The 205,038-nt window shown below is 40.8% G+C and overlaps 7 protein-coding genes and 1 long non-coding RNA gene across 13 annotated transcripts; 6 read left to right on the top strand and 2 right to left on the bottom strand.

Annotated features, from left to right (window-relative positions):
• The first annotated feature begins 7,985 nt into the window (after positions 1–7,985).
• myo10l3 (myosin X, like 3) lies at positions 7,986–61,712 on the top strand. Its single transcript, XM_018702373.1, is given in 43 exon segments — positions 7,986–8,285; positions 21,987–22,085; positions 29,334–29,492; positions 30,450–30,637; positions 30,812–30,946; positions 31,726–31,850; positions 31,968–31,981; positions 32,090–32,174; positions 32,648–32,754; positions 32,925–32,966; positions 32,968–33,055; positions 34,058–34,176; positions 36,495–36,641; positions 37,441–37,541; positions 37,945–38,011; positions 38,662–38,754; positions 39,789–39,857; positions 42,880–42,962; positions 43,065–43,173; positions 44,123–44,203; positions 46,102–46,226; positions 46,430–46,544; positions 49,607–49,713; positions 51,387–51,815; positions 51,920–51,950; positions 52,088–52,234; positions 52,236–52,931; positions 53,792–53,915; positions 54,237–54,480; positions 54,606–54,701; positions 54,897–54,990; positions 55,437–55,492; positions 55,611–55,753; positions 55,982–56,176; positions 56,265–56,422; positions 56,971–57,094; positions 57,423–57,720; positions 57,866–58,073; positions 58,217–58,353; positions 58,470–58,593; positions 58,683–59,138; positions 59,421–59,612; positions 59,784–61,712. Coding segments are annotated over 43 exon segments (6,336 nt in total). The 5' UTR covers positions 7,986–8,264; the 3' UTR covers positions 59,889–61,712.
• A 1,292-nt stretch (positions 61,713–63,004) lies between these two features.
• On the top strand, positions 63,005–66,607 carry pttg1ipb (PTTG1 interacting protein b). 2 transcript variants are annotated; one of them, XM_018702466.2, is made up of 7 exons: positions 63,005–63,201; positions 63,567–63,622; positions 63,748–63,856; positions 64,390–64,492; positions 64,917–64,979; positions 65,454–65,500; positions 65,848–66,607. In XM_018702466.2, exons 1-7 carry the CDS (start codon positions 63,078–63,080, stop codon positions 65,889–65,891), a joined length of 546 nt encoding a protein of 181 aa, XP_018557982.1. In that variant the 5' UTR covers positions 63,005–63,077; the 3' UTR covers positions 65,892–66,607. The 2 variants fall into 2 exon arrangements, with proteins under 2 accessions (XP_018557982.1, XP_018557981.1); XM_018702465.2 differs by having other exon boundaries at positions 63,007–63,201; positions 64,914–64,979.
• A 722-nt stretch (positions 66,608–67,329) lies between these two features.
• On the top strand, positions 67,330–72,298 carry sumo3b (small ubiquitin like modifier 3b). The gene is made up of 4 exons (XM_018702467.2): positions 67,330–67,485; positions 68,059–68,187; positions 68,383–68,454; positions 71,076–72,298. The coding sequence occupies exons 1-4, from the start codon at positions 67,465–67,467 to the stop codon at positions 71,139–71,141; spliced, it is 288 nt and encodes a 95-aa protein (XP_018557983.1). The 5' UTR covers positions 67,330–67,464; the 3' UTR covers positions 71,142–72,298.
• Positions 72,299–75,842: 3,544 nt separating this feature from the next.
• On the top strand, positions 75,843–123,915 carry fmnl2a (formin-like 2a). Its single transcript, XM_051071776.1, is given in 30 exon segments — positions 75,843–76,641; positions 92,865–92,948; positions 97,327–97,407; positions 101,436–101,512; positions 104,401–104,484; positions 105,484–105,639; positions 109,433–109,541; positions 109,746–109,822; positions 110,800–110,893; positions 112,400–112,474; positions 113,631–113,741; positions 114,084–114,233; positions 114,625–114,726; positions 114,993–115,314; positions 115,472–115,669; positions 117,201–117,325; positions 117,429–117,631; positions 117,800–117,887; positions 117,889–118,035; positions 118,193–118,261; positions 118,352–118,432; positions 118,521–118,650; positions 118,762–118,784; positions 118,787–118,855; positions 118,857–118,928; positions 119,017–119,118; positions 119,645–119,740; positions 120,130–120,253; positions 121,599–121,718; positions 123,741–123,915. Coding segments are annotated over 29 exon segments (3,255 nt in total). The 5' UTR covers positions 75,843–76,527; the 3' UTR covers positions 121,691–121,718; positions 123,741–123,915.
• A 2,102-nt stretch (positions 123,916–126,017) lies between these two features.
• On the bottom strand, positions 126,018–138,990 carry prpf40a (PRP40 pre-mRNA processing factor 40 homolog A). 3 transcript variants are annotated; one of them, XM_018702397.2, is made up of 27 exons: positions 138,902–138,954; positions 137,428–137,508; positions 137,122–137,265; positions 135,693–135,776; positions 134,982–135,000; positions 134,868–134,887; positions 134,682–134,723; positions 134,397–134,507; positions 133,888–134,008; positions 133,564–133,588; positions 133,131–133,346; positions 132,876–132,981; positions 131,465–131,529; positions 131,196–131,360; positions 130,079–130,187; positions 129,760–129,910; positions 129,532–129,665; positions 129,283–129,397; positions 128,849–128,940; positions 128,578–128,694; positions 127,894–128,031; positions 127,601–127,696; positions 127,425–127,511; positions 127,204–127,294; positions 127,047–127,108; positions 126,796–126,951; positions 126,018–126,633 (listed from the first exon to the last, which is right to left on the bottom strand). In XM_018702397.2, exons 1-27 carry the CDS (start codon positions 138,902–138,904, stop codon positions 126,544–126,546), a joined length of 2,640 nt encoding a protein of 879 aa, XP_018557913.1. In that variant the 5' UTR covers positions 138,905–138,954; the 3' UTR covers positions 126,018–126,543. The 3 variants fall into 3 exon arrangements, with proteins under 3 accessions (XP_018557913.1, XP_018557914.1, XP_018557915.1); XM_018702398.2 differs by lacking the exon at positions 137,428–137,508 and having other exon boundaries at positions 138,902–138,990; XM_018702399.2 differs by lacking the exons at positions 137,428–137,508; positions 138,902–138,954 and having other exon boundaries at positions 134,397–134,509; positions 134,683–134,723; positions 137,122–137,148.
• Positions 137,516–151,843, top strand: LOC127142654 (uncharacterized). 2 transcript variants are annotated; one of them, XR_007813607.1, is made up of 8 exons: positions 137,516–138,281; positions 138,892–139,001; positions 139,118–139,221; positions 139,971–140,200; positions 147,818–147,868; positions 148,847–148,932; positions 149,644–149,767; positions 150,185–151,843. It is a non-coding gene; the product is annotated as an uncharacterized LOC127142654 (long non-coding RNA). The 2 variants fall into 2 exon arrangements; XR_007813608.1 differs by having other exon boundaries at positions 137,516–138,285.
• A 12,510-nt stretch (positions 151,844–164,353) lies between these two features.
• Positions 164,354–165,590, bottom strand: rprma (reprimo, TP53 dependent G2 arrest mediator candidate a). The gene has a single exon (XM_018702314.2). The coding sequence runs from the start codon at positions 165,267–165,269 to the stop codon at positions 164,961–164,963; it is 309 nt and encodes a 102-aa protein (XP_018557830.1). The 5' UTR covers positions 165,270–165,590; the 3' UTR covers positions 164,354–164,960.
• Positions 165,591–167,134: 1,544 nt separating this feature from the next.
• On the top strand, positions 167,135–201,941 carry galnt13 (UDP-N-acetyl-alpha-D-galactosamine:polypeptide N-acetylgalactosaminyltransferase 13). 2 transcript variants are annotated; one of them, XM_018702476.2, is made up of 13 exons: positions 167,135–167,602; positions 171,449–171,729; positions 178,835–179,003; positions 181,245–181,411; positions 181,857–182,064; positions 183,758–183,928; positions 184,683–184,800; positions 186,080–186,260; positions 187,971–188,110; positions 190,278–190,376; positions 190,977–191,111; positions 191,429–191,458; positions 193,982–194,196. In XM_018702476.2, exons 2-13 carry the CDS (start codon positions 171,588–171,590, stop codon positions 194,165–194,167), a joined length of 1,746 nt encoding a protein of 581 aa, XP_018557992.1. In that variant the 5' UTR covers positions 167,135–167,602; positions 171,449–171,587; the 3' UTR covers positions 194,168–194,196. The 2 variants fall into 2 exon arrangements, with proteins under 2 accessions (XP_018557992.1, XP_018557991.1); XM_018702475.1 differs by lacking the exons at positions 191,429–191,458; positions 193,982–194,196 and adding an exon at positions 198,404–201,941.
• Positions 201,942–205,038: the final 3,097 nt, after the last annotated feature.

Raw genomic sequence — 205,038 nt, 5'->3', positions numbered from 1 at the left:
ACACACCACACCACACACACACACACTTTTACAGATGCTGTTACTCATTTTTTCAGCTCCACCCCCTCTGTAGTAATGATTGTCTATACAGTAATTTCATTTTCTGTGCTGTCTCTTTATTCATCAGTGTCCATTTTAAAAAGACTGGAAGTGTTATTGGGGTGGGTGGGTGCTCACAATTGCTAATGGCAACTGATTTCAACTGCAGATAGGACAAATGCTTGGGCTCTGTGGCTCATTAGCCTGTTGTCAGACGCAGTTAATTGTCCTGGGAATGAGACGAGGAACGACATACATGGGCTTGTAATTTGGTTATGAGAGTGATAGTGCCTGAGGAGAGCTTGTCAGTATCCCATCTTTGAAGGCCCTGAGCTTGTGGGAAATGGATGTTCAAACCACAAAAAAAAAAAAAAAAAAAAAACAGTGACTAATGTACTGAAGACAACACCACTTACTGAGGCACTATAGCAAGAGTGGAGGTCTAAAGGAAGTGACTTAGACTAATACAAATATTCTCTGCTGAACTCTCATTACTGCAGTCACAGACAGATCTCTCAGATGTGATCAGGTTGCATTCACTAGACTGCGCATGGTTTCAGAAACTCTTGATTTGACTTGCAAAACACTGTAGTCAGCCTTTTTAATTACTGCACAAAGGCACAGACCAGACCTGCCCACAGTAATTGGAGAGGTCTGCCCCTGATATGATGGGAGACGCAGAGAAACACTCACCCTAGGGTCAGGCGTCACCTCAGTGAAGTCATTTCCCCAGAGTCTGTAATTAGACTGAACCGTCCCCTCTGTCCCACTGCCCCCAAAATAAGCCCTCTTTGTTGTCTCTGGTGGAAGCAGGTGTATTCAGATACCCCCCCCCACCCATTCCTGCTCCTACATTACCCCCACCTCCTGGAAATACAGTGCAGTTCACTAGGAACAGCTGATGTTAGAGGGGCTCCCTATGTTAAAAAAAAATGTAAAAAATGAAAAATACATTCACACAATGGCTGTACCTAATTATATATGTCAGGTATTTTGCTTCAGAATTTGCATATATGTTATTTCATACTTCTAGTTCACTACATTTCAGTCCTTTTTACTCCACTACATCTATGTGACAGATGTAGTTACGAGTTACTTTAAAGATTTTAAATACAAAACCAGCTTATAAATTTACCTGCTAAAAAACAGCTATTTTCCTTTTTTTTTTTTTGTCATTTAAAAATATTTTATGCAATATTTTTACACTGAGATTTGCTACTTTTACTTAAGTAAAGGATCTCAATACTTTGTATACTACATATTAAGATGTGTATTATTAATTAATGATTAATTAGTTTAATAGCAGCTCCCAGCAAATGGCCTGTAGATTTTTAAATGTAATTTTATCTTTTTAGTATTATTATTTCACACCAATGACTGTCTTTGCCAAATGTGAACATATAAGGTAAAGCTCATTGATTAAGGGAAAGCTAAATGCTGAGCTGTCTGTGATTCACGCAGTTGAATCATATGATATGAGACAGAATTCCCCTCAGGTCTCAGTATCAGTCCTGAGCTCAGGGTACAATGAGGAATGTACCCTCTGTGTTTTCTCAGGCTCTGAATGACCAGTGAGTCACTGTTGGGCTCACACAGCCTAATACTCTGGACTCTGAGAGAAAATTGTTCTGAGAAACTAAACAATAAACAAAAAAACATACCACTATCATGATAAGAGTCCACTGGAATTTTAAGACTCCGCAGTTGTTCATGTCCTCTGCATACTTTTTCAGGTTACCTAAAGCAAGCCTCAGATAGAAACAGCTAGAGAACAGAATACAATCTTACTGTGGGAGCATTGAAATATGAAGCTCTATAAACAAACAGGAAGTTGACAGTGCGGGGGAGCATGGGAAGTGTGTGAGCTGGCCCTCATTCTTCAGCCTTAAGGAAGGTATGGTATGTGTTAGGGGGGCAAGTAAGTCGGAGGAGTGATGCTTGTGGTGAGATACATTGTGAAATCCTGTTGCTTGGACTCTGGTTTAATTGCATAAAACCCAGGGAGGTCCTTCACAGCTGATGGAGAGGCTTAGTATGTGCCACTAATCACAGTGATTAATGTCGTTCTTCCGCTCTTCCCCCTTCCTTTTCTGGTAATACGATGACTGTCAATGCGCAAGCTTTCTCAGTTTATTTGTAGTTTTATTTTTAGCTATGCTGGTGTTGGACTTTTGGGCCAGACTTAAAAGATTACTGGATGGATTACCATGAAATTTTGTATAGATATTCATGGTCCCCAGAGAGTGAAACCTGCTGATTCCAGTGATTCTCTGACTTTTCATATAGTGCATCCTGCAGGTCAAAGGTTCCATATGTACCAACTGGATTTAGGCACAGTTTGATACAGATCTTTATGGTTTCTAGTAGATGTTTCCTAATGGCCTAGTTCAGGTGGTGATCCCTTGCTTAAATTTAAATTAAATAGCTACAAAACTAGTCACATTATTATCATCTGCCTCAGCTGTACAAGTGTTAGCATGCTAACACGCTAAGCTAAGCTGATGAGCATGGAAAACATTATAACTGCTAAACTTCTGCTCGCACTGTCACTGTGGTCATGTTGTCATCTCTGAAGAAAAGTATAGCCGCACATCTAGCAGGCTGTAGACTCTTAGTTTTTGGAATTTAAGGATAATTCTATTCACTGGGTTTTTGCTTTTCCCCTTCCCTGATGCTTTAAATCAAAACACTGCAGGGCTGTGACTTTGTTGTGTAATGACTGTTTATCCATCCATCCATTATCTATACCGCTTATTCGTTAAGGGTCGCGGGGGTGCTAGAGCCTATCCCAGCTGTCATTGGGCGAGAGGCAGGGTGAACCCTGTACCAATCGCCAGTCCATCGCAGGGCCAACATGTGGGAGGAAGCCGGAGTACCCAGAGAAAACCCACACAGGCACAGGGAGAACATGCAAACTCCACACAGAAAAGCCTCTGGCCCGAACCAGGACTCGAACCCAGAACCTTCTTGCTGTGAGGCGAATGACTTTATTATTATGGAATACAGAATTTTAAAGGAAGATTTTAAAAAAAGATTACAATAGATTAGGTTTGATTTTTATTTGAATTTGATTGCATCTGTACTTGACAAATTGAATCCACGGAATTGTTATCACTTACAGAATATTTTTGTCCCATCATCTTGTAGCCTCTATCATAAAAACAGCAGAGATGTTGTTTAGGTGTGGATAATGCTTTCAGACGGAGACCTGTTGGCTCTGTGGTGTCTCAGGATCAGCCACACAATTTAATAAATGTGGCACCAGGATTTGTCATCGACCATATTTACACATTAGTGCGATGCTGCCAGCGAGAGTGATCCAATAGAGATTGAATAACCTTTGTTATATTGTTAGATGTTCCATTTTTATCTTTTTCTTTTGCCATCCATTTCAGCTAAACTACATCTCATTCAATCAATTTAATGCCCTCTCCCTCGTTCCCTCAGTGCTTGTTTTGTTCCCTGGGTGTGTCCAATAATCCACTGCTTCCCTGACACAGCAGTCCCCATCCTGAAAGATGAATAAGCAATGGGCACATTGGTTTCATTAGTCTAATTCAACAATAAAATCCTTACAGATTTTAAACATAATTCTAGTTGACATCACATCAGTATTTGCAGGTCTGGTACCAGTCACACTGGTGTAATATTTCCAGATGAATAACTAGACTAACTCAGTCAGTGTTTGGACTTTGTTGAATTTGACAGTGTTGCCACTCACTTTGTGGATAAATCGTAAGAAAGCAGATGGTAACAATGATATTACTGAGGGTGGATCAATGTTGTGCTTGTTGCTCAGCTGGCACTCAGGTTTCGGGGCGATAATCCATGGATGGGTGCCTTTTACATAATCAAACCACCTCCAGTTAAATGATTATCATGGTCTGGTGGTGACCAACAGTTTATGGCTGCAGAACAAGCTAAAAAAAACAGTCACTCACAGTCAATGGGAGCTCCGTCACATGGGCTCAAACCAGCCTCACCCATTATTTGACATGAGGCTGTAAAAGGGTCTCCTTCACCTGACCTGAATGACTTTGCCTGAGGTCTTCTCCGCTATTGAAGGGGGGCCTCCATTAGCCCTCCAAACACATAATTCATCACGTCATGCTCTGTTTTTACGTTTAATCAGACGTTTATATAAGAGAGCCAGAAGATTGATCTGAAATGGTCACATGACCTTTGATGTAGATCTTGTTTGGAGGAGTCTGTTTTAAAAAGCCATCTTTTTCCCTTGAGGTATATCTGCTGCCTGACTCTGGCTCTGTCTGTTGTTGCCACTACATGCTGCTGTAGAGACTATTTCTGGAGCCACAGATCTTTCCACAAATGCACCCCATGCTGTAAGAACAGGAAGTGGGGGGCAAATCTGGTACAGTAGATCAGTATGTGTGCTGCCTCAACAATCTTCACCGTACAACTTGTAAACTACAAAACTACAAAGCTCTTACAGAGCTTACAGAACATTAGCTCTTAAAGCCCTATTCTCTTAATCTTTGGTCTCTCTCTTGTGAATTGCACTGATACGGTAAAAATGAGAGCTGCTGGTTGCCTTGGTCTCACTCTTGTATGGTGAAAGACTGATAAATGTTTATTATGAAAGCACATGTGGTTATGGTTTTCAGTTTCACATCGAGCACAAATGTTTAAGTATCAGCCTCGCAGGCCTTACACTCAGCTGATCTTTTTGTCAGTCAGTGGTATGCCTGGCGTCTCCTTCTGCAGTCACGCTGGTATGTTGGGTCAGAGATCTGTTTTTTCAACCATCACTGAAAACCTTTAGTGCAAACATTAACTGCTGATATATGTACCTATCCAAATACCTCCCTGATGCTGCGGTGCAATGTGCTGAAAACCCTGTAAGAATTTCTCTAAGTGGTGTTTTATAATTTTTTTCCTCATAAAAAAATAATAAAAAAAATAGTGAGTACCAAGCAGACTTCAAATGCATCACTCACATTTCACCTGTGTAGACCTGTAGCCCAATGGAGGAGTCAAAAACAGCAGGTCTATGATCCTCATCCCTTCCCCCGGTGCCTCTGGGGATCTTAATGACCAAATGGGTGTTTTGTTCTTGTTCTCTTTGTCCTCTCAGGTAGAGAGAAAGAAGGCTTTGCTCTTACGCACAGTCTACTGCCTCTGCCTGCCAACTTGCCACAGCTTCACAAATTAGTGACTGAGGCAAAGAGCAGTTCTTTCACTATTGTTTGGTTCTGGCAAATGTGTTATGGGTAATGCTTAGTCAGTGTAATGCTCAATATCCTCTGCTTGCCACCTTGTTTACTTTCAGGCAAAGCTGGCATTCATCTCTGATTTGACGATTTAGGTCAAATCACCTGGGACATGATGTAAACTGCAAAATCTTATTCTGACCTATACTGCACAATACCACCCACACACTCTAAATCCTCTTCCATAGAGAGAGTAACAGAGTGTAACATAAAGTAAATGTGGTGCAAAATGACTTCCCACAACTTTATTTATAAAATGAGGTTTGTTATTATTAATGTTTTAGTCAGCGCAGTTACAAAGGAATTTTAACCACACTTTTACATATGCTTACAAAGACAACACTGTATGCTGTGAATTCCACTTTTACTGATGTATGTAATGCCACTAAATGTCTCCTTTACCATCAGGTCAGGGGAAAGACGATGAAGATTTGTCCAAAAACAAGTGAAGTGAGAGAGATAGGAGAACCTGTCTGATCTGTTGCTATCTGCATTAAGTGAAGTAACCAGCTTATAATGATTAATCTGTGCAGCATTGTGGAGAATCAGAGCAGCTGGTGGCCTGTTTGGATAAGGAACCAGGGTGAGTCTGAGAGGACAAGGTCTCCACCAGCACTGCCACAGTTGAAAGGTCTCAGAGGGGCAGACTAGCCTTGGCACTGGCACGGGGAATTTTCAAAAATTACTCTACTTAAGTCTTTACAGGAACAAAAAACAATGACTGGACTTTTCCTGTAAAATGCTGCTCCTATCCTCATAATCAGAAATTACTAACTCACCGCAACAAGCTTGTCCGATCCTGTGAGTTCTCAAGTTGGAGAAAATTTGCAAGATATTGGGGCTGACCTTTGGTCTGTTAAGGAACAAATTAAGTTCTCTGTGCCCTTATTTTATGTATACTTATAATTCTTCACTATGTTTGAAGGCGGTGATTTAAGGTACAACTGAATCCTGTTTTGAGGTTGAGCAGTTTTTTTTAATATATGGGTTGTAGAAATTTACCTTAATTAACTTTAAATTTACTTAATTAACCTACAAACTATTGTTAGTACAGCCACAAAAATACACCACTGCATTCACTTTGACACCACCAAAACCAAACTCCTGAGAAATCCAACAAAATTATAAAAAGAGAAGAATAGTAGTTGAATTGGTTTTAAAGAAAAGAAAATCACTTATTGGTATTTCTGTTATAAAATTATAGTCAGACAGGAGGACAACATGCAACAAAGCCACCAGAAGTGTATTTGTAAATAACCTTATCAAATGATTTTCAGAGTAAAGCACTCTGCCATGTTGCTCTATTAGCTGCAGTACAGTCAACACTGATTACATAACAGACACAACACAGTTTCTCAGACTGGATCTCTTACATAGATTAACTTGTGTTTGTCTACCCTCTGTTATCCACAGGTCAAGACTGGGTGACTGATCTTACTGGCATAAGGTCACAGATTAAAATGCTTGAGTGTTTCCTCTTGATCAGTGGAAATGATTGAGTTTGAGTTTAAAATACAGCTGGTAACGTCTCTGCCTGTCTTGAGCAAAATGCAGCCAGTCAACAGCCACTGTTTACTTCAGCACTTCTTTCTCATGCTTTAACAGGCTTGTCCAAGCCTGTGAAACTGCTGTTTGTGGTTTTATATGTGAAATTCAATGATACAGTTTATGTATGGGCCAGGAAATAAACAAACAACAACAAAAGCTAAAAGAGGCTAAAAGCTAATGACTGCAAAAATTGTTATCTTCTAGTAGGTTTGACACACATGACCCCGTCAGAGTCTTGTGGCTTAATGTTGGCAAAATCTGTGTATTTACAGATCATAATGAAATACTAAAAATAACATACAGGAAGCAGTGTTTTCACCAATGTGATCAGTTTGTATTAATGTTGGCAAGGATCATATGGGAGTGAAAGATCTACTGGGAATGATTAGTGACTAAACAACATAAACAAGGCCTCTTTCACTAAAAAAGTAAAAGTTCTCACATGTGTTGGTTAATTTGCTGAACAGATATCTTCCATAAGAACCTTGCTCACATATAACACAGTGTAAATTCTTGTTTTGCTGAGTTTAAATTAGGATATTTGATCAAAGAAGCCTTTCAGTACTCACCACCTCTCAGTATCAATTTAACAGGCTACTTGGGGGCTAGTTTAAGTACACCAGTGCTTTTCTGCTGGAACAATCTAAACTTGGTCTATTCATCTGAGCATTTCTCACAGGATTCCTGTATTAGTCTACATGGCATTAAAATAGTCAGACTGCACACGTCCCGAGACCCATATCAGTTGGTAAACAATCACTGACTAAAATAAAGCAGCTTGCTCCCCTTGATCTACCCCTTCCTCTTCCTTCTCAGATTATTTTTCCCAAAGGAGGAAGTCAAAATAATGATTTGTCTTATCCTCAGTCTGACACGTACAGTACATACGTGGATAACAGGGAGTGGGTTCACAATGCTGGAGCAATTTTATTCAACAACAATTCCTTTTGTTCATGAATTCATTTCTTGTATATCCCTGTCTTAAATGAACAGCAAACAAGGGTCTGGTTAAATAAAAACGGGAAATGTGCACATCCTTCAAAATCATTAGACCCTTTGTAGAAATGGACACAAAGAGGGCGTATGCCGAGGGGAGGTCTGTGACCCTCCAAGCTCCTCCTCCTCTGCATAATGTGCCGGGTTCATTGAAATGACTAGACGGCAGAAACACAGTACAGCACCGCAGCGGCTTCTCAGGGACACTGAACAAACGGCTGAGAAAACTACGACTCTGAGGTGTCCCGAGGACAGGACCGCAAAATGATTCACTTCTGACTCATAGAGTCAATTGAAAAAGGAAGGGGGGACGAAAAGAAGAAGTTTTTAAAAATTCATTTTAACGAAGCGGATGGAAATCATTTGGGAGTGCAGCTTCCTCTCCTCCTCTTCAACTGTGGTACCCTGAACTCAGACTACAAAGGGACGAGAGGTCGGGCACTGGTTAAAATGGATACTTTCTTTTTAGAGGTGAGTTAGATTAGTTTTTCTACACACAAGAAATGATTATGTATTTGCTCTGTACTCTTAACGCTGACTTCTAAATTATGTTGGGACCGCGGCTGGTCTTTGTTTTGTTTTACCATGTTGCGTTGTGCGCGTTTCTGAGTCTGGCTGGTTTCAGATCAGCTCCAATTTTACCCTCTGGAAAGCGTAAGGTAACTTATCACTTAAAAAAAACACCACTTTTCATATTTAGTCTGCTGTGTTTGAGGTCTTTGTGATGCTCTCTCATCCACTGATATATATCCCGGTGTGCTCGCACTGGGGCTGGTTTATGGGATGCAGCTGTACCGGGAACTTCAGTGCCCTAGACAAGCCTAGGGTACATTCAGGAGCACTACTACTACTGCTGCGCTTTACTTTGAAAAGCTCTCCCTCTGGTCTGCCCGCATGATTTCATTATTCTCAAACAGGACTCAATCACGTGACAGCATCTCGGTGCCCCACATTGATTTCTTTTTTCTTTTTTTTTTTGGTTCCAGATCTTTTGTAGTTTTAATCTGTGGCAGAGATTGTCTATAAATGCTGAGTGTGTGTCCGTGTAGGTTGGATGTGTCATCTGCAAATCAGCCCAGACACCAACACACTCACACACTTAGAGGCAATGTAGAGACTGGCTATAAGTCTGATTTGTCATCCCCCCTCTGACTCAGAGGAGGGCACACACACTCACAGACAGAGAGGGTGTGTGTGTGTGTGTGTGTGTGTATAGTGATCTCCTCTTTTAATAGCTCCCTGTTAACTTCTTGCACCTCTGTCACCTTGATCGGATGTATCTACCCCTCAATGATGTGCTGTGCTGTGACTCAGTGTTATGATGATACTGGGTGGTGGCTTCTGGATTATACTTTTTCAAACTGAGCTGCTCCAAACTCTACACTCTCCTGCCCAATAGCTTTACAGTGTCAAAAGTTGTAACTTGAGAAAGGGTTTTCCTTTGTTGACCATATGTTACACTTAACAGTTATCAATCCTGTACAAGGAGTGATACCTAGCCTTAGACTGGTGCATAGGGATAATATTGGGCTATTTGAGGTCATTCGTGCTCTGGCATGACAGAGATTCCTGTTTCACCAAAGCTACTCTATGTCAAACACTGTGGGAAAGTTGTTTTTATTAGTTTTCATTTACTTTTTAAATTAATTTAACAATTTGGTGATTAGTCCAGAGTTCAGTAGCTTCGAAAAATTCTATCATCATCATTATTATGTCCTACTGTGAGTTTTAGAAACCAGTTGCCTGATGCTGTTTCCACATTGAAAGGCTGACATTAGAAAAGTTACTCAGCAAAGTGGTCAAATTGAGCAACAATTCCTTACAAAAACTGCTGTCTACTGGTGACTTGAATCCAAAGATAAAAGACACTGGCCTTCAGAAATCCATATAGTTAGAACCATGTATCTAAACTGTAGAGGTTTCAATATTCTGCCATATAAACCAAATGTGTGGCAAATAGACTGGGGGTGAACTGGATTTTGGGTCATAATCTGATTTTATTAGAGTGATATTCTGTGCAGAGGAAGAATAAAATGACCTCAGCTCAGCAGAGATCATTGTTGTAATTTGGTCTGTATCTTTCGTCCTGGACCAACTGTATGAGATTTCCCCAGTGATTTCTTTAACTTCATCCAGGCCCTAATGCGGTTATGATATAACAAAATGCGCTGTTCCTTGTCTTGACCAACAGAATTTATCTGGGAAGAGCAAAGTTTCTATGTATAATTTGGTCAGAATATATTTGTTTACAGTATTTGCACGATGTTGTATTGTACCCCATCCAGTATTATAGTCCGGCAGTGGATTCTGCTTATGTTGAGTTGAGACTAAATTTTTATTCTTGGCCTTGGAGTAGCAGAAGCTGATCAAAAAATAAAAAACACAAAAGGTTTGGAGCTTTTTATCCAATCTGTTGATCTCCCTCTGTGAGTAACTCAGATGAGAAGTACTCACAAAAAATGAATTATGAAAATCTGCAATTATATGACAGCAGGGGAAAACTTCATCTTTTGAGGGAGGTTGTGTTATACGATCAAAAGCTTAAGAACAGCCACTGAAAGGACTTGGCAGTGAGCTTACTTTCTCAGCTCCTTTTTATAAAAGTGTCAGAGAGGTGTTAGAGCATCATTTTTGAGCCTGTTGGGGATAATGGTTGAAGGCATTTAAACTGAATTGAAGTATGTAAACAAACACTGCCTCTGTAGCAACTGCTGCAAGAACTATCAATACTGGTGAATCTGTGCTGGATGTTTCTATTCTCTATGCAGAACTGCGTTAAAATAAATGAATGGACTGCCCTGGTTTTTAAATGACTGTTGGGTCTTGGAGTGAAGCCAGCGTTTTGAACGCCACAGTGCTACCAGTGTGGATTTAATTAAGGAAGAATTCTGGAAGTGAAGTAAGATGAGGATTAAACTCAACTCAGTAAGCAGCAGGATAAATCTTTTGCATGATTCATCACTGTTCATCAATCAATCTTTCGTCAACGCGTTTATAACATGATCAGACTTTTAAGCCTATTTCATATAGATGAATTAACCCAGTTCAAAATCTGCATCTCAGTCTGAAACTAAAGGAGTTCCTTTACAGGTTCATTGAAATGAACGCAGATTCTCTGTAAGTTTGCCTGGTACACATCCAGAGACAGCTTTCCCCTGCACGCCGCTGTTCGCGCTGATGATGAAGATGGTGACAGGGTCAGAGATGGTTGTAGACTGAGGAGGAGTGGCAGGTACAAGGGTGTGCGCTCAGAGGTATATCCTGAAAGCTCATCCTGTCCAGCAGCGCCGCCTTTCCCCTTAGGAGCGCACACTATGTCATAAAACCCTCAGCGCCGCTGTTTTTATTCCACACCCAATCCGCCCTCTGGATGGATGTCACCCGCCAAACACACACAAATACTTGGAGTGTGTCAGAGATCTTGTCAGGCTGCTGGATTTGGTCATCCTAATCTTGCATATGTCAGGGAATATGAACATTATATGTTGTGTAGTCCTACATATAAGCTTGTGTGACTTTGTGTGTGTATTTTTAAAGATAGATTTTTCCTCTTCATCTCCCCGCAGATGAAAACATTGTGGGCTCACACACACACACAATCACGCATTCACACACATAACAGCGCCCCTTATTTCAGGTCTGTGTGAAGCATCCTGTTGACGAAGCTGAATGCCAGCTATGCGCATTTCTAAACTTGGTAATCAGTTCCTTTATAGCAGCAGCTGCTACACACTGTAAAGCCACATGAGGACCTTTCCACACCCGTTAACTCCTTCCTTGCATTACACACCAAATTCCATCCTCTCAAAGATACTCTGACAGAGGGAATCCCAAATTCCCAGCCATGACCCCTGAAATTCCCAGGCCATGGCCGCCTGTCATCTATGCATTGTAGAGCAGTGGTGGCAAGGCTTTAGGTTTCACACCATCACCATCACCCACCACCACCCCCCTCACCACCACACACACAGACAGACACACTCTCCCCATCCCGAAACATCCCTCACAGACAGCTCTATGTGCCGTTTACGTCTGACTCTTTGAAGCTGGAGCCGTGGATCGGCATGCTCGGTAAGCAGCCTGTGGTGAAATGGGTAACCTGAGAAAGGCCAACCTGACGTTCTTTTTTTGATGGCAGGGTATTTTCTACCCATTTGTCACTTCCTCCAGCTGCCACTTTAGAGAGCTGAGAATCTGAGATCATCGCTCTTCACCTCCAGCCATGCAGACGGCTGAGGCAGTAAGGAAGGAAGTCAGGAAATGAAGTTAGGATGTAAGGAAGGAAGCAAAGCTACAAAAATGGCTAATGGGTCCTGCATTCTTTTGAATGGTTTCTAAGCAGCTGTCTTGACTTGAGGTGGTTACTTTGTGCATTATTGCATCAAATTAGGGGATTTTCAAACCATGTTGCTGAGAGTCTTGAAGTTGTGGTGAATTAACAGCGCTGCTTGTTTATGAACAAACAGAGGGAGGTATTATTAAGGCGGTGGTTTATGTGTGCGTCAGCAGAACTCCTGAAGCTTTTGTACAGTCTGGAGGTGGTTTAATCAGTCACAAGAGTGCTGGGACTAATTACCAAAGGCCATTGTCTGACCACACACCAAATAACATGGATAATCCTCTCTCCTAATGACACAGTTTCTCAGTGTTAGGCGAGGTGATTTAGATTTGAAAACCACCACTCATGTAAAAAAAAAAAAAATTGGAATTTGTTGAGTTTGAATTTTCCATTTTGACATAACAAGCATTTGCGCTTGTAGTCTGGTCGACTTTGCTTTGAAACTGCAACCAGCTGTTGGATAGCTTGTGTTTGCATTGCTTGTGCCTCTATCAGTAACCAGACCCCGGTCTATCAGCGAGCTGACCATCACATTGGAGAGCTCAGTGCTGTGATAACCTCCTGCTGACACCATGCTGTTGACTTAAGCTTTAACCTGCTGGATCACCAAGCTCTACAGACAAAGCTGTCAATGTTTGAAGTGATTAGAGGAGAGCAACACCTTCATCTATCCACAGTTTGTTCACTAATAACAAGTACTGCAGCACAGAAGTGTGTCCTCCTCCCTATTAGCTCATGATGATGGACAAACAGCTGCTGTACGAAGTGAAATGACAACTATTTTCATAGTCTCTGGTGGTTTTGTCTGCTTGTTCATGGCAGTTGGACATTTTGGGAAATGCTTATTTGCTGTCTTGCCCAGAATTGGATGGGAACATTGATTCATTGATACTGAGTGTACAAACAATATAAAATTTGTTAACTAGTGAGCTTTTAGAGGTGCTGGTTGCTGGATTTTTTTAGCCTCTGGATAGAGCCAAGCTAGCTGTAGCCCTCTGTTTCCAGTCTTTATGCTAAGCTACACAAAGTCATGAGAAGGGTATCAAGCTTGTCAAATGGCTCTTGGCAAAAATGCAAATAAGTGTTTATCCCAAAATGTCACACTATTCCTTTTCATAACTGGCCCGATTGTCCCAGGCTGTAGTGTGTTCAAAAGACACAGCTCATAAAAATCATACTACTGACGTTCAGTCTACTCTTGAATGCCCATCCTTCCTGTCCTTCGTCCGTCGGTGTGTGTGTGTGTGTGTCCATCTGTGTATGTCCCTATCAGGGCAGTCATGGGTGTGTAATTTTCTGGAATATAAGTCACCTCAGAGGCACTTGGGGCGAATTACTAATTTGCCGTGTCAACAAGCCTATGATGAAAGGAACATCCCCAACCACTGTCTGCTAAATCTGTGAATTTAAAGTGAAATGAAGAAATCATTGTACAGTCATGGAGGGTTAAGTCTGGACTTGTACAAGCTATAGCTCAGGGTTTGATTTACTCAGTGTCCTCAGTGTAAGAACAACGGGGACACAGAAAATAATAAATGAGTTATTATTTGGAAGAAGTTGAGAAAAACAACCATTTGTGTTGTGATTTGTGTTTAATCAGGTTCATTGTGAGCACTTGGAAATTGAAATTACACTGGATGTCTCTGCTCATGTTACCAGGTCAGGTATACTGTCCTGTCCCTGTCTTCACGTTTCAGAAAGACTTTCAGTAATGCCCATGTAAATCTCCAAACAGGTAACGCTGGACGCTAAGCCAGATCAATCCTTCCAGATTTGTGTGTGGTGTATTTGTCCAGGAGACTTACCCAGAGAAAATTAAAGTTACTGTTTATCACCGCTTACCCTCACACACATTAAATGTCTGTTGGCCTCGACCTTGGCCTTCCCTACCTGACACACACTGTGAGCTGGTAATGAGTGTAGCTTAAATCCTCTCAGTTCAGAGGTCTCGTCTGGCAGCTTAATAACAGCCAACCTGTGATTACTGCTCCCAGCCCAGATGTTGACTTTCCTTTTTTAGCCCCCTGTGATTACTGCGCATGGAGGCATCCTATTATGGGATGGAGTGTGTGCGTCTCTAACTTAAACTGTCCTGTGAGTGTAAGTTAAACACATTGCAACAGCACAAGGGAATGTAGCCTGAGGGAAAAATCTCTCAAAACTGTTGATATAGATCTGATATATTTGCTTGTGTAGGTGGTGATGCAGCTCCTATGAGTATCTGAGATTTGGAGACTGCTGGGAAAGTTTTTGTTTGCAAAATTTTCATCATTTGTCATTTTCATTATCAATTAATCTCCTGATTTATTTTTGGGTAATGGATGAATCATTTGGTCAATAAAAAATAAATAAAGCCTGACGTGACATCTGACACCTTAAGACCTCATGTTTTGTCTAATAAACAGTCCAAAAGTCAAAGATATTCACTTGACTATCAGGTAGGACAAAGAAAAACAGCAAATCCTCACACTTGAGAAGCTGGAGCCAGAAGAGGTTTGGCATTTTTTGCTTGAAATTGGCTTAAAACTGGTTGATTATCAAAATTTACTTTAGCAGAATTATGTCAGGTCTCACATATATGTTTATTTGTTATTTAATTGATTAAAAAAAACATTAAGTATTTGAGAAGCCATTACAAGCTAATTTTATTCTTGTGCAATCACTTACATGATTAATTCAGTCGTTTGATTAAACAGTTGTTAAAGCAATTTTACATGTGTCCAAAATTGCAGGAGGGTCTTCAGTATCCAGAACAATAATTCTAGGACAATTTTTTTTCTGGCTACCGAGTGATGTCTCACACAGTCAGACACACATGCATCCTCGGTCTCTAACGGTCCTGACTGAGCAGCATTCCTGGAATATCTCTGGGATCTGTGCTGTGTGACCCAGTCCACAGACGAGCACAGAGTTAGATATGCAGATCACAGGCAGGAGGGGGCCTGGCAGGTGGCTCTGTAGATATTCTACTTCATGAAGCTTTGCTGAAAATCCAATCAAATGTGCAGTAATCACCTTATTAGTTGGGTCTTCATCCAGTCCTGCAACCTTTTCTTTTGTTGAAAAAACGTATCATAACCCTGGGCACAGGATCACACTAATACTTTGATCACTCTGGAAGAGCAGTGGAATGGAAATATGTTCACACGGGATAAGGATGTAAAGCAGGACACTGTGCCAGGAGTCTGTGGCACAGTGTCAAGTGCTCCTCTTCTGTCTGTTGTGCTCCTGAAGACATAATTTGTTATGCAAATTCTCCTCAATACACTCATTAGCTACACAACAGATTAGCAGCATCAGATGATGGAGGGGGAGGCACCCCCCCCCCCCAACGACACACAGACAGATGCAGACAAACAACAGACACTACACTACACTACAAAACAAGCAGACTCACTCACATAAGCACATGCACTCCAGCACCAGCACACAGACATACACATATTTGCTTCACTTGCTTCACTTCATTCCATTTAGTATGTTAATGAAAACAGCTTAAGGGACGGTGATGTTACAAATTGCTGCTGTGTTGCATGTGTTTGATTTCTATTAACCTAGTGACACAGTTGCATTTATGACTTAATGGCTTACAGACCTTCTGCTGTAACAAAAACAATCTTTGCGTATGAAAATGATGCACGACATCACTGAGTTACTGCTCCACATGTCGGGGTGCCTCACTGCGATAACTGATGAAGCTGCTGCCCCTCAGGCCATCCTGCCTTAAATCTGTTTATAGCTTCCTCTGCAGGGGGTTCAGGCAGTTCCTTGGAGTTAAGAACAATTGATGAACTGCACCCTCCCCTGTCACCCCCTCCACTGCAGACTGGGGGAAGCCTGGCTCCCCCCGTGGGACCCCTCCTCCTCCATTAGCTAATTTCTGATCAGCTGCTCCCTCCATCATTAATTCATACGTCTTCCAGAACAGATGCTAGAGGTTGCTTTTAATCATCTGATTTCTCTCCTTGGTTCACCCGTCCTGCCCTCACCCCGTGGCGGCTGCCGGCGCTGGCTGCACCGTGCGCAGCAGGCGCGTTGGAGTGGTAGCGAAGAAACAAAGAAACAAGTAATATAAAAGGGGCATACAAAGGCACACTGGTATGAAATCATTGTTAGTTATGTTTATTTATTCTTTAGAATACACAAAATGCATGAAAACATTTAGATACAGTAAACTAGTTTTTATTCTAAAAAGTTCTGTGTCTTGACAGAGACCAGGTGAAATGTGCTGGTGATGTTATGTCCAGTAACTTTCAGCTAAGGGTTTGCTGTTTGTAGGATGTACAGCTTGGAAATTATGTGGCCAAAGACCCAGAGGGACCTTTGTCCAGATTCTCCTCCCGGCTTCACTCAGCCTACTTGTTTAATCTCACCAGCTACTTGGCGGATGCCTCCTCATTCCACTCACTCAGCATTACAGAGATTTGGTTACAATCCCTGAATTTGGCTTAGGTTCCTTTTGATAGACAAAACAATAAATTTCTCCATTGTTATCTGGCTTTGACATACTACAGGCTACAATCATTCCTACGACTTTATTATTCTGCGTAAAGCCATTACAGCCAAATTGAAATGCCTAAAATCTGAAAAATATTAACTTTTCAGGAGAAAAAAAAGAATAAACCACCTTTGTTCCAACTCTGATGTGTTGTTCAGTATACACGTTGGATGGATTTTCAAGCCATCACAGCAAAATATGAACCACTGTCTGATGGGAGCCTTTTTGTTATTGTCTTCCTCAAGTCTGCATGGGTTTCTGCCAGTCCAAAGTCATGCAAACTAATGGAAATTAGAAAATGTCTTCTTTTTTTTTATACCACCAACAGACTAATTTCTTATGAAAACACTCTGGCAACAATCAAGTGTCAATATGCTGTTTGACCTTGTTAAATGCAGGTCATCCAGCCACTCAGTGTCCAGGACTGCACATCTGTCCAGGCACGCTGAGTTGGGTCACAAAGGGCTAGGGACGTGGCCTTATGCCTCTCTATTCTCATGATAATGCGGGTAAGTCTTGGTATTTGTGGTGTAAAAAAAAAAGAAAGAAAGAAAAAGAAGCTGAATCAGAATACAGGATGTGTTTTTTGAACATCTGCTTCTAAATTAGATGCAGTAAGTCACTGAGAACTTGGGGTTTATACTGATCTTAGAGAAACATTATTGCAAACCAAATGATTATTAAAAGAAAAAGCCCAACATGAATGAACACACCCAAGCAGGGGAAATTTGATAATGACCAGTGAATGTGGCAACAGTTAGAGTTTCTTTTGGATGGCAATTGTGCATGCTGCTGGTGGATACATCCCTGTGTTACATTTCTCCTCCACCACGTCCGGGCCAGAACAAATGTGATGTTTGTCAGAAGTCCAGCTGGATGTACTCATCCCCTCGACCAGGCATCGGTCCTGGCCACCAGTTGGCCTTAACCGCAACACCAGCAGCCTCTCGCCGCTGTCTGCTGGGCAATCACTCACTACACTATGATCCAAGAAATTAGCTTATCATAACTAATTGTTCAACTGTGTCCAAGTCAGGCTGAGTTAATTAGCTTTCTTTTGTTCTGGCTGATGCGATCACCTGATACCGACTGCGCTCATGCTACGCCAGACGGCAGAGAAAGGGCCTTGGCACCTTGTACTGTGTATGCCCTTAAATATTTAGGGCTCATTCATTAGCAAATCTCTGAGCTGGATGTCATTCTACAAGCTGCAGAAATTCAAGCCTCCAACTCTGGGATCACATCATTCAGCCCGAGTGGTGTCTGTGTCAGGAAGCATGATGGGGCGTCGCTGTGCAGCCTGTTTTGGTGGATCAGGTCACCATTGTCAGTCGGTTCTGCCTCAGCAGTGCTACACATGCTCAGTGACATGCGGCAGTAAGAATTTGAAATTAGCCTGAGCTGGAAATGTCATGTGGGCAGTTCAGCTGTGCTTTTCAACAGGGCCATTAAAACATCTGTTTATTGGAGGCACAGGGGTAGAGTTAGCTGACACCTGTTAATCAAACTCTGTTGTGAAAACTTTCCAATAATCATTATGAGAGATGCACACACACTGTTTCTCCAGTTAAGTCAGAGTAGTCGGTTGTGCTACAGCAGGTGATTCAAGTCTGGGGGCCTTAACACAAGCTGATACCCATGTCCCTTTGCGTCCCAGTTGGCCTTTGTTTGGGATATTTTCTGCCTGGTTAACTTCTGAGCTCTCAGTCAGAGGTGGTTGCCTTTGTCCTGACTTGGTGACGAAACTCCTGAAGATGGAGGGGACAAGGGGGAGGAGTTATAGTGAGACCATCTGTTGCTAAGACAATTCATTCCGACTTTATGCCCTCCAGCTTCAGAGTCTTTAGACACACACGCGCTCACATACAAAGAGACAAACAAATGGACAAACACATCTGGTGTTGGCTTTCTTGAGCTGTCTAGTCCCCCAGCGCTTCTACCAACTTACATTTTACCGGTTATCCAGACAGAGCTGTGTTTATTCAAGGCATACCTAAATGTCAGTATGTTTGTAGGATGAAATGCCTCATGTTTTTTCTTTGACAAGACAAAGTAATGAACGCTTCCTCATTCTGTGATTTCTCGTTTCAGCTGTGTATATTTTGAAGAGCTAAAATCTTAGAAATGTCAAATAAAAATGTCAGATTTGGATAGTCAGAGAGGACAGGGGGTATGAGAGAAAAATTAGGCGCTGGAAAGTTCATAATTGAAGGCATTTTATGCTTATTGATTTTGTGCACAGGGTTTTTTTTGTCTGCTTTCTCTGTCTGTATTTTTGAATGTTAAAATGTATGGATAAATAAAATTCCCAATGACAACAAAAGAAATATGAGCTAAAAATGTTCTGATCTGATACATTTGCAAAGTGTCAGTCTAGTACTGATGTGGCTGTTTTTGCCCAATTTTAATTATAGTGCCTGGTGGGCAGTTTTCCAGAGAGCAAGTCACTGCGCAGACGCTGGTGCAGCAAGCCAAGCCAGCATTAGCGGCTTTATGGGCCAGTTTGTTGCTGATTTTACTATATAGTGTTGACTCATTCAGTGAAACTAATTATTATGTGAATTATTGGGTCTCTTAACTCTTGTTTAAAAAGGAGTTGTGTGTGCAGTGAGCATGCGGTGTGGAGAGTTTTATCCGTCTTTAAGATGGTGACTCGGCATCCTTTTGAGAACGTCTCTGTTCTTATGTATGGAAAACCTCCAAGACTCTGACTCAGCGACTGAACCATTCAAGTCAAGTTCTTGGAAATTTTTTTACTTTAATATTTTGCGTCACTGAAATGTCATAATTGAAGCAATACTGGGTTGTGTTACAAACCATCCCGCTGCTTTCCATGTTGTGACTTGCCCGCTGTCTTGTTCTGTTTAACAAATCGTGTAATCTACCTATTGTTACAACTTACTCCCTGGATGTTTCCTCACTTTGTCAGCTCCACTGCTCCAGTTATGAGCTCCAAAAACCTCCACAAGATGAAGAGTACTATAGCAATACTGTAGCAATATTCTACTAAATTCAACCCCCTGTTTTCCAGTTACATAACAGCAACTGATCTTCTTAAAATCTATAAAGTAAGCACTATTAATCTCCTCATTGGACTTCAGTGAACTCACGTGAAGGAGCTTTTCCCTGAACAAGCTTATGCATGCCAAACTGGTACCAGGCAGACACAGCTGGTTGCTGGTGTGGAAGTCACCAACTGTGTCATATTACATGGAAACTGTGTTAATGTGAGGCCACGTGTGGGTGAATACCTATGTTATATTTGTGTCCTGATGTTTCTGTTTGTCTGCCGCTATTTCTAGACAATGGGAGGCGGGACATTATCAGGTGCCTGCACCCTTCCTCTTTCCCCTCTCTCTCCCCCCTCAGCCTCCTCGTAATTTACACGACCCCCTTTATCCCACTCACCGCTGTCCCCCGTGGTTTGAGAGAGCCACATTTAGCTGCACTCCATTAGCCGACTGAAAGGGAAAAAAAAATCCTTGATGATGGAAGTAGGTTTTCAGACTGGCTGGTTGAGCTGAGTGACCCTTTGTCCATGAAGGAAGCCTGAATCACAAAATAAAGAAAAGTCTAGAGACCTGTCATCACACTGAGCTGTTGAGTGAGTCCATTTGATGGATTCAGAATCATTCTTTATGTTGAATTTGTTCCCTCTTTGTCTCTGTGACTGGGCAGAATGGATTTCACATAAACATTTAATGTATTGAACAACAGCATCTTGATCTTTGTCCTGACCCTGGTGGCAAATGCATTTGTGCTCCATGGATGAGAGTGTGTGTGTGCACACGTGGCAGCCTGTTGTTAATAGTTAATGAGGATTGATGTCTGGAAGTGGTGACCTTGTATAAGGTTTCCTAGTGGAATCCATGCATATTGATTTCTCCAGTTTTATGCTCTGCTGGACACACAATTCCCTTTTGCTCTGTGTTTTCCCACCACCCCACTGGTGACACTTTTGATGATTAATGGTGTTTGTTGGTCAAAAGCAGGCTTCTTACAAGAGAGGGTGGTTTTCGGACCAAATCCCTATACTGTGCATCCTACAAGTCTACTACTTTATGTATAGTTGTCATTTTTACTCCTTTGATTTGTATAGGACAAATATAATGTATTAATTGGTGAGTTTTAGAGGTTCTAGTTGGCAAATGATGTTACCTTGGAAGTAAAAGGCAGCTAGGCTAGCTGTTTCCCCCCAGTCTCTAGTCTTTATGTTAAGCTATGCTAACCAGTCTCCAGCTGTAACTTTAATTTTAACAAACACGAGAGTTGCCTTGATCCTCTCATCAAAGTCTCAGCAAGAAAACAAGCATATTCCCCAAAATGTAAAATATTCCTTTATTCCATAGGTTCACCACCATGTGGTTTTTGTCAACTTATATTGTTAAATTAAGCCCATGTTTTTTTTGGTCCCTGACAAATGTAGATGTAGTCACCCTGAGAGATTTACAATTTAGGCTGCTGAGGCGTTCGTTCTCATCTGTAAATGTGTCTTTCACCACTGTAAGGAAATGACAGTCCGTCTGAGCAATCAGCCTCTGATTCCTGTTATTGCTCCTGGTTACTGAGCTGCTAACAAACATGTCTGGGAAGGTCAGTGACTTCACATGGATACACAAACACAGGAGACCAGACTGTCCAGATCAGCTGCAGGTCTGGTGTTCTATGGTTTTCCTGCCTGAAAAATAGAAAAGAAGAAAGCATGATGGGCAGAGAAACATTTTTATTGATTGATTTGCTAAAGTGGCAAACACTCATTTGGGGGCCATATTCTTCTCTTATTAAATTAGCCCCACAATCAAAGACTGAAACCCTTTTTGACAGTTTTACTGAGTGTGTATGGCTCTGAGTGGTTGTTTTAGTCTCTGACACACCCTCAGCATGCAGGCATGGCAAACCACTCTGCACTGAAAGTCAAAGACAGTTTAATAAGAGGATAACTGTGCCAGTCTGGTGTGGTGAGGGAGTAGCTATGTGGCAAAGAAAGCAAAGTGAGCAATGCTGAGAAAGAGGGAAAATGGAAAAAGACAGTGAGAGAAGAAAACCAGAGGGCGTAATCCCTGCCTTTCTAGAATAATCTCTGCTGTTTCTTCCAACTGAACAGCTACAGTAGTACTCACTCAAACTACACCTAAATATGGCTTCTTTAATTTATTTCTGGTTTGACCTTTGCCGTCCTTGGTTTTCTGCTCTACATATGTGCCAATAGCATCAGCTAACCTTCTAAAAATGTGTTTGTGATGCGATAATTCACTACTTTCTTATGAAACAGATGACTCCAATCCAAGTCCTGTGTCCAGATGCTAATGGTATTGTGCTGGCTATTGTGTTGCAGGGGGCCCGTGTCTGGCTGAGACACAAAGAGCAGCTCCTCCCCTCCACCGTCAGCTCATGTGATGATTCGTCCCTGGTCCTCACCACCGACTATGGGAAGGTAAGAATAGTTCTTTTTCCCTACTGGACCATTTATGCTGCCAGCGATTCATGTAAAACTGCACCAAACCTTTGTCTGTGTGCTGTGTCTGCAGCATGAGGCATTTTTCATTGCTTTAAGGATTCACACCTCGTGTTGGCAAGCCTACCCTAAAGAGAAAGAAATATTTTTTGAAGCCAAAGCCCATACAAAAATCGTATCAATACACATTAAAGTGAACACCGGATATCTCATACATTATGACTGATTAGTGTAAATTCCCCGCTCAGTGTTTGTTAATATTTACAGTGATGTGCTATAATGTAAGGAGGGAGTAGTCCAATGTGTATGGGAGAGAGTTAATTGTTTGAACACATGTGTTTCATCTCAGGACTCAGCTGTGGGATCAACACCTTTTGTAATAAAGTAAGAATGACAGGAATGGGCTCCTTGTGACAAGACATTGGCCTGAGCTTATCTGTTTGGCAGTGCATGGTGGTCTTTGTGTCTGGAGGAAATCCTGTTAGAGAGGCAGAGACACACACACACACACACACACACACACACACAGAGAGAGACAGGGTGGCAATGGACGATTAAAAAATAGCTTCTCACACAATGTCTGGGGTTGGAGAGTGTAGATCAGAAAATTAGCTTCCAGTATCACTCTTATCTTGTGGAAGGCCTTTGTACTGAGCAAACCCCATGAGCAGTGCATATGACCCTCCATTAGTTCCAAACTTGAACTAAGCAGCAGGTCTCTGATCAGATCAGGGCCTGGGGAAGGAACAGGGTCTGGCCCAAGGTCTTGTTCTGTCCACAGGATCAAGACGTATAGCATCATTTCCACATCCCAGCCTCTGCCACACAGCTATCACCCTAACCACAAGCCAAGGCCCTGTGTTATTCCTTTATTGGAGTTCTTCATTGTCGATCTAAAGAAACATGACATACAAAGCGGAGGTGGTCAAGCTGCTGAGGAGAAGCATTTTTTCCATTTGGAAATGCTTTGTCAATGACAAACCCACAGAGAATTATCACACAGCTCTACGGTTCCTTGGAGCTTTTAAGCATTTTACAACCTTTTATGATTTTCACTGCTCTCATCAGTGTTTTTTCCATTTGTAGCATTTTCAGCAGTTGTTTTCAGTAAAGGCTCTTAGCCTTTTAACATTTCTTTCCAACTTTAAATAAATGCTAATGTTGCTCTGTCACTCATGTGAATGTCTGAATATGTAACTGTTTTTTAGCATGTTAAACTATTAGCTGGTGCTGATGAGTCTTTTTCTCAGTTTTGATTATGGTATGCTGTTCTTCATCATCCACATCTAGATAACACTATATCATATTGCATCATAGCTTCTTGTATCGTGTTGCATCGTATCGTGAAAAGATGTGTGTGTGGGAACATAGTGAGCTCGTCCATGTGCCCTCCTCTTCAGCATATTTTCATGATGTTGCTGTGGTCAGTGGTTGGTGATGCTTGCAGTGTGAGAAGTCAACCATGTGTTGTCGGAAGGGTAGGGGGTGACTCGATGGAAAAACCATCTATCACAGCAAGAAAGGATTCACAGCACCAGGTCAGAGGTTAGGTATGGAATCAGACCCCCACTTCTTATTCATTGTCTAAATATAACTGAATACCACTGGATGCTGTTCTCAGTCCAAAAATATTTCACCACCCGATTACAAAAAAAATAACACAGGGTTAACACGACGTCACGTTTTTTGTGACTGAGTTGAACCGCAGTGTTGCAGCCGACCTGGAGTTGGACTGTGCAGTCGCCACATGTGAGTTCAGAATCTGTTAGTCATCAGGCCAGGCATATGGATATTTCCCCTGTGTCCAAGTCCTGCGACTCTGCAGCCAGAATGACAGGAATGTGAGACTGAGAAACAGGCCGTCTCCACCTTCAGGGTCCCTGGCCGACCTTATGTGATCCTTGTTCCTGGATTACATATCTACTTAGGTTTATTGGCATTTCCTGATAGACGCGCAATCTTTTACTTAATCCAGCTCCTCTAGCATATCAGTTGTCTGTCAGTCTGTCTTTGTCTGTGTCCTGGTGTTTTTACACCATGTGCCATGCCAGTAAATGTATCCTGGCAACATTCCCCCCCTCGGGGAGTGGGAAACAATTTCTACTGCTTCGGTGCTCACACTAAGGTGCTGCTCCCTGCCAGAGTGCACAGCTTACGGGCTCAAGAGTGTCTTTGCCCCCACTGTCTCGGCTTTAACAGGCTGACCTGGCTGCTGTCACATTAACCATCATATCAGCATTCATCATCGTCTCATCCCTGGTGCACCGCAGACCTGAGTGGACCTAAAGATGCAGCAGACACACACTGAAGCGGAGAGCTAAATATCTTGTGGCTGTGTGTGTTTGTGTGTTTTCTGTGGCCAGATGGCACCAGCTGGATTAACAGTGTGTGCGCTATTCCCAGATGAGTTCACATGTAAAGAAAAGCAGGAAGCAGGCCCTGTTACCTGAACTAAACAGCTTCTGCTGGTGATGTCATCTTCATCTTACTGAACAATAAAACAATCTTCGACTGTGTTAGTCTACAAGACCCAGATGCCACTTTTCTATATGAATCTTTTGGCACATACAGTGCATATTGCACGCATACGTACTGTATAACTCATATTATAAGCCTTTCTTTCATTCTTAAGGTATGTCCTAGATTGTCATTAGCCTGAATGGAAGAGATGATACTTCTCTCTTCCCAAGTTGTCCATGGCCTGTAGCCATACACTCTCTGAGGTTTAAAATAGCTCATTGATGGCCCCTCTGTCTTTCCTGGATTATTAGTCAATGCAGCCATTATGTGAGGCTTAATGTGAGTGATGTGCATTCATCAGCATGGCCACAGAAGTAACATGCTCACACAAATATTATTGTGAGCATCTGTATCTGAGTGTGCAGTGAACAAATATTTTTAGGATTGGGTTTGGTGTGTGCCAGAATATCTGATTTTTGAGCAGGTTGTGATGTAAAACACTCTCTGTTTTTTTATTCTATTTTCACCATTAATAAGCCTATCTCCCTCTGCTCCCCCCTCCCATATCCCCAGGGTCTGGGCGGGATCCCCCCTTCAGCAGATGGATTCACTGTAAGACAGAGAGAGACTCAGACGGAGTAAAAAAAAAAAAAAAAAAAAAAAAAAAACAGAACAGAGAATGAGAGGGAGGCACAAGCACACAGTGATAAACAAGACAAGACTGTGTTTGTGTCCACAAGCCTGTGATTTTGTATCTGCCCATGTGCTATTTCTTAAGGCCTGAATATATGGGCCAGTATCACTTAAGTCCACTGAGTCTCTGAGCCTGACCCCGCCTGTATGTGAATATTCAGTAGAGCTGGTTGAACAAAGCAGCAGCAGGGTGTGGTTTTCTCTGAGGTGGAAACAAAAGGAAAGAGCGTTAAAATTCAGAGGAATGTCGCAATGTCATCATTTAGAAAAAACTGTTGCCAGCACTCAGTCTCCATCATTTTGTTGTGACTTTGAATTTTGGATGAGTCTCTGTCGCAAAAAAAAAAAAAAATCAAATAGTGTGACTGCAGCTAACACACAAGTCAGTTTACTCGCATAAGAAAAAGTAAAATTTACCTAAATACTGTACATCTCAAGCATAGTTATTTGTGCATTGATGCCTGTTATGAAGTTCTAAATATACAAAAGATAAATGCATTAAAATTACCACAAGTTATCTGCCACATATGCTTTAGCTGCTGTTTAGATTACATTTACATTTTACAGATACATTTTTGGGGTGGATTGATCTGCTGTGCAAATATCTGTTGGTTTCTGCTCAGGACAAAAAGAAAGCAGTAGTTTTGATAAAAACTGAGACTTTATTTTTCTGTTTTGTGTCCAGCATCGTGGCCGGCAGTTTAGCGTACTAGTGTCAACACCAGGCTCTATTCGGAAAGGATTGATTTGTGCAGTGAACAGATTCTTTAATCAATCATGAGTCACATGTAGTTGTAAGTGGCATGAAATTATCACCAGCCATCATTAGAGCATTTAAATCACTAGTATTGATGACACTGTGTCCCCATGTGAAATGAACACTGTGATAATTGTCTGACATGCACAGATTGAAATCATGATCAGGGAGGAAAATAGCGCTTTAGTTAAAACCAATTTGTTGCTTGAAATAAATAACATTTACTTGATGGGTTTTGAATATGAACACAGAGCAAATCCATAGATTTAATTAGGTTTTTTTGGAAGTTGAAAATCAATAACAGTGGACACACAGTGTTACATCACTGGGTTGGGTCAGTCAGGCTTTTATTGGAGTCTTGTTGATAGTCTCACATGGGACAGAGACTGACTCCAGCTCCCATAGGGTTAAATGTTCCAGTATGTCTGATAGTTATAATGGACACTAACAGAACATTATTGCACTTCATAGAGATTGAAATTGAAATAGTAAGACGTATTAGAGTGTGTCTAAACCTTATCTGTTCTCTTGTTCCATCTTAGATTCCTTTCAGTCATATCTACAGGATGTTGTTTAGTCAGTAGATTATTTGGAAACAAATTTATGAGGAGATGAATAAATATTGATGAGAATTGCTTTGGCCATGAGCTCATTGACTTATCTCATAGGAATGAAGCCAACAATGAAACCAAGCAATAAAAGGCCACAGGGGGGCTAAACAGAGGAATGTGAAACCTCTTTTGATGCTGGAAACTCCAGCTCAGTTTTCTCTGCAGCATCTCTTATGTTTTGGACATGAAAAGTCCCTGAGGCTCACTCTGTGAAATCTGAACACAAAGTTATCCAGAGAAAATCAAAAACAAGGGTAATGTAATGTAACGTAGAGACAGACAAACACATAGCATATCTTCATATCACATACCTAGAGATGCACACACCCAAAAATATGAACAGAAAACCCATCTCCTCTATATATTTCCAGAGGACTGGTTAAGGTGCTTTCCAGGCTCACAGCTCATTGTGTGCATGTCTAAAGCAGCCATATTTGTTTTCCTCCTGTGAAACTCGAGGTGAAATGGAGAATTTAATCTTGTCGTGCAGCCTCTGCTAGCTGTTTGTTATCCTGTATTATCTTTGCCTCCAGCCCACCTTAATGCAACTTTGAACTTGTGCTTGGGGAATGTAAAGAATGCTAACACATCCCTGTGGTTTATTTGATTGGGTGTTGGACGCAACGTTTCTCCATCCATCCACAGAAAGTGAACTCAGATGAGAGAGTGGGTGATACTTTCTGTTACTTAAATGAAAGGAAGGATGAAGAGTGGAAAATGCTTATAATCATGTACATTTGTTTCCACATATATGAAAGAAAAACTCACATACACAGTGTTATCCTGTATAAATCAAGTGCTATGCTATACCCAGGTGTTGATGATGACATCAATCACATTAGGTGGCTGATGTAATCGAATGTAAAATGATAATGCTGATTAAGGATGTAAAACAAGTGAAAAGCCTGTTTGATTTATTAGTCAGTTAGGCCAATTTGAAAGAGAGGAGAGGGTGGGGTTAAAGCCAAATGTTTAGGGACATCTGGCTGTAAATCTGCAAGCTTCTGCTCACTGGATGACATCACTGCACAGGCTGCATTTTTTCCCCAAAGTCTTCACCCTCTCACAAACCTTAATACCACAAAAACATGTATCAACCCACAGATGACTGCATTGTTATTGTGCCTTTGTCTCAGCGTACGCCCATTCTCAATCGGCCGTCTAGGGCTGAAATGGACATGGCTGCCAGATCAGAGGGAGTTCATCATGTCACGTAATCAGGAGGCCTTTTCACCCCTTTATACAGATTCACTCCAGTTAATGCATTGCAGTAGGTTCAAAAGATGGAAACAACACACACACACACACACACACACACACATACGTAAATACAATGACAATTTAACACAGAATTAGCATTTCAACAATGCAGTCTCCTTCAAATCTTTACATATCTATAACATACAGGACATTAAACATACAGGATCTGTTTTTTCAGTCTCACATGTTGTCTTAATAAAAAATGACTAATATCCTATGTATTTATGTGTAGTGTATATTTATCCTATTAAATAATGTATTTGGAGAAGTGTACAAGAAGAGCAGATTGCATAATATAAAACAGCTTTGGTGACGAAGTGTCTTTTGTTTGATGGTAACAGAAGGGGCTTTCTTGTGAAGCCACTGATTTTGTTAAAGCTGCACAAATCAATATTTTAAACAATGGGTCAGATGACTACGTGTCAGGGTGTCACTTGTAATGAGAACACACAGATAATTATCAGTCCTCCTCAGCTTTTACGCCACATTTTAACATCTTTCAGCTCGGCTCAATTTAACTGCACTAAGAGCTCCATTTCAGAACATTATTTGTCCAATGCAGAGAGGATGGGGTACTTCAAATTCATTAGTTGCACCTTCAAAGAATCAACAAAACCCTTTCTACACTCAATCAGCAGCTCCCATAGAGCCCCAGCAGCCCCCCTTCCTCCCCTGTGCTGACTCAGCAGCTCTCTGAAACCCAATGTCTGCTCCCAGCTGGGACACAATTGAATATGCCAGAAGAGCCAGCAGTAATGCATTGGGATGCCACAACCCGCACCCCCTTGTCCATCAGTATTGATCTAAATACTGCTTCCCATCAAGTGACCAACATACTTGTACTGTAGTCTGTCTGCTCTCTTATCTCATGTCTCGTCCATTAGAGTCCTGATAGACAAAAAGTCTGTCTCTGTTGGTTTATGAGACTATTGTTCTGCTCACTCCTGTTTGATCCATTTCAAATTAACCATCTAAAATGGGCCTTGGGAGTCAAGATGAGGACATCCCCAGTGATCACATTGACATTGCACCTAATTGGCCTTGTTACAGGAGCTTGACATATGATAAATTTGTTGTTCAGAGACTAAGAAGTGAACCGAACAAATTGCTGAGAGAGGTCCAGGCATGTGTGAGACACAGGTTCTCTCTACCTGCCAGGTATGCCGATACAAGCAAGCACACATCAGGGACTCAGTCTGTTGTTTTAACCTCATTGATTCTCTTTGATCGCCTCTCCAATCTGCCTGTTATCCTTGCATTCATGCGCTATGGTCACAGTGGGAGACTGATGTTGTGCCAGAGGTTTGATTCACGTTTGTGTAAAAGTTGTCTGATTGCTTGGCTTCTGCACAAGTGGAGTTCAAACCCTGAAGCCTGTGGGTGTCGGCTGCCTTTGTCAGCTGTGAAAGAAGATAATGAAATGATGGTGCGTGTGTCTTGTTGCAGGTGATCTACCTACAGAGGGCGGAGCTGAACAGAGAGACGGTGTGCACGATGCACCCCAGCAGCATCCATGGAGTGGAGGACATGTCGACACTGGCAGAGCTGCATGAAGCTGCCATCATGCACAACCTCTTTCTGCGCTACCAGAGAGACAACATCTATGTAAGGCACCACACTGTCTCAGTCTGTGCGCACACACACACACACCACCTACCACCATGATGTACCTGGTATCTACGGGCCTTGTTGTGTTGTTCAGGAGTCTGTCTTCTCTCATTTCTGAGAAATGGCATGTGCAGCACAGCCTGACTGAGATTTCAAAGCACAACAAATCTCCAACCATCAAAAACATCAACAGGAAACATCAGTTTATTATTATTATTATTATTATTTGTACCACGCAAAGTAGCTGTACCATATGTTATGTTTTGAGTAAGGAGCGTGGCCCACACTTCCTCAGGCTTGCAATAAAACTCTTGCTATTACTCTGCAATTACCTCTGCACTCACCCTTTCCAGTGCTTGCATGTAATCACATAATGACACAGAAATATTCAAATACGAGTATTCAGTGCTCTATTTTCCTTTTAGAATGCAAGATCTCAGATATGTTTGTTTGACCTGGTCTCATACCCAGGATTATTTTCATGGGAGAAGTCCGCTGAGGTTCCCTCGAAACTCTATCTGGGCTTTATTAAAATAATCATTGCCCACACACACACACACACACGTGGTAACTATGTTTTTGGAAATCCTATCTCCTAATCTCATCCCAGAGGTTTCACCCAGTCTGTCTACATAGTATTGCAGAGCATTATGATGACCCACAAACACACTTTTGCAAGGCACTTTTCCCCAAAGCACATTACCCCGAGCAGGAGAAAAGGATCCTAAAATACTACCATCCTCAGCGCAAACTAGGCCATACACAGAGAGTTACTGACAACAGGTACCATGTCAGAGGAAAGAGACAGGAAACAGGGTGAATCTGCTAAACTAACATTATTAAGTAATTGTTCTGCAGGTCGCACAGGACAGGTCTTCTAGTGTAAAATGCATTTAAAGCATTTTTATTTCCTATCTTTTGCTGATTTTCTGTCTGTTTTTCCGTTCACTTCAGACTAACATAGGTTCGATCCTGGCTGCGGTAAATCCCTATAAGCAGATAGCAGGACTATACGACGGCACTGCAGTCGATTTGTACAGCAAACACCAGATGGGGGAGCTGCCTCCTCATATATTCGCTGTGGCCAATGAGTGTTACCGTTGCCTGTGGAAGAGGCACGACAGTCAGTGTGTTCTCATCAGGTGAGGTGGACTAAGCCGTACGTTATGGATTAAGTTACACATCCTTTCAGACTATCGGTATGAAAATAGTTCCCCCTGAATTTGATCTGGATGTGGAATTTACCCCCAAATGGGATGTATATCATTATATCATCTCTACCTCTCTCTGTCTGGTCGTGTATGTGGCGTCCTCAGTGGTGAGAGTGGTGCTGGGAAGACAGAGAGTACCAAGCTGCTGCTGAAGTTTCTCTCTGTGATGAGTCAAAACTCAGCAGGCACTCCTCTGTCAGAGAGGACCACCAGGGTGGAGCAAGCCCTCATCCAGAGCAGGTACTGTTTGACCACTGGCCCCCAACTCTTTGTCTGCTTAGGTTTCAGTTGTCTTTCTGAGGAATCATCACTTTTACATTTTTAAAGTTTAAGAGTAATAAACATGTTGTCTTTATTATTGTTTGTGGTATTTTTATATGACAGTATTAGGATTAGGTTGTTTGATTCTTGAATCATAAACTTTTAAGCTGTTAAGGTATATTTCGTTGTTAACTTTTATATTCATGGTGCTTTATTTATTTCAATATTGTCTTGTTGGTTTTTATCAGTATGCTGTGTTGAATATTCTGCCTGTCTGTCTGTCGTGCACTATGAACTCACTAAAGCAAGTTCCCTAACCACATTTGATTTATGGCAACAAGATAAACTCAGTTCAGCATCTTGTTATTCTTGGATGTCATCCTGGTGGTAATGAAACTGATTTCTTTGTCATGATTGATAGAGTCTCCACCAAAATTACATTATTGGCTGGGTGGGGAACCTCTGAAATACAGTTTAGACCATTGTGGGTTGCAAACATTCCCATTTAAAAACCATAGAATTTAGGGATTGAACAAAAACTGTTCATTTTGTTAGCTTCTCTTTGTGGCAACCCACAGAACTGATCAGGAAAAATTTCATTCATATATCCAAAACGTTATAGTCACTGACACAGAGGAAAAAAACACTAGAAAATACAGTTAGGGACAATCACTACATAAATTTAAAGGCCCCTTTGGCAGAGGTAAGAATACAAACAGATTTTTTGATTTTCTAAATTGTCTCTCCTCTCTTTCCAGCCCCATCATGGAAGCATTTGGGAATGCTAAGACTGTGTACAACAATAACTCCAGTCGCTTTGGGAAATTCATCCAGCTCCACTTTTCCCAAAATGGAAACATTCAGGGAGGCTGCATCATTGACTGTATCCTTCAAAAGATCACTCAGATATTCTGTAAATAAATTCGATCTCTGTAACATATTGTCCAGAGGACACTGTTCCTGAAAGTTATCATTGTTCTCCCTGACGATCAGTAATCAGATTTGCTGGAAAAGGTAAGTCTGTAAAGTGTTGAAACATTAAGTAGCCAACATGTGATAGTCAGCAGTAAAATCCATTAAATAGTAAAATACATTCTCTTCTAACCATCCTCTCTTTCCAAGAACCGTGTGGTTCGACAGAATCCCGGAGAAAGAAACTACCACATCTTCTATGCACTGTTAGCAGGGGCTGACAAAGACCACAGAGGTTTGTTTTTAAATGAGTACTTCAAGTTTTTGACCAAGTGTCACTAAAATCATGGGTTATAAGAGCACTAAAACCTCCCCCATTTTGTAATAGCAAGTCACTAACTAAATTCAAACAGCTGTAGATTTAAATGATAAATTATTTTAATCATTTTAATGGTAGATAGCAAGGTCTGACAGGTTACTGTACAAAATAAAATATAAAGAAAAATAATGAAAATCAAACCAACAATGTGAATAAACAGGAGCTAATGTTACATTTTTGTGGTTGAAATGTTTATCTCTACCTCTGCCAGCTATCTCTAAATCTATGGTCAGCGCTGTTGCCTTTGTGTAGTTCAGGATGAGCTACCACAAAGTAAGGGATATGCCAAGGTTGAACAGAAGATTTGGTTGTCTGTTTATTGCGCTGCTGTGCATAAATATTAAGTTTATTTCATTCATTGTTAATGTCTTCATTTCTCTGTGTTGCAGACATGTACTTTCTGTCTGAGGGTCCCGAGTCATATCACTACCTGAGTCAGTCAGGTTGTGTGCAGGATGGCAGTCTGGACGACAAGCAACTCTTTGACAGTGTGATGGTACGTGGTTTGTTTACCCTCCAGAGGGCGCCATAACCCTTTATCATGAGGGGTTCTGAGACTGAGAGTTATCCTCCAGAAACTTGGGGGAAACATGTGATATGATTGTGCTAGTTTTGTTGTTTTATATGTGTTACAGGTTGTATAACTGTGACTGTGTTGTGTTACAGGAGGCTTTGAAAGTGATGGAATTCACTGAGGAGGAGATCAGGAGATGTGTTCAAGTTACTCTCTGCGGTCCTCCAGATGGGCAACATTGAGTTCATGACTGCTGGTGGAGCTCAGATCACTTCAAAAGGGGGTAGGAGAGGGCATTATATATCTATATACAATATACACAATGATTTATTAGATCTACACACAGTTGCTGAAACTTTGTAAGACACAGATGAGCAACAATATAAAATTCTGCAGATGCTTTATCTTTGTAATTTCTGATCAGTGTTTCAGTAGGTTCCTTGGAAATGGAGGTTTCCAATACTGAATGAATCATGGATAAATGTTTAAGAAAGGAAATTCCTTTTTTACTTGTAACTGAGCATTAAATTACATAGTTACTTCCAGGACTCCTCTCAGGAAATCATTAGAAAATGATGTGGCAATTACAGACCCTTAAATTAAAATGTCACTGAAAATACTTATTCTAATGGAAAAGCGCTCAGTGTTTACCAAACAGATTCTCCTTTGGGCAACTTAAATCCATGCAGTTTAGATTCTAGCCTATTTTCCTTACATTTTCAAACATTACAACTATAACAGGGAAAGGTGTGTGTGAGAAACTGTTGCAAATGAAGTGCTGAACCAAACAGATCCCAAAAGTATGTGATGTTTATCAAACTGTGGTAAAATATTTTATCAAACTCTGATGCTTATTTAAGGGAAAACTTGGAACATGTGGCTTTAAGTGGTTAATGAGCCTTTATTTTATTTCTGCTGGAATTTATTGTGAGTAACCTCTAATTTTGTAAAGAAGATCATAAGTTCACCACTGATGTTGGACCACTCTGCAGTTTTCCTTATGCCCCTGGGTTTGATTGACACTGTATGAGCAGACAGGGTACTGAACAGGCTGTAACATGAGCTCAAGGCTCCTTTGTTCACTGTGTCTGACCTCTTTTCCAAAGATCCAGTCAACTACAGTGACTGCAGAAGCCCACTGAAAGGAGTTTCCTATAGATGGTATAGGATCACAGTCTATATATTTCAGCTGTTGTTCGAAATCAATAGGAGTCACCTGTCTGAGCTCTGTGTTTGTTATACATTGTGTAAGCGTATACAGTATCTATGTCTGTGTGTGTTTCAGTGGTCAGTAATGTCAGTGATCTGCTTGGCCTGGACTCCTTCCAGCTGTCAGAAGTCTTGACCCAGCGCTCCATGATCCTCAGAGGAGAGGAGATCTGCTCACCCCTCACCGTGGAGCAGGTAACAACACATCCAAACCCACTTCCTCCTCCACCGCTCATTAAATAATCATACAGCAAACACAGGGCAATCCTGCTTTACCACCGTTATTACCCAGATTTCAGTGCACTATCATGGGATTAGGTGCTGGGGATTGTCTACACTGTCAAGCCACTGAAACATACAGTAGATGCCTGTTTGTCAACCCCAGTCCTCGCCCCTCTCCCTCCCCTGTCCTGGTGACACACACAGCCTTTCTCCGACGCTCTCCCCCACATGCCTCTCTCTAGATCCCTTGCGTGACTCCCAGCCATTTCCTGCTTTTTGTCTGCCAGATTCCTGGCACAATAAAGCCATCATGATAGTGATCTGAGTCAAAAGCACAATAGAGCCAATGACTGGGGCTGAAGCGAGAGTCTTCTCCTCTGGAGGCAGCGCAGCCAGACACCCAAAGATGTTGGTGTAATAATTCACCCGTCTCTCTCTCTCTCTCTTTCTCTCTCTCTCTCTCTCTTCTCTTTCTCTTTCTCTTTCTCTCTCTCCCTGTCTTTAATTAATGTGAATATTTCACAAGTCTTCATCTGCATGTGTTTTCCTTTTTACCATATGCCACAAGAACACTCTGACGCATGACACAATCCTTTTTGTCTGAGCTCAAACTTTCGGCCCACTCATACGCATAAATGTCAGTGAATATGCAGAATGGACCTTTAGCTATTATCACAGGGACACGAAAGTCACAAGAAAGCTTTTCACCACCAGACAAAGAGCTTGTGCTGTCACCCTGCCGCTGCTTGTTCTGCCTGGCCTTTGAAGCAGCTTGTCTCTTAATAGAGTTCATTATTCCAGTCCTGGAGTCTGTAAGAATGGCTTCTTCTCACAGCGGCCAGGGGTCACCCACCCCACGACTGCTCGCTGTGTCCACCCCCCCTCCCCCCTGACTCCCCCTTCCCCTCCAGATCCTGGACAAACAGCCATTCTTCTCACCCTTGTGACGGAGATCCTGGAGCCACCAGCACTCTGTTCACACCCGCTAGTTGCAAGAGGTGACTGGGCATGATGGATTACTCAAAAGCCCAGGAGCATTGTTGCCCCCAAATACAGTACACACCGCCACACTCGTGTTTTGTTTTCAGTTCAAGCACAATGCCTGTGGAGGAAGTGTAGCTGGCAAGCTCAGGCTTTTCATGCACATGCACTGATGGTGTCTGGCTGAAAGGCCGACTTCACGGCAGCTGGAGAAAACCCTAGCTGGGTCAAACAGCGAGTAGAAATAGATTTTGAAATGAGCTACCTCTTCAATCAAAGGCACAATGTCTCGAGTTTTGATAGCTGACAAAACGATCACAACTCTAAGTCCACTTACTTTCTTGTTCTGGATCTTATCACATAGTATTACTTAACAGACTGAGTTCGCTTAGTTGTAACAGATCTTCAAAAACCTTCATCTGGTTTAAGCACCTTTTGGACTTCACGTCCATTTTGGCTTAGATGGTGAATTTGATAATTCAATCTTTACCTTAGAACCTTGGAAAGGTATGACCACATAACAGTGTCCTTATCAGCAGATTTATTTTTTTGCTCTGATAGTGTTTAATTATCTGACAATCAGCTCTGTCTAACCTGTATGGTGACAAAAATGTGAATGTCCTCTGTCAGTTGAGGAAGAATCATCCTCATTGTATAAAGCTGCATGAAATATATAAATAAGTAAATTTCCTCAATATGTGGCTCAAACCACTGCCTGTGCCTGCCATTTATCACTATGCTCCTGGTTGGACTGTATGACCTTTCTGCATCTGTGCGAGGGTGTAATAGAGTAGGTGTTGTTTCCTTGTGTAAAATGTATAAAACAAGGAGAGATAATAAAATCTGAGGCAATCACTTAACAAAAGCGTGTTTACGCAGTATTTTGTTTTGTCTTTGTTTTCACTGGATTTTTGTAATATGACAAAAGCTGCCAGCAGTGCGTCACTCCCAAGATATGTAGGTGATAAAGGACGCTGTCTGTTGTGAAAACAGACAGTGTCTAACCTGCAGACAGATGCTGACATAACACACGTTTCCCTCCAAACCACTATTTGTTTTACATACACTGTGGCCTCACACATACACACACACACACACACACACACACACACACACACACACCATCAGTCTATCAGTCAAACCTATCATTGTTTTTAATCACTCTAACTGCCATCAGATAGAACTGATGAAATGTATATGGTGATATACTGAATGTTGAGTTTATGATACAGTCTGCAAAGTCTCTCTTGTTATTTATGCATGACTTGGTATCCATGGTAACCTTCCTCTCTTTGTGTCATGATTTGCAGGCAGTGGACTCGCGGGACTCGGTTGCCATGGCGCTTTACTCTCAGTGTTTCTCCTGGATCATAATGAGGATCAACCAGAAGATTAAAGGAAAAGACAACTTCAAGTCCATCGGCATCCTGGACATCTTCGGCTTCGAGAACTTTGAGGTGAAAGCTTGCTCGTCAAAATGAATTTATCCAGGAAAAAAAAAATCACTTATCATTGATTAAAGGCCCCAAAAATTTCTTTACTGGATCAACTTCTTTCTATGAGCACATAATATTACAATAGGTGATGGTACACTGTCAGCTGTAACGGAGGATGATACTGGTCACCGTCTTAACTGTATAAGTTACTGTCCTGAAACATGATCTGATTTAAACTCTACATTCATTCAGGTTAAGGCATTATGATTTCAGGAATGTTTTTCCCCTGGAGTGAAAGAGAAAGGGGTGGTGAAGGCCACAAACTCTTAAATCACTCATACATGCCCCTTAAGAATAAGTCTGTTCATAATAGCAGTTCTTGCGTGTGGCCCATTGACTGCTTTGATGGCGTGCCACCTTTATCTATTTTAATGATAGGATTTAGCAACATTTGACTCAGAAATATCACTCACACCCAATCAAATGAAGCAGATTAACTGTGTTAGAATGTGTATGTGTAGTGTTTTGTGGCTTATTTTGACATAAATATTAAAGAAATTTAAGCCAGGTTTTTAAAAAAGGGCTTTAAATTCATCATTCAAAATGTTTCAGTTGAAGAAAAAGAATTTTACTGTTTCACTTTCTGTGAAACAATCCGCACACAAACATAACTAGGTTAAATTCAAACCCAGGTATTCAAGTAAAATTGCTTGTCAACTCACAGTTTATTCACCACGGTGAACTGTGGACTGATTATAGATGATTTGCCTGAGCTACAGAACGGATGATTATAGAACCAAACAATTTTCTTGTCCCATAGGTGAACCGGTTTGAACAGTTTAATATCAACTATGCCAATGAAAAACTCCAGGAGTATTTCAACAAGCACATCTTCTCCCTGGAGCAGCTGGAGTACAACAGGTAAAGACATTTGGTCTGTCTAAAACAATCAGAGACATCCATTTCTACAGATCAGGCCTGTATGCTGGTGGATTGATAGAGAGGAAAAATAAAACAAGACAGAGAAAAAAGCAAGGATTTGCATGTGCTAGCGACTGTTGTACAGACAGATAGGCCTGGGGGTGGGCCTGCTCATGGCGATACAGGCAAACTGCCAGAGGTTTGGAATCGGCTCAGTTTCTCCCCCAGACAGTTGTTTTCTTGTATAATGGGCCAACGGCCTGGACATGGCTCATTTCATCACATGTTCACTCTGAACAATACAGCCATTGTGTCTTCATAGTTGTTTATATTTATATATATACTTGGTGTGTGTGTGTGTGTGTGTGTGTGTGCGCACGCACGTGTGTATTTGTCCTCACAGGGAGGGGATTCAGTGGGAGGCCATAGACTGGATGGATAACGCAGAGTGTCTGGATCTCATAGAGAAGGTAAGAGACAATCAGACCCCAAGAGAGCAAAGTCACCACCAGGACCGACCACGAACCACCGGGCCGGACACGCTGACCCAGACGCCACACTGCGCTTACACTGACCCCCATCTCCTAGTCTATCATTATACAGTCTCACGCATGTTGTGTGCACAGTAATGTACACCAAGTGGCGGTTAGAGTTATGGCTCAAGTGAAGCATGAACGCAATTTGTTTTTATTTTATTGCCATAGTTATAATGGTGGCTGATTCCCTGCAGAGGTGAGCTTGTGCCTAAAAGATTTTTGGGTCAAAATCACACACTTGGAAAGTTAACGGAAAGCAAATACACGACACTACAATTATCTTATTTGCTTAAACGAGACTTGTGATTTTGGGTGGTGGCCCTCTATCAGATGATTCCTGTTCATTAGTGTGACTTTATGTACGTGGAGGTATTTAAGGTAAGTTGTTGCTGCCAAATACCGTGACTGCTCAGTGAACCCTCTCTTTATAAATAAAAGAGAAAATTGAATGAATTACTGTGCTGTTTCCTGGATGTATTGTTATACTAAAAGCTGCCAGATGTTTCCCAATGGGATTATAACTAGTTCCATCATGACTGCGGTGTGTTTCACCCTCTCTGCTCCTCTGTCTGTCTCCCCTTTAGAAACTGGGCATGTTGGCTCTTATCAATGAGGAGAGTCGCTTCCCCAAAGGCACAGACTATACCCTTCTGGAGAAACTGCACAGCCGACACGCGGTGAGTTCTCATGCACATGTGAAAACTTTCGTACATCTTTCACACACTCTATCCCTCCCAGCCAGACCTTCATAAAGTCATAAAAATTATCCATATCCCCTCACCTAAGCTCCTTGAGGAAGTGCCTTCACCACCCACCAGCTCAGACAACCTCAAAGAGTTAAACCTCTCACCTGTCTGTTGAACGTCTGTGCAGCGCTTATACACGCCCCCTGAGCGCTCTCACATGCAAACACAACAATGCTGAAATGTGATCAGCCGTTCTCTGAGCCCGATCGCCATTGTGTACAGGAGAATAGAGTGTCCTCAGAAAACCCAGCAGGTATTTCTATTTGGCTGACGGGAAAAACAGAAGAGTTACAGAGCGAGACCTAAGAACCTCCTGATCTCTCCCTGAGGTGTCTGCCCTCACTGGTGATCCATGCATTACATTTTAAGGTCATGGTCGACAGAGATAGAGATTCTTTGTTTCACTTAATACCGCAGGGCATTTTTAGTGCTGAAACGATTTGTAGATTGACAGAGAGTTTATCAGCATCAATCAAGCAACGTTCTCACATGTCTGAAATGTGAGGATTTGTTGTTATTCTCTGTGTTATATCATTGTACATTTATTTGTTTCCTAATTTATCTAATCTTTTTTATTCTGAAGTTTTTAATATTCAATCCAAAACAACAGCCACAGACCTAGTCTTAACATAATATATCTTTTTGAAAATAGAGCAAAATCATTGCAAATGTATTGATCAGTTTTTAAATATGCGACTCTTGGTCTGACAAAACAAGATGTTAGCAAAGGGTCTGGAAAATTTATATGGGACATTTTGATATTCATCAGTTTATTGGCCAAGCAGGTTTTTGATAATGAAAGTAATCATTAGTTGCAGATGTGTTACTGACTTTGCAATTTCCCACTGAACTTCCACTGGATGACTCAGTGCACTATGTACTCTAATTTAATTTGATTAGAACTAATTAAGTAGACATGAACAGCATTTGTAAAAGTCACTGGTCTTTTTGTTCTGTCTCCTCAGACAAACCCGTTCTACGTGAAGCCCCGAGTGACCGACCACCAGTTTGGCATCAAGCACTACGCTGGAGAGGTCATTAACAGCTCTTACACACACAAACACGCAGACACAGATACAGAGGTGTCACGTTCCTTTTCCTCCCTGAATGAGTAAGTTTAGGAAGTGAGGTAGTTGTTGGATGGCCAGTCGGGTCTTCTTTGCCAAAATCTGCCACAGGATGTTGATGGCACACCCCTCCTCCACTCTCTTTTTCCTGAGTCAGGAGAGACTGCTTCTCTGTCACCCTCTCCTTCCGCTGCCTACATGATGGCAGCGATTACTCAGAGATCAGGAAAGAAGTACAAATACGGAGAATGGATAGGGCAAGGGGGGGTGGGATTGGGGGGGGGCAGAAAGATTTGCTTTGATAAAGAATGGCCTCATGAAGCCTGCCTTAGACAAGGTCTCCTCAGTGTGAATGTGGCAGCTTAGTCACAAGCCTGGCTTGGCTGTCTATGTCCAGAGAGGACAGGCAGGCCAGCCAGTTGTTCTCTCTCTCTCTCTCTCTCTCTCTCTCTCTCTCTCCAGTGTGCCTCTCTGGAGAGTTTAGTTGCCTCTCTGAAAGCTCCTACTGTTATCTGAAACGGTGCCCTGAGTTTAGTGGGGGAGTCGTAGCATTCTCCCATAGATTTGATTATCTCTGCGGTGCCAGTGAAATGCAATTGCTTTGAATGAAGTCTCTCGTTGTCAGACATGAATTTGCAAAAAATAAACAAACAAACAAAACCCCCCCCCCCACCTTGTTAACACATGGGTTAACACACATAATAATGTGTGTGTCTCAAAGCAATAATGCATTTTATCTCTGGGGATTCAGTGGTAACTGTATGCATGATCAATGCACTCACCAGATTTTTCTTTCACACTGTGTGTAATTGCCCGTGACAAACCACCATTAGACCATCCTAGCTAACAAACCTGAAACTGACAGACTCAGAGAGCTTTGGAGCTTCGGAATGGAGTGTAATTAGTGTATCTGTGATTTATAAGTACATATGACGTCATGTTTGATCTTATGGCTCCCTGTTAGCCTCAAGGCTTGGGGATTGGGCGTGTTATTGGATTATAATATACACACACAGCTGTGAATACAAGCTCTTGTATGCACATGTACACAAATAGGCTTGTATTTGCACACAGACACAGATTGCAGGATGCATTTTCATATTAATACTAAGCATGTTCTCGCATAAAATATTTTATGTGCATTTTTTCACCACACGGACGCGTACACACATGAGCGCACACCGGTGAACACGCTAACACAAACTCAGAATGCATTACTGTAGATCAGGGTGAGCGGAGGAATGCCGTGTTGCTAAGAGGAAGGCTGAACAGAACTCAACAGGTGACTGCATTAACACACAGGCGCTCTGCTGTACATGAAGAGGCCCGTCCCCCTTGTTCACACCGAGCCTTAAACACACATTTACAGTCGCCTTTCATGTCAGACTTTCTGCACGTGTGTGAATGTTCTCATGTGAAAACCGTAATTACCCAGCCAGGATAATAATCCTCCAGAAGATGGATACTAATTGTATATATAGTACATGAATGAACTTTAATTCCAAATAAGTCATCCATCGTTTGAGGACCTCAGTGTTCAATCTGTCCTGGATTGACCTTAAACCTGTTCAGGTTGTAGGTTGATAATTTTAGGTCTGTACTTCTGAGAGCAAACTGAGCAGCTGCAATATTTATGTGCAAACATGCACCAACTCAGAACAAAGTTTTTTTTCTATCTTTCCTCACCTCCTCCCAATAACCAGTATTGATGTGGTTGTAAATATGGAATAACAACAATAAAAAAACTAAATATATGTTGTGGTACACTCACTGGCCACTTCTTCAGGTATGTCTTACTAGTACTGGGTTGGACCCCCGTTTGCCTTCAGAGCTGCCTTAATTCTTTGTGGCATAGATTCAACAAGGTGCTAGAAACATTCCTCAGAGATGTCTGACATGATAGCATCACGCAGTTGCTGCCGATTTGTCGGCTACACATCTCTGATCCGAATCTCCCGTTCCACCACATCCCAAAGGTGCTCTGTTGGATCTAGATCTAGTGATTGTGGAGGCCATTTGAGTACAGTGAACTCATTGTCATGTTCAAGAATCCAGTTTGAGATGATTTGACCTTCATGACATGGCACATTATCCTGCTGGAAGTGAATTTGTAGCCTCAGTTTCCAGGGGTGGCACCCGGTGTGGTCTTCTGCCACTGTAGCCCATCTGCTTCAAGGTTCGACGTGTTGTGTGTTCAGACATGCTCTTCAGCATACCTTGGTTTGTAACGAGTGCTTATTTGAGTTACTGTTGCCTTCCACCAGCTCGAAGCAGTCTGGCCATTCTCCTCTGACCTCTGGCATCAATGAGGCATTTTCGCCCAGAGAACTGCCGCTTACTGGATGTTTTTCAGACCATTCTCTGTAAACCCTTGATACAGTAATGCTGGAAAATCCCTGTTGATCAGCAGTTTCTGAAATATTCAGGCCAGTCCGTCTGGCACCAACAACCATGCAGAGTCACTCATATTACCTTTCTTCCCCATTCTGATTCTCATTTGAACTTCAGCAGGTTGTCTTGACCATGTCTACATGCCTAAACGCATTGAGTTACCACCATGTGATTGGCTGAGTAGATATTCGCATTAATGAGCAGTTGAATAAAGTGGCCAGCGAGTGTATATTATTTGAGTGCATATTATTTTTATGTCTTAATAATATCACATTAAGATCTAATGATATTAGTCACTGACTTTTATGACTGGATATGTTATGATTTGTTACAATTTAATGTGCAGATAATTCATTACTTCATATATATATATATATATATATATATATATATATACATACAGCTATTTGCACAATGCATAAGCTCCAAGTACTGTGATGTGTGTAATTTATATAGATTCATTTTGTTGTATCTAGTATTTTAATAGCTCTTTGTTTTCTAACCTGTTCAGCAGTTCCTTGTACTGCTGTATTTTCCTCATCTTGTCTTCATAGCAAACACTCTGCTCATACTTACCTTTTTGCTTTCACCTGCGTAGGTGCTCTATGATGTGCGAGGGATCCTGGAGAAGAACAGAGACACTTTCAGAGACGACATCTTGTTTATTCTCAAAGACAGCAGGTGAGTGTTTCACACTCTCTCCTCTGCGCATACCTGTATGATTCAGTTCATTTGCAAGTGTCTCTACAATCACATGCACTGTTCTGCACTGTGCGCCCGCAGACTCGACTTTGTCTACGACCTCTTTGAGCGTGTTGGCAGCAGGAATGGAGATGAGACCCTAAAAATGGGCACAGCCAGACGCAAGCCCACCGTCAGCTCTCAGTTCAGGGTGAGACTGAAGCTTCTGTGGCCTAAGTATCACTCTCAGTTCCATGCTCATGATTGTGTCATCACACGGACAACAAGTTAATTGTCTCCCATGTGCTGCTGCATATGATGATCACTTAACCCTTACTTGACGAGGCTCGTAGACTTGGTATGATGAATGTGACCGTGGGGGCGCAGAGGAAAAAAAAAAGTATGGAAATCACAGAGAGACAGAGCGGGAAGGAGAATGCTGTCTGTTATGTGTGATGGGATGTATGAAATATGTGGTTGTGAGCCAGGCCTGGGGGGTGGGGGGTTGGGGGGTGGAGAGGGGTGTTAGCTTAGCATGTCCTAACTGCAGTGTGGAGAGGGAGGGAGCAGGGGAGGATTTGGCAAGCTGCCCTGGCCTACAGTTCTTAAAGCCAGGGGATTAGGGTTGATGGCTGGGCAGAGAGGGGCCAACCAGGGGCCAATCATGCTCAGCTCTGCCAGGCCAGGCCTCGCTGGAGACAGACTGTCTGAGGCAGGGAGAAGAGCGAGGCTGACATAGCCTGTGAGATTCAAGGGTCCTCGTAGTGTGTATCTGAACATGTTTTTTCAAATAATGTACACTTGTAACATTGTAACATTTTGATGTCTGGACTGCAGTGGACTGTTTTTACATTGTTGTATTGCTACTTAAGCAGCTTTTGCTTCGTCGAGCCCTATAAACACACATAATATAGACAAAGCACTGAACAAATAAGAAAAGTGAGGCTTGTATAGATGTCAGTTTTTCTTGCCTTGTGTTTGCTTATTATTGTCCACAAAGTGAGAAGTGCAGTTATGAAAAATCTACTTATTTCAAGTACCTTCTTTTCAAAATAAACTATATGTTAGCATAAATGTACAGACATAAAGGAGTATGTTTGGATTGATGAGCCAGTTTCAGCTGTCTTGATCTTTATCCTCTTTCTGTTGATGTGTTTCAGGACTCTCTCCATTCCCTGATGGCCACACTAAGTGCCTCCAACCCCTTTTTTGTGCGCTGCATCAAACCAAACATGGACAAGGTAGGTCATGCAAATTTCATTGCACAAAAAAAAAAAAAAAAAATGTCAGAAACCCTGCCAGGTCTTGTCAAGGTCAGCGCCTGCAAAGTTAAACCTCCTTGGTGCTATTCATAGCTCCCCATTGCTCAGAGCTAATATTTAGCCTTGCTGTTTCTGTGCTCTCACGACTCTCCACGAAGAAAGTAATTTTACAGTGTAATGGTGCTCATTACTGCAAAGTCATATAAATGTTCCTCTTGAAGAGTAGCTCATTTTGTTTATGCGGCAAATTTTCATTACTAATAAACTGATATCATTCTGCTGCTTTGGTGCAAAGACTCATTGTACTTCCCCAGATAAAAGAACTGTGCACCAGCACATTCCTACCACTTAAGCCCTTTCACCAAAGGTCAAAGGTCACCGCTGGCCACTCCAGCTGCAGCAGCTTGGCTGATGCTCTGCTGATCTGGCTGCATAAGTGGAATGCCAAGATAAGACCACAGTGGGACATTTATTTACTAGGCCTCTATCCCTCCATTACTCTTAGCCACATTACTGAAAACCCTTTCAAAATCACCACTTTTATCCTAATTCCTGATGTTGGAGTGTTATTCATATTCTGTTTTTTCTGCATGAGAGAGTGAATTGACTGCTCTGAAATCTGTTACTGTTACTTATTAATGTGCACAGTGAGGTGATTGTCCTCTTCTCCCTGCTCCTTACCACCCACTCGCTATGCGTCATTCCACACCTTCTCGCTTACTTATTAGCATGGAAGCCGTGCTGTCGTGCTCCGTCTCTGCACCCGCCTCCTTTTCTCTGCCTTTTTTCCTCATGTGTCCCCTGTTCTCATTGGCTCGTCCGAACATTCGCTCACCTGTCCTCGGTTGGTTGAGACGGAACAAGCCGTGCCTCTGTTAATCCTGCAGAATGACAGGATTGCATGCACAGCTCTCTGACATGATTGCATGCATGCAAACACACATGTATATACACTGTACTTATGTGTGTTTACACACACCCGCTCTCCTTGGAATAAATGTCACTGAGGGAAGGGTCAGCTTGTTTCACTTAAACAAGTCAACATGCCGTACCTCTTTCAGTTGCCTGAATCCTCTGCTGAGCTCAGAGGGCTGCACGCGTATGTGTGTGTGTTTGATTATGAACGTGAACACATGCGAGAGTGCAAGTGCCTTTGTATCCAAGTGTGTTTGTTTCCATGCATAGTAGCATTAGCCTGTTATTAGACTGACACATTGGGGAATGCTGCGGTCTTCTGTGGGGCTAATCCAGCACTGTACGCCCTCTGTGTGACAATGGCCTTCGTGTGGACCTTCTGAGCGATCAGACAGCCTGTGTAGAGGTGTAAGGTAGCAGAAATCACAGATCTCTAATAAGCAGGCCTGAGGATCATCTGTAACACAGAGCTATGAACAGTGCAGCTGATTATTCCAGAAAGAAAAGCCTTCCCGGTTGGCAAGGTCTTGCTCAACACTGTTCAGGTTTCTCTGTGTTGGCGTGTGTTGTCTTTGCAGTAACCTGATTGTTAATGTAAAATGATAGTGCTCACCATGGTAATTTACTTTTTAGTTCAAGTTTAACTTGACTCAGCAGTAAGATCATTTGAATAGGTGTGTGGGCTCAACAGTGTAGGATTATATTTACCTGCAGTGGTTAGGTGTCCCATATCTTAGTGAAGTGAGGCAGATTGTATTCAGGGAACACATACTTAGTCACCAAAACACCAGTTGTGCCGAGCAAGGGCTGTGTGCAGGTCAACCTTCAGTGCATGGCTATTGCAGAAAAATGACATTATCAAGCTAACATAGGTTGTTGGTGTTGTTACCCATTAAGAAGAGAGAGCTTTTTATATTTTAGTGTCTGTAGTTTCATGTTGTTTTTTCGTCTGTCATCTACAGAAGGCCAACCAGTTTGATCCTGATGTCGTACTCAACCAGCTTAGATACTCTGGGATGCTCGAAACTGTTAAGATCCGCAGGGCTGGGTTCCCAGTTCGCAGAACCTTTAAGGACTTCTATGGCAGGTCTGAAAAATCTGTACATACACATAGAAAAATTTTGAATGTAAAAAAACAGCTCAGTAAAAAATTCTCTCAAGTGCTAAAAAGATTAGGTCATTTTGCGCTGAAAGGTTTGTGGTCTGTTAAGGTAAATACTGTATGTGTGTTTATGCTGGTCTGTGTGTGTGTGTGTGTGTGTGTGTGTGTGCGTGTGCGCGTTTCCACAGGTACAAGATGATCCTTAAGAGCAAAATCCACAGGGATGATGAGAGGCAGAGCTGCTCAGAGCTTCTCATGCTGCATGACAAAGCCAAGAAAGAGTGGCAACTGGGGAAGACAAAGGTGGAGTACTTATGCGCACACACACACACACACACACACACACACACCAGACAAACATGTTTTTGTCACTTAAAAGGACACTGCATTGACTTACATTCATGCCTTGGATACTTTGAGTAACCATAACCACTACCCCAACCCAGTCCCACCCTTAACCTAGCTTTCAACCTTATCCCTAAAGTGAACTAAAAACTCAGAACCTTAAAATTAAATGTTTTACTTTTTGCATGGGCCAGCTTTTTGTCTACAGAATGGGAGGCGAGTCCCCGTAATGTGACTGCATGAACAGATGTTTGTCCCCACAGTGGGATTAATACAAGAACAAAAGCACACAAGCTGGGACAGGATAGAGCTACAGGCTCGAAGCAGACAAGAACACAGACGGGAAGGTTGAGGAATCAGGTGCAATGTCGGGTTATGTTTTCCTGTAAGGTGGACTCTGAAACATACTGACCAATCAACCGCATGCTCATCCAAAACAAAAAAAAAATATCTATCTATCTATCTATCTATCTATATATATATATATATATATATATATATATATATATATATATAGACACAGTTTCATAAATGGTCTGAAGACAATCTTGAGAGCAGATTGATTCAAATTTGTGTCTTCTGGGACAGATTCTTTCTCAAAATCAAGCTGCTGTCATTCCCAAGCTGTTAATGTGTGCCACAGTTTGGACGGCTCGCTCTGTGACTCATGTCCCAAAGATTTTTCTGGCCGGTTGTGGTCAATCTACTGCTCTCCTGTTGGCAACCACAGAGTTACATGGCTACTTCTAAAAACCATGACACCAACAACTGTTACTGTAACTGTAACCCAGTGCGGGGGCTTACAGTAACCCTGAGGCAGCCTTACTGTAGCTGGAGGACTGTTAGCCTCTTGACACTTACCAGAGTTGTTGATTTAATAAACTAAACTCCAGGCGAGTGATGTGGAGGCGGCCCTCAGCTATGAGACGCTGCAGCTGAGCAGAGGAGAGAGGAAAGGTTAGAGGAAAGTCACAACTCATGCATTCGTCTTAGAAAAGTTATTCTAGCGTTATGATCTGTTGCAAAACAGCTCTCTGTGATGCTTATCTCTCACCATCCCTCCTTTTCTTTCTCTGACGCTTTAAAAAATTCTAATCTCTCCTGCGTAAAGCCCTCTCCTTTTCTCTGCACTCTCATCGAACGATTAATCTTTAATGACTTGTTTGATCTGGACAGCAAAACCTCTTTACTTCATTTCAGGCTCAGCAGGAATGGTCTCTACAAAACCGAGAGAGAGGATATAAATAAAAGCAGTTTTTTTATGGGCTTTCTGAAATCAGCTAAATCCACATTTGTCCCACTGTTACTTCCTGCTCTAAGTTGTGGTTCCTGTGAGGCTGTAAAGTCACTGAGACATTTCAGATTTGTTGGTTCCCTTTCAGACAGTTTTGCTGTAATACCCCGTTTGGTTGGCACTCTGTGAATAATGTCAGCTGCGCATATGGCAGGGTGAATACATCAGGACCGAAAAGGTTTGATGTGAACCACATGTTGCTTCTAATGAATATATAACTGGTGCATAACCACAAATATGCAGATGCCTATGTATATTAAATTTCTCCCGCATGCACATGATGTAAATCTCTGTGCGTTACTGAGTTCAGAGAAAGAAATCTTTTTTCTCTGTGTGAGTAAAACTTGATTCAGGGATCAGCACTTTGACCTTTGGCTGACTCTGCTGATAACTGCTCCACTTTACAATGTATATACATTGGAAGAGAAGCAGAAAGACGCTGGTTTGCCAAAGGAAGGCCAAAAAAATGCACAGAGAGGCTGGGTATGTGTCATTTTGTGTATGTGCTTGTGTTTTTGATGGCAGTACAATATTTATGGACTCAGGGAAATGTAGTGTGGGTTGTGTGAAGGGGGCTGAGAGACAGAAGGGGTCTACATTTCCTTTGGAGAAACAATCTGTGTGTAATTATATATGTGCTGATTGTGTGCAGAGGAAGTGTGTGCCTAGAATTAGGGGCTTGGGTCATGTTGCACGGATAGTGTGTGTGTGTGTGTGTGTGCGTGTGTGTGTGTGTTGCGAGCCATTTGTTTTACAGATGAGGGAAGGATGTGGACGAAGAGGAAGCTTCCTCCTCTCACAGACTTTACAGAGGCGGGCAGGGCTGCAGCTGTGGGATCTTTTGATTAGTGGAACATCTGGGACACAAACACACACACAACCCCCCCCCCAAACACACACACACACACACACACACACTCACACACCTTACAGGCCAGCAACAGATATTGCATTATCACATTATCACATAAATCCAGATATAAAACCGCTAACATGATCAGACAGATGAAATCTGATTATGTTTTATAATGTCATGCTACTACTGTGTGTTTATTTCTTGTAAATGAGGAGGAGTAGTAAGCTGCCAAGTGTCCCACAGAGAACGTACCAACTTTGAAAAAGTCTCCAGTTGCAAGGGAAGGGTTAACCAAACTCTTTCTCCTTCCTTCATAAGAGCAAGGAGGGGTGTGGCTTGCTATCTGGACACCAGCCACCATCCCTCCCCCTCATCCCTCCATCCCTCCTCTCCCTACCTCTCCCCTCCCCTCCCCTCCCTCTCTGTGCCTTTTTGCCTGTGCACGTCAGTCGAGCTACCAACGCAGCAGTAGCAGCAGCAGCAGCAGCAGCAATAGGAGCAGTAGGGAAATGCTCAGGAAGGACGCCTGAACACAATGAGGCTCTGCAGCAGCGGCATTAGCAGCAACACTGCAGTCCCCGTGCCAGTTTTCCCTTCTGCTCTGCTCTGCAGTCTGGGAGAACAGCTAGCCTGCTAGCCTCAGCTGCTCCACAGCTTCCTCTGCAGTGGGCACAGGGTGCTGCCAACAGACAACAGGGGGCCTTCACATCTCTGTGGGCCCTCTTTTATACCTTTACCAAGAAGAGGAACTAACTCATCCTGTTTCCTTCCACTCCCCCTCCACTCCCCCCCCCCAAACCAAACCTCCCTCTCTGTGTCTCTCTCTGTCTCTGTCACTCCTTGTCGGCCGTGGCGCTGCTCGTCCCGCAGGTGTTCTTGAAGGAGGCCCTGGAGCAAAGGCTGGAGAAAGAGAGGGAAGAGGTGCGGCGCAGGGCTGGCATGGTGATCCGCGCCCACATCCTCAGCTATGTGGCAAGGTGAGTGGTGGAGGAGGGGTGAGGGGCTGAGTGGCAGCGACAGTTGTCAGTGTTTGTTTTGTAATAGAGGTGTGCAGCCTGTGTATATGTTTGGAGGTGGACGAGGGGGGTGTTATGTGCGTATGTGCATGCCTTTGCACACATTTACCTTTTTGTCTTTTGTAATGTGGGTTTACTGTATTAGTGCAGAAGTTGCTTTTCAGATTCTCCAGTGAATTAGAGATGCACAGTTATACAGTCATTTGATCTCATGAGTGAAGTATGTCTTCCACATGGACTTCTTGAATTTTGCTGACTCGTTGGTGGATCAGTCATTATAGACTCATGCCGTGCAGCCAAACCATGTTCAAATCAACAGGAGGTTTTTTTTTACAATGTAGTTATGATTCCAGTGTTTCAAGAGACTTTTAGGCAGGTGTCAAAGATTCCACCCTGTGCATCCCTTGTGCTCACTTTATTAATAATATCTCAATCTGCAGACCCACATCAGGTACCTCTCTTCAGGTGATATTAATATTGAGGATCCCAGGAACAAAATATTGTTCATAAAGTGAACACAAGTGATTAACAGTGTGCAGGGTTTGTTTGGTTCTTTTAGACTTGATAGAATGTGTATACAATGAAAATCAAGACATCATAGCTTCAAACAGTTAGGAGTAAGATGATTTTAACAACCTTAAAGCCACTTCAGGAGAATAAATAGGGTGGATGTGGGGTAAACTACCTACACTGAACATCAAAATGTCTCATGCACTTGACTGGTGTATCTTAAAAGGGCAGTGTGATCTAGAATGATGCTCCTTAGTTGAACCACTCTTGGAAAGACAGTGTTTTAATTGTCTTAATTTGTTGGACTTGTCAGCGATACAGTTGATGCTGTCTTCTCAGACTGAGCAGCAAGTTTCCCCCCCTTTCACTCCACCTGACGGAGAGGACATCCTGTCACTATGGTGGTTTAAAAATCAGCACATGCAGACACCCCTAAGTATGTAATCTATCTGTGCTCCGCCTGCGTGCTGCCGTATATAAGTCACATACAGTCCTCTGAAAGGCTCTGCTGGGAGAGTATAATGGGACTGATGACAGTATTCAGGTTGTGGGTTCCCTTCCCTTCAGAGCCGCTCATACTAAAGACAGAAGCCTGGGAAGTTCCCTAAAGACACAAGTAAAGCCTTTGTATTATTATATGTAACATTATATCTGCTCTGAGCCTGTCCTGAGACCAGTCAGAGGCCATGGAGTGATTACTGTGGAGACTAGGCAGGGCTAAGGGTCAGAGAGTCAGACCATTGTGTGTGGTCCTTTGCAGGTCACGTGTGTTTGTGTGTGTGTGTGCGTGCGCATGTTTATATGTGTGTATATTCAATGCATGTGCAGTGTGTGGGTGATGGGGTTTAGTCACAGGCCCAAACACAACAGCCCACATGGCCACAATGGAACAGCACAGGCTCATCGGGCTCTAAACATTGAACAGTCCGCAACGTACAGGCTTTCTTACCAGTGTGTTTATTTAAACAGAGAATGCCAGCGGGCATTAGGAGGAGACCATGTGGTGCGGTGCAACGTCACAAATATGACTGTGGCGACTCATGATGTTCTCAGATAACGTTGGATTAAATGTGGGGCTGGACTTAGTACTGATTACAAACGTCTGTGTTTGATTTTCTCATCAGGAAACAATATAAAAAGGTTCTATCCAGCGTTGTCACCATCCAGAAGAATTACCGCGCTCACTTTTGGAGACGCGTCTTTCTGCGCCTGCGCTTGGCCACCATCGTCCTGCAGAAACATCACAGAGGCCAGCTGGCCCGATCCCTCTACCGCCAGCTCAAGGAGGAGAAACAGAAGCGAGAGGAGGAGGAGGAGAGGAGGAGGAGAGAAGAGGAGGAGGAGAGAAGGCGAGTAGAGGAGGAGAAGAGGAGGATGGAGGAGGAGAGGAGACAACAGGAAGAGGAGAGGAGAAGGAGGGAAGAGGAGGAGGAGAAACAGAGGCTGATGGATGAGGAGATGAAGAGGAGGGCGGAGGAGGAGTCGGCGAGGAAGGAGGAGCTGAGAGTGAAGGAGGAGGAGCAGAAAATGGCAGCTAAAGCAGACAAGAGCAGGTAGAGCATTATGTTAAAGCTGCAATCATTAGCATCAGAGGACATGGCTCATCCCTTAATATGCATTATTTGTCATAACTGATGCATTATTATTTTGTCTTTAGGAACTCACTGGTTAATGGTGCTTGTCAGAAGGTAATTCCTCTTAAATAACCATAATAACTTCAAGCAGTCTCCAAAAAAAGCATTCATGTGACAATATACATTATGAGATGTTAATGTTGCAGCACAAAACTGTTAATTTTGCTTTCTTTGTCTTGTACTATGTGCAGAAGGAGCTGTCCCAGACTCTGTCCCACAGTCACACCACTGAGGAAGAGAGCCGTCAGATGGAGGAGATCCTGCGGCTGGAGAGGGAGATTGAGCGTCTGCAGAAGCAGCAGGAAGACGGCGTCTCCCTTCTCGGAGACGTCTCTCGCTGAGGAGCTACGCCAGATGAGGGAGGCTGAAATCTACAGACTGGAGAAGGAAGCTTCCCGTGTTGCTACTGAGTTCCTGGAGCTGCTGGACTTTGGTGGTTTAGAGCCGTCCCTATCAAGTGAGGAGAACCTCCACGACCCAACTGAATCCACCGCCCCTCTGGCTGAGGAGGAGGTAGACGAGGGTTTCCACGCCGAGGACGAGTGCATCCCCCTGCCTGACTTCCCTCCTCCAGCTGCGGTACCTCTGGACAAGGAAGTATTCCAAAGTATTCCCCCTCCCCCACCTGCATTTGCAGAAGGACTAGTGGGCTCCCCTTGTTCCACCTGCTCTCCTGCACTGGGAAAATTACCAGTTACCCCCAATGGACTGACTCATGCCCCTGTTCTCACAGACTCCCAAATCCCCGGCCCTCCTTCTACTCCTCCTCCTCCTCCTCCTACTGTGGTCGCTAACGGAGAAAGGCTGCCGTGCCAAAGTGCCAGCAGGGGGTCAGTCTTTGAGTCTGTGGGTGAGGAGCCGTCCCACTCAAACCTGCCAGACACAGAGTCGGACTATGACCAGGAGGAGTTTGAGGAGGCTCATGGGAGCTCAGGTGCTAGCACCAACGATGGCCATATCACAGATGAGGAGGTGTTACGTAAATCCTCCTGCACCCAGAACAGCCTGGACTCCTTCAGAGGCAGCTCGGACTCGGTGAGAACTAACAGGTTATAATGTTGAAATCTGCTGTGTTGTTACAACAAAATGTGCGGAGTTGCACTTGTTAATGATCTAGTCCAACTGGTTAATCATTCGGAGCAAACTAGCGTTCCAGTGGAAGTAGGAAATCCCTTCTGGAGAAACTGGATGTAATGTTTACAGCGAAATTAGCTGAATTACAGTTGGATGTAAAAGTTTTTGGCCTCAAATTCCAGCAAAGTGCTATATTTTACATTTCTATCGCAGATCTAACTTCAGCTGTTGTTCACACTGACACACACATAGATTTCTTCTGGGTATGCTCCTCCCATGCATTGCCTCAAAACAGACGTTGCTGAGCTGAATGTTCACTCTGCACATGCGCAGGTGCTGAATCGTCGCCTGTCAAACATATCAGAAGACTTAGTGAAACACTGTTGCAGTTATTTGTTTTTGTCCTGCTGATGGGCACGTGAATCTGTTCCCAAATACTGCAAGTCAAGCAGGGAGCTCAGACTCAACGCTGTCAGTTCAGCAAAATGTCAAAGGGGAACGAGGAGGGTGTGTGTGTGTGTGTGTGTGTGTGTGTGTGTGGAAGGTTTTATGGCTACAAATAGTGACAACCAGGTCAGACAGATTTTGGACACTGATTTAAGTACTTAAATTGCAAAATGAAGACTCTTCCTATAGTCTTCTTTTCTCTTGACATTATGTCACTAATGTTCCGATTTTGATATCTAAATATGTTATACTTGTTGCCCTGGTCAAATTAGCCATACAATTACTTTGATTTGTATGTTTTTTTAAATTATATTTACTGTAAACATTCCCATGAAGGACCTCTCTCATCATAAATGCTGGTGTTTGTGTTTCAGTTCATTGACAGCGATGAGGACAACGATGGCTACGTGGACACAGATGAGGAAGTTTCCAATGGGAGAGTGAATCTGCTGAATGGTAGCGGGCCTCCATACTTCCACGGCTACCTCTACATGAAGAGTAAGTGGCTTTACCAAATCACTGCCCCGCAGGCATGCACATGATTTATGCTCAGCTGAACACAGCTCGTCTGCTTGCTGTGTCAGTTTTAGAAATTCCTTACAGGCTCTCTTTGTGTCTTGCTTGCTTTATGACTGTTCTGGTGCTTGTAGTGTGTAATATCACTGTATGTTTTTGTGAAATGTAATTTATTGTTGCTTTATTTTTCATTTACTTTGTGTTTTGTTTCCAGAGGAAGCATCTATCTACATATCTATGTATGTGTCATCAAGTAATATCCTTTGTTTCTCCCTCTGCTCTCTGCACCTTTCCTGCTTCCAGGTGGCCTGATGATCCCATGGCGTCGCCGCTGGTGCGTGCTCAAGGATGAGACTTTCATGTGGTTTCGGGCCAAGCAGGACTCCCTCAAATCCGGCTGGCTTTACAAGAAAGGAGGAGGGATGTCCACCTTGTCCCGGCGCAACTGGAAGATGCGCTGGTTCGTCCTGCGGGAGTCGAAGCTCATGTACTTTGAAAACGACAGCGAAGAAAAGCTGAAAGGAACCATTGACGTCCGCGCAGCCAAGTAAGACCCTGTGCTTAGTCAGTGGGGTTAAAAAAATCCTATTCTCTTGTCTGTAATTTCTATTTCTCAGGAAACAGAACAATTGTGGTCCACTAAGTTTTGGCTCGCTCCATGTCTCTCTGTAGGGAGATAGTGGACAATCACGAAAAGGAAAATGCACTGAATATTGTGACTGAGGAGAGGACCTACCACATCTACGCAGAGTCCCCAGAAGATGCCAGGTATAGGACATTTATATATTGTATATGAACTCCCTGTGGCTCTTCTATGAGTTGTGTTTTACCCTGTCAGCATCTTTCGGTCAGTGTAATGTGTGGAAAGTTCCCCCTTGTGGTTGCCAGTGGAAGTTCACGGTGTAATTTTCAATTACATGTTTGCTAACTTTTACTTCCTGAACTCTCTTTAACCCCATCCAGCGGTTGGTTCAGTGTGCTGAGTCGGGTCCACAGCGCCAGCCCAGAGCAGCTCATGGAGATGCACCATGAACAGGCCAACCCAAAGAATGCAGTGGTTAGTGCTGTTTTACCTCTCTGCTTGCCTGGGCCCCAGCCTCAACTCCCATTTTTCACCAATAATGATTAAGCATGAAACCGAATCAGCTTAAGTATGATTGTCCAGATCGGGGCCATGTAATATTTTAAGCTGAAGAAGCTTAATGCACACGCTGGTGTGTCATTGTTCATTTTTATGGACATTTAACAATTACTGTGTAGCAAATAGCATTTGCAGATGTAGAAATTGAATGAGCTGGAAAACCAAATGAAGTGATGACAAAAATTCAAGCCACTTTACATAGGAACAGTGATGTTTAGGCCAAGTTAGTTTGTTTTAAGTCATGAAAATGTGAGGCAACTTTCCAAATTCCTTTTCTGTGACTGCAAAATACTCAGCAAGAAAAGTATTTGCAAATAACAATATAACAAATATTTCAATTCACCTCTTCCCTCTCTGTCCAGGGCACACTAGATGTGGGCTTGATTGATTCGGTTTGTGCATCAGATAACCCTGACAGGTGAGGAAACCCAACCTATGCATGATCTAAAAGTATTAAAGCTACAGTCTGAGTGTTTACGGCAGCATGTGCTATATGTGGTGTAACAACGTGTGAGTACCCTGTGTTCTGTTTCCAGACCAAACTCCTTTGTCATCATTACGGCTAACCGGGTGATCCACTGCAACACAGACACGCCCGAGGAGATGCACCACTGGATCGGCCTGCTGCAGAAATCTAAGGGAGACTCCAGGGTTGACGGGCAGGAGTTCTTAGTCAGAGGTCAGCTAGCAGACACATGACCTGGGATTTTCACAATTTGAGAGTTGATTCATGTACCTATATATGCAACAGGATACCTCTGGTTAGGTCCATAGATAGCTGATGTGTTTCTGTACTGACAGAAATATTAAAAAGGATAGCAACATATGGCAGAAAGGGAAATGTAATTTTGTCTTAGAATGCTTTTTATTAGGACCTCATGAGTCAATCATTTATTTACCCTCACAGGCTGGTTACATAAAGAGATGAAGTCAGGAGCTAAAAGCACATCTCTGAAGCTGAAGAAGCGCTGGTTTGTTCTCACCAGTAACTCCCTGGACTATTACAAATCATCAGAGCGGAGTGCCTCCAAACTGGGAACTCTGGTCCTCAATAGTCTCTGCTCCGTGGTGCAGCCTGATGAGAAGGTCTTCAAGGACACTGGTCAGTTCACAATCAGCATTATTCTCAGTCTGCTTTTCAGGGTTCTTACAGGGATTTAATCTAATCACCTCCTGTCTCTTCCATCCAGGTTATTGGAATATAATCGTCCACGGGCGTAAACACTCTTACCGTCTTTACACCAAAATGCTGAATGAAGCCATGAGGTGGGCGAATGCCATACAGGGAGCGATAGACAGCAAAGTCCCCATCGAAACACCAACACAGCAGCTCATTAGGGACATCAAGGTATTAAAACATTGACTTGACTGTTCTTCCCTTTGCTTTAATCCAGTTGATAATATCATGCCTACTAATAACTGGTTGTCTGTGTGCTGTTGTATGGCTGTGATATTTCATGCTGCACGAGTCTAACTAAACGTCCTATTAATATACACATATATATACATATAATAACCCTGCATAATATAGAGGCATTAATGTTACTGCTAACTCAAATTCTTTTCAGCCATGCAAACCTTTGGCAGGGACACACACTGTAGTAAAGTGAGGTACTTGTACTCACTATGTGTGCTGTGATCTTCTTTAAGTCTTAGCTCTGCCTGTTTCAAAATATTTTTGTCTGTTATTTGTTTATATATCCATTTCCCAGCTTAACGGCTAGAATAATAATCATCATCGCTGATATTACTACTCTATTGCTATTCTATTCTATTGCTACTCTACTTTTCTAATGTGACTTATGCACAGCTATTGAAAAATGCTCTACTTTGCTGTGAACATAATTCCCAAAGAGTTTACTTTAAGACCACTGATCCAGTTTTCTGTCTTCTAAGGAGAGCAGTTTAAATGTGGAGGCTGTAGAGCAGACATATTGGAGGAACCCCATCCTGAGATATACCCAGCATCCTTTGCACTCCCCTCTTCTACCTCTGCCCTATGGAGATGTCAGCATCCACTGTAAGTGCTCTGCTGCTGTTTGCAGTTGGTTCTGATACATTTGAGTACTACATTATAAGTACTCATTGCTGGAACATGCACATCTATGCATACACTTTTCAGTTCGATGTGTGATGAGTGGAGTCTGCCAAAAATGCCTATATTGAGACATAATAGCTGGGGTGCATTTCAGAAGACAGCAACCTCAACTTAAAACAAATTAATGAAACTTTAAGTAATACATTTGAAAGTGCTGACATGTAATTTAACCAGTTGCTACTTAGGGACAATATTTAGAATAAGTTACTAGTTTGAAAATTAATTTCCCCTCTCTATCTGTCTCTCCCAGTGCAAAAGGAAAAGGGTTACACCAGCCTGCAGGATGAGGCCGTGAAGATTTTCAACTCTCTACAGGAGATGGAGGCAGTTTCAGACCCTGTGCCAATCATCCAGGGAATCCTGCAGACCTGTCAAGACTTGAGACCATTAAGAGATGAGGTTTACTGTCAGCTGATCAAACAAACCAATCACGTCCCGCACCCCAACAGTCCTGCCAATCGCGCCCACTGGCATCTCCTGACCTGTATGAGCTGCACCTTTCTGCCCAGCCGAGGCATCCTACGCTACCTCAGGTTTCACCTCAAAAGGTATGTGCCACTTTTGGTCACATACACTCTCTCATAACAACCCTGTGGTAAAAGATTACAGCTGGCTGAAACTTTCACTTCACTGGTTTGTGTTTTTTTGTTTGTTTGTTTGTTTGTTTGTTTGTCTGTCCTCGGATATTTTTAGGATTAAGGAGCTGTTCCCTGGTACAGAGATTGAAATGTTTGCCCATTTCATTGGTGAGTCTCTGAAGAAAACCAAGACCAGAGAATTTGTTCCCTCCCAAGAGGAAATCATGGCACTGCTTACCAGACAGGAAATGACAACCACAGTCTACTGCCACGGAGGAGGCTCCTGCAAGATCTCCATTAACTCGCACACCACCGCTGGAGAGGTAAGTGAGCTGTAGTGACATCTAATACACGGTTGTTTGCATGGCTATTTTAATTCAGCTCGGTAATTTTCAAGTGGATATAATTTCTTATTCGCACAAACTGTGATGATTTGATTTTTGGTATCTTGCCTTACTTTATTCAGGTGGTTGAGAAGCTAATCAGAGGTCTGGCTATGGAGGACAGCAGGAACATGTTTGCTCTCTTTGAGCACAACAACAGTATTGACAGAGCTGTGGAAAGCAGGGTCCTTGTGGCTGATGTTTTGGCTAAATTTGAAAGGTATGTTACACATGCAGAGGTTACAGGGGATATTTTCTGCTAGGTTTATTCATGATTTTGTTATCCAGTTCCAACACCTGTAGAGGTACATACATATAAAGTCACTTTCCCACCAGACTGGCTGGCAGTGAGGAGGCTGAGGAAGAAGGCCAGTGGAAACTTTATTTTAAACTCTACTGCTTCCTGGATGTGGAGAGCATGCCTAAGGAAGGAGTGGAGTTCGCTTTCATGTTTGAGCAGGTGTGTTTTGCTCATTATGTTACACTTTACTGAGGGTTCTTTTACTCACGTGTAGCAGTTGGTGCTAATGTTGAGCTCTGTTCCCTCAGGCTCATGAGAGTTTGACCAGAGGCCACTTCCCTGCCCGTGAGGAGACCCTGCAGCACCTGGCCTCTCTACGCCTGCAGTTTCTTTACGGAGACAAGGCGCGGGTCACCTGGAGCCTGGAAAGCGTCTACCCCGTGGGTCGCCTGCGCACTCGCATCCTGCAGTTCACCAAGGTGGGCGGAGCCTCGGGCTCGGGCCAAACTCTGGAGCGCAGGAGGACTAGCTTCCTGGATGGGACGCTGCGTCGCGGGTTGAAGACGGGCTCGATGAAGAAGCAGCGCATGGAGGAAGAGCAGATGCTGGAGATGTGGGTAAAGGAGGAGATGTCTGCCACCAGAGCCAGCATTGTGGAGAAGTGGTCTCGCCTCAAAGGTCTGGATCAGCACCAGGCCATGCTCAAATACATGACTATCATCAAAGAGTGGCCTGGATATGGATCCACACTGTTTGATGTTGAGGTAAGTTTACTGGGACCTTAATCATGACTTTTTCTCACAGTATAGTTCCAAAAACAACTCAGGATTCAATTCCAGTGCTTTTTCCCAATTTAGTGTCTGTGGACGTGACTGAGTGAAACTAGTTCAGGTTATTTTGACTGCTGTGGATCTGAAAACTGACTTATTAAATGCAAATGTTACACCACATCTTGCCAATACCCAATATGCAAGGTTGATATTGGCCTTGGCACCCGATTGCACATGGAATAATGCTTATGAGATCTTGTATTTATGTCTTTTTAGTGCAAAGAAGGAGGCTTCCCTCATGATCTCTGGTTGAGTGTGAGCGCTGAGAATGTATCTGTCTACAAGAGAGGGGAGCCTAAGCCTCTGGAGACATTCCCATATGAACACATCATCTTCTTTGGCGCTCCGCAGCCCTGCACCTATAAGATCACCGTGGATGAGCGAGAAATGTTCTTTGAGACACCACAGGTACATATTTGTCTTTTATTGTATATGTATTGTTCACCAGAGCATAAATTACAGCAGTGAAGTGTCTTTAAGGACACCCAGCTGTTTTGTCAGTCCATTGTAAATAAAATTCACCATCTTTGTTACGCATGCTGTTTTTTCTGACTGTGTGTTACATGGGTATCTCTCCAGGTTGGAGAGATCACAAAGATCATGAAAGCCTATATAAACATGATCGTGAAGAAGCGCTGCAGTGTGAAGTCTGTCTCCAGTTATGGAAGCAACTGGATCAGGTGATTGACTGTACAGGACACAATACGGACACAGCTACAATACACCTGAACCACAACAAGCAAGAATGGACAGAAGATGTAGAAATGAGAAGAGGAACAAATCACTCGGACAGAAATTGTACCGCAGAGCTTTTGATTGGCTGCGTAGCAACACAAACAAACTCCATCCAGAGAGATTCCTGGTGGTGATATGGTGATACCTTTACTGCTTGTGGCAAGCGTGGGAACACTGAAGTGTCTGCACCATTTGAAGCTTTACAGTCGTCCTGAGTGTTGCCTCCCTCCATGCAATCTCCAAACTGTCATTAGTTACACTGGTCATTTCTCTCATGCTACTTGAAATGTAATTCAGGTATCTTTTGTTGGATTTTGTTCTAATATCCAGAGAAAGCTGACAGAGCTTGCATGCGCTTTTTCCTGTCAGATATTTCAAACAATTCATATCTGAATTTGGACTTAATCTAATTTACGAAAATAGTAAATTTCTTTCAAGCCTACATCCCAAACTGTGTAAGAGAATGTGGTGCAGTGGCAAACAGACTGAGCTGTCACCTTTTAAGTTTTTTTGGTTTTTTTTCTACAGAATATTGCGGCCCATAGTAATGAATGTTCTCCTGACTGGAGATTCCCTCAGGTTAATGTGTAATATAACTGTCATCCTCCCAGGGAGATGATCTCCCTCATCTTGCCTTATCTAAGTTTTTACTGTAGCTATTCTGGACTAATAGTTTGAGCGCAAATGTGGCCTTTCAGGGATGGCGTATACATTTTTGGGTGTTGTGTATCTTGATGTGTGGTAGTTATTGCTTCCATGGGTGCATGTCCCACAAAGGCACATCTCTATCTTTAAAAAAAAAAGAAAATTTGCCTCCTGTAAGTCAAATAAATACAGCAAACAGATAAATTCAATGTGAATAACCACTGCATCAGTGGAGATGCAACGTCTATAACCACTGCAGTAGAGTATTTTCTCAAAAGGCACCAGTACTAAAATCAGTTGAACTATTTGGGCTTCTATGCCAGGACAAGTGCTCTGCATTGAGCAGATTTAATGTGTACTGAGTTGAGGGGTATGTCTTTGAAACTTTCTGTAGCTGAAACTGATGTTCAAGGATGTGTTTTAAGAGGCAAGCATGGTATCTGTTCTATGTGTCTGTCTAAAGAGTGTGTTTTTGTTTTTTTCTTTGTTCAGTGATGTCAAAGGCCATGTGAGGGTAGGTTGGGGTATTTATTTATTGAAGTATCAATGGATCGGGAGAATAAGCTCAGAGAAGAGAACTGTGTGCTGGAAATGTAATTATGCAGTTTTGCTAGTACTTTCTAGCTATTTCTGTTACATGTGTGTTCAGGGACACAGAAATCCACAAGATTCAGAAACAGACAACCTGTTCATGATTTAACTATTGATTTTGTGCCCTGTTTCTGACCTTCTGTCAACATGAAATAACCCAAGTGTGTTGCCCTCACCAACCATTCCTTTTATTGTCTCGCTAACCAGAGGATATTTCTTCTCTTAGGCCACTGTAAATGAACACAAAGGATCCGAGCTTATGCCAATCAACCTACAGTATATTTCATGATAAGAATAATATGATCGCAAACATAATGAGCTTAGTATTTACCTCACATTGCATCACTGTCTTCCATTGCTCTCCAATCATACTCACTTAGGCGTTCTGGTCAGCTGCCGGCGGCCACACCAGAGACTGATCATGCCATTGACGATGACTGTATTTCTGAGATTTCTGATTGTTTTGAAGAAGAAAAATCAGAAAATGTTTTGATATCAGAATTTAAAGATGCTTTAATAAATTATTGTATTTCACAATCTGTCTTGTGTTTGTTATCAGTGCCTCATATTCTGTGTCTTATGCTGGATCATATAGAATTTAGATGCGTCCAGCAACTCTGTGAATTTCAGTCTCTTTGCCAAATTCACACACTGCTACAAAAGTGCGGTGTAACAAGCCAGCTAATACCAGGGTTGAGATGTCAAAGCTTTGCACTCGCTTCATTTTTTTCTGTAGATAAAGTGAATGACATAACAAAATACACATACAGAATACAGGATGTAGTTTTGTCTTGAGTCAGTTTAACAGGTCTTTCCACAAAGCCTTTATAGGTGAGAGTGAGTGATGACAAAAGTTTATGCATTTGTCTTTAAGTTGGAAAGGTTTTAAGTGTTTATTTTAATAAAAATACATTTGAAACCAAACAAATTACTAACAGGCAGTTCCCACTTTACATCAACTGTGAAACTTATACAGGAAAAATGCTTAGATAGACGAAGTATAAGAATTACTATAAACAGCTAATTCTTGCTGCAGGTAAGTCTGTGATTAATTCAACTGGCAAAAATGGTGACAATTATTGTGTTAAAATGGGATTTCACGTGGCAAACAACATGTTGAAAAGATTTGGGCTTATTTTTATTTTATTATTGAATATATCTGCTATTCTTAAGGATTACAATACTTATCATTTTACTGTGCAGCAGTATTTTGGATTGATGGTAAAGAGACTGATTAAAGAGAGAAAGAGAAAAACCACAAGGCACAGGCATTTTTATTTGTTTCAAAAACAGACACTCTTTATACAGGGTTTATAAATTAATATCAGTCAGCAATCATTCTCTAATGCTCTATATAAATGATAACCAGTCATGATCAAGAGTAACAGCCTAAACTTTCTAATTAGCCATCAATTCTGCTGTTACAGATGCTGGGTTGCTAATGAGCCATGAGGCATTCATAAAGAGTTTTCACAATAGTGTGTAAAAGTCTTCAGTTGTACATGTTATTAAGTTATTAATAAATTAATTTTCAGATGCATGCAGTATGTCGTGGTGAAGCTGAATAAACATCAGCAACAGACCTTCCACAATTTGGCAACCCAAGAGTTGTTACCAGACATTAGTTTTAAAATCTTGTGGGAAAAGTATTGTTTGAAAATAGCCTTGTGTTTATCTAATATCAATGATATTGATATAGTTGAAAAAAAAAAATATGCAGAAGATGTCCCGTCATCTACAATCGTGGTATATTTTCTGGCACTAGCAAAGGCCTGTTTTCAGATTTCAGATGTTTCATGACACCAGAGTCAGCAGCTCATGACGTCACCCCCCTCGTAAACCGTTGGTCCACCCTTCACTTCAGCCTCACTTCAGAGACGTTGGAGTTTGTGGGTTATTTCCATGCAGTCGGTGGTTTTCACAATGTCCGGAGTTTGTAGACCTTCGGCCATCGCTGTCGCCTTAATTCTCTGCGGCTTCACTCTAACAACAGAGGCGCAGACATCGACTCCTTCTCCAGCTCCGAGTAAGTTTTCTTTAGCTGTGGCTGATGTGCTTTGTTTTGTCCAGCCAGAGTCAAGTCAGGAGGCTGTCACATGACTGCGACAAAATGGACTTTCACTAATCATAGAAGTAAAGATAACCATCTGAATTCAGTGTAATGGCTGCCTCAATAATAGGCATCTGTTGGATTGTTCGGAGAGCTAGTTTTTCGTGCGGCAAAGTGTCAATCTGACTCACTGTAAATTATGTTGTTGAATACACTGTTAATGATTTGTCACTGTGGACAGAAGATAAAAGTGCAATTATAGAACTTATTGAACCTTAAAAATAAAAGTAAGGCCAGTAACCAGCCCTAAAAACAGTAACACTCTGTGACTTATGTTTCAGCTCCTTGTGCCTTGAGATCCAACACCAGTTGTGCAGAATGCCTGCAAAATGTGACAGTAAGTCTCCTGAAAATTCAGCCTAACAAAAATACTGTGGTTCTTTGGTTTTTATTAGTGATGTGGTACCATAAATACCAAAGATTAGATAGCCAGCACAGTGTTTGTTTCTGTATCTGTTGCAGTGTTTGTGGTGCATACCAACACAACAATGCATTGACTACCCAGTGAGGAACATCCTGCCCCCCAGCAGTGTGTGCCCTTTGACTGATGCACGATGGGGGGTCTGTTGGGGTAAGACTTTACAGGCCTTAGGTCTCAGATACATCTCATTATATGTGATACTATAGATGGATACATATGTTTATTAAAATAGCAGCTATTATGATAATCAGTTGTTTACGTCAAGCTAAAACAAAAATGCTTTTGTCTCTTGCTTGAAAGTGAATATCTTAAGGATCTTAAGGATTGGGACCATCATTTGCACAAACAGAGCAAATTTGAAGATGTCTCTTTAACCTGTAGAAATTTGTGACATTTTAGAGGTCAAATAATTAATCAATCAATAGAAAAAAATAAATGACAGTTTGATAAATAATGAAAATAATTGTTAATTACAGTCCTAGTGGTGGACTTTCCTCAGATAAAGAAATCTTAACATGAGATTCCTCCAATGAATCAATATTTAAATTAAGAATGACTTCCTTACTACTTCTCAGAAGATCCATAACCAACTTTAAACTGATTAAAATTTTGTACTCTACCAAGACCCCAAACACTTCAGTTGACTTAAGTCGTAACAGTCTGTGTCTGCTTTTGATCTACAGTCAACTTCCAGATTTTGATCATCAGCATGTCAGTGCTGGCTGGCATCATCATCATTGCCATTCTTGTTTGCTGCTTCTGCTGCTGCAAATGTGAAAGAATTGGGTAAGCATTAAGTCATATTAAGGGTTGGCTGTGAAATCGGGTTCAACATGGAAGGAGGAGGAGGAGGAGGACTGGGAACACAATGGGTTGTTTTTCTGCAAGGCCAGGCTGATACCGCCATCTCCAAAAGCTTGCCAGAATTTGGGACTGCAGTTTAGCTCTGACAATAACTTTGCTCTTTCTATTAAGCTGTGCTCTAACCTCCTCCAGAAACTAGTTAATTTAATGATGGGTGTTGTGTGAAGAGGAAAAAATTATATGTTTAGTCAGGTTATTGGACTGGATTAACTGTAAGCACATTGAGTCTCTCAAACAAAGGGTAAAATTCTCACTATTGTCATTTATATTGCAATATATGCTTTCATCTACACAAATATAACTATGTTGAATGTTGATATAATTACATAATCTTATATTCAAGAAGCAAGAGAGAAGATGCAAAGGTGGAGCGACAAACCCGAGCGAGGAAGGCCCGGCAGAAAGCAAAGTAAATGTTTTATGTATAATTGTTTTGACTACATGCTCATAAAAATGGCATAATTTATCATTGTTGTTATAACAATAACCATCTGTGAACACAGGGGGAGCCTCTTCTACACTACACTCTTTTTTCCCGTGTCAGAAATGGCACAGACAGAAAACTATTGTTTTTCTGTCCTTGTATGTTTTTACGTGGTTGACACATTTTAACCACACATCTCAGTGAGCACCACCATCGCATTACAATGAGGTTTATTTACTGTCTGAATGTTTGTATCATCAGAAGTATGTATCATCATCTTAGATTATAAATTTAAGGCTGTTTAAGTTAAAATGTAAACCTGGGTTTTGGTAGATACTGTCAGCGTATCACAGCAGTACCTTGTGTTGATCCATTATCCAGGATTCAGACACTGTAGGCGTGAGAGCGGTCAATGTTCTTTGTTGTCTAACAATTTGTCTTTGTTTCTCCCCACTACAGGAGAACAGAAATGCAGTTGAGGCATGATGAAATCAGGCAGAAATATGGTGAGACACATTTCTTGTTTGTGTGGTTTGAGTGTGAGTGGGTTAATAAATGTAAATGTGAAACATGAGTAGATGAAACAAGAGACTGTCTTTATCAACCAAGATAAAAATGTAATATTAAATTAATATTAGTAATAATAATATTGATTATCCAGTAGTGCCATCTACTGGAGAAACTCCATGAATGATTTTTGGAAAATTGGAAATAAACTAATTACATTTAATCCACAATTTGAAATGTATGCAACCATCAACTCATCTGAATATTCATTTTCCTAATTCTTCAGAGTGATGCGTTTTTAGCTGTAATATTTATTACCTGATCTGTTCTCCATTTGTCTTTTCAGGTCTGGCAAAGGATAATCCATACTCCCGTATGAATGATCATTAAGAAGAATCTCGATGATGACCATTCCTTGAAAAGAGATGATCTTAAGATGATCTTCTTGATGCCAGTAACATTGAGATACAAAGTACAAGTAGCATATGATAAACTGTGATTATACAGATTGAGTTCAGTGATGGTAAAAAAAAAAAAAAAGGTCACCAAATCATTTTGACTGAGAGTAGACTATATTCCACATTCTGTTCACCTAATGTTTCATTTTTTTATACACATCACTTTCTGCTATTAATATTTCTTCTGCCTTCATTTTGATGTAAATAATTGTGTGAAAATCTGTTCAGTTAACTTGTTTTTAGATATACAAACATCATTGTATAATTTTGCATAAAATGCAGTAATATAACAATTTCAACAACTCTGGAGCTGATTGGTGCTCATGGTACTCTTTTTTTATAACCAGCAGTTTCACTTTCATTCTGTATTGGTAGACTTTTTTACTGATCGTAACTCATGTCTAAAGTTCACCATTTATTTTTATATAAATAGTTCAGTTATAACATGTAACACCACATTTTACAGTTTTTGCTATTTTATCTGTCGATAAATATCAGAATCAGAGTAAGTTTTAGAAGATTACTGGATAAAGGAAATGTGTGTTCTTTAATTACATGGGAAGCATTTGATTCTTGTGCAGCTGTTAAAAACAAATTGTGACCATAAATTTTTAAATGTAATCAATAAAATTGAAAATGTTCTTATTACTTGAGTTGTCAAAATATAACAAAACCAAATCACAACTTCCCCAAATTCTCAGTCGAACCCCACCCAAACACAAATAAGGAACAGGAGGGGTCAGTTAAAATACAAGTTTTTTTTTTTTTTTTTTTTTTTTTTTTTTAAGAAAGAAGAAGTTACTTAAACATGAGAGAAAAGAGAGAAAGTATGGAACCATATACTTCCACCTCATCCTTTTACGTAGGATTTTTAAAGAAATGCATCTTTGCCTCTTCTGAAAATATTTTTCTGGCCTATTCATACACCCTATCTGACAGTTTTCCATATACATCAACTTCTCCTAAATCTATCACTTAATGCTTGAAAAGCACCCACTCCCCCTCCCGATGGCAGTATAATTATAATAATGTAAATTGTATTAGCCGAATCCCACTATCTTTTGACTTGACAGTATTTTCAGTAGTTGTTTAAGCTTCTTGTGAATGAGAATTTTATTACCTGAGATCATCTTTATTTACTAAATGGCGTACTAACCCTATGTTAGAGCCTGCTTTTGTAAACTGCGGATAAGAAAAAAAAATTAAAATCATATCTCTAGTCGGTTGGTTTGTTGTGTTTCTGGCTCCCATTGTAATGCAGTTAAAATGTAGCTATTTGGCCCTTTTGTTTTACCTAGCTTGCGGGAGTGCGCAAAATTAGCTTGCGCGTTCACGTATCCGCGGCCCCGGCGGAAAGTAAAGCACGTGACCCTTTTAGTCGAATCAAATTTTAAATTTCAGCGCGCGCTCCTGATCCAAACGAGAGAGCCGGAGGAGCAGATAACCCGCTTCATCGTCAACAGTCAGTCTCTACCTTATTAACAAATCCCTGGGAAAATAGCAGAATGTCTGAAGAAAAGCCTAAAGTGAGTGCTGTGTGTCGTCGTTGGAACATCGTGTTAATGTTTACCTTTGCGTACAAATGATGCCAATCGCAAGTTAACATTAGCATACTCTGCTAAGCTAGCCTCCTTCTAAGCTACAGATACCGCATTTGAGCGGGTAGATGGAGAAAACAAAGGTTCACCGGTTTGCGGATATTTTGGATTTAAGCGCATAGTGCTTTGTTTGTAGCGATACCCCTATAAGTGCCACTACTAATTTGTATTATTGTTAAATCAAGCAATGTTTGCTAATGTCGGTGTTAGAGATTGCCGGTGAAATGAATGGTAAATGTTTTTCCTTTCATTTGCGCCATTGTGGCTTTCTGCGCCAGTTTGAACACGAACTAGCTTGCTATGCTAACTACCGAAAGGAGTATGAAACAATATGTGTGCGGTGCTTGGGCGATGAAACCTGCCGCCAGGACCTAGCTTGTCTTGTGAATACCGTTGACTTAAGTTAGCTGGCCACTTGAGTTAGCTGTTGTTGTGTAAAGATCAACGTTACATTACCGGACGCCGGTACGTTGCTGCTGCTGATTGTGGTTTTTGTTGCAGGAAGGGGTAAAGACGGAGAACGACCACATCAACCTTAAGGTAGCTGGGCAGGATGGGTCAGTCGTACAGTTCAAAATCAAGAGGCACACTCCGCTCAGCAAACTAATGAAGGCATACTGCGAAAGACAGGTAAAGTCATCCTGGAAAACCGAAACAGAAACTTATCATCTCCTGTGGTAAAGATGCACTCTGACATTATGGTGTCATAAACAAATCGCTGCCTTGTTGTTTCAGTCGTTGACTTTATTTACGTTGATTTGTAAACCGCTAACTCGAAGCAAAACCTCATTGCCATGCTCCTTCTCTGTGTTCTGTCTTTTGCAGGGATTGTCAATTCGTCAGATAAGGTTTAGGTTTGATGGACAGCCAATTAATGAAACAGACACACCTGCACAGGTATGTGAAAATGCAACGTATATGCTGTACTATAACGTTATGTAGTCCTATCTTGCAGATTATTTTGTAGGGTTTTGAAGGCACACAACTGTAAATACATTTGTGTTTTCTTGAAGTCACTTAATTTAATACCAGAATAGATGAATATGTGCTTGCTTATATTAAAGTACGCTGTGCAACTGTGAAAGCATGAGCATTCAGCTTTAAAGCCCCTTCTTTATTGATGTTGACATGTGTGTTTACATTTAGAGAGGCTGGTAATAGAGAATTTATTCAGTGTTCAGTACTGTTATGGCATCCCCACCTAACCTAGGCCACCGCACATTATACTGAAGTACCTGCTTGCTCTAATGAGCAGGTAAATGAAGAGTTGGTATATAATTCATAATTTGTACACATAGTGATAATGGTGTAGGACCGTTTGAGGACAGTTTTGCTCTATTAAAACCACATCACATGATGACATGACAAACACATCTGTTATAATGAAGAAACTATATGCCTCTTCTGCTTCTCAGTGCTATTCTACAATATCTTCTTACAAAGTTTTAACTAGTGCTCCTCACAACAAACTTCCTCAGTTCTCTCCAGCATAATGCCAGTTTTGATGTTCATTAAATTTTTTGTGTGTTTTCTTTTGTTTTGCAAATCTTTTGTACCCTTTTTGTTGTTTTTCAACAACATCAGTCTTGAGTCACTGTGTGTCAGTATGTCAGGTTTGGCCCTTTGCTCCTGGTCACTGCAGTTTGTCCTCAATTTGGACCTGCTGGGCTTGACTACTGAAATTGTGTGTTTCTGAGGTAGTGTGATTATTTTGGTCTCATCATAAAAAAACCAGAACTTACATTCCACTTTGTTGCACAGTCTCCACAGTGCCTATTTTTTCCCCAAAAGATGCTTGCTTTTACACAGTCTCCAGCTACAAAGAGGCTCATCTACCACAGCCATGGAACCATGTAGCTCCTCCTGAGTGTCAGTAGACCTCCTGTTGGCCTCTCATACAGCCACTCAGTTTTGGAGGGCTTTGAATTTTACTTGTATGCTTCCCTGATAGATATGTGTCAGTAACTTTGTCACAGATTGAAGAGAAGAGTACTGCTTTGTCTGCATGGTGGAGTTTTGACAGAAAATTGGCCAATCTGACTTTCTAGATACAACTGATTAACTGAACAGGAAAAATACCTGTCACACTCTGATTTAAAGAGTTGGCTGAGTCAGTGATGATTCAGTGTGTCACAGTGAAGGGAATAAACACTCATGCAGTCAAGTTAGTTTTGCATACAGTGGCTTCACGCATGAATTTTGTCCATCACTCTGAACTCAGCAATCCATAATGACAAATTGAAATCATGTTTTAAGAATATTCTGGCAAATTTATTTAAAATCAGCAACTGAAAGTCTGTCATTTATGAAAGTATTCAGTCTCTTTGCTGTGACCCTCCAAATTGTGGTCAGGTGCTTCCCCTAGGTTTTTAATGATCCTTGAGATGTGCAGCATCAGACTATGGAGGGGCTCATCAGCAGCAGGGACAAGGAAACTGGTCAGAATTGAGAGAGGGATGAATGCAGCCAGCCAAATACAGAGATGTCCTTGAAGAAAATCTGACCCAGAGTGCATGTGACGCTGATGGTTCACCTTTCAGCACAACAATGACTCAAAGTATAACAGCCAAGACAACACTTACGTCACTTTTGTGATGACTCATCCACCTCCTCCTTGTAACAAGTCTCTGTCCATGAGTGGTCCAGGCAAAGTTGAGGTATAAACACTATAGAACAACTGTGGAGAGACCTGATCATAGCAGTTTACAGACACTTCCCACCTTGCTCTGATGACGCTTGAGAAGATCCACCTTCAAGAATGGGAGGATTAACCGCACAAATCCCAGTGTGCAGTGCTTATAAAGACCTGTTGATGGCTTCCACAAAGAAAGAAGTGTCTGAATACTTACATAAATGAGAGATTTTAATAATTAAATTAAATTTGTGTTACTGTGTACAGATTGATGGGCAAAATTGTAAATGTACAACACAAAGTGTGCAATAAGTGAAGTGGTCTGTATGTCCACTGAAGCCACTGTATTTATGTGATCCACTTGCTTTTTTCTGCTGTTCTCACATGGTCCTTAACCATTACTTTGTGTAGTAAAATGATCAAATCAGAGGAGGGTTAATAAATTGTACATTAAGTGTATTAAAAACAGAATTTTGGACTTGTTTGATGTATAGTGTTTATCAGGTTGTAAAAAGTTTCAGGTGATCATCCTGTAATAATTTCACCATAACTTACTTTTACAAAACTCTTTTTTTTTTTTTAAAATTCAACAGACATGCTGTAAAAACACAAGCAACCATCTGAGAAATTGGCCACAGTGAATTTGTCTAAAATGGCAAATTCTGATTTGAATTAAGTGAACAATGAAAAAAAAAAACTATTCAAATGAAACACGTTTCAAATATTCTTTGAGTAATTAACAGTTTTTCATTGCTGGTGCTGTGAACTAATTTCTACAAATCCTTTATTTAATTGGGATAAATATAATGCATTATAGAAAACCTGCTCTCTAATATATGTATATCTGTGTTGAATGACTGATTTGTAAATTGCTCTGTTCTCACAGCTGGAGATGGAGGATGAAGACACTATTGACGTATTTCAACAACAGACAGGAGGCGTCTGTTCTTAAATGGGTTGTGGACTCTACTCTTGGACGAACATCCACACAATTTTTTCATGTTGTATTTGTTTATTTTATTTCTGTTTTGATTTGTTTTTTGTTGTTTTTTTTTTTATTCTTTTGCTGTGCTTTGCTAAATGTCAGGCTGCTCACAACATGAAAGAAGATTATTTTTCATTGGAAGCCAAATCATGACTTTGAGATGCAGGGTAATGTTTTTTATGTTTCACATAAATGGATGATATAGAAATTGTCCGAGGAAGGGACACATCTCAAATCAGATATGGCTTGTAATGTCTTCTCTTGATGTTGAGATGACATCCTGCATGTTTAAAAAATCATAAGCTGAAGTACATGCCAAAATCTTTTTTTTTTTCTTCTTATTTTTATTTTTTTCCTCTTTTGATGTTTTCCTGATTGTTGTAAGCATTCAAATTCAGGGTGGGCTCATTTTAATTCATGTACTGGATAAAAACTGCTGCATGGGAGCCACAGGTTAATCTCTCCATAAATGGGAAAGGCATTATGACATTTTTCAAATTTTTAGTAGTCTTTTTTTTTTTTTTTTTTAAAGGAACATTTAAAATAATTTCATGTATCCATGCCCATTTTAAATGCTTGTGTCAAGAAAGATCCATATGAATGGTTTACCTCAGTACTGTCACACTCAACTCAAATTTAACTGAATAGTAAATAAAGTACGGTAATGTTTCTGGACCAAAAATGCTTAATGAATAGTGTTCTTTTATAAAAGAGTTTGGTTAACATATAAGCTGTTGATGTAAAAGGTTACTGTGACTTTGCAACAGTGGTCTTTTCCCACCTCTTCAGAACCTTAGAATATACAGTAAACGTGTCACCTTTAGCAGTCCAGAAATTAATGAGTGTCTCATCTAAAGTTATATATTTCAGTGTATAAGTATTGATTCAATGCTGTGTCGCCAGTTTGAATACATTTGTCTAAAGTTTATCCATATTATCAACAGATTAGTTTGTTGGGCTTGTGTGTTGGTAGAAACCCTGTTTTGTAAGAATGTCCACCTTCATTTTAAAAGTTAACATTTGTTAGATTTGCAAGGTGACATTGGCAGATATTTCACTTTTTTTTCTTTTGTACATTATTTGTTGTCCCTATACTGTATGCAATAAATATAGTTTGATACTCAGCCTCTTGAAGTATAAATATTAGCTTCCATTTGTGCTGACCTGTTATGAAATGAATATTGTAGCTCTGCCACGCTACACATTGCAGGTCAAATGCTTTAGAATATTCACATCCTGGGCATAAATGAACATGCAGCCATTAAAAGGCCTCGGATAGAGGGAACACTTCTGGCTGTGTATTGAGGTAATCTCTCCCATCCTGAGTTGTGGTTTGATCTATCTTGTGTAACTGGAGGTACAACTAAATATTCTTTCCACTAATTTATGTCATTGTGGAAATCGAGTCATTGAAGCCCTTTAACATAGGTGAACTTGTCCAAGCCCCTAATTATATGATTTGTAGCCTCCTTTGAAAAAGTTGTCTGTCTTGTGTCAATAAAGCAATCTCATCCAAAGTGGGCAATACACTTTACACACATTAGAGGGCGTTGTTGTTCTGCATGTCCTCTTTGGTTGAACCAGCTGAATTCCCCGCCCCTGAAGTCACAATACAAAGACACATTTGTTGCTCCACTCCACTCCTTGTGAAGGCCATAACTTCATGAGCCTCCTCTTATTTGAAAGAACCTCATTTCACAGATGTTACTAAACTGAGCAGCCAAATGAACTCCCTGTGAGGCTCTTCACACAGTGGTCTGATTGTGCTGCCTTTATTTTTGGCATCTCCTTTACATTTTATATTTCCTCATGGAGATATCCAAGGCCACTCATATTCCCCCAGACCTCTCGAAGATGCAGCTGCAAGGTGCCACCCATATATCCAAACTCTCTCCTGGTTCCTACGGCACAATCTATTCTACTCTAAAAGGAAAACTGCTGCATTGCACTGCTTAAACTGATGTAATTCATATCCCTTGCACTTTTTTCAAAGGAGGACAGATTCAAAGATACCAATGAAATGGTTGGAAGAAAACACTTTTTATAAGTGCTACACAACACAAACTCAGCTAAGCAGCAGGTTCTCGTTAGTTTACTCACATTTTTACTGTTGCTGTGTCACCAGAAGCCGTGACAGGGACGTGTGTGAGGCAGCACATACACTCAGTTGTTTTGTTTGTTTTTTTTCACTGCAGTTATTGTTGTTTTAAAGCTCATTCATTGTCTAGCTCACGTCATGTGCTACTCTGCTGTCAGTGTACAGTAAGAACCATTTGTTTATTATTGTGACAAGATAATAGATAGATTGAACCCAACTACACAGTCATGTACATGTATTTACTTTAACTAACTTAGTTTTCTGTATAGTATGAAAGACTCACTCAAGGCTCACGTTGAGGCAGTTGTTTTTTAGCAGTAGCTCTCTAGCAAATCTGTGTAATCTCTGTGTAAATCTACCTGTCTCAAAAGTGGTCCCTGTGTCAAAATCAGTTTTGAGACTGTGATATAGGCCTTAAATTGTACACATTTCTGAATTAAATGTCTGTGTTTAATCAGATTTACACACACAGCAAACATGTATTATTCTGGCATAGGAATACTGTACAAATGCATAGGGTACTCTGGATATGGTCCCTCAAAATCTACCACAGTTTATGCCCTATTTTCTGATTATTCACTCATTATTTCTTTTACTATGCTTTTGTATTTTTTTAAATAACCTTTTGCCCTTCATCTGTCCTTATTATAGCTCAAATGTTGGATCTATGTATAAAACACCTTCATCATTGCTACTATACTGTATTTGTTTTTGTTGGGCTAAATTTTTATCTTTAAACTCTTTCCTAAGCAGTGGTAGTCGAGCTATGTGTGTGTTATCCCACCATCTTTTAAAAGAACACTAGAACGAGTAGCATCTTCTAAGTAAATAAAATCCAATAAGTAGATAAACATGTAGTACACAGTACATAATGTCCACAAATGGAGTGGGGGAGGGGTCTTCAGACAGAGCAAATCAACTTAACTTGGAACACATAACGATCGTATGAGGTCAGTCAGCTGCGTTTCGCATCCTCAGTGTGTCCAGCCACCTAACCTCAGATGCGACACCCTCCCCTATTGAATCAGTCCGGTGTCATGAATGAAACCACTGTGCATCTGGAGAACCTCTGGATCGTCTCCAGGGCTCTGCATGCTGATGTCACCCTCTTGCGCGTAATGTGGCCTCCACCCTGTCAGCAGATCAGATTTCATGCTAACGCAAGTTGAAGATCATTTTGGGGGGGGGGGGGTAAACATGTCCGACTGTGACTGTTTTTGTCAAAAAATTTTCGTTTTACTGTGATTCTGATTCTGACGGGGAACAACAGTAATGAAGGCGCTGTTGAGCAATTCTGGATCATTTTTGAGTGATTGCTCTTGTTTAGGAATTATCCACAATGTTTTAATTCAGAGGTCTACAGATACAACCTAGAGCATTAACCTGTTACTTGTCCCAAAGATATTTGTCTGTGGAGGGATGTTAGAGACAAACAAAATAGGAGGCAGAAGGAGTGAAATTAATTCAGTTCAGTGTAATTTGTACTTTCTGTTATTATGCCCCAGGTCCAAGTCTAAAGGTTCCATATAATTAACTTTTCATGCTTTGGTTTTCTGGACATGTTATCTCTAAAACTAATACTCATTGTACTGCTATGTAGTTTATTTACAAGAGTGGTTGGTGAATGCACTAAACATTTTCACTCAAACCCACATGTAACCATTAACGTTTATATGGCTTCAATATGCAGGCGTGTCAGTTCCAGGGTATTGGGGTGGGTCATGGAGTACTGGGCACTTATATGGACAGGAAACATGAATAATATCATTACTTAAATCTGCACTCTTCCTGCCATGCTGAGTCAATATGTCAGCTGAGAAAAAAAGTTACAGCAGAACTAGAAGGACTGTCTGGATGCAGTCATTTTAGTAATTAAACAGAGAGCTTAATTACTCCTGTCTAAGTCAAAGTGTGAGTCATTGACAGGAGCTACTGGTCTGCACATTCACAGGGTATTTTGGGAAAATATAGTTTAATATGACGGTTGGTCTGGCTAACCTCAAACATGTGACAAATGCTTGTGTGTGAGTGTCACCACTGAATGACCAAAAACTTAGTTTTCCAAAGTGTTGACAAGGTTATTAAGTCATAACTTTCTCCCAGCAGAAATATTGACTTGTCAAATGCAGGTGTAACTAGTAACAATCATGTTTTATCATAACTAGATCTACTGGTGAGTTGCTGTTTTGCACAGTTGCATGCTATTTTGGATAATACTGTTTAAAATGATAATTTTCCATTTTATGTGCTGAACAGGATCATATTTTGTAAAACACCTGGTGGCACTGGAATGGTCCTTTAATCAATAAATCAATACATTAAATGCAACACATTAACCTCTTGTACAAACATTTTAATCACAGCATGAAGCCACACAAAGACAAAAACACACATTCACTTAACAGAGCCCCTGTAATCACCTCTCTCTACCCTCAGGGGTCTCCTGTTCAGGGGCCCATCAAGGGGGGGGGGGGGGGGGGGATCGCCATTGACACAAGTTTGTTGTCTGTCACAATGGACTCAAAGTACCACAATGCAACACAGAAAATATCATCTCCCTGGCTACGGTTTTGGGAGCTACGCCCCAAGAAGAAGTGGGAGGCTTGCCCCTGAAAGGGTTCATCGTAGGGAGGGATGAGAGTGTGTGCAGTCGCGGAGTGTGTGGTGTCAGACTGTGTGTGAGTGTGTGTGTGTGTGTGTGTGTGTGAGGGACCCCCCCCCCCCCCTCCTCCATTGTCCTCCTCCTCTTCCTTAACTAGCTGGTCAGCAGTAGAGGGATTAGGAAAGCCAGCCCTGCTCACTCACTACTAACAGACGGGGGATTGCAATAAGCGTGAATCATGCCCGTCGTCATTACTACCGACTGGGAGTGGAGCCGAAATTGTGCAAGATACGGATAACAACGAAGGAAAGGTCCGTGTGGATCCAGTCAAGTTTCCAGGTCTCGTCTTTCTGCCGTGAAAATGCCTCACCGGGGGCTCTGCTGCTGCTGCTGCTGCCGCCGCTGCCGCTGCTGCTCGGACTCGTCGCATTCTGCTTCCCCCCCTCACATGTGCTTTACGTTGAAGAAGTGACCAGGATAAAATCTGTTAAGGGAGCCCGGGAGAGCGACTCAGCAAAAAAAAAAAAAAAAAAAAAAAAAAAACTAAAAGGGTGTGCGGATATTTTCCTTTTTCGCCGCTGAGGAGATTTACTCGAGTGGACGTGGGGTAAACAAAAAAAAAGTTGTTGTACTTGTTGGTCAAAGAAGAAAACATGGGGAACGCAGGGAGCATGGACCACCACACTGATTTCAGAGGACACAACATGCCTCTGAAACTGCCCATGCCAGAACCAGGTGAACTGGAGGAAAGATTTGCAATCGTTTTGGTAAGAGAGAAAAAAGTCGTTTTTTTTATTTTATTATTTTTTTTTTTTTTCCTTCTCTTTGTTCCCTCCATGCTTCAGTGTCCTGGGACGAAGACAGCTGTGTGTAGGTTGGTCCCGTTTGTCCAGCACGCCTGGTCCTTCCTTTGTTGTTCAGAAAAAGGGGTATTCCGACCAAAAAAAAGGAAAAAAAGTTTATTTACTTGTGTCATAGGTAGGCTACATGAGATCTGCATCTGTTTCTCTGACATTATATTTTTATGGTTTGGTCTTTTAATCCTACAAATCAATCTTTTTGCCTCAACAAGTTTCCCATTTAAAGTGCAGTAGTCTTCTCATTCAGCAGCATCAGTGCTTCTGTAAATTTCCAGGTATAGTCACAACAGACACCTGCACTCACAACATGGCAAATTATTGGTTTTATGGCAGTCTTTTTTTTTTTCTTTCCCCAACTTTATGAGTCCAGATGCTGGCTCACTACTGAGGCTCTAAGTGCCCGGTGTGCCCAGGTCCTTTGAAACATCTGTCACATCATAAAGTGTCAACAGCATCTGTCAACAATTATGTTACATGGCATTGAATGCTGAGCTTTCTGTTGTTGAGGGATCCCCCTGACTTTTAAAGTGCTAACAGGTCAATTAACAGTGTAGATGTAAGCGCAGGATGGACATGAAGCTCATGCTTTCCTGAATGACTGTTCAGAAACTTCCGTTGCCTCCTTGTCCAATGATTTGTTGGTAATTAGAAGGTTAAAGTACCACCACACTCGGGCACTAAAGCGTTATTAATCATGCTCTCTCATGCCATAAAGTGTTGTTAGGTAGGTCATTGTTATGAATAACAGCTTTTGCTGATCGGGAGATTTTCCAGGACACAGCTCCCCAGACTGTGACTTCACAGAAGAACGGTGAAGTTAGGGTGAAATATGAGAGCTGGCAATATGTGGGTCAAACGTGATTGTCGCCCAGCCTGCTGCTCTCATAAACATTAGCTGCTCAGGAGAAGGAATTTGACTTGAACAAGCCGGTTCTTACAGCTGCTTGATTGTCACAACTTGTTTTCAAGACAAGAAAACGGTGTAATCGTCTACATTTTCTTCCTTTTTCTGTCACAGAGCAAGATGATTTAAAAAAAAAAAGTTAATGTTGGTGGCACAGATCTTGCAGCGTGTAAGCTCGTTACAAAAAGAAGAAGATGGAAGTCAAATCATTGTGTGCTGCAGTGTTGTGTTGTGTTGTGTTGGGATGTGATTGCTGCTTGTCAGACACTGATGAATCTCATTCTGTGCTGGAGGCAGCAGACTTTGGGGTTGTTTGGAGGTTTGACGTCACACCGCTCAGGGATTTGGGCCCTCTTCTTAATCACGTCTGCTGTTAGAATCACCCACGTCCAGCAATTCCTGAGCATCAAGGAGGATTCTCCCTCTTAAGAGAACCTCTGCACGGTGAATGTCAGGGATCAGAAAATGATAGGGATCCACAACTTTGCTCTACAAGACTAATTCTCATTATGCTTTTCAGAATTAAAAAAAAATCTACCTGTCCAGCTGGAGGATTTTGTTGGCTGGCTGTCAGAAAAGCCGATCCTTGTAGCATGTCAGGAACTCCCCCGCTCCCTCCCTTCCTCCTCCCCTGCTGCCAGCATGATGCCTCAGTTCTTGGCGGGATGGAAGCCCTCCAGCATTAGAAGAATTTAGTGCTATAATCACAGCATTTAGTGTTATTTACTACCATTTAAGCCCTAATGTGTCTCAGCCGTGCCTGATGGCAGTTGGCTCCATTGATTGCCTGAGCGAGTGGCACTGTGTGACTCTGATGACCTCAGTTTTTCAGTTTGAATGGCGGATGACAAGGAAGACACCTCTCTGTCTGCTTTGTATCCCAACGTATGAGTGATTACCAAGACTGATGAATCAAGATTTAAGTGTACTTGGCTGCTGATCAATGCTCCTTTCACCTGCTCATTAATCATTTCTGATATTGTCTGCAAATGATAGTTTTCACTCAGTCACATTTAGACCCACAATGCTTTGATTAATGTTTTTACTGGTTCCTTCCTCAATAAAACATCTAGAATAGAACAAATAAACAGATTTTTGTTCAAAAAATTCAATCTATTTTGGATTTAATGCAAAACTGGAGACCTCCCTCGCCTCACTGCCGACATGTTTGAAGAACAGAGAAGCCCAGGGTCACAGTAGGGAACCATTTGAATAAAAGGCTTGTGCTGTGTGCACCTACCTCTCAAAAGCCTTGAATTTCTTATTAAGGACATACAGTATTTAAATGTAGGTCCATGCTGTGTACTGTGACAATGCCTCCTTTCAAACACTGACTCATGAGTTTCATCATCTGAGCAGACCATATATGTGCGACTAATTCCTACAACAAGAAGTGACTATAGATTCTCAGCTGTATAAGTTATTTGATTCTTAGACCTACAAATAATATTATCCTACAGTGTGCCTGTTGTAGATAATACTGCTACTTATTGACATAGTATATTGTCTGACACTCGTATGTTTTATTTTAATATTTTATTTTAATTTTTAAAATAGAAAGAGGCTTTCATTTCCATTAAGTGTTTGTACAGTATGAAGAACAGTTTCCATGGTCATGTCAGTCGATTTATCTCAGTAAACATCACGACTTTGCTGTAGTTAAATTTGAATGAAAGCCAAATTCACGATGTCTAAGTTGAATTTATATAAAGATAAAAACCTCTCACACATTTCAAAATGATGTGAATTGAACATAACGTGATTTGAATTGGCTTCAACCTCTTGAAAGTGGTAGAACGTTAAATGTTATCAACCTGCTTGGATAAGGTTGTGTGTGGTATCATACCAACAGTTGCCAGTTTGCATATCAGTGTTGTTTTCCATTCGTGTGACTTCCTACAAGTCACATACTGTAAAGTGATCTGGCTATGTACTGTATGATTATAGTACCGCTTTCTGGAAAAAATCAGGGTTTACTGCTGGCTTATCTGGCATTTTCTGCTAGAATGAAAAGCTCCCATTGAAGTCTCTGTCTCATGAATCCCTGGAGCCGGGGGCTGATCTTGGAAATAGACTTAGGCTAATTGTAATGCAAGGCCTCTGCCACGATAAGAGAGGCTAATTCACATGTGACCTTGGCTGTGAAGCGAGGTGGAGATTAAACCCAAATATTCATTGTTTAAAGTACTGAAGGAGTTGGGCGGTCACGCAAACAGGAATTCATTCACTTTATTTTTCAATAAGCAATTTGCTGTGTGTGTCAAAGGCTTTCTCTTTGCTTTGGATGTTTTGTTGTGAATGTTACTTGTAGTTTTTGTTCTCTCATACAGCATCCAGGATAAAATGGCTCAGTAGTTACTCTTGGAAGCATTTTTGGGAGCCTGCGCTTCTCTTGCGGTTGCCATAGTGTTGGTGACATAAGTCTACAAGAAGAAGATGGGTTGCACATGAAGATGAGCTCGTATTAGAACAAGCCTCTTGATGTTTACTCTGCACAATGCAATTCTAATATCCCAGTGAGTCTACTCTACTTTAGGGCTGGTCTTATCAACATCCTGTTAGATCAATTTACTCTGCACTTATTGCCTGCTCAATGCAATGTTGTCATTTAGCCAACCATTAGAGGGTATAAGCAAAGCATCAGTGTGGCGTTTTTGTCTCTCGGTCTATACGGGCCCGCTGCCTGAAAGCATGTGAAATGACTACAATCAATCTCTGTGAGTCACATGTTCAGCATGAGCCAGTCTATATGCTTCACACTGAACCACAGGAAAATGACTCTGTGTAGTAGGAATGCAGTTCAGGCCACATGCCTGCTCTTCTGCCTCAGCTAACCTCAGAGTTGACATCAAATTAAACTACACCCACATCACACAGGACACCATCCACTTCAATCTCAGGACTGTAGTGTGTGCAGGATGTCATCGCTTCAGTCATGGAAGCAGAGAAGTTTACAGTCAATACTTGTTGAAATGCCATATGGGGACTATAGGCTTAGCTGTTGTTGTAGCTGCTCCTCTCGATAGTCTGCCCAGATTACATCTAATCTGCTTTGTTTAAAGGCTGCCGAAGCACCACGAGCTGCTGTTATTTGTGCTGTGAGGCACTGCATCTGAAATCTACTCCCCAGATTAATCACGAGCTGCCCTCACGTTCAACTGAAGTCTAATTTGTCACATTGACAGGTCCAAAGTAGCTGTACTCTTTACCTGTGCACTAGTTTAACCTGAAACCTTCTCTAGAAGTATTCAGCTGTACTTAAACAAACCGACAGTCTCTGAAATCGTGCTGAAGTTGTATTGAAAGCTGCACTCATCAATACTGTGATATACAGAATGGGTCAAGTGACTATGCATTATAAGAAAGTGATCGATCATAGTGACGTACCCACAGTAAATTTTTACTTAAGTCTATAGTGCCTCTGAACTCTACAGAGCTTTTTAGCATGTTCAAGCTAAATGCTTTTAATTTTGCTCTGATCTCTCATCTACCCTGTTTTGCAGCAGCAGGCAGCACCTACAATTCTGCACTTATACACTTGACATGTAGGTGACCAAAAAATCTGAATGAATGAATGAATCTATTTTTTGATCTTCATCATTCATCCCTCCAACACCTTACAAATACACTACAAACACTATGTTAATTTGTCACCCACCTGTATACTAATGAACTCTAAAAAGAAAAGAAGAAACACACAAGCACACACATATATACATATACGTACATACATATATATATACATACATTTAGTTTATTCTAAAAGACAAGTTTGACTCTGAATTTTACAGCCTGTTAGCATGTCATCTACTTGTGTGAAGACAGTGACCCCTTCGTCTCTCACACTCCTACATGGGACCCAGGAAGTGACTAAGCTTGCCCTCCTAGTTTTTCCATGTCGACTCTTCTTCATTAAAAAACAGAACAATGGGCATTGTCTGAGGAGCAGAGGGTGAACAGTGGCCGAATCTCGTGCAGCAGGCCCAGGGAACAGAGCTGCTCTTTATTCTGTGGAGAGCCCAAGACGGAGCCTGGCACTGGACCCAGACCCGGCAGGCTGCGAGAGACCACCACGCATACTCAGATGTGTGCGCGCGTACAGGCTTGCGTATGTGCATGTGTGTTTCTGCTGTGTCGGAGCCCCAGGATGCTCACCAACCAATTAGCTGTAACACAGCTGAGCATGAAATGCTCAGGGAGGAATGAGATCCGGCAGCCAGTGTGCTGGCCTTTGCAGGCTCTCAGAGGGGATGTGAGGTGCTGCAGTGTTAAGCCATGATGTCCTGCTCAAAACCCTGAAGCGGAGCCTGAAGGCATCTTGCCTAGCTGGCAGAGGGTCAGTTGATTATGTAGGAACAGGTCTCTTGGCTGTGTGCAGGCACTGCTGAGTCGAAACCACTGGGGCTTCAATCAGTATTGTTGTTCTCAGTTCAGTTTTGACATCCGCACATTTGGGGGTGGTTTGTCCCTGCGTGGGTGGCAGAGGCTGCTTAGATTGCTGACCAAATAAAACTTTATTGACATTAAAATGTGGCTTTTCATAGGGTTTTCAGCATGATCATACCTGATTATAACAGTTCCTGACCCTTGTTTGGGATTTGTAGTCTCAGACCTCTGGTATAGTGACCCTCAATCTCAGTTAAAGAATAAGCGGTTAAGCATTTTGCTTGAGATTGCTAAAAAGTTTTACTGAACGCCAGCTATCAACTGTTGTTAAGGAAAGAGTGAAGCTTTCTGCGGCAGGGTTTGACACTGATCCGGAGCTGGCGAGTTTTGGACTTGGCCGTGAGTTTCTTTGCTGTAGGTCTTTCTGCGTAGGGAGCAGGTGCATGACGATGCAGCTTGGAAAAGGCCAGCTTGGTCCTTTCACGTCAGACACAGTCAGTTTGCCAGTGTTGTCCAACAGGGCCGGTCCAAGGGCCGCACAAAAGAACAGGAGAGTCACAGCTCTGGGGAGAAGTACATTATGGTCAGGATCTGTCCGGGCTCCAAAGTGGCAGCTGTGCTATGAAGATTGCTTGGCTAAAGCGCTGCGCAAGAGTGGGTGTTTTGTTGTGAACTGTTAAAACTTAGCTTATGCTTATATTGTTGAGCTCAATCAGAAACCAAGTCCGGAAAAAGCCTTCAAATGTCTATGTCATTGTGACAAATTGGTAGTGTTGTGGCTTCAGGGTCAGCTTTATCTTGTGACATTGAAGTTGTTGTCATTCTCTTTTAGGCGCCTTGAGATTTATTGAGTATGCTTATAGTTTGATTTTAGTCCGAATTGCAGAGTCATCATCATGATTTCATCTGTTGACTTATTTACCCCCATTAGCTGCCTAGAACTGAATAATGTGGATCTGTGAAAACTTGTCCAAAGGCGAGGACTCATGGTCTATCAGCTGATGTTTTGGAGTTGTTGGTACATGTTGTCCATCCTTGGACTTTTCCAAACTTGTTGATGTCCTTGTTCATATCCCAGACTATAACTTGTACTGTAATACTCTGAAAAAGCTCAGCAGTTTACTTTAATATAATCTCATTCCTATTTAAGCTTTTCCTGCTGGATGTTTTTTTTTTTCTTGGGACATATGCTGCTTTTGAAACTGCTAGCATCAGAAAGGAAGATTTTGTCTGGTAACGACTTGCCAGAATTAACATCTGTGGAGCAGAATGGGAGGTCCTGTTGCATTTGAATGTAATTCATTGCTCGTTGCCAGAGTTTGATATAGGCCCCATCACAGCTACAGACAATGCAGCAGTCTGTTGTTTCAGGGTTTACTGGACAGAAGATGTGCCTCTCACCCGGGACCTCCCACATGAAACTAAAGCAGAGTGGACAAGCTATAGTCTAATTGCTTGGGGTTGAGATTAAGTAATTATATATTCCAAGTAAACGTAAAATGCCAAAGCAAGGACGTGACAAAATGCCATCCTGAAATGAGTTTACTTGTTACTGCAGTGGCGTCTTCAATTTATTCAACTGTTGTTTGGTTAGAAACACATTAAGAATAATTCTTTCAAAAATCATGGCAGATCACAGAATATATTATTATCAGAGCCATTGGTGAGTGGGTAATTTTCAGTGATAAGCCTATACTAACTGGCTCATGAGTCACAATACAGTAGAAATGAATAAACCAAACGGTTACTGAGTCAATAGCCCTGTCAGTAAAACCCGCACCCAGATGTTTTGACAGATTTTATTCAAATTCCTCAGTAGGAAGGTGCTTTATCCACACTGTATCTATATGCATTTTACTCTGCACCTGTTGCTTTCTTTCTTTCTTTTTTCTCTTTCTTGATAATGTGATCAGTGATGTTTGTGTTATCGCACAGCTGTACAGCTGTTTGTGATGATATTCTGCTTGTGGAGGGGTGTTGTCTTTGGATGTGATTGAATTGATCGTGGTGGAAGTTTAACGCAGAATTTGTTTTTTTTTTTTTTTTTATCTGTAATCGTCATTCTGTCAAAGATGTTGGCAGAGATGCCAAAACTATCCCAGAAGCACAGAAAAAGTCAGTAAAGTCTTAAAGCTGCTAGCTATGATATGCAAGAGTTTGACAACTTGATATCTGCAAACACCAGTTTAGCTTGCAAGAGAGTTTTCCATATTAGCAAAAACAGGAGAAACCGAAAGCACAGATCTGTCGAGGTGTGTGCAGATGTTTATGCCTGTTACACTATGCCTGTTATTAGTACATGTGTCTCACAACAAGCCAGAAAAGACATATTCTCCACTTAGTGGGTTAATAATAATGTTTATATCAAGTCTGTTACAGTTTCCCCTGTTGTTTTCAAGCCTTATCCTTCTATTCAGAGAAAATGTTTTAGTTTGTTTTATTTCATATTAAAAGAGCAGTTTGTTTCATTGTAGTGTCAAAGTAGGAGGAGGTGGAGACACATTGCACCACAGAAACAATTCCAGTGTGATGAGGCTAGGGTACATCTGATTATACTTGACATGACATAATGTTGTGCTACATGAAATTGTTCTCATAACATAAGAGAAAGTGCTCATACTGGTGAAATATTTGCACAGTAGCTCCTCGGATGCAAAAAGGATCAGTTTGTCACATATCCAAAGGGTTACAAATATAAACTGCTGCATCAAAACTTTGCAGATGAATGTGTGGTCGTATGTGTTGGCCTGTTGTAGCGAGCAGCGGACAGATTAAAAGCTCCACAGGATTATACTTAGCAGCAGCATTAAATTAGTCAGCCTCCTCTTTGTGAGCTCAAAGATTTCCTGTTCATCCCTCTGCCTCCCACTGAAATAAAGTATATTAATGAAGAAACTTTTTTTGAAGGTGTTTACTTCAAACATTACATAAAAAATTTCAAGTAAACCAGTGATTTCATTCTATAACCCGCTGCATTTACACTCCCAAGAGCCATTGTTTATGTTTTAGATAAACTACTTTTCTGATTCATATTCTTTGTATCACGGAGCTGGAACAAGAACATGGACTCCACCTCTGTCCAGACACTTTCGCAACCTCGCAACATCTGGCCTGGCTAGAACTCCTCTGTCCTCATGTATCACTTATTTTATTTGGACAACTTCCTGCTGCTCCGAACTATCCCCATAATGTTTACGGTATTTGGATAATGTCCAGCACGAAAGACGTTCTGTATCAAGCCAAAGTGATTTTACCCACAACATAAACATTGCACTAAACTTTTTGCATTATAATGTATATTTGCCCACAGTACAGCCACACAGTAAGTGTAATGGATTTTGAAATGTCTTGTCTCAAGGTTTATTGAACACGAGACAGAGAAGCTTGGCTCGTCACTCAGATTGCACAGAGGAAGTTGAATTTGATTCCCCCCACTTGCAGCTGCTGTATCTACTCTGTGTGTATCACTGTTGATTTAATGATGTCATTAATACAGTATGGTGTATGGTATGGCTTTCTGGCTGCACTGGGTATTTCAGGAAGTAATTGGTTGACAGTAAGGCTGGTCTGAAGAAAATTACCTCACTGAAGTGATACCTTTCACAAAGAATATCTAGTACAGACTGATGAGCAAGCACTGGTGGATGCAAGGTTCCATGCAGTGGCACAGATGGTGCATTAAGTACAGTATCTGAGATTTTAGAGTCATCACCGCTGAGGTAAAAGACAGGAATTTCACTGGAATGCGCCTGTAAAGGGGTAAGAAATAAGAGGCCATGCTCAAAACATCTGAACTCACCATTTGGTCTGAGAGGCATTCCAGTGAACAGCTTCACAAACATAAACACTACTGTCCTGATGGAGCAGGCTGCTGAGCAGGGGCAGGGGGTCCTAGGGATTACAAAGCTAATCTAAGGACAGACAGCGGACACCTGTGCCCCCAAAGAACGCCGAGGATTATGGATCCACGCTGCGCTAATGAGGGGAGGACAGCTCAGTTTGGATAGCACATATCTCTGGGCTGTCTCACTCCTTTCTCCCTCATTGCTTAATACCTCCACTGTGGATGTGACAAATTTTGATTCTTATAGTTCTGAGCTGCAGGGCTCCTCCACTTCCCCGCAGGGGAAACCAGAGGAGAAAGAAGTGGAACATAGGTGGTTGTGCAGTCAGTCACATATTTGTACACCTGAGGAGGTGTTCTACCACTCACAACACCGCCTGCAGTGCTAACCTTATTATATCTGTGGAAATGCCTTAAAAACACGTAACACACCAATGACTGTTGAAGCAAGTATTGAGAGAGAACAGTACAACATCCAGTCATTTCCAGAGTATTGAGCAATTTGCAAGTATTTGTTATGACTAGTTGTCAATAACTGATGCAGTCAGAGGTTTTTTTTCTTGTTGTGACATGCAGTGTGGTGTCAGTAATACGGGTGTATAAAGACAGCAGTACATTGTAATGAATAGTAATAAATTAGAGATTGTAATGTTATTTTGAATGATAAAAAAGGGGTGTTTACAATAGCAAGAGATGCGATCTATAAAGGTTGTTAGTTTGATTTTGCCTTGTAATGTATTGCTTATAAGAACAGGGAAATCAGTTTTGGTGGTTTGGATCAAGAAATGCTGTATCTGCTGGCTTGGTCAACAGTGGAGTTGTTTTTGATGGTGATGCATTAGCAGAGGAAAAAGACTGAAGTAAGAGGAGAGCGTGGGCGTGTCTCGAGCTCATTGTCCCCAAGGACAAATCAATCCCTGCTCTGAAAGATATCTGACATGAGGTGGTTGAGAGTCAGTTCCTGTCTCTTGTTCTTGTGTCTGTGTATAAGTACATCAGAGGAGGTGGATTTCAGTCACCCATTTTCAAGAAAGTTATCTTGCTGTGATTTTGTGTGGTTTTGAGCTTTTGAGCAAATTAGTTTTAGAAACTCAACCATCTCCAGTTTTTGACTTAACACATCACATTTCCTGCAACTTTTGCTCCCAAAATAACTTTACTTTTTCATGATTGTTAAGATGTGGATTTTAAGTGATGTACAGTTATTGTATTGTAGATATTTCTATGGGATTACAGAAAAATCTAGTGTAGCTCCATCAATTCCTTTTGCATTACTTTGTGTGATTAACTAATTGCCATGATTATGAATGTAACTTTCTGTGCAAGTGCTAGTTTGTAACAGCTCTGCAACAGATTCATGAACATTCACTAATGCAACAGCAGAGTAGAATAGTGCCTGTATTAATTTTTCTCATAGCACAGTTTCCATTTTGTTTGGTTTCAGTATTGAAATCGGTTGGCCTGGTTTAAGGTCTTTTTCGTACTGACAAACTGACTCTTTGATGTGTCATCTTGGAGAATAATAAATCTTTCTACCACCACACGCAGCGGCCAGTTTGCACACCTGAGCTTGTTAAAAAAATTCAATTTTAAACTCATCCCTATTCGAATGAATAGCTTCTCGGTTTTGTCAGCGTAGTCCACAACTAAAACAGGTCCTTCATGTGGGCTGCATGTTTGCTTTTCTAGCCAGCTGTGCTGTGAAGGCCATGTCTCCTTAGACCTCCTGGAAGGTAGTGGGTGGTTGGTAGGCTTTGGGCCAGCTGTCTATTTTTACTCTGTTTTTATGACTCAAGCTGCCTAATGAGAAGCCACATGAACCTTAATAGATTCTGTCCATATTTTATGAACCTTAAGAGCTGATGTGAGCTCAACTCTGACATAAATTGATATTAGTAGCAGCGGTTAAAGTTGAGCTACTTGGTTGTCATAGTTACATAAAGCCTGTTTTGACTGGACTGGTATGACATACCTTAGCTGCACCATGGTTTGGTGAGACGTGATCACAAGCATGTCCACTGCAGCCTCACAGCAGAGGGTAATGTAATGTATGATTCTTTGTTTTGGGAGTTTGTTTTAAACATTGTAGAGAAAGAATAAAAAAGAAAGTGCTTACTGCAACCATTCAACTTGTCGTTAAGGTAAGCAGCACCTTCTGCTGTCCTGCTGTGACCATTCCCACTGTGCCTGCATTATTAGTTGTGATTCAGGGATGCAACAATACCAAAATCTCATGATATGATAATACCTTGATAATAAGTCCATGATATGATATTTATTGCGCTATCTATTAGAAAGGTGAATGAAAACGTAGAAATACTCATACATATTCCCGACTATAGTTTTGCCCGGAAAGGCCTAATGTTTGTTACCATCCATTTCCACAATGGTATCGAGACACTTTTGTTATCGTAATACCATGAAATTGATGATCCTGTTACATCCCTAGCTGTGATCATGGGTTCTCATGACATTGCTGATCATGGCAATCCCATCTGCATGGAAAGTTCAAGTTGTTTTGAGATAGTATCATCCACTCCAGGATGTTTTTGGGATCATGTCTGCTGTATTAAGGAGTATGCTTGCTCACATGTCAGAGATGCAGGATGTCTGAATGTCTTTTAAGTCTCAACAATCCTCTCTTGTCAGTGATGACCAGTTATCATAAGCCAAAGAGAGCATAGGTGACACTGGCTGAGCAACAGTCAAGTTAAGCTTATGTCAACAGCCTGTAAGTGGTCTCGAACCCAGTATAAAAACAAATACTACATGTTGCTGATGAGTGATACTTTTTTGTGTCTGACCATACAACATGCTAGTGATCATACTGAATGAAATGTTTCATTCACACTTAGGAACAGCATTACTGTCAACAAACCAACCCAAAGTCAAGTTCAGGACCTGTAACTAGCCTTGCTGTAACTTGTCAGCATTGAGCCAACACAGCAAAATATAGTCTACCGATTAAAAATAATTTGTGTTAAATTTATCAATAATAAGATAACTGCGAGCGAAATCTTGAGCTCTAGAGCTTTTTCCAAATGTTTCTGAAGAAATTCACTCACTTTCGCTACAGATGTGGGACAGCTGCTTTGGAGATGAAATGTGAGTTTGGCAGCATGAAGCGAGGCTGGGGATGTTGGAAGTGTTGAAACCCCACACAGTAAATTCCACATATACCCCCCGGGGTCATCTTAATTTCGCTGCTGTCTGGAGGGAGATTCTGCATGATTGTCTTCTTGTTTGTTGCTTGTACAGCTTCATGATATTATTTTGTATGATATGTCTTTTTAATTTAAAAAAAAAAAAATCACAATCGCATTGTTAAGGCTCGTCATACTGATTCTTCTCCGTGAAACACAGCTGATATGACGATGGCGGGTAGCTGCTGTCGTTATCATGCAACATGTTGCTTGTCCTTATAGCAGGTTGCATGGCTGTATATGCTTTACAATTCAGTACACTTGCCACTAGTTTTTTAGATTGTAACAGTTTTTTCTGACATCAGATCTCTAGGGGCGTGTATCAGAGTGATACCGATGTGTTAGATCAGTGCATCATTGGTTTGATATTTTTGTCTTTCGAGTAGGTCAGACCCATCATAATCCTCCTTACGCTATCATAGTAACACTTTAATTACTGTAGGAATTACTAATGAGTAAACTTTAGGCTCATGTGTGTATCCATGAGGGTGGTCCGCCGTCAGGTGTTGGTGAAAAGCTGCCCCACCCTCCTCAACAGCACCCCATTAATAACACAAATGCACACAGGCGCGCACACACATCGCACAAATCGTGTGGTTGTAGACATGGGGTAACCTGACCCTGGTGAGCTGAGTGCCTGTCACAGCTCATTAGCACTGGGATGAAATGAAGGCTGGTAGAAGTGGTTCTTTGCATTAGTTGGAGCCTCACCAAGCAGGAAGCTCTCAGCCGAGTGCACCCACAGCGACTCAGCAAACCACCTAACCACCCAACTAATCTGCAGGAGCACAGCACCTATATCAAGCACCTACATCATTACCGCAGATCTATTTGTATCCAGACCAGTAGGTCTCCAGTATCCACACACAAAAAAAGCAGAAATACTCATTTAACCTCCCTTTAATTCACAAAATGTAAACACCCATTTGCACTCGCAGATACAGTGAGACTGCTGTTTTTTCTGTCATTTAATGTGACCGTCTACTCGGGTGTCAAATTGTATTTTAATGTGTTTAGGGAAGGAAAGTGGGTTCTAACTCTACTCATCTGGTTAGCAGCCAAACTGAGTCAATAGAGTCACCTGACTCCCAATTCCCTGCAGTCAGCACAACAGCAATCAGTCCAGCTCGCAGTGTCTGCTGAATACTAATGCAATTTTCCTGGTTGCTCTTGTAGACGAGAGGAGACTGGACGGGCTACAACCTGTGTTTATACCAAATAAAACATGACTGCTGTGTTTGAAATTAATGTACACACATGACATACACACCAAAAGCATATTTTGCTCTTATATCAGGATTTCACTTTATTTTGCAGGTTTATTAGCAGTTCTGTGAAGGAAATCAGTTGAGTGTCATCAATACCTATTTAGAAATGTAAATGGAGATAATATATAATGAATGACCACAAAGTAATCAACCAGCATGCAAGTCTACAAGCTTGATAACTTTTTTATCCTCATGCTTCTCTATTTCTGCCATTCCCAGTATTAACCTCATTTGTACAAACCTGCTTTTGTTTGTCTGTAGTCTTCTTTGTGTGTAAGCCCTGTCCCTGCACCTCCTGCATTGATTTTTCTCTTACAAATGCACTCTTTCAGTATTAAACTGGATGGGTGTATAGATCAATAGCTTTGCTACAGTATCATATACAAAATGAAAAACAAAGCGTTACACTCTAAAGCAAGTTGGGGATTGGACTACTCAATCAGTGTCTGACTCTATCCTGGTAGTACTCGCTCGTGGAAATAGGCCCCATCCCGGGATATTCCTCATCCATCTTCCTCTCGCTCCCCCTGTGAGCTCTGCTGGAAAATCCAGCGGAGAAAAAGTGGAGGCTGAGCGCTGAACACAAACTGATAGATGATCCGGCCCATCGAATGAGGAGGGGAAAAAGAACCCCAAGCTGAGTGGTGCATAATGGCCACATTTTCCCCCCTTCTTTTCCCTTACCACTGGAAAATATTCTCACAAAAACAATTTGTTATATCTTTTATGACTGAAAGCTGCAGATGAAACACGTGATATTTGAAGCTTTGCCCCCAAGGGCTTCTGTTACATGATGTTTTTTATACGGTTTGGTTCTATCTCTGGACTTTTGTTTTTTGTCTGCGAGATGAATTTGCTCTTGCCATCTAACCAATCTCCAGCTGGGTCGCGCATTTCATTTATTTCTTATTTTTGTGGACAAATGTTTAATGTTCTGCATTCTATGTGCTGTAGGTGGTTCCATTAAGCACTGGTTAATTGTCTCAAGCCTCTCTAATTCACATGAGGGCGGGGTGAATCATACTTGTGTCGGAAAGCGCCAAATTTTAGACAACTGCAGAGGTGTTCGAACATGAAGCAGATGTTGATAAAGGAAAGCAGGATAAAGAAGGGAGTTGTGTAACAGTTTTTGGACGATCGGGGCTCAGTTTCAGACACAGAGTTTTAACCAACACATGGGTCGCATTATATTTGTCCTGAACAGTGCACATTTCTCAGGAAAATCATAAAAGTGGAATATTTCATTTATTGCAATAAGGAGAGTGAGAAAGAAAGAAAGAAAGAAAGAAAGAAAAAATGTCATGAAAAGAAGGAGTTGAATGACAGCTGGATACATTTGGTACTGGTTGCTATGATGGGGTAAAGCTTGGTCACCTTGTCCCCAAGTGAAAGCTGTAACTCAGACAACAGAGCTGAGATATTTCTCCTTTCTACATTCATTGTAATTAAGGCGAGACCTTTTATCCTGGCTGTATTGCAAGAGTCCTCTGCACTATTTCACATGCCAGATATTTTGGGATTGTTCTCATGAGTGGCTTTTCTGATCATATAGTTGGTTAATGTATTCTAGCAGTGGGAAAAGATTTAAGCAAGACGTTTTAACTTAGATTGACAGAAAAAATCTTTTCGGGGGAAGCGGATGAAGATTTGTTTTGGGTTCTCCTTAACAACAGTTTCCATGGTGTCTCTGTGCAAGACACTTGGACAGATAGACTAGACAGTGGAGCCTCACAGTGAGCATGGTTGATGACTGTAGTTTGACTTGGCAATATCCGCACTTCTGTTAACACAGAACACGATTTGTAGTGCAACATTTTATCTACATTACAGTACACAATAGTTTCACAGTTTTTAATCAGACATAAACTTCTTTTAGGGTGTGTCTTAAACCATGTAACCACAATGTCCCCTGTTTGATTCAGGCTGTGGAGCTCTGTTATTATCATTCCCCTCGCTGTTTTCTCCTATGTTTCCTCTCTATTTCTCCTATTCACTAGTCTTGTTTCCTTGTCACCGCACTCATAGGTAAGGATAGATGTAGATTTGTTTATTAATGATCAATATACTGTAACTGTAACATAAAATTTAGTTTCCACATTCCTGTTCCCAACAGGAAGAAACCTATTAATTTAGGTGACATTTTCCTGTATATACCATTATATACCATCACACCATAAATTGACTAACCTCTGCTCTTATAATGGTGAGTGTGAAGGTAAAAGTCAAGTGGAGGGATTATTACCAGATCTGCAAACCACTGTATTAGGTATTGTTTCTGGTTCCAGGTGGCACTGGATAGGTCTTGAGTGAGTGAGTAATTGGATGCAGGATGGTGGAAAATAATGATCTTTTCTCTTTAAGTTTATCTTCCAGTAAAGATGTTCACTTTCCTCATATCCCTTTTTGCTCCTGTGTAGGAGCATCATTGTTTGAGTTGGTGTGTGTTTTCAGTTTTTACTGGGTCCGTGACTGATGATATTTCATTATCTGCATCCAACTAACTCTGACCTTATCATCTCTTTCAGAACTCGATGAATCTTCCTCCAGACAAGGCGCGACTGTTGCGGCAATACGACAACGAGAAGAAGTGGGAGCTCATCTGCGATCAGGTGGGCATCAGTCACTTATCTGTATGATACGATGTGATGCAGCTGCTGTGCAAGTCACACTTAATGCACAGTGGCTGCATGATTACTAGACTCACAAGAACAAATGTTGAAAATCTTGAGATCAATTAGGCTTACATATATAGTTATTAATCAGCTTCCTGAACAGTGTAAAAAGTAAACAGAAAGTGAAGCTACATATATGTAAATCTACTATCTAATCCTGGAAAAGGTCTGTTCCACTGTGTGTCGTGACCACAGCAGCCATGCTCCATTGCCCAGCCTTTATCCTCTAAGCTTCTCCTGGTTTTTTTATACTTTGCCCTGACTTCCCTGGTCAAGTGGGTTAAGTGGCGCAGCAGGGAGCACACATCAGTTAACCAGTTTAAACACTCAGCCTGTTATTGGCATCAGAGCCTCATGTAGGAAATAACAGAGGGTGCACGTTGTGCAGTGAGCTGTGGAGTACTCTACTCAGCCCACAACCTCCGTGCCATAGAGTTTTTCTGCATCCCTGAGCAGAGGAGAAAAACAGAGACGAGATCAAGACCGCCACCTACTCAAACTGTATTGATGGCCACTGACCCTGAAGGGAACGGTGCCAGAGGGAGCCCACAGGGCTGCTGACCAGCAGACAGAGATCCTCTTTCAGTTTAGACTGGACTCTATGTTCCCCTGGCAGACTCAAAGTGAAAATAGTTGGTTTCTCTTTTATTGTCAGTGAAGCAGTTGAAAAAAAAAAAAAAAACACACTGCCCACTGATTTTGCTGACAAGCATCATGGCCTCTTGATAGTTGCTCACTTACTGTAAAAGAGAGAAAAATGCAAATCAAATCAGCGTCATCCATGTTTAAAAGGAAAGTGCAAGGTGTGGGGTTTCTTAACTATAGAGCACAGTAAATCCTAAAAAAAAAATACCAAAAGGTTTGTGTTCTTGGTTTAAGACCATTCACATTTTCCCATTATTCTAACAGTCAAGCATCAAAAAGTATTGCTAAACTGGTCCTCTTAACCTCCTTATCCCTCTCTTGTTTTTCCAACAAGTCTATACCCATGACAGCACAGGCAGCTCTGGGAGTAAAGTCTTTTCTGTGTCTTAGCTACAGTGAATCTCTTTATGTAACCATGGCAACAGTGATGGAGGGAGGCAGAGAAGCAGAGATGACAGGTACATCTCCTTTGAAAAACAAGCCCTGCAAATGCTGCCAAAGGTTGAAATATTAAACATTTTTGGGCAATTATGAGGATTTATGAAAGATGGATGATGCTCTCGATGTAATAACAAGCTTGAGACATCCAGAGTACAAAGAAAAGGATATGCAGGCACTGTCAAATCCTAAGACTGTTGCTTCTCACCATCCAACAAAATATTTTCTACAGATGTCATTCATAAAGAGAGGTCTTTATGCAGACTTGAATGCACCCAAAACATCTCTGAATCTCTGAATACATCTCTTGTTAGGTGATTCCCCCCTCTTGAGTCTCCGCTTCACTCCTCAGGTGCAAAGAAGCGTACCGCACCACTAAAATGTAATACAACCCAGCTCTCCCAGACAAACTCTAAAACTGCAACTGAGAGCATGTTGGAACCAGTTTATATGAGCTCCTAAAAACCAGACGTGCGTTCTCTGTAATATACTCTTTTACTTCATGTATTTACAGCCTATTTCCATTCCTCACATTTCTTTGCATGCAACAGCATATATTCAGTACTCGTTGTCTCAGTTACTGTATTGCCGACTGCCAGATCTTTATCGTAATTCTTTTGCTGTGAAACTCTCAAACAGGCCTGAGCCGTCTGTCTGCTTGTTGCAGTCAGCTGTGTCCATGATAGCCAGCTCTCTTTCCTGACGCCACTGTTGTCTTTCCTGTTTTTGTGAGACATTCAGACTGTGGCTGGGAGAAGTGTGATGTTGCTGATAAAACAGCAAAGCCAGGAGCGTTTGATCCAGTGTGTGTACACAGAGGGCGGACACCTTTTACAGAAACGTTACACCAACGGATACTTTTATGAAGCTGATAATTGAATTTCATATAGATTCATTCAGTCAGAGAGGGACCAAATAAGTTCTGTGTTCATTTTTATGCTGTAATTTATGTTACTGTTGTATTGAATTTCATTATAATGTAAAGAATTTCTGTTAGTGTGGCCACCCTGTGTATCATAACAGAGAAACAGAAACATAGAAACATAGAAAATAAAATAAATATAAAAAGCTTCATAAATAAACATACTTTTTCTCAACTGGAAACAAGTGTTGCGCAATTCTCTGCAACTGGTCCATTTCCAGGGGGCTTTCTGGGATGTGTGGGAAAATCTCAAAACTCATGTAGAAGTGGACAAGCGTGGTTGAGGGAAAATGGTTACAATACACCAAAGTACACCACAGTACTTGATCATAAAAAAGATTGTACTTTATAGTGCTTTATGCACACTTGGGTGGAATGGTGTGTGTGTGTGTGTGTGTGTGTGTGTGTAATTTTGCTGAAAATGAGTGTGCGTGGGTGGCAGGGGATCATGTTCTTGCCGCTGAACTTTCAGCTCCTGCTAGTTGATTAGTGTTTCTGCACAGTTTGGTGCTGGATCTGGGCAGGATAGTGAATCTCTTTCTGAAGGTCATCCACAGTATGGAAAAGAATATGTTGGTGACCACTGAACCACATGAGCTGGAGGGGAATAGGGCGTTCTGAATTAGGGAGACAAACGGGAAAATAAACAAAATCCAGCAAACACCAAATTGCATTGGTGGCAAGGAATTTATTTAGGCAAGGTGGTAAGCCATGTTGATGCATCTGGGCTCATCCTCAATTTAGTTAATATATAACAACATAAACAAGAACCACGCTGATTAAATGTGTTGTTATTGCTGAGTGAAGTGACGTTAGGTGAGGTGGGTTTTTGTTTCAGGCTAGGTGGCCCACCTCCACTAGAGAACACTACAGGGAACTGTGGTGTTGTTTGCACCAAATAACCAAGGAGCTACTTCTTGGTATGCGATTAATGCATGTGTGTCTTCTTACCACGGTGGCTTTAAGAGCACATGTTTCGCATGAGGAGCAAATCAAATAACGAACACACGGAGACTTATTCTTATTGATCTCCATCTGAGATTCGTGCACACTCTGGTATGCAATGAAAATCTGATTTTCTGTTATATGTCAAACAGAGAAAGAGTCTAAAGATGGACTTTCCCTCTGATTTTTTTCTCCTTCTTCTTCTTTTGAGGCAGTCAGCCGTCCTTGCTGGTTGACAGTGTAAGGATATGTCTTCACTGTCTTGGCTAACATTGTTGGAAGAATACATTTCCTCAATGACATGCTCTTCTGTGTCATATTTTCAATGCAGTGTAGCGAGGTAAATCGCTTAACAGAACCATTCATGCTGGTGTGGTGCTCAGCCCGATTCAAACCCTGCTCAACACACTGATCCAAATCCAGCGCTAATCTGTTGTATTTATATTTAGATGTGAGGGATTTGACCTAAAACCTGTTCCTGGCTGAACATGTGCGCGCACAATCACCCAAGGCAGGTTATGCTTTATAGCACATTATAGCTAATGATGATAATTACCAGGAAGATCATTTATGATCTCCTGCAGGTTGAGTGACCTTAACAGTCACAGTCTCTTTGCTCAGTTTTATCAGACTGGGACCAAGTACATGCAGAGTTCATCACCTTCCTGTTTGCCAACTAAACACAGCTACTGATGTAGAAATCACTGTTTAGCTTTGAATATGCTGCAGATAGAAAAAAAGAAACTGAATAAAAATTCATCTTGTTGTCATGTGCCAAACCCTCTCTTGTCTAACGAACGTGATGTGCAGTTACAGTACAGCACAATAATCCACACAAAAACCATCCTCAAAGTGCAACACATACCTCAGATTATCCTTGAATGAGCCCAGACGTGAATATGGAATCTCAAAAAAAAAACTTAAACACCTCATATAAAAGCTTGTCATCCCTCACTAAAGCAGGTTCTTAGTGCAGGAATTCTGCATCTTAAAGTAGAACATGATTTGGGGTTCCCGTCACTTGAAGGATGACTCACGATGACAGTAATTTACTCAATGCCAGTTTTAATCTGATGGTTTTAGCGTCAACAACAGTTTGCTGTGTATCACAGATGTGCTCAGACTTGTGAGGGTGTGATTTTTCTTATATCATGTAAATGCCAGACAAAGCTACAGATCTGACTGAAATTCAAACTTAATTCATAATATTATTGTTACATGTTCCACTCATATCCATTCATAATGTCTGTTATTTTTACTGTTGAAGTTGTTGTTGTGTTGAAATTCCCCTCTCTTTGTCTTTCATTCCCTTCCCATTTTTATTTCCTTCTGCTCATCTCATGCTTGTTTTCCTCTTTGTAACAGGAGCGATTCCAAGTGAAAAACCCGCCTCACACGTACCTCCAAAAGCTGAGGAGTTATCTAGACCCAGCAGTCACAAGAAAGGTGAGTGCCCTCTTGCTAACATGCTATCCTTTTTCCACTGGACTGGTTGTTCCAAAGCCCCCCCCCCCGACCCTCTATCTCTTGTCCAGGATATCCCTACAGCTGAGGAAAGATTCCACACATGGTGTCTGTAGGAGACAGCTTGGAAACTTTAGTTACAAAACAGGCAACGGTGTGGTTTAGTGAGAAAGGAGACAGTTGTTTATCTGGAACGCCCAGGTCTAAGAAACCTCTGCCCAGCTTAAGAGTCATTAGGCAAGACACAGCAATCCCTAGTGGTGCTCTGCTCTTTGGCTGACAGCATGCTCTGACCTCTCTGAGGAAAAAAACTAAACAAAAACACATAAAAAGCACAATAGTTACTTGAAGGCAGAGTAGAGAGTAATAATGTTGTAGGCAGTCAGACAAATTGCTGCACTGACATTGCCTTGCAGCATGGCAGGACCTAACAAAGGATATCAGAAGTGTCCCAGCTACATGATAAAAATGGTCTTATGTCATCTCAGCAGCCAGTTCTGGCTGTCTCCCTGGCTGCTTGCAGAAGGGAGTAAGAGGAGAGACTCCATGAAGCATTGTATCAGCCAGCTCCCAGGCTTTGCCAAAATTAAGACTTTTTGGCTCGGGTGAGAGAGCTGTGCGGGGACTGCTGGGAGACCAGTTTCTGTGATAAACAAATTAACCAACAGACTCTGCCAGAATAACAACAAATCACTGAATAATTCAATTTGCACTAGTTAGAGTTAAAATTTTTGGTAGAACAGCATGAACAGAGATCACTGTGGTGAAAACGGGAACAAACAGGCACACACAGAGGAATAAAGATCACAGATTCAGTTACATTTCTCTGCCTGATTTTGCACAAAGTGCAAAAATGCATTATATGGTACACCTTGTGTTCAATATAATTATTGTCGTGTTGTCGATGAAGGTCTTTTTGAGTTGATGTGATAGGCCTGTGGGAGGTATATCAGGCAAAAAAGTTTGGGAGCCACTGATCTTGATACTGCCCCACTCCTGTAGTTTCTGTATTGTAAGGTTTCAGCGATTACACACATGAAGATCGGATAAAGGCAGTGGGTTAAAGGAGACATAATCCACATAAGATCAGAAAGGCTTTTCAGTGTGGCACCTCTACATTTTTTCTATCTCGGTAAGAGAGTTAGGATGTGTAGATATATACTGTAAATCTGTTTTTGTGTTGTCGGGAGTAGTGCATGTTAAAGGAAGAGTTTGACAATTTCCTTGGCTCTGTCTAAAGGATACAAAATCAGTAAGTTGTGTGAGCTTTAGAGGTGCTAGTAGGTGGAATTTGTTTACTACTGTTCAGAACCACGCCCAGCAAGCAATTGAGTAAGCATATTTTTCAAAATGTGAAACTATTCCTTTAAGATGTTGACCAGGTTGAGACCGCTCTGGGTGTAAACACTCAACACGATCATGGCTGAAGGACCTCATCCAGACCAGACAGCCGCTAATGTTTGTTTGCCTGTCAGACTTGAGTTGTATCCTCCCTTTCCTTATTTTGATAAAACTCATCTGTGGCTACATGACTAACCAGCTGTTGGGTCTATGTTAAACCATTCTAGATGAGACAACCCTTGAGAGACTTGCCTAGATCTCTCTTTGTTCATTTATCATCTCATGGGCCAAGACACGCGGGATTTTGGAAAATCAGTCTGAGTCTGAATTGCCGATTCTGCCTCTTCCTTTATCAGAATCTCGAAGCAGACAGGGACACAGGAATTGAATGAGAGAGTAAAGTGAGAAGGGTAAGGGAGAGGGAGGGAAAGGCTGAATGATGGAGAGAGAGGGGTGGTGGGGGGTGGTGGACAGAGACCAGGAGAAAGACAAAAAAGAAGCACAAGAGAGCATGGAGGAAAAGAAAGAGTTATGGACTTCTTCCTACATTCCTGCTCCATCCCCCTTTTCTTCAAACTCAAACAATTGTGCCACTGTGAGAGAGCTGGAGGTCATTGCCTCTGCTTTCCATAGGCAGGCTCCGGTGCATTCCTCTGGGCAGCTCTCAGCCAATAGGCAGCCAAGGAGGAAGAGCTCTAGTCCAACTAGTCCCCAAGAATGTATCAGCCATTGATTTGTTTCCAGGATGACCCCTCCTGAGCTCACACTCCCCAAAATCTCCCCCCTCTCCTTCACACTCTCAGCCTCTGTCTCCCTGCTCTTACTTTCCCCTTTCACGGCTCCCTCCCTGTCTCCTCCTCTTTTTCTCCTTTCCCTTCATGCCTTCAGTCTTCACCCTCTCTCCCCACTGTCGGCTCCCCTCTCTTCCTGCTCTCTCTGTGATGCAGCTGGTAGTACTTAAAGTGTGGAGTGTAGGGCATTTGGTGAGAGGAGGAGGAGGAGGAGGAGGAGGAGGAGAAGTGGGGTGAGGGGGCGCGGGGTGCCTCTGGGAGCCTGCGCAGTATCCCTAAATATGCTCTGCTTTCCACACAAACACACAAAGGGCTCCTCCCTAATAAAAACACTCTGTTTCTCATCTCCTCATGTGCCAAACACACACCGCCCAAGCCCAAAGACATAGACCATGGAGAGAGAGAGATCCTAGCTATGGGAACTGCTCTCTTCTCTGTGAATGTTAATAATAGGTTAACACAGGCCTGAGCACAGTTTCCTCCCTGATACAAACACATCATGGAAAGTGACCCAGCCCTCCAACCCTGGGTGGATACTTGGACCTCTTCTCTTCTCTTCTCTTCTCTTCTCTTCTCTTCTCTTCTCTTCTCTTCTCTTCTCTTCAGAGCTGCAATTAATAATTATTTTTATTTCAGTTATCTGATTATTATTTCCCCAATTAACCAATGAAACATCTGTTGTGTTAAACATCAGTAAACAGGGAAAAATGTCCACACAGCAGTCTAGTCTAGAATTTATATATATATATATGTTAAGTTTACAATAACATAAATCAAAGAAAAGCAAAAAGCACATTTGAGAAGCTGGAACTAGACAATTTCTGGTGGCTTGAAAAATAGCTGCCAATACATTTTCTGCTGTTGCAGCAGTGTACATGAGCCTTTGCACATTGTTATTGTTCATGTTTATTTCAAATTGTTCAGATTTCCTTTTTTTGGTTTGACATACTGTAATATTTTCAACTTCACAAGAATATTGATGTTTTTAAAAGTCAGATTTTTTTTCTCTTCTTCTTCATAATAATAATAATAATGTGTAGCTCGTAACAAAAGTCAAAAAAGTCATATTAGTTATATTTGGGATTGCAGAGGAAAGTGATATATTTCAAGTTGAATTTTACTTTTCTTTTCTCCCCTGTGATGAAACGTTTTCACTCCCCCCCCTCCTGTGGCACTGAGGCAGCTTCACCTCCGGTCATTCACTTAGCTCGTTTTGTCCTTGCGGTTGTGTAACAGCCTGAAGGGCCCTTTGTTTTTGGTTGTACAGATCACCTCCTGTCAGAGGATGAAATGAAAGAAGAACCCGCTCACGTTCTTTGCTGTGTTGTTTTCTGTTTCATTCACTTGCTGCTCATTCCTCCCGCACCTCTTCCTGGTAGCTGTAGCCACAGTAACAGGACCAAGAATGTGTATGCGTGTACATGTGTGTCTGCCTGGTGTCCTGGTAGTGCTTGAGAGGTAACCAATTAGGTTACGTGATTTTATCACACTGCTGCCGGGACGGATTACTGCTTATATAAAGAACCAACATGAGCAAACAAGATAACAGGAACTATTCCATATTCACAGTTTCCAGTGAGTCAGCTCGCCCTCTCTTTTAGCTGGTTGAATGGTTACTGGCAAGTAAAAGGCCCATTTCAAAAAAAATCTCATGAGAACATCTCAGTCCCAGCTTTGATTCTTCTAGTTTTTAATCAGCGCATGGCTTTCCTCCTTTCACATTTAAATGTCACTGTGGTTTGCGTCTGTGTTTGTCTGACCTTTCTGTCAGAAAAAGTTTTCTCCAGCCAAAACGTCCATGTGCTACCACTTGATGATTTACAGCTCTGGTGTTGTTCTGTGATGAAATATTAACTCGCCCCTTCTTTCCCTCCTCAGAAATTCAGACGGAGGGTTCAGGAGTCCACCCAAGTCCTGAGAGAACTGGAAATTTCGTTACGGACCAATCATATAGGGTGAGTCACTGCAGGATTGTGTGAGGCTTGTGTAGTTCTGAATGTCCCAACCCTGGTTATATTAGATTCAGGGGGAAAAAGTCTGGCATTCCAGACACGCGGAGACGAGGACGTTGACACTAACCACCACCACCACCACCATCCCCCATTCATCTCTACACCCCAGCCTAATATTACACAGAAAGCAGTGTGGAGATTGAGGAAAGGTGAACTGATTGATTGTTTGCTGTGGCTGACACATGAACAGTCTCCAGAGAAAGACAAACACATTTTCCTTGTGGTAGTTGAACTTGATACGTCAGTGTTTCAGTCCACCATCCTGGACAGGTGTTACTGAAGACGTAACAAAAGACATTGTGATTTCACATCAGATAAAAAAAACACACCTTCAGTGTTCTTCAGTAATTCTGGGTATTCCAGCATAACAAGCCTGAACCTGCTGCAGCTGATATTGATCCATAGATCAATATCTCAACGAGAGTCATAGAAGGTCTTAGTGTTTAGTCTTGCTTTAGATGACAAGGACTGTGTGATTAGAGACAGCTACTGGTGGCGACAGATTGCTCAGCCCTAATGCATTTTTTGATCAAGGGAATTTTTAAATGAGAAAAAAAAATTTGTGATGGCCAAGTAAAAACAAATGTAGACCCAGGGTTTTTAATCAATGTGGTAACAAGAAAATTTAACAAAATTAAAGGGGAACTGCACCAATTTTAGACATTAAAGCAAATTGATAAATTGGATTCCTTGTGTGCTTATGAGTATACACATGGTTTAAGCTCCAAACTGTATGTATGGATAGTTTATAAATGAGGCCTCAGGATTCATTATGAGGACATGAGGATGAGGGCTAGCAGCTGGAGGGGATGTCGGAGGTGGGCGATCACAGGAGACTTAGAGACCTTGTCAAGGACAGGAAGGAGAAGCAACGATGAGAGCATCCGCTGACCACAGACTGTTGTGACAGCAGAGAGACAGAGATATACTAGTTACACAACCATCACAAGATCTCAAACACACACACACACACACACACACACACACACACACACACATTATCTGAAATACATCTCTTTATCCCCCTGTTTTTCTCTTTCGTCCCTCCCACGCACATATTACTTTACTCCAGTTCATCTGTTTCACAAAAATTCACAGATCATCTCAGGTCTCTGACAACACAGTCTCTCACACTCCTACACACTGTTTACACGCTGATCAGATTCTGCTCCTCAAACCAAAATAAACTCCAACCACAACCAGAGACGACATCCATCTGGCAGAGCAGTTGAGGCACTGTTTACATGGATTAACTCTTTTCTAGCGACCTTATGTTGGTAAACTAGATTACATGAATAATCGACCTAATCTAGATTAGATAACCAAGCATTACCATAATGGCAGAGGGACAGGGAGACAGACTGACCGGGTGGGGGGCAGGGGATGTTGAGGGAGCAAGATGTCACCCGCTAAGGCAGTGAGTGATGACCGCTTCTTTTCAGAGGTGGAACAGAGAAATGTATCTGTCATGTTAGCTGTGTATAATAGGCAGATTGTCCCTGTATGTGCATTGCTGATTCTAACCCCAGCTCCCTGCCTGCTCCTCACATGTTGCTCCGTGGCCAACAACATGTGGTGAATGGAAGGATTGTTAGTTAGTGTCCTGTGGTAATGATTACCATGTGGGTCCGACAAGGCCACACCTCCAAGCCCTTTTAAAACACGAGGGGCCCTACCAGGCACTGCCTTGCTGGATGCTCTCGTTAGTCTAACTCGCTCCCATGCAGTTACACCACAGGGGAGCTAATAAAGAAGCAGCTAGTAGATTTTTAAAGCAGATTAGCCTTACATCTTCATCAGTGGAGTGCCACTCAAAGGCCTGTGTGTCATTATGTTTATGCCCTGCAAATGTCTCTAATCAGAGAGCAATCAGGCCTGTCGAAGCAGGTGGAGCCTCAATAAAAATACACAGCACCTTCATAGGATGCCATTAAATAAAGATGTTCCGTGATTCAGTTCACACTGCTTATAAATATAGAGGGAATTCAGAAACATGCCAAAGGTAGCTCTCCTGTAAAAAGCTTGCCTTTTCTGTGCAGAATAAGAAATGAATGCAAGCAAAGTGCTGAATGGGTGGCTCACTTCAGTGCCTGTAAGGAAGGTGAGAATGGGCTTTTGATCATTCTGGGGGCTTGTCTTTATTAGTTAGAAACTGTGCATGTGTGTCTGTGTGTGGTAGAGCAACAGAGATAGAAAACAGAGGCAGTAATGAGATTTAGTTTATTTGTGTGTGGATGCCTGAGCTTTTGCAAATACATGCATGCGTGATGTGTTTGCTGCTCTGAGCCGGGAAGCTTTGAAGTCTGTCAAACGGGTCATTACAATTCTTCTTGGCATAGAGAGGGAAAATCGAAGGAGACAGGGTGAATAATCTGGAAGCATCTGTATACCAAGGTCAACATTGGTCATAGCCCGCATAGAGTGAAATGATACATTAATCACCATACACCGCAACATCTCAAAAGTATCTTCATGTTATCATAACAGCAAGTAACTTTTAAGATCTCTAGAGTCATATGACACATATTTATGTGTGTGTCATATTATATAATATTTTTATGGTTGTGATTGTGAGGCATATTAGTATTAGACATACTAAACATCGATACTTGTTGACATGCACAAGCAAAGTTCTTACAATGGCAAATTCTTTAAGAATTTTGCTTATTAGCAAAGTAAAAGGAACCCGCCTTGTTACCAGAGTCAGGGAATGAGTTTTTTTTTCTTTCTTTTCTGTGATTTTGCCAAAGGAGATCAATTAATGTTGAAACCGATTAAAATTTTTCTGCCGATAAACACCTGTATTTGACCTTGTTTTCATCTCTCCTCAGGTGGGTGAGAGAATTCCTAAATGAAGAGAACAAAGGCCTGGACGTGCTGGTGGAGTATCTTTCTTTTGCACAGTATGCTGTCACGTAAGTCACTACCAGCTTTTTCTTTTTACCGCTTTAGCCTATATGTAGAGCTGACTACCTAGCACAATACTGCTATTCTGCACAGCCGCTGATGCATTGCCACACAGCACCAGCAGCAGCACCGCCACCACCACGACCACTGCTGCTGCCTGGTTGTCAGAAACACTGAGTCACTCTGGGCCCATTGCTGACACATTGGCACTGTGTGTTATGCCAACCACAGGCTTCTATTCATGGATTGACAGTGTGATTATTAGTCAGTCACAAAGTCCCTGTACAAGGCCAAAGAGCCACGCAGTTAAATTTTTAATTCATCCCCACCCCCCACCCTCCCATCACCATATGTTATTATGGTCTGTCCACATTATGAATGGTTAGCCGTAAAAGTGTATTTACCCTCAGTGCCACCGCAGCAGCAGCATAAAAGTCATGAAAACAACCAGTCTAAAAACTGAAATAGATCATAACAGGTATGCTGTATAGCAGCTCTTTCCAAAGTTTCTGCCAAGTACAATAAAACACGAGCCCTCTTTCCTATCACATCTAAACTGAAGAGCTGAAATTATCTATATTATAGAACTTGGATATTATATTTTATATAGAAGTGGCATATTGACTTAGCTTATAACATCTATCCATACTTGTATTTTTATGTGCATATTGTATGTTATGTAGCTGGTGATGTCATAGGTGGATGTGTATTGTGGTTGCGAGGGCTTGTTTGGTTTATTAGGTGGTCATAACTTGCCAAAGCTGACAACATGCTGGTTAGTTTGGCCGGTGGTTGATAGTAAGGGTGCTATGGTGACTGACAAGGAAAGACCTTTTTGCTTGTGCAAATATTATGTTTCTCAGAGACTTATGTTAGCCAAACAGCACTAGCTCACTTTGGAGTCAACGTTACTGTCAGTGTATGTGTCAGACTTACATTAAGTAACTCGGTTTATGAAAATAGTTTCTCTATTTTCAAAAAAATCTGTTGTCTCTCTGGTGTGACAGGTTTGATGGCGACAGTGTGGAAAATAACCCGGAGGCTGCGATGGATAAGTCTAAGCCCTGGAGCCGCTCTATTGAGGACCTGCATGCAGGAAGCACCCTGCCATCTCCCATCACTGGGAATGGCATCACACGTACTGGGCGTCATTCCACGTTACGGTACGATATATGCACAAAAAACCACTGATGGTCAAAAGGAATCACCTGTAACCTTGTGTGCCTATAGCAATCTTTGCCTTTCTGAGGTCTTTTTGTTATCTAACGTTCGGCTGGAGTGTTGTGATTGTGCTGTGATTATTTTAAGAAGTCACACATTTCATATGATGTCTCAGCAGCCCCTTTGTGTAGTCATGAGGTCTGTAAGACTTTAAATGGCTTAAGACACATTACTGCAGCCACATGCAAATACCATTTGTCTGGATTTTTTGGTCAGACGCAGAATTATGACACATAACGGATGGTGATTTTCCCTGTGACAGATGACAGTAGCAGAAGGAAAGATCTCTTTTATGGATTCAATCTTTTTTTCTGTTTTGTTTTTATAAACACCAAACAGACCATTTTCTCCCCAAATCCTGTGCACACATTGTTTCACAGCAGTTAATTCATAAGCCCATGCTAATATATGCTCTGAAGCACAAATCCTATTCAGTTGTGTATTATTTCTCTAATCCTCCCTGTCATTCCATTGATGTTTTGGTATAGCACTCATACTTACTTCTATGACCTCTAATCTGTTAGTTTGAAGAGGTTAACATGAAAACATTGCACACAAAGAGTACTATTGATTCCGTGAGGCACATGTCTTCTTAATATGAGATCATTGTGTGATAATAGTCAGCCATTTTTATTCATTCTTTGGGTTGTTTTCTGTTGCCTTTTGTCTCAAAACTTTTCTTGTTAAGCAACGCGTATAACATGAGTTAAAGCAGAGAAAAAAATAAAGTTTATTGGAAAAGTCAACGCAAAATTTCACTTGAAACAGTTTCGTCTGCACATTAAGTTTTGTAATATCCAAACAGTTAGAAAATCAGGGTTTTCTTTAACTGATTTATACTTTTTTTCGCTATAGTATGTTGGCAGAGATTTCGCTGATAATGTTACCTCTGTCAAATATCTATATTAGCCGGTAATAACCTGTAAAATGACCCATTTATTCCCACTTCACAACACTTGTAAACGTCCGCTGCCTCCAGATGTTTTTTCCTTGTGTCATCACTCAAGCATATGCAGTATGTGTAACAGGTCAGAGTATCTACAGTGAGGCTGACTGTCTCCTCTGTTCTGTCCTGGTGTTCCTCCATAGTCACCTACTCTTCTGTCTGCCAGTCTTCGACAGCAGGCAGGTTTCAGCCTCGCTCTGTCAAGCTCACAGTGAGCTTTCTGCAGCTTTAACCATCCCCGCTCCCTCCTGCGACACACTCTGCCATAGTCAGACACACGCACGTGCACGCACGCATACACATTCTCCCCTGCCTCATTGTACTTTATACCTCCCTGCTAGCGCTGCCCAGTTTATTTGTCTCCGCTGTCTGTGTTGGGGATGTGAATTATTTGTACTGCCAGCCTCCCCTCCTGCGCTTGAGACTGAGTTCTCCTTTCCTTGGAGCAAATGGGTTTTTCTGCACTCATTGTTCTTGCCTCTGTGCCTGTGTGCTGCTTGTGTGGCTCCCTAAATGCCATTCTGTGTAGCAGCTAGCCTAGTTTCTGCAAAAGCCCTGTAAAAGCTAAACACTAGGCTACAACTAGTACAGATAGATTAGGTATCCTCTAAAAAATCTTCTGTATTTTGGATGCACTGTGTTTCTGGTTAATAAGAGATGTCACATTCATTATAGAAGCATCTCCTCTGGTCTACTATCAATGGTTTAATAATTCTGAAATGTCCAATTGTCCATTATACAGAATTTTGCCCCCCCCTTTGCTGTTTATGGCTTTTTAGAATAGCTTTGAATCAGAATAATGTGAACTCATTAACTGCTAACTACTGGATGTCAAATTAAGACCTGTTTATGTCTTCTGCAAACTGCAAACCTTGAAGAACGCCAAGCACACTGAGCTGTCCAAAGTGCTCTCAAATAAGACGGTATGAGTGTAGTTCTTAGCTGTTTTTGTCGTGTTTTATAGCACATAGTTATAGTCTTAGTGTTTAATCTTTTGTGGTGTTATTTAGATTGTGTTGAGTTTATTACAATCTTGCTGTTTCAAGGAATGTTTTTTGATGATACTGTAACCAGAACATCAAATCCTGGATGTCTCACAGCTTTTTTTCTCCTTGAGTCTGATGTTACTTTCGCTCAGTCCACAGCATGTAACCTCTTTTTTTACTCCAACTTTGTGCACATATTCAATTCAGGCATTTAAGATCTGACAATTGTGTGTCTCTTTTCTCCTGGAGAAAGTCACTGTTGCCGTCACATCCAACCACTGCAACTGCCGTCCGTCTTGAACTAGTTCGGAATTGTGCATCAACACTTTTGCCAGAATCTGACTCTCCCCTCCCTCCACAGCTTCATAAATTAGTTAAAATCTTGTTGTTTGTCTACAGAGGCAGTCTGCCCTTACACTAGATTTAGTAGTAAATGTTACAGCAATGAGTATTTCACATTAAATCCCTAAAAATACTGAATTTTCCACCTACTTCTATTGATCTAATTAATCATTGTCAAACTATTTTGGCTTTTAAGGTTCAACTCTATCTGACTTTTTGCTTGTTCTCTGTTTGACTGAAAGATAATGAATTTGTCTCTGTCTTTTGTACTTTTCTCATTATCCAAGTAAATCCATTTGGATGCACTGTGTTGTGCTCAAAGTGTTATATAAAGTTTAGTTGAGTAATTTCAGACAAGTCAAAGCAGGTTAAGATGATGTTGCTGGCGTTATGCAATCTTTTAGCATTAGTTTAGTTTGTGATTAAGAGACATTGTTAAGTCATTTCTGTGCCACGCCTCAGTTTGGATGTTGATTATTCAGGAAAGGAAAAACCCCAGACGGAAGTCCTTTTAAGATCAATTTTTACTATATGTAGCAGGCGCTCCAGTTCTGTCAGAAAGAGTCTTGTGAATCGACTGCGTTCATGTCAGGGAACTTGTTTTTTGCACCTGGATGGCACCACATCCAGCTGAACACAACATGTAGAATATGCATAAATACAGACACACAGACTCACAGGATAAATGTCAGGTGTACTCTGGTAGGAGCACAAACACAACAATTTTCAGGGCATTGTTTAGCTGTTTTTAGTGTGAACTTTTCTAATTAAAGGTGAGTACGTTCCTTAAACTGCTGCCTCTTCCTTGCTCTTGCCTTTTTAAGATGAACAAACACACACGCACACACACACACACACGCACACCGTGCTGTGACTCACAGAGATGTCACGCCTTCAGGCATGGGAGCTGACACGAATCAGCGTGTCTATCAGTAGCCTGAAGACACATTTTTCCCCAGAACGCAGGCTGGTAATTGAACCTCGTGACAAAAGTCTGAAAATAAACCGTTTTGCTCTGACTGGCTCCGCATATTATCCAGTAATTCTGCTGCTCCAGCATTTCTCTCTCTCTTATTGTGAAAGCTGCACCAGAAGGAAAGGCCTTGTTTTTGTTCACATAAAGCTGTACAATCACTGTGCTGCATGCAAATGACTGGCTGCTATTGTGTTTGCTGTAAGTGATATCTCTGTGAGGGACGTTAAATTAAAACAATTGAAAAGAGGGCATCCCGTGGCCCCTGGCGAGGCTGTAGATTATATGGCCTTTGTGTGTGTTAATGTAATGTATCGTGACGGTTTAATAGCCTCCCTATGTGAAGGAGATGGTGTGTGTCGAGGGCTCATTCACTAATGGCATCTGTTTTCTTGTCTGTGTTACCTGACTCTTCCTTCAGTGAAACAGCCTGTCTTCTTTTCACTCACTTTTTTCACTTGTTTTTGTATTTTTGTAAAATTTTTCAGTTGTAACACGCTGCCCAGCCGGCGAACGCTGAAAAACTCCAGACTGGTCTGTAAGAAAGACGACGTCCATGTCTGCATCATGTGCCTGCGAGCCATCATGAACTACCAGGTCAGCCTTCTGCACTCCCACTCCACAGGACATCCCAGCAGACTTGTCTAACTTGTCTAACTGAAGCTAAATTCATCATGTTCCACCGCTAGCTTTTTTTTAATGTAGTAGAATGCACCTCTTGCTCATTCAGTGGCTCCTTTCCCCTGTTAATTATCTTATTGTCTCTGTCTTTCTCCCTCTCATTTGTTTTTCATCTTCCAGTATGGCTTCAACATGGTCATGTCACACCCACATGCTGTGAATGAAATTGCACTAAGTCTCAACAATAAAAACCCCAGGTAAGTTCAAAATTTGAATTTTCAGTTAAAAATAACTGAACAAAAACTCTAAGGTCAGCATCTAAAGAAGTAAAACTCAAGCTTCTCTTTGCCAATAAGAAGAGTCAAGCTGTAAAAGATTCAGTAAAAAAAATTGTTTCATTTAGAATTTAACAAACCCAAATATGTCACCAACTTGGGCCCACATTCAAAATGGAACATTCAGAGTCCAACATTAGCCTTAGTGCACCTGGACAGTCTGATCCAGAGTGAATGTCTTTGTCGCTCAGGGGCACATTCATCCCGACAGATGGGTCAGGCCACCGCTGGCACAGTCCAGCTGCTTACTGAGACAGCGACCAGAAGGACTGACTTCTGCTGTGTGTGTGTGTGTGTGTGTGTTGTGTGTGTTTGTGTTTGTGTGTGGGTTGGTGCTTTTCCACTTGATGGCCCGGAGCCTAAGGATCCACTTTTCCTCAAAAGTGGATGTGAAACCACTTCACATCACCTGTCACATATCGTCTCATCCACGCAGAGAAATCTTGCATGAATGAACCGGAGACTGGACGCACAGGATGTCTCTGTCCTGTGTGTTCCAGCATGCGGGCACACACACACATACATATACACACACAACGGATTAGTCCTGAAGTATTATTTTTTTATACCCTCCTTTTAATCCAATGGAATAGATGGAAATGTAGAACTCTTTTTAACCTTTCAGACACTGATGTTACAAAACTTTTTTCAGACCTCATTACATCAGTGTGCCAACATGATTGACTTTTATAATGCTCTTTGTCAATATTTGTAAAATGCATGAAATTAAAAGGACATTCATCATAATAAATACCATTATTTCCATGTAGATCAATTCTACACACATGTTTTGGTGTTGGCAGGAGATCACACTGTTTTCCACTTTGTTTGTTCTGTGTTTAAATACAGGTTTGCTGCAGCACTAACACTCGTGTCTTTATTTTCTCCCCCTTTTACAGAACTAAAGCTCTGGTCTTGGAGCTCCTGGCGGCAGTTTGTCTCGTGAGAGGAGGCCACGAAATTATTCTCTCTGCGTTCGACAACTTTAAGGAGGTAGGAGCTGCACAGGAGAGTGGAAGTGGGGTCTTAGGAGACGAATATGTCATTACATTTCGACTGTACAATTTCAAACTGTGACTCAGCCCTGGAGGAATGCTCCTCCGGCAGATGCGAGACCAGCAGATTCTTCATCGCTGCAAAGCAATAGCATCTAGGAATGAGCTCTTTGTCAACAGACACCAGCTAAACTGCATAACACGGGAGAAAACAGTTATGTGTGTGTGTGTGTGTGTGTGTGTGTGTTAACTGGATTTGGCAGACACATCAAAGCTCAGAATAGCAGAGAGACAAATATAACAGATAGCCTTGCCTGACCCCTGCTTGTCTGGATGAGGTATTCTGGCTGCTGGAGAAAAGAGTGGGAGGTTTATGATGGAGTGGGCGCTAACAGCAGCCCCATTTTGTAGCATACGGCCTGCAAACATGGGCCGACTGCAGTTAATGCAATATTTACACCCCTGAATGAAATATTGAGTGTTGCTCTCAGCGGCATTGGCATTAGTGGGAGAATAAGGCTTAGGGAGAACGTAGCTCGTCTAATGAGATGAAGGTTGTGGAATGGTCATGATAGTGTGGGCTGCTGGGAGAATGTGAGGATGTGCTCACGTGTCTTTTTTGCAAAGTGACACTTTGAAATGTAATGTTATTAAGTCTAGTTTGCCAAGTGACTTTGACATCCCATGTCAGAAATTGGATGAAGTGGCTGCAGGCTGAGGCTCGGGGCATTATTCAGAGGTTTTTTTGGATACACACCCCTCCACTTTCTTCCTCCCTTCCTTCTCAATTCTTTATCATGCTCCATCTCCCTCATTGCCCTCCACATGAACTGTCTGAGCTGCAGAGCATCTCTCTCTCTCTCTTTCTCTCAGTCACTCCACCTCTTTTTTTAATCTCTCTGTCTCTGTTCTTTCTGTTCTCTCTCCCAGATTCTAGTTCAAAAAGGCTTTTACTGGCCAGACCAAAAAAAAAAAAAAACCTGCAGTATATGTGGTAGAAGTTGTAGCACAAGTCATATTGAGCACAGACGCACTAAAGGAACTGTATATAGAATAAAAGAATAATTCAGCAGTAGTTCATGAATAACTAATCATAGTAATTATCCCTCTAAAAACTGTGTAATGTCTTTAGCAGCTATTGTCACTGACTTTATTTTCACCCACCATTGATGATGATGTGTGGTTTTCTGACATGGATATATATATATATATATATATATATATATATATATATATATATATATATGTCTCCCTGCGCAGAGAGAAAGCTCCTGCTTGTGCCAGGGAGGCAGTGATTATATATTTTAGTGTGATTGTGCCCAGGCAGCACAGATATTAAAGCTTAAATCACATGCCAGTTATGACATAATCAATGTAAATTATAAGAGGTTGGTGGTGCAGGTGCCATTAATGCAAATCATTGATTGATTGAATCCATTAATCACTGTCTCCACCTCTCTACACCTTGTCCTCTTTAAATTCAGTAATGTGGTTTGTTTTGCAGGTGTGTATAGAGACACAGAGGTTTGAGAAGCTAATGGAGTATTTCAAGAATGAGGACAACAACATTGACTTCATGGTATGTACACGTACACACACACACACACACACACACACACACACACACACACACACTCTTACACACACTTGTAACTATTGATTGCGTGATGCACTCTCTCCCTTGTGAAAATGAAGAAGCCTGGAGTGAAAGTGTTTGCTGTACATTTTCACCCCTGTCAAGTGTTTAGAGCCACTATAATATTATAGCAACTGTAATCTGTGGGTCAGACAGGTGCACAGGGAGCTGCAAACATCCAGCTGTGCTTAAAACCAAAACATGAATCTGAGTTTCCGGGTGATTAGAAGAGCAAGTGTTGGGAATATTTTGAACATTGTTGCATGTGTCCTCATGTGTTTGACAGACAAATTTGGCTTCCAGTTTTATGATACACTCTCGCAGGACTGTTATTGACTGTGTGAGGACTCTAATTTTTCTCACCACAGCTACTGATGTAGTGCTGCACATCAAACTGGAGTGGGCCCTTTTAAGTGAGGAAGCTGTGCCAAGTCTGTCATTTCCAGGCTAAGTAATGCTAATTAGTCTGGCAGATAAGAATTAACAGACACTGTGAAGAATGTGCCAACTTAGACATGATTTTATCCCGTGTGTATATCCATCCAAGTGTTTTAATTGATGGGGGGGATATATTGTATGTGTGTGTGTGTCTGTGTGTGAGCAAAGACCAACAGATGCTGCGTTTAAAGAGACCTTCAATGGGACTTTGAATCAGACCTCTGTCTGACAGCCACACTAAAGCAAACAGACTTTGTCAAAGCCGCCATGTCGCACGAGACAACTGAGCTTCTTACAGGGACTTCATTAACCTCTTGTCAGTGTTAGGCGAAGTGTGTGTGTACATTAAACACTGTGAGATCCCCCTCTTAAAATGCAGCCATTGAACTGATGGATTTTGTTCATTTGTCCTCCTTTTACTCTGTCAGATAAGTTACTCAGCAGATGTGATAATGAGCATAAAATAATTTCACAGGAGTACCAGGCTCAAACCTGTTGTAAATGTATAAACATTTTTAACCTTAAACGCAGCGGTTTGTTAGAATCCCACATCTAATTTTCAAATTACAACTGATGACGTACGAGAGCAGTTCAGAGAGCCTACGGTATATACTGTGTGTCCTCATCCACTAACTACATTTTTTCTGTTTGTATTCCTTAGGTGGCGTGTATGCAGTTCATCAACATTGTTGTGCACTCGGTGGAGGACATGAACTTCAGAGTTCATCTACAGTACGACTTCACCAAGCTGTGTCTGGACGACTACTTAGATGTGAGTTGAGACATAACACTGCAGGGAAAGTGGACAGGAAGAACAATCCTGGTCTTAATATTCAGCTCAGTCCAGAGAATACAGTAGGTTGTCATTATAGCAGCTGTGGAAAAGCAGTCAATAATGGCTTTTCCATTACTTCAGAAAAAAAAAAAAGACTCAGTTCTGTAAACCCTCCTCTCCTTCCTCGCGGCAAGAGGTGAGATCGATGCTGGCCTCGGAGTCTGAGATGTCGGCCTCATGCAGTGAACTGAGGAAATGAAATTAATGTCTCCCCACTTTCTCTCCCTGACTGCCTCGATCTGGTCGTCACGCAACCTTTTTCTTGCGTTTGTTTTCCAGAAACTAAAGCACACAGAGAGTGACAAGTTGCAGGTTCAGATCCAGGCGTACTTGGATAATGTCTTTGATGTGGGAGCCCTCCTGGAGGATGCGGAGACCAAAAACGCTGCCCTGGAGCGGGTGGAGGAGCTGGAGGAGAACATGTCACATGTGAGAGACCTCGACTATTGATTCTACTCTGTGAAAATCCATAAAACCGTGTCCTCAGTCTCATTTCTCCTCTCTTACAAAAGCCTACATTTCAGTGTCCAACATGTCAGAATGTTGGATGGCGCAGTGAAGTGACGGGGTGTGTGGCAGTCTTGCTTTTTATCATACAGGTGCCCTCCCAGAATGGGATTTACTGTGATCCAATGCTTTCACTTACAGTAACACATTAATGGGCACACGCCCTTTGTAACATTCCCCTGTTAAATCCTTATGATTTATTTTAATCCAGAAAACTATAGATACGTAATGCTGGATCACTTCGACATATTGAGTTGAATGTTGTCATCGCAGTGAGTTGACGACACTGTGTGACCCACTGTTGTTCTTGTAGATGACAGAGAAGCTGCAGGACATGGAGAACGAGGCCATGTCCAAGATCGTGGAGCTGGAGAAGCAGCTGATGCAAAGGAACAAGGAGCTTGACTCCATCAGGGTCAGACCCTGCACCCTCAGCATTTACATTCATCCTTTCCTGTTGTCACTGAACTACACGCTTAATACAAGAATGAAGTCTCCTTATGAGTACAGTTGAAGCATATAAAGCATATGAAAACATACAATAATGAAAAAGAATTATCATAAAATATACCTGTGCATCCACATGTTTCTGATTTCTCAATTCCTTTTTAGATTAGTTTCATTAGACTGTTGATATCTTGACAATTTGACCGTCTTTGTCTCTGTCTCTTCCCCACACAGGAAGTCTACAAAGACACCAGCTCGCAGGTACACTCACTGCGGCAGATGTTGAAGGAGAAGGATGAGGCCATCCAGCGACAGAGCAACCTGGAGAAGAAGATTCACGAGCTGGAGAAGCAGGGCACCATCAAGATCCACAAGAAGGGAGACGGTGACATCTCCATCCTGCCCTCGCCGCCCTCTGGCGTGGAGGGTTTGCCGGGTGCCATGATTGGGGGAACCGGTGGGGCTGTTAGTCCAAACCACGTGGGAGTTGTAGCAGGCACGCCCGCTCCACCTCCGCCACCTCCTCCACCACCTCCGCTGCCAGTGAACGGCACATGTACGTTTAATATTAGCCTGTTTTCTAAGCATATAAATCATGAAATGTAGAAAGAAGAGAAAAGATTGAAAACTTGAGCATCAGGAATGTGTAGAACAATACGGGACTTGCCACATCTTCTGTTTTTGTTTATCTCGCCATCTCTCCTCTCTACCAGTGCCAAACGGGCCATCATTATCCATTCCGCCAGCAGCCCCTCCCCCGCCTCCCCCACCGCCTCCTCCTCCACCTCCCCCTCCACCTCCAGGACCGGCCTCAGAAATCTCTGCCCCTCTGCCTCCTCCGCCTCCTCCTATGGCCCCCCCGCTGCCTGGCTGTGGGACGCCCACTGTCATCATGAACTCTGGCTTAGCAGGTATGGCCACCGAACAGAAAAAATATGCATAGGTGAACGAGTAATATGTTATGTAGTGAAAATCTATATTATAATGGGCGTAGCAGCTTCTTTTTAAGTGATTGCAAATGCATGAAATTTTCAAAACAGACAATGATAATGCTAGCAGCTTCTGATGTAGCCTTTCCTGCTTTGCTAGAGCTGTAAGGAAATCCAGCTGTATTCCAACTACTTTCCTCCAGTGCAGAGTTAGTTTATTAATGACCACTAAGCACTTGCTGCAGCTGCTTCACAGTAAACAGTTTCATTTTGATGTTTTTTTAATGATAAAAGTGCCTGAAACTCAACGTCCCAAATGCAGTGAAACTTGTCAGGCACGCTCCTGCTCAGATGATCAGAACTGATTAACCAGACCCTCATGTGATTGGATTAAGCCTTTCTGTAACCAGATCAGCCTGTTCTATATGTAGATGTGGGTGTATATTTCTAGGTATGTAAGCATGTATATTCTAAACTACTGGAGGGAAGTAACCGCCTCCATGAGAAGCTTAGAAACACTGACTCAGAAAACAAAGCAATGCCAATCCAGTAATGATTGTTATACCACTCAGTAAACAGTAGAAACTCCTTTAAGTTTAATTTGAAAGCATAGATTCTTTATTGTGTTTGAGATGTGTGTTTTTAAGCTTTCTCACTAACTCTGCCAATTTCTTAATGACTTGTCTTTGAAATGATTCTTTTTTTCTGCCAACCAGAGGGACCCATCAAACTTTTCTGTAGGTTCTGCCTGTCATGTTCGGTGTTTTACCCCTCACCACACACACCACCACCACCAACACCCCATGCTCCCAGTGTTCCCTTCCCTTCCCATAAGTTTTGAAAATGGTATTTTCATCCCTTGAAGCCCAGCTGAAAAGACAAACACAACACGCTTGCAGAGTACGACCTTCTGTCAGTGATAGATTTTGATGATTTTAAGCAAAGAAGAAAATACCAGATTTCAAACGTTTGCATGAATTACCTTCACACCTCGCTGTAGTACGTCAATGTGCTGGTTGCATGCTGAGACACAGTGACCTGCTGTGGCACGCTGATGAAAGACAGTGATAGGCATAGTTGGAATGCTGCTTACCTTTCTCATTGGAAGCGTTATCTTGCTGACACCTTGTCTACTTGGCAAAGCTGGGCACCATCTCAACGAATCAGCCCAAGTCATTTCAAATTGTTTTAATCTTTCTAATAATAGTTTGGCAGGAAATCCTCACCATATGCACCATTTACTGTACAGGTATACCCTTTGGCCTTATTCTCCTGCCAGAAGCTAAGAGGCTTCACTCTGCTTGGAAAAAAAGAGATCAAAATAAAGTGTGATTGTATGTTTTTAGAGATCAGACAGATCTAGGGTCTAGCCACCAAGTGAGTCATATCCATGTGTGTCACCAATCCCAAATACCTGTCTCCCATCTCACCTGCACGTCTGTGGATGTACATGTGTGCTCTCTGATAGGAGATAAGGAGAGACACTGAGCTAACACATCTTTGTCCTGTGTAGCTGTTAAGATCAAGAAACCGATCAAGACAAAGTTCCGTATGCCCGTCTTCAACTGGGTAGCCCTCAAACCAAACCAGATCAACGGGACTGTCTTCAATGAGATCGATGACGAGAGGATACTCGAGGTAAGAGTCTCCTCTCGCCCTACTGTAGCCGTCGTTTTGTACGTTTCCGGCCTCATTCCCATGAAAGCAGAATGTGAACCGGTTCTTCGTTGCCGTATTCCAGGACCTCAACGTGGATGAGTTCGAGGAGATGTTTAAGACGAAAGCCCAGGGTCCGTCGATTGACCTTACCACGAGCAAGCAGAAGGTCATCCAGAAGGGGCCCAACAAGGTGACTCTGCTGGATTCCAACAGGGCAAAGAACCTGGCCATCACACTGAGGAAAGTGGGCAAGACACCCGAGGAGATCTGCAAGGCCATTCAGATGTAAGCCCCTTCAAAATAAAACACTCCCCTCCCCCCCAATCCTTGTTTGTTTTGTTTGTTTGTTGTCACATAACAGTCATTTTTTAAAACACGTTTTATCAGATGATCAGTCTTTTATTTCAGTTATTTCTTATGCATAATATACTTTGTGTGCTTCCGTCTGCCCAGCTTCGACCTACGGACTCTGCCAGTGGACTTTGTGGAGTGTCTGATGCGCTTCCAGCCCACAGAGAACGAGATCAAAATCCTGCGGCAGTTTCGAAAAGGAGCGCAAGCCGCTGGAAAGCCTGACGGACGAGGACCGCTTCATGATGCAGTTCAGTAAGATCGAACGGCTCATGCAGAAGATGACCATCATGGCCTTCATCGGCAACTTCTGTGAGAGCATTCAGATGCTCACGCCGGTGCGTTTGGGACAAAACTTTTCATTAAATTTCAAAATAAATATACTTTTTAAGATGCTACATTCTCAATAATAGTATTATTATTACTGGTTTCTGATGTTATAACCATAGAAAACAACAACACAGCACTGATCTTGTATCCTCTGTTTCTTCACAGCAACTTCATGCAGTCATTGCAGCATCAGTGTCCATCAAGTCATCACAGAAACTAAAGAAAATTCTAGAGGTAATTGAACCAGTTGTGTCTCAGGTGAACATAATGTTGAATCCATGCGTGGTTTCCTTTTTAGCATTTGTGTTCATTCCTGTTCTGCAGATTATCTTGGCACTTGGAAACTACATGAACAGCAGCAAAAGAGGAGCGGTGTACGGATTCAAGCTGCAAAGTTTAGACTTGGTAAGTCCGTATTGTTCCCTCCTGCCTTTCAAAATTGTCCACTTTCTCCTGCATGCAGGTTTTCTAATTTCTTTTACTTTATTCACAGCTACTTGATACCAAGTCGACAGACCGCAAGATAACATTGTTACACTACATAGCCAATGTAGTGAAGGAGAAATACTCGCAAGTTGCTCTCTTCTACAATGAGCTGCACTACGTGGAGAAAGCTGCAGCAGGTGAGTCGTATGGTGCAGATGCGTTTGTTGCAGAAATAATAGTTCATACTTGTGAGATCCAAACTGTTTTTTTTTCCCCTATTTGTCTCATAAGTCTCCCTGTGTTCACAGTCTCGTTGGAGAACGTCCTGCTCAGACTGTTAAGGAGCTGCAGAGAGGCATGGAGCTGACCAAACGAGAGTACAGCATGCACGGCCACAACACCAATGCTCAAAGACTTCATTGCACACAACGAAAGCAAGCTGAAAAAGCTGCAGGATGATGCCAAGATTGCACAGGTAACATGAGCACACCTGGCTTTTTTTTTTTCCTCCCCCCATTCAGTCTGAATGTTTTCTAAGTAAATCCACTGTCTGTCTTTGAAAGGACGCCTTTGACGAGGCGGTGAAGTTCTTCGGGGAGAACTCCAAAACCACACCGCCGTCCGTCTTCTTCCCTGTGTTCGTGCGATTCGTTAAGGCTTACAGGGTGAGTTGGGTAATCATCTTTCACACAGTCTCACAAAACTGGTTAAAAACACAAACACACAGTCACACATACCCCTGGCTTTAGACTCACTTTGTCACTACAACAGCTGGGTAAAGTTAGTGTGGAGATGTGACGATGTTTTGAAATGCTCATTGTGCGTTGTGTGTATGAGATGGTCTGGAAGTGTTCATGGCTGTGTGTGTGTGTAATGTAAATAGCCTCATATTTCACTTTCACATATTTCATAGCAGCAGTTTGATCAACAGTAGGTGACAGGGATTCAATCCAAGACTTTCTGGAAGTGAAGTGTGACTTTTTTCAGCTGTTTTCCTTCCACGGCAGCTGTGTGTCAGCTCTGTTTAGTGCACTCCTTCTTCTTCTTAGCTACACCAAACTGCACACGATACTGAAGTATAACTGCAGTTTGCAGAGAATTGCAACAGCACAGTCCCCTCTAAGATAAACAGTGTTATATTTAAGCTAGTTGTGCCTGTGTGTACCTGACATGAATATGTAATCTTCTTAGCAAGCAGAAGAGGACAACGAGCAAAGAAAGAGACAGGAGCAGATTATGATGGAGAAACTGCTAGAACAAGAGGCCATGATGGAGGAAGACCAGAAGGTAAGTCTCCCCTTTTTCCCTCACCTTCCTCCTTGCCTATATCGTTTTCTAGGGCAGGAGGCCACGGTGGATCATGATGACCAGGAGGTAATCCGGCTCCACTTCCTCCAGACTTCTGATCACAGGATTAGTTAAGCACCTACTGCCTGCTGAGAGTAGTTATATCCGGTTCTACAGTCTAACACCTGCTGAGCTGCATCACATTGACTCAGCATCAGTGGTTATACTTCTTAAATGATTCAATTAACTACACACATGCTCAAATGCTAGAATGAGGGGATGAGTGGAGCAAAAGAAAAAAAATTACGAGTAGAAGGGAATCTTCAGGAGAATATACTGCAGTCACGACTGTGGGTAATGACATCTCGCTGTGTGTCTTTGTGTGTCAGTCTCCGTCGCATAAGAACAAGCGGCAGCAGCAAGAGCTGATCCAGGAGCTCAGGAGAAAACAGGTGAAAGACAGCCGTCATGTCTACGAAGGCAAAGATGGCGCAATTGAGGACATCATCACAGGTAACGTCACCTGGGCCTGGCTGCCGTCTGTGACACCTCGCACACACGCACAGATACGGGGCGCTCTGCATGACGGTCCTCTCCTGCGCTGTACATTCAGTCTTTAACAAAGGGATTCTAAAGCAACTAACACAATGACTTTAGCTCTTTTAAAACTCAGCTGTCAGATGTTTGAGAACTGAAGGTATTACCTAATGAGTACAAACATGCACTGACAGTCCAGCTAATCCAGTGACATTCAGCGCAAATGTTTCTGATGATCATTGCTTATCTTATCTGCTTTGTCATTGCTTTGTAACACTATCTGTATGTAGACAGGGCCGGGTTGTGGCTATCTCCTAGAATATTAGTTAATTAAATTTACTGACCAGGAATAAAAACTTGCCATGAGCACTGGTGGAATTTAACTACATACATTTATTCAAGAGTTTAACTTAAATACAGTTAAGAGGTACTTGTACATTATATAATATCTCCAATTTATGCTACTCAATACATATTCACTATGTTTTATATGGAAATATTGCACTTTTACTTGATTAGATATTTCTTAACTCTAATTAATATTACCTGACTGAAACTGAGGCTCAGTGCTCCTGGGAGACAAACTGCATATGTGCGACACTGTTTCTAAATGACTTCAAACCTAGTTCAAGTATTTCTGAGCTGCAGTTTCTTGTTATTTATCGACCAACATATACACAGATACAGATATATCTGCACTAATATTTACAGCATGATTTACTGTGGAAAATGCTAAGCTAATACAGTGTTTTGTTACTGAAGTTACAGTCAGCAGAAACAGTAAATTTCCTTTTACATATTAATGCATTAACATTATCAATAAGATAACATATGATATTATTAAAAACTCAGGAGTCTTTTAATCAGAATTTAATTTAATTTTAATTTAATTTAATACTTTGTATATATTTTGTTAATACTAATGGACTTTTATGTCCATACTTGTTAATACTTTTTATTGTGTTGTTACTGCTTTCACTTAAGTTTTTCAATACTTCTTCCGCCACTAGTTATAGGAATTCATTTTGTTTAGAACCATTTCGCAACTGATATTCAGACTGATCCAAATCTGACAAGCAAAAGCAGACAAAGTTTATATCAAAACTAGTAAACCTGAAATTATTTCAGGTTTTGTTCATTAGCATCTCTTCAGTAGCGCATTAAACTGCTAGAAAAGACATTTTCACCCGGCCCCTCCTGATGCTGTTGTTGGGTATTTGCTTAGTGCTAACCAATGCTAAACCCCTGTAGGAATCTGCTTTTCTTATATTGTGTTTGTCTTGTCTTGTCCTGGCTGTTGTCCCTGTTGTTCTCAATGCAGTGCTGAAGACAGTGCCCTTTACCGCCCGCACAGCCAAGCGCGGCTCACGGTTCTTCTGCGAGCCCGCCCTCAATGAGGAGTACCATTACTAAGCTTATAGAACTCTCTCTCTTCTCAAAGGTTGCTGGAAAAAACATTCTCCTCTTTATGTCCTTCTCTCCTCCCTCCTCTACTTGCATGTCTATTCACACCTCTCCTCTTTTAACCTCTCACACTTCGGACCTGTGCATGTGCACTGTGCCCGAATCTCATGGTTTTTGGAGACAAGCACTCACGTGTCAGTGCGTGTTTTTGTGTGTTTGCGTATTTTCTCCCTCCCTAAGCATGACAAGGTGTTGGGGTAACCGTTTTCTCTGCCCACTTGCATGAAGTGTGACACCCTCATTTATCATCATTTTATCAACCATGGCAAACCATAATGTCACAGAGAGAACAGTCTCCAAGGTTATCTTACCTGTACTGACCAGAGTTAGAAGTGCTGGAGTGTCATTTTTCTTGTCATGTCAATGACACATGTTTAGCTGGGTGCTGCCATCTAGTGGTGGTAGACTGAAAACATATACTAATTTTTTAAATGGAATATTTAGAGCTTATCTTTGATTATCTTAAATTCAATGATCCAAGTTTGGTTAGTAGCACCCAGCATGTTGCAGTGCTATCTTATAATATACTTTAGTATATATATACAAGCTTCAATCATCATCTACATGGCAGGTATGACTAATGTCATGATGTGTAAGTGCCTGTGGCATTATAACTTGCTTTTTCTGTGTTTCAATGTTTTAATCAAAAACGAATGTTTGTGTGTTCATTGTCACATATCATTACCACTGTTGATGCAGCTTCGTGCATGCTGATCGCTTCATCCCTGTCGCTTTTCCACAATGCACCCCTGCTCTCCCAGTTAGCCCATATGCTGTGCTTGGTCCTGCCATGTGCTGACAGGTCACCTCTCTGTCACATGACTTTCTGCTGTCTGGCAGGCTCATTAACCCACTGCATGACGTCTGCCTATAAATAATATTTTACATTGCAGCAGTCTGTCTTTGCACTCACAGCCTGTGTGTTACTAACATGCAACCAGGTCGTTTCACTGAACTGACACCTGTTTGGCTGTAATTCATTCGTTGGTACTCAGTGTTTCCCTGGCTGCCCGCATGCTTTGTTTTTTTTGGTGAAGATGCTGTCAAAAATAATCCTGCTGTCTCCTGGAGCCATTTTTTTTGTTTTTTAGTTTACAATTGCTCTGTATTTGAAGTGTGAAATGGGCTCTTTTTCTTTCATGCTGGTAGCCACTCTGCAAAGAAGTTTGGGTTTCATAACAGAAAAAAAGCATTTGCCTTTACTCCACCCCCTTTACCCCTCCTCCTCGCCAGTTGAACCAGTTAACATCCTCTAGCTCTGTCCCTCCTCATGCCCATACCCGACTCTGGCCTTTCTCCCATGCAGCTTGCTGCCAGTCTGCTTTGCTCTCGCAGCGCTCTCTGTGCAAAGCCAGTGTGAAAATGTTGGGTTGATGTGCCCTGGTCAGCTGCCTCCTCCTCCATTTTAACTTTCATTTTGTCTTCTCTTTATCTAGCCCTAAAGAAGAATAATATTACTAAATTTCCCAATGTCTACTCGAGGGTAAGGAACTCCTCCAGTAGCACCCCTGTAGTGGTGGATGTGTCCCAAACCTGGCAAGCATCTCTTTATTACCTCCCTTCCTGTTTTGCTATCTTCTCATTTAGGGTCCACTCTGCATTCACATACCTGTCCCTCTTCTCCTCATTACATGCTTAATAACAGTACAATCAAATGTCTAATGGTAAAAAAGTTACTCTTGGCAGTAGTTTCTTTGCATTTTTTAATAGGAAGATGCATCTTGGTTTCACAAGCTACATCTCAGATTTCCTAGATTTCTGGCAGAAGCTTATAAGTCAAGACCCTGTGGCCTGTCTCAGTTGTAATACTCTGAGACAGCTGACCTGACGGGGCTTTTTTTCCCTGTGTAGACCTCATGCTGCTTTGAAAGACAGGCTACCAGCACTATGAGCATGTGGGCTCATCAAATTGCCCTGACAAGATGACTGACAGCTCTTTTACCCCCCCCCCCCCAAACCCCCTCCATCCAATCCCTTCTTCCCCTGTCCTCCCTGTCAGATTTGAGGAATCAGCCTTACAGGCGAGCAGACGCTGTGCGGAGGAGTGTCAGGAGACGCTTTGATGATCAGAACCTGCGGCCGGATGAACAACGGCGAAGTGGTCATGTGACGAGGGAGCGGTGCATGTGCGGGGAATGGGGAGTCGGAAAGGTGGTGAGGATGTGAAACGTAAAGAGAGGGAGAGACAGAAGGTTGGATGTGGAGGGAAGGATGATAAGTGAAAGATGACGAGTGTTGTGGCAACCATAGAGATGATTATGTATATATATTACATAAGAATACATGATATTCCATGTCTGTGGCATTGTAGTAGCTTTTCACTATGAAGGACTGGGACATGTATGGGACTGAATTTAAAGACAAGTGTCTGAAAGGTTGATTGAGAAACCTTAGACAAGCCAAGTGCCTGAACTTATTTTTGTGGTCTAATGTCACATTGTCTTCTGTTTGTCTGACTGTTTGTAATCTCCCCACTTAAAGCAATACAATTTGACCTGGCTTTAATTTAAGGATGTGTAAAACTTGACTTGCGGTGGCTTTGAGAGCCACGTGAAGATATGCTTCCTTTGAAACATGAGGTAGAATGTATGGGACGTGTTCCCTTTAGCTGTTACAAATATTCCATCTTTTAGCGAAGAGTCACACACTCGGTGATAACTCGGTACATTTCGGTGCTTTTTTTCCATTCCTCTTACTATACAAACACGAGGTTTCTCATCTTTTACTACAAGAGCTGATGATCAGGCACGAAGAAAGTGAACAGAAAATTATTAAAAATCTATATTTGTACTACATTAATTATAAGGTAGATGGAAAAATGAATGGAATCAAATCAGTAATTCCAGGCTAATGTGAACTGTATTTATCAGACCTCTTCATACTGACCTCCCTTTCATCAGCGGTTACTACAGTTAATAGAACCTGACTTTGTAGCTCTTAAGCCATTAAAGACTGCTGTCTGCTTACATAAAACTCTACCATCCTTTTCTGTGGCAGCACTGCAATTTGACTGGTTTCTGGGAACAAATAAAGAAGCAAAACATTTTCTACCAAGCATAGAAACTGCACGGAAGATACCGAACCTTACTGGATGATCTCATTGTCAAAACTGGACATAACTTTGCATTTTATCTCTGTAAATGTTTTTACAGGTTAATCATATTCCAGGCTACTGTGTCTACTCACTTTATTGTAATTTTAATGTATAGTATTTAACCACTGAAAAGATTCCTTTAAGCTCATATTTCCATCTAATTTGTGTCCACGGTCATTAGAACATGGCTAAACAAAAGTACACAACACAAAAAAAGGTTTCCTAAATGTACAGATATTTTGCTACAAACCATGTGTTTTTCCTCTTTTTTTTTTCTTTACTTATTCACACTACCAGATGGTTAATATTGTACATATTGTTTAAACAAAAGTTTTCATTGCCTTGTGCTATACAACTTGAATGTTATTTTAACTTATAGTTTTTGTATATTTAATTAAGCCAAATGTGGCCAGAAACCTACAGTAGTGCGTTCAATCACATCTCACATTATGCAGGAGGATCACTTGAGTTTGCTTGTGGGTGTGTCATGGGTGCACGAAAGCCAGTTGCAAAAACACGCAGCATGTTCTGATTTGCAAGTGTTGAAATATTTGAACTTCATGGACTCACTGTAACTGTTAAACTAGTCTGTATTTGTCGACTTGTGAGGAGCTGGTTCTGTGGTTCAGTGACGCACCCTCCTTTCTTGACTGTAATCATCTCCACTGAAGCACGTGCTGCCATACATCTCATTTTCTCTCAGCTCCACCATCTGTAATAATGTCATTTCTTTAACTGGATAATACTGGCATGTTTGTTTGTTTTTTTAAACGTTCATCAGAAAAGTATTTTAGGCAGTTTGCGCGTATTACAAAAAATAACAAGCTTTTTTTAAAAGTAGGTGATATGAGATTTTCAATGAATATGATCAAATAAACTATTTACATTGATTATAGAATTGTTTACCTTGGACTTTATGTCAGCTTGACACTGGTAATGATTGAGAATTCACAGAGAGCTCTCAATACTATTATTAAAAGACTTCCTGTTGGTTATTTTGCACGTCTGGTAGCATGATCTGATGGTGAATTGACTTTTTGAAGGTCACGTTAAAGTAATAGTGCAGCTACTTTGAAAGGTTTGGTACTGGGTTTGCTGGTGTCATAAATTTAAATAGGTAAATCGAAAGAACCCTTGACTTTGACCGTACTGAACTTTCAAAGTATCCAATTACAGATGTCATCCATTGAAACAGTATTTTATTACATTTAACTACAGCATATCAAATTTAACAAAATGTTCCAATTAAACCTTTTCAGATCATTCCTTGAAGATACAGCTGCAGTTAAGTTGGATCAATTCAGAGATATTTCCTGTGATTTCTTAACTTGGTGGACAAGTGCCTGTTTTCTTGCTACATTTCCAGGTGAGAGACGGTCAGTTGGACATTAAGATATGCTTTTAATTGAATATTTAAAAAAATTATTGGCATTGGAAACATATACAACTACAGTCAACTAAAAAAATTCTTAAAGCTAACAAAAGCAACAAAAGGACAATCTGACATTTAACAATTGATTAGCTGTTCCTGATGTCAACTTATTTACCAAATAAGGGTGTAAGTTCAGTGTAGCGTATTCCCATTAAATACCAGTGGAAGGTGTTGTCTCACACAGTCAGTCCAGGATGGTACGACCAGTGCAGTCAGATGAGCTTGAAGGGGGAATGGATGCAGAAATACACCAAAAGGGCAGCAGTGGTGTGATCATCAAGGTGCATCCAGCTGTTCCAGTAAAGTTCTTCTCCTTTTCTCCAGCTCTCCTTCACTTAACTCGCTGCCTGACGTATCCCAGCCACCCTGAACACAACACAGGAAAACACAAAGAGTCAATAATGTGATAAACAATGAGGAATGATGACTAAAACACTGTGAAACTTTCACCTATTCAAATCCACATGAACTTCAACATCTATGTAACCTTAAAAACAATATAAATATATGTTAATGAAGAAAATTTACTTCTTCTTTGGCTGCTTTCCTTTTCGGAGACTTCTGTTTAGAGTCGGAGCGAGATTTCCCCCGAGACTTGTCATTCTCTTTATCTTTCTCGAGGTCTTTATCACGCTTTCCATCACGGTCTCTTCCTTTCTTCTCATTGTCAGAATCCGGTGATGCCTGTTTGTCAGAATAGCAATCAGTGTACGTACAAACGCAACATTTACATTACGCAGTCACGATAAATGGATTTTGTGGCCTTCCTGTATACTTACAGACTTGTGGCGTCTCTTCTTGCCCTTCTTCTTGTGCTTCTTGGATTTCTTATAGCTTCTCTCTGGTTTCAGGCAGAAAATCACAATAAATGTCAATGGCCCTGCAAGTCCTCTATATAATGATAAATAAATTCACTAAGCTGTGAAAATGACTCACCAGATTCTCCACTAGAGGAGCGTTCAGAGGGGGATTTGGACTGTGACCTCTTTTTCTTCTTGTGGTATTCCTCATCCTCAGACTCTGATCCCTGTCACATAATTAAAGTCAAGTAATTTAGAGATCAACAAGGCAGGATGTAGGGGGGTAGATTATTGATTGCTAAATTGTTTGGCCACAGCTCACAGTCTTGTCTAAGCACAGTGATGAGGGCTACTGACCGATCGAGAGCGGGAACGTTTCCTGTGGTGCTTCTTGGACTTCTTTGAGTGCTTCTTTGTCTTAGAGTGGTGATGCTGGCATTCATGCTGTTAAAATAATGAACACCATGTTGAACATCATCATGATGATGATGAATGATGAATTCAGCCCATTCCCACTGTCATCACAGCCTTACCTCTAAGACATGCATGAAGTCTTTGAATATCCTTTTTCTCTCTGACTCCAGAGTCACGTCTTCGAAAGCAGATTCTTTTAAGAATCTCTCTCTGACCTGAAATGTTAAATTGTGAGTCATCACAAAACACAGGTACGATGGTATGATATAAATGACTGAAAAGACAACCTACTATTTATTACTTTTACGAGTTATTTAGAAAATATTACAACTAAACAGTGGAGAAATGATATGAACAGAAAATGGTTTATGCTGTCAAATTGTAATAATCTTATTTGCTTAAAAAGACGTACTCCTTCCCATGAAGCTTCTGGCTCCAGCGGTGGTGTGGCCTGTTTCAGCATGTTCTTAAAGGCTGCTTCTTTCCTTTTCATCTTCCTGGCCTCCTCCTTCTCTCGCTCCCTCTCTCTGGCTTCAGCCTTCTCTAGTAACTAAACAGAAAGAGTGGGTTACGCTAACGAATACAAACTTTGAAAACAAGAAAACTAGAACTTTTCTTCTTATCACAAGTCAAGTGTACAAGCAAAGCTCAAATTCTTACACCTTAGACTCATCAGCTGGTTTTACTGTTGTAATACTTTGTTCCCTTTGCTCAGAAGCTACACTGCACCTGTACAATCAAATGCAGTCCAATGCAACAATAATTTATCAGTTATGTTATTTGACGCTGTCGTGGAGGTGTTACTTAAATTATATGTTTTAGCACAGGTCACAGCGATGGTGTACTACTGTGTTTTATATTCAGAGGTGTCTCCATCATTGATGTAAACAGGGAGGAAAAAAATGACCTCAGTAATAAACATTTCTGACAATGCCAACAAAAACTGAACACTGTAACTTTGCTAATGTAAAATTTATGACAGAGTTGATGCTTTGAATTGCAATAGATTGAAAGTGCACTTAAAGTAGCCACTGAGTATATAAAGGATGTGTGAAAGGCTGGGGTGAAAAAAACTTATGTAGGACAGGAGTCTTACACTGTTGAAGGCCAGCTTTATGTTTCCTGCGTCCAGTGTGGTGGCTCTCTTGTCTGAGCTAATGACTGATCCAAAATCGTCAAAGCTGGTGTTGACTTCAACCAGGAAGCCTTTGTCCTGGAGGAGGAGAGCGGGGAATAAAGTAAAATATAACTTGTAAATATATACCTGCAACAAAACAACCCTCAGAAAAGACACTGAGCAGATGTAAGGTATACACTTTGCTCTTATGACAATATGCCAAAAAATATAATAAGTATAATAATCTCACCTTCAAAATATCTTTGATTATCCTTTTTTCATCGTGGTAGCGAGCCTTCAGGTCTTCCACATAGAATTTGAATAGATCCAGGGGAGTGGAACCTGCACAGTAAACACCATAAATAAGTAAAATATGCAGCAAAAACCATAAACCAACAATCACAGTCATACAACAAGGATGCAAAAACAATGAAGCGGCTACAAAATAAAAAAAAATGTAGCTGAATATTTGGCGAAAAGTGAACAAAAAGCAATCTAAAGTGAATAGGATAAAACTTGATTGATAGTGCACTGTGTTTTGTACAGTATTTGCATCCTGAGTTGTGTATGCCTGTTCCTGTGTTCATGTCATGTGTTGTTGTCTGCATGTCACGGCCACGTGCTTCGGAGCGTTCAGCTCATGCAGACGTGTGAAGCCACGTGTACTGTAGCCTGCTGTCTTACCCGGCTGGCCCAGCATGTTGGCAAAGCGGATGTCTGAGCTCAGCGTTGGGTACATTTCCATCCAGGCAGACATGGAGTGAAGCTGGCCATGGTCATGAAGCTCATCCAGAAATTTCTGAGAGAAAACAGCAAAACATGATGTAATGAACAGTTTGGAACCACTGCAACATTTTCTTTATTTGAGAAATCAGGCCAGTTTTTCTTTTCTAGTAACTTCCAGTACGTTTGTAAGTATCCATTCCCTCTCACCTGGAAGGCCTCTCTGTTCTTGCGTTGTCGTCTCCTCTCCCTGAGAAGAGTCTTCTGTTTCTCTTCCTCCTCCTCTTTCTCCAGTGCCCGGATGTGCTCCTCAAAACAAATTAGGGCATCCTCCTTGTCCATATCTGTCAGCAGATAATAACAATTTCAGTACAGTTGCATAGGTACACAGTTTGTTTCCTATGGGTAGACTGAAAAGTAAATAACATTCTTTCATACTTTGCAGCTCTTCATCCTCTGCAAAAGTGGGGTTGTCTAACAGGTACTGCTGGGCCTCAGACCAGGTGGTGCGGTAGGTGACGTTGGCCATGTTGTCCAGAATGTTTTTCAGAGCTTCCCAGTTCCTCTTTCTTAGCTGCTTGGCTTGCTCCTGGAAACAGTTGAAACAGAGAATGAAATCAGGATGGTAATTGTGCCAATATTTGCAAAACTCCCATCCTCAGGTAAAATCACCTCTGATACTGCCTGAAGACTGAAAGATAAATGATTAAAATACTAAAACTTAGTGTTTTGGCTGAACTGTAGAGCAAAGCCTTACCTTCTCTTTCTTGGCGAGGTAGAACAACACATCTTCATAGATCTCCAGCCTGTCTCTCTCTGGAACGCAACTCCACACTTCGAGCTCACTAAACATCTGCTCTGCTTTCCTGGATTGCAAGTACATACATACACATTTAAGATATCTACTCACAGTAAACCACATGAGGGCAGCATTTCACAGGCCAAATTTACCTTTAAAACACTGGCTATTAATGATTAGTGCAAGCCATCAGATGCAGTTGAGTTATTACAAAACTTCAAATTTTAAAAGTATGGTTAGACTTTTTAGGAAGCTGTCTTTCATGATATGCACTGAATGTTTCATTTCCTTGATTGCTGCTCCAAGACTCAGGGACTGTGGCTGACCACAGTGAAATGAGATTTTTAGTGTAAGAAGAGAGACACACATACATACATACACTCACTCACTCGCTCACTCTCTCTCTCACACACACACACACATACACACCATCAGTCAGGCCTGCTATCACTCTCCAACTGCTTGTTGTGTGTCATCCCAGATTGCATCCCCAGTCACCACCACAACCCCAGTGCCAGATGAACTCTGAAACTGGCTCATTGTCAAGGTCACCAGTCAATCTGTCTGTCCCCTCCGTCCGGCATGATGACTTTCACCAAAATGCCAAAAAGTGCAGGTGAAACTGCAACATGTTTCAGCGCGTTTCCATGCTACTTGTTTATGGGTGAAAGAAAGAACCTTGAACCAACATCAGGGAAAATCTTTCTTTTCATTTCTGGTGTCTCTGCTGCATTTATGTGTGAGAATCTGATTGAAAACAGCAAGAAATTGGATGAAATTGAAAGTTGAAAAATAGAAAGATGCCATATGCCCATGTCTTACTAATGTTTGTTCACTCACTAAACTGTGGCCGAGCAACACTGTGGACACAATTCAACAACAGTGTAATAAGCTCTAGCAGGTCAAAGTAGTTAAGTGGCAGCTAACAGTGTTGTAACTACACAATGGCGTGCACAAGCCATAGATGACCTTTCAGTCATCTCATCTGCATAATCATATTGACAACTGGGGAAACCACAAGTCAATATGGGAGGGAAAAAACACACATTTATTGTGGGGTCACTGCAGCACTTACTTGTATCTGGTGGTAGATGTCATCTTGTCGTGGTTCTCCAAGAACCTCTGGAAAGTCTCTTTGGACTCCTTGTATTTAATTCTGGCCTCTTCCTTCTCTTCCTTCTCTGTCTGGACTTTGTAGGCATTAAACGCCTGCTTCTTCTCACTCAGTTTGGGAAGTGCGCTTTGTTGATAAGGAAAAGTGAGCAATTTGAGGTCAGAGATGCATTGTTCTCATCTCCTATTGTAAGGTAAGTAGGATAAAATGATAACGTGAGGATAGTGTACCTGTAGCGGGGATCATTGATAATCATTTTCATGGCCTGTTCCCATGAGGAGTTTGAGGACACTCCCTGAAAAATAAAGACATGTAATGATTGCCTGCACGCTCAAACAAAATTGGTAAATTTGCTTGTGAACAAAATATATCAAAGAAAATGGATTGTCTTTTTGTCCTTTGCTATAAAAAGCATGAGACAGGAGGAGAAACAATGAGCTGTGCTGCTTTGGCTCCTAGAAGTCAACACATTTTCTTAATTACTAATAGATGCCGGGTTAAGAGGTGTGTAGTGGCAATAATTCAAAGAAGTGCCCCTCTGCCACTTGCCTCTCCCAAGGAGCGACTCCTTCATCCATTATGAACAGATTCCACCACGTGCCTCTGTCTAGTCAGCTGTCACAGTTATTCTAACTCACTGAGGCATGCCACTTTCTCTCACTGTCTTAATCCCAACCAGCCCCATGCCTTTGATCCAATAAAGCTAATCACAAAGACAGAGCCATTAAGATCTTGCTGGAAATGGCGAGCAATCTCAGAGGAGAGCTTTGTACACAAAATTAAAAAGAGCCTAATTATAGCAGCATTCAAGGTGGGTGGTGCGAGGCCACCTTGCAACTGAACACACAACAACAGGAGGTGAACCTCAACAATCATGCCTAGACCTCCCAGGGGGCTAATGAGAAAGGCCAGGGATTTGATCTGGATCAGAATTCAAAACATATGCTGCTAAACAAATCAGGCATTAGGAGAGAGATGGAGAAAATTAATCTTAAAAATCAGACCCTCTATGTATAATGGTGTACAACTCAATCATCACAACACTTGTTGAATTTATAAGAGGCTGACTTTTGGACTGTTATTTTTGTCTGCACAAGTAAGCTTTAGTACAGTAAAATGACCACAGTTCTAATCCAAATTGTTATCCAATCTCACACTGTTAATCAAAGAACCAGCCAGATTATTGTGATTTCATTTCATGTGCTGTACAGATGGTGTGTTTTGAGGAACATTTGCTCTAAAAATAAGATTTTGTTTTAACAATTTTAAAACAACAAGCTCATAATCTGTGGCAAACTACAGCCACTTTGATGTCAATTTGTAGGGATTAAATCCTGTAATATCTGGCATTGCAAACTGAGCTCCAAATTAAGTCTTGAAATCTTTTGGCCTGACTGACCAACCAACCCACAGGATGCATTACCTCTTGTTGCTGGTCACAGCTAAAAGCATATTAATGGATGCCAATTTATGTACAGGCCAGCATGCTGACATAAGCAGATGGAAGTTTTTGTATTTGAACTATTAAATGTTAAGTAACACGGATATTCCCTACTGCCATACAGAGACAGCACAGCCTTTGGACTCTCCTGTGTGGCCTGGTTCATCTACAGGTTAACCCCATTTGACAATCTGTCTCACCTTCTCCTTCAGCAGCTCTTTGAAAGCCTGCTTGGCCTCCTCTTTTGTGTTCCATTTGTAAGTTTTCTTCTGAAGTTCTGGCCGTTCTTCCTTTGTAACTTCAACACTGAGGGTAGAGGAAGATGACATCTGATTAACATTAAATTGAAAGGCTAGTATGAAGATAAACCCCATGTCACTGCGACCCTATGTTTCTGGCTTTATGTATACGTTTGTAGCACAGTACCTGTCTCTGTATAAAGCATAATTGTTTACCTGGCTGTGGCCTCTGTGGCAGCTGAACTCTCTGAGGACACCACAGGTGCATCTGCAGTCTTGACCTCAGCTGTGTGATGCACGGCCGCCTGGGACTGGTGTTCCTCTGAGACTGCTGTTGCAGTTTCCGCCTCCATGACGGTCGCCATAGTGGCTGTATTATCTGCTTGCACTGCAGGAGCTGTGGTGGTGCCAGGGGCTGCTGCCTCTGCCGTGCTGTTGGTGAAGACACATTACATGATTTTACGAACATGAGGATAGTGTAACTGACTGGGATATAGAAGGCTACCAAATGAATGAATGAAATAACATACATGGCGGTATCAATAATAAAATAAACAGGGCTTTTGATAACTTTTATTAATTGTATTTGTTGTTCATGATGCGTAGTGTAGCAGTGAAGAGTAACCAAAGGTAAACAAGAAGCTCTTACCCATTCTCCTCTGCTTTGATCATTGCTGGAATAAACAAAAGGAGATAGCTGTTAGGCTACTTGTTTTCATTTCAAAGCTTACTGCAGATAAGAGACCAGCAAAGGGATACATTTACTGAAGGAGCCACCATGTGTTCCTGCATTTGTACTTTCTGTACTTGTACATCAGTGATGTCCAAACCCCCTAATGCATGGCATCATTCGTTGAACAAGCAGCAGCCTGCCATTCATCATGCTGTTAAAGGCTCATCTATGGAGCTCAGTATGAAACATCACTGCCAATCTCACAACAGGTTTGACATCATCATCACAGCAGCTCTTTACCCTCCAGATCCTCCAGCTCCTTGGGTTTGGTCCATCTGGACTCCTTTGTCTGAGAGTTGTAATAATAAGGCTTCCCTGTGTCTGACTTGTACTCCTTCCAAGGGCATTTAGACAACATTTGCTACAAGGGGAAAAACGGAGGAGAAATTATGTCAGCTGGGATATACTGCACTGAGAATACTGCAATGACAGGGTCCATATGAAAATAACCATTAAGTATGTGCAGTTGATTGAATTGTATTTAGTATGAGAGATGTTTAATATATGCAGATAGGGCATTTTAAGATTCTAAAAAAGGGGAATGTAGCTGAGACAAAGGCATCAATGTCTGAATCTGGCACATTTATAGTTCACTTAATTTTGATTAACATGCTCTGTCCCTGATAAAAGGCATGGTAAAAAATATGTCAAATTTTTTGTGTAAAGAAGTAAGTGAATATGTAAGTGAATAGATAAATGATTCGTGGACAGTGCTTAAAACAAGTGATGTAAGTAATTAAGGTTTGTACTTCTGCAGGAGACTTGAGTTCATCCGGTTTCTCCCATGTGGACTGTTTGGTCTCTGTGTTGTAATAATAAGTCTTCCCATCCAGTGATTTGTGTTCGGTCCACAGGGATTTCTGCACAGGACAAAAACAACAGAATCAGCTGTTTCAGTATTTAAAAAAACAGAGGAGGAAAGAAACCAAGCAAGAAGCCATTTCACTCTGGCACTATATTAAATGCTTTTACAGTTCCCAGTTAATATAGCAAAGTCTTTCACATCAATCTCTCCGTTTTCAGTGTACACAAACCTTTTTTGGCTGCTCTTCCTGTGGAGATCCATTTGTGGTACTCTGCAGAGAAGAGAGAATAAAGGAAAGGTTGTCAGACTGCAGTTATTGAGAAGACAAAGGGCAAAAATACTGCAGCTAATGATGAGAACTCAAATATGTAAATTTGCAATTACTGCATGGAAAGAGAAATTATATTATACTTACAGCTGTTCCAGGTGCAGCAGCTGTGCAGATAAAACACACAAATCAGTCAGAACCTCTACTTCTAATGAACACAAAATATGGAAGAATATAAATCATATCAAATAAGAGTCTTACCTGTAGAGTCAACACCAGGCTGTGGAAAAGACAATTTAATTAGTGGATTATTTTCCCAAGAAATGTGAACAAATCTGGAGGTATACATCAGTATATCTCTACCAATGAGTGATGAATTCAGCAGGGAATACCGACTCAGCATTCACAATACTGCAGTAACTGACAAAGCTTTCCTAATTAGTACAAAACTCCACACCCTAAAGATGCAAAATATACTTGTGTTGATTAAGTGGATGTCTTCTGATCCCCAAAGCTGCCTGGGTGTTCTTATAATGAATATATCAGACTGCTCATTTACATAACTTGCTCGCTACTCAGTAAAAAGACAAATTAACAGAACATCAACAGTGAAGGGCTCATGTGTTTCATTAAATTTACAGTTATTAACAGCTGAACCAAAGCCAAAACAAAACATGGCAATAAGGGACATATTGCATGCAGTGCAGGTGTTCATTTTCAATTTAATCAGTCAGTGTATTTAATTTTGTTTTCAGCTGTTTCATTTCAATCTGTAGTTAAGAATATACTGATTAGTTTTTTTTTTTGTTTGTTTGTTGGGTTTTTTTTTTTTTTGGAGTGACATCAATTCATATCTAACAGAAGTGTCACTTAGCTGTGCAAATGCTTCATTTAGCATTTCACAGATTAGGATTGTGTATTTTTAAGAAGTGTGAAGCAGAACACTGATGAAAAAGTAGTGAGAAGAGTTACCGGTCCTGTTGGTTGTACAGCCGCAGCTGGCATGCGAGGGGGCATCATCATCCCTGGCATCATAGGTGGCATCATGCCTGGCATCTAATAAAAGAGGCATCATGAAATATTCATCTGGCATTTCCATACCACCTAGTGCAGGCACAAGTATCAAGACACAGTGTGAGACAGGGTGTTTGTGTCTATGTGGAAAGCTGCTTGCAACTGGGAGGAGAAGGTGAGACTGAAACGGAGTCTGCTGTGCTTATTTATGGTGTGATGCCACAGCTTGCGATCTGTGAAGCAGCAACACACCATACTCCAAGCTACAGACTTGTGTTTCTGGCACTTTGATCAAACACCTCCCTGTGACAGTATCAACATATGCTTGCTAAATCTGACCCATTTTGCTTTAAATAAATAAATGCAATCTTAAAAAATGAGTGTGACTACCTCAGCAGTATTCAGTCAACCAGTGGCAGAAGTTTGAGACAAAGCACAAGCAAGCTTCCTCAGTTAAGTGGTATCTCGTTGGAGAACTATAAGTTAGAGGTCTTACATAAATTCATTTTCAAAAAAGAGAGACTCAATCTGAAAGTAACCTGAACACAACCAGACCTGACCCAAAATAAACCCCAAGGTGATTAGACCTGATAAATATTGACCTGAACAAACCCTAACAGAGAAACAGCAGCAGTATGTTTGAATGATAACTGACATGAGTTCAATATAACAATCACTATTTGTTGTGATGGGATAAGAAGCAATCATTTTCATTCAAAGCTTGAAAACATATTTATAGCCTGTTGCAAGTCCACCTGACACTTCAGTACATCAACTCTGATCATGTTTGCTCTCTGTAAGTATGAATGAGAGCAATGATGTCTCCCTCATGTGTCAAAACATGCTGTTGTCAGGGAAGTTAAAAACCTTTCTAATGATCAACACATGATTGAGTTAACAGAATCCCTTTATTGTTAAAATATGGGAGTTATTTTTATAGGACCCGACACTGACATACTTACTTACATGACAAGCCTAAGTTGTAATGAAACAGACTTTTCTTAACCTATCAAATATGTCCTAGCTGAGACTTTGTCTTTATTGCTGTAAGGCTACACATGATCAACAACTGAGCTGCTTAACCACCACATGTCAGGGGCAAAGCAGTAACATACAAAAGCTTACTTCTTCTTTCAGTTCAGAGGTTTGAAAATTCATCCAAAACATAACGAAAAACTCTGAAGCAGCACAAAGAGTTTTAAATAATGCCATTTAGCTTTTTTGTGCATTTGTTTTAGGATGTGCAAAATTACAAGTCTATGTTGAGTCAGATTGAGAGCAAGATGAAAGAGCAAGGAACAGCAAAAACACAAGCCAACAAGCCCCCAGACTTAACAAGTCCAAAAAAAGAAAAAAACTTAATAAAACAATGAGCTTACAACTTCACCTGTCCCATTGGAGGTGCTCCCATTGGTGGCATTATACCAGGGGGAATTATACCAGGAGGCATCGGAGTCATGCTGGGAGGTCGCTGCCCCATAGGTGGCATTCCCATGGGAGGGAAATGAGGCGGTATTCCTGGTGGTCCCATCTAGACAAAGGAATAGGAAAAGAGAGAAAAAAAAGCTACATTAGATTACATGAAACATTAATGAAAACCTTTAACATTTACCACTTTCAGCTCAGCCCCGTATGACAGCTTGAACAAGAGGAGGAAGTCTATTTGTTATAAACATCTCTGTCACTGACTTACAAATGGGGGAGGTATCCCTGAGGGCGGTACACCTGGATAAGGTGGCGCTTGGCTCGGGCCATTATTAGCCTCCGATGAAGACTGTCATGAATAAGAAATAAGAAATATCCGTTTTCAGGGTTTTAAAAAAATTTAGAATTGTTCCACATTTTTATAAATGAAGGTGGACAAAAAAAAATAAGACATGTCTCTCAATATAATACGGTACAACTCAACAGCACCACAAAGAGCAGCCTCCAAAATCACCATTAAGTTGACTCAATACCTCGAAAACATGATTTCAACTGAAACGAACACTGTAACCTTCATAAAGATTTATTGCAGAGGTGTTATTTACCTGCATTAGTGTCAATTAAAAAAAAAAACAAAACTATATTATCACAAATAATTATGTGTAAGAGTCTGGCTACCCCTACTGATTCACATGTAACCAAAATCCCTTACAAATTCTCGGCAGGACTGTCTTTGACCATTTTACCCAACTTTGACCAGTGTGTAGGATGGCATCTAGGTAAGAACGCAGATTGCAACCAACTGATTGCCTTGCCCTTTATTTCCAAGAGGGTTGAAAGTCTACGCTTGGAAAGTCAGGTGTCAACCCGTCACCCTATAACAGTCGCCGTATCGTTAGATATTGTATTTAGTCTGCAAAACTACAGGTGAATGTTGACATGTAACAAACTATAACGATATGAGGCGTCAGCGTAAAAACACGAAAGGCTCTATATATAGAGCCACTCGGATTGTCTGTTCTGGGCTACTGTAGAAACATGACGGCGCTACACGACTCTGTGGAAGAGGACCCCCTTCCTATGCAATTTTAAATGGCTCGTTCGAATGAAAGCTGATTCATTGTAGGTGATTATGCACTAAACTTAAACATACTATGTTTCCTTTCAACCGGTAGATTCCCCTAAATGTTACTCTCTGGTCATTTAATTGTCACTGATAGTAAACACAGGCATTATTTAAAAGTTAGATCTTTGCATCGGAGTAATGTTAACTTGCTTAGTAACTGTTATTGTGTAAAAGGCTGTTCTTTCTGAATGACTGAAGACTCTGTCTAAATTCTGGCAACGAATAATGGTTTGAGGCTAATGTGAGAGCTTAGTTGGTTAACCACTCAACTGACTAAATACGCCTTTTACCAACCTTAAAGTCAAGTTCATGGTGCATTTACTGATGTTACATTCAGCCCAAGTTAGCTAAAAGTGATAGTTATTCTTCTAATTGTGTAGTACTCATGAGTTTCAGGACATAGTCTGCACCACGACGATCTGTGTGTGCCGCTACCTTAGCTCAGAGCTAACACGACATGCTAACGTGGTGTTCTAGAACGTAAGGCGTTATTATAGCATCGTGTAGGCAAAGAGACTGTTATTAACCAAACGGAAAACATTCACATATACACTCTAAGAAATGTATAGCTTTTACTTTATTGTAACTAAACAGATTTTTGAATAGGTGCACTCACCATGTTGACGAGAGGGTAAGTGGCTCCGACAAATTTGAGCACCTCTCAACAACGATCGAAATGATTGGTTCAACTCCCTGCTGATGCACAGAGGTCAAAGGTAAGGATTCTGTAGCGTCGCTCTGCGTTAGTAATGTGCATATACGCAATGCGCAATAATGCGCAATATCAGACAGTGGGGCAGTGTTGTCATTTTTATATATTTATGAGTTTCAGAACAATACAGTATATTTAACCACTGAGCCATCTCCACAAGAAATGAGCATCATGAGTATTGATAATTGCATCTGCAGTGGAAGACCATGAGCTGCAAAAAGCCAGTAAGTCAAAATTGAGTTTTTATTTTCAAATGCAACAGTTTAGTCTGTCTAACCTAGACAAAGAGAATATTAACTAATTACAAAGTGTTTATTAACTAATAATAAACACAATTAAATTCTCTTTATAAGGTAGATTAAAATACACCCATGGTGAAATAAAATATAGTGAAATTAATTAATAATGTAATACATGTAATAGGCACATTCAAAAGACAGATTTTTAAAAAAAGTCTATATATTCCTAGTTGCAACATTAGACAGAGAAGATACCAACAGAGACATGCAGTCAATGAGAGATACCTCCAAGCTACACTCTGAATACAGGTCAAATGTACAAGACTGTTGTCTGGTTAATAACCACACTGTTCAAGTAGTGCAAAGATCATTGAAATGATTATTGAATGGGTAATATACAGCAATTTACAGCACATCTATTTCTAAATTAAGTACATGAACAGTAGGTTTATATGTAGGCTAGTAATATTATTACTTTCCTATGAAAGGATTTTACTTTAAGTCACTGAAAGGAATCTGTGGTTTAAAAAGAGGGATATTGTTTTGTAAATAATTGGAAAATTAGGTTAAAGGGTATTTCTTAAATGTCGTTATGACCCTAATTACATTCTGCGTTAGATCCACTGATTTGCAATTATCACCTTGAACTTCCCTGTACATGATACAGAATTCTTTGCCAAAGAAGTTATTCTTTACACTGTTACAATGAGTGATTTTCTCCCCTGTTATTTTAGATGTTGTAACAGGTGCCCATTCAGAGGCTGGAGTAGCTGGTGTTCAGGCACAGCAAATTACCTTGGTGTATTGGGGATCATTTGGAGAACTGGCTGTGATTTTCCAATTATTGGCTTCTGTGACACAGCTCTCTTGGCTGCATGTGGCTGGAATGATTCCCAATGACAGTGGGAAATTAGAAAGTGGTCAGTCTACACACTTCTAACCTCTTTAAGTGCCATTCACATGGGTAAGGTCCTCACCATTTCCTGTTTCTTTTGCTCCTGCATTCTGGTCTTCTTTTTATTTATTTATTTATTTTTTACGCAAAACAAGGGTAAGCAGTAGCACAACCATTATGAGGGTTATTGAAACAGAAAATTAGTTTGATGGCCTAATGAACACATTGATTTTCATTTAGTACTGTTCTGTAGAGATGCCATGCACAGTGCCTTAAACATATTGAATGATGTATTCAAGATCTTTTCAAAAATGAAAAACGGATATTACAGCTTATCTATATACTGCTCTCACTGCTGTTGCTTGCTGTGGAGTTGTCCCTGGGATTTAGAGTGCTATTGGAGTGTGAAGCATGCAACAAAGAGCTGGGAAACAGATGAGCCCACACTCGAGGTAGACTGCAATAAACTCTGATCCATTCACTGACAAGTGCAAGAGAATTCCCTATCCATTCTTTTAACAAGCCAAAAAGACAACAAGGCGACAGTGAGGAGCAGTGATGGATCGAGCTTCAACCTAATGATGGGAGTCAGTCAACCACAGTGCATCACTTGTCTTCAGGGAAACAAACAAACATAAAACTAGCCATGAATCATAACTGCATAGCTGTTTTTAGTTTGACTGAATGATTAAAAAGACATTTAAAAACAAATACAGCTCTCAGCAAGCATAATATATTGAGTTGTTTTAGCCTTTCATCTTGTAATTAGATCTCAAAATTCACTTTGTATTGAATATTACTGATCTTTGAGCAGACAAATAACAGGAACTAAATTATTTATATATTACAAAAATCTTGTTTTATAAATTGTATAATATATGAAAATATGACTTGAAACTGAAATTAAAATGTAAGCAGTTGTAAATTATTTTTTGAAAGTTAGTAAAACTGCTTGGCATGTGATGCAGTGTTTAAAGAGACAGACAAACTGGAGAACCTTCTCCAGTTTGCCTGGGGACCCTTCTTGCTGTGAGGTGACAGTCCTGTGTGGAGTTTGCATGTTCCCTTCATGTGGGTTCTCTCTGGGTACTCCAGCTTCCTCCCATAGTCCAAAGACATGCAGATTAGGTTAACTGGTGACTCTAAATTGCCCATAGGTGTAATTGTGAGTGTGAATGGTTGTTTGCCTCTATATGTCAGGCCCTGTGATAGACTGGCCATCTGGATAGGGTGTACCCTACCTCTGGCCCAATGTCAGCTGGGATTGGCTCCAGCCCCCCTTCCATCCTCAGAGGATAGGTGGTATATGGATGGCTGCTTGCCATGGTGCTACCTTAGGGTTCCTGAGTAGTTTCCAGCAGGGGTGCTCTTTTGTAGCTGGTAACAAGTCCAGACCTTCCTGCTGAGAATGAATGAAAAAGATTTTCCGGACAGACATCAATAAAAGACGTCTCACACAAATCAAATACGGTTCTGGCTTAAGTCTTTGGTTTGATACTTTTTATTGATCTTATCGTCATGTTTTATTTATCATTCATTTGTTTGTAGATTGTAAGATAGTAAAAATGATAATTTCTCAGCAGATTCCATACACCACAGATATATACGCAGTGCATTTATATGCTTTGGTGTTCTATTTATATACGCTAACACAGTTTACTAGTGCCTCATTGTTGTGTGTGTGATTGATTCACAGTATATGAGGTGGTCAATGTTTGCCCCTAGTCATTTCACCCAGTGAGCTTTGAGTCCAGCATGCTGCTGACCTGCCTCACAGGCACTCTTCCCTCATCTAACAATTGGCTTCCTGTCAACTGAGCTCACATTAACTATCAACAAAGCACAGTATTACATTTGCAGCTTGCTTTTCAATTTCCTCTCTAAAAACAAAGGAGCCAGAACAGCCCTGAAATAGGTCATATTTGCCTGTTTAGATTTGTTTCCCTCGACCAAAGAACTTTTGCAGAACAAAGAGAAAATTGTAGCAAAAGAAAATTCAGGCAACTTCTTTTTATGATTCATCAAAATCTCTTTAATGTAATGAAGATTTTATACATTCACATGGCTTGGGATCATTTTCTTTCTAACTGAAGCCACACTTCAAATGGTTAATTACAGCACAGTGTGGTACATCTTCAAATTCCTTTGTAGGGTAACCTGCCCTCAAGAAGTGATTTGTCCAGATAATATGTTGGATAAGTAACATCCCTTTGAAAGACAAGGACTTTTTTTTTGTTGTTGCTTGAGGGAAACGTGTTTTGTCTAAAAGCATTTTTGTCCTCTGGGTGATTATTGACCACTGTGCCACATGACCAATGAAAGCATGACCTCGGAGCCAGGAAAAAAAAAAGATTAAACATTATGATATTTACTATACATGTAACATGCAGCCTGGTTTATCTGTGACTTCACACTGCTTCTATGGGATCACAGTTCTGAACCTCAGCTGTATTGCTTCTGCACAGTAAATTTATCGCAGGAGTTGAGAAACTATTTTTGGTAAGATTCCTCTCTGGGTTGCAATTATCATGCAAGAACACACAAAGCTGTTGATTGCTGAGTACCAGCTATTCACAGTCTCTTGTTCTGAAAGAGTTGCTGATTTCATAGATATCAATCATGTATGTCAAAGGGTCTACTGTACTTCTCCTTTGCAATGCCACACACACACACCATACTGTTCTTTTCAGCTTTGACCATGATGTCAGAGCACAGCAGAAAAAAAGTATGAATAAGATATGGCTGCTGAATGTCATAGTAAATGTCAGACCCTGTTTTTTCCACCACCTCTTTTTACACTTTGAAATCTCTGTTGAAATTATTTGTCGCCTGAGCAGCAAGACGGCTCAGGAAGACTCTCCCTGCCTCAGTTATGAATATCCTCTGTCTGATAAACCTGTCATCATGCTCAGCACTTGTGAGCTTCTGCTGAATGTGTTCTTCTGCGGACTATAAGGGCATGTGAGCACTTTGAGGGGATCTAGAATGCATTGTCATCTGTCAGAAAATGAATTGGTCAGGCTTCTGCTGACAGGTTGTCACTCAGAAAGTGGCAGAGGCTGCATGGCCATGAGCATAGGAAAGACGGACAGAGTGTCACACACGCACACACGATCGCTCAGGGCTGAAATGACAGAAGTGATACCGTACTATCAGGCCCGGTATGATTGATGCAATTTGCAACATTGATTAATATGATTCTCTATAGTGGATTTCTTCACTTTTAGAAATACTGCATGAAACTCTCCAGTCAATTTAATATGTCCTCAAAATGGTGGCAGTAGTAGATGGTAGGGCTTTGGGGTTTGAATACTTACATCAAACAACATTAAAACACATATATAGTAGTCTTAAAGGAACTGTTCATTTGCTTACTTGACAAGATTTAGGTAAGAAGATTGCTAACACTCATGTCTGTACAGTAAATATAAAGCTGCCACCAGTAACCACCTAACTTGGCTCTGCCCAAAGGTTGAAAAAATGTCTGACAACCCATTGCAATTCAACATTTTTGGACATACATTTTCTTCATTGCTGACTGATACCACTCACTGTTTGTACCTTAAATATGAAGCAACTGCCAGTAGCAGCAGGAAAGATCTAGCCTTGTTCAATCAAAGTAAAAAAAAAAAAAATAAAAAAATCTCCTGCCACCTCTAGAGCTCACCAAGTAACATGTTATATCTCATATTTAATTCATGCAAAAACTGAAGTGCAGAAAATTTTGGCTGTCCAGAGGGTTACATGCTGGACTGGCAAGTTGTTTCCTGGCTGTAGGTTATTTAGCATACATAAATAACAGTGATATTGATCCTCTCCTCTAGCTCTCAGCAGGAAAATGAATAAACTTACGGTACATTTCCAAAAATGTCAAGCTACTCTTTCAGACATTTGTTGATACAAGTAGCAATAGGAATTCCACCCCACAGAGCCCATCCATCTCCTGACACATATGACATTGTTGTAACAAGAGAGATGAAGGTTTGCTTATTAATGTCTAGCCCAGCAGTGACAAACTCTATCTTGTGGTAGATCACTCCACTATCTCAGTACATTAGCAAAAACATTGGTTATTTATAATGACTGGCATCACACATGCAACAAGCCGTGTTCTTGCTTGTCTGAAATGCATTCACAGCATGGGGTGAAATTATTCAAGCTGCAGCATCATACACTTAGTCTTTCCTCAGTCATTTAGTTCATGCAATATTTCTGGCTGCCACCATTTAGAAACACAGCATAAAAATAAAGTTTCTCACTCGATGCCATCTTAGGTAGGAATGAAGGTGGTGAGTGAGTGGTTTTCATTTGGGGACTGATGTCCAGCTGTGGGCAGTCGCTGGCTGCTGTGTCTGTGGTCTGTAATGAGAGGAAATGGCTGGAGAAAAAGCAGCGAGCAGTGGGAGTGCAGAGAGGATGCCAAGGGATTTATGTGTAATAGCAGTCTTCGAAATGGGGCCTTTATGCTTCATGTCCCTTGTTTCACAAAATTTCCAAAAGAATATCCTGTGTTTTCATGATTGCGCCGGTGGAGGGTTTATCAGGAATACAAGGAAAATATTTTGGCTTATATGGAACAACTGGTGTTATATCTGGATGTTATATCACTGCCACAGCACTTTGCTGTGGTTCTCCCCTTTTTTTCTTTTTTACCCTTAACGTTTCCAGAAAAGTAGACCACCTGTACTGAGCTAGCGAGGTTCTTTTAAATGCCATATTTTTATATTCAGGATTTAAAAAGAAACTCAGACAAAACTCAAAACAAAATTACATTCCTTGGAGCCAGCAAATCCAAATGTATATGCATGAACTTTGAATGAATTTTGGTTTGAAGACATAAATACAAACACAACTTAACCAAAATAAGAGTTTGGCTTCAGGAAATGTTATTATGTACACACTAGAAATGATCAGTACATAGCAGTGTACTGTAATAGCTTGTCTGTCTCTTTGCTTGCTTGTTCACTCCATCACATAATCAAAAGCACGATCATGAACAAAGCTTGTTTTCATTTCTCCTGTGCAGCATTTTAAATCAGTTTCCCAGCTCTTTCTGTTCCATATGGGAGGTACTTTACTTAATGTGTGCATTATGCAATTGCATCTTTGAGCTTTGTGCTAAACACCACAGGTGTAATTAAAACATGAGTTCTCCACCAAGCAGCATCACATATACTAGTAGTCATAGGAACTTCAGCTCAAGCGCAGGATGAATATTTTAGCCACAGGATTTTTTTCAGCTTATCTTGGTGAATTGTAAGTGAGCTGCAGTGTAATCTCTGGATCAGCTATGGCTTTTAACCACACTCACCACACTGCTCCGGCAAGATTACTTTGAAATATAGACTGCTCTCAAAAGAGTGGCCAATTTAAACTCATAAGATATTAGTCCTATCTCCAAGGAACAGCACACAATTTTCTTAGCCAAAGGAAGAGAAAAATACATAGAATTGATAAGCACATTGACTTCTACCACAGACTGTAATTGCTATTATATAGTCCCTCCCATCTTCAGAGAACATTGTGTTCAGGACATGAATGAGTGGTCAATTAGCTATTACAGTGCTCGTTTGTCCGTATGTAATGCCCTGCTTGTCAATCAGACAAAGTGACTCCATGGATACAATGATGCTTGCTAAACCTTATGCATCTAAATGCATGGGAGTTGTCTTGGCACAGTGCAATTAGAGGAAAAAGATCAGACTATCTGTAGGTCTGATGTGGCATCTGTTTGTGAAACTGAGCGTAGTTGTTTTGAAAGACTGCTGAGATCAGGGGGGGAACCAACATCAGGTGTGGAATGAGATACAGATCCCAGAGGGCGCCGCTGTGGGAAGTGTACTGTTAAATTGGGGCAGCGATGGCAGGTTCACCACACCTTGTTTAATCCCACAGTACTTGACAAACTGGAGATAAATACCCCCCCCACCCCAAAAAAAAAAGAAGCTCATTCAGAGGAACCATTTGACATCTGTTATGCAAGAGGACTAATTCTGTAACACACTGGAATGCTTCTAAACATCTGGCAATACCAATTAGACATGCAAGACTGACCACTTGGGCCACAAGAGAACATTTTGTTTTTAAGTTTTGTTGTGAGAAGTTAGCTACGTTCATCTTTTGAATAAATGACTTTTTATTCAAAAGATGCAGCATATATAAAGGGGCCAACATTAATTTTACAAACTTTATAAATCCACTTTTTTAGCAGTTGATGAGAGTCCAAAAATCTGCAAGATATTACAATATAAGACATTTTTTTTTAGCATGGACTGTCATCCCTGACTTTGGGAACAGCACAATGTGTGACAAAATAATGTTACCTCAAAGATCCACTTAATATTTTTAAACCTTTAACAGTCCTCATCATTGAATAGAATTTAAGTGTAGCTTCACAGTGTTTCTGGCTGTAGACTTTTAGTCTCATTATCACAGTATAGAAGGAGAGTACATACATCCCTTCAAGGTGCAGGATTCTTTGCAATAACAATTAAATTTTAACACCAAAATAATAAAAGACCATATATATATATATATATATATATATATATATATATTATATATATATATATGTGTGTGTGTGTGTGTGTGTGTGTGTGTGTGTGTGTATATGTATATGTGTACGTGTGTGTAGATAGATATTAATTGCAGGTGTCATTGTGTGAGCGGCCCATCTTGATTGCACGGACAGTTACAATGGACTTTTAATTGAAATGTCACTTATATCTGTTGCTGTGTCTTTATCTCAGATATTTTGCAATCATAACAGTGGACTCCAAATTAATCTCCCACAACTCACTTCACCTGTGTGAAAAGTAAAGTTAATATTTTATTTTTTGTTCATTTTATGGATTCAATATAATTACACTTTTTTAAATTTATTTCTAGGGATTTTTTTTTCTCCCCTTGCGGCTCTATTTTCTGACTTATTGACTTGAATACCCAATTTCAAATCCTCCCTGGGGCCCATGAGACCCTCAAAGACTCAGACAGATCCATTGTCCTCCCAGATGTGGTGACTGACACAGCATTATGATATTCAGTTAGCTGAAAGCACCTGCTCCCATTCTGTAATGAGTATGCAGAGTTTGCTGCACAATAACCAAATGGTGAAAACCTGATAGGAACTGAGAGCTCAGGCAAAAAATAATGACCTCATGTCTGAGGCACAGGTGGGGTGGCTCCATTTAAAATCCCCCACCACTTTAACTCACTGACACATTTGATATTTCATTAAACTGATGCCTTAAGCTGCCACTGGAATGTGATGAACCAATTTCATGTTGTTCTCTGTGGTACCCTCTCTGCTGAGGTTTGTTTTCATAATTATTACAACCTACAATGTAATTCCTCACTACATATTCAAAGGTCATTTTTTATTTTGTGATTAAAAGATGTATTAGTGAGGTCATAATTTTACAATTACATTATGATCTAAGTGCAGATTGTGATCTGTTTAGTTTTACTAGGTACCTGCATGTTAAAGACAGCACTTAGAAGTTGTTCTTATCAGAACATATATAATGAACGGCATAATTAATTAATTGAATATGTTTTTTTAATACATATACATTAATAAATAAAATACATACTGTGTGGGTGAAATAGATTTTAGCTATATGTGGAAGCAAAGTTGTTAATGATGTAAATGGTGTAAATTTTTGCTGTTGTTGTTTGTACCTACAGTATAATGTCTGTCACGTCAGGAAGAAAGTGTCTATGACTGATGAAAGAACGGTAAGTCAACACTATAATGTTGTATAGGCAACACTTGGCCTCACACAGCTATTACTATGGCTAGCTTGGTAGCACAAATATGATAGTAGAAAAACTTATTTAAGTATCAAATCACAGCAGTAGTTACATAAAAGAGTTTTACTGCTGGTTAAGTATCTTTCTTTGATTTGCTGGTTGCACAGTAGATGTTTGTGAATGATCTACTGATTATCAAATTGTTGCATTTCATCTCCTGTCAATTGCCTAATTGACTGATCAGCTAATCAATTGAGCTCTAGAGCACTAGTGCTTGAATAAATATTTAACTGCTATGTACGGTATGGGTCATTAGGGGCCCAACAACGAATGTTTGCCTTGGGGACCCCTTAAAGGTTAATCCAACCATGATGCGTGTTTCCTATCTGTATTCTGTGTGAAATAATGAAAATAATAATTAACTGGAAATCTGCATCAGTGTATTTCCTAGCCACCTCATTTCATTCACATTATTTTAAAAAATCAGAGAAATATTCCCTGGATCTTGTTGTGTGTTTCCACCTTAATTCGCATCGGTGCTCACAAGCAACTTCAGAGAGAGACGAGGGCTTTTATCCACGCTCAGTGATTACAGGAGTGTCATTACAGAAGCATTTAGGCATTTGTTATCCAAACAATTAAGCATTTTCATGCTGATAAATATCACAACTGTGTAACAGACAAAAGAAGGGTAGAGGACAATATTTAATGTTGTTGCTGCTCTCATTTTAAATATAGCCTGCCCAATATGTAATCCTCATGTTATTCTGTGTTCATTCAAAAGAGGCTCAGTGGTTTATCAGTGTCCATCATATGGGAACCCCATTTAAAAAGATGAAATGCCAAACATTTGTACCTTAAATGCCTCTTGACCCAGTGAAGAGTGACAAGGCTCAAAGAAAGACAGTGAAAAAACAAGTCAGCAATGCTCTTTTAATTACATGCCTGTCTCCGGTCTGACAGGACAGACCTGTGATATCAGAGCCTCTGAAAAACAGCACAAAAGGATTGCTCCAGTGTGTGAAGTCAACAGGATTGCACCAGCTGAAGTGAGAGCCAGCGGAGAGATGGCTCCAGCCCAACTGTTTCCTGGAGATAAGGGGGAGCAGAGCATTTGGGATGGAGCAAATTAAATAAGTCAGGCAAACAGAGAATGACAGTTTAACATGGTATCTAATTAACAATCAGGGATTGCCAGATACAGACACATCCAGAAGTGTCCAATTTGGCTGAAATGTAGGGCCTAGAACTGTGAAATTCACAGCATTTATTGTAGGAAAGGTTTTGCAGAGTATATAGTTTGCAACAGCATATCTTAATGTAATTAATGTAATTCTAAGTGCAAACAGTACTGGCTGTTCATGTACAGCCTACTTTTGTGAATCTAGTTAAATTTTCAATTTAATTGATTCATTATTGATTTGTGTTTTTTTTTCCTATTAAAATAATCATTGAATAGGTAGCAGATATTGTGGCATAACAGGAATGTGTAATTATTAGTATCAGTGGTGGCTGTGTTATATTTAGATACAGGAGTTGGAGGGTTTGTACATTTTTGCGTCGCTGGCCTGGCTTACTGTGACACTTCAATGAAATACAGGCATCTGTGACAGTATTAGTTCCATCTGTGTTATTACGTCCTGCCATGACAAGTGAAAAAGGCTCTGCAGCATTCACAAAAGTACAGTGTAGGAAGTTGTATTTCCCTTTTCTTTCCTCTATATGTTCTGTTATACCAGCTGTGTGTGTCCTTCCTGCAGCTCCTTTACAGAATAACAGTGTCTTGGGACATCATCAGTACAGCAGCCACAAGGGAGAGATGGCAGGAGCACAGAAAGACCATCTATTCACCTCCATCACAAACTATACACAGTCTGGAAACAGGTGGGCTCAAAAAGTACACCCTCACTACCATGGCTTTATGACTGGCAGTGTCAGTCATGACTGTTGGATAGATTGCCATGAACTTTTATGCAAACATTCCTGTTCCCTAGAGGATAAAACCTATTGACTTTGGTTATCCCCTGGCTTTTTTTTCTCTTTATATTTGACCAGCACTGATAAAAAAAAAGAACCCTTTAAAACTAGAGTTATTTATTTGTCATTGCGTTTCTCTTGTGGATATTCTGCCAGTCTTATTGCATTCAGTGCACTTGCCAAAGTATTTCATAAAGACTGCCTCATTGACTTCATGTCTGTGATTGGTGTCTTGTTTGAGCACAATCAGTAATCACAACAATGAGCAAATTAAAGTGTTCTGCCAGGTCTAATGTGATGCTTCACTAATTTTGCTCCCTGCAGAAATTCTGATCTGCTGCATTTCTACATTCACCTCCATCGCAGAAGCTTGTTAGGGTCTGGTATGTTTGTTTGTGAGTTAGTTAGCATGATATCTCTCTAAGAGAAGCAACAAAGCTGCTGACCCAGGGTCCCCTACTTTGTCATGGCTCCATCCTGAGGGTCCTACTCGTTGACCACTGCTGAGAGAGTCTCTATGTCATCACTGCCACACCAACCCCCATACACCAAGACCATATGTCTGCTCCAGTCTCAGCATCACCAGTAAATGGAGCTTTACGTCTTTCTATATGTCCTCTGCACTGCCTTGAAGGTACTGACCTGGCGCTTACAAGCTCTCTATACGCCAAGTGTGTATCAGCACACTTGCCTTCCTTAGACTGTCAGCTGAGGCTTCACCATAATAAATTTGTGTTGGTTTATATTTATAATATACTCCCCCAATGCCATACATGCATTTGCCACTAGTTGAGAATAGTGAAGGACGACCTTACAGTGCAGCATGTATTTCAATTTTGCAGACCTGTGTGATATGGTGTTTATACTTTTTGCACCACTGATGATTTAATACATCTCACAGAGGATGATAGATGTATGGTCTAAATCTATCAAGCCATGTCATGCATCACTTGCATGTAATTTATAATTTGTCATCTGTATGTTTTTGAGTGCTTCTGAAGAAACAACAAAATAAATCTCTATGCTCACACACTCTGTCATGTAAAGTAATATCTTTAATAGCACAGATTTGTTTGGTAGTTGTTTTTAATGCAGTCACCTTTATTTACTCAACGTTGGCTGAAAATGCAATCATTTACAATGTAGTCATTTAACATGAGTCTGTTGAAGTACTGATTGAAATTTCACATCTTACCAGTGACTGTTGTATTATTATTTGAGTGGCAGCTGCATCTTGTTAGAGTCACTTATTAAATCTGCAAGCCCACTCACAAGTCCACTAACACGATCATTTCCATAATAAGAATCTTTGAAGGATGTGATGCCTATTATCGCTAGACCTGAACATGGAAGTAAAGGTCAGGAGCTGGAGACATTAATTCAGTTATAAAGAACTGAAAAAGGAAAGAACAGTCCTTTGAGCAGTGATTTGTTGTCTCTGCATGTGATGCTTTGACCGGGGAGACACAGGCCACAGCTGGATATTTATCAACCAGCGCTCAGATTCCATTCCAGTGTCCTAGCTATTCAATCATGAGTCTCAGAGTGTCAGGTTCCCTCTGTCAAATCTGTCTAATCTGCCTGTAATCAGAGTCTGCATTCAAAGGCTAATATAACATGACAGTCTTCAAACCCATGCAGTATGCCCCCCACCCTCCACATCAGTATACTGCTCACAGCTATCTATGACATCTCCATAAAGAAATGTATTGATTATGTCTTTGTGGACTGCATAATACATGGACAGAGATTTTCTATAGGTCTGGATTTGTGAAGTTATTCCCCTATGAATTTTCTTTCAAGGACCAAAAGTTATGTATTTCTGTTTTTTAAATGTATGTGTGGAGCATGTTATATCAATCTCAAAATCCATAAGCTGGTCTTTTCTCTTTTTCTATGTATATGAATTGACTATTTTTTATTGATTGCAGTTTAAACCATTTTTATTCTGTTGATATTGTTTTCCATTCAGTGACCATTAAACTAGACCTAGACCTACATTCGAAACTCTTGAAAATGTTCTTTTAATAATTTAATTATTATATTATTGTTGACTTATTATTATGACTCAACAAACAAAATAGACAAGTTTTACTGAGGCCCACAAAGCTTCCATGTTTATGTTTCCATATATACTTTAAAGCAATATTATTTCATTTTCCAGCCACACTGGGTGAACAGAGCAATGTAAACACAACTTGTAACATGTATGAAGTCTTTATGATGAACACTGTAACAAACAGTTGCATAATTACACATCCCCCAGACATAGAGCATTAGGTTGTCTCGTTTTAGCTTTGTTTTGGTCTCCACCAGCTCCTGAGGTAAAATATCTGGCTCTTAACTGTGTCTGTCTGCAGTCTGGGTTTTTCTGAACTTTTTTGCTGGAAGCAACAGCACCGTGTAATTCTAAATGTCACTGAGGAGAGCAGTGAGACTGAGCCAAAAAGTTGTGAGATGAAAGACGCTCCAGACCTGATAGAACTTAGAAGTTAGGTATCATAAGGTTCATCACTACGAGCAACCTCTTTCACATAACACACAAACATCCTTTCATTATCTATACTGGGAACTAAGTGGTGTAGATCCCAGCTGACACATTCAACAGATTAGTGCAGCTTGAGATTTTTATTATTACTACTGCGCCTGTAATGAATGCTCTGTTTTCACAGTTAGATTCTTTTGCTTTTTATATTACAACACGCAACTGGCACTTTCTATATTTACCCTCATGATGTCATTTATATAACAAAACTGCAGTTGTCTTTTTTTCTCTTATTGTACAGTAGATCTCTGTGAGGGCAGTTCTCAGTATTTCGAGAAGAGCCTTTGAAATTGGATGCCACAAAATCAAGTGGGGATTATGAGACTAACCAGTACTGAGACACTCAACAGCAGTGTGTGCTTGTCTCATTTCAGATGAGAGGCTTGGGCTGAGTATTTCTGTTCAGCCAGAATGAGAATGACTGGCTGCAGACAGTCTTGACTGCCAAATTTCTGCAAAAACCAACAGGGGAAAAAGACACTATTGTTCTGCAATGAGACACAATAACTCAATCGCAGAAATGTGCTGCTTGTTAATGGTTAAGTTAATCACTGTACCTGTTTACTATGACAGTTGCATTGCCTTTTACATCTCTCCCTGTTCTTGTCTTCACGGTCTTGTTGCTATGTACATTGCTATCTACTGTCCCATCATTCTTCAGTAAACACATTATTACGTTTATGGGTATTATTAGAGTTCAATTTATGTTCCTCTCAGCCTAGAGCAGTCTGTCAGGCACTGATTACAAAACAATGCATTTGCTTTGTTGGATGTGGGGGCAGCTTTAATGTTGTGGTTTTAGCGAAAGATGTCTGTAGCCCCTGTGAAAGATATTCCATTTAAACACAGCCAGGTGACGGAGCCTGGTGGCATTGAAACCTGCTCTGCCCTGGATAGAGCTGATGTGTTTTGACATTGCTGTCATCAAAATGCAGGCTAAAAGCAAACAGGGGGATATCGAGATGGAAAAAAGAAGAAAAGATTGAAGACCATTGAAAACCAGAGGACATGTAGATCGAGAACGATGCAGACAGAGAAAGACAGATCTGATTTTATCCACCATGAAGTTCTCATATGCTGCTGTTTAAACATTCTCAATTTTAGCCCAGTCTACCCTAGAAATCCGGCAGCTGACAAGTCCTGTTATTACATTTTCATCGTGAAATGAACAATTTTCTAAATGTCACCTGTAATTTTCAGGGCTTTCAGCCATGAGCAGCTGACCAGCAGAAATAGACCATGTAACAGAGACGGCTTGTCATTACACTCCCTCGAGTCCTTGTCAGAGCCATCACCTTTCCAGACTATTTATTTGTGTATGAGCGTGTATACGAGCCTATACTCACCTATTGTATGTGAGTTGCTTGCATGAGTTCACTGACACCTATATGCCCAATGCTTCGGGGCTTCAGGGGTGACAGCTGTCACTTAGCTGTCAGAGAGCATCAATCCTATAAATACATATACAATCTCATGCCCACGAAGAAAAGTGCATTTCTTTCTAGTCTTTTCTATCACAGCCGTAGTTGTGTGCTGGTACCATCTTGGGCTAGCAAAGATTAAAGGAGGAGGCAACACTATCAGCCCATTTCATGTCAGTTCCATCAATTTTGTGCCATGGTGCTCCCTGTGCATCACATCTGCTGTGTAAAAATAACCTAACATGGCATGGCACCGCACTGACTGAGCTATTATTAGAGAAAACCTTTGGAAAGCAATTTGCCTCTCCAATAATCTTTTAAATACCCTGACAAAATAATGCCCCTGTTTGACATATGACGAACAGGTCCCCTTCAGAGGCTGCCTGGTTTGGGACTCTCTGATGTGCATTGCGTGATGAAAGCGGGGGGCAGCAGAGCACAGCTTTCTCTCTCGCTGCCCTGAGGTCGCTCCAACAGGGACCTACGTAGCCTTTACTGGCTGTCAGCTGAGGGGGTTTATGTTGAACTGGTCTAACCTGGCAAGCACAGCTGTGCTGGGCACTGACTTATATATGCCTTGTGCCAGTGTAAGAGGAAGACTCTTATATGCTGTTATCAATATGCTACATTGGTGAAACAGTGGTGTTCCTCTCTGCTCTCAGTGGAGAGAACACGTGGCAGACTGTGGGGCGCTGTTCACAGCAGTGGAAAATCCCATGGATTCATACACATTGATTTCAATTCTGTCTCATAAATGAAAAGTACTGGCATGAACGTGACGGGATGGCTGCAGCAGGGAACATGGCTTTGTGTGAAGTGAAGGCTGAATCCAGCAATCACAACAGGCAGTGATTGGAGTTTAAAATTTTCTGTTGTTGGTTACAGGAGTACAACTGGTACAGCCTTATTTTAATTTACTGGTAAAAGAAGGTGGTGAGAGAAAAAAAAAGTTAAAAAGTGAGTTGGTCTGTAGCACGTAGCCTTATGCTCATGACTGGTGATTGTTCTTACACAAACACGGTTTAATGCTCTTAGTGCTCCCACAAGTTTTCAATTAATATGATTTTTAAAAAGGTGAGTAGTGATAGTTTTATGCTGTATTTGCAAAGAGTAATTATAATAATGGCTTATCTTGCAATGTTAAGAAAAGTGATTAAGAAAAAAATCCACACCAAAATATCATGGGTTCTTCCTTGGCCCATCCCTCCATCGGGTTTGACCTACTGATAAACAAAGAATCAGAAAAACCAACAGACAGAAAACATAACCTCAATGGTGGAGATCATAACTAATTATGCAATAAAAATGAATACATTTGTTCACAAATTAATTTACAAATCTATAAATAAATCGACAAAATTACAAAGTAAGTCATTATTTGAAAAAAAAATACATGTATATATAAATAATAAATTGCTTTGTAAGGACAAATTTATTTATTGTACAATTAGTCAATGAATACTATTTTTGTGGCTCTCTGTGTCACTTTAGAGGTGCTGGAGGGTGGATTTTGTTACCTAGGCTAAACCAAGATAATCTAACTGTATCCTGGCTGTAGATTACTGTACAGACATAAGAGTGGTATCAATCTTCTCATCTAATCCTCAGTAAGAACATATTTTAATAATACTTAACATAGCATAACAATGTGAGAATTCCTGAGAGGTTTCACTTCTGAAGTTGTTAACCAGCAAATATTCAACTTGAGCAGCCATGACTTTAACTAGTTTAAAAAGGACACAGACAGGACAGATGCTCTGTGTCAGAGCGAGTCCCATTGACAGGTAAACGTGTGATGAGAGGTGTGGTGAAAGGCACCATCAGTCAGGTGAAGCCCTGAGGCGTTGTCAAGGGAAGTGATCAGTTCTGCCGGCCGTGGAGGGGAGGAGGTGAGAGTCAGAGTCAGGGAGTCAGACTAAAATGGTGCACACCAGCTGCAGCTGCTGTGATCGGCTGCGACTGCAAGGCTAGATTAATAACAGCTATAACACTCTCACACCTCTCTCACGGCAGCAGTGGTGTGGCATGTTGTTAGCACTCGAAACACCTTTATTTCCACACTTTATGCGTACGTCCACAGTAGAACTCCTGCATGTTCACGTACAGCATTCTTCATTTGAAAATGCATCCTCTTCTCTTCATTTTGGCCCTCCATTCACACAGGCCTGCCTTTTTTTCTCACCCAAAAAAGAACTTTTTAAAAACTGTTGTCGCCGAGGATGAGGGAAACAAAGCTTGTGGAAAAGGTGACATAGGCTAAGCTTGACTAGACACAGGCTGTGTTGCAGTCAACTTAGAGAACAACTTTCTGTTCTCATTTTTCAAATCTTTTATATCTATAAAAGTGTGTTGAGACATTAAGAGAAGCTAATGTTCACCTCCTGTTATTTATGTAAGTTTGACTGCTGGAGCGTTTGTGCAGTCTGTGCAGTCTATTTGCCCAAAACAGCCCATGTACCAATTTTAAGCTGGCTGACAATGTACACATTGACCATGTGTGTGTTTGCACGGCCTGGGTGAATTGGCATTGCCTCACATTCTAACTGAACACATGTTAAGAGTTATTGTTCCTGCTGTCTGTTAGTACAACTTCAGCAAAAGAGATCGGGGATCAGAATCCATAGTCCAAGTTTCAGATGAAGCCACTGTGATGCCAAAGGTGTGGAGCCTTTTTAGTACAATATTTCCCATTAGAATAACCTTTAAGCGTTTCAGTATACGAGCATGGGGACATTGTTTTAAATCGTCTAGAAAAAAACATCTGAACCTGTCCCTTAACTTGCATTCATGTTTATTATGTCAGGTGAGTGTAATATATGACCAGGACTATATGTATCCTAGTGATATGAGTGACACCTCAGCAAAGCAGCGCAGGAATTACTGCTTCCCTGGATAGAAAGTAACATATATGAGCTATGATCAAATGTTTATGCTGATGTTCATCATATTTTCTGACAACAGAAATTGAACGTTGATGTGCAATATAAGTGATAACGGAGAGCAGGAGGGGGCGTGCTTTTCTAGTCTGCTAAATGAAATGGGATAAAGAAGTGGAGATTGTTTTCCTATTGTTAAGGGATTTCAGACAATACCATAAACAACCTGTAACGGATGCATGCCATTTTCACAGAGGCATTTTCAGGCATTTTCCAATTTAGCCTGCTTAATGTTGACATTGTCTAACCACCCTGCCACATCTACTCGCTGCTCCCTGCAATGTTAACCGCCACCTACGCTAGTGGCAGTGTGTTTGGACACAAAAACTCCTCTCCTCCTCTTTCCCTTTTTAATCACTAATCAATTTCCTCTCAAAGGAACCAGGGAGCTGTTTAATGGTTACAAAGCAGAGAAACAGATCAAAGCATCTCTGACACTAGCCAGGTGCAAAGCTCTGGGATGAAACCTTTTATGTGGCGACTTGAGCAGCTGCGTAATTTACAGTATTATAGCCAGCAGGCTTTGTTTTTTTAAAATGGGTGCTTCCACAGCTCAGCCCCAGTGTAAATGAAATGAGACCACACGGGATGGTAAGAAATAGGCTGATCATTACTGAAATGTTTGATTGGATGATTGGTGCATTAGACGAGCTGCACTTGGTAGCTTATTTGTGACACTGGGTAAGAGCTACTTAAAAGCTAAATGGCATTTTGCGATCACTGATTAAAATGTTATGTTAGATTTTAGAAGATCTTAGAGAACTGGTGTAATTTGTGTCATTACTATAGACAGGTACTATATTTTAGGTGTGAAACTAAGAGTAAAAACACCCAGAAGATTATACCTTGAATAACCCATAAAATCAGCTCTGTGGGCCAAACCTGGGCTGATGCAAACAGGCGGGAGTTTATTGGTCATGTGATCATCCAGCTGACCTTTCATTTGTAAGAATAAGCAGTGAGGACAACAAAGCAGCAGAGGTCTTTTAGAAAGCAGCTCCTGGAGTGTGGTGGCCTAGATGCTGATCCTTCGTGACAGCTGTTGTGTCGTAAGGTGTGGCTCTGCTAGGCTGGGTTGTCATTTCACACACACTGCCGCAACACTCCGTGGTCACAGCTGTACCTGTGATGCTGACCCTTACAGTGTATTAGCACCGGAGAGAAATGTGTCACACACACACATATATATACAAACGCAGATGCACACCACATGGTAGCGATAACACTGTGAAAAAGAGAGGGTGATCTACTAGAATTGAATTGGTTCAAATTGGACAAAAGAACCCTGAAAGGAAGATGATGTCAGGCTTGGTTGCAGTTATTCACAAAATTCATATCCTAGATTATTCACTGTTATTTAAACAACAGATTTACATGTATAGAACACATACTGTAAATAACTGTAAAGCAGCTGCTGCCCTTACATGGAATCTATCTGGTACCAGCAGTGCTACATTATAGTGACATTTTCCGAATGTCATCCTGTTCAGTGGCTGTGAAGTCAGACACAGCTTGTGAAGTGGAGTGGATGATTTTGATATCAGGTGATTGACGCTCTTTTTCTGGGCTCAGATACGATCATTTGCACAGAAATAACATTTTATAATTCATCTCCTTTTCTGACTCATTTGCTTTAACTTCCCTGTTCTTATAATCTGTTATCTTTACTTTTTCTGTCTGTCTCCCTGTATCTCTCCTGCTTTATGATAGATCTACTCTGTCAATGCAACTGCTTATCTCTGCTCACCATGCCTCCCCTTTAAGGAAACTGTCTTTTATAAAATATAATACTTTTATTCAAAAAGTCAAACGTGGGAGAAACTGTTCCCTTTCACAAAGGCAGAATTGTCATTAAGAAAGCGGTACTATAGTTTTTAACATAACATAAACCTATGTTATTATTGCTGTTGGTTGACAGTGTTTCTGTTATTAAGAGATCATCAGCAGCATGCAGGATGGTGGTTTTCTCTGCAGCATAGCTTAAATGGAGGAAGTCAGTGATGTGACTGTAAAGCACCTGCAGACAGAGCCAGGTGATAATGGTGCCAGGCCGGAGGGAGGAAGAGCTTGCAGCACCGTGAGAAACAATTTGAGGAAGCTCAATAAGTCATGACCCTGAAGAGGTTTTATCATGCAGCACTCAGGCTTACTTTCATGTGCTGTGACAGAACCAGGAGGTGCACCATTAGGCATGAATTCCCAAGGTATAGCATCAGATCTGAAACATGGGACACTTTGCTCAGCTGGCAAATCAGATTATATCTACCATTCATACCATTTGTAGACCGTCTAGTGAAGTCAGTGGTCCTGTGGTAAAGAACACGGCAACCTCCAACAGAAAATAACCTGATTTTCATTTTGGGACAAATTTGTGACAAAGAGCATCATTATACAAAAATCTTTTAGTGATTAGAGCATAAAAATGATGTAGCCGCGATTAGATTGTCAGGAGAGGACATACTGTATGTACTGGTAAAAGATGGCTTAGCCAAAGGTTGTTCATTACTGGTACAGTGACTGAGTGCAGCTGACAGCTGGGGCACGGGAGTGCGCCACATAGGCAGACAGGACACTGCTACTTGGCAGGCAGGTCCAAACTGTCACGGCTGATTTCTACAGTCAGGTCTGAAGAGAACGCTTCTTATCAGTGTATCTTTGCTCAGCCAAGAGATCAGCTCTTTGCATAAATGCTGGAAAGGATTTGTGCTTTTGAAATGTAATAATCATAATTATGCATAATTTGCATCATGATCACAATGATTTGCTTTGTGGTACAAAAGATGCAGAATGCAAATCTTAAACCATTTGATATTTTTATTTGGCATCATTAACAATGAACCCTGATCTTATTCTCTCCTTTAAACAATCCCGTCTTCATCACTCTGTAGTGAAACATGTGAGTCAGTAACAGCTTCTATGCGTCAGTCAGTTCTTAGAAGAGCAAGTGATGGTGGTGGTGTTGATGATGATGGCATAAGGTCTACAGATGAGTCCATTTCCGTGGCAACAGCGTGAGCCAGGTGTGCAGCTGAGGTCTTGAGGTCTCATGGCCACTGAAACCACCTGTCAGAGCCCAACACAAAGAGCTCTGGGCACAATCGACTCAAAAGAAAGACCTTTTCAATAGTTTGATGAAAAATACATGTTCAAATACACTGGAGTCACAGTGACAGGTCCGGAAAAATGTGCAGCAAACTATAAAGGGAAGAAGAGTCCCAGTGGGTCTTTGTTGTTTTCTTGAAGTCATCTTTAAGATAAAAATAATATAGAACAGAAAATGCCCAAAGGTTATGCACAGGCAGCTGTGTATAGAAATCAGGTGATGTTAGGTTTTATGGAATTTTTTATGAGTATCTCTTGTTGTGACAGGCTATTCAGTACAGAGTGTGTGTACAGTTAGCTCCTCTAGCATCTTGTATACAACCATAAAAAAAGGCTTGGATAAGCTTGTATAGATGCTGGAAAAGTGGGAAAAGTTCTAATCAAACATGCATGTGCTACGGTTTAAACAGCAGACAGACCCAGGTCATGAGTGCTGAGACAAGCAGTTGGCTAAATAATGCATATTCCTATTAAACATTGTGCTGTATGATTTCTCACACCTGCTATACATTATTGATGTCTATTCCCAAGTTGATAGGCTGCTGTGCATTGAAAAAAAAGTGAATTGCAAAGTCTCAGTGGATTTAGAAAATGACAGCTAATGGTGTATTTACTCAGGCTCAGGAGGAATTAAACTAGATAGTGGCAGTATCTTACAGAGTACAGAGTGTACTTTACAGAATGTACTGCAGGTCAACTTAAGCTCTTTAAAACATGATGGCAGAGAATTACTTCAGATGATTATGATTTTACTGAGATAAAAATTATCCAGAGGAACAGTGTGTCGGCCACATCAGTCAAGCTGTATTTATACCACCAGGAAGTGGTAGCAGTCCTTACGTTCTTCAGCAGTGAGTTTGCAAGCTCCCTTTAATGTTTATCTTATTGCAGAAACAAACACTTGAAACTCCATTGGTGCTTTGTGCGCTCTCTTGAAAAGGTTATTACCTTTGTGGTGATGGTATCTGGAGAAACCTTCCTCTGAAAGCGAAATAATAGTTCACTTTCAGAGACAAGTCTGTGCTGAAGCTGATGTGGCTGCCAGAGAGCTGCATGATTAGAAGGTCAATAAAGCCTGAAACACTCTCTCGCAAGAATTAAAATGGATTTCAGGGTCAATATCACATCATCACAGCTATTATTTTTAAAGCAATGAGCACTCATTACACATTTGCATGACTGCAGTGAATAATGAGTTCCTGCTGGTCATCTATAATGATCCTGCCTCGTGTCACTTGTGTAAAGAGAGGTTATTTAAACAGGAAATTATTTGGTTCAGAAAAAAATCTGCTGGACCATCTAATTAAAAGAGTACATTTGTTTTTTGAACTGAAGCAGGAACAAAATAACCCGATTACCTCCAACAGCGGAGCGTTACTTTGGGACTTTTAGAGGCACACACACACACATACACACAGACTGGATTACAGTAAAGTGTTAGTGGCAGGATTGTTCAGATGTTAAATCCCTGTGATGTTTGAGTGTGAAACAATCAACGGTACAACAGAGCCATGACTCATCCTCAGAGATGACGAGTAATGGAATCATTCTTTAGAATCAGTCTGCGTGGATTTATCACAGCTTGACTGCCACTATTACTGCTGTCGTCGTAGAATCCAGGCGCCACATGATGTCGGCAACAGCTCGGTTCAGACTGAACAGGCATGGAAATGTCTGCATTTCACAGCCTGCGTTCAAGTTTTTTAAAAAATCAATCAAGCGTCCCTTGGAAGTGTAGCTCCTATTGGAATCAAAGATCCAACTCTTGCTAGAACTGGCCCTGAAGGAGCTTCAGTACAAAATCAATATGTTGCGCATCATATATTATTTCAATGAAAAGAGATACAACAGGGAAAAGCTTAATATAAAACAACCGCAGTTTGATGATATAAGTAATATACCGTACCACATTAACAGATGTATCTCCCACCACAAAGTAGCAGTAAGTAATGTAAGAACAGGAGGAAGGGTGGATGAGGAGCTGAGGGACAATAGGGATAGACAGGGGAGGTGACTGTAGCTGCCTTACTGCTATTTGCAGCTTTTAGTCACTATCCAGTTCATCGACTGGACCTATACTCGCCAGCCAATCACACGAGAGCGAACCAGGACCTGAAGCCTCTTTTAGCTCGCAATCAACACCCTGCAGATGCTGTGACTGGGACACAGCTCACGTACAGTAGACATAGGACAAAGTAAGCTGGTGCTGTGCTGTACTGGTGAAGTATAACACTGGTTTCTCTGCAGATACATGATACAAATGTGAGGAGTTGTTTGTTTATGTCTTGTTTGACCCACAACATTTTCTTCCTTTGGGAAGCTGTGAGAACATACTGTAAAACCAGACCAAAGTCATTGTGTTTTTTGATACCCAGGATTGGTGCTTTTGGTTTATGCAGTGTAAAACTCCCAGCACATTCTAAAATATCTGGATAGGAGTTGCTCCTAGGCCCTGCAGAGGACTATCAGTTTGTTGACAGCACGAGTGTCAGGGGTATAGACGACTGTTGCCGTCGCTGTCTCCTAAATCTGTCTGAGCATCGGTGTGTGACAGGTGTGTAAAATCTTTGAGCTGCCGGTACCAATGTCAGTCAAGAAACTAACTTCTCAAAAGAGTCCACAGTTCTGGTCCGACAGAGATTCTTTTACGACGCAGCTCTTGTTTTTAATATTTAATCTTCAACTTCTCCAAAATCTCTCTGAAATCGATCACACTGCAGCATCAACTAATAATGGTTCAGCTGCAAACGGAAGATTGTTCTCTGCTGGGTATTAACCTGCCACAATACTTTCCCAGGAGCTGTTCCCAGCATTCCCTAATGAAAGCAATCACACAAAGCAGAGAGGAAAACTTGGTGTCTAAAAATTGTTAGTTTTTCATACTCTCTGTAACATAACATGTGTGATCAGCTTTCTGACATCTTGAGCAATTAGATTTTATTTTCTTATTTAGAAATCCAGGTACGTTTGTCATATATATATTAGGTCTGGATTCATTTTGGGTTTTTTTCTCCACTCAGAATCCAATCCATTTCTCCATAATGAAGATATGGTCTTAATTTGACAGTTAGAGTGTTAATATGTTACTCTGATATGCAGAGTCCTACCTGAGGTGAAAATTATGCACATTGTTATGAATTGGGTTAATCATGCATAAACTAAATGTATCTGTTAGATTATATGGAGGTATGATCTTGACATATAAGTGCAGATTTTTTCTTGGTGATTAATTTCTTTACATCGAAATTTTAGACATGCAATAAACACTGTACTGTAACACTGAAGATTTGGTGGAGACTATGTCAGAGGGGTTTTGATTCAAACTGTGGCAATTTCTGAAGCTGTCATTTTGGGTGGTGTATACTGTACTGTATTGCAAGATACACCTAATATTTTCATCCATATAGAAAAAGGGCAAACATTGAACAACAGTATAAACTATGGCCTCTGGAAACGGTAAGCTTTACAACAGTCATTCCATTGTCTTTTTACCAGATCAAAGGGTTTTTTTTAGAATAAGCAAATAAGTATCCAACTATTTGCTTGTGATTTATGATTTTTTGGGGGGGACTTTTATTTTACCAGCTGCTTTCTACACACAGTACTGCATATCACAGTGTATTATTATGCTGAAGTTCACAAAGCATTTTAACAATGCTTGTGATGATCATGGAGAACATTAGGACAGCAGGCGTGTGGCCTGAGACGGTGGCCAGTGTGTCAGTCTTGACAAGATGTAGCCATCCATCAGCAGACAGAATAAGGCCATGTCAAGCAAACTGAGGTGAAGGACATTTTAGAGAAAAGTATTCAGACTATTCAACTGTGTATGCGGGAGCACAGGTGGGCAATCAGACAGCAGCATATTGCCCGGTGGCTTTATCATCCTCTGGCTTGACATGACAAGTCATCTCTGAAGCTGTGGGTTCACCTCGGGGAGCTGGCATCCAGGTTAGCCAGGAGCAGAGCACAACAGATGCTTTGATGGAAGAGGAAAAATATAAAAAGCTGAACAGATCAAATTCCAACCCAGACCGGAAATACCCTCAGATAATGACAAAGATGTTCCTTCTTTCATTTAAAAATCTTTATGTATTTTTACAGCATCTTTTTGAGTAGCCTAAAAGAAAAAACTAATCTTAAATTGATTAGATTGAATTAACATTTAGATCATGACTATTAATGGACAAAGCATATCAGAGGGAAATTGTTATGTGTGGAGTCATTTCTTCTGGATTTGTCTGCCAGAGAAAATACAAGTCTTGATGTCAGTTTAAATAAATGTTCATAATTTGTCATTTTTTAAAAATAACAGGATCAATAGGATGTATTCTTACCACAATACACCCAGTTAAACTATGGAAATAACTGATTTAAATAGCTATTTTAAATTTTTTTTTCAAGGATGTAATTCCAGTTTCTGAAATCTAATTGCTTTTGTCAGAGGGCGTGGCGAGGGCAATATTCATGGTAGAAGAATAGACCTTAATTAGGAGGAAAACTTTAATTACATAAGGAATTCATTCCAATTAACATGATACATGGCATGTTGGGCTCCCTTCACCACCCACCACCCAGACACTCATACAGTTATCACCAGGAAATCCAGAGAAATACACTGATTAACATATTGCATATTGTATGCAAAAACACATACAACATACAGAACATCTTAAACATGAATTTCTCCATTGCATTAGCAATATGAGAGGGTGAAATTAAGCAGCAAACAGGAGGACCTTGCCACTGACATGACAAAGGATGCTGCTTCACAAACGGTGTTTCCATCTACTGAAATTACAACAGTGCTCGGACTGAATACTTTATAAACAGAGAGGCTCGAAACGGACTATACCTCTTGGAGATGAACGAGTCTTTGTTGGCGTTCAAAAGCCACATGAAATGAGGTGAACACCTGTGAGCTGCAGTTACCAGCAGGGTTCAGTTTTCCTCTTAACACGGCGACTGTTCCTTTGAGGTTAATCTAAATACCAACATGAAAAGGAGGAGGGCTTGTTTAGGCAGTTGATCGTCGCATTGTCTCCCATCTGTCTCCATCAGATTAGAGAAACCATAATGGAAAAGGTCCTTATCAGTCAGTAGGCTCCAACAATGACAGCCTCCGTTTCTTTTGACGGTCTCCTGTCCGTTACCAAAAAGTTTATCATCCCCTCGGACTTTATGAGAAGGTTGCAGCCTAAGAAAAATATGCCAAACACCACCGTGAGGGACAAAACGCACATGACGGCTATCTGGACCACCCTCATGATGAAGAGGCTCCTCTCATCCGGAGCGGCGGCCACAAAGCCATTATCAGTCACCACGGAAGAAAAGTTGCAGCAAAAAAACTCCTCTGTCTTGTTGAGCAGTCCGCCCTCCGTTTGGTTGAACCCGGTGTTATTCATCTCCACTTAACTTGTTATAGTTACTGTTCTTTTAAATCAAACTTTCAGTGCGAGAGATGCGAGACGCGCAATCCCAGAGAAATTGTCATCAAGTGAAAAGTAAAGATGACAAGGCGGTGAAGAAGAGTTGAAGAAGTTCCGTCAGATCAAACAGCGCTCTTCTGGAGTTCGACGAGCTGCTTAGGCTTCGCATTACTGGAGATTTCATGTGTTTCTGCAGCCGGTTTCAGAGCGGAGTGAATCCACCAACCCGCGCGGTTAAATAGCCAGACTCTACCTGCTTGCGTTAAAGCGCTCGAGTGGCAGGGACAACACGGCAAGAGCGCCACCATACGACCAGACTGCATGCTTGTCTATGAAAATATGCGTGTTCATATCTAATGCATCATGTGCCGTGTGTGATTGTCAATATGTGTACTGCTGCAGCATTTTGAAATTGTGTCAGAGAGTATTCAGCTTGGTATAAAGTGTATAAAAGTGCACCACAATTTCACAATCTAGTGATGTTTATGTTAGTAGTTATTCCTTTATTTTGAGCATATTTTATTAATGAACAAAAAAACAGGCAGCTATACTGCATACTGCAACCTGAAAAAGACAATAAAAGAAAAAAAGGAGAGGCTGATATCCTGTTGATGGTAAATATATCATAATAAGTAATAATTTTGTCTCCTGTAAAATGTTTTTTTCAACTTTCCCAAAGCCTTTCCCCCCCTGTCTCTGAAACTAGAGGAATCAGGCCACACACTGACATCTAGTGGATGTTTTGGATCCGATGTGGACGCAGTTGTTTGTAATCTGCATACTACTCAGTATATGCAACCATGAATCTAAGTCAGATTCATATCACAGTGCACAGACTGCACAGTTAGCCAGCTGTTGCATTGTAGTTGAATTCAGTGAGATAGCAACACAAGCTTTATATAAAAAAAAAAAGGTTATCGTGATTTGTTGAGTGATAATTAAATGCTGGACCTAGATTTGATCTACTACATTGCCCAGAGGCCAATGCAACACTGAAGGTCTCTTATCAGTAGCAGCAGATGGCAGTATTGTTCAACATGATTCGCCAAAAGCCTGTCTTAAAATAGCTGTGAGGTAGGCTACGCAGCACTGTCAGTCTGCATATTTGAGTTAACTGGGCTGCAGACGCACACATGCACGTACATGAAGGTGCATGACATTTATGCCATTGATTTAATTGTTCATTTAACCACTGCCTGTGTGTAAATTGTTTTACAGTATACTACTATTTACCTCCTTGCTGTTGTTTGTAATGTAAAAACAAACATCAACAGTGTGAGGAGTTCCTGGATATTTCTAACATGTATCCTCATGGTAAAACTTGGAACTTAAAATAGGTAGCAATTTTAATAATTTTAATATGTGTGTAATACTATGATTTTTATTACACAAAGAGAAGCCTATAGTCATCTCTAGGCTGTTTTTTTAGATGCCAGAGGAGTCATAGTATGATGTTGGTACTGTCATATAGCTGACTTAAGCTAAATGAAAAGCAAAATATACATGCAAATGAATCCATTTGATTTAACTGAATGATGTAATTCATGCCAATTGACAAACATAGAATTTAAATAAAAACAATAAATTCAGTCAAAAAGGAGGGTCCTGATCAATCAATTTATGCATCTATCTCTCTCTCTCTCTCTCTCTCTCTCTATATATATATATATATATATAATATATATATATAAGATGCGCTCAGTGCTGTGAGCATCTTGCCTGTGGCAGTGGTGCTGTACTACAGTAACGCGCCTACATTTACCAGACGCCGGTGACGCTCCACTTCAAAAGCATTGCATGACGGGCGTCGCTGTCAGCCAATCCGAGAGGAGAAGCGACACATTTCCAGGTCGGTCTCAGCTGAGGTTAGATTGTGCTGAATATTATCTCGCCTGTCCTCTTACCGTTATAATATTCAGTTGGAGAACAGGTGCGTGTTGAGAAGTAGGTTGTGTTTCGCTGACCGCATCGGGCGTTTAAACGAATGGGAGAATTCATGAAGGCTGCTCATGTTCGCCGGTTTACTGCAGTCCAACTAGGGACAAATCGTATCAAGGAGTCCAAACAGGTACCACGAGAAGGTTTACTGGACGGACAGTATCACGCTGGATCGTGGACCACTCTGCACTGAGATGGACTGTGACTTAAGTGTCGTTTTGAGGCGTTGAGCGTTTGCTGGAGCAATTCACCCCGTTTCATTCAGCCACTAATTGTACTGTTGCCCATCTCGGGTCATGTTGTCTGCGTTCAACACGTTGCCTGAGAGCGAGGCTGGAACAGGTCACTGGTTCACCCCATCCGTGATTTAGGTAAGCAAAGACTCTCCTGATTGTCTGTCGCGCGCACACCTTCCATTTGGCAAATCATTTCAGGGTCTTTACGCTGTCCACATCGCATAATGTAATGATTACCATTACGATCCTGAGACAATGGTTTTCAATTTGAAATTACGTTTAATCAAGGTTGCCAAGTGTTTGTTTATTTGTATGGAATCGGATGAGAATGAGTGCCCTTTGGTGAACTGCTGTTGTTGCAGTGTTTTTCCGTCTTATTCTTGTCAAATCCCACAATTTACAAGTCAATATATGTATGTAGACATGAATGTAAGGACTGTGTATATGTGTGTGTGTGTGCGCGTGTTCACATCATACCTTTAAAATTACCATAGTGAGAATAATTAATGTAATATTTTGTATTTCTCTTGTCTAAGTATCTGTCAACAGAGCACACCTACATATTTTATTTTGTTTTGGTTATAAGAGAAGCTTCAGTCATTGCCCTAATGAGATGACTGGGATAAGCTCTATAATCACCTCCTCTTCCCAGGGCTGGGTATAGATTAGCATTTTTCAATCCTGATGCCAATATGATACCTACATTTTGGCACTGGTTCCAAATCAATTTCAATATTTTGAGTTGAGGAATATTTTTTTTTTTTTTTTCATGTCATAAAATATGCCATAACTCAGTATTTATTGTTGTTTCACCCCTAACATTCAATGCCAGTTTTCGAGTCTTGTCAGTTTTCAACACCTGATGTCACAGACGCAATTTGCTCAGCACTAAGAAAGTATTGAGGGTCGATACACAGCTTGCAGGTGGTGTGTGAGTAGAAGATTGCTGGTTTGAATCTCCAGCTGGACTGGTCTGAGTGTGAATGATCCTCCTTTTCTTATCGTTCATGTCCCCATGTGCAAGGCACTTTTAACTGCAGTCAGTATGTCAGCGGTCAGCAGCAGACATCTATGGTTTGCCTTGGCTGCTTCTGAGAAAGTTGATGGATGTGGTGGAGAAAACAGAGCACCCAAACCCCATGTAATCGCTTTTCTTTAAGCTTTGCTTTCTCACTTCTTCTCGTGTTACTGTCATGGTGTCAGTGTAAAGTGTCTATCTGAGGTGTGTCCAATTATATTACTGTGAAAAGCAATTAGTTAATAGTCTGGCAATTGCAACTGTTAAATGACAAAGAGGTATGTTATTGAGCTCCAGACATTTCACAACAAAAAGTTGTGTTGTTAACTACACAATTAATTGTCACTCCAAGAGGGAGCTAATAATGCCTGGTGGTTTACCTGTCTATGTTTGTGAAGACTAGAAGGATCTGTTTATAGAGCAGTGCACAGCAGATAGGAAATATTCATCTGTGCAGATGGTTGGACTAATTGACTCAGACTTCTTCGGGCCGAGACTCCAGCAAGCTGCCCGTAGCACTGTTGGTGGTACCAAACCCAAACATGTCTCAGCCACTGACGCACCAAAGCAGATGGTTAGATATACAAACAGAAATCATGAGCCAGAGCCATCATTGATCTGTCTGCGATGTGAGTGGAGGTGATATGCTACACATTGACTTGGATTTGAGCATTTTTACTGAGACCATTTTGTTGATTACTGTCATTATCTGGGAGACCCATAATTCATCGATTTGGGTTAGAAGTCTATGAATGGTGTGTGATTTCACCGAAATCATCCACTGCACTCAATATGATCCGAGTCTGAAGCTCAAAATGCAGCTTTACAGAGCCTTGTTTGTGACTGAGGTAAGAGTTGGCCCAGGGCAGCAGTGTCAGACCCTGTGATGGACATTTAGACAGCAAGCGGAGAGGACAATGCGTGTGTGTGTGTGTGTGTGTGTGTGGAGTGCAAAATCATTACCATGCTGCAAGTGAAAGATAAGGAAATCTGTCAGATTCCCTGCAGGAGATGCTGTAGGCATTCTCTACTAAAGGGTAAAGGTTAGTTATTATATATACATGCGTTTGCGATAAAGTTATTTTTGAAATAATATCTATGATATTTTGAGCATGTGCTCGGACTCTCCTGGCTCTCAGACGTCATGTACCATGACACCTTCAGTTAAAATCCAGTTGTGAACCTTTAATCTCTCTTTTTCTAAATTTGCCACACTGTGTGTTGTTTGTTGTAGCTTGTATTTCTGGGTGTCTAAAGGGCCAGTGGCTATTTGTATATTTGATTCTCTTTGGCTGAAAGCATTTTTCCCCATCATTCCCATTTCATTCTCATTATACTTTCATAAGCCTCTCAGGCAGCAAAAACCTATAATTTCAGTTAAGCAGAAATCCTGTTTGACAGAAAATTATGTTGTTTTTTTGTTTATCAGAAATATTGTGAGCCATACATCCCATGCCAATGAGATATCTAACCTCCACAAATTGCCGCTGGTATGAACGTTCCCCAGATGGTTTTAGCGACACTGCTGAAAGTGGGAGAAGTCTGTAAAGGGGAAATGAGCAGCCACTCATCCTTACAAATGGAAAAATGTGGAGGGTCTGGGGTCAGTCCAATGTGGGAAGCTGAGTGTGACCTCTAATGCACCATCCCCCATCATGAGGATCTGTGTGTAGCTGCCAGAGAACACTGACAAGTTTATTTTTAAACTGTAAACTGTCCTGCTTTGTACATATCTTCACAACTAGGGATACACCAATCCATCTTTCTTTCCTTCTAATATGCATTTGATACCTTATCTCAGGGTATCTGCTGTGATTGATTTCAGATGTGATACCAGTATCTTTTTCTCAAATGTGAAAGCTGTTTCCTTTTCTGTGCTGGAACTCAAATGGGATCATTTTTATGTGAGTCGATATAATACTAGGAATTCCTGTGGCACTACAAACTGAGCTTGGCAGCTGTCTTGACGCAGTGACCGTAACTGATAGTGGAAACTGAAAAAAATGATGATGACTCTGAGAAAGCAACTGTTTTTAATGTGAATGTGTCACATCTGGCTGAAATTGGATTTGCTAAATATGGTCAGTATCAGCCCATCTCTAAATTTGAAAAGTATTTTTTAGGCACTTTTATGTCTTTATTACAGACAGTAGCGAGATATGATGAAATGAGGGAGAGAGAGATGCAACAAAGGTCTCTGGCTAGACTCAGACTGGGGATGTTGTAGTCCAAGTAGTTGGCGCCTTAACCCTTGAGCCACGGGTCACCCCCATGTCAGATTTTTTAAAAGTCTCAAATTAAGATGCAGATCTACATCCGTTAGAACTTACTCCTACTGTCTCTAATACCCATGCTGAATTAGGAGAGACAGTGGTTAAGTATGCTGCTCCCTCTGCTTGGAATCAAAATGCTGAATTACCTGAATCTTAGAGAGCTGGTCTCACTGGATGAATTCACAGTAATCCTAAATGACTTGGAGGAAGGCACACCTGGCTGTAGATGTTTTGTTTGGTTCATTACTCCTGTTTGTTCCCTGATGCTGAAGACTCGTAACATATACGTGATAAATATTTTTTTTCATTTTATTTTTTTGTCATTTATTCTTTATTTTCATAGATTTTAATCTCAAGGAGACTCTTCCTGGTTAAATAACGGTTAAATAAAAATAATTTGAAAAAATAAATATTGGTATCTGCCTCAAAAATGATATGATATAGACTGGACTATAATGTATATGTAGATATACTTAATATGTTTTTCTTTTCACTCTTCTCTTCTCTTATGGAAACGTATATACTTCTTTTTTTCTCCCTCAGCATATATATACAAATACAGTAGTTCCACCAATAACATACACAACTACACATCTGTACTAAATCTAACAGAATATTTATTATGATGTCTGTTGTCATTAGATTTGTTCTAGTCCCATTTTCTTACTTTGTTTCCTCTCTTCCCTGTAGGATGACGCCTCGTAGTCAATCCTCATCAGTTTCTCACCCCGTCTCCAGAGTTCAAACACCTCCACAGCAGACTGAGTGTTCCTGAGCGCTCACTGCGCCCCTCCCTGTTTGGCTGCCTGGCCAACATCTCGGGGAGGTGATGCGACGGTTTGTTTACTGCAAGGTGGTGTTGACCACCTCTCTAGTGTGGGTGCTGGTGGATGTGTTCTTGCTGCTCTACTTCAGCGAGTGTAACAAATGTGATGACAGGAAAGACCGCTCGCTGCTCCCTGCCCTCAGAGGTGAGTACAGATCAGTGCCGCAACACCTTTCATTCACAGCGTAGACGTGATGGGGCATAAAGGTTTCAAGAGTCCATTATGAGTCTCAGACTGGACTGCTTCACCCCCTCTCCCTTTCACATTCCCTGATGCTTTTATGTTAACTGTGCCATTTTTCAGTTTTCATGATTTTCTCTTGAAAATGAAGATTGTGAGTGACACCGTGAGTGAAGTTTTAAGACTTTAAGGGGGAGTTTAAATCTTAAATGTTCATTTTCAAGGGCTTTAGCAGTCATTCAAAGGAAGTGATTTGATTGATGATGATTTCATTTGGTTTTCCACTTGTGATACATTAAAGGGAGTTAGTCCAAAACTGCCTTGAGAAATGATCATCTTTTAAAATCTGTAATAACTTCTTTTAGTGTAATTTCTCAAATGAAATCAAATAGTAGAGAGAGACAAAAATCCTGCACAAGGACCATGTACATGGTTTTGCGTGTTTGTATATGTATGTAAACAGATTTTAATATTGTACTGGCACGCATTGAAACCAAGAGCAAACAGAGGCGCCGACATCTTTTAGTTTTTAGGTAGTAATTCCTTTCATGACATAATGACAGCCTAATCAAAATAAATACAGGATTAATATCTACTTGCCAAGCAATCATTGTGGAGAGTATTTTGCAGTGGATGAAGTGAGATCTCTCTCCTAATATTACAATATATTAATACAGCTTTTGTGTTCAGACAATCTGTACTACAAGGGATCATGATATTAATGTGAATTGGAAATAAAAATAAATCACAAAATATCTAAAATGAACCTTTTAGATCTAAAGGAAATTGAGCTCTCAGCTTGGTTTTTCAAGTCCTTGAATCTACAAAAGAATATATTATATATTATATATTATATATATATCAAATCAGGGAACATACAGTGGGTTTTTGAGAATTTTCCCAAATTGTAGGATTACTGAACTGAACTGAGGTGACAGTTAACTGACAGTTCCCTCTTTTTTGGGGGGTTTATGCATTTTGTTAAGGATCACTAAGACAAGCTTGTGAGAATACAAGCTGTAGACTTAAAATGTTCCATCTTTTCACCTTGATGTTTAACTGTCACATCTGTCACAAATCCTATTAAGGCTCTGTCACTGGCTCACCTATATATATATATATATATATATATATATATATATATACACACACACACACACACACACACACACACATATATATATATCATACTTTTGTTTCCTCTTAATTTTAGTGGGGCCCTCCTGGTTAAATAAAAGAAATGAATACAATGAAGGTGACAGTAATGTGTGAATCTCTAGTTTGATTGTATAAAGATAGAATTAATTTACCTTTTGTAAATTTAAACCTGGGTGTGTGTGTTTGTGCATGCGTGCCTGTGTGTGTGCTTCTGAGATCAACCTAAACGACAATACCGTTTTAGCAGAGTTCATTACCTGACATACCCCTCTAGTAAGCAGGTTTCTAAGAGGCTTGCTAAGCTGCTTTTAAGGTTAGAATGAGGCAGAGCTGCCAGCTACTGAGACTGATTACTGTATAACGTCTAATGTTACACTGGAGGTACTTTGCTTACAAAGTATATGATATGCTGAACATATGGATGTTGAATTTTCTGGTTTTGCTATAACACTGCAGGTGTTTAAGTTTACCTCGCCACGCCTTATTCATTCAGTGCACAACTGAGGAGCCCACTCTTTATCTGGCACTGATTCACATTTTGGTAAAAATTGTTTACCCAGTTTAATAATTACAGAAGTTATTGTGAAATCACACTAAAGTAATTTTTATTCAGTCACTCAATTATTACATTTGCAGTGTTGTTTCTGGCCATCTGACAAATGTTAGTCCAACACTCACTCTCATTTTAGCTCTATCTGTAACTTACTTACATTAACAGATTTTTTTGGCAACAGAAACAACATTGAGATATTACTGCCTTCTAAAGTTTTTATTAGCGTCATAGTTTCTTGTTTACATATCCAGCAGCTCTTTAGTTACAAATGCTCTACTGCGTTCTCCAGCTACTTGTTAACTTTGTCAATCTGTTGTCTGGTGCTGGGTAGGTAGTGTACATTGTGTGTTTGTAGAGCTTTTTAGCTGAAAACAACCGCAAGGGATGTCAAAAAAACGATGCTGGTGAGAGTGGTGAGACTTAACTAAAACAGTACCTTCTGGGTGTAAAACCACAACAGTGAGCTAAAAGATGCAATGCTTTATAGATCCTTTGTCTGTTTGTTGTTTGGTGCTGGGTTTATAAGCATGTAGGGGGCTTTATCAGAGCTTTTTTTCCACTGGAAATTTCTCCTTAAAATTTTTTAATTTTATGTTTATTTATTATGTATTATGTCTGCTCTGATTGACTCATGGAAGTAGAAAAGAAGCTTAATAGCTCCATAATGCCAAAGTTGGTTGTTAACTGCGTTAGACAGAGAAATTTGATGAAATGTTAAATCAATCATTTTGATTAATGCATATTTAAATTAATTCAAAAATGACTTCGCTTTGGGTTGAGTTGCTCAAGCTTGCGGTGTGATATGATGGCTTGAAGTCAGTCTCTCCCCCTTTTCACCCATTTTAGCCAAGGGGTCAGTGATCCCATGTTGGTCGTTACGAGGTCGATAATGAGCCTTCAAAGAATGTTTGCCTTAAATTCCTGGTTAGAGCAGGGACATCATGGCTCAAATCAGTGGTTTTCAGTGTGACTAGGGTAAACTTTATGGCCAGTCTCTGCTGTCCATTATGTTTATTATGGATTTTACATTTACTTGCCATGATAAAGTTGTCTGAGGTGGTGCTGTTTGTTAATATGTAAAATAAAGGATGTTGCATAGGCCTCATGTAAGCACAGATTCTTGGCTACAGTGTAAACATGCTCATTCCTCTGTTCTTTTCTGCATCAGTCTGACTTAGTTTGTTTTTTGATGGAACCACATAAAAATGTGAACACATGCCTGTGTATCAGGAGTTTTATTTTAAAGGGGTGCTCCAGCAATTTAGTATTGACTTCCATATAGCTAATGGATTAAGGAGACAGGTTAAAAAAAGGAAAGTAAATTCTGATATATCCTTACTTTAATCCCCTGTATAGTTCAAGTCCCCAAAGCACTGCACTTCCCATATCTTAGTAGTGTTTTTTCATCAAATAGGTGTCAAACATCTTTCAACTCCATGCAGACCGTTTGTATAAAAAGCCCTCTCTTTCTGTAACTCTGACTATCTGGGTTATTTCTGTGGACTAACAAAGTCTCTTTACAGCCACTTCAATCGTAATATGACAGTTTTGAAAGGCTGAAGAGCACCCACAGTGAGTAATCTGACCCTCAAGTAAAATTGGTTTCATATAAACGCAGCTTAGAAAAATTAACCGGCTAAATTTGGTGATAAATCCCTGCTAGGGTCATTAGGTATTGATTTTCATCCATGACTGACTGTTGTAGGAATTTGTAAAAACTCATTCTTCTCATTCAACCAGCTATTACACTGGAGACTTGTGGAGGCAGCTACAGGTACTGTTAAAAGCTTTATCTGTTAGCAGTTTTGGCATTTGTAAGGTGAAAAGAACCTTCGATTGTGAGACTCATTTCTTTAAGGCTGCCATTGGAATTCGTTTTTTGATAAACAAAGTAAATTCACCACATTAATCTAGTTTATAAAAGCCACGTGTGATCAGTTGTTTAAATGGATTTGTGGTGAAAGCTGTCTACATTCACTGGTATTCAGTATGTTTAGATTTGTTTCTGTACTAAAATAAAATGTCAAAAAATTAAAATTGTCAGTTGATGGTTTATGGAGGTGAAATAAATTTGAACCTTTTCATCATTTTCCACATTATAAGTGAATAGTGTGTGTTCGTGGTTTAACTGTAACATCACTACAACCTGCAATAAATGAAATGAAAATAGTAGATCATGAACAACTTGAAGAGACTGGGAGTCACATTTTTATACCTGTAAAGTAAATGAAAATTAGAATAGCTGTGCAAAGTTTGTTTGAAGCCACGAGAGCGTCCACTTTGACTAGACAGATCTTGAATCTTGCAAGCAAGGATCAAAGAGTCCAGCTGGCAATCATGAAGACATTTCAGTAATGAAATATGGTGTAGCATGGGCTTATATATACCACATGTAGCAAATGTTTTGCAAATGAGCCTGGAATTGCACATTTTTTGCTCATTTATCAGAATCAGAAATCTTAGAAATTACACAATAGTCAGTTAGACACAACAAGACATGTTGCACTTTTGTTCAACGCTGAAACCTGAGTGATGGTGTCTCAGAAGACTCATTACCTGTGAGAGTGAGGAGAACCTTTTCACTGTAATTGCTTGGGATAAAGCTGCAGGCAGGGACACTGAATTAGATTGATTGACCCGAGCACAGACAGAGCCACTGTTTTCTTCCCAGATGATCGTGGTCATCTTTTATAATGAATGCTCTGTGTCATGAGAAGAGTGTGCAGGGCTTGAAAATACCAGAGGGTTTGTTTCCCTAAGGCTCTCCTGATCTGTGTGTTGCTAAGCAAAAGCAGATATATTTTAAAGTTTCCTTTATATTCAATCTGTTTGTATTAATGAATAGCTCACAGTGAAAAAGCAAAATTTACTGTGATAACGAAGGAGCTAAGATAAGTCTGCTAATCACATATAAAGCGCATATATTATTTCAAACATGATGTAATAAAGTATTACAAGAAAACTTACTGCCTAATGCAGCAATATGCTGACCTTTGTTATACAAATACGCTAAATAAATAGTTAAAGGCTTGAAAACAAAACCATGCAAATGCTAGCATGCTAGAATGCTAACAATGACTGTGCTAATATGTTGATGTCTAGCAGGTATAGTGTTCACCATATTGGCCATCTTAGTTTAGTTTCAGAGTGTGATGCAGGTATTTGATGAATGCAGTTAGTCGATCAACACAGTCACTGACAATTCTTCTGTGAGGACCATGACTGTTTGTACCAAATTATGGCAAAACATACAATAGCTGTCTCAAAACCACGTATATAAACCTCATGATGACATTGGAGAAAAAGTCAGAATTGCCAGTCATTAGGATTCATCATCTGGAAACCATGAATGCTTGTGACTGAGAAGAATTCATGGTTTAGCACAAATGGAAAACATCATGTTATTTTTTTTTCCCACGGTTAAATGTGAACCATATTATTCCAACATATTATTCACCGTTACATTTGGCTATTGTTTGTTTCACATGTGGGTTTTCCCATGCTTGTAAAATATGAATCTGTCAGACATTTTAGAACAAGGTTGTAACAAAGAGACCAGAAATATTGTGGTGAACTGGGAATGACAGTTTGCCTTGTTATTTCAAGGCCTGAGGACTGTCTTCTACAAAATTCACAAAGTGTTCTGCTCTCTGTGATTGTTCACATCTGACAGCACTGTCCCACATGTTATCCAGTAGTAATCCATTTTTATAGTCAGATTAAAATATGTGTATCTGTATCTTGAATTTTTCAATGAACTGTATGATTAGACTATTATCTTGTGGTGATGCATATAAATTGAAGGTGATCCAGAATGGTGTTGATGGTTTGTTGGATGTGATAATGTACAGTGTCTGATGCCTCCTGAGGCTGGAGGGGCTGAGCATGTGTTTGACAGATACTTTGTTCAGTCATCCAGCCCAGCTCCTGAGCTGCGTCCATCAGAGTTAAGCCAGCGTCCAAATGGAGAGTGTCAGCAGCACCATAAAGAAAAGAGCAGGATCAATTGAGGTTAACAGTCCAGGCGACACCAGCCCGTCTAAGTGAGGGGTTGTAGGGAATCCTCTTACCTTGGGGCTGGGCAGCTAATGTGAACTGTGCACCCCCTTTTCATGGAAAACACTGCCTCGGCTCTAAGAGATTATTAGCGAGAGAGCACCATCATAAATCCATGGGAGGTTATTTACTTTTGGTGAAAGGAGCTGGCTCTGTGCAGCAACAACAACAACAGCAATGCAGATGTTTTGCAGGCATTTGACTGTAGAAACATGAAGCAAAAGAGACTGCAGCAACTGTAGCAATGATGTTGCTTTCATACAACTTTTTCATCTATTAATACATTCCCCTAAATCTCTGAATTCAAAAACTCCTAATAGATTAAATTAAAATTAAATATAGCCGCCAGACTCTACAGAGCTTAATACCCAGTCAGCTCAAGCCACAGCAACCAGGAGAGAGCTTAAGCAGAGTCCCTGCACTGTCTGTATTTTCACATCCTCTGATGTGTGAGGTAACATATTTTTCTCCAGCCTTTTAGAGTGCAAGTGAGAATGTCATCACATTTTCTGTATGTGCAGTGTTATTTAGTGATATTAAGGTGAATTTAACATATTGGTCATAAATACCCATCTTGTATAGAAGCTTCCAGTACATAAAATTCTCTTTGAACACATAATACCAGTTTGGTACATGCACACTTATCTGGAAAATCATGTTTTGTCCTCTGGCTTTTTACAGTTTTGGAAAATGATACCTAACAGAATATACAGAGATAGATCTAGCAGGTTTTGCAACACTCTCCTCATCCCGAAGAGACTGATAAAAATGTAGTGGTCCCCTACTGAATTTGGGCATCTTACCAGGGCCTGGTGCTTTCAGTACTAAAGGGATTGATCTGTACTTCATTCCCTTTGTTGTGGACTGATTTAGATTAGCAAAGATCATTTTCCTACTCAGAACAGCAGATTATGTACTGATATAAACTATCAAGGATACATATGTATATGTATGTCTTTCTTCTTCAATCAGGCTTGACTCGATTTTTCTTTGAGTCCCTGAAAAACTACCACAACTCCTTTTTTCCTCCACTGCTAAGAACAAGGCAAACAGCCAACAGTCTGGGGTCAGGAAGGTCAGCCAGTCCTCATTACTGAGTCCCATTTAGAGAGGAGATGTAATTGGTAATTTAGTTGGCTTTTATAACACAGTGGCTCTTCTCACATTGTTTCCCCATCAAGAAATAGTCTGTAAGTGATTTCTTTTACAATGCAGTTTGATGTTAAGTGAGACATAAGAAACTAATGGCGGACTTGCCTTCTTATCAGATATCCCTCTTTTTTTGCCTCTTCTGTGTTGCAGCGGTGATATCTCGGAGCCACGAGGGTCCAGGGGAGATGGGCAAGGCAGTGAACATCCCCAAGGACGATCAGGAGAAGATGAGGGAGCTCTTTAAAATAAACCAGTTCAATCTGATGGCCAGTGACATAATTGCACTCAACAGGAGTCTGCCTGATGTGAGGTTGGATGGGTGCGTAAGCTTGGTTGTCCTCCAGATGCAAGCTGTGACTCACACTACTGACCCTTTATTACCTACACACACGTGTCCACTTTCTAACAGACCAGCATAACACTGAGTCCTCTTCTAGTGCTCTTCTGCTGCCTTTAAACTTTGATAACTTTGATACCCATGACACATCACAGGGACTCATGGTTTCTTCATGAAAAAGCTGACATTTCAGCAGATGCGTTCTGCTTCCTTGCTTTTTTATTTCTTTATTTTTGGGGTTTTTCACTCCTTCATGTGTGCAGACATGTATGTTGGGTTCACTAGGAACTGCTCCAGTATTCAGACAAATGTGTTAGATGGCTCAGCAAAGCAGCAGGGTTTCTTTCTCTTATCAAAAGAGTCTAAGCATGGTTGGTGACAGTGATACAAGATGCTGTTTCTGCTGATGAAATGCTCTAAACTATCAAAGCACAGTTATTCTGATGAAATAAAATAAATGTTAAAGTGTTTGTTGGGTCCATTAGATGTCATCGGTATTAATAACTCTATCCAATGTGGAAAAAACAGATCTGTAATTATGGGCACTGTTTCAATGCAGAATCCATCAGATCCCTGAAGTGTGTACATTAGGTCTGACATTTGAATGGGAGTGGGGTTTTGTTTACTGTCATTCAAGATCCACTTGAGCACTTAATGAAAATCCAAGGAGCAATTTGTGTGAAACATGAGCACATTCATCTTGGGCTGCTGGTATGAACAGGCATTCACCTCTCATGAAGACATTATCCAAGTGATTCATGTTTAAATATTCCAGCTGAACGCGAGCTCTCCACAGCACTTTCATTAATTGGAAACCAATCGTTCTGCCAGTCACATGAAAAATAGGCCACAGGAACGTCCTTTTTCACACCTGCATTCTACACATATACCCAAGAAAATGCCAACTCAAGATGTTTTGCAAAGTGGGGATGGCAAATATAAAGATGAGTTTGCTTACATTGTGCAAAAGAGGGCCTATATTACCAAGGAAAAGTGAATATTCAGCTGATTGCAATTCTTTCTGTTTTTGGTCCATTATGGCTCCATCCTTCTGTCATATAAATATTACAGCAGCTTTATTACAGAACACAGCCTAGCCTTGCAAATTTTACCAGCCGTGTGGTGAAAATTATCCAGAGCCATGCAGAATTGCCAGTCGTTGCCTCTGAAAGGCAATAACATTTTGTCTTGAAGGCAACCTCCTGGCCTAGTTGTGTCAGTCAGTGCTGTCACTTTGAATAGACAGGACTGAGCTAGCAATGCTGTCTGCTCCGATGGCTTCTTTCACCCTCCGTCACCTCTCGCTATCCCCTCCTCCCACCGTGCAGGCCGCTCCGGCCGTTCACCTCCTCCTCTTCTGTAACGCAGCTCATTCTTTATTCAACATCATCCACTACAGCACTGTCCCAAGCTTGTCACATTGTCACTCTTTGGCTTTGATAGACATCGCATCAAGCCAAGGGCGTGCTGACATAGCTGTCAACGCTGGTTTTACTTTTTCTACTTTCTTTGGAGATATTTGTCAGTAAATCTCCTATGACAATGTTTTTGCAGTGATGGCAGCATTGGATAGCAGCAGGATACACTCAGATTCTGTTCTCACACACTTTTCATGCAAGTTAATGAGCTGCAGGCACAGAACCACTGTGACTGCAGCTTGAGACCAACACTGTAGTTTTAGACCAACACGTTTAGATTGGGTAAGTTAGAGATGGATAGAGAAGTGTCAAGATACAAACTGTTATTTTCAGATATTAAATTACATATAAATGAGTTTAATTTAGCTGCTTCTAATTTTTATTTTAAATGTATAGCAGAATCAGTTAAAATCTTTCATCAATAAAATGTGAAAAATAATGACGAATGGTGGGTATTTAAAACTTCTATATTCAGTTTACAGTTATATATAACACGTGAGAAGTGCTAACCAGCAAATGTTTAGGATTCTGCTGGATTAAAGGACGAATTTATGACCAAATTTTCATTTAGTTTTTTTTTTCTTTTAGAATCAATTATTATTATTTATAACAATCTATTAGTGATGTAATCTAAAATGGATGTTCCCAACTTGGGGATCAGGACGCTGACAAGGGGTGCTGAGATGCCTCAAAGGGTCACAAATAGACATATTTTTAGGGGTTAAACTGCTAGTGTGGTTTTCTTCGTGCCCAGTTTGTTCAGTTGCTTTAATAAATTCCATTTTTCCCCCTGTCATTCTATCAGCTGTAAGACCAAAGTCTACCCAGATGACTTGCCCAACACCAGCATTGTCATCGTATTTCACAACGAGGCGTGGAGCACCCTGTTGCGGACTGTTCACAGTGTCATCAACCGCTCCCCGAGACACTTGCTTGTGGAGATCGTGCTAGTTGATGACGCCAGTGAGCGAGGTTGGTTGTGTACACTGTGGCTAATGAGCAGCTCACAAATCTACAGTGTCTTATGTCTGACACATTCACAGGTATGACTCTGTCGTCAAGGATACAGGATGCACATTTTGAAGTCAAGGCTGACGAGAAGTGTAAACAGTGTGGGAGACAAAACTCTGCACTAGGCTCAGTGGATCTCCAAGGATGGAAGCAATATAACAAGAAACTCTGTGTAGCTTTTTACTGCAGTAACAGGCATCACTGCAGATGGTGATAAATGCATCAACTAAATTGAGATGTAGGACTACAATGAAATTGTTTTTGTTATTGATCATTTTTTCATTAGTCAATAAGTTTCCCAGAGAACAAGCTGACATATTTAAATATCTTGTTTTGTCTGACCAGTCATTACAGCTAGTACTCCACATGCAAACCCTTGGCTGGATTGTCTGCTGTTTTGTTTCAGACTTCCTGAAGAAGAAGCTGGAGAACTATGTGCGAACTCTGGAGGTGCCAGTGAGGATCCTGAGGATGGAGCAGCGGTCGGGTCTAATAAGAGCCAGGTTGAGGGGGGCAGCTGCCACCAAAGGTCAGGTCATCACCTTCTTGGACGCTCACTGCGAGTGTACAGTCGGCTGGCTGGAGCCCCTGCTGGCCCGCATTAACGAGGACAGGTGGGATCCAAAATTGACCACAATGAACGTATTAAATTTAATGTTGATATTTAAGGCACTAATAATGATGATGAACATATTCTACCTTTAAAGAGAGGTGCGCCATAGCACTTGAGAGCATGTCATTGTCAGTCAGGGTAATCTTTTGCCTATTCAGTCCTGAAACATGCTTTATTAATACTGGTATTATCAGATTTCACTTAAGTTGCATCATTTGGTGCCTGAGCCAAAGCTCTATCTGAATACTGATGGGACAGCAAGCTATCAGTTATGAATACACTGATTGAGCCTGACGCTGCTGATAGGAGATGAACCTATCAGCATCGTCAATTTTGCATTGTCTGCTTCTGTTGCAGCCTCAGTGGAAAAGCTACGGTAGCTCCGTCTCCTCGTTAACTCCACTACAAGTAACACTAGTAGAGTCAAACTAACGTGGACAAGGACATGTGTTCTTGCATCAACAGAGACATATTTAGGGGTGAATATGATATGGATGAATAGGAGATTTTTTTTATGTTTTCTCCAGCTTGGAGTGTCTATCAAACCAGAATTGTTAATTAGTAAGTGGTGTTTATTTGGTTGCTGTTCATTCATTAAAACAAGCTAAGCTATTTTTCAGGCTTCTACTTGCTTGTGAAAAAAAAACTGATATGTGTGTGTGAATGACATGAACAGATGGATGGATTAATAATGATTCTCTTGCGATCCATCTCATATCTGAGGTCAGACACATTTATTTTCCCTCAGGAAGAAATTGGTATCATATGATTCTAAATATTACATTAAGAAGCCATTATACTTTTACTGAATGCTGCTGCACATGTATTGATGTCTATAATTCTGGGTGCAGACTGATGAGATGGTGCAGAAAGTGCACCATATGTTCCCTACAAATTCACATGATTGATGATACAGATAGCTTTGTTAAATCCAATGTAGGGATGCGAGATATGGTTGAAATCAGATCTGTGATATTAACATTTTATCCAATACTGATATGTACTGTGTTACAGTATGGCAAATGTGTTCAAAATCACATATAAAAAAATCAAGCCTTCAATGCAATAAACTGTATTCCACTGCAGGAGAAGAGTAACGTCCAGTGATATAAAGTAAAGAAAAAGTGTGCAGTAGTTAGAGCTAGTTGTGTTTTTTGTCTCTTGCAACTGTTATACGATTTATGAAGGACATATTCTTCAATCTATTTTAATTTGAATAATCTGGAAATTTGATTCCCTGGCTGGCTCTTTATAATGAAGATACAAATATTATATTATTATATTACATTCTTATTATATGATGACTCATTTAATATCTCTTAGGTTTTGAACAGTTGGCTTTTGTCATTATTTGAGATTTTATAGACCTAATTATTGACTAAGAGCATTCGGCTGATAGCAAGTTGTGTTATGAATATTTGAAGTCTACAGAAAAATCAATAATGAAAATAGTAGCTAGTTGCAGGCCTAGTGTGGTTACACTTGGTAGTTCATTTTCTTCCCTTACTTGACAAAGAAACAGTTACAAACCAGAACCTGATTTCTTCACATTCAGAGAGTAGAGGGTCGATTACTTGTGTTTGGATGTTAAAAACACAGTGAAAACAATAACTTATCTAACTGTGCATAATGCACAGTGCAAAGCTTCGCAAATAAAAACATTGAATTTTTACACTTTGTGACTTGTCTTTCAGGACAGCAGTGGTGTGCCCTATCATCGATGTCATCAGCGACGAGACGTTTGAATACATGGCAGGCTCAGATATGACCTACGGTGGATTCAACTGGAAACTGAATTTCCGCTGGTACCCTGTTCCCCAGCGGGAGATGGATCGACGCAAAGGGGACAGAACACTTCCTGTCAGGTGCACAAAGAAGATGTTTTTTCCTGCTCTGATGCTAAATCTGGATCATCTTTTAGGGGAATGTGTGACTGACTTTCCACTTAAGTAATGTTTTTTTGATTGATTGTGAAAATTAACAGAAAAGATGCCAGATTACACAAGGGTGAAAAGACACTTTTGTTATGTTCAACAGATGTTAGTTGTCAGTTTTTCATCTGAGCTGAGAAGGGGTTTATCTGTGACGGCAGTAGGCTTCAGAGAAGACATGGTTAGTTAGCTTTCTTCACAAGAACTCCTCTTAAGAAAAGTGCCATTTTTATCTGCAGATAGAAATAGATCTTTGTTCTTTGTGTATCCCGCTGATACAAACAACTGCCTAAACAGCATCTACATAGATGTGACTGTGCTCTGTAGTGGTGTAATAATGTATGAGCTCTTTTATTTTAAAAATAGAAAAATAGCAAAATAGAAACTCTGCGCACACTTACATTTTTTGAATTAAAAGACCTGGGTACAATTTGTCGCCTGCGTGCAAATCCCAGCAACAAACATTATCCTTAATTTAGGGCAGTCTTCAACATAGAATTAATTAAAAGATAAAAGTAATCACCCCTCTAAGGCTTTGTATCAAATTGTCAAACAAATTGGTCTTTTATTATATTCTGAATGTTCCTCAGAGTTACACTAAGATACTAATAAATACAGCATTAGGAGATGTAATATTACAAAAGAATTTTTATGCTTTTTGTCTTCATTTGTCATGTGTCTCTTGCAGGACTCCCACCATGGCAGGAGGATTGTTCTCTATAGACAAAGCATACTTTGAAGAAATAGGAAGCTATGATCCAGGGATGGATATCTGGGGGGGAGAGAACCTGGAAATGTCTTTCAGAGTAAGTGACCAACAAAGAGGAGGGGGTGATTTACCGCCTGCGGTTGGTGTCAACGGGTTGACAGATCCCTTAATTGTATATGAGTTTCCCTGTATCTTTTCTCTGAGCTATTTGACATGCAATCACACGTGCACAACAAAGCTCTACTCATACTGTAAACCGATCAGTCAAATGCCAGTTTTTAAGTGAACTTCAGAGCTCAAGCCCTTTCTACTAGCACCTAAATCTCTTTCAATTATTTGCTTTATTAATATTTTACCTTTTAATCCACATAATGGTTAGAATGTCTTACAATGTTCAGAAATTATTTTTTATCCTAAATGTTCTGTGGGTGGAAATGATTAGTGTCATTTGAAAATGATGCAGCATCACCTGTGACTGAAAGGAGGAGGAAAGAAAAATACACAGTGCCCGTGGCTCTGTGAGGCACAGTGGTGCTTTGTGCTAAATGTTTATGTCACCAACAGCTGCTAACAAAGCACAGAGAGGCCATTAGTTTTAGAGGTATATGGTTTAAAGCCAGAGTGCTGGACAAATGAAAATTTGACCTGACAATGGTGCAAGGTGAAAAGATATGGGATCACTGAAATTACTATTAATGTATTCCCAGGGCACCATGAATGTCTACATAGAACTTCATATGGAAGAATACTGCTAGCATGTGTTTAAAGACAACATGCAGCAGCAGCAAGGTGAAATGTCCTAAATAAAGTCCAAAGTCTATCGGGCTGTAGATGCACGTTAAAAGAGAGATAATAAAGCATGAAAAGAAAATTCTTGATGAATGCGACACAGAATGTGATGAGAGTAGTTTGATGCTTCCTAAATTAATCAGGCCCACAGTTTACTCATATCCAGCTGCATTTATTTTCTCCATTTTCTGCTGGATTTTGAATCGGCAAACACATGAAATCAAAACTGTAAATATGAGGCTAGAGTTGGTTTGAGTGTTTATCTGTGTCTATGCTGGTATAAAAAGTGTGGTTTCGCTGTGATTCAGCTTCAAAGCAGCATCCAGTCACTAACAGATTTCCAGTAAAGCAGTCCATCAACAGGAAAGATGACGGTCTCTTGTCTCCTCGCTCCTCCTGGATGCCGCACTGCTCTGAAAATGAAGAGCAAAATGTCCTTATTGATGACAGTTAATCAATTTCTTCGTCACCTGTTGAACAGTCAGTGAAGGGAACTGTCATGTGTTTTGTTAAGTGTGTACTGAGTGTATTTTTCTGCTTTCTTACTGCATACTATATAAATTCAGCTTGTCTTTATGTGTCTGTAGATCTGGCAGTGTGGTGGCTCTTTGGAAATTGTAACATGTTCCCATGTGGGCCATGTTTTCCGGAAGGCCACCCCATACAGCTTCCCTGGAGGAACGGGCCAAGTCATCAACAAGAACAACAGGCGCCTGGCCGAAGTCTGGATGGATGATTTCAAAGACTTCTTCTATATTATATCACCAGGTACGGAGCGATGAAACTGCCTCTGTCTGACTGAATCTTTCTGCCACTGAAATGGCCTGAAGTCTTCATCTCTGAAAAGTTTCATTGAATACATAGTTGAGTTGGGAATTGAATAGATGATTTATTCATTGTTAACTGCCTTTCAAAAGCAGATATGAACAATCCTCATTACGAAACTCCTCTGTGCCACTTATGTGCTCTCTGATATTACATTTAGCAAATTGGCGTGAAAGGGAAAGACTTGTCCACTCCCCTTTATTCTGTCACTGTCTTTCATGGTACTTTTTCTTGCTCATTTATGAAATTATATTTCTCTTTTTACTCTGTCTTACAAAGGGATTTAATGCTGCTTTTGTCATCCGCAAAGTGGAATTAATTACTACATACTTTCCAGACACATTTTTAGTGTTGTCCTGAATCTAAGGTGGTGGTTGGGAGATGGTCTTGTCTCCAACAGAGCTCACACACACACACACACACACACACACACACACACAACAAACAAACACACAGATAAACCAGAACAATACGTTTGTGCAGACTGAGAGATGAGTAGCCCTCCATCTGTCGACTTAGTAATGTGATTACCCTTTAGCAGACGGCAGTGTCCCGGAAATCTCTGGTTAAGTGTTTTAGATGCTGGCCAACCTATAAGGGATCATCCGTAATCTGCCAATCTTATAGCACAAATTTTGACCTTCCCAACCACTCAGTCAGGTAGGATTCTCCATGGGCAAGCGTGCAGACAGAGCTGGGGTTGTGATGGATGAGTCTTCCTGCGTACTGTGGCCTCACAACGACTGTCTGTTCCTCCAGGACATTAGGGAGAATGATCTGGGCCACGCTTCTGCCAGACCTCACTTATTGGCACAGAGATCCACAGTATGCTGCTCAGGCTGAGTTTGGGAGTGGCATCGAGTGATCCTATTAAAAGTGCATCTCCCTCCTCTGCACTGGTGATTTCAAGATCAAAGAGGCTATTCATCATCTGCAACATGTGATGCTCAGACCCTACAGAGTGAAAGAAGGGGAAATAGAGAGCCAGGGGAGGAAGAGTGGCCTTCAGCTCATTGCTTTTATCTGCCAACTTGAAATTTCTATTTCCCAGATTAAAGAGTGGGGCCTATCATAGAGGATCCTGTTTGCATTGTTTGCCTCATCTTTGATGGATAAATACACAGCACTCTACTGTTGGTTTTATGTGTTGTCAGGTTTTCGAAAATTTCAGTCCATTCTCCCTTATTGCAATCATGTTCTTTCATGGGCTATGTACATGCAAGCTATGGGTCCTTGAAAAGCACTCTGTCTAAAGTGTCTTATCGTTCCTCAGTGCTCAGTTGGATTAAGGCTGATACATTTTGAAGTGTCCATTTCATTTAAGTAATATAGTAAATGACACATATATACCACAACTGTTGCACCAAGACACCATTTGTATAAATCTAATAAGACTTGGCCTCGTAAGACATTGCTCTTTGTACTAACCAGGTAATTTATACATCATTTAATAGAAAAGTCTGTATTTTCAGGAGAGGGTATAAGGTGGTTCTTTAGAAAGGGTCCCTCTGGTGTTTAGTTTTGGTGTTGCATGAAAACAGGACTACCCATCTATTCTCAGGGTGAGAAATTGTAAATGCTAAGGTGAATGACAGACTGATGATGTGCAGCGATACATATGTCTGAATCCTTGTTTCTGCATTTTCTCTTCAGGTGTGATGCGGGTGGACTACGGAGACGTCTCTTCCCGTAAAGCCCTCCGTGAGGCCTTGAAGTGCAAACCGTTCTCCTGGTATCTAGAGAACATCTACCCAGACTCCCAGATCCCAAGAAGATACTACTCACTTGGTGAAGTATGAGCTTTCATGTGTTCTGATCTCCCATAATTCAGCAGATAGACTGGCGCCTTCTGCATTCAGTCAGATATGTCCTTGTAGCCTTTGGGCTGTGTATACAGAAAAACAACATCGCTGCAAGATAAATCTGAAAATCTCTGAATTCAGCAAAGGCTGAACAAAATGAGATAGAAGCAGACATCCCAGCTGCTGGTATTGAACACATATGATAAACAAACAATGGGTTGTTCGTGCAGCCAGTATCGGATCCCAGTCACACGTTTACACAGTTAAATTACATGTGGTAGGGAGGAGAGATTAGGCTGTATACATTCTACACAGTCTCATTGTTCTGTATTATACTTGAGCTAAAATTAATTTTAAAACACATTTGCCTGTTATATGAATATAAAATACTGTGTAAATGTTTCATCAGATTCTAACTTTAATAAGCAGAGATAGAACTACAAGTGAGAAACTAAGAAGGGTATTGTGGGAACTGTCTGATAATTTGTAGCTAAGGCGTGTGAGAATTGATTGTTAATTGTCTTCAAGATAACACAAGGTTAAGTTCCTTTTATTAGTTGGTTCCCACTCAAGCAGACAAAAAAGTGACCTGAATTTGCCTTCTGTTAACCAGGGATCTGTGTCGACAGCAGTGCAGCATGAGGTAAAGTCGGAGCTGACATCCAGTGTGCTGTCTGAACGGTAGATGGAGGCCATTTAAAAGTAATGTCAGTTGAAGAACTGATGGTGAAATGAGCTTGTAATCCTCCAACATTCATACTGCTGAGGATGAGAGGATTTTTTTCATCTGCGCTGCTCTGCTGTAACTGCAGTACAAGCTCTCTCTTTAGCCACTGCAGCACCTCAGCTCGCGTCATCCTCCTCACCAGACTTCCTTTTAGTGATTCTCATCCTCCGTAACACAGTCAGCCTTTCTTTAACAGCTGGAACCATTAGGTTTTATATCGCTTAATTATGAACGCCGTTCTGTTCCTGCATGATAGGCATAATAAGTTGCTCAGGCAACATATAGAGCCAGCTCAGCTCTTAGCTCTGTGAATGTACGAGTTCATTGGAAAGCTGAGTTGACTATAAAGTCAGTGGGAGCTGTGCTGTCAGTGGTTACTCAGAACTGTGTCGGCTTATAATGTGAAGATAATGAATAGAAGTTGGATTACCATAACATGATGACACATGATCTGTTACATACATGATTTTAAGGAGGAATCAGTGAACTCAGACAGACATAGTGATTAACATACATTTTTCGCAGTCACTGTTTTGGAATTGATTAATTCTCATGGTTAACCTAGCAATGGGGAAAAAACTGGGTGTGGTGACTTACTGTTATTGCCAGTTTTGACAGACACTTGGGTTGTCTGTTCTACAACATTGATTCTGTGAATTGTGTGTGATCTCGCATTTAAAATCAGTAGGGTGTGTCAAAATGTTGATATGCCAGATGTAATGTAAATGTAATGATTAAAATTATTATTGATTAATCTCTCAGTACAGAATCAAAACATCATTTTGTCTATGAAAAGTCTGAAATAAAATAGTGAAAAATGTAATAATTTACAAGAGTCCAATGTAATGTCTTCAAATGACATATTTTACTTATTTGGCAAACTGCTCAAACCCCAAACTTATGAGATATGTGTTTACATGTTTGCATGTCTGACAAAGAAAAGCATCAGATCCACACAGGATCCAGAAAATATTTACATGAAGAATACTTACTACTGGGAACTAATCGTCGAAATAGTTTCAGATTAAATTCCTGTTCATCAGCCAGTCCATTAACAGATTAGTTGTTTCAGCTCTATGCAAAACAGCATTTAAAAATTGGAAATAACAAAAGAAACAATAACATTAATGAAGAGGACAGGCATAAACATTAACTAATTTTTTTTCCATTTTCCAAAAAATGGGAAAAGACAATACACTTTAATAAAGGATGTTGAGCATGGTCTGCCTGGCTTGTGTTTGACAATGCACCCTGAGGTACTGTCAAATAATAAATACATTTGTATGTATTATACCCCTGCATGAATAAAACTGACTGTAATACTTACCAGTACAATGAAATAGAAGGTAGTTTCACAAGGTTTTGACCATATTAACAACTGAATTCTGAGTTGTGGAAATTGAGGACAAATTCTGTACTTCTCGCTGGTAGATCAGAAATGTTGAAACCAACCAGTGTGTGGACAACATGGGAAGAAAGGAGAACGAGAAAGTTGGCTTTTTCAACTGTCACGGCATGGGCGGAAACCAGGTGAGGAAAGCATGTACTTGTAAATTAACATTCAGTGCACCCAAGCTTTTATTACTTCTTTGGATACATGAGCCTTGGGATTTCACCTTTGCTGGAAAACTTGAGTTCAATCAGTTTGGGTGCAAAGTTTTATGTGAGCTGCCAAGTTTTAAGTCAATGCCACAGATTTTCAATACAACCCTAGTCTGGGTTTTTGCCAGGTTTTTCGTTCTTGTTTCTAAAGTTCATTGTTGATTTAGTTCCACGCTGTGGGATATTGTAACATCTTTGGTATTTTATGGAGGTTTGTGCCAAGAATTAAATTGTATTTTGGTCTCATCATTGTTCCCTCTGCCATTACAGCTCTTGTTATAGGCCATTATATGGAGCAATCATGTAGTTACAGTAAAACACGTAAAAGGGGAGTTTAAATACAGTATCTTTAAAAAAAAAAAAAAACTCTAAAAACTCTTGTAGAGACCATAAGCCAAGTTTAAATCAGGTTTGGTCCCACATAAATGATGAAGGAATCTAATGTAATTGTTTCTTGAATGCAAGATGATGAATAATGGTGGTGTTCCTGATGTTTTTCATCTTCTGAGTGAGACATTTTGTTTCCAGGTGTTCTCATACACGGCAGATAAAGAAATTAGGACAGATGACCTCTGTCTGGATGTCTCTCGCCTCAATGGACCTGTCGTCATGCTCAAGTGTCACCACATGAAGGGCAATCAGATGTTTGAGTACGATGCAGAGGTAGGATCTGTGTTCTCCGAAGTAGCCAAATAATCTGAAATGAGGCCATTATTGCAGGCAGCCATTTCCTCTTCCTGATGGCCGATGTATTGAAATGACTTTGATGAAATGCTGATAGATTGTGTCAGTTTGTGTCTGATGAGACTGCATGTGGACACCGAGGATTTGGATAGTGCCAAGTGGGAAATTGAGAACCTGTTTGCAGCCACCAGATGGTGCTGTATGGCAGTGTTTTTTTTTTTAACAACATAGAAGCTGAGTTGCTTTTTCCACTCAGCAGCTATGTCTCTCCTCTCATGTTCTCTGCTTTTCCATAGTATGTTGGCAAGTGGGAATATGATTTTGAGGTAAGCTGTTCTAGTCGTCACTCCTGAATGTTGCTCCATAGTTTGTATCGTGCTTCCAGTATCGTGATATCCTATAACAGTGTGTGGACTGTGAAGTGCCACTGGTCATTAGAGTAGATAATTTAAATCTCAGTGTGAACTGGATCTATTTCCGGGCGAAACCTAATCTTACGTGGACTTTGATCCTAAAAATAAGAATACTGTCTGAGATTAAAACATTTCGCCCAATCGTCGACATCAGACTGCAGCATCTGCCACTTAACAATCAAGCAATAAGTGGCCAAATATCTAAACCAATGACAGGACAAATATTCAACTTGATGGCCAGTCATTAAAAGTAAACCAAATGTTAGAGCTACAAGTGAAGCTAATATAATATCTTAGAAATCCAAACAAAACAACAGTGAAATCTATGATGGATAAGGATGAAAAACAAATAAATGAATCCTAATGTATTTTCATAGTGTGGTTCATTATAGACATCTTGGCCTGTAAGACACACTCACATAAATCACTGCTGAATTTATACAAAAGTACAGTTGTGAGAGTCACAGTTTATTCCACGTGTGGTATTGTAGCACCAGAATGAAAACTAGATTAGATAGATGGCAATGCCAAAAAGTGCACATTAAACACCAGAGTTTCATTTGACTTAATATTCCTGCTTATGCAATCTGTAATAGTCTTATCATGTCAGTATTCAATCAAATGCAAGAACAGATGCTGTAAGCTCTTAAATGGAAAACAGAAATACATTTTGAATCTCATAGAATAACCCCAAATATTCTCCTCAAGTCCTGCTGACTCAGAACACAGTGTACATTATGGATTATACAACTCAAAAAGCATCTCTTGTTTATGCATTTTTTTTTGGCAATGGGAGAGGGTAGAAATTACTGTACTGAATACAGTGTTGTCTCACTGTGATTGAGATGTTCTATCGCTGAGATGCAGATATGACAAGGTGAGGAAACCCCAAGGCCTTTCCATCAAGCATGGAGCAAACCCTAGGAGAAACACTTTCATTACACTTTGTTCTCTGGGTGCATTCTTAAAACGAAAAAAATGAATAATTCATGAACGAAGAGGACTAGTTTCTGTTGTAAACAGCTGTGGGGTTTCACCGCTGTCAGTTATTTTTTAGCCCAGGTGTGACAGACAGGGACTCAATCCTGGGTGACTTGAGTGCCATTAACATTTCATCTGGTCATCAGTTTCTTTTTCACAGGAATACCTGTCATTTCCATATTCCTTCTTTATTCATTCACAAACGTAACAGACAGTCTTCCTTTTTATTTCTCACAGTGAGAAATAAGTCAGTTACATACGTTATGGCAGTCAAGATTATTCTGCTAGTGATCCAGCTATACTTGTACTTGTACTCACTTGGGTTTACATGTCATGTTTTGTGTTAGTGTAGTAGAGACTGTAGTTTCACTAGTGTAGTTTTCCAACTGTGAGTTGCCAGGTTGTCTTTTCCGCAAAGACGCCAAATGTAAGTAAGCCGAAATACTTCATTGTTTTAAGCCTTGTATATTTAAAGTAAGAATTAGCCAATGCATTGCTGGACAGATGTGAAGGAAATTGTGATCACTTAAAAGAAAAGGTGGAATTTCCACACACAGTGAGCATTAGATAGACATAACATTTGACTCACAGATCTTCACTAGGCATGACTTTATGAGGTGGATGGCAAAGATCAGAAAAATTAAAGAAATAAAATGCTTCTAATTTTTGGTTTAATTGAGTAAATGATTTTTGGCACATGTGAGACATCCATATTTATTTGGTTTTCAAGCACTTCAGTTTCAGTCAGTCATATCGGAGCTTTCAAAAATACATAAATACAACTATACAAAATTAGAAAACAAGTGTTTAATATTTATTCCTTAAAAGAACAGAGTGATATATATTTAAAAAAAAGGTTCAAAAAGGATTTTAGGGGAGGCAGATCAGACAATAACCAGAAGCGAATGATAATCTTTTACAGCATTAATAAAAAAATAAATTTAAAAAAGTATTTTAATTTGTATTGTACAGATACTTGATCATAATGTTTGTCTCATTTTAAAGATATATTTTTTTAAATCAGTTATTGATGTGGTAACTCAAGTTTTGAGATCTTACCCCCCTTTTTGATCGGCTGTCCTGTGGCTTTAGCATAGATTTTGTTGTTTTACATTGTGGATTCAGTGCCTACCAAGGGTTCATGATCAAAATGTTGTGTCTAATTAACTATTAAGTGCTGACAGTGTGTGGGAATTCATGAATATTTGAATTATTTCATGGTAATGCAGCAGAAATGTCAAATTTTATGTAAAGGTCAGCTGTTAAATCCAGAGTTTGAATACCTTAAATAAACAACATATTTTTTTATATTAACTGTTACTGGGGAAAAAAAACACCTCTTATTAACCTGGAAAAGTTGGCTCTGAAGACCAGATGGATTGATTTAAGAGTAAGTGGCGACTCTTGGATTTACCTTCACTACCGTGTGTCCCTCTCACTTCCGGCTGGTTGCAGAAGCACACCTTCCTCCACATCATCACCCAATCTTGTCTGACCATCAGCCGTCTGGAGGATGGCACCTACGGCCCCACAGTGGAGTACTGTAACAATAGTCCTGTGCAGGCCTGGGTCCTCCACAACTACACTCGTCTGGAGGTTGCTAGACGTCTCTACTTCAGCCCCACTGATTATATTCTCTAAGCTCCTGTCTGCTTTGGTCGCCTGTAGGTCCTGAGGTGAGCAGGTCAGTACAATCTAGGCTTACAACAGAAGCTGGCAGTCATTTTAGCAGCTCTGTAGTCATGTAGTTTAGTATTGTTAGAACTAGAAGTAGATTAGTTTGACCTCCTCTGGCTTTAATATGCACCTTTGCAGCTGATTGTGGCTAAGTACTTTCTGTGTTCTTTCTTTTTTTTTTTTTTGTCAGTGAGAACAGATGAATGTAGAGCTTGTTGTTATGATGTTGATATTTCAGTCATTAGTCGGAATGTGCATGCAGATTGTTTTAGGAAGCATTAAGTAGCTTTTACCGGTGACCTTTCTGGGAGAAGGCATGAAGACAGAGGCAGAAGCGCAACAAGCAATGACAGATGTCCCATCAAGATGGTTCTGTGTATAAGACGCTATCTGCAAGACCTTTAGCTAGTCTTCATGCTAAATTAGATCTCATTTGACATTTATTTTCCAACATAAATATTTTATTTTGATGGGAATTCGCTGGCTGTCCCTTGGACTGCCAGTGCTTGGTGAATGATGCCTGAGATGGAGGAGGATGTGTTTATTTTTAGCTGATTATCTACAGGCAGGGCTGATTGAAATGGGCTTGCCATTGTTTACAAGTTCTTTTGAAGTGATCCTTCATTGTGAACCTACCTTTCATGGCCCTGGCCTCTCAGGCTACTCTCCTATTGGCCTGAGGCAGCTGTGTACACTGTGTGCCATGTACATATTGTAAAACCAATGAATCCCAATTATCAGTGCTTTTCACCGCTCAGCCTGCTTATTTACATACTTCTGTGAGGAATGTTTTTGGCTCAGCATTTCTGTCCATTTCAGGGCTGTTATTTTCCTGCCTTTTCCAGTTCTAGTGCCTGTCTGTCATTTTCCCTACAGTCATTTCTTTTCTGCTGAGTTATCTGGAGTTTGCACCTCAGAGTCCTGTACTATTGTATCTCTGAAAAAGCTAAAGAGCAATTTCACTGTAGCATGTCAGTTTTTGTGTCCAAACAGGGTAAATTGGGGTAAGGAGCTCCCAGGGCTGCTGGTGTGTGTCAGAGTTGCAGCAGTAAAGTGACCTGCTGTTAGATGGCCTGATTTGCTGTTCGCTCTCAGAGGTCCTCGTGGCATAGCCAGCACGAGAGGAGAGCTTGTAGACAAGAGCAGGGCAGTATAAGAGTAAATGAGATTATTGCCTGACTCTGCCTTGAGACAAAAGGAATTTGCTGTTTCTGTATTTTCCCACAAAAAATCAGCTCAACCCTCTAGATTTTTCTTCCACAGTCAGCACAAGATCTCATCAAACAGGAACTCTTGTGCCTTTCAGCATGACCAGTGTGCTGCCTGGTGACAAAGAGGATAATGTTCTTCAACCGGGGCTTACGGTTAGAAACCATCCTCATTTAATTAGCCGGTCTCAGCTGTGCACACACTCATTGACTTGCTCTGGAGATGCTGGTTGGTTTGCTGGGAGGCTGAGATGGGAGTTTTCTCTGCCCCAAAGGAGGCATGAAATAATTATGAACAAAGGACAGGACCTCTATATTTCTAGTATTTTCATTAAATGTTGAACATTTTTTTTCTACCCTCTGCTGTTATACCATGCCCCTGTCTTTTCTGCCAGTAGAGTGGGTACAGATCTTTGAATGAAAGAAAAAAATACTATTCCCATTATTGCATAAGCAATAATGAGAATATGATTTACAGATGAGATCTATCTTCAGCTTGCAGAAGCTCCATATATTAACATGCCTTTAGAGAGACGTTTGTTGGTTTTGTGGTTTGTCATTTGCACAATATACAAAAAAATTTTTTTTTTTTAGATTTTTTCAAATAACTGTCATTTAAAACACTTTCTCAATTGAGAGAAATATCTGATTTTCTTTCTTCTTCTTCTTATATGCTTAAAATTGTAGGCTGAACCCTATAACTGTCTTATCAGTGTCAAAGTTGTAGCTGCTGTTTAATTTTTTTTTTCCAATAAAGAGAAGAAAGATGTCTCTAGTGTAGAGCTACTTTATTGTTCTTTTCTTTAGTTTTTTGGCAGGTGTGTAAGGTCGAACGCCACCTGCTCTCTTTGTTCTTGGTCTGTTTGAACAAATGTGGCCTGTAGGGCAGTCTGTAATATGTACTTCAGGGAAGATGGGTTTGTGTGTGTGTGTGTGTGTGTGTGTGTGTGTGTGTGTGTGTGTGCGCGCGTAATTGTTTGTGTATGTGCGTAATTGTGTGTGTATGTGCGCGTGCACTTCTTTGTATCCAGGCAGAGAATGTCAGGCCCTTGTGTTTTATAGCTTAAGGTCAAACATGGCCAGAGTGTCTCTGTGTGCTCATTAGTCTGAATATCTCCTGTCAACAGTCAAAGCACAATCTTGTTTTAATGAAGAATTATGTCTCAGCCACAGGAAAATATAATCATGCCAGTGCACATGTTTTATTGCCAAATGCAGACTTTGGTTTGTAGTTGTTCTCATGTATTTTCTTTCATGTTTGCTCCATTGTTTACTCTGACAGTTACTCTCAGATAACAGGGTGCAAACTGGTGATGCTGAGGCTTTCTCATTTTGTGATGAGTTATCATGCATGTTGCAAGTTTTCTTTTGCAAACATTATAAAACTATGTGGTATCTCAGTACAGTAGCACCTAACATAATTTTCCAAGTTCCTCTCACAGCTTTGTTTTCCCCAGCAGAGGCACTGCCTCTCCTTACCAGCCAACGCTGCTACTGCATGTGATCATTAGGACAAGAAAAGCAACCAAAGTGAGGAACGAAATTGCGGAAGTGTGTTACTTCATGGGTATGAACATAAATGGTTAATCAAGGCCATTGAGAGTTCTCTCCCAGTTGTTAGTGGGAAGGGGGGGGGTGTTATCTCTGGAGCCCTTGCGGCAGATAGCCACAGATTTCTGTGCTACATGCCCATGGGGTGTTTGAGTTCAGCTCATCACAACAGGTGTGTTTTTCCAGTCTGGACATTTTAAAAGCGTATGCTCTGTCTTCTGGCTTTTCTGGCTTGTGTGATAGAGCAGTACACAAGACGGGACTGACAGGGGAGAGGGGACAATGTGTGGAGTGGAGCAGGAGATAAATCTGAGTTCATGTTGTTGTGAGGACATGGTTTGCCACTGCAGAATAAACTCCAAAAATAACAGGAACATTTGAGGTCAGAACTAAATCCTCCCTTAAAAAAATAAAGAGTACTTAAACAGTACTCCCATGATCTGACATAACTGAGCTCATATTTATTAATTATTGATGACATTACTGATACAATGAGATGAGTTGATATGTCAATCAACTGAAAAGGAATCAACTCACATTTTGCTAAGCAAGGCTAAATTACAGAGACAAAAGCCAAAACGGAGTAGACATTTTGACTTGTTATAGTCAAATCATTAATGATGGCATAACATGAATGACCCATAATAAGCCTAAATATAATGTTTTCTTACATCCTCCTTTTGCTGCAACATTAGCAGATTTTTTAAATTCTCCAGGAAATCAGACAACCTTCATAGCTATTCGGTCATTTATATGGCAAGCTGGTACACAAAGATTTACACATAGGCCTAATATATTATGTTTGCATAGTCTTTTCAAGAGGTCTAAGTTCTTAGAGTGAATGTTTGAGCAAGCACTTCCCTACCTGGACATTTGACAGAAACACAACAGCAAGGGCCTCATCATGTTGTAGTTCTCTGTCCCACCACCTTACTCTACCTCCATGTCCAATATTTACTGGAATTTTACCCCCTGTTTTGTCTGCCAACTCCTGAGAAAATGTTCATTTGCTCTGGCTTTCTTCATCAAACACTTGTTCGCTTTGTCTCTCAACCATTTCATGCTGGGCAGGGAGCAAAAAATCAAGAACAAAAAGTAACAAGCTCAGGCCATTTGCTGGGCTGAAAGGTATTTTTGTGAAATAACGGGAAATCAATAGTTTAAGTGTGTCTTTGAAGGTTCATCTCATCCAGATAGTCATCCAGGTGGATTAACCTTTGTCTAGACAAGAGTTGAATTACAGTTGAGGAGAATTATAATTTTAAACAATTATGCATTAAATAATACTCAAAACGAGGGAACATTGTAGGTTGATTGAGGCTGACTTTACAGCAAAACAAGGGAGGAGCTGTATTGAACTTGTATTTGTTTCATGCCTGTACATTAATGTGTACCTCTTTACATCTGTTAATTGCCTGTGTCTTTGTCCATCTCTCTCCAGCGACTCACCCTGCTGCATGTGAACAGCAACCAGTGTTTGGACATGCCGTCTGAGGAGGATAAGATGGTCCCCACCCTGAGAGACTGCAACGGCAGTCGCTCTCAGCAGTGGCTGCTGCGTAACATGACCCTGAGCGTCTGATCCCTCACCACACCCTCCGCCTCCTCCTCCTCCACCACCACCACCACCACCACTACTACCACTCTGTCCTCATCCTAACCAGTCCTGGTTCTCCACATCCTCACCAGGTGGCTCTTACCACACACATCATACGCCTCCTCATTTAACAGCCAGGCCAGCGAATATGAAAGACCCAGGCAGCAGCTGCTTATCTACCATTATAGAGGCGTCTCCTCTTACCGTTCGCTACAGGTTTGAGAGATGTTGCACCTGCAGTTCAGACGGCATGATGATGATGCTGTAGCTTTGGGGACCTCGTCAAATCCAAGCAGGGAGAACGATGTGTGAGGTCTGTGCATGGAGGACACTCATATCAAAGCGTTCACACTGTGTTGGACAGATTCTAGCTGTGCATCCACTGAGCTGCTCAGACTGCTGCTTAGCTGCTGGACAAACAATTAAACGGGAGACCACACATAACAAGAATATTGCAACATACATCTCTGCAATTGTGTGCAGTGTAAATGAACTTGTGCAGTGTGCATGAGGTGCACTGGTGTCTCCTGTAGGTACACTCTAGACTGCTGCTCATCCTTTTTCCATATCAGTGTCTGAGTTACATCGAAGTAATGGGAAAGTGATACTGTTAATAGAGCCCGATCAATACTGGATTTGTCAGGCTGACACCAATATTGATTTTTGAGTTGTAAAAAATCTGTCAGCCATTTATCAGCTAATATTTTTGTTCTCAAAGTTGAACTGAAATTTGAATTGTCATCACTTTTGGTGAAAGGGAACAATACATTACAATGATACTGAAGCTACTGCAGTTTTGTCATTTTTCAATACAGGATAAACATATTTCTAATGGTGTCTGAGCTTTAAGCCGCTGGGTGGGCGTTTCACATGGCAACAGTTGACTGACAACGGAGGGTAAGGTTGCACAATTAATCGAATATCCATCGCGATCACGACTTTGGCTTCTCACAATGAAATGAGCCCGATTGTCTGCGATATTGTTGTTTTAAACGCGTGCTCCGCTCATAAGAAACTTTGCTGCATGTTAAAATCAAGCGCTCCTTTTACAGCGCAGCCGCAGGTCCACGTAGAAAGGTAACAGGAAGCAGGTGGGCCAAACGACGGAGCGGAGGTGAAAAGCTCGTGCCTCGAAATGAGCATCAACCAATGTTCGAAAGTGTTTCGGATTAAGGGAGAGTGATGTAAGCATGAACAAATCATATGCAAAGAGTGCATTAGACTCGTTCAGCCACCTGAAAAAACACCACAAACTGCAGTAACGTAAATGCACGAAGGCCACGCGAGATAACGTCACTAACGTTGACTCTTTATTCAGTGTCCACTGATCCACCGTATCCATCCAGCTCCCCAAGACTGACTGAAGTATTCAGTGCTGTCGCAGTTCATTTGGCCAGAGGTATGTGTCCAGTAACCACCCAGTGAAAGCAGCTCTGTTGTTTTAATTTTTAGTGAAAAGTTGTTTCAATTTCACTTATATTTTGCTTCCGGGAAATGAACTGTGAAGGGCCCGTTGTTGAATATAAAACATTAGTTTGTTTTCCACCACTGTTTTCCAGAAACAGAAAGTTAGCAAGCTAGGATAACTAGCTTCCACATGAAAAGCTAGTTAGCCTAGTTTGCTAATGTTCACAATGACTGTCACTAGATGTAGCTTTTCATTTATGTTATGTTCCTGCAACTCCCACACCTATTACACCAAACAAATTTCCAGAATCAGCATTGTTGTAGGTACCAAAGGTTCATGCCCCCGGAGAACAATAATGTAGGGGATGCTATCACAGCAGAAAAATAAATAAATCTTAAATTAGAGTTCTGACCAAATAAAGGCAGAAGTCACAACACCAATGAATCACTGTATAATTTCTACATTTTTATATGGATCCTTTAAATGCAGTTGCTAACAAATTGTGAAAAACATATTAACTTGGCCATTTTACAGTTGAAAAAGTGCTTATTTGTGCTTTCTGGTGGCCGAATATGTTTTAGAAGTTATGTCAAATTTACAGCAAACATATCTTGCCATATTTGTACTGCAGTTCTTTGTTTGACATTGGCCAATCTATTGGTCGGGCTCTAGTTGATAAGGGGGATTTCTTAAGATGTTCAGATAAAAATAACTAAATAGATGCAACTATGACATCCTCCCCATGGAAAAACTATTTGAGCAAGAAGTTCCAGTACATATGGTACAGATGAAAATGTGAAGCAGCTTTCTGAATTGACAGAGTACATAGTGCACTGTAAGTTTATTTATAACAGGCTGTTTGAGTAAGTAAAAGAAATGGCTGCAGGAAATGCAGTAGCAAGTAATCAAAACTCTACTCTGGGTAGACGTGATTGATTTTGAATGAATGTAAAGGATTTCCCTAAATGATAACGTCTGTATACAGAAGTATACTTAGAGCATACTCTAACTGCACTGTGTTATCACAGCTGTCTGAGTGTGTCATTACTAAAAACACACATCACTGTTATCAGTTGATTTCCAACTCTTGTGCTAAGACATTGCCCACCTCTTTTTACTATCTTGAGAAATCATGATGTCTTGGAGCTGAATAGTTACGTGTGCCTTTAGAAAGATGTTTTTTATTTGGTTCATTGGTTTTTAGATAATTGAATTGTTTTGTTGTTGAAAAAAAAAAGTTAAGTCTGTTTTCCTTTGAGGTAAAAAGCTCCTGCATCTCGATGTTAATAACTGTCACGTCTCATGAATTTGTCACTGTCATATCAATGCTTGATCAAACATTTAGTTATCCATTAATTGCTAAGCAGGTCAATATTCAGTATATCAGTATTCACCCATCACCCAAGGAAATGTGACAGGTACTTCTCACTACATTGTTGTCTGGGATCAGGCATTATGATGTTAACATGTTTCATTGTTGTTGTACATACAGAACCAATTATTTTTCTAAGACGCTGTAAAACTTGAACACTCCTCAGAGAAAGACATTGAATGATAAAAAGATCACGAGGTATTGCAGTGTTTTATTTGGAATCAAGGTAATAAAAACCAGTGCTTACCTTGGGTTTTGAAATTGCGGTGTGTTTTGGAAATCATCATCGGTCCCATGAAACCAATTCTCACACTACCTAAAGGACCTTAGGCGAGCATACATGAGGGAGCAACTAATGGTGAAATAGTATCAATGCTGCTTGAATACTGAATCCTTGCCAAGTGCCTACTTGGCATTCAGACTAAAATTCAATCACCTCTTTCGTATTACGCACACACATTTATTGTTTTTCATTATCTTAAAGTGCATGGTGTTAAAATAGGAATGTAATGTTTCAATGTACTGGTTGCAAAGTGATAGTGTTACCTGTTTGTACATTTTGCCTTTTTTGTAGAAAAAATAAAACTTGACTGAACATAGAATTTGCATTAATTTCAGTGTCAAGCAACTGATGAGAATGTGAACACAAGCGCATCACGCCAGCCCATCAGTTGTTTAATAAACCTTGCTCTTGAAGCTTTTAAGACCTCCGTACATCTCATTACCAGGCTCCATCCAGTGTGTGGGCTTTTAGAGGTGGTAAATTGCCGACTTTCTTCCATGGTAACCATTAGGGGACAGCACCTGTATAGCATGATGCCTCAAGAACTGCATAGTAATGGTTGTCACATTTCTCTTGTCTCTGGTATGTGTAGAAGCATCTGTTCTTGTCACTTTATGAAGATTTGTCTGACGTGGCTCATTATTCTGTGTACATTTAATCAAAGAAGGCTTGACCTTTTAGGTGACTCTGGCTTTGTTAAAATCTCAGAGGCAAAATTACTCTTCCTGAATGGGACAGAAAAGCCAGAGGTTCAGTGCAGGGCAATGGAAATGAACAAGGAATATCGAACTGACACTGAGCATACGGATGACTGTTTTTGCTACTGATAAATTTCTCTTTTTAGGTCTGATTAATGATGAAATCTAAGAAATTTCATTTGTGAAAATGCTGTTCTCATGTCCGTATGATAAATAAGAAGCTACAACCACCAACCAGTTAGCTCAGTTTAGCAAAAAGACAAGAAACAGGGTGACGCAACTAGCCTGTCTCTGACCAATAGGACGGCTACCCACCTCTAAGGCCTAATAACGATTTGTGGTTTTACAGATGTTTATGTGCCAGACTGTTTCTTAGCTAAGAGCAATGACTACCCTGGCCTCTGGAACATAAGCCCTACAAATGGTAATTTTTACATGAACTATAATGCTGGTACTGCAGTCCAGGCTAGTTTTTTCCCTTGTAAACTAACTAGCTTCTGGTTATAGCTTCATATTTAATGGACAGATATGACAGTGGCCTTCTCATCTAACTTTCTAACCAACTATTAATGGACTAGTTGTTTCGGCACTAGAATATTACAAAATCATTTTGAGATTCGAGACAAAGTGAAAAATTTAAGTCATTTGTGGCAGATTTTAATAAATGCAAGGAAAGCAGTTTGCATTCAACAGGACACAGGGAAAAGTATTCCCTTTTTAATAACTCACATTCTGCAACTGCAAATATGTATTTTCATCTTTTTCATTTAAACCTTTTAATAAATATTTGTAAACCTCTCCAAGGTGGCCATTGGAGAGGTATTAATAGTTGCTGTTGTGGAGCTGACAACACATCAGTGCCTCACCACATTCTCAGCAGGGGCCCTGTGGGGACTTACTGCAGTTTCCGACAGTCTCACACCTGTAGGAAGCCAAACCCAGGCTAGTTAACTGGGCCTGTGGGGATAAGATAGTGGGTCTGCAGCCTGGCCATGGGAGTCCATTAAGGGGTGAGATGCTTTAAAATAATACCCTAATGGATGCTTTATCTGTAGCTATCTGCGGCCTGCTGTGGCTCTCAAAGGTAGAACAAGACCAGGGCTTCTCACCATGGACACTGTGCAGTTCTCAACTACATAAAACATAGACTCATTCAATCTCAGGAAATATGAAACTCTGACTATGTCTAGAGCACTGGGGCCATGTTACACTCCCCCATTTTCCTCAGCCCATCCATTCTTTTAACTATCTATTTTAAAGACATGTTGTTTCAGCTGTGATCATTTCGGAGACTGCAATTTGTGGTACTGTTGATCTGCATTGCATTATGTGAGATATAACAGGGTTCCCCTTATTTTGTCCACCCTTGCAGAATTACTCTGAGGGATTTTGAGATGATCAGTGGGATTGGAAAAAAAATAAAACCATGTTCTGTCAGATAAATTTGTAGCCTTCCAAATTTTCTCTTATCTTTGCATTTTGTAAAATATTACATAATTCTACCTCTTTAACAGTCAATTAAACAAACAATCTGAGAGATTTAGAGGGGGGAAAAATCACCCTTTGGTGGAACTACGAATTATTTATTTTTTAATGTAAAATGTACATTTTGATCTGAAAAGTAACTTGCTATCAGATAAATGTAGTGGAATAAAAAGTACAGTACTTGTCTCTAAATTGTAGTGGAGCAATGTTTAAAATAACACAGCCCTGTAATGGCCACAAGGGAATGACTGTGATTTGCGATGACTAATTTGTAATTGCCAGTCATTTAGCAGTAGTTACAGTAACCTATCTGTACACACAGTATATTTGTACTGTACATAAACATAGAAAATAACAGACAACACTGAAAGATATGTCTGAAAATACAGTTTTTGGCAGCGATAAATGATTGGGAAACAAAAACTCCAAAGCAAAAGTTTCCTTTTTATATAACAACAAAAGCTCACATTTTCACCCATAGTACCTCTCTGATGCTCTTCTCCAGGGCAGCTTTCAAGGACACAGCAGCAGGAATTGAACCTCTTACCTTCCGGTTAAGTGATTGTCTCTCTAACCTGTTTCCATTAGGCCGTCATGAAGAGAGGCTTTCAATACTTTCGTGCCTCAAATTCAAATACGATGCTATACATTTTCTGTCCTATTTCGCCATCTGTCTCCTGTGTGTTTGATTGTATGCCCAGTCTGCCTGTCTCTACTTGCTCAATATGTGGGGTTCCATCAACTAAGTGAATCCAATAATGGTCTCAGGCAGAGTGGGAGAGAGAGAGGGGGATAATCAACCCTTTGGATGTGCTTTTCCTTCTCGCTCGAGACCAGGGAAGAAATCCTGTGCTTAATTGTTGAGGGGACCTGAAGTTCCAAAGCGCCTGCACTGAAAAGCAGCTTTAATTAGATATGGTTTGAGGCCAGTATCTCAGTGGGGGTCAGATCCATTGCCACGGGAGGCACACACCCCCACACAAACACAGAGAATAGTGTACAGTACAGAGCCAACCTAGGGAATTAATGGCATTTCTGATGTATGTTTGCAGTCTCTTGAGTAATTTTTATTGATTTGCAGGGAGGAAGTGGCTCCAACAAGCTTCTCCTATGTGATAATCTGCTTTTAGCGACAAAAGCAGTGATTAGGAGGAGGAGCCCTGCTGCTTTCAGCAGTAATTGTGTAGTAATCAATCATCAATCTCCAGGAGCTGCTCCACAAAACACTCCTGT

Source organism: Lates calcarifer, linkage group LG1, assembly GCF_001640805.2.
Source record: "Lates calcarifer isolate ASB-BC8 linkage group LG1, TLL_Latcal_v3, whole genome shotgun sequence".
Lineage (NCBI taxonomy): Eukaryota > Metazoa > Chordata > Actinopteri > Centropomidae > Lates > Lates calcarifer.
Note: the sequence above shows the minus strand (reverse complement) of the source record. Positions and strands in the feature narration are given on the sequence as shown.

Bases quoted from the DNA above. Each gene is read 5' to 3' on its own strand.
- pttg1ipb (XM_018702465.2), top strand. From the start codon at position 63,078: ATGCAGTCGGTGGTTTTCACAATGTCCGGAGTTTGTAGACCTTCGGCC. The intron at 63,857-64,389 runs GTAAGACTTTAC...TTTGATCTACAG, and splicing joins ACGATGGGGGGTCTGTTGGG to TCAACTTCCAGATTTTGATC. The intron at 64,493-64,913 runs GTAAGCATTAAG...CTTATATTCAAG, and splicing joins TGCAAATGTGAAAGAATTGG to AAGCAAGAGAGAAGATGCAA.
- sumo3b (XM_018702467.2), top strand. From the start codon at position 67,465: ATGTCTGAAGAAAAGCCTAAA. The intron at 67,486-68,058 runs GTGAGTGCTGTG...TTTTTGTTGCAG, and splicing joins TGTCTGAAGAAAAGCCTAAA to GAAGGGGTAAAGACGGAGAA. The intron at 68,188-68,382 runs GTAAAGTCATCC...TGTCTTTTGCAG, and splicing joins AGGCATACTGCGAAAGACAG to GGATTGTCAATTCGTCAGAT.
- prpf40a (XM_018702397.2), bottom strand. The intron at 134,508-134,681 runs GTTTGTGTACAC...TGTCCTGTGCAG, and splicing joins AGGAAGAGCAGCCAAAAAAG to AAATCCCTGTGGACCGAACA. The intron at 126,634-126,795 runs GTAAATTTTCTT...TGTTGTGTTCAG, and splicing joins GGAAAGCAGCCAAAGAAGAA to GGTGGCTGGGATACGTCAGG.
- rprma (XM_018702314.2), bottom strand. From the start codon at position 165,269: ATGAATAACACCGGGTTCAACCAAACGGAGGGCGGACTGCTCAACAAG.
- galnt13 (XM_018702476.2), top strand. From the start codon at position 171,588: ATGCGACGGTTTGTTTACTGCAAGGTGGTGTTGACCACCTCTCTAGTG. The intron at 182,065-183,757 runs GTGGGATCCAAA...CTTGTCTTTCAG, and splicing joins GCCCGCATTAACGAGGACAG to GACAGCAGTGGTGTGCCCTA. The intron at 190,377-190,976 runs GTGAGGAAAGCA...TTTTGTTTCCAG, and splicing joins ACGGCATGGGCGGAAACCAG to GTGTTCTCATACACGGCAGA.